At 35.8% G+C, this 288,358-nt stretch overlaps 1 protein-coding gene, 2 long non-coding RNA genes, 1 other non-coding gene and 1 pseudogene across 4 annotated transcripts; 2 read left to right on the top strand and 3 right to left on the bottom strand.

Annotated features, from left to right (window-relative positions):
- Positions 1–13,187: 13,187 nt before the first annotated feature.
- On the bottom strand, positions 13,188–19,836 carry MRPS30 (mitochondrial ribosomal protein S30). The gene is made up of 5 exons (XM_006191913.3): positions 19,203–19,836; positions 17,637–17,782; positions 16,797–16,902; positions 15,613–15,789; positions 13,188–13,655 (listed from the first exon to the last, which is right to left on the bottom strand). The coding sequence occupies exons 1-5, from the start codon at positions 19,801–19,803 to the stop codon at positions 13,366–13,368; spliced, it is 1,320 nt and encodes a 439-aa protein (XP_006191975.1). The 5' UTR covers positions 19,804–19,836; the 3' UTR covers positions 13,188–13,365.
- A 3,037-nt stretch (positions 19,837–22,873) lies between these two features.
- On the bottom strand, positions 22,874–22,945 carry TRNAT-AGU. Its single transcript has one exon. It is a non-coding gene; the product is annotated as a tRNA-Thr (tRNA).
- Positions 22,946–54,945: 32,000 nt separating this feature from the next.
- Positions 54,946–55,579, top strand: LOC102516667 (annotated as a pseudogene).
- A 14,399-nt stretch (positions 55,580–69,978) lies between these two features.
- LOC116660972 lies at positions 69,979–260,310 on the bottom strand. Its single transcript, XR_004316709.1, has 4 exons — positions 260,226–260,310; positions 248,279–248,380; positions 140,623–140,728; positions 69,979–70,358 (listed from the first exon to the last, which is right to left on the bottom strand). It is a non-coding gene; the product is annotated as an uncharacterized LOC116660972 (long non-coding RNA).
- LOC116660973 lies at positions 206,692–226,182 on the top strand. The gene is made up of 3 exons (XR_004316710.1): positions 206,692–206,702; positions 217,336–217,344; positions 226,088–226,182. It is a non-coding gene; the product is annotated as an uncharacterized LOC116660973 (long non-coding RNA).
- Positions 260,311–288,358: the final 28,048 nt, after the last annotated feature.

Genomic DNA, 288,358 nt, shown 5'->3' with positions numbered 1-288,358 from the left:
GGGAATGCTTAGTGACTATAAATATAGGACAAAAAGGATAGTTACAATAAATGACCTCCATTTCTTGTCACTTGTTTTAATGCTTCCATGTTCAGTATTTTCCCCCAAGGAAACAATTCCTTTACTAAAAATATAACCCCTTCTCCACAAAAATCTATGTAGTTCTACAAAATATTTGACAACACTAAAAATGGTGTCTAGTCACAAGTCTGTTTATCTAGATTGTCAAGAAAAGATAAGACGAACTGGAATCTAATATATTCATTGAGCATTTCCTCTTTTTACTACCTATGGTTGAAAATAAACAACATATTGATCTTTTAATAGACAATATATCAATCTGGCTTGGCAAATGGAAATAGGTCAATAAGTAATTGACTTTATACTGCAAAAATTCCTAAGAGCTAATTATTACTTGAGTCTCAAGTTTGATGCTAACTGGAAAGTTCCCATAGGGAAGTAAAAGGTATCATTTCAGACTTACTCTGGGCTTCCTGGTATTAATACATCAGAATGTCTTGCACTACAGATGGAACTAGGAGTATGCCTTTCACTATAGAGAGAAGTAGATATAATAAAAGAAGTCTATAAAGTTATCTATCCTTATGAGACCAAAGTACAAGTCATGAGCTGTACACTAATGACCTATTCGTGGCAATTTAGGAAGAACACTGGACAGGACTCAGAACACTTGAATCCTAGCCCCAACTCTACACCAATACACACAGGAACTTGGGCAAATCTCTTGACCTTTCTGGCTTCTATTACAGGCATCCCTCATTTTATTGAATTTTAACTTTTTTTTCACTTTACAGTTTTTTGTTTTTTGGTTTTTTTTTTTTTACAAATTGAAGTTTTGTGGCAACCCTGTGTTGGTACAATTTTTCCAAAAGTATTTGCTCACTTCCTGTCTCTGTGTCACATTTTGGTAATTCTTACAATATTTCAAACTTTTTATTATTATTATATTTGTTATGGATATCTGTGATCAGTGATCTTTGATGTTACTATTGTAATTGTCTTGGGGTGTCACAAACCACACTCATGTAAGACAGTGGTTCTCTCTCCCTCTCCTCAGGACTCTATTCCCTGAGACACAACAATATTGAAATTAAGCCAATTAATAACCCTACAATGACCTGAAAGGAAAAGTCACACATCTCTTACTTTAAATCAAAAGCTAGAAATGATTAAACTTAGTGAGGAAGGCATGTTAAAGGCCAAGATAAGTCTTGCACAAAGCGGTTAGCCAAGTTGTAAATGCAAAGGAAAGTTTTTCAAGGAAATGAAAGTACTAACCAGTGAACACAAAAATTGTAAGAAAGCAAAATAGTCTTATTGCTGATATGGTGGAAGTTTTAGTGGTCTAGATAAAAGATCAAACAAGCACAACATTTCTTTAAGCCAAAATCTAATCCACAGACAGGCCCGAACTCTCCTGAATTCTATGAAGGCTGATAGAGGTGAGGAAGCTGCAGAAGAAAAGTTTGAAGCCGGCAGAGGTTGGTTCAGGAGGTTGAAGCAAAGAAGTCATCACTATAATATAAAAGTGCAAAGTGAAGCAGGAAGTGCTAATGTAGAAGCTGCAGCAAGTTATCTAGAAGATCTAGCTAAGATCATTCATGAAGGTGGCTACACTAGACAATAGATTTTCAGTGTAGACAAAACAGCCTTACATTGGAAGAAGATGCATCTAGGACTTTCATAGTCAGAGAAAAGTCAGTGCTCAACTTCAAAGTTTCAAAGAACTTGTTAGGGGCTGATGGGAGCTGGTGACTTTCAACTGAAGCCAGTGCTCATTTACCATTCCAAAATCCTAGGGTCCATAAGAGTTATGCTCCATCTATTCTGTGTTCTAGAAATAGAATAACAAATCCTGAAAGACCATGTTTACAATATAGTTTACTGGATATTTTAAGCCCATTGCTCAGAAAAAAAGATTCAAAATATTACTGCTCATTGATAATGTACCTAGTCACCCAAAAGCTCTGATGGACATGTACAGTGACGTTCACGTTGTTTTCATGCTGCTAACACAGCAACCATTCTGCAGCCCATGGATCAATGAGTAACTTTCAAGTCTTGTCACTTAAGAAACATTTCATAAAGCTAAAGCTGCCATAAATAGTGATTTCTCTGATCTGGGCAAAGTAAACTGAAAATCTTCTGGAAAGGACTCACCATTCTAGATGCATTAAGAACTTTCATGATTCATGGGAAAAGTTCAAAATACTAACATTAAAAGGAGTTTGGAAGACACTGAGTTCAACCCCCATGGAAGACTTTGAGGGGTTCAAGACTTCAGAGGAAGAAGTAACTGCAGATGTGATGGAAATAGCAAGAGAATTAGAAGTAGAGTCTGAAAATGTGACTGAATTGCTACAATCTCATTGTAAAATTTAACAGAAGTTGCTGCTTATGGATGAGAAAAGAAAGAAGTTTGTTGAAATGGAATCTACCCCTGGTGAAGATGCTGTGGAGACTGTTGAAATGACAAACAGGATTAAGAATACTGCATGAGCTTGGCTGATAAAGCAGGGTTTGAGAGGGCTGATTCCACTTTTGAAAGAAGTTCTGCTATTGGTAAAATGCTATCAAACAGCATCGCATGCTATCAACAAAACATTCGTGAAAGGAGGATTGGCAAACCCATGTGGCAAACTTCATCATCTTATTTTAAGAAATTGCCACAGCCATCCCAACCTTCAGCGACCACCACCCTGATCAGTTAGCAGCCGTCATCACTGAGGCAAGACCCTCCACCAGCACAAAGATTACAACTTGCTGAAGGCTGAGAAGATGGTTAGCACTTCTTAGCAAAAAAAAACTATTTTTAAACTAAGTATGTACACCATTTCTTAGACATAATGCTAGTATATAGACTACAGCATAGTGTAAATGTAACTTTTATATGCTCTGAGAAACCAAGACATTCATGTGACACGTTATTGCGAAAATCACTTTACTGCAGTGGTCAGGAAACGAACGTGCAGTATCTCCAAGGTACGCCTTATTTTAAAACCAGAAAATTGTATTAGATTATCATGTGGGAATGTGGATTCTCTAGTAAGTTAATGTGTTTAGGCCAATTTCTTATTCTGGGGATTCCCCATGCTGATGCTGCTCAAGTTTGTCCTGCCTTTCCTTTGCCTTTGTTTTACATACACACACACACAGCTTTTGCTGCATGCAACCTGCTGTATATCTATTTTTATTTTTAGTAATGTAGTGTGAGCCCTGACCATTTTTTTTCTTTTGTAATGCAAGTGCCTGTCCTAAGCTTTGATTGCTGTGGCATCTACTTCAAAGAAAGCTACCTGGAATAAACCTGTCACCAGCCAGAGGCCATCACTCACCCACCTCCCTGGTCTCGTGTTTTAAAGATCTTTGTTGGTGTCTGTAATTGGCCAGATGGGCTGCTTTTTTTCTCTTTCTGTGCCTAAAATTTCCACTTAAGTTTAAATTCACCAATAGAGTGAGCCCATGGAAACCTAGGCCCCCACCCTCGATCCCAATGAAAACAGAACCCCAGCCTGTGCTCTCTCTACCGGCAGCCTTGCTGTGTGGCCCCCAGTTTGCCATATAATGCCAAGGGCTTGTAAGTAATAAACCTTTTTTCCCCCAAGTTTGGTGACGGTTACTGCTGAGGGCATCTTGTGATTGTAACAAGAATGATAAGGGCTGGTCCAGCTGCAATACTGGCTATCAATAATGTACATACATTTACACAATTTTATAATATATGTATATTTCAAGCACTCAGAAAAATTCAGAAAATATTGACTGAAAACCAATATACCTATTATTCAATCTTAACAAATATTATGATTTTACCTTAATACTTATTCCCCATCCTCCTTTTCTAAAATAAGTAAAATGTTGCAAACATAACTAAAGTAACTGAAGGTAACCACAAAACAGAACCAACCACCCACTCCTGCCTCATCATCTAGATACTGTAATATCCGAAAGTGTGTACAGAGCTTCCAGTTCATTCTTTATATATTTTACCACACGCGTATACTATTACCAATGTAATATTCTCTGAAATTTTAACTTACATAGATGGAGTGATACTGACCAAATCTTTCCACAGCTTGCTTTTGTTCTGTTTGTTTTCCCAACTATGTTTTCCAGATTCATTCCTATTAATAAATTTATAAAGTTCTTTCAAACACGAGCATGTGCATATGAATATATTACAATGTATATATATTCCTTCGTTGATTGACACTCAGAGGTTTTCCATTTGCCCCTATTACAAACAGTGCAACAGGAATATCCTCTTACACACCTTCTTGTGCGCCTGAGCGAGAGTGCATTCAGGGTACTGATCTAGAAGTGCAACTGCTGTGTCTCAGGGCATGTTCATCGTCCACCATACAAAATACCGCAAAGCAGCATCCAAAGTGGTTCCGTCAATTTCAATGCCTGCCTGTAGTGTCAAGAGCTTTCATTTCCCCACAGCAAGGCGATACGTGCTATTTAGACTTTCTAATTTTTTCCCAACACAATGAAAGAGTATCTCATTATTTTCATTTGCATTCCCTACAGTGATACTGAGACAAAGGATTTTTATTCTTTCACTTGTAAGTCCTGGCCACATACTTCATTTTCTGCGGACTGTCTTTCTTCTAGTCCCTTTTATAAACAGGAGCCTCTTGGAAGACTTAGATTACAAAGCAGGGTTGGGGGCTGGGGCTGTGTTCCCGTCTCTGAGCTCAAGTCTTTGGCGATGTCCATGCCTCCTTTCCCCAAGGCAACATGAAGACGTTCAACAGCCCACATCCAGGTATGATATCGCCAGGCTGCGGGAGCACCGCTCAGAGCTCACTGTTTTGGCTTTGAATGTACTAATTTCTTCCACCCTCCCTCTCTTCCTTCCTTCCAGCCCAACCATACTTTTAACTTCTTTTGCAGTACATCTCTTCATAAAGAATCTATAATAGAGGGAGAAAGTAGTTGATGCCTTAGTTGACCATATTGCTTCAATAACTTAAAATAAGTAAAAACATTCACCATATTTTTTGAGAAATATTATTACTTTCTTTCTGTTGGTCATGTTGATGTGTTTACCAAGTATTTACCTAGCATTGTTTGAGATTTGACAGTTACTAACACAAAGAACTTTCCTCTTGGAAAACAAAAAATTAAACAGGGACAGTGACATTTCCTTTGCAGAGTTGGTTTGAAGATTAAATGCCATCACCGCATGTGATTAACTACTTGGCATCCAGTAGGTGCTCAGTGAATGCTAGTGCCCCTGCTCTTCTTTTTTCACAAGGTAGAGGAAATAATTAAGGGAACAGCTACACAAGGACCTAATTCTAATCCATAAAAAGGAAATAACTGCCATAGTAAAACTGACAAATTCCTTGGTAAAAAAAAAAAATAAACACATAATCTCAAGGTTGACTGGGAAGTTGGCCATGTTAGGAAAAGCTGAGCCCTATATTTTAGACTTTGAGAATTAGATTTCCAAAATTTCAGAGAAAATACTGGCATCGAACCCTCAATGGGAAAAAGTTAACTCAAGAATATGGCAAGATGATAAAAGAACATATTTGAACCTGATGAAAAGAAATGGAAAAGATATCCAAATAACCCTGAGAGACACAGCTAAGATAAATGGGAAGAAGCTACCAGAAAAGAGATTTCAACCCAAATCAACACGATCTAGTAATCAGTACAATACAAACTGGAGAAATGGAAGCCTTGGTAGGTAATAAATCACCAAGCTTCAGGCACAGACGGCTGTGGGTATTTGGTGTAGATGTTTTTAGAGGATATCTGAGCACTGAATAGTGAGTTGAACTTGATGACTATTAAATTTCCTTTTATTCTAAAAGTTTATGAGTCTATCCCTCAGGCGATATAGTGCTGTGGGGAAAAAAGTATGAAAGAAATATTCAAGTGAGGAAATTCAGTGAAAGGGCAAGCTAACCCCCACACAACTCTCTAGCTCTTAACAACATTACCATTTTGTCACTTGGAAACAGGAGGTTTAAAAAAGAAATTAAAAAAAAAAAGTTAATGGCAAATCACATCTGCTGTGACAGGCTTAGAAGGAATGATTCATCACACATTAGAGTTAGGAGGGATTCTGAAGATCCTGTCCAATCCCCTCAATTTATCAGACGAAGGAACTGAATTCAAGGAAACCTGACTGGTCTGAAGTCACTTACGTAGTTAATGAAGGAAGCAAGACTTCAATCTAGACTTTTAGATCCAACTGTCAAACTGATTTTGAAACTTGTTTACATTTTCAGGTAACATGAGAATTAGAATTTTTGTCATCATTCTTTTAGATTTACATTTAAAACTCTAGTTCTGAGGGTGGCAACAAATTATACTTTATCAGAGGATAATTGTATGGATATTTTTACTTCCCTTAGGGCTCTCCAAATACACAGATCCTTTATTTTTCCAACTATGAATCACATCTAGGTGGTGAGATACAGAAATCTTGCAAATATATTGAAAGTCGTGATTTAATCATCTGAGTGCTTGTGAACTATTCCTGCATTAAATATAATTACACCCACATCAGCTAATCTTAAATAATTACCATGCTTGAGTTTTTCATAATTGAAAAGATTGTGATTTTTTTCTCCTTGTAAATGAATGTGAACTTAACATTATGGAAATTTCATGTTTAAGTATTTCTCTCCTAGTGTATAATACTGTTACTATTCAATCACCTTTCAAAATACCCCCCAAATTATTTATAGAATATAGAAATATATGGTAATTTGATGATTATGAAACAAAAATATGAGAACTCTGATCTACAGTATGATCTCAAAAACATCAAGTAACAACAAAAATGCAGATATAAGGCGACAGACCAAAATGTTAACAGTATGAGATTATGTTTCCCACTTAAATGTTTTTCAAATTTCATACTTCACATTCAAATTACATACTTCACATTGACAACAAAAATAATCTTATATTCTACAGATTAAAATGAAACTAAAAAAAAAAAAATGAAAATCTGATTTTCTAAACTAATTCAAAAGCTTATTCACTTTCTACCTAAATGCATAAATTCATTAATACATAGGGTACAATTTGATATATACAAATAAATTCATAAACCTATTGGATGCTTCTACAGATGGCTGTTACAAGTAAATATTTATCTATATGTCCCTTGGGTAGTCCATGATAAGTATCTAAACAATATCATCCAGTTTCAAATGAATATGGATGCTGGAGGTGGACTGCTTTAATATTAAGGTAGTACCTGGCATTGAGAAATTTATTCACCATATGCCTTCCTTTTTCTTCCTAGCTTCCTATACATCTATTCAATTTATGAAGAAAATTTCTGGATTTTATTCAACATGAATCCAGCTTGAGATCATTTTCAAACTAATGTGTAACGGATACAAACATTAAATTTGTGAATTCTTATAAAGGAGAAATATTATGACTTACTTTATGGAGGCCTTTGCTTATCAAAGGTTACAGGTAACTTGGTTTTCCAAATTGCTGTTCCCTCTCTAATTCTGCCAGTTGAAATTGGTCTTTCAGACATAGTAATGGTTTACTCTAAAGAAATTCTGTCAACATTAAAGAGATTTTTCCATAATACCTAGACTGAACAAAGAAAGAACACCTATGAGATAAACTAAAACTAGTTAACCTGTAGTTGTGGTTTTTGGTTTTTTTCTTTTTGGACATTTCAACAATACATTTACTGAAATGTATGCTAATTTGAAATCTGTTTACAAATATCACCCTCCCATGAGGTAATGGCTAATTTAAAAATGAACACCTATTTAAGAAAACTGTACACATCTCAGAAATAAATATTATGTGCACACCTTGAAAATCCTGTGCAAAAAGAAAGTAAGCAACATAAAATACTACTATGTGCAACAGCTGTTAGTTTATAGACACATTTCCACTGATTATCCACTGGCATATTATTAATCAACACCAAAAAATCAACTCAGCCACAAAGTACATATAGCTCACTACAAAGAGTTCTATAGATGGGGTATCCACTGGTATCCACAGAGTAAGAACAAATGAGATTCCTAAATACCTAGTTTGATCCTTCATTTCCTTCCCTAGTAGCCTCCTTATTTCTAAGCTCCTATATTCAATTAATATATATCCTTATTTATCCTCTGTCCACAGTACTTCCATTGTTTCTGGACATGGGTAAATATCAACCCCTCTTCACTGGTGATGGCGGAGTAACAAAGTTTATGAAGACAACATTCACCCTAGATATTTTATTTGGACTTCCCATGTCAGTAATTCTCTTTTCAGTGGCGTTTATAGTCTTTTGGTGGGCAGACTCCAAGATGGCTCCCAGTGATTCATAACTCCTCTTATTCATGCCCTTGTGTAATCTCCTCTCTTTGGTTGTGGACTGGACAGTGACTTGGCTTCTGACCAAGTCTTGTTAGCAGACTCTCTCCATAGGCCCTCTCTGTTGTAAACTGCTCTAACGGAGAGGTCTGTTTGGCAAGGAACTGAGGGAGCCCCTACCTAATGGCCAGTAAGGAACTGAGGCCCTCAGTCCAACAACCTGCTAGCAACTACAGAATCTGAAGCAGACCTCTCCCTAGCTGAGGCTTCAGATGGCACCCTTCACCTGCCCAATACTTTGACTGCAGCCTTGTGAGAGTCTCTGAGGCAAAGGACCCACTCAAGCCATGGCTGAACTCCTGACCCACAGAAACTGTGAAGTAATAGATGTGTGGTTTTAAGAAGCTAAGCCTACAGTTATATGTTATGCATTATAGATAACTAACACGGTGCTTTGTGTTCTTAATTTTATTTACCATTTTGTTTTTCTAGCTCCTGAATATTTGGCTCTTTTGCAAATCTGCAATGACTTTTTTTTTAAGTTTCCAGTTCTATATTGAAATTTTCAACCTTTTAGTCCATCTCCTTGTACATATTAAACATTAATTTTAAAGTCCATTTTACAATCCAAATATGTAGGCCCCTTTGGGTCTGTTTCTATTGTATATTGTTTCTGCTGATTTTCATTCCTGCTCTCTCTCCTCTTGTGCCCAACTATTATATATGGATATACTGTATTTGAAAAAGTGTTTGTAGAAATAATTTGAGACCTAGGAAAATGTTCTTTCTCCAACCTTGCATCTTTCAGATACCCCAGGCATTAGAAATCTCAGATCATGTTCATCTACTTCCAAAACTTCATATTGTTCTAAACTATGTAGATGACTTGATTCTAAGCTATATTCTATGTGAATGGTTTACTTCTAGTTCACCCTTACACCCTCAGAAGTAGTCACTCAGGGTCTCAAAGCCAGGAATTCTACCAGTCTCAACCATGGAGGTCTTGTGCTGTAATTTCTGTCCTTCTAATCTCACAAGGCTGTTGAAATTCTACTCCTCCTCTCAGCTTCCTCATCTTGGTTAGCAAATCACCCCTCCAGAGCAAGAGCAGGCCTGATACTAGGGCTCACCTTCTAGATTTCCATTTTCTTCCAGATACCAGTCTGGCAATTATCTACTATCTTGTTATCTCTCCAATGCCTTCAGTGGGTATCTATTATATTCAGTCAGATGTCATAGCAGGAAGATTGAACCAAATAATCTAGTCCACCATTCTGGGAAGCAAAAGTCAAAGACTTCTTTTGTTTTTGTTTTTAATGGGTTACTTCACAGCTTTCTAGCCAATCTGTGTTTGACCACCATTTGGGCACCTTCTCCAGTCTGATACGGTCTCAACTCTGTAAGAGCATCCCTACCATCCTTCTACTACTAGGAAGGGTGGTACTGTAGACAACCCAGCATAGGCTATGAAGGGAAAGAAAATTCTCAGACCAGTGTCCAAATATTCTCTGGTTGCCAACTTCGGTTCTGTGAAAACGGACAAAATTTTTCCCAACATCATCATTAAGAAACTGTCAAAACAAAACAAATCAGGATTCACTTTGCCTTTCATTTAGCAGAAGTAGTAGGAAACAGAAGTTTTATCTATTTTTCCAGGTAACTTATATATCACCTTCTACCCGAAGACTAGATTTCACTTAATTATCCCAAATGAAACTGAATTCTCCATTTGAATTCAATTTATCATTATTACAATGTTTGTTGATAGAAAACTGAGATCTTTAAAGCTTAAAAAGTAATTATAAAGGTTGAGTTTTACCACCAATAATACAAGTTCTTAATAGCAACCTGGACCTCAGGGGTCATAAACTCAATGTATCAACGATAAAACATTTAACAGAAATTAGTGAGGCATGCCTAATGATGTTGGCCAAATAAAGAGAGGAGAAATAAGGAGCTGGAGCAGGTGGGACAGTGACAAACTGGAGAGAGTATGTCTCCTCTAAAGGAACCCAGAGTGGACAATCTCCAGCTCCTGTCCATACAACCTGGAGTTGCCAGATTTTACTATTTTTGAAAAGAACTTGAAACCTGAGTGTTTTATAACTCCCTTCCCTTTTAATGTTGATAATTAAAACAAAAAAAACCCCATACAGTGTGGTAAACATGAATGACATAAACAGAATTCAGCTGCTAAATTAAATTATCCCTGATGCCCATTCCAGCTTTAGATCCTGCCCACCTCCTTTATTAGCACTATTAATGGTTAAGAGAGAAAAGTTACTGAAAGGTTTTGGAAGATCCTAATAAAGTGCTTATAATGCAAGTATTGTTAGTTTGCAAATAAAAAGTCAAGTTTTACATGAACTGAAGATCCAAAGAAATACTTTCTAAGTAGCTAAACATCATGCAAGCTTTCATTTTCTTGAGATCAGGACAGTTTTTAGTAATTTAAACCTAAAATTAAAGTCATAAAAAATTACAAGTGGCTCATTTCTAAAACTATTTGGGTACATATTTCTCTATTACATTTCTCTACAACATGAATAAGGTGATAGGCACAGTAAAAATGAATATGATGATTCCCATTTTATATATATAATATATGTATCACATCTAAAGAAGACTAAAGTTATGAATATCTTTATATCAATACATAATTTTCATAAAAACATTCTGAGGATGTTTGAATTAAAATATGAAAGCATCAAGCTTATAATAATTTATATAATCATCTATTAAAAAATAAGATAGTTACTTTCTTCTGTCTTCAGTTTTCCTAAACTGGTTGATGTATGAGTTTTTGCTATATGTCACCAAGGTCAAACTTCATTTACTCTGTCCAAAAACTAAAAAGGTAAAAAAAATAAGTGTGATCCCATTTGCATTTATTAACTTAGACTTCCCAACAATTCAGTTCATTTCTAGAGAACACTACTTGTATTTTAAATCCAACGGCAGTTCCTTTACATAATTTTAAAAGCAAATCAGAATAACGAGGACCTACTGTATAGCACAGGCAACTATATTCAATTTCTTGTAATTACAAATAATGGAAAAGAATCTGAAAAAAAAAGTATGTATATATATATAACTGAATTGCTTTGCTGTACACCTGAAATTAGCACAATCAACTACACTTCAATTAAAAAAAATATTAAAAAAAAATCAAATTATCTTATAACCATAACTTCTTTTTAAGATACAAAAATCCCAAAACATATCCTACATATTAAACCTTAGACTTATGTCCCAACTATTATAAAAGTTTCAAAAGTCAAGTGTCAAATGTTACTTACAAAAATTTTGCAAATGGAAGGCAGAATTCTGTACGATGACAAAGGAAGAATACAAAACATAATCAAGACCTGAGACAGAATTCAGTATTTTTACATAGAGGGGAAAAAAAATGAAGAAATGTGACTGAGAAATGAAGAGTAATTTGTACTAAGGATGGCACACAGAACGTTATTTAAAGGAGGCTAATTATGAGAATACTCTCAAAGTCTTATAAGCGATCTCTAATGCGGAGTTAAGCTCATTTGGATAGTAACTAGGTTAAATTTTAGTCTGCAGTGCGCTTATTATACATAAAGACAGTGATCATGTCTGTACATTTGGAATATTATTACTTATAATTCTCTTTATGGTATCTCTTATTAGTCCTAAGTTTTAATTTTTTGTTGCTGTTTTTTTGTTACAAATTTGTTTTTAACCAAACTTTGGGATACTAAGAAGGCCTTTCATGAGAAATTCAACCTTGTCCAATCAAATATTGGCCAATGTCAATGTTGTACACCTGTGGGTTTTTTGATTTCTATTCTCAATATTCTCTGTAGCAATTTTTTTTCTCACTTATTTTTCTTCTTTTGAAACATTACTAATGTTACTTCCAAGGTCTAAGAACCTAAGTTGCATATAATTCATCAGTTATATAATTAATCATCTGTGAACCCTTATTAAAGTTACTTTAACTCCTCTATGCCAGTTTCCTATATCTGCAAAATACTTCATGTTTGAAGGGGTTTTGGAACTCTATACTGTTATTATAAAAAAACTAAAAGAAAATGAAAGAAAATAACAAAATATCTATGTATTCTCAAGTACCTGAATTACTGCCTTTACCTTACTTTCAAGTCCACATGAAACTGAGCAGGGTCCGCGGGGCCTTTCAGGGGACAGAACCCCTTACCATCTGCCTGATGTTTATAGAAAAGCTTTAGCCTCCAAGGTCTTCCTACAGTTCCAAATAGCAAATTTAACAAGAGAAATGAGAAAACAATAAAAACAGTCAAACAAGACAAAATAATAATAGTTCAGTCATAAACTAAGACAAGGACCTACAGTTCCTCCTGAAGGGTTATGGATAATATTCTGAGCCATACCCTTGAGTTGTTTTGCAGATACTAGAACACCCACCAGATAGAAAAAGTTAACCACATACTGACCACAAGCATGCAGACCCCAGAGCAGTTGGAACCAGAAGGTTGACGATGTTGACTCCCAAAACCCCACCCAGTTACCTCACCACCAATTAATTAGAAGAACGTCTACAAGCTTATCAGGCACTCGGCTTCTTTCCTTAACATAAAAGCTAGAATTCTACCCCAAATTAAAACAGTTCTTCAGGACATAAGTCCATCTTCTCGGTTAGCTGGCTTTCCCAATAGTCATTTTTCACTGCCCCAACACTTTGTCCCTCGACCTACTGGCCTGTTATGCAGTGAGTGACTGGTATGAGCTTGGACTTGGTTACACACAAACACAATTAATAACAGGTACTGAAGATTGCTCCATTAGTCTCATCAGTTAATCATATATAAATAAAATTATTTTTAATCAATATACTATACCTAAAATTAAATACTTCAATGATGTATTTTGAGCAGAACGAGAGGTCTAATCACAGGTTAACATAAAAAATGTCTCAAAATTAATGCATTTAATATTTGACAGAAGTCTCATTGTCAAAATTCCTTTTATTGTTTCTTCAGTGAAACTTAAGTAATCCCAAAGTCCTGAATCAAATGTTTTTTCTCAGTTTTCCAACAGCTGTGATTTGTCTTCTTTTGGTCTATTCAGTAGAAAGTGAACTATCTGAAGTAAAACATCATCATTAAACCCTTTCACATCATTATCTTCGACTGTTTCATAAAGAGGCTTACTTTGTGTCCCCCAACATATATTTTTACGAGGGTTATTTTGATCAGCTTGTGCAGTCAGTGCCAAAGTGTTTAACTGGTAGCAGAAAAAGGAGAAGTACTTTCCATCTGTGATCACACCCTGGGAGACAAAAGGTCGAGTAACATCTGCTTCGCTCCAGAATCCTGTAGAAGAAAGCTATGCTGAAACTTACATATTGAATATATTTGAACAAAACACACACATTAGAGGGTATCAAACACTTCCTATAACCCAGATATTTTACCTACCAAATTTCTAAAGATCTCAAAGTTTTCCCCATCTTCTCCATTCTAATCCTATGTTCTATTTCTGGATCAAGAATTCTTTCTTTCCTTCCAGTATCCCCAAACTCATGACACACCTTTTCAATAACTTTGGACTTCAACAGCTTTCAACCTTAATTTACTCCATCTAAGAGCAGAGGTTCTATCTACGCAGGTCTCTCCCACATCTGGTACTAAACACATTATTATTCACCAACCTCAAATATGTTCAAATTTTCCTTATACCAGCAGCATCTACTATCCAATAACCATTACAGCCATTTACTCCACCACATCTACTAAAAAAACTTTTCAGAAAAAAAAACTGACTTTCTAAGATCTTCAAACATACAGCTGGACAAATGGACAAATTCTGTATCTTAATTAATATTTCAAAATTGGTTTTACGAGCTGCTTTCATTTTGCCTAATATATTTTATGTCATCATAAGGTTCTAGGATATCTTAAAACCTTTGCTACTCAAGTTTTCTGGCTGCTTCTTGTTCCAGATGGACTGGCTTTAATATTTCTAAATCCAACTGCCAGGGCTAAGCAGTAATTTGTAAATTTCAGCACACATATTATATATCAGCTTTAATGGAGATAGCCAATAAATAAAATTGCTAAAATATAGAATCAATTATACTGTAAAAAGAAGTACTTTATCTTTTATGAATAAACAGTGCCATTCTAACATCTTTAGGGAAGTTTCCTCTTTTGCTGATTCTATCTACTCCTATTCCTATTTTCTCCATTTATTTCTATTATAGAAACATAAATCAACCATTGTGAGTATAAGGTTAAAACAATATATACAAAGGAAAACGGTAGCCTGGTAATAATTAAATGTGTAGTAAAATTCCTCCTGGTCGCTAATATAGGAGCAATCTAGTTATCTATTACTTCCAGTTTTGTAACAAAATCCAAATGCTTCACAATGAGGCTCTATAAGTCCTCTGTGACATGCCTCCAGCTTCCTCTGTCTCCTTCCCCATCCCTTCATTCTCCCCTTCCCTTTCTCATCAGTTTCATGTTGTTCAAGTCTATTCCTACCTCAGAGACTTGGCATTCCTTTTGCCTAGAAGTATCCTTTCCCCAGGTTCGTACATAAGCAGCTGCTCACCATCTGGGTCTCTGTTTCAATGTCATTTTTTTAGACCTCTCCCCTAAATTACTCTGTCTAAATAAATTCCACCCCAAGCCTCATTCAAACCTATACCCCACATATCATTATTCCCCTCATCTAGTGTATTTTCTCCAGAGTACTACCATCAGCTGAAAATATTCCGCGTTTATTACTGTTTACTTTCCTCACTATAATTTAAGCTCCAGGAGAGCAGGATCTGCCTGCCTCTCTCATTCAACACTGTATCTCCAAGGCCAACAGTGCCTGGTACATAAAAACTATAAACCATTAACTGAACAATCTCCTAATCCACATCTTGGATATGACCTTCAAAGAAACTATATATGATAACAGTGATTTAATGTAAAATTTAATCCACTAAAGCACTTCCTTTTCTAGTATCAGAAAGCCGCCATCATCTACAGAGTTGACTCAGTTGGTTATAGCTCTTGAAATGCTTAAGAACATTGTCCAAAAAAAGTACATTCACACAAAAGTGGCCAAAGTAAAAGATCAGAGTAACTACCCAAATGCCACTTGCCAACTACAAACGTAAAACATTTAATTATGGGTTTTAAAATAACTGTATTGTGTGCCCATGTAAAAGTCTTCAAAATGTTAAGATTCAGCCTTAACCCAAGAAAACAATTTGATCTATTAAAATTCTTAAAATGTCTTCCAAGAACAATGATGCCATAAAATTAGTTTTACCTTGATACATAGCTTGTGCTCCAGTCCAAGCAAAAAGACTTGCAATTGCATTAGCTCTAAAAACAACTTCTATCTGATCAGCACAGTTTTGTTTCAAAAGCCTTTCCCTTTTTAACTTGTCGGGTAGCAGATGAAACTGGGTGTGTCCGTAACAGTGTGGATCTGCTGTCTTTGAGCCTGATGAGCAATATAAAAACATTTCAGATGAAGTGCACACTTAGAACACCTGGAGCACATGTCCTCAGCATTTGCTTCAATGCCATCTTTCTCCTCTGCTCATGTGATCAGTATTCAAAATGTACAAATGGAAAAGTTGGTTTATTTATTTCATTGACTAAATCACATTAATGTTAAATTTCAAGCGAAAGTACAATCTGCTAGCTATTAAGCCCACAAAGATGCAGGATAAGTAAAAAGAATATACGTAAAATTTATTTAAAATATCCTATTACTTCAGTTTTCTCTAACCCCTTCATCATCATTAGGAACTCTTATTCTCCTGGTCATATTCACCAAAGGATATACATATTTCCTGACTTTAAAAACTTCCTTTATAATGCTGATATTCTTAACCTTAGTGGTAAAGTCTTTTCATCCAAAAATTGCCTACAATTCACTAAGATCACACTGACTAAGAAGGGACTATTAAGACAGTTCTGGAAGACTAGCATAAAGCTGCTTTCTTAAAAATCTTCCTCAAATCAGCTGGGAATTAATAAACAAAAAAATGTCAAAAGAATAAGCTGCAGATAGGCAGAGATTAGAAATCAGAGATCAGAAGATATACAAATAAAATTTTTGTATTCCTGACGGTTATCATAGCGTGTGGCACAAACGGGACGCTTTTGCTTAAAAAAAGCCAATCACTAACTCTAATCCAGTTTTCTACTTGTTTACTTTCAAAAAAAACACAAATTACTTTTTCTATATAATAATAAATCAACAAAGCCTAATAACTGTTTATTAAAGTTAAATACTGTTAATGCAATAGAAACAAGGAAAATTTTAAACAGTGAGCTGAAAGAATATTTTCTTTCCAATTTTCATGCATATTGCAACCTGAGATTATGAATTATATTGCACAAGGACTATCTGAACCTCTTGGTCATCAAGAATTAATTATGCAAATCTTACAGGACACTTCAAACACATTTACTGTACAATACCTCAAAAGAGAAACTTACCAATAAATATAGTATTTTCATATTGCCGTTTGAATAACGGAAGTTTGTCTGGCTTACAATTCATAACAGCGACTTCTATGGGTACAGAATAATCCAGAGGCACAAACTTAAAGAAAAAGTCATAAGTGAATTCACAGCAACACTAGTATGTATTTTACTTAAAATCTTAAGACATTTAAAAATCTTAAAAATAAGGTTTTTACAAAATGATTTGATGACATTAACATCATTATCATCTAATGATGGGTCAAATCCAGCCAGCCACCTGTTTTTCCAAATAAAGTTTTATTGGAACACAGGAGCATTTATTTACATATGGTACATGGCTGCCTTTACATGACAAAAACTGAGAATACAACACAGACTTATGGGCCCCAAAGCCTAAAATATTTACTATCTGGACCTTTGCAAAAGAAATGTGCCAACCTCTGGCATGGGCACACAGAGAACATTCAAAATATACTTGTTTTCTCCAAAAGAACTGTACACACATAAAATGACAGCTTATAGTTATAAAAATGCCCTGATTTACGATTAAGTAGGGTAGTCTGCTTTAAAATGCAATCACAAACTGTTATCAGTATTTTCATATTAAAAAAAGATTTATATGGTCCTGAAAACTGATGTCTTAAAGCCACTTAAAATGATTATTTGACCTTTGCAAAATATATATACTGTAGGAAGCTAAAAAACTGAAAAAGGATTTCAGATGAGATGTATCCCGAAGACACTCAAAAAGAGAGATCTGATCAAAACTTTTACCCTCTTAAGCCGATTACCAAGCCTACCTATAACACTTCCTCATCGACTGTCAACAGATACACATGCAAAAATCCTTACCTCAGGGAGCTGTTTGGACATTCGAATCTGATTGTGTGGTTTATCATTTATTTGGTATCGCAAAGCATCAACTCGACCTTTTCGATGACCACAAGGAATAATTTCTTCGCCACGCAACCAGTAAAAGTGAACTGGGCGTTTACAATCTATCAAAAGACATTAAAAATTTTCTTTTCTAATAATTTAGATAAATGTAGTTATTATTAAAACACTAAAATCAGCAATACAGAACTCAAGAATGGGTGTGCTAATTGAAAATATATCTAAAAGTACTCTTTGATGTAAGATAGAGTCTGAGTTATGTGATAATTTAACTTAAATGATCACGACTTAAATATAACAAACTTTTACTGTCTACTTGTGCCACACTACACTTAAGCACTGTAACCAAAGAAGTTTCTCAGTGAGAATAAAAAACCCACCAGCAATAATCATTCACCAGAAATAAAAAGTTTAACAGGAGTCAGAGCTCTCTCATGGATTACTAATTCAATTTTCACAATAACTTGTCAAGTATGTACAGTTGTTATTCTCTCCACTTTATAGAAGTGGAACGAGAGTCTTGACAAGGTTCAGTCAATTTTCCCAGGCCACTGATCATGAGCAGTCAGTCTGCGATGCTCTCCTCAAGACGACTTTCTTCCCAACAGAGAGAGAAGTACGCTACAAGACTTAGCTGAGCACACACCTACAGTCACAGTAGCATTAATTCAGTAAATATTTATTGAGATACTTACTGGGTGGTAAATATAAAATGAACACATCAGAAAATCGATTTTTAAAACTGTCTATCCATTAATTATTTTTCATGTCTGCTCTGAACAGTAAAATAGAAGTTGTTGATTGTTTACTGGGAACCCAGAATGGCTGGGTCTGAAGCCTGTTCTCCCAATCTACCAGCTACAGGTTCTTTGACTAGGTACGTTTTACAGTTCTGCGTTTCAGGTTGGTATGTTTTCTCATTTATACAAAAGTGCTACCTACTGTAAAGTTATTGTGAGGATTAAATTTCGCACATATGAAATTTAGAACAGGGCCAAGCACACAGAAAGTACTGATTTATACACTGATTTATACATACATTCGGTATTTCAATACCGCCTTCAATCTTAACAGTTTTATAACGAAGTAGTAGTACTATTATCGTATTCTCATCTTGAAAAAGAAGACCTAGGCCCAAAATGGTTAATAAACTGACATAAGGTCATGTGAGTTTTTGGTGGGAGAGCTAGAAGGCAACCCCAGGTCTGTCCCACTCTCTAGGTGCGCCTTCTCTTAACCAGCACGGCCCTCCGATTTGGCTGGACCTTCACAAAGTAGAGCAAAGGACTGAAGCAGCCCTGAAGACCTCAGGCTACTTAGCCTAGGGTTGTGCAGTTAGTAGGGGGTAGCACACGCACGAGAACCCAGTCTCCAGACGCTGGCCCCCAGCTAGGAGCGAAAGGACTGGGGTGGGTGGGGGACTGACAAAACAGACAGACAGAAATGAAGAGGGGACAAACTAGGACAGAGAGGTCGCCTACGACCCCCACCTCCCCCGCCCGGAGTGGCAGGTTGGAAGCTTACCGAGGGTAGCGGCAGCCAAGGCCGGGTTGTGCGCGCTGAGCAGGCCCATGAGGGAGGCTACCAGCTGGTCCAGGAAAGGCGAGGCGACGGCCTCACGGTCCCGGTAGAAAAGAGCGCGCTTCTTGCGCCGCAGGAAGAAGTGCTCCTGCAGAAGGCAGTCGCAGGCGGCGGCGCGCAGGGCCGCGAGGTCCAGGGAGGACGCGGAGTCGGGGTCGGGCTCCGGCTGGGCCTTGGTGAGCGGCGGCGGCAAGCCCGACAGAAACACGGTCTTGGTGAAGCTCTGGTACCAGCGGTCGGCATTCAGGGCGAAGGTCTGGGGGTAAACTACGTACTTCTTGAATTGCATCTTGGTGAGGATTCGCAGCTTCTGGTCCACGGACTCGGCCGCGTGCACCGTGGCCTGCCATCGCTCCACTCGCCGCTGCCGCGCCGCTTTGCTGTCGGCAGTCAGGGAGGCCAAGATTGGCGGGTAGCGCGCGAGGGGGGCCGCTGCGACATCTGAGCCGACCACTTCTGGGGCAGTGACGGCAGCTTTGGCCGCAGTGTGCAATGACAGCCCCGGACCGCGGAGCAAAAGCCTCCTACACCTGGCCGCCGCCATCTTTGCCGGGAGTTCCGGATCAGAGGTCAACTTCAGCAATTGTCCCGGCCCCCCTGTCGCAAGGACCAATCGAAAAGCGGAATCTCAGACGCCCTGGGAGAGGCCGATTCTCAGTAGGCTTGAGAAGCCGTGCGTCATCCATTTTTTAGCCAATCACATCGCGTCTGCAACTTAGCGTGACCCAAAGAGTTTGTAGTTGAAAGGAAGAACTAGTGCTGGAGTAAGTTTTCCGCGGATGTGGCCCGGAGAAGTGAAACTTTTAACTAGGTGATGCTGCCACCTAGGTTGCCCTTAGGACCAGAGCAACTTTTTTTGCCAGAAACCCTTTGGGAATATTCTGCGCCGAAACGTCTAGCCCTTGGCTAAATTTACAGGTTTCATTTATGGATGTCACATCGCTTTTTAATTTTAGTTCTTGGGGTTGAAACTTGTTATTGAAAATACTGTTCTAGCATTTTTTTTTTGTCACATGCTAATTTTTTTAATGATACAAGTATCACTCAGATGACTACTGCTAATCTTTGGGAAAATAATTTCTATGCTATGGTCATTAATATATTAATTAAATTTATTAAAATAATGCTATGGTCATTAATATATAATTTGTTTAATGACACAATTTACAAAGAGAAGTGTACTTTTACGTGAGTGTAACTGAAACAAGGGAAATAAAAAACGACTGAAGAATTGTTTATATTTTGTTTTTTTGTTAAAACCAATTATTATTTCAGCATGAGTTGATTCCTATTAATCATTGAGCTCCTTGAAGTAGGGACTATTTTATTTTTGATGCTTCAGTGATGATCGATCAACCTGTATATAGTGGGTACTTAAAAAATATCTGCTAAAAAAAATTAACCTAAATCACAAAAAATCTAAGCTCATTTCAGGTAATCTAATTGATTGACTCATTCTCCTATTGTAATTAGGAACTAGAATATTTATTTGAATTTATTGCAATAATTCTTGAAGGTATTGAAAACCATTTTGTTACCAAAAGGAAGTTATAAGTTATATATACCTTTAAGTTTTAACTGATGATACAATTTAGTTATAAAGTTGCAAGTGTATTTAACTGACATTTAGAAATAAGTACCTCAAGTTCACTGATTTTTTTCATTAATTTATTAATTTTTGAGCAAAGGCTCGAAGGAAGGAGTGAATTTTGACAAAACTGGGGAGAGAGAATTCTGGTGGAAGGAACAGCTACTCAGCAGAGGACCCTGAGGTGGGAATATGCCTGGTGGGCTCAAGAACAAAAGGAGGCCAGTGTGGCTGAAGGAAGCAATGGATGGGGAAAGTAGTAGGAAATGGGAAAGAAGCCAGAATTTATAGGTTCCTAGAGGCAAATTGCTAGGGTTGTTTGAAGACTCTACTAATTCTCAGAGGAGTGAGAAGCCTTTGGAGGGTTCTGCACAACAGAGGGATCTCGTGGTGTGACTTAGGTTTTTAAAAGAATTACTCTATGTATTAGGCAGTTTAGACTTAAACAGAAATGTATTTTCTTATAGTTCTAAATGCCAGAAGTCCAAGGTGAGGGTGCCAGCATGGTTGGGTTCTGGTGAGAGCTCTCTTCCTGGCTTGAAGACGGGCTGCATACTTGCTGTGTCTTCACATGGTGAAGACTGAGCTCTCTGGTGTCTCTCTTATAAAGAGAGTCCTATCAGATTAGTGCCCTACCCTAATGACCATCTTTAACGTTAATTACTTCTGTAAAAACTTTATCTCCAAGTAGAGTCACATTGGAGGTCAGAACTTAAACCTATGAATCTTAGACACAATTCAGTCCATAGCACTTTTGCTGATTTGGAAATATATTGTGGAGGGTCAAATTTGGAAGCAGAGAAACCAATTAGAAGACAATTTGCCTTATTTCAGGCAAGTGCTCATTGTGGCCTGAAGAGACAATAGCAGTGAAGGTAGTGGAAGTGATCATAGATTCTGAATTGAATGTAGGTATGAGAAAATATCCAAAATTTTGAGCCTGAGCAGTGGAATGAGAGAAGCCGGAAGACAAGAGATGCATTTTTTCTTTAATCTCTCATCTTGTTTTTGGAAGGGGAGGTGGCAGCAAGGGAGTGGGCCAAGATTTGGGAAAGGAAATAGGAGAATTTGTGAAACATGTATTTATCTCTTTTTATGTGTTTATTTAGTTGACATTCTTTTAAAAGAAAATGAATATTAAGATTTCCCCTATTAAGCTTGCCTCTAGTGTTAGATTTAAAGTGTTACCGTCAAAAGCCATGACATTCTCCAGTGGCTTTCTGAAACCTCTCTACTTCATTCATTCAACAAATATTCATCAAGTAACTACTATATACCAGCACTATTCTGGACACATAGGAATCAGCAGTGAAATAAAGGCCTTTGTAGCACTTACATGCTACAGGTGAACGCTAACCAGATTTGTCAAGTAGACACGTTCTATGCTGACAGAGATAAACGCCAAGAAGAAAAATAAATCAGGCAAGAAGATTATTGGGTTGAGGGGTTGAGTAGAGTGATTTCAATAGACTGATCAGGGAAGGCCACCATGAGAAAGTGGCACTTACATAACATCTGAAGGACATGACAGAAGAGCCATGTGGATCTCTGGGGAAAAGCACTCAAAGCACTGCAAAGGTCACAGTGTATCTGGATAGTGGGAAGAACAGCAAGGAGGCCAGCGGGCTAAAGTGGAATGATACATTGCAGTTTTGCCAGGGAGCACCAATGTCTGATCTGGAAAATGGTTCTGATGAGCTGGGCAATATTTATATTCATGATTTTTTTTCCTGTTGGAGACCGATCTCACTCTCTCCTGGTTGGCCATGAGTTCTGCTGATGTTTGGAAGAGACAAAAACTGCCCAGTTGATTGTAACCTTACCAGAGCTTCTTGTATCTTAAATTGAGGATGTGAGAAGGAAATGGTGACAGGCTATTTCCTAACCTCAGATGTGGATGAGAGTGACAGCTCGTCCTTTTGATTTGTTTCCTTCACATATCTTTCTTTTTAAAAAACTTTATTTATTTATTTATTTATTTTTGTGGGGGAGGTAATTAGTTTTGTTCATTTATTTATTTATTTAATGGAGGTACTGGGGGTTGAACCCAGGACCTCGTGCATACTAAGCATGTGCTCTACCACTGAGCTATACCTCCCCCTACAAATATTTCTTATTGAAGGCGTATTTCTTACCTAGTTGCATATATAACACATTTACATGAAACTGAGAACATAACATACAGTATTACTGGGGGAGAGAGTTTGTGTGTGTGTGTGTGTGTGTGTGTGTGTAGGATTTTTGATGGTTGGTTTAGAATCAGCGGGAAGAAAGCTAAGTGTCTACATCATATGCCAGGTCCTATATTGAGTACTATATGTGTGTCAGCTCCCATAATCTCACAGTTACCCTACAAAGGGAATATTATCCCGCCTCTGATTTTTTTTTTGCAACGTCACAGAGGTGTTGCTCACCACCAGATGAAGAACAATTAAAACAATTTTGAAAAAAGAATAAAGTGGGAGGATCAGTCAGTCTACTTGATTTCAGGACTTAATATTCAGCTTTAATTACCAGTGGAGGAAAGACAGCCTTTTCAACAAATGGTGCTAGAGCAATTGGACATCCACAGGCCAAAAATAAACAAAACAAGAAAAAAAACTTCAACCTATCTCTTACATCTTTTGGAAAAATTGACTTTTAAGTGGATCACAGGCTTAAATGTAAACATAAAATTATTAGGAAAAAAAAAGAGCAAAAAATCTCCAGGTTCTAGGGCTAGGCAAAGAGTTTTTAGTGTTGACACCAAAAGCATGATTTGTAAAAGAAAAAAATGATAAATTGGGCATGATTGAAATAAAACTTTTGCTCTGCAAAACATCCTGTTAAAAGGGTGAAAAGATAAGCTACAGAGTGAGATAAAATAATTGCAAACCTTGTATCAGACAAACAACCAGTATCTAGAACATACAAAACAATTCTCAAACCTCAATAGTAAATGAAAACAATCCCATTAAAAAATAGATAAAAGACATGACTATCAAAGAGAACATATGATGGCAAACAAGCACATGAAAAGATGTTCAAGATCATTAGCCATGAGGGAAATGCAAATTAAAATCAAAATGAGGTTTTATTACACTCATCAGAATGGCTAAAATAAAATAATAATACTGATGAGGGTTGGGAGAAAATGTATCACTGGGTACTTTGCTGGTGGGTGGGCTTCCTCTGTTTCCCTACCTCAGCTTCTCCCCGACTCACTGGGCTGCCCCTGGCAACTCTATGTTTCAATTTATGAATCAGACACCACTGTGTACCCCAAACTCCAGGAGACCAGTATTAAGCTCCTCTGGGGCAGGGTGGGTGTGATCCCATTAGAAGGTCAGTTTCTAAGGCTTCAGATAAGGGAAAATCTCTCCTCCTGCCCTCTCAACCATGAGGCTGGGGCGGGAGGGACTCTCAGTGTGTTCTCAGTCTCTCTTGTCTTCTGGGTTGGAGGGAGGGTCAAGAAGTACAAAACCACGTTTTATAAATGCCTGTGTAATTGCTGCATAATTAGCCTGACACTTACTAGGAAATACGGAACTAGTTGGCACCTAGTATTTTGGGGCTTCAGCTGAAAACAAGACAGAAATTTTGTGTGTGTGTGTGTATGTGTGTGTGCGTGTGTGTGGAGAGAGAGAGCAGTCTACCTTCTTTTTTGAAATCGTTTTAGATGTATCATCAAGGAATCAAATATTCTCATAATTTATAATTATTTTTTTACATTCTAATACGAGTATGAGTCACCACTGGCACATATGGTCATTTTATAAGGATAAAAACATTTGATTAATTAAATCACCCATTTTTGCTGAAGAAAGTCCCTGGAGAGGGCAGTCTTTCCCAAATAAAAGGCCAGCCTCCCAAGGAGAGGCTGTATGCACCCCCACACCACATTTTTTCTTTTTTTTTTTTTTTGCCCTTCCTAGAATGAAGATGGAAGAAACCATAAACCAGGGGGACAAAAGGCCATTCGGAAGAGTGGGAAAACAGGTGTGTCTGGGACATTCTTATCGTTAAACCATAAACTCTCCCAGATGCTTGCCTCCAGACTTTTTATTATATAAGGAAAAGATACAGGTTCATTGTTTCAACATTGTATTCAGCAACACAGGTTCATTGCTATGCTGTAGACATGTTGATCTGCAATCTGTTTCTCCCACTTTCGGCTTCAGAGCCTCAGACCTGATCATTGCCTCCCATAAAGCTCATAAAGCTATAAATATGTTAATAGATGTTTGTATAGAGAGACAAACACTTATAAGATATTTTTATTTTTTCTCTTTGGGTATGGTACATTTTAAATAAAAACAGAATTAATCTCATACATAGGAAGAGTCCTCTAGGTCAGTACATAAAAATTTAACACTTTTTTGATAGCTGTATTCTTTAGTGTCACATTTACCATAATTGATTTAGACCATCTCCTAGATGGACATCCAGGTTAATTCAGTTTTTTTTTAAATTTCTTTTCATCATCTTGCTACTCTCCTCTGATATTATAGACTTGCAGTAGCTCTCCTAAAATATGATGTCCAGAACTGAAACTTAATACATCAGATATAACTGGAGGGGCCAAGAGTACATCGGGACCATTGGTTTCCAAAATTATTTTGGTAGCTTAATGACATTATGCACTTTATTAATCAGCATTTTTGTTATCATTCCTTCCTCACTATTTGCTAAGGTGTATGAGATGTCACCATTCCTGATCATATCTTTATATAGCTCCCATAATGTAAATTCCATGGGCAGGAGTCTTGTCTGTCTTGCTGACAGCTATCTTCCTAGCACAGAAGAATATGTATTTCTGTAGTAAATAAATGAGAAGAGATCTTATCTCTAGGTGGATTCTTTTAAGCATGTACATATACTCTAAGAATAATAATATAATGACCCTTCTACATTTATGTGCCATATAGATTATCTATTCTCTCATCTACAACCAGCTAGAAGAACATTAAGGAATAGGATGTATTTAAGATTTATTTTGAGGATGATGAGGTAAGAAAGATGAAAGCCTTTGGAAACATGAAAATCAGCCCATGGAGGAAAGGTCTGGCCAAAGAATATAGCAGAAACTTCTGATTTTTTTTTTTTTGTCAGCCACATGATATGCTGCACTTCTGAGCAGAGAAGGGGAGAAAAGAGTAGTTGGGGCAGGCACATGGAGCCAGGAGTAAGGCGAGTGTCTCACTCACCTCCAGTGCAGACTTTGAGGGATGCAAAAAAACTCAGTAATCAACATAAATAATATTTTAATAAAACATTTTTAAAAATCAAAATTTATACCAAAAAGTTCTTGGTGGACAAAATAACCAGAATTTTAAGTGTAGTGTCAGCAGAATGACTGATTTACTCACAATCTACTTACAGTCCAAAAGCGATCCCCTAAGGGGCCATGCAGGTGATGTCTCCTTAAATATTAGACTGGTGAGTTTCCCCTCTTCCTAGTCTCTGTCTGCACATAGGCTCTGGTCCTTCCTTCCCAACAAGGGACTTCTTAAGGGGATACTAATGAAATTGTATACACTTTTTAATATATAAGATTCAGTTTTAATATGGCTTAGTGTCTTAACAAACTGATTATACCCCAAATTTTCTCTCATTGAAATGCGAATGTCTGCAATATGAATTATCTGAAATTCAAACATATATTTCAAATGTTCTTTCAACTTACACCACACAGTGTTCCTTAACTCAGGCACATGGCAGTAATCTGTTTTATTTAGAACATATGGCTACATTTGATATATCAAATGTCTTTTCCAAGTGAAGTCATCATTTCAGTTTTATAGAAACTTGTCTGCAATATGACATAGGGGAAAAACAATGATTTTCCTCTCATTATTCATTAGATTTCCTTCAAATTCACATAGATATAAGTTGGCCTAAAAATTAAATTTTCCTAGAATAGCTCAAGTAGTTAAAAGAGTCTCAAATAACTTCTAAATAGCCATCAAAGTACAGTATTCACTATGGGAAAGTAAATTGTTCCCACCTTTCTGGAGAGTCCTTTGGTGATACAGTTCAGGTTTCTAAAATGCTCATTACTTCTGACCCTGAGGAAATAACTCATAATTTGAAGGGAGTGATCCAAAAAATGTTACAAATTTAAAAAAACACATATATAAAGAGAACTGAAATGATAACAATGGGTCAACTGCTGCCTCACTCCCAGGAAAATGTTCAGTGTTGCCCAGATCGAGGGGAGAGGCTCATCTTTCGGGCCACCATCAGCCCCAATCCCCCCAACTCCCCGGGGAAGATCTAAGTCCCTATTGTCTAATCAGGAAAGATTAACGATCCCAGGACTGTTGAAATGCATGTGGGGGCAGTCTTCCTCCTATGACTGCTGGTCTGTGAATCCTTCCACCCAGCTTCCTGGTTCCCCATCGAGAACACTTTTCCCTTTCTCTTCCCCATCAGTGTACCCACTGTCCCTTTAGCCTGTCCCTGTCCTCGCTTGCATTTGAGTCGCAACTCTACCTCTTTTTCCCCTTCCTCTAGGTTCTATTTTATATAGTCATTGTGTAGAAGGGGAAATAGCTCTTAAAACATGTCCCTTAGTTCAGAGTTGTATGACTTGAGGGTCTGAGGTAGAGAAAATAGCCTGAGAGTAAAAGTGACAGAAGGAAACAAGGAAAGACACCCAGAATAACTTGCTTGACACTTGGCGATAAAATCCTGCCCCACTTGTAATAGAAAGCTTGTAATAGTAAATAGTAAGCATTTGTAATAGCAAAGAGCACACACATACATGCGATATCTAATAGGGGACTGTTTAGATCAATTGTAGTACGTTTAAATTAAAAATATAATGAAATCATTAAGACAAAATGTATAAAATGTAAAATGCTTTTGAAATAAACACAAATTAAAAAACCAAGACTAAGAAAAATCTACATAAACTTCACGATCCATTAAGAAATAGACGCACATAACGACACATAGAAAAACCCAAGAAAGAAGTGCAGCAAAATGTTAACAAAAGCTGAAAGCTGGTGGTGGGAATTGTTGGCATTTTTCCTTCCTATAATTTCTAATTCATCTTTACTGGATGCAGATTGTTTCTTTTTTTTACAAATCAGAGCAAAACTTAGAAATAAAAAGCTAGAAAGAGAAGTAATACATAAGCAGAATCTGAATAGTTGCACCATTTATTATTCTTCCAGATGGCCAATTACTTGCTGAATAAATTTGATCCTATAGTAAAATTCTAACCCCAAATAGAATTCTGAGTTAGACTACATTGATCTTCCATGCCAAAATCTACTAGTCTGCTCACCCAAGTTCAGATCTGGAGAGGGTAAACTAGCAAATTCAGTGCTAGGAACTGAAAGAAGCAATCAGACACCTGAAGAAATGCAAGGTGTCAACAGAGAATAAACTGAAAGAAGCCAGTGTGGAAGCAGAACAGATATCAGCGAACTTGAAAGAAGCTCACCTCCTGTTCAACTGCAGGCTCGATGATCTCCAACTTGAGCTCACTAGAAACCAGCTGCAGAGCTCCCCAGGAAGACAGGTGGCAGATGGAGGACCAAGATAAAAGGCAGGACATCGTGTCCCACTAGTCTGCTCTACATGGCTGGAAGAGTAAACCGAATCCTAGACTTGTGCCTAAGAAGTGTCAGTCTGAACAAGAGAGGAAGTGGTGTCCTTGATGAAGGAGTCTCTTCATTTATAGCTACCATGATTCCCTGAGCCCAGCAAACTAGTGCTGGCCCATTCCCACAGTAATCAGAACATGATGTCTTGATGTAGGATGAAGATTTTGAACCTGACCTGATCCTTTATGTTGTAATAACTGTACCTTTGTCTAGAGCCTTGTATGCCATGGTAATTTTGCAGGTGATCCTTTAGGGGATGGGCAATTATGGCAGAACTATGAGCAGAAAAATTATTGCATATAGGAAAGATAACTCTGAAGGCAGTAAAGAATCAATGTGAGGGACCAGAATGGAGGTACACAAAGCATCAATAAAACTACTGCAGTTGTCAAGAGAAAAATGATGAGAGTCTGAACTGAGGTGGTGATGGAGAGGGTGATATAGAGGAGAGAAATTTTGGATATACAATCAACTGAACTTAATTGGGAAATAAAGGAAAGTGGAAAATCTCCTAGAATAAATCTAAAGGAAATGATACTGATGTTGGCATCATTATCCAAATGTGGAAGGGAGTATGTTTTAATGGGGGGAGATGATGAGTCCATTTTTGGATATAATTTTACCATTAATTAGATATATGACAATGGAGCTCAGGACCATGGTGTAGCTCAAAATACAGACGTGGGAGTCAATAAATGTGTAGTAGGTTGAAACTATGAGCATAAGTGAGATTGCCTTTTGACATTATTGAGAAGAGAAGAGAGTGTTTTGGACCTTGGTGGACACCAATATTTTAGAGGTTGGCAGGTTAGAGGAACTTTGCCAAGGTAAAGGAGAATTATCCTCAGAGAGAGGAAGGAGGCTAAGAAAGAGTGATTTTGTAGAAATCATGATTAGAGAATCCCAGATAGTGCTGGATCTTAAAGAGAACTTAATTAAGAAACAGATAATTCCTATTGATTTGAGAACAAAGAAACTACTAATGACATGATCAAGAACATAATTGCAGGGTGAGCTGAAAACTAGTTTGTTGTGGGTTATGCCTGCAGGGAAGTGGAGTCAGTGAATTCTTTTTTTTTTTAATTTAATATTGAATACAAGTAAGATAATATTGATAATATTTTTCTAAAGTTTAAAGTACAAAACAAAATAAACAGCCACGTACTCACTGGCCAGCTCAGAATACAGAACATCACAGTAACTTTGAAGCACTCCCCCTTCACTGTGACCCCAGTCTCATACCTCCTTCTCCCTACCCAGAGGTGTTGACTATCCTGAACTTCATGTTGATAATTCCTTTATTTGTCTGGGTAGTTTTACCAGGAGTGGATATTCTTAAATATTTACTCTTTGAGTGGCAGCCCTGGACTTGGGCAGTGAACAACCTGTGTGATCATTCAAGGCTGTCCTGACTACATACTTTTAAATTTTTCATGTTTTTTAACTTTTTATAAAAGAAGTCATGCTATGTATTTTCCTCTGTGATGAGCTTAATTACTCAATGTTAAGATTCTGAGATTTCTCCACTTTGAATTTTATAGTTGTGGGTTGCTTATTTTTATGTTGCATAGTATTACGTTTTATGGCTAGACTTCAATAGGGTAATCCTCCTGTTGTTCAAGCATTTGCATTGTTTCTCATTTTAAGCTATTTCAGCTGAAATTGGGCGCATTCAGCATGGTATGGCCATAGACTCATTTTTAACTATTTCAAATAATCCTCCTCGAACATACCTTGTCTATGGTATTTGCTAGAAGAGGAATGGCGGAGTCATCTTCAACTTTATGAGGGTGTTAAATATTTTTCTAAGGAAATTGTTTCTACGTACTAGGAATTTATCATCAGCAACACTTGATATAGTCAGACTTAAAGTTTTGCTCATTTGGTGTGTGTAAAATAATATTTTTTTTGTGGTTCTAATTTGTGTTTCCCTGACTATTAATGAATTGGAGCATGTTTTAATGTTTACTGGTCACTTGTATTTCCTCTGCTATGAAATTCCTCTCCAGGAGTTGTTTCATCTTTTTTTTTTTTTAATGACCTGCAATGAGCAGTTTTTAGCTTGACTTTTCACTTTCTTTACGATATCATTTGATAAACATAATTTCTTGACTTCAATGTGGTCATATTTATGTTTTGCTCATTTAAAATCTGGTTTAAGAGACATTTCTCAACCCTGATGTTACAGATACATTATTATATTATCTTCCAAATATGTTATTATTTGTTTGTTCACATTTTAGTCTTTAATTCATCTGGAACTGATTTTTGTGTATGGTGTGAGATAAGGGTTCATGTTCATGTTTTTCCTTGTGACTAATAAATCACTTCTTTCTGTACAACAGCAGCTGACACCAATGATGGGGCATGCCTGTAATAACGGCAGTTCTGATTCCCTGAAAATAACCTTTCTGCCTCTAATTTCCTGCATACAAACTCTTTCTGCTCTAAATATCTAGGCTGAACTCTGACTGTTACAATATTGCTAAGGGAACAGCTAAGTGTAGAAACTTGCTTATGCTGGCAGCAATCTAGATGATTCTAATTTTTTTTCCAGCAGTAAAGTAGAAAAGACAGCTGGGGGTTGCACAGAAGGGTATGCAAAAAGTCAAGAGGAGAGGGGACATTAAGGTTTATAGATTGAGTGATTAGAATAGTGCACCATGGGGTTCAGGTTGGAGAGGAGGAAGGTCAATGTTTACCTGTGCACACACATGTATGTACACACAGAGACAACCTGCAAATTCTCATGTTTGATTTTTGTACAATATTTGGCAAATATTAATATCCCCCAAATTGCCTCTTGCACAAAGACTTTGAACTTTAATGCATCACAAAAGAGAAGAGACTTCAAATCTCTAGTTCAAATGACGGGTGACAAAGATATTTAGAATTCATAGCACTTAGAGATCTACAAGGATCAGTATATTTTGTTCAAAGATTTAAATTACTTGGGAAATCTTTCTTTTTGGTTTGCTTTTTTATTATCTTTGGAAAGCCCTACCCAATAAATCCAATAATTTTTCACAACTTCAGAGTATTTTTAAGTTAAATAAACTTTGAAAAATTTTAGAATAGTTTTAGATTTAAAGAAGAACAGTTGCAAAGATATAGTAGAATTCAGCTTCTATATCATCCTCAACCAGTTTCTCCTATTTTTAACACTTTACATTACCATAGGGGATATATCACAATTAAGAAACCAACACTGGTGCATTTCTATCAACTAAAGTCTGCTCTTTATTTGGATTTCTCTAGTTTTTCCATAATGCCCTCTTTCTGTTCCAAGATCCCATCCAAGATATCACATTACATTTAATTGTCACGTCTCCTTAGCCTCCCCTGGTCTGCAATAGCTTCCCAGATCTTCCTTGGTTTCTGATGACTCAAACAGTTTTGAGGTGTAGTGGTCAGTTTTTAGAAACTGTGTCTCAAGTTGGGTTCGTTTGATATTTTCCTCATGGTTAGATTTGGGTTTTGGGTTATGGGGAATAACACCACAGACTTAAAATACTATTCTCATCAAATCATATCAAGAATGCATGCTATCAATGTGACATGCTTTTGTGATTTTTAAACAACTAATTTAACATTTAAAGATTTGCATAGGGCATAAGAACCGCAGAAATATTTGGAAGTGGAAGGAGAAATTGGATATTTTTGCAGTAAAACAAAGGGTCATATTTCTGTATTTTGCATGCATATATACACTATACACAAAAGGATATATTTCTGTACTTTGCATTCACTTACACATGCTTTTTTCAGAGTAAAAACTGACCACAAGATGTCACTGTTAACTTATGTATGGGCAGGAAGGTTGCCTTGAAGAACAGATTTTGCTGAGCACATGTGGTTAGTATTCATTATTTTAAAAACTTTGACAATAATAAACTCCCCAAAATGTTTCAGTTTTATAAAACCACTAGAATGTTTTGAGTTTGGATGTTAATTTTTTTTCTTTGAGTTTTGCAAAATATTTTCCCTTGAATTCACACCCAAGTACATTTATTTGGATATCTAATTTAAAACAATATGGTTTGCTGATGAAGTTGCGTACTCTATTCTTAAATAGGAAACAAACCCACAAAAATCGCTCTGGCTTTATATTATTCTTTTAGCCAGTAAGAACAGCTTTACTGAACTAATGAACATTTCCTCCAGAAAAGATTTAATAGGAGATGAATAAAGAGCATCATGCAAGATGCTTTATATGAGTAGAATTGGTTTTATCCTCAAACAATAGCTTAGAAATGGAAGTATTAAATTTGTATCTCTTACTTTTTTTACTGCATAATTTAAAACATTACTCTGCAGGTAAAGTAGAAACAAAATCTTATTTTTAATCCACTACTTTCCAGCATATTGGTATCTAAACCTTTCTGGATATAGCAGTTTTGATTTCCAAAGCAGACCCCATAACTCTGAATTTGTCATGGTTTTGCTGTTTTACTGCTTTCTCTAATGTCCCTTTCTTTTTCCTCGTTTTCCTTCTGCTTCTGACAGTACCTTTCATTTTTCCCCCCATTCTTTGTGAATTTATGGCAGCCTCTCCCACTGTTGTACAGTAATAATAACTAGAAATTTCTTCCTAGTTGAACCAGGTATCGACTTCTCTGCAGCTTTTACCCATTGGTCCTAGTTCTGTCCTTGGAAACCACACCAGGTTAAGCTTTTTTCCTGCTCTTACAAAACAGTCTGTCAGAGACTTTGTGAGTATTGTCATTCAACTCCCCAAGCTTCAATTCCCCTAAGCTCATGTAGACTTTGTGACCTTTTTAATATTAGTACTACTTTTAGATACTCATCATCTTGCTACTCTCCTCTGATACCATAGACTTGCAGTAGCCCTCCTAAAATGTGATGCCCAGAACTGAAATTTGATACATCAGACATAACTGGAGGGGCCAAGAATATATCGGGACCACTGGTTTCCAAAATTATTTTGGTAGCTTAATGACATTACTCACTTCATTAATCAACTCGTGGTAAACCCTCTACTAATGAAATCTTGCCGCCTAGGTTCCTACTTGTCTGGTGAGTGAGTTGTGTGTGTGTGTCTCCCATTTACCTCTCCAGTCTTATCCAGAACCATAACCCTTCCAATATCTAGGCTACAGCTGATTAAGCAGAAAAAGGAGTCTGCCCTTTCTACTTCATGTCTTCTTTTAATAACACAGGCCAAGATGTGTATGTTTGAGATATATATATATATATCTATTTATATATATATATTTTATATATAAATATATAAAATAAATATATAAAAATGTATCCAGTAAGTTCTTATTCATGTGGAGTCTGTTCATATGATTATCAATAGCACAGAAAAATGGAAAGTCATATTTGCCAGAATGGGTTTCTTGTAATAATACAGCCAAGGTAGGCCAGCTACACTGGATTTGAAATCACAAATGTTTGAATTATCATCTAGATTTAAAATCTATAAACTAAATTAACCTATGGTTTCACAAATGCTTTTGAACTGTATCACCTAGTCTTGAATGGATATTTAGAAACAGAAAACAACGGAATAGCCATATAATGAAGTGGCTTAGAATGTAATAATAAGAAACAGATGGACTGATTTCAAATCTGTGTCTCCCACTTACTAGCTATGATCCTCTGGGCATCTCACATATTTGGTTTAATATCTACTCCCATTGTTAGTGTAAGGGTTAATTGAGACGAGGTATACAGGCTCTTAGCATAGCACCTGGTCCGTAGGTCACGCGCAGTAAAATACAGCTATTATGATTAATAGCAAACAGTTCTCAAATTAGTGTGTACTTTCTGTGTACATAGAATTGACAGATATTTAAAGAAACATGTTGATGGATTTACAGTGATACAAGAATACCTGGCCTCTTCTGTGATCCACAGTCAGTGCTGTCTGAAAAAGCTGTCAAGAATTAGAGAATTGGCTTCAAGTGATGGAACAGAACTATCCCACACAGAATTAATTGCTAACAGAAGCTTGATCAGCAAGCTAACAAGTTGATCTTCCTCCTCCTGTCTTTAGCATGCCTGTGATAATGTTCAGCTCTGGCTTGGTTGACCAGAAAACTAGTCTGCATAGGCTTTAGAGGGAGACAGTAGTTAAATCACCTTTGTTTCTCTCCTCACTACCTTTTGAAACTAAATTCTGGGTTTTCTTCTTAACTTGGGGGATCTCCAAAAACTGACACTTGCTGGAAGAAAATACAGACCTCCATATAATATACCACACTTTATTCCCTCAGTATTTTAGAAATAGTTATGTTGAAATCAGGGTCTCTGCATTTGTTCCTTTAAGTGAGGACAGTTTGAGGGACTTCAAAAGGCTTTCATCATGACCTCACTTCCATCCCCTGGGTGCATTTAAGTAACCAGTTCGGCAAGAAGTCAGATGACACGTTTCTCAATACTGTGTTATAAACTAAAGATTTTCTGACTTTTCTCCCATGTCCAATATCCACAGTTATCATTCTTTCCACAAAAGTCATCATCTGGACTCAGGTCAGAATATTTTGCCCCAACACAATTTGGCTATGGCACAATGATGATTTTCTCTTCATTGATAATTTAATGACTTGTTCCTTCGGATCTCTATCAAAATGATGATACTAAAATTATGTCATCATTGCTACATAGACGTACTATTATGAATTATATGTATTTCAAGTTATCAGGAAAGCAGATTGAGCCATATTCACTCACAAGCTCTACAACACTACCAACCTTAAATTAAGCAACTTCAGAAAATTTATGGATTCTTTCAGCAGCTTACTAAATAAGCTCTATATTTACAAGTATATTGTCAGATTGCTCATTCAGATATTCAGACTAGTGTCCTTCTTTAGAGATCTACAAGATCTACATAGTTTTCTCTGCTTCTTTTGATCTTACTTTTTAAAAAATTAAGAACTTTGTTTCATTGTATATAAAGCCAGAACTTTTTTTGTATAGCTAATTTGCACCTCAAAAATATGTTCTAATTTAGGGAATCTCAAACCTGGATTCATAATCCCATTCTCTGGTCTGTGAGAACAGTTTTTCCCTTTGAATTTTTCCCTTTAGTGATGTGTGCATTAGCTTGTGAAATAATACTTAGAGTGCATTTATAAGAAATAAGAACCATTTTATTAAGTTATCTGTAATTTAATTTCAATGATATTGATTTTATCTGAAGGACACATTACTCTTAATTTTTCTGATTCATAAGACAACACAAATTACTGTAAACCCCTGCTCGCTGGCCTCTTTCCTCAGGGGATAGTTAAGGTCAACGATGATGCATGTTCCAGGACATTGTCAGGAAGGGGAGTAAAAGGTCCTCGAAAACTGTCCCCTTCACTTGTCTTTCCATATCTTGAAGATGTGGGGGGAGCTCTCAGCTAGTGCAACTGCTGGCTCTGACTCCAGATATCTTCTCCCAGGAGCTCAGCAAAATCTGGGCACCGGGACAGGATCTCTGTGGGGGTTGGTGGAAGTTCACCACCCAACAATGTACTCATGGATCATAAATGTTCCAGGAAAATATCACAGAGCACCCAGCCATCGACTAAATGGCCCCAGACTCTCAGTCAGTCCTCGCTGACATAAATGAGATAATATGGGTTCTAAAACAAGATGCTTCTGCAATGCAGTGAATAACTAAACAATTTATAGTATGATGTTAACTTAGTTCCTAAACTTGGTCAACAAATACCAGGAGTGACGTGCTGACTTAGAACTGAGAGACAGATCCAGTTTTACTTCATGTTTATTCTATAGAAGATGGCTAAACAAAAGAACCACACACTTAGACATAAGGATATGAAATGGGTATTTATATCACAATTTAATTATAAATGAGATTAACTTCCTCATGGGCAAATGCTTCTATGTTACAAAAATGACACGATTTTCTAAAGAAAAGCATATTTTACCTCCCACTGAGCAGATTCCCTCAGACTTTGCTTATTCACGCGCCATGGACGTCAGTGGAGGAATCTGGCAGAGGGACTCTATTCATGATTTTGGATTAGGAAATTTCCTTGAAATTGCTATTGGAGCTGGGAATGTAATTTTCAGCTAACTTCTTGAGTGTAGATGACCCCCTGGATTTGTCACGCCTAATAGTTTTATTTGGCAGTTCTAGATAATTTCCACAGATTATCATCAGTAACTGTGGATGAAAACTCTGTTACCTAAAGCCATGTATTACTGACACTGACTTTGGCGAGGTAGAATGGACTGGCCAAAAATCTGTTATTTCTTCGTCAAAACTTAAGCAGTGAACTGTGACAATGCCAGCAGCTGCCCACTGACCTTGTCTTTGTTAACGGCCCTCAGTGATCATGTAGACAAATGGAGTTTCAGTCCCTTCCCCATCCCAGTCCCTCTGCCACATACTCACCTTTCACCAGCACTTAATTCTCTATCAAAATATTTTTCCAGGATGCGAAAAGAACCAACTTCCAGGCAAGAGAGAAAAAGAGAATGAGTGATTCTAGTTAATGACTTCCAGATAAGAATTTGCTTATTTTCCTAATGGCCTACTGAGTCTCACTAAGCTATCACGTCTCAGACAGAATAGATAACTTTAATGGGACAGCTGTCTAAGGATCTCAGGACATAGCCACAGCACCTTCATCTACATAAAATATTTTTTAAAATAAATAAACAGATGGGAGCTGCAAACAAGTTGGAATCTAAGAATAACATAACTAAGTCTTTAGGGAAAATATTTTCACAACATGTGAAATCAATAAAAATAAAACCTGTAAAGACTAAATGAGAACTGGTTTTTTTTTTTTTTTTTTGGTCTACCATGAGAAAAAAATGTTCTGTACTTAAGAGATAGTGTGGAGAAAGAGGTGAATGTAATGAAAACGTATTTTTCACTCTATAATAGATGATTGAGAATTCCAGTCTAGGGTTGCTTCATTCAGACTTCCCTCTGCTGTTTTTCTGCCATAATTATCTGAGATACATCTCCCAGAATAGCCACTAATCTGAAACCCCTGCTAAACAAAATGTAAACGCTAAAAAAAAAACTAGTAATGATGGTCTTCAGTTCACTACAGAGTTCTGACCACATCAAACATAAATGAGTAGGTGGTTTCCCGAATACTGTCAAATAACAGAAAACAGTCTGTTGCTGAAAATAACATAGAGTGGTGGAAAAAGAGATCCCCAAACTATTTCATCCTCATAACAATAAATGAAATAAAGTAAAATATTAATTAAAAATATAGTAGCAAGCAGAGCTATCATCTAAGGCAAACATTTCAGTATGTTTTATTATAATTAACAGTTGTAAAGAGGAAAAAGCAAAAAATTGGGAGGAATTGTGGTTAGCACTTTCAGAACTACTCTAGCATAGAGGGTATCTTTCCTGCCTCCAGGAAAACATTTACTTTTTGCTCTGTTTTTATCAATCTAGCAATGATACCCAGGGAGAAAAAAAAAAGTCTTACATTAAAGAGATGTTTGGTTTAGTGTTTATAATGTGGTTTTGTTGTTTACAAATAAAAAAAGTAAAGTAAAAAGTATTATTATAGCATTTGTGGCATTTAAACCTATAATTAAGGTGACCGAATATTTTCCATAACCTCTCTTATATTCAGTCCTTTACAAATTTTTTGCAAGTTCATAATTTGAAGCTAAAACTTTCCATGTTCTATGTATCAGTAAATATGTATTGCCTGGAATCACTTAAAAATTATTCAAACAAGTTTGAATATTGGTAATTTGTCTTTTCTTGGATAATTTGAAAGTCAATGATGTTTCTACATAAAGCAAAAGGAATGCTATATTACATTTTGGATTAGACCTTAAAATCAAATGTAGCATGCAGGGAATCAAAGGGAGCTTATATAAAGTTGGAAAGTAATAGTTTAATTATAATAATGACATTGATAGATTAAAACCAGGATCTAAACATTTCTGTTGCAAATTTTACTTTGGAAATGCATTTTTGATACTTGGACAACTGCCTCTTTTCTCATTTGTTACCTAACCAACTGGTTGTTTGAATGCTGTACAGAAAGCTTGGAATATAATACTTAATTTTATATTTTGAAAAAGACTATTTCTGCAAGCAGTGTAGATTCCAAAGTTTTCCATTATATTATACATTTTTCATTATTTAAGAGAAATAAAAACTATGTAGACTTTTGAGATGAATTACAATCTCGTAAGTATATGTTGTAACAAAAATTCAATCATAGAGTGTAGTATTTTAATTTTTGCTCTTCAACTCTTAGCCAATGAATAGTATGAGACAAGGGATACAGGATGAGAGTGCTGAGGAGGAAGATGAAATCTCAATAATCTTTTCAGTTTTACACATTATGTATACATTTCTTTTATATTTGTTTAAAATCCAGTAACCAGAAAGTGCAATTGGCAAGGCTGTTCCTCTACATTATAAATGGAAGATAACAAGCTAATGTAGATTTTTTTTTTTTTTTTTTTTACCTATAACACTCAGAGGTTTGGTAAAGATACTGACATATTTTGCACACTTAAAGTGAAGGCACAGGTCATTCATCCTACATTTTTTGAGAATATTCTGTATCCTACTGGATCAGGCAAAAGTGATGCCAAAAGAATGAGGCACAAATAGAAGTTGTCTCAAGGAACTGAGGAGAACAGAAAGTAATTTTAATACATGGTGATGAAGGTTACCTTGATTGTAAATTTTCAGGGTTTTGGAATTGTTGGGGAAGAAATTATAACACTCTAACAGTAGGCAAGGCCAGTTTAGAGGATGGTAAGCTATCTCAAGCTTTTTCATCTACATTAACTCTTCTGCCTTTCAGCCAGTCTCCAAATGCTCTGGAATTCAATGAGATCTCATTTCTCACAGTGGGGATCATGGACTGGCAACATCGGCATTAACCTTGAAGCTTATTCCTATGCAGAATTTGGGGGCTCCAATCCAGACCTACTAAATAAGAATGTGCATTTTTAAGAGATTGCTAGGTAACTTACATGCATATTAAAATTTGAGAAGCATTATCCTAGATTCTGTCTTCTTAATAATTTTCAAACCCAGCTGAAAGCAGAAGTTTGTATTTCTCTTTATGTTTGAACATTGGGAAGACACCATCTCAAAGAGCACCTCCAGCATGCAAGGTATTTAATCAGCGAGAATGGGCCCAAGATAACCCTTGACTCTGGTTCCTCAGGGTGTGCATGTAAATGGAATTGGTCCACAAGCTCCTGTTTGCCATTGTAAAGTGTTAATAAGAGGCCTGTAGATCTGAAGACACATGTAACTGGGTCTGGAAAAGTATTTAGTCTCCTTTTGACCGGGGACTGTGGCATGACTATGAGCCATAGCAACTGATGCTATGGACAGAGGGGAGTAGGTATATCAACAGGGGAGACCAGAAAGAATGGAGAGAACAGCTCATGAAACAGAGACCCCTCGTATTCCACTCTTACAAGTTTTTTTTTAATGTTCAGGTGTCCACCAAATACAGGTGAAAACGAAGGGTGATGTGGGAATAGGAGAAATAGTGTAGATGGAGAGCCTTAGATTTGCCCAGCTAACCTGAGAGACTAGTTCTAAACTGTAAGAAACTGAATTGCTTTGCAGGACTTAGTTTGTAAGGTTTTTTTCTCCTCTATTAGCAAATCTGGGGCTTAAAGCAAAATTAATTATTTTATGGAAAATAAAATTGCACTTCAATAGATCTGATCGATAATATTAAACATTTAAACCACAATATAAACATGAGATATATTTGCTTAGAATCCTTTAGTAGCTTCTTATGGCCACTAAATTATAAATTGGCGCATACCATTTTATATGGCTTTTACCTCCTCTCCAGCATCATTTCCTAAAATCAGCAATGGAGACTGAAAAAAAAAAGTTAAAGAAATACAGGAAAATTTCTGTGCAAGGTCTAAACCAGTGGATCTGCATTGGTGTGTGCGTGTGTGTGTCTGTGTCTGTCTGTCTGACTGTGAAATATATATGATGTTATTCATTTATGAGTTAATTCTGACCAAAATAATATTGCATTAAAAACCATCCCCAAACTGTATGGGAGTGAAAATAGAAGGCTCAGTGTACACTTTACATCAGAATCATGCCACAATTTGTTAAAAATTCAAATTATTGAAACAAAATTGGCTTGAAAGATTGAATCATTTATTCCACTATCTGCACATTGGTGGAAGGTTGTCTGAGCTGGGCTTGTTTGAATGGTTCTACTGGTCAGAACTGGACTCACTCATGCTTCTGAAGCCAGCTAGGTTCAGCTCGGGGTGGTTCTGCCCCACATGTTTGACAGCCTCTTCATGGGACCAGCAGGCTGAGTGTGTCCTCACTGTGCTGGCCCAAGTTCTAAAGCAAAGGGGCAATTATGCTACAGATTTATGGACTTCTCTTTATGTCATATTTGCTAATACCCCACTGACCAAAGATAGTCACATAGAAAAACCCCAAGTCAAGGGGTGAGGACCACTCCACCAACTATAGGAAAGCAGTGAAAGTTACATGCCAAAGAGTATGGATTTATAATTTAATTATTGTGGATGAAGTAAAGAATGGAAAAGTAATCCATTCCACTATAAATCTCCTTTTAAAAATAGCTGACACCCCGCCATAAAGAAGGTCTTGCAGTTAGTAACAATTAGAGGTGCCACATCTGGCCCAGTGGTGGTGAACTTCTCCACAATATGACTCCATAATCAAGTCCTTTTTAGATTTTCTATCTTTTAGAACAACTTATTTACAATAGCAGAACTGATTGCCAAATTATGTTTTATAATTTACACTCTCACAAATTTGATTGTATCCCTTTCACGTTCTATAGAGAGTCAACCAACTACAACTCCCAGGCCAAATCTGGCCAGCCATCTGATTTTGTAAATAAGTTTTATTGGAACACAGCCACTCTCATTTGCTCACTTATTGTCTATGGCTGTTTTCATGCTATAATAGCAGAGTTGAGTAGTTGTGACAGAGATCACATTGCTTGCTGAAATATTTACTGAAAAGATGAAAATATTTATTATCTCACCCTTTACAGAAACCTAAACATCCTGCTTATCATATTTAAGGCACATGCACCAATGAATTCCTCTTAGATGTCACCAAAAATCTATCTGTCTTCAAAAAGAAGAAAGTGTTAATAACTAACTGAACCAGGATCTGAATGCACATCTGGCTGACCCTAAACAATGCCCTTGCCAGTATTTTACACTGTTTCCACAGTATTTGCACTGTTTTGAAGAGTGCTGCATATTCTGATAAGGGAGAGAAAATTGGTAGACCAGTGTCTCAGAATCACGTGAAAAACTTGTTAAACATCCAAACTATTGAAACAAAATCTCTATGCTTAGGGCATGGAAATCTGAATTTTAACAAATGTCATAGGTGATCCTTTTTCACACTAAGAACAAAGAACAAAGGTGTTAGTGAGGGAAGCACTTGTGATTGACGTTGATTTTGAGTTGATGGATTTGAGGAGAGGTGAAAAGCTTGGTGTCACTATGGTCTTCAAGGAGCCAGGGTGAAATGGGTCTGGGAAGAAGACTGGGCAACCTCACACCTGACCCAGTTCTTTGCAGTCCTTCAAGGGTGCAGGAGAGGATAACAAGCGTTCCTGATGCTACATGTAAAGGAGCGTGAGGGTTAGCAGGGGCCATGAGCTCCACTGCTGCTCAAGAGGTTGTAGAGGCCAAGTGAATAATGTCCATACTAGACAAATACTGGTGATTTTGTATCTTTGACTTGTCAAAGGGAGTCAGGGCTATCCTTTGAAGAAAAAAACGGAGTCTGGGGGCAAGGTGTGGAAAATATGCCCATGTATCTATCTTCAAACATCACATCAATAGAAAATACCAGGAAAGAAGAGAATAATCAACACCAGAGTGAAGCCAGAGGCATCTCTCCCGCACTGATACCTAGGTCCCCTATTCCTTCACCTGCCCCCCCAACCTAAAATGGGGAGTAAGTACACAGAAAAGAAGGAAGATGAGTTTTCTTTAAGCCAGAACCTGTCACCTTACTCCAAGAGTGGAGGAGGCAAGATTTAACCTGTGGTGCAACAGGGAAGGAGAAAAATCCTTGAACTGAGTTGACATTAAATGTTTCAATGAAAAGGAATATATCCAGTACTGAAACAAACAAACATAAATCTCTGCTAATAACTGGAAATAATTTCTGAGAGACAATTCCCCATGGGCCTCTTGTGTTTCTTTACTTCTTGTAAGCAGGGGCACTAACAAACTGCCTTTGTTCTGAACTATCTTTTCAAGGACAACTGTATAATGAATAGCCTTGGAAGACAGATAGAGTGTCTTCTTCTGAGCAAAAGGCCATTACAATATAATTAATGTCTCTCTCCAGAGCACCAGCAAGCAGGTTTACTGCCCATGATAAAAGATTTGGGTTCCATTAGCTTGGAGTTCTTTTCTTGTAACACAATCTGCTGTATGTGTGGGTGTAAATGACTCTCTGTCAACTTGTGAGAATCAAGCTGTGTGCAACTAGCACAAAAATGGAAACCCTCTGGCCACTACTATTGTTGAGAGTAATAACCTACCTTTTAGCTGTAATCCAGGAGTCTTCTGCCTTCTACCAGCATCAATGAAACTGTGGCAGGCTAATTTGCCTCCTATTTTTCACAGTCTTGATAAGGAATATGTAAGAATGTATATCAGGGAATGTGGAGAAAAGGACACCTTTATGCACTGGTGACAGAAATGTAAATTGGTGCAGACCTCATGGAAAATGGTATAGATATTCCTCAAAAAATTTTAAAAAGAAATATTATTATATACAACTATTATATATGATCCAGCAATTCTACTTCTGGGTATTTATTTGAAGGAAACAAAAATATGAACTCAAAAAAAAAAAAAACACACACAAAAAAACACATGCACCCTCTTGCTCACTGTAGCACTATTCACAATAGCCAAGACAGGAAAACAACTAAGTTCCATTAACAAATGAAAGGATAAAGAAGATGTGGCATATATACACAATGCAGTATTATTCAGTCATAAAAAAACAAGGAAATCCTGCTGTTTGTGACAACACGGATGGACCTTGAGGGCATTATGCTAAGTGAAATAAGTTAGGCAGAGAACTACAAATACCATATGATCTCACTTATATGTGAAATTTAAAACAAACCAAGAAACAAGCAAAAAAATGAACTCATAGATACAGAGAACAGATTTGTGATTGCCAGAGGCAGGAGTGAGGGCTGGGGGCAATGGGTAAAGGTGATCAAAGTAACTTCCAGTTACAAAATAAGTAAGTCCTGGGGGTGTCATGTACAGTATGGTGACTACAGTGAGTGATACTGTATTGTATATTTAAAACTTGCTAAAAGGGTAAATCTTTTTTGGGGGGTGGAGTGGGGTGGGGGAGGGAAATAGGTTTATTTATTTATTATAGCAGAGGTACTGGGGATTGAACCCCAAACCTCATGCACGTTAAGCACGCACTCTACTACTGAGCTATACCCTCCCCACTAAGAGAGTAAATCTTAAAAATTCTCGTTACAAGAGAAAAAATTGTAACTATGTGTGGTGATGGTTGTTAACAAGACTTACTGTGGTGATCATTTCACAATATATACAAATATCAAATCATGTACGCCTGAAATTAATATAAACATATAAGTCAATTTTATTTCAATTAAAAAGAGGTAATAGTCTATCACAGTTCACCCCCTGGTTCCCAGTGATTTTCATGTTTCTCACTTGTAGAATATACCTCCTTCCCCCTCCTGTAATACTTCTAGAGCCTCATCCTTTTATGGCATTATGTTCAGGCTTGAAGGACAGACTCTCATCACTGGAATCAGGTTCAAGTAATGGATGAGAAGTTTTGGATGCAGCTCTCCCCTGATGAAGACCTGTGAACTAAAGTCATCCATCTCCCATATTGTATGCTGAGGGTGAGATAGGAGCATACAGTGGTGAGACAGGGACAGATGAACCCCAGTAGGATATCTTAATCAAAAATGAGAATGAGGTGATGAGAGGCACATAGTAGTCACTGATCCATAACAATTCTGAAACCCAGCCCTTTTCACTGTTCTAGGAAAAAAGGAAGTGTGTTCCTTAGGACTCAGATCTACTCTCTGGGAGTGCTTTTTTTTGTTTGTTTGTTTTTTTGCAGCTATGTGTTACACCTTCTGGGTTATTGGCTCTGTCTCCTGAGATAGCCTTCATTTTCCCTAAGAATGTTAGGGCCAGTGTTAGCATATGAATAGTTTTCTCAGTCAATATTTCTAACCTATAGAAGGTAGAGACCTCAGAGTTTTGGGGCTTTTTTGTTTTTGTTTTATTTCTTTGTTTTTTGCTTTGAATGTCTCTTTCAGTCCAAGCTGACATAATTCCTTTAATAGCTTAGTGGATTTCCAGATATCAAATTATAATCCAGTCCATTAGACAAAAGCCACGCTAATAAATCTCTTAGAAACAAGACCCTGCCTAACGTGAGTGCTGTAGAATGATTTCCTTAAGTCTTAAGAGCCTTTTGGTCTAGCAAAAAGTACAAGAGGCATACCCTTAAGATTCTTATAAGTCTTTTGTATAACTGAGAAGTCTATGAAGGACCATCTTAAATATTTCTCAAGCTTCAACAAGGGATCTGATGGCTGTACCATTGACTTCATTATTACCCTGAAAGCTGTGTTTTGCTGTCAGCTCTCTGTACTTGATATTTGCACCGAGGCCTTTCCTAACTTTGAAACCTTTTGCCAACCGGAAATCCTTGGAATGAAAAACATTTTTATTTTCCAACCCAGTAAGTCCTGAAGTGTCAATAATTCCTATAAATCCTGCTCAGAAGGTTGAACATGACCTTCCTTAGGACTCCTCTATTTTGAAATACTTTATTAAAGACAGCTTTAAAAATACAGATAATACTTTCAACAATCTGCCTGAAAACCACATTATCTAGATCACAGACTTATTAGGCACATTTGACATCTTCTAATTTACAGCTAGTGACAGTCTCACCAATGGTTCCACCGTTCTACAACACAGACGCCCTCCAGCTTGCAACAAGGGCTTTTCTCCCTGCACTTCGAGCCCCACCAACAGTATCCTTGCTGACCAGCTCCAAAGCCACCGTCCATGTTTTAGGTTATTCTTATAGCAGTATCCAACTTTTTAGATACTAAGTTCTATTTTCTGTTTCTATTCCTGTATAAAAAGCAGCCCCCAAACTCAAAATCCTTAACTTAATTCCATCTGCCAAACATCCTTTTCCATATAAGGTAACATTCGCAGGTTCTGGGCCATAGGGTTTGGATATCCTGGGGGACGATTAGGTCATCTTACCACACAGATACTAAATTATACATCCTATACCAAAAGTATACCTACTATACTAAATTATCATTTTTTTCTCTTTCTCCTGCTTGATTTAAGGAGATTGTTGAGTTTTGAAAAGTTTAAGGGATGGTGGCAGAGACAGAAAGCAGAAATAAACTGCAGATACTAATGGCTTGTGTCTTCTCAAAATCTATGCCTTACGTGAGTTTAAAGCATATAAAAGAAGCTCTGCGGATTAAGGCAATGCGTTCTGGAGAAATAGATGGATGAGGGTGTCCACAGAGAATGGGAAATCTTCCCTCAAGAATAGAGACCCCCTGAGCTCATGGAGAAGGAGAGAGTCCTCTGTTTTCTGGCCTCCCCAGGGGAGATGCAAAGTCCCAGATGTTAATGGAAAATGGCAGCATTGACAAGTCAGAAAACACCCCCTCTCTCAAGCCTGGCATAGAACCAACAGACCTAAGGTGGCTCCACACACAAGGGAAGAGGTGACTGAACAGTAATGTCAGTGACTCTCTCCTCGAGGCCTTGGCTCTGGAAAAGAACTTGCTGAGGTGGGGGGACACCCAAGAATGATGACAATTGAATTTTTTACCAAGGAGGTAGAAAATGGAGTCTTAGAGTCAGAAATTAAGTCATAGAAAATTTTAAAATAAATGAAAATATGTATTGCATGTCTGAGGACTAAAGTTTATTTCTGCTTCCTCTTCTTTCTTTTTCTCTTGTGTGTATGTGTGTGTTTATGTGGTAATTTTTTACATTGTTTCAACAATATACCAAATTACCATTACTTTCAAGCTATATATAAAAACATGGACTATAATTTTGGTGTATAAACTTTTCTTGGAATAAGAGTATAAACATACCCTTAGAAAAACATTTATTACCCACTTACTGAGTATTTTACTCTTTAATAATCATGTCAATTAAGTTATTTTTGTTTTCATTCTTATAAATAGTGATGTGCTTACTGAATCTCAGAAACAAATATAAACACTTCCTCACTAGGCTTTAAGTATCTTAATTCTGTAATTTTCTGTTAATGATATCCATCACACTACCACATTGACTTTTTCCAAGTAGTTACTCGGGAAAATACGTGTATCTATATGTTGTTATTTTGACTTACTGCTTATTAAGACTTACGATCTCTATACAATTGCTTTTTCTTCTGAGACTAACTGAATTATGAAAAAAATAGATATCAAATTGACTTCAAGAGGGATAGCCAAGAGTCCTTTCCAGTGGGAATAATAATTTCAGTTTTCAGACAATTTCTGCATAAATTGCTCCATTTGATTTTGACGAGAACATTAGATAGCATGGCAGGCATTTCTGTGTACATTTCACTAAATTATTTCTTTCAGAAACTCATGTGGGCTATTGTGGAAACTAGAACCACACAAGAGAAGGATCTAACACATCTAATTATTCGATAAATGGGAGCCATCATTGCTCTTACTTTGTGCCTGTGAGAAGGAAGAGTCAAAGTGATCATGCTCGCCCCAGGTCTTCTGACTCAGAGTCCAAAATTTCACCCTTGGGCCTCACAGAGATTCTCAGTTAATTTCCCCCTTCAAAGAATGGGGATTGATTTAACAACAGAAAAACAACAGGAATAATCCCACAGATTATATTCCACCTGCAGGACCTCAGGCTTTTAGGCTCAACAGTTACTTCTGTACAAAAAGGCTCTGCCAAGTCCCTGATCCTCCCAACCTCCCACACTCCCAGTGTTTATCTTTGGAGGAGAAGAAAGGAATCCCTCAGAAAAGGTCTTAGTCCTTTTCTCTCAAAGGTGGGGAAAAACACCTTTTGAAATGACTCCCGCTGTCAAAGTTCAGGCCTTGATTTGTGAAGCCTGGTCTTGCAAAAGTACTAAATCAAAGTAAAATGGATTTACATTTGTAAACTTTGTTTCCACTTAATGGGATTAGAAAGACCACTCACATTAAACAAACAAAAACATCAGTTCAGCAGCAAGACAGAACAGTAAATTAACTGCACACAAGCTCGAAAACTCGGTGTGAACTTAGGCCTAGAAATTTTATTTTAAGATAATTTGAAGAATCAAGAAACTTCCAGAGCCTATTTATATGTTTTCACATCTACCCTTCTCCTGAACCACGTACGGAAAGAAAGCCACAAAGAGAATGATATACAACGTGCAATGAAGTTGGTTGGAGGGCAGTTAAAAGACAGGTCTTCTAAACCTAAACTTCTCCAGATGTGAAGATTTAAAGTGTGAGGATTTAAACGCAGACGTAGGCAGCAACACGGCCGTTGAAAATCTTCTCAATATGCAGTGGAGAAATACACAACATTTCTCAGAATATACAGCAGTAGAAAGTTTTCTTATTTAAAAAGAAAATCATCTGAAGGATTCCCAAATAAATTAGCTTTGAATATTTCAAGCAATAGCAGAACCTGATAATAATTATTTTTAATGACCCATTGTCAGCTCACACGTCTAACAAATTTTGCAATCTTTTAATTAAATCTGTTTACATTTTTCATCTGTCCCAAAAGAGGACTCAGTACTGTCTTCACTTTCTGGCCTAGGTTGACCCACTGACATCAGATTTCTCCATGTGGAAATCAACCAATGGATACAAAATAAAAACTGTAAAGGGTAAGATCAATTGGTTTTGTCTCTGTGGCTTTGCCTATATAACATCTCAACTAAATTTGTAAATTCAAGCAATAGCCTAATTTGAAATGAGAGAGAAAAAGATCATCCCAGGGCTAGAGCAGTCTTACGGCAGGTTGGGGGTCAGGGTAGAGCTGATAAAAACCGGAAAAGAGACTGGTATATGGCTCCAGAGGCTCATCCAAAAAAATCCAACTAAAATAGAACAAGTCTGGCAGATGCTGTAGGGCAAGGCCAGCAAGGAGCCTGGGAAACGGAACTTGAGCACCAAGGCCAGGTAAATGGCCAGGAGAGGCTTGCGGGGCCCAAATCAATAGACCTGAGCAACAGTAAATACCTGTGCATAACGTTTGGACGAGCTTGGGGGTGGGAAACGTGAGCTGATGGAGAGCAAAGTCTCTCTGACCCTCGCAAGAGCTTTTTTCAAGTAGTGGCTATGAAATATTAAGAGGAATTTTAGGTGTGTCTGGTGTTTCAGCAAACATATTAAAGCATATTCCTCCAGATGTGTACTGTCATGTGTATAAATCACCAAAATTAATCCTTAATTCACCGCGGCTGCTGTTAATAAGCCCAGTTTTGAAATTCCTATGTTAAAATTGCTTTCACAACCCACTTGAAAACCACACAGTGAGATCAATGATATTATTCATGGAGAAGGCAGGCAGACCTTCTCCGTCTGCTTCTGCTTCCAAAATCTCACGCAGACATTCACCGTTATTTCAAGTAGAGGTGAAAAGAATGAATTAGGTATTATCTGTTGTGGCAATCAGACTTTTTAAAATAAAAATGTGAAACCGCTGCCTCATTTATATTCTCCGATCACCATCAGTAGACTAATGAGAGTGGTGCAGGGTTCCAGGCATGGAATATTTATTTCATCCTTCAGTGTTAGGGTGTTAGAAAGTTGCAGTAGTTACCAAAGTTTATACAGGACTGTGCCTCACTGATGTGATGTGAGTCACCCCAGTGAATGCTCTGTAGAAAAAAATATACCTTTTTTCCTTTTGGATGTCTCAGATTCTATTGATGGGATTGCCACTGACCCTCGAGACAAAGCAAACTGACAGAATCCTTTCCCAGGACTCCAAACAGAAAGCAGGGGATGCACATAATTCTTAGCCCGATATCTGTTGGCTAAGTGCCAGTGAAGTGTTGCTGATCTGAGATAGGACCTCCTGGACCTCAGCGCTGAATTCTACAGTGCTCTGAATAAATGATGCTTTTAAAACTTACACTATTCTGAGTTCTTTCTCACTCGTATCTTTCCACGTGACATTCTGCTTATAAAGATTAAACCTTCAAGGATATTGTACAACCTCATGAGACAACCTTACCCCAGCACACATACAGTCACACACATTCCTGTCTAATTGTTTTCTTTCCATTTTTTATAGTCTCGAAATAGACGTACAAAGAGAGATGGTCATGGTCATTGGGTTGTGGGGAGGGAAGAGGAATCTCAAAATGTGGTTTCCATATAATAGATAGTTCTCTAATTTCCAAATTGATGAAGAGTGATTTCTGAAGCAGGAAAAATAGCAAAGAGGGAACATTTTAACCTACTTTTGATTGGGCAAGTAAGGTTGGAATACCTATTACAATTTTCAGTGCAACCCTCTCAGCTCTGTAGTTTAGGAACATTCCTTACAGATACTGGTAATGGGTTTATTGTCAGTTCTGCTTTATAGTGTTCTGACTTTCGGGTTTTTCCTCTGCTTTCATGGATATTTTTGGGCAGAGCTGAGACCAGCTGGATTATGGGCTGCAAACAATATGCCATTTCACACTAGAAACCTCTTTTCTCTCTGGGTCTGCTTGCAATTACTCCCATCTTCTGATTTCCTGAAATTTTGGCACCTCAGTTCAATTTCTACATCTGCTGCTTACCCGTTTGGTTTAGTGAACATTTCTTTCCAAAATTCTTGGACTTCGGTTCTGCACACACCTCTGGGATCTGTTCATTCCTCTTGTTTTGGTGAAACCTATTCCCATTTCTCAGTCTGATACATTTCCAGCTTTTGTACTGACACACTCACTAAATGTACTTGCCCCAGAATTACACAGAGAAGTAATGATTATTTTGTAATACCACAGTCCATGTACAATCCTTTTTTTTTTAAAATATTCTCTTTCTTTTTTTTTTTGTTAGCATGCCTTCTTATTTTTAAATTTTATTTTATTTTTTTTTTGGTGGTGGTGGGGTAATTAGGTTTATTAATTAGGTTTATTATTTATTTATTTTTAGAGGAGGTACTGGGGGTTGAACCCAGGACCTTGTGCATGCTAAGCACATGCTGTACCACTTGAGCTATACCTCCCCCTTGTACAATCCTTGAATCAGGTGAGTCTGACTATCTGGAGTATGAGTATTATGTTATTATCAAGTATTTATTGATGTTTTATTAATAAGTATTATCAAGTATTTATTAATGCATAGTCTACAGTCTTTTGCCATTAAAGACAATTTTCCCATGGTGTACCCTAAATAGGTCATATGTTTATATAGATTAGAGTCTTACTGAAGTCTGGATTGCCAGAGGGTATGTTGTGTTGAGAAAACAAATACAAAGTTATACATGAGATAGTTACACAAAGAGCTGAAGTGAGACTATGAAGTGCAAAGTAACCAACAATTACTGGGTTCAGGTGTGGAACTCTAAAGCTTACTGCATCATTGTAAATTTAAGCCAAAGAAACTAAACTGATTCAGGGGATGAATATCTCTCTAGTCATGCTGAATTGTATTAATTCTCAGCTTTCTAAATCTTTTTGGAGTCAGAGATGGAAAGAAATAAAAGTTTTGATATGCCTGGTATCCTGGCCAAAGCAGTGAAACAGTTTACAAGTAAGCGATGGTTAATGATGGGAAATGACTTTGCAATGGGTCTTAAAATATACCAGTTAAATGTTATTCCAAAATGCAACTATCTCACTATGAAAATAAAGCATAGTAAACTAGCTGCTATTGTTGGAAGCTAAAAGAATAGCAGAAATGATTTGGAGAACTAAGAGAATTCTTCAGAAAGCCACCAAAAATCAGATCAGCTCCATGAACAATGATGTCACTGTCTTTGAGATGAATATTCCAGTAATATGTTCTCTGTTTATGTCTTAACTCTTTAAACTTTGATTGTTATATAGTTAAAACATCTGCAATATTTATATGTTTCTATGGAACAGTATAAATTCCTTTATTCATCTGATTTTAAAACCTCTTTTGGATTAAAAAAAAAGCATGAAATAAATAGCATGTTTTTGAGTTGTCATTTAATTTGTTCTTTAGATACGTATCATTTTTTTCCCTTTGTGAAGGGATTTGACACTTTTATTTCTTTTTTCTTTAAATGTCTCCTTCATGTTCTTTGAAATATGAGGTCAGCATACTTTAAAAGATGACGCCTTGGAATCTAAAGTCCTAAACTGACATGACCTAGTTTTCCTTTTTATTTCCAGATACTTGATTTTTAAAATAAGATAAATACATACTAGGGATGTAATGGACAGCACGATGACTATGCTTAATAATGCTGTGTGGCCTATTAACATAATAAATAAATGGTGAAATATTTCTATTGCTTTCTCTAAATCTATTGAAGGAATATTACTTTCTTTTGACCTATTAAAAATAATGAATAACATTACAAATTACCTGATATTGAATCATCCTTTAATTTCTCAGATATCCTTACTTTAAAAAAAATTAGCGATTATTACTTATATTATCCATACTCCCTACTTATAGTTATTTTTCAGAAGTTTTATTATAAAGGTATTTACACTTCCTTAATTTCTTTAGTGCTTGCTTCTAATTCATTAGTTATGATGTCTTCTGGAAAAGTTACTCAGTCTGAAATTCTATCCCACTAATTCATTGTTAGTTAGGCTACTCATCCTCTCTAACGAGCTCTTTAAATAATTTTATTTTTCATTCTCAGTATTTCTACTTAGATATACTTTATATAACTGTTTGCTCCTAGTTTGTGCTATCAGTATTTTATCTCTATGGAAATTTATATTTACTTTAGTTTCTTGATTTATTTTTCCTCAAATAATCTTCATTCTATTACAGCAATTACAGCAATCATCAGGCTTCCTTGTCCTCACCATGGTTCCCGCGGGGGTTGCTGCTCTGGTTAAGTTGTGATTCTCTGTGTTGACCGGTCTGCCTCTGCAACATGGGGCACCATGGCTTACCTTGTCACCCCACTTCTCTTACAGGTCTAAGTAGGTTGTTGATTTTCCAGTTTGTTTAGCTTTTTACTTGTCATTAGAACAGAGTGGCAGTTTCTAAGCTTTTTACATGCAGTATGGGAAACCCCTCGCTCACAGTTTTTTAAACAATTTTATTTAAACTCGCTAAGTGCATCTTTGAAATTATTGTCCTTTTCGCCACTAGTTCCACTTTGTGAGTCACTGTGTACTTATTCCTAATGCACGTAATCTTCACATGATCTAAGCTGTTTAAGGTGCAGCACAGTTTTAACTCACAGCTGACAGTTCACAGGAATTTCCTCACACACTTAAATTTCATTTGCATAAGACAGTTTTTCTCATTCATTCCAATTTGTTCCATAATGAATTTGCATGATCTCTAAACTGTGACCACTATATTTTTATTCCAAATAATTTTTAAGATCCATATGTCTCATAAAATCCCAAACTTATCACTGTAAAATCACTTACTCAAGGATAATCACTAAATCCGCATTCAATTTCCTTACTATCTTCTTTAACCAGTTCTGTCAGGTAAACTTTATTGTAATTATTCAAAACTAGCATTGAGGGCTGTCATATAAGGCTAGTATGTTTTCCTCAAAAGAGACCATTGCCTTTCAAAACATACTGAGAGCATGATACATTATCTGAGAGGCTTTGTAAGAAGTCCGATATAGAAGGATTCACTAATGAGGGAAAACCTCATGAAACAACAACAACAAAATCACACTTGCTTTATATGCGGGCGTTTACGTCTTTACTGTTCAAATTTACTCCTCATAATTCTGAAATGATTTAGGCATATATGTTATAACTTCTCTCATTAGTGCTGCTTCTGTATGTCTCACAGGTAAGTTTTATTTTCAGTTCTTTAATTCAGTGATTACTCATACATGTTTCATTTTCTAATATTTCACCTTTTAGTGGTGATTTCTTATCCTTAGAATTATGTAACTGTTTTGTGCTCCCCAGAATGAACCAAGCAAACAAAAAGGACTGGCAAACCCTTACCCTTCTAGCAGCTATGTGGAAGAATTTTCCATCCTCCAAGTTCTCCCTGCATGCCAATTGCATTTCACTCCCAACTGCCGGGGCTGGCAGTCCAGGCCAGTGACATGGTGACCCTCCAGTTCGAATAGGAGGGGCATAAGCAAACAATGCCACCAAGGAGTCCAGGGTAGCCCCTTTGCAAAGGAATCAACAGGATTCTGCCACTTGAAGTATTCCAATGCAATTTTTGCCCAGTTTCTGAGAAAAGAGTCTTCTCTGATGAGAGCATCTTGGCTTTTGCCTGATACCAAAGAGAATAAAGTCCTGTGGCTGCTCTCTTTCTCATGGATCTCAAAAGAATCCCAGCCATGGATATGACCTCTAGGTGAGGGCAGCGTGCCTCTCAGCATATATAACTTCCCAGGGAAAGAAGGAAGGACTATGGCACCTAGGAGTGTGGCCAAGATGCCAGCCCCCTGGAATTTCTCCAGTTGGCGGCCGAGCGAGTCTGAATTAAGTGTTTCAGTACCAACCAGTCTCATGCAGCTGAAATGATCACATTGCCCCTGGTACAGTTCTAAACAAATGTTACAAGTATGTTTTGTGAGGTATTAATATGCGATGTTGAACACAGAAACATTATCTGATTAAATGTGTTCGTAAAATGCTTGGTTAAACAAATAAAATTCCTTGTTTGCAAGATTTTTAGGAGGCTTGCATATGTGAATACTCATTATTGCTGTCTGAGGTAGAGTTCAAGGTGTTTCCAATCATTCTGGCCAAAGAACACTTTTCTGTTATGGTTGTTGTTATGGCCGTTTTGTCATTGTTTTAACAGCATTTCCAAGACTTTCTATAAAATATACTTTGAAAAAAGTTTCCTTTAGTTTTGTTCCCCAAATTACTGAATATATCATTATTTTCTTAATTTCTAAGATAATTATTATACAATGTTAATTGTAATACAATTATTGAATTTTAAGAATTAGAAAATAATTTATGTATTTGATCAATGTAATCAAGGCATCAAAAATTGTTTTACAATTTTAATAGTCAAACTATAAAATATGGGGTGGAATATAAAGTTATGCTCCCTCCCACCCTGATATCCATCATACATCTCAGAAGTTCACACACAAACATACACACACACACACACACACACACAAAATCAGATCTTCTATATAAATCACTAAAAAAATATAATTAGGCACATATTCTAATCAATGTTTTGGTCCCTTGAAAAATAATTTGGCCCACCAGCTCATCCAGCCGCTGGTGATTTCTGCCCCAGGAGGGGGATGTTCTTTCCCTCCTGAGAGGACCTCATGGGGTACATGCTCCTGATGCCAGCAGTTTCTGTTGGAAATGTTGGCCAACTTCAATAGAGCTAATTATTTCCACACTGAATATGTGTAAGATTGGTTACTTCTACACTGATTGTCTTGTGCCGATGGCTAGAAACCCACATGCAACTACGGAAGAAAATTCAGTGGCACTCAGTACAAATGCTGAAGTGTATGCATTGCCTTCAAGGAAACTACTGGCTCTTCAGTTAAGATCCATTTTTATTAAGTATAAATCAAAGCCATTCTGTGAATTCCTGGGTGAAAAGCAGTGACTGTGCCAAGGTGGTGGTCCTTTCAAGCAGTAACTCATATCACCATGGTGACATTAGCTCTGCAGTACTCCCTTCAGGTGCCTATTTACATCCTGTATGCAAAAAAGTGTTCAAAATAAAATACAGAGCCTTACCTGGGAAGAAATGGAGGGGGAAAAAAGCCATATGTTCCTGAAATAGATGATTCTGAATTTTGTGTCCATATTCCTGGAGGAGGTGTCACAGAAATGCTCTATGATGAAGGCTGTTCTGAAGAAATTCCAATGGCAGTTCTGCTGAAATTTGTTTCAGAAGGAGACAACGTCCCAGATGCATTAGATCTTGTTGAGTATCAGTGAATGCCTTCAGATAATCAAGCCACGTGTACAGTGAGATGACCCCACAGCGTTATGCAGCAATACATAATATAGCCTCTCTGCTGATACAGTGGGCATCTTTACTTTGTTCTGAACTTCATGCAAATGTTTCTAGTGTTTAGCACTGATCACTTATTCACTTAATCAAATTTTAAGTTGTTTTTAAAATCAGGAATGGTGAATTTTACCAAATGGTTTTTTTCTTTGGTCATTGAACTTAATTAATATGGTGAATTATAGTAATAGATTTTTCAACTATCAAATCATCCTTATATTCTTAAAATAAACTCCATTTACTTTCTTTATATTAATATTTAAATACACCACAGGATTATATTTATGGATTTATTTAGGATTTTACATTAACATTTGTAAGTGATACATCTATATATGTTTTCACTGTGAAAAATTTTGGCAGTTTATGCTCAGAAAATTTTTAAAGTATTGGAATTTTCTATCCTTTAAAGCTTTAATTGACTTCTCCTGTGTTTAATTGACTTCTCCATCCAGGGATGCTGTGTTTTTAGAATTAAATATTTGGAAACCCCAGCTTCTTCCTCATGCGGGTGGGAGAACTCTGAGGCATGTTCTGTAGTTTCCTGTAATCCCTAACTGCACAGGGCCCAGTTACTCACAGCAGGAGCCTACTCCACAGCGCACATTTACCGACCTCCTCCCCTCCCTCCCTCTTCTCTACATCTGACCTGGAGCTTTCTTGGATCATCTTCTAAGTCAAACTGTTCACACTGAAATCTTTGTCTCGGCATCTAAGCCTGGGGGAAAACAACCTAGATGCCCAGCCAGAGGGAAGGACTCTTCCCCAGCGGCACCATAACAAAATTCATTAAGCTTATTACATTAATACTGAGTCTTACTCCTTTCTCCCAGAGTCAGAATAGCAAGAAATCAGGCATTGTGAGATGACAGCCAATGATGAAAAAGAAATTCTTTGTAGGAATACTATTTTCAAATTCAGCGACCTGGATAACTAGCTCACAATTTGTTTCATTCATCATTTCATGATTCATTGTAATTGTTGAATAACACAGATTTCCAATATTGGCATAAAGTATTATATTATATCATATATTATATTACATTATATTATATTATAAAAAAGAACAATTGATGAACACTATGGCTGTTTTAATTTGCTGTTCTTAATTAACTTACAGCAAATCTGCATTTGCCTACATTTGATCTTCAGAATCTAATGTAATGTTCTAAAGTTTGAAGGGCTTTATGGTTTACAACTTGGGATTTACAACTCTCTGTACAAGGCGGGCTTGTTCCAAACAATGAAATTAGATTCCAAAGAAAATCTAATATAACATTAGTATTTAAAAAGTACTCATATATCTAAAAAAAAAAAAGACACACTGAAGAGATATATTATTTAATAATCTGTTATTAATATAATGGAACTAATCTGCTCTTAGAAGACGAGTTTCTCTTGTGACTTACCATAACGTTAGTTATACTGGAGGACTGCTATTTTGCAGTACTGACTATGAGACATGAAGGCATTTACAACATAGCCTGTCTCTCTCAGTTACGGTTGGTTAAAGAGGACTCAGAGCAGTACTTGAGTTTTGGGACAACCTCATTCTTCCTGATCATGACAAGCTCCCTGCTACTAACATTTGGACGTCAAGTACATTGCTATTATCTAACAGGGATGATTGTCTAGGAAGGCTGTACAATCCTACTCAAATGGATGTTTGTTTTTACCAATCTTTTTGGTGCATTTTCTATGTGAAGTAATTTACTTTTTTCATGATCACTTAACACTTTTTGATGTCACATTATTGGTTACATCTCCTCCACTCTGTTTCGCACCTCTTAAGGCTGCCCGTGGATTTTGAAGATTGACTTAACCTGAAAACTCATATAAAGAATGCCCCTGTGAGCATATGTTTTTATTTATCTGGACTCAATTAATGTCTGTTCTCTTCAAATTTATAATTTCACTCTCATAAGATAACCAGAGACAATTTTACAGGAAAAATAGTTTAATTCATTTTACTCATGTTCTTTACAAAGAAAAACTACATCTATAAGAGGAAACATATTTTGGATGGGTCCTTGAAAACTGCTATTTTTATTTACAGATTTTTCCTTTTGAAATTTGACTCATTATTTGCAAAGTACAATTCTGTACAAAAAACACTTTTAGCAAAGTATTGATATAATCTATTGCTGATAGGCTTATTTTTCTTCCTTTGGCCTTTAAAAAGATCACCTAACTATGATAAAAAAAGAGCACAAATAACAAATGTTGGTGAGGGCGTGAAGAAAAGGAAACCCTCCTACACTATTGGTGGGGATGAAAATTGGTACAACTACTGTAGAAAACAGTATGGAGGTTTCTCTAAAAACTAAAAATAGAACTACCTGTGAACCAGCAATTCCACTCCTGGGTATATATCTTAAAAAACCCACAAACAATCATTCAAAAAGATACATGCACCCCAATGTTCATAGCAGCATTATTTACAATTGCCAAGATATGGAAGCAAAATAAGTGTCCATCAACAGATGAATGAATAAAGAAGAGGTGGTATATATATACAATAGAATACCACTCAGTCATAAAAATGAATGAAATTTTGCCATCTGCAGCAACATGGATAGACTTGGACAATATTATGCTGAGTGAAATAAGTCAGAAAGAGAGACAAATACTGTATGTTATCACTTACTGTGGGATCTAAAAAATACAACAAACTAATGAATATAACAAAAAAGAAATAGGCTCACAGATATAGAGAACAAACTAGTGGTTACCAGTGGGGAGAGGGAAGTGGGGAGGGGGAGTATAGGGGTAGGGGATTAAGAGGTACAAATTATTATTTATAAAATAAGCTATAAGGGTATACTGTACAACACAGGGAATACAGCCAATATTTTATAATAAGTATAAGTGGAATATAACTTTTAAAAATTGTGACTCACTATATTGTATACCTGTAACTTACATAACCTTGTACGTCAATAATTATACTTCAGTAAAACTGTACTTCAATAAAAATGACAAAATATTGCCTAAATTAATGAAAGCCTGCTGAAAAAAAATTTAAAGCTTGGTAACTACATTCTCTACTTTATGATTTTTAAATAAATTGTGTTCTATTATAAAAACCCACTGTAGCATTTAATGTATTTTTTTTCCTTTAGATAATGTTCTAAGAAAAGTAAGTTTCTAGAGAAAAGTTTTAAATGTGGTGGTAAATATAAAGCACTATTTTCTGAGTTCAGAGATTTGGTTGTTACTACACAAAATGGTGACATAAGTACAATTTTTCAGGAATACTTACATACCATTTACTTATTCTTTTGAAGGTGGGAGGGTGGGGACCCTGTCTGCTGTCTCAGAGCCTTGGATATAGTACCAACCCCAGCCTCAACCTGGACTAGGAAGCTGCCCTAACCAAAATAGGATGGGGATGCCAATGGTACATTGCACAAATGAGGCAACTCAGACACAAAAAGGACAAGGTACTTGCTCAGTTTCCAGAGGGACCAAGTTAGAAAATGGTACATCTCTGCTATGAACATTCAATCCATGGGTCAGGTTGCAATTCTAATAATAAACCTACTGTTATCTCCAGGAAGTCACAAAAGTTATTCTTGACCTACTATGAGTCAAGAAGTTAATTGTTGTATTTTTTCATTAATTATAACATGCAAACACATTTAACTTTGTAAGGCCCTATTGAAAAATGACTCCTTTAAAATTTAGCTTATAAACATTTTCCTCAAGCAAGCTTCCACACTGTCTCCTCTCAACCCAGTCCAGTGTAAGTGCCCTTCCCAAGGCTTCCACAGTTCCCTTTTTCCATCATGGTACTTTTTCTACTTTGATTGCCCTATGTCTTGCCTGTCTCCTCCAGTGAACACTAAGCTCTTTGAATACAGATCTCATGTGCATGCATCTCTATGCCCTGAAATCATATTATTGCCTAGAAAAAAACAGGTGCCCAGTCAGTGCTTATTCTCTAACTGAATGAGTGAGTGGCCATTCATGGTTCCAAGACCCTATTACTATTGTCTGCCTAGAAGACCTGCTCACAGCTTTCTCTAAAGGTAATCAAGATTTTAGCTGATATATGTTGCTATACTTTTCCTGTTAATGATATTTGCATTTTCTTTGGGGACACATCAGAGTCCATAAAAAAATTCTGGTAATGAACTTTCCAGCAATTGTAACAGACAATCAGGGATGTATTATTTTTCTTATACAGAGAGACTCTCTATAACATCACACAGGCAACCCACATCACCACTTCATAAAGCTAGCCCCACCCTGATGTTGCATAGAGATGTACAGATATGTATGTTTACAGGGAGATCCAATGGGTCTGATGAATGCTAAGATACATGAAACCATACTGCTGTAATTGAACCTGGCTAGATTAAACTTCCTTTTGGCTTGCTTTGCAATGCCTCTGGTATGAAATGAAGTGAAAGAGAGAAGTAGTACAGTGGTTAGTTGCAACCTTAGTAAGCACGTGTCTAAGGGTTGCTGAGCCACCCAGTTTTGCTATTTCAGTTCTCACCTGGTAATGATTCCAAATGTATGACAGTTGAAAAAGACATAAATCATTAGTTCCCAGTTAGAACAGCAGTTTTAAACCAAGCAATGTGTTTGGCATTTTCAGAAAGTCTTTATTGGAATGATCAAGGGGTTGAAAGGCTAGAGTTAGGTATAATGATCATTTTCTTTAAATGGGAGAAGGTCATGATGAAAGTTGCTTTTTATCAGTAATTAGAGTTCTATAGCAGCAACATGTCCTAATTATGATATTTAGACCATTAGCAAATGAACAATGTTATTTAGATTCTGCTACGGAAAATTACCCCAGGCCATGTGGCATCTTATGAAGTGATTGAGTATAAAGCTATTTGTGGTCTACATCACATGCACTTACCCAACCCGTCCTATATACACACTCCATCTGGACTCACTTATTAAGGGCACTTTAGTGTTCAACACAGAACTTGAAAAGTGGCACCTCAATGGGCTTGGAGATGAAAATGAACATCTCTGTATCTTATTAAATTTTGAAGAGCATGGAAAACATCATGAATGGTGAGGTACAGTGAAACTCTGATATTTGATGAGCAATAAACATTTATGAATGACCTCAATCCCCTTTGAATTATTCTTTCAGAAACGTGGGCAATGAAATCAGAAGGATCCAGAATCAAAAATGAGAAAACATCTAGTGGTTACTTCAAACTTATTTGACCTAGCATACATTTTAGGCTAACGTATCAGACATATTCACTCATCATTCACTTTCACAGTATTAGGAACTATATACCAGCCACTTAGGATAGGAAGAATTCTGCCCTATAGATGCTTTGGCTTAGATGAGTTTGAAATGTAAAACAAAAATTTCTACCCAGCAGACCATGATGACTGATTGTTGATACAGTTACCTGGACTATTTTGCATTTTATGAGAGTGAGAAAGAGTAACATTGATTTGATGTTCCCACAAACACAGCTGGCTGTTAATCATGAAGGGAATTTCCCTGGTCTGACTTGGATTGTTAGCCCAACAAGGCTTGCCAAGGGCCGCCAACCTCTTGTTAACCCTCCCAAGGGCAGCTCAATCACTTTGGTCATAGGACAATAGTACTTCAGAGTTTAAGAGCTCTTTTGTTTCACAAAATGTTGCCAATTATTCAATCTAAGGTTTCATTTGCTTAATGACTTCCTCATTTTACCATCTAATGAATTTCCTCATTCCTTATTCTTTTTGTTTTTATTTCTTTTAGTTATTCTTTGGTCTAGCTATGGTTAATTTAATCTTTCTTCCTGAATCAATGCCTTTAACCCTTGAAGGCACAAGGCCAAAGGCCAAATGACTTTAACTGCCAATGTATGAAAAGTCTCAAAGCTTCGTGAGGTGGGTGTCATTACTGGGGGCACATAAATGGTGGGGGGATGTCTATACTGTCAGTCATGGTAAGTATCAACTCTGAGCTGCAATCATTCAAAATGAAGCCCTTTTATTGCGGGTAGTAGAACTTTAAGGTCTTCCTTTTCTTGTTTATTTAGGCATTTTGTCCCATTAATTGGGTAGGGATGAACATTGTTTATGGGAACAAGTGCAATAAGCACAAAGGGGAATTAACCAACCCTGGGTGACGTGTGGCCGTTTGGAGCTGCCAGAGGGAATGTATTTTGTGGAAAATACTCAAACACATTTCTGTACAATGTTTAAGAAAATTTGTGCATCATTTAATAGAAATTTAAAAATTGTACTAAGCCGATTACTTCCTAATTTGCAGTATGACAAATGTGTACAGCAATGGAAGAAATCTTAAGAGACTTTAAACATACCACTATGTCTCCATTGCTCCTTTGTCAAATCTGTGAATTTCTTTTGGTCAAAATCAACACTAGATGCATAAACATAATAAATACTAATTAAATACAACAATTTTTATTTATACTCACCATAATTTTCTTATTTTAATTATTTGTGGGTTTTGTGTTCCATGAATTCTAATCTTACTTTATCAGCCTTCTTTCCTTTAAGTTTTAATTTTAAGCTTCCTTCTCATTTCTTTCCAATGTCTTCAGGTTTTGCTGTTGAAATTTAGACTTTAAATTCTTTTTGTCACTCATTCAATTTTGTCTTTGCTCTGTTTTGGACTTTTTTTTTTTTTTTTTTTTTACTACTTTTTGCCAGTGTTTACTGCCTTTGCAAGTAAGCTTACAGCAATTTTCATTTTAAACAGCTTAAATTTTTCTACAAAATTATTTGAGTTCTGTTTTAAAATTTTTGCCTCATAAAATGATTTTTACAGAATTTAAAGATTGAAAATGTGTGGTATTAGGATATTGTATTATTTTCCACACAATGAACACACAATAATTTTGAAAATCCTAGTTCTTATATTTAAGACAATTTTTAAAGTCAATGTTTCATTAGTTGGGAAGTAATTTTCATTACTTTATGCCAGTGATTCTCATATTTTATATTGTATCTGGCATACAGCCCATTTAATAAATAAGTTACTTTCTGTTATCTGATATGCTTTGGGTTCTAGGAAATCCTTTTGCATAACAAAAGAGAACATTACATTTGGATAAAATTATCAGGGAACTAAAGTGGATCTTCTCCCCACTCTTGAGGGTCAGTTATCTATCTTTTAGGTTAATAATCAGTTTCCGAGTATTCAAAGGCATTTGTTGGTCCCTTTAATATAGCCAAATAAACATCTACCAGCAAGTGCAAGAAAAACCTTTCAGTCATTCTATTCATTTAAATCACTTTAGATATTTAGGATTAGTATTCATGGAAAATACCAGGTATAATGTTTCTAAATATAGACTCAGGCAAATTGTTATTAATGAATATTTCTAAGCATTGTAGGTTGGACAGAGCTATCACTCATCTGATGCTTTCAGATGTCTTAACAATTGATCTGAAACATCACATATTCCATTTGGTGGTAGCAGCCGTCAAAATAGCCAAAATTACTACACAGGCATGCCAGGTCCAGTCTGGGGGTACCATATAAACATGATCATCATTAGCAAATATGGGCCAGATGTTCATCCCCTAAGAATCTATGGAAATAATTACTTATGTTATGGTTTATAGTCAGTCTTGACATGAAAAAAACAAACTTAATTTAGCATAGAAGAAAGTACAAAATTTCAAATGATCCTACTGTACCTTTGGAAAAAAGAAACTGTGTGAGATTTTCTTAAGTAGAGTTGATATTTTTGGATATTGATGCCTATTAAGTTGCTTAACAAGTATAATCTTTTCATCTGTTCCTAACTCTGATTCCCTTACTGTGCTGTCTGATCTACTTTATTAGAGTCAGAATTAATTTAAAAGTGAGAACTCTTTTTTAATTCTGATATACCTCTCTTCTTTCTGTTACTTTAATTTCATCTAACTTTTCAAAGGAAGACAAGCTAATATTTATTTCTTAACCAGTCTCCGTTGTTTAAAAAAGTTACTATTTTTTGCCTACATAACTATATTCTATTACATCAATTGGCTTCCAGACAGAACTTCATTAATAGCCCTGTAGGACATGTTATTTGTCATATTTTGGGCTATTTTGTTTTCTTCTCCTTGAGATGAAGGCCAGAGAAAGTAGTCACTTTTAAAAATCTTATTTCTGGACACAGCTGACTCTTTATCTTACATTGAAGTAGAAATAAAAATTCAGTACTATAGGTTAGAATATGGATGCAAAAGTAAAAGAATACAGAAACTTCTACAGAGAGAGAGAGTTTTTAAACATGGTGCTTGAGTATCAGACTATAGTGAAATAATATGTGTTACAGTGAGGCATTTCATTGAGTCATGACTGTATCACCATAGACTATTACTCTGGGGAATTATATTAGTTAAAAATTTACTGGAAGGGCATTCACTAGGTAGTTTTTCAGACCTCCCAATTCCATGTGTTAACCTTTCATTAGCATATTTGAAGCAAAGGTTTTCAATGACGTGGATGTGGATTGTTTATGCAACTGCAATGAAAAGAATTATGAGACTCATTTTGAGAGTTTACACTTTCAGAGTCATGTCATGACGTGTTCATCATAACTGATCCAGTAGTGCTGTCTCTCACAGTCTTAAAATGTATTCCTCTTTTAGAGTCCATGTATGTAAAGGCGTATCTGAAGACTGCTAAGCAGGCAGGATTGGCTAGGCATTGGAATTCCATCTCTTCATTTGAAGGCATTTTGAAATGAGCTAAATATTATCTATGAAGTGTGCAGGTTCTGATAAGGGTGGTTGTCAAAACTGGTATGAACGCACCCCTCATATAATGTCAAACTTTAGATCTGGTAGCTAATGAATCAAAATGTTTTAGTTTTCTTAAGCATTTTTAGTCTAAAATTAAATAAAAAGTTCTCCAGTGACAATATAGTAATTGCCTTTCCCATTCTAATAATACAATGTTTAAATGCATTTTAAACTAAGCATTTTCTATTTAAAATATTATTAAAATATTTCTATTAAAATATTTAAAATATGCTTTGTCATTTTTAGCCTAATCAATTAACTATTTACTAATGTATACTATGCAAAGAGCATGTTACCAAATTATCCCTGGGCTTGTTCTATTTAGGTATATCAGAGACAAAATTTCTATTCAGTTGTAGCTAAAAATTAGCTAGAAGTCTTAGGACCACTGAAACTAGTCATAACTGGGTATTTTGGAGAAGGTTAATTGACAGACTAAACATTAACATGGCCACAAACTCGAATTTTTTCTTTAACCCTTATTAGGATAATGGTATCAGATATACTTGGATTTCTCCTATGAATTTCTTTTGTGAATTTAAAATTCTTAATAAACAAAGTACCAACACTCTTTACTTTGCATCTCTTCTCAACTCCTGATGTCCCAAAGAAGTGCCATTTAGTTTTTTGAGCTTACATTTATTTCTGTCTGAATTACACTTTTTGATACTTAGTCACTTACTACGTTTTAATATGATTCTCAGCTAACTTCATGTACATAACTCCTACTAATGTCCTCTCATACGCTACTCGGAGTACCCTTTATTGGGTATTTCTTTTACATCTTCCTTGCTTTCTTTTTGTAGCATCTAGTAAACTAGAGGGCATGTAATATTATACAAAACTACTGTTTAAATTGAGATAAAATTTTCATTAACATGTTAATGGATTCTTATAAACCAGTGACTTTACATATATACATATATATGTATACGTACACACATATATATAAGATTTTCTGAGTGAAATAATTAACTGATCATAAAAGAATGTGAAAAAGCATATAAATCCAGGACACTGGCAACAACACCAAACGCTGGTAAACGTGTGGAGCAACAGGAACTCTCACCCATTGCCCGTAGGAATGCAAAATGGTAAACCCACTTTGGAAGACAATTTGGCGGTTTCTTATGAAACTAAACCTACTCTTACCATATGATCCAACAATGCTCCTTGGTATTTACCCAAAGGAACTGAAAACATGCCCACACAAAAACCAGCACACAGATATTTACAGCAGATTTACTCAGAAGTGCCCAAACTTGGAAGCAACCAAGATATCCTTCAGCAGGTGGTACATCCAGACAATGGAATGCTATTTAGCACTAAAAAGAAATGAGCTATCAAACCATGAAAACACATGGAGGAAACTTAGATGCATATTACTAAGTAAAAGTAATATGTAAAAGATGCTGATCTGAAAAGGCTATATACTGTATGATTTTGACTATTACACTCTGGAAATGGCAAAACTATGAAGACATAAAAAAAAGTCAGCGGTTGGCAGGCGTGAGAAAGAGAGAGATGGAAGAGGTAGAGCACAGAGGATTTTTAGGGCAGTGAAAATACTCTGTATGATGGGTATAAAATAATGGGTATATGTCTTTATACATTTGCTAAAAATCCATGGACTGTATACAAAGAATGAACCTTAAGGTAAACTATGAACTTTGGATGATTATCATGTGTCAATGTAGGTTCATCGTTGGTAAAAAATGATGTTTTAAACTCTGTTTTTGGCTGCTTGGAATAAAAGTCTGACTCTTCCGCCCTGCTGTAAATGGTCTGAGCTCTGCAACAAACAGTAGAGATGCTCACAAACATTTTCACTCTTTCCTTTTGAGCACACAGTAGGATTGCTCTGTCTCATTTGCTCTGAATATGTGTTTTGGCCAAAATAATTTGACCAGAAGTGATGTGGCAGGAGTTTTAAAGCCAATGTGCAGTTTGGCATATTTCCTTCCCACTGTTGCAGTGATTTTGAAAGCATATGTCAAAATAATGACTCCATTAGTCCAATTCTTTGAGTAGGTGTGATGAATGAAGCCAGTATTAGATATGCAACATGAGCAAGTAGTAAGTCTTTTTCTCTATAGAAGCAATGAAGCTTCTGGAGGTTATATATTTTTTCACAACAATATAACCTGCCATGACACATTGTCATACAGTTATTGAATATCTTTTTATCAACTTGTGTCCTGTTTAATTATTTAGTGTTTGTTTAATTACTAAGTGTTTCTTACAACCTGACTTCTAATGAGTGACTTCAGACTAGGTGAAGCTTTGGAGGGGCAAAGTGGATGCAGTCATAGGAGGGTATGAAGGCGCTGGAGAGTGCAGGGTTTCTAGGGTGTGGGAGGGGGATACTTGCTTCTAATTGCATGCATGGCTTAAAGGAAAAAAAAGATTGACAAAAGTCTCAAAATCTTGATTTCACTCCGAATACCAGGATTTTTATACAAGCATACTAAAAGTTTATCTTTTGTTTGGAGTCCTCAGGCTGCAACTGCCAAACCCAAACTTAAAATTGGATTACACAGGTTGACAGATTACCATGCTAATTGAATTCACCGGAACTTTGACTGGGAGAGAACTGGGGTTCTGAAGACTGGAATGGGCATCTCCAGGAGGAAAACATGGAACTGGTCCCTGTTCTCGGTAGATAGGGCTTACTGGAGAGCACCGACTTCCCTGATGGAAGGACCGTGGTGGGTTCTCACATCCCTCAACCTTGTCCCCAGACCTATAACCAGAACCAGAGTCAAGAATATTTGGACAGGGAAACCATAAAAAAAGTTTTGGGCAGGGAAACTTTACAAGATTTTGATAATTTATATGGATATAAATGTGGAGAAAATGTGTGAGAATGGAAAATTCTAGAACTAAGAGGGAGAGGAATAATTTTACAATGGGCTAAATCAATCAATATACATTCAATTACCAGGCTGGTCTTTGGTTCACTGTTTAGTTTGAACAGTTGGTTGTGATTCTCTTTTTTTCTTCCTCGGTTTGGTTAACATTACACTGAACTCAAACTCTTCGGGATAACGTAGAGGAAAGTATGTAAAGGCTCACAGATCAACTAATGCTAAAGAGGATGGAACACATTGAACTGCTCAACTCTTCCCTAACTATGTTTACTACTCCAAGGCTTTGAGAAACATTCCAGGCAGTGGAGTTCCTAAAAGGTACTGCAGGGGGCTGCACTCTGGGAGGAAAGTAATGATTGTGCAAGATACTGTAGTCAGAAGGGCTCCCTGACTTCCACGTGATACTGGATCCCAGGATGTCAGAAGGTATGAAATGGTACACAATTTGATTAATCAGGTCCTACTGACTATACAAAGAAGCAATATAAACAAAGGGATCCGAATACTGTGATCCATAAGGCATTTTTGGTAGCATATTGATTGTAGGGTCCCCAGTATGAACACAGAACTTCATAAACTCTTGACCTTGTGAGTGGAGGACTTACTTAAGCCACCACAATTTTTAATATGTCCTCACCCAGTTTTAGAGCTGGGTCAATTCAACTACCTCGTGGTCCTTCAACCAAGAGAGGAATAGATAATTTTGCTTGGAATTTGTTATAAGTATATATTTCAATTCTTCCTCTTAATGTTTTCCCAAAGGGATTTGTGTCTATTTATCAGAATAACTGCATCTTTGTGAAAGACAAGGATCCACAAATTACAGGAGTTTTTTGAACACTTGGCTCAAGGTAGATCATGGAAAGCCAGAACATCACTGTACCTGCTTTAAAGGGGCTTATGGGAGTCAGGACCCACGTCCATCTTATGTTAGGCTCAATGAAGCCCAAAGCTGAACTTACGTTCTATTCCCTAGCTTCCAAATGGAATTAATATTCTAAGCAAATGACAGACAGAATTCCCACCTTTACGCACAGAATAAGGATTATCATGATAGAAAATTCTAAAGGGAAACTCCAGAATCTCCCCACCCCATATCAAGAGTAAAATAAAACCAATACTGAAGCTCAGAGAGAATAGTAGAGATTGATTCTGGTCTCAAAGACTTGAAAGATTAAGAGGTGGTGATTTTTGTTATGGCCACATTGACCTTCCCTGTTTGACTGGTACCAAAACTAGCAGCTGGATTATCTTTAGTTTAAGCAGTGATCTGATTGCAGCTGCTGTTCCAGATGTAGTTTCCTTCTTGGGTGCCACCAATACAAACCTAGCAACTAGTGTAATCGGGAAGCTTTATATGTATATATAATTTTTACTTGTCATGGACAGAATTACATCTTAAATGCCTTGCCAAAGACACACGCGATCCCCAATTATAGACCACAATTTAATGTGCATGGAATTTAATCTTCTGATTACCCCTTGGAATATCATGTTGGCCTTCTGCCTTCATGAGCTCACACTGAATAGTAACAGGGAAGTAGAAGCTTGCTGGTGTTTTACTAGAAGATGGTAGTTAAATGCAGGAAAATACACAGTCCTGCCACCTTGGTGAAGTTACTAGGGACCCATGGATCTGTAACACATGTGGAGATACGTGCTTCCTACAAAACGGCAGAACGATAGCTGAACTTTTGAATTCCCTCCCACTAAGTAGGGATACAGTATTTGGTGAGCCTTTCTGGATTTAGAGGCAACAAACAAATCTGTTTACTGTAATATCCAAAAGGCTAGCAGCTTTGAGTGGGGGGCCAAAGTAAAGAACCCCTGCCGTGTGGCCCCAGTGGATCCAGTGACTTATGAAATTTTTGTGGGATGCTTTCTGGAGCCAGCAGCAAGCCCTGATAAGGGAACTGCAGTGGAGAACCCCTAACGGATATATGCTCTACCGTCTGCCAAAGATGCCACCAAGATGAATCTGAAGTTAATGACACTCTAAAACAGGAATAGAACAGAATTCTTTCTGAAGATGAGGGTAGATATGATGGTGAGATTTCTACCGTGTCTCCATAGACAAAGTAATCAAGCATCGTTATTCAGGGCCAAGTATGTGATGTCACCATTTTGGGTGGGGCTGACCCCTATCCATGCTGGCAGCAACAGCAGAGGAAATTCTCACCCAAATATGTTATCTTGGAGTTTTTTCTGGCTGAGTGGCCTCTCTTTGGTCATCCTGGAGAGTCTGTGAACTATCCAGTGTTTTTATCATAAATCATTTTCTGCTTAATTTGTCCAGAGTTGTTTCCTTTTGCTTCTAACTTAGAATACTGATGGATCAGTTAATATTGTTATTAAAAAACTTATTACTGAGAATATGCTGGAAGAAAAAGTTGGCTTATAATACCTTTTATTATGTACATTAGGTGGAAGAAGAACCCTGGAAAAACTGTTGAAAAGATTGATAGGCTGATAGATTTCAAACTATAGAGTTCAATCTCTCAACTAAAGATTTCTCATAAAATTATGAACAATTAGTCTAAGGTGAAATCAACAATGATAAATTGCTAATCCTCCTGAATAAAATCTGAGCCCTTCTCTAGACATGTAAAGCAGAGATTTGGCTTCTCCTTCTTATGTTTTTAAGTCATGTATCTTTCCTGGTTAGAAATGTACAATGACTCCCTAATAAAAGTTTTGCAATTTATTATAACCTTTAACACCTCATTGTTTTTTATTCGGTCTCATAACATTTTCTGCACACAATTTCTAGTAGTACTCAATAAAAAATAACATTGTTTTCAAGAGTTCCCAACACGTTTTAAAATTTAAAAACAGAACTAGAAAAAAAGCTGGGCTGCTGTCAACTGTTCCTTCATCACTTAAACACTTAATTCTTTGTAAATCAACTCAGATTAGACTTCAGCCAATCAAACATGTTTAGCATCCCTTACTTGCAGATACACATTTTTCTTTGCCACATCACGTGCACTCACATCCATATACAATTCCGTTCTTTTCCACTGTTTAAAATATGATTTTTGATTTTAAAACATTAATCAAGAAAGTGAAAGATAAATCGCACTTTACCAGGGACACTTCTGTCTTTCAGGATTATGTCATCATGGGATTATCTGTGGTATATACATATAAAAAAACACTGAATTAATAATCAGGTATTCCTGATTTTATTCATTACTCATTCATTCATTCATTCACTCATCCAACCAACATTTGTTGAGGGCGTTCTGAATACTAGGCACTTCCCCAGGTGCTAGAGGTGTATAGGTGAGTATCAAACTTCAAGGTGCTGATCCAATAGAATTACGAGCCCTCTCTTACCAGGTATTGTGAAATCTTAGAAAAAGTCACTTTGTTTTTCTGAATCTTACTTTATCTTTCTGTTTAAAAAGGGGACTGGGGTATAAGGGGTTATCACTGCTCAGAGCTGTAAGTCTAACTGGACATAGTAACAGATTGAAGTGGAATTCAGAGTTGACCACATCTCCTCTATTTGTATTTATTAACTTACATCAGAAATTAATACAGCATGTCAGTTAAAAAATAAAGGTTGTGGAGTTTGACTACCTAGGCTTGAGTTGTAGTTTCTCCACTTGAATAAACTCCAGTTGAATAGACATGGATGGGTTTCTTAATCTCCTTGTGCATTCATCATCCCCTAAAGATAATGAAGATAGTAACATTTGCATGAGTTTAGTGAAACAGTCCCTGTAAGTCACTTCACTCCGTGCCTAGCACTTTCTGTACACTCAATAGTAAAGATGTTGATGATACTAGATTTTCTTTAGAGAACGAAGAATGCATATTTTTGTTGGGACATCAGTTTAGGGAAAGATTGAGGCAAGGGTGTAAGGATGGAGGACTATATCCTCCTATGTGGCCCTATCAAAAGGAGCAGCAGGTGCTGAGAAATAGGAGCCAGATCAGAGTGGAAGGACATAAAGACACATGTCACCCAGTGACCCTGACTGACAGGATTGAGGGTGAGGCATCTTTTGAAGAACTACTCAAAATAGTCGGAGTACATATTTTCAGCGCAATTAAGGCATCTGCCCATGAGCAGATGGGTACAAGATGAGACACTTTTGATTTGAGGAATTAATATGATTTAATATTAATATGACTTAATTTGTACTACAGGTAGGGCCAGATGTTATTTGGTTTATACAAAAGAAGGAGCATTTATGCTATAAAGTGTTCAGCTGTTTTATGTTATATAGTTATTATATATGCTTATTCCTATATTGACGTTGACACATTTTAATCCTTTCTTAATGTGCATCATTAACTATTTTGTAAGCCCATTAGCTAGTCTCCTTTCTGAGAAGGAAAAATAAGAGTGTGTTTTATGTTCCTGCTAAAGTACTTAAAACTGCTCCCTTGACAGTGCTTAATACATACGAACTGATTTATTTCAGAAAAGATTTAAGGCAATTTATAAAGGTACCTGTAGAACTAGAAGATTAAAAAAAAATAAGTGAAGGAGTTCAAGGGGAAAAATAAAACGTAAGCAAGGAGATTAAATTAAAATTAGGATAAAGATGGTACCCAAAATGTCTTCTGTAACTCCCAGGGGTATGTTATATATTTGATTATTTGTTTTATAGTAGCTTAGATAAAACTGGAATCTTGATCAGTTATATGCATCAACATCCATAAAATAAAAACTGATTTTCCTTAAGATATATAGTTAGTCCTTCTACTGAAACCTGAGGGAAATTTCTTCCATAAAAATGAGGCCATGCTACAGAATGAGCAACAACCATACTGTAAATATAATGATGAGATTCTTAGAGATGTTTATTCTAAGTTTAAATGTAGTTTAAGAGGTAATAGGAGAGCCTAGATTAGTAAATTCTTGTCTTTGAAGGACCAAACAATGTGTTGCATGTGTCTCAACTCCCTGCAGATCTGGCTTCATCCCAGGATAACATTTAGAATGTCTTGAGGAATCAGACAATCTTCAGGAATATCTTAGTTTACAATCATGACTATTAAATGTCAGAAAATGTTTCGGGTTATATTCTCCTACAACGCCCTGAAGAGTTGAGTCAATTGTCAATAGACTCCAGTAAAAGAATAGCAACAACAACAACAATGGTCAGGGTTGTCTTAATTATTGGAATCTTCTTGATTAGGGTTGTATCAGGCAGAAATCTACAAAGGCCCTAAGATTACTGCCTACAGTGACTTTCAGTTAATCTCTCCCACTTAAATACGAGCAGGGCATATGAGTATCTCGGATACCATTCCAATGATTAGGTTATGTAACTTGGCAGGCAAAGATGAAAAGCTCTGCAGATCAGTTAAGTCTGTAAACAGGTGATATTAATACAATCAAAAGGTGGGTGGGCCTCACTTAATCATGAAAGCTCTTTTTAAAAGATTAAAAGTAGCAGCTGCAGACCAAGGAACTGCCTCCCTTGGACACAAAGAAGCAATTTTCCATGTTGTGGAGAGGGTTGTGCCTCTTTTCCATGAAAGTGGCCTGTAGGAGATGAGAGCAATCCCTGGCTAACAGCCAGAAAGTAAATAGGAACTTCAGTCCTACAACCACAAGAAGCTGAATTCTGTCAACAACTTGAATGAGCTTCGAAAGAAGTTTCTCCCTAGTCAAGGCTCCAAGTGAGAACACAGCCCATACATTGATTTCAGCTCTTTAAGACCTCTCAAGCAGAAAATCCAGTTGAACTACAGTCATATTTTTACCTTATAGATTTCTGAGATGATAAATGGGTACTGTTTTGTGGTAATTTGTTCCACAATAATAAAACACAAAAGTAAGCATATTTAAACCAAAATTATAACTAAACCATGACTCTGCACTGTCATATATAAGAGAAAAGAAAAGCTTGTCTCCAAATTTATTTAGATACATTTCTAATCAAAATCTGATACTGATTATAAACAATAGGCTAATAGAAAATTCCATGATTATTAAGCAGTTATGTTTTAAGAATTTTAAATAACATTTCCTTGAAACAAATTGATAATAAGATTCAGAGATGTGGCAATGATAAAATACTTTAGATGCTTCCAGGCTTTGATAATTAAAACAGCATAGCAGAGGGTCCTTCTCAGGTGCCTGTTTAGATACTATAGATTTCAGCAATTGCTATCTCCAATAATTGCTTGGAAAGAGTGAAACATAGATGAAAAAAAGAATGAGGAGTTATCAGAGGTCAACTAAACATTTTAAGAAATCTGTTGACCTGATTTAGGGTGTAAATAAAGCATAATAGGATGTATAAAAGTACATTTAAATGCATGCAATGAGCATATATAGTGATAATGGTATGAGGATTTTGAAGGACTCCTATGGGGAGAATAGCAGTAGTTCTCTGAAATATCCCCAGGTTATTTTTTAAAAGATTGGATTTGGGAGTGGGGGTAGGGGGAGGTGGAATAATCTAGTGTCAGTGAAAATGGTAGTAATTGCTTAATGCAAAAGCCAGGTTGACTCAGCTAAATTGTTGAGTAAATGTTGATCAGAATGAGAGTTTTATTCATACTGGTTATTAAGTACCTAACTGAGTCAGTTACAAAGATCTATTGACCCTAGAACTCCCTACAGCTTTGCATAATGCTCTTGTCTGTTCCTTGGGAATATGCAGCTTTGACCTATGGACAGTGGTCAAATATTAATGGGCCCTATGCATCGATGAGTAATGCTTCCCATTATAAGGAGGATACCTGGAGTACATACAAACACAAAATAAACATTTTGGTTGCAGGGAGTCTTAAAGTATGCTTGTGAGCAGTTGCTCCTGCCAACAATAAAAATCCTCTAATGGGACCCTGCCACCGCCCTCTTGAGCTGGCTGGGCTGCTTGTGGCTTGGGGCTTACTCTACTCTGACAGCTAATGTAAACATGCTAATGCAGTTATGGAAAGAAAGAGAATTCAGAGGAGAGGCATGCTACAGAGGTGACCAAGCCCCAAAGAAGGGAAAAAGGACGCAAAGACAGGGGGGTAAGGCGCATCTTCTTTCAGTCTTCTAGATGAAATGGTTTTTTTGACAAGTAGGAATTAGAATGTTATGACCATGTATTTTCTGCTAAAAAAAAAAAAAAAGTCAAACCTATGTTATATTTTTAATAGTTAATTGACCTAAGGGTTCAGTTGTGTGAAAATTGGCAGCAGAACAGTTTTCACAAAGTTACATATGAATCACATGTTAATATTTTTTAAGCAATAATTATATTTAACGTCGAAAGGCTTGACTGAATCTCTAAGGGCTATCTTTTGATGTGTTAAAGATGTGTACATCAATTTCTCATTTTTCTCATAAAAACCTTATGTGATAAATAGGACTGGAATCTTTATTTTTATTTGAAAGACAGGAAAATTAGATTGAAGTGGTTAAGAAACTCAGCTGAGATGGTATGAAGAAGCTGGTGAGAGACGCTAGGTTTGCTTCCAAGACAATATTTTTTTTTTGTCACAGGACTACATTTTCTTCCTTTAAAAAAACCCAAAACTATTATTATGGTCAAAAGAAAGCCATTTCTCAGGAATATTATTAATTTCATCTCTAATTATTCTGATGTTGTGGTGCTGGAGATGAAGCAATTGAGCTTTGTCAGAAAAAGTAGAAAAAAAATTACAGGCCAGGGAAAGTCATTCTATAATTCAGTTAACAGATTTGTGACTTACTCTCTGCCTCTTTCCAAGCACAGTTCTCTTCAGGGCACTATGTTTTGGTGAAACAAATATCCCCTTTAACGTAGAGTGCTTATTTGACAAAATGAATAACAGCACAGTGAAATACTGAAACTAAAACAGTATAGATGATCTTGAAGTTTGCAGATTTTTGACTGTGAGTGAACTTGAAGATATATGGTGTGGAATTTCTGATTTCCTAAGGCACCCGTTTTGTCTATCTGTATGGATAACTTGGTAAAGAGGTAATTGTGTATAGTGCTAAATTCCATTGACCTTTTTCCATGATAAATAATCACCTTTAAGTATCTTAGGACTATTAATAGAAATGCAGTTTTACAGCAGTGCAGATGTGTCAAAGCACTGAAAGTAATACAAGTGTCAGATAAACAAGCCTTTTCTGTATCAGGGAGAAATAGAAACAGAATTTTAAATGTTAGTATAAATTAAGTTTTGGGTTCTCTTAGTATGTAGTTTAAAAAACTTCACCATGCATATTCTTTCTAAGTCATCAATGATGTGTGTGTGTGTGTGTGTGTGTGTGTGTGTGTGTGTGTGTGTGTGTGTAATTGCAAGTCCCAGGGGCCTTTTCTTTGTTCTCAATCTCTTTGATGTTTCTGTATCCTTTGAAATCGGTGACTCCACCCTTCTTGAATCGCCTCACTCCATTGGCTTCTGTGAAATAATATCCTACTTTGCTTCTTGCTTCCGTGATTAATCCTTCTTGTTTCTTTCCGACTCCTCCTTAACCACTGAGACGTCCAAGTTTCAGTTTGGAGAACTTGATCCTCTTATATGTATTTGGTTTTCAACGATGTTGATGACTTTCAAATCTCCATTTCCAGAACGTTCTCATCTAATCTCTGGCTCTCTCTCTGTACCTCCTGAACTTTTAAATGAGTTCTCTGCTGTAGCTGCAAACTCAACATGCTCAGAGGTGAACCCATGGTCTCTTCACCTCATGTCTCTCTGTTGGTCCTTACCTGGGACTGAAGAAGTTATCTAATTCATATCTTTCTTTGACGTATCAAGGTGAATCCACATTTTATTGGAATGTTTAATGTTTTACTTCCATTTAGATACTCACATTTCTACAATTTTTAGAGGAATTCCCTCTTGCAGAATCAGTGCCAGCCTGATCTTGACTCACTGCTTTGGTAAGGTTTCTCTTCTACTTAGAACCCTATTTCTTATCAATAGCTCTCTATTTCTTATCAAAGTACCAGGTACTTTGGGTTTAAGGCTTCCTTAACTGATGCTACCCCACCTGTCCTACCTACTTTTCTTTATTCTCTTATATATACCTTTGTCGTCTATCAGGAAAAGACTCATTTTTTTTCTTCTCTCCAGTGTGCAGACTACTCCCATTCTTAACTCTGTGTCATTGCTTTGATGGTTGACTTGCCTGGCATCCTTCTTTACCCTTTTCATCTCTGCATCTGTCATCTACCTTCCAAGTTCCAGCTCAAATCCAACTTCCTAATGACAGTAGTCTTCCGTAAATATGATCTTCTCTGAAGTTGTTCAAAATTTAACGTGAGGTAGAGGGTATGTCTTACAAGATACCAGTGAATCATGTTGTTTCATATAGTTTAGTTTACTTTGGGAGTCTCTGGAGGCAGCAGACATGGTCAATAACCAGTGTGTCAGACTCTGGCTCCTAGATTAATGTATACAAAATAGGCAGACAATCATTGATTGTTGATTGAAAACTGGTTTCTCAGATTTCCCAGCCATTCATATTATTTCAATATCACACCTGGTCATTTGGAAAAATAAAGTAGTGCCTCAAAGCTTTAAGTATTAATGCAACTATGTTCTTTTGTTTAGCTAAGAACATAGCTTTCCAGTTCACCTTTGGGGAAAGAGAATAAACATTAAACACTTGATTTTTTTTAATTAATGGAAATCATTTCACAAGTCTGGCCCTAAGTTTATTCTAATTTATTAACAGGAAACACCTGAGACTAATTGCTTTCTGGCCTACAGAATCCTGCTTTATTACTTTTTTAGACTTTTCCATTTAAATATACATCTAGCTTTGATAAATATCGTAATCACTTATGTTTAGAAAATATAGTGCTCTTTTTTTCTATGGCTGGCTGAACTTCTTTGATTAAAGGTGATTTAATTTGGAAATTCAAGATGTTATGAATTAAATTGTACTGTACTTAGAGGAGAAGGAAAATATTTGAAGTACTGCTCTGGGTGTTCTACAAGCTATGGAAAAAATGCTCAGTATAATCTTAATTTATTCATTAAACTGAAACTTCTTTTGCGGCTTTGCAGAAGGAAATGTCTACTTTGTAGCTGTAGCTGAGTAGTTCATGTTCTTCCAGATTTCTTCCAAAGTTCTTTTGTTTAATGTTTCAGGTTAGTTATATCTCACATTAAGTAGCATATCTTTTGTATACCAAAATGAGTTCAAGTAGATATTTTTGTTTAATTCTTACAAATTCAACACAGGCACAGAGATTCCTTCGGCCAAATGTTACAGGGTTTTGGGTGGGGACGGTGAGCCAGGTACTGTGGAAACAACTCTTCGCTCTCCCATGAAGGAGAAGAGCATTCCTAACAGAATCCACGCCGCATCAGCGTGGGCGTGACACGTGGTCTGTGGGCTGCGCCTCTCATACCTTACATTATTGGGAGATCAAGTTACTGCTCCATGGAAGGGTGACATTTTTGGCAGCATTTTAGTGCACTTCTCAGGATTTCCACTTTCCACTTGGCAAGAATACACTTTAGACATAATCACCGAGTTTTTTTGCAAGATTTGGTGGTGAGACATTGGGTGAGAAGAGGGACGGAGAAATCTGAACCTCCCTGTATAGAAGTCGTTTGCTAAGTCTGACGCAGAGGAACCCTCCATTAGGGAAATAGGTTTTAAGAATTAATTACCGATTACACTAATAGTACACAAATACATGCTACCTGAAAAATACTGAAAACATTAAAGATAAAGCTAAAATCTATTTCAAAAGCATGATTTTTCAAGTGTAGTCCCCTGTCTTCTTATTCAGAAATTTAGTTAACAACTTGTTATGGGAAATTTTTCCGTTAACTTACATGCATACATATGCCCCTACAGAAAATATGTAACTTTGTTTTATTATTATATTTCTAAAAACATTATTGAAGTATGATTCACATATCATATAATTCACTCACTTAAAGTGCACAATCCAATGGCTTTTAGTATAGTCACAGAGTTGTGTGTAAATCACCACAACCAATATTAGAACATTACTCCAAAAAAACACCCTGCTCTCATTAGCTGTTACTTTCCAAATCCACACCGCACAAACATCCCCCTTAGCATTGGGCATCCACTAATCTACTTTCTGTCTTTGTAGATTTGCCTATTCTGAGTAACTCATATGAATAAAATCATATACTATGAGATCCTTTGCAATTGGCCTCTTTCATTTAGCATAATTTTCAAGGTTCATCCATGTTGTAGCAAGCATCAGTGCTTTATTTCATTTTATAGCCAAATACTACTCCATTGCACGAATATATATTTTATTCATGCATTAATTAATGGGTGGACATTTAATTGTTTCTACTTTTTGGTTATTATGAATAACTCTGTTATGAACATTTGTGTACAAGTGTTTGTGTGGACATGTTTCCTTTTCACTTATCTAGATACCTAGGGGTAGAGTTGCTGGGGCATAATAGTAACTATATTTAATCTTTTGACAGAATGCCAGACTGTTTTTCAAAGTAGATGCTCCATTTTACATGCCCACCAGCAGTGAATGAGGGTTCCAATGTCTCTGCCTCCTCACCATCACTTGTTACCAACATAATTGCATTTTTAAAACAAAAATATTACATTTTTGGTTGTTTTACAAATTTCCTTATTTATCACATTTTTAAGGCACATCGCTAATACTATCCTAATACATCGTGAGGGAGTACAGTTATGGCATATCCTCTCCTTGTCTTTTCCATGTCCTGCACCCTCTTCAACTACATCTTCTATCTTTGAAAAAGTCATTTTGATTGTTAGTATCATTCCGTGACCTGAAACAGGGATCCATGCTTTGGTAACTTTTTTCACTGGTTAAATTTTTTCCCTTTACAAGCCATTCCTGTCTGGATGACTCCTTCCAAAAAGCTCTAAAACCAAGGAATTCTGTGGGTAATCTTATGCTCCCTCCTCTCCACTTCTTCTTCAAGCCTTCAATTACTTAGTGTTTTGAGAGTTCATTCTCTCAATTAATTTGTGAACAACTATTCCAGTGACTGGGTATGCTGCCCCAGACACACTTTCCTGCTCACCAAGTGTATCTTTCATATCCAGTCCTTTGAGTCTCTTCCATACTGGCAAATTATATTGACCTTTTCATATGCTATTTGTTAGATCCAATTTTAATATTTTGCTGAAGATTTCTGCAATATGTTTTTTTCCAGTTTTTGTATTAGGGTAATGCTTCTTTTACATTTGGTAGTATGTAGTATAGCTCAGAATTTGATATATAATGACATGTATCCAACATTATATTATTATACAAAGTAGACTTCATGTTGTCCTAAGTTTCCCCCAAACCAAAAACTCAGCTTTAACTAGGTGGTTTTCAGGGGCTAGCTGGTTATTGCCAAAATTTTATTCCAAATTTCTCTCTTAGGGCCAAACGTAATGTGGCTTTTTTTCTACCTGTTGCACTTGTTCTTTGTTTCTCTATTTTATCTTGTTGAATTTGTTAAATATTCCAATAAAATTTTAAACAGAAGCAATCATTGGATACTTATATCATGAAAGTGTACAGAATTTCTGCGTTTATCACAGTTGTGGGTAAAAAAGATACACATGTTAAGTTTCATCTTTTAAGTTTACAAAGGTACAAATATAACCAATTGAAGAACCAAAATTAGTTATGTAGCTTTATTGGGAAGAAAAAGGAAAAAGAGGTATTTTAGTTGAATTAAGCCAAATCTTAATCATTCATAGCAAAAAATAAATTGATAATATCCAAAGTTATAAATAGTGATAGAAGCAATTTATTTAGTGGAAGAAAGATAACTATTGAAACAAAAAACACCAATGGTCCTTAGGAGAAGTATGGGCAAAGACTTTTTTTTTTACTAGTCTAAGAGCCATTTAGTATTTTTTATTTAAAAAATCATACGCAATCAAAAGTTTTAAAAATTAAGCTTTCCTACAGTAAATTCATTGTAGCTAAATCTGCATATTATATTATTATTATTTTCCCTTATTTTCATACTGTTTTCAAAGTGTCCTCAAGGAGTTTAAACATTTTTTCCCATGATTTTTCTTTATATCTTCTCCTTCAATAATTGTTCATAAGAAGTCTTTGTAGTGGTAAGCAAATGACTAGAATAAACTAGAAATAAATATGTTTATAGTATATGTCAAAAATCTGATACATATAAAGAACTACATCACAGAGAAATAATCACTAAATATGTAAAATTAGTTCACAAAAGAAAGATGTTTCTGACAATTATACAAATATAGCTTATTTTTTTGTTCTGATACCTTTAATGATTTCTCCTTTATTTCTTTCATTTGCTTCCTTTGTTGTCTACTCAAGTTGTGGAATTTGCATTTATTTTGATCTTGACCCTACCTCAATATCTTATTTTTTATTCTCTGAAAAGTTAAGAATAATCCAATAGCAACTCTAGATAACCAAAAAAGCTGCAGGAACCTATTTTCTGATGAACAGAGATGTAGAGGTATAACAGTTTCAGCACAGCATCTTTGAGCAACCGTCAGTGCACTGGGGTGACCCTTCAGGGTAGAACCATTTGCCTTTCCTAGGCTATGTTATGTCTGTAGACAATTAAAAAAAAAAAAAAAAGACCTGTACCTCCTACTGGAATTTTGATGTCAACATGTTCAAAATAATTCAATTCTCCTAATGGAACTAATTTTTGCCCAATTTTTCAAATTATAATCTAAGTCAGTTCTATCACTTCTCTCAACCTATTTGTTCACAAATTCCTTATAATACCACCTCTTGAATATTTCTTGAGTTGGTCCCTCTATGGGACCCACCTTAAAACTAAGCCTTCTCTCTTGCCTGGACTAGGAAAATAGTCCCAAACTGCTATATTTGCCTAGTGTCTATTCCCCTTTCAACCTTTCCATGTCTTTTTCAAGAGACTCCTCTTTTTTAAGACAACAAATCTGCGTTTGTTTTCTCCTTCAGTGGCATTCTACCTGGCTCGTAAAGCCCAAACTCCACTGAGCGATCATTCATGATCTAGCCCGTGTCCTGCTCTCCAGCCTCTTTTCAGATGCTGTCTTAGACCAAATGTTCTAGCATGCCAAACTATTTATATTTTCCCCACCAAAACACACTGTTTCAGTCCCACTGCTTTGCACATGAAATCATCTTTACCTGAAATACTATCTCCTTATGCCATTTGTAAATGTGCAGCAATGATATAATGTTTAAAACAGATATATGCATTATACTAAGTCAAGAAGGAAGGAACAATGATTAGGACAACTAGACCCTATAAAATGGTGGTTGCAACTCTAATGAACTCTGAGAATTACTTGACTTTCTTGCATTTAGATGACAAAAATTACACCAGTATAAATTCTAAGTATATTCCCACTCTGTCTTGTCCATTACATCTCTAGGTTTCCATGTGAACTAATACCATGAAATAAGTATATAAGCATGGCTTAGAAGTGGAAGAACCTGTGTCTGAGTGCCAGCTTTTATACTGACTAGTAGTCCAGGTCTAAAGCTCAGTTTTCTAATAAACACAATGAAGTTAATATTAGCACCTCATCCATAAGGCGTGGGAATGTTAAATGAGATAAGGCATATCTCATGTACATCAAGTAGGGACCCTATAATGTTACTCATAACAAGATATGCCAATTTAAAGGCTTATCATTTTCATTTTATTTTACCCCCAGTCATCAAATATGTGAATTTTGTGCTGCATCAGCCACCCTAAATGTCAACTCTTACTTTTCATCAAGCATCTGCTGGAAGTTTGTGGAGATGCAGATTCTTAGGTACCACCAGTATTCCTGAATCAAAGTTTAAATTTTAATAATTTAATTTTAATTTGTTTACAAATTAAATAATTTGTATGCACGTTAAAATTTGAGAAACACTAAATTTTGGAGCATGTTTCTTATAAACCTCCTAATTTGTTTGTATGTGTTGCACCTGGTAATATTTACTCCATCGAACTGTTGACCATAGGCTTTCCTAACAAGCACTATAGTACAGTTGCAGTAACACGTTTAAATATAACAAAATGTTATCAGCATATATATCAAACATTGTAGTAGACTGCAGAAATTCTGCAAATATCAGTGGTTAACTGTCCATTTGCCACATTCATCATCATGTAGGATATTAGGATGATTCTGGTTGCACATCCTTCATTCCGGTTTCAGAATATCCCAGGTTTCTGAGATACTTATTAATTTCACCCATTTCAGATTTTGCCTAAATCAATATTGTATATGTATTTTTAACACATGCTATTTTCACACATTTTTAGGACTTGTTCTTAGAAATCATGCCCTGAGTTACTTTGAGACAAAATTTTCATTCAGGCAAATGCCTCTTAGAAGTAAAATTCAATGATAAGTGAACAAAACTTAAATACCCTTAAGAAGACATTATTCTCATGTATTTTCAAAATATATGTAAACATAACAAAGTCATTAAATGTTGCAATAATGTTGGTACAAATCACTACATATAAATCAATTTATAATGATAAATTGTAAATTTTAATTATAAATTTAAAGACATTTATCCACTTTAAGAATGCATTTATCTGTCATGCTTTGAATAATTGCTCACCCAATCAAGAAACTTAAAGATCTTTATTATATAATAAAATTTATTTTAAATAGTTTCATGCTTGAAACTATTATGGCAATATAGCTTTTGCTAAATATTCTACCATAATTTAAATTCTAATCATTTAGATTAGTTTTCTTCAAATTATGATGACTCATTAAGGTTTTCATACACATGGATTTTAATATTCCAGTCATATGTTAGCATTTATAAAATATATTTTTCTTGTTCTTAATCTTTTTCAATACAGACTTTTACAAAGAGGAAGAAAATGTGTTAGGAATTAAGTTGTGCTTGTATATGGTATTTCCTCTGACTTTTGTGATTAAAATTGTGTTTTGATGGGATTGTATGGGATGAGAGACTGGGGAAAGAGCCTTGAAGGTGGTCCATAGCACCTTTTTAAAATTATTTCAGATAACAAAAAGGCACCTTCCAATGGAGCCGTGGTTTTCTGCGGCACCTGCAGCCTGGGGACAAACTGTTCTGGATCAGCCATTTGGGGTGACCATTCTTTGAAAGACTCAGAGAGGATGTGCCCAAGGCTGTCACTGAACATTCCACCAGCTTGGCTCTCCATCTGTGTTATTTTGGTTTCGGGTGAAGTAGTTCTCAGTAATAAGGTAATGTCTTCTGACTTCTTTGTAACTTGCTGCCCTCTATGTTTCTGAAACTGAAGCATGGAAAAGTGTCTTTGCTCAGTGAGAGGCCTGTTTGTGCTGGGGAGGAGCAGGAGAGGCGGGGGGCAAGCTGCAGTGACCCAACGCACTCAAAACAAGGCCAAATGACACTGAGTCCTGAGAACTCAGGGTGAAGCCGGGAGATAATTCAGACCTGATCTTGGTCTAACATCCTAAGAATGAGAAGAAAGAGTTTGTTCTAAACAATAAGCTTTGCCTTTCAGAAATTCCTCTTTAGGAACTCTTTCATAAACCAGTGGGATCCACTTTCCACTTGCAAGCACCTCTCTGTGATCACCTGGAAATAGGCGAGCAAACATTTTTAAAAAGAAAATACGAATATGTTTTCAAAGAAAGCAATGAATATGAATAGAAAGTAAAGGATAAAAATAATTTTTTAAGTTATATAAGACATTTTGAAAAGAGTGCTTAATTTCCTAAAAACTGATGTTCTGAAATTGGTGGAAAGTTTTTTATCCTCAAATTTAAATGGTATATTTTTCTTTTTTCTCTATTATTATACTTCCAAGGATAGACATTTTCTTTTAATTGAAGTATAACTGATTCACAGTATTTCATTAATTTCAGGTATACAGCAGCATGTGTCAGTTATATATATTTTTTATTTTTTATTCTTTTCCATTATAAGTTATTACAAAATATTGAGTATGGTTTCCTGAGTTACACAGTAAATTCTTGTTGTTTATTTTATATATGGTAGTGTATATCTGTTAATCCCATATTCCTAATTTATCCCTCCTCACCCTTCCCCTTTGGTAACCACAAGTTTGTTTTCTGTGTCTGTGAGTCTGTTTATGTTTTGTTAAGTTCATTGGTACTATTTTTTAGAGTCTACATTTAAGTGATATCATATAATATTTGTCTTTCTCTAAGGACAGACATATTTTTAAGTAACACATAACAGTTGAGACATTTAACCTTAAATATGTGAATGCTTCTTTGATGATCAGAGTCTGGATTCTGATTTTAAAGACAGAAAAAGCATACATAAGAAAAAGAAGAAAAAAAATTATTTAGAGAAAAGATTTATGTCCCCCTCCAAGGGTTAAGTATTCACTATATGAAAATGTTCAGGATTTCCCCCAAGGACATAAGTCTACTGATTGCCACTATCACAATGTGCAGAACTACGTTGGATTTTAGAAACTGTAATCCCAAATGTTCTGCACCTGAGATGTGAAGCAATGACATGAAGTATGGTTAACATATGTCCCATATTAGTTTCTTATTCCTAGTCAAATGAAATCATCCCCTCTAAACCCAAAACCTGTTCATGAGAGGATAGTTTTTGCCAATCTCAGGAGCCTTAGGGCCTACATTTATCCAGATGTTTTGATTTTTCCAACAGATGGCTCTCAAAATTTTATTCCTATTTCAGTCACTGCTGCCACTTTAAGTGTTTCCTGAAGATCTCTGGCAATTCCTTCCAAGAGCTTCATGGCACCAACAGTCAGGCATTCAGGCCTTTTCAGTTGTGCTAGTCACATCCTTGCACAAAATGTAATGAAATACAGACTGATATAAAGCACTAGAGATGTGAGCTATACTATTGTAAAAATGTGCTGGTATTTGTGAAAGGTTTATGTGCTTATGTTAGATTGCATCTACAATGAAGAATTAAAATAAATGCACATTGCAGAAGTGTCAATTATACATTTAGGAACCTTCAGCATTCCAAAAAAAGTAACTTTATTAGTGATTTCACTGTCTATCCCACTGGACTTTTTAATCATTTTCAGCCAGTTTATACTATCTATTTTTGGTGAAAGTCCCTCAATATAATGTTCAATTTAGATTTATTTGATGAAGAGAGGTTACCAGTAGTTCACTTTAAAGTGTCATGTTAGCACTTTCAGCATTTCCCCCAGATGATAGCTCAGGCCTATTAAAGACCAAGAGAAATCAAACAATCTCTTTTTCTTAGATTAGTTTCAAGTTTGTTAAGGTTTTGCTAATCTAGGGTATATGTAGTTATGCACAGGTTTCTACTTTCCTGAATTGCTCATGTTTATAATGAGAATTCCTAACATAATATAACTTTTTCCCTTTCCTAACTGTAGATGTTTTATACTTTTTTCCATTATTTGCAGAAATTTCAGTATTGATTGAGAACTAAATACATATAAATGTTTTCAAGGATATCACAAAAATTACTTGGAAGAATCTTAACTTTTTAAAATTTCTAGCAAATATCAAATCATTTGAGATTTTTCTTACTTTCATCAGTCTTTTCAGAAGTTAAGGGCCAGATTTGTTAATTAATACTATAAGCATATGGGAGGAAAAAGAGTCCAAGACATATGTAAGATATGCCATTAAGTGTAAGGCTTAAATGATTGAAAGTCTAGTCACATATAGAATGGATCAATGCAGAATGCAGACAAGAAATGAGGAAAATTAAGGACACTGAAAGAAATATTACAGAACCAAATATTAATTTTTTAAAAAACTGAACAGTATTGTTTGGCACCAGAAGCAAACAAATAACTAAAACAAAATAAAACAATTAAGCCACAAATCTAACTGCCTTATAACTGAAAAGTTTCATATTTTTATTAGTTCCTCACTAGTTCTCCACTTCTACAATTTGCTCATAATTACAATCACAGTGCAGGTACATTTTCACTCTGCCTTTTCTCACTTATCCTTTAGCACAAGATACTCTCCGGGCTCCTGCCATTATGTTTACATGCACTATGATGGTTCTATAACAGAAATTAACCTGTAGCCATTTTTGTAAATAAAGTTTTATTGGAACACAGCCATACCTGTTTGTTTCTGTATTGTCTAGAGCTGCTTTTGTGATTCATCAGAACAGTTAAATATTTGCTACATAGATTATAGGGCCTGCAACCCAATTGATTTAGTAACTTGTTCTTTAAGAAAAAGTCTGCTGATGTGTCATATTTTTTTTTCCTGCTATTGGACATTAAATTTCTTTCCAAGTCTCTTCCATACTATGATAAAATCCTCGTGAACACTTATGTGCAAATCAATTTACCTTTTTTAAAAATGTTATTCCTAAAGAAATATACTGAGAGTTGCTAAATCAAAACAAATATATGTAATTTTTCTTATTATAAAATTAATTTTTAAAAGTTTTGTACACGTGGCCATAAGTACAAATCGCCACAAGTAATGTCACAGAGTATGGGATTTGATAGAATTTTGCCAGTATTAAATATTATTATACATTTTAATTTTTAACAGTTTTGTCGTCATTTATAAGAAAATTGTATTTTGATTATAAAATAAGTACAATGCTGACAAAATTTTAAAAATAAAACTTGATAAACTGATTCTAAAATTCATCTAAAATAGAAAAAATACAAGATCAGTTAACTGAAAAATATAATTGGGGCATGGATGGGAGGAAAATTTTACCAAATGTGAAAACCTGCTGTAAAACTACGTTAACAAAATGGTGTGGCATTGGCACAACAGAATTAAAAAGTTCGATTAAGCACAAGACTTCTAAAAGATATAGACATACCTAATTTATACGTATTAAATGTGTGATTTAGTATCATCCTATGAATGGTATTTAAATAACTGGCTATCATTTGGAAAAAAAGTTAAATGCTTACTTCACACTACAGACAAGAAACAAATTCCAGACAATTAACTAGTTATACATTATATGTATGATCATATATAACTGAAAAATTGTGCTCTACACTGGAAATTGACACATTGTAAACTGACTATAACTCAACTTAAAAAAAACTAGTTATACATTAAAAAGAACTATAGAAAAATTTTAAAACAATTATAAGGAGAAATTAACTTAGATTAGTGAAGGCCCACTTAATTAGCAAAACAGGAAACAAATATTTGAAGAAAAAGACTAACATATTTGTCTACATTTGAAAAGAAAAGAAAACTTCTATATGGGAAAAGAATCATACTCAGAGTTTGAAAAAATAACAGGGAGAATTTATTTGAAGCCTATTTATAACATATACAGATTAATAGGTAATATATTAATATACAAATGCATCTATTAAATCAGTACAGATATAAATTCATCATTTAGAAGATTGTTTGGAGTTGCATTAAAATGTAAGTGTCTACCTTTCAATTTAGTAATTCTACCTCCAGGTATACATTATGCAGAAATACTTACACATGAAATGTTATAGACCTGTCATAATGAAAATTGTAGTAAACTAAATCAATATGCAACAATTACACATAGTTAACATATCCATAATATCAAATTCTATTAAATAAAGGAGCAATGTAGATTCATATAAACTAATATGGAGAGAAACTTTCCAACATGTATTGTGATTCTACAAAAGCAAATTATAGACAGTGTTTAGAATAAGATCCTACTCATCTAAAGTATATACATAAGAAAATTACATGTTTATATTATGTAGATATGTTTCAAGACTTATTCCAATCATTTACATTTTTGGATGCACATATGTATATACATATATACGTACAAGTAAAGATAAAGCTATTCTAAATGAAGTAGAAAAGGCAAATCTAATTCTTCCTTTGGATTAATTATGCAAAGTGCTGAGAAAAAAACTGAGTCTTGGAAGACTAGGACTCAGAAGAAATACACAATTAAGGACTAAGGAGAGAATGTCCATTCCTCCCACATTTTATATGCAACAAATCTAATTTACCAAAAATATTCTTTGTATTCCTCCACTCTGTAACCTTAAAATACCTGCTAAATGACTTTAGGATTAATGTAAGTCTCTTCTGCCCTGTTGACCACTGCATTGCCAAGCAACTAGGATAATGTCTGTTGCCTAGGAAGTACTCAATTAATAGTTGTTAAATAAGTGTAATATAAAATTTAATCTTTAAATTACTAACATAAAATCATGTTTAGAGGTAGGGTCTATTTTTTTTTTAATTTTTATTTTTTAAGTGACATATAGTCAGTTGTAATGTGTCAATTTTTGGTATACAGCACAATGTCCCAGTCATGCATATACATACAAATTTTCATTTTCATATTCTTTTTCATTAAAGGTTATTACAAGATATTGAATATAGTTCCCTATGCTAAACAGAATAAATGTGTTTTTTTAATCTATTTTTATACATAGTGGCTAACATTTGAAAATCTCAAACTCCCAAATTTATCCCTTCCCACCTCCTTTCCCCCAATAACTGTAAGATTGTTTACTATGACTGCGAGTCTCTTTCTGTTTCGTAGATGAGTTCATTAGTGTCCTCTTTTTTTTTTTTTTTAGGTTCCATATATGAATGACATCATATGGTATTTTTCTTTCTCTTTCTGGTTTACTTCACTTAGAATGATGATCTCTAGATCCATCAATGTTATTGCAAATGGCATTATTTTATTATTTTTTATGGCTGAGTAGGATTCCATTGTGTAAATATACCACAAGTTCTTTATCCAGTCATCTATCGATAGACATTTAGGTTGTTTCCATGTCTTGGCTATTGTAAATAACACTGCTATTTAATTGGAGTGCATGTATCTTTTTGAATTATAGTTCCCTCTGGGTATATGCCCAGGAGTGGGATTGCCAGATCATATGGTAAGTCTCTTTTCAGTTTTTTGAGGAATCTCCATACTGTTTTCCATAACGGCTGCACCAAACTACATTCCCACCAACAGTGTAGGAGGGTTCCCTTTTCTCCACACCCTCTCCAGCATTAATCATTTGTGGACTTTTGAATGATGGCCGTTCTGACTGGTGTGAGGTGATACTTCATTGTAGTTTGATTTGCATTTCTCTGATAGTGATATTGAGCATTTTTTCATGTGCCTGTTGGCCATTTGTATGTCTTCATTGAAGAATTGCTTGTTTAGGTCTTCTGCCCTTTTTTGGATTGGGTTGTTTGTTTTTTTATTATTAAGTTGTATGAGCTGTTTATATATTCTGGAAATTAAACCTTTGTCAGTTGTATCATTTGCAAATATTTTCTTCCATTCTGTAGGTTGTCATTTTGTTTTGCTTATGGTTTCCTTTGTTGTGAAAAAGCTTGTAAGTTTAATTAGGTTCCATTTGTTAATTTTTGCTTTTATTTCTATTGCCCAGGTAGACTGTCTTAGGAGAACATTGCTAACATTTACATCAGAGAATGTTTTGTAGAGGCACGGTTTATAAAGTAAACTGCAGTTTGGACACTGCACACCTTTCTTTATTAATCCATTTGTTCAACTAACATGCATATAGTTAAGTATGTTTGTACTTATCACATCCTTATTACAGATAAGCCAATCATGGGCTTCTGTTCTCAAGGCACTTATACTGTGCTGGGGAGGATAGGCAATAGTCAAATAAATCATTTAGCAAGAAAAGATGAGTGATTAAAGAGCTTTGTGGTAGGTAACAGGGGATAGACAGTGATTCAGGGGCTGCTTTGGTTGAGGAATGAGGAAAGGCCTCTGTGAGAAAGTGACATGAAACCAGTGATTCCCAGTGACGTGTACAGGGGTGGGGAGTGTTGCTTTTACCCTCTCGGGGATATCTGGCTGTGTCTGGAAACACTTTCTTTCATTACAACTTGTAGGGGTGGTGTGGAGAGATGTTCTATCAACATCTAATAGAGTCCAGGGATATCCCTGAATATACTGCAAAGCACAGGACCTCCTTTCCCACAACAAAAAATTTACCCAGACCAAAATGTTAACAGTGTGGAGTCTGAGAAATCTTGTACTAAGCTAAAATGAATATAGCAAAATTAAATCTACCTTAAATTGTTTGCTGGAAGAGCACTCCAGGCAGAGGAAATGGCTAAGACAAATATAAAATAAGAACATTCTTAATGTGCTTGAAAAATGGGAAGAGATCTTCTTGAGAAAGTAGAAGTAGAGAGGAAGAAGGCAGACATGGTTTATGGTAAGGGGTTTGGATATATTATGAGTGCAATGGGAAGATGAGGGAGAGACATTCTGGAGAATAGCATGATGTGTTTTGCATTTTTATAGGATTGCTTTGGATGTTTCTTGGAAGAAAGAAAACAAGAAGAGAGCCACAGCATTAAGTAAGTCAAGAGAAGAAACCACTTCAAGGGGAACAGAACACATTGGTCACTTATGTGTTCAGTCATCTGGTGACATTAACGCTTTTGCTTTTTCATTTGCATTATATGGTTCTGTCATCACTGAGTTCAGTCTAGCCTGAACACTGTGCTAATAGTTAACCTACATCATGTAATAGAACCTTTGCAACAACCGTGTGAGGAACATACATATTACTATCTCAATTAACAAACGAGAAGACTGAGGTCAAAAGTATTTAAATAATTTACCAATTATCACTCAAATAATACATGGTAGAGTTCAGCTCCAAACTCATATCTACATTTCGTCATTCCATGGTCTTACACACTCTACTCTGTATGAACTTCTAAGTGAGTTAAGCCTGGATAAGAGTCACATATTGCTCTAGCAAGGAATCCTAGATTTTTTAAATGACATTTTGTTCTCAACCAAATGGTACATAACAATAATTTTTACATTTATTTCTTCAATCAATAATACAGACACTGGGCAAACTTATATTTTATCATAATCATGGGGTTTTCAATCTTCCCAGAAGTTTCCTATTTTTTTTTCGGTGTCTCGAGTAGTACAGGTATTGCTTTCAAGTAGCTGCTACTGTTAATAACAAATCTTTGATCACTTTTTGTCCTCCAGTGCCTCACTTTACTCCTTCTATTGCTGTCCTCTGAGTTCTCCTGCTACCCGTGGTATAATCCTTATCCTTTTCCTCACCACCCTCCACTCCACAATGTTACCTCTTGGTTGGCTTGCATTTAAGTAGCTACAGCTTGTTGGAACGGTCTGCCATTTGTGAGCACAAAATAGAGGTGGGTCCTGACAATGCTTCATTCCCAGTTTTGAATCACTACAAGTGACCCCAAGAACAAGGAAGGGAGAATTTGAGGGAAACCACCCATGGCCATACATGAAATGTTGTTGTTGTTGTTGTTGTTAAATAGGAAAGAATCAGTATCTCTGACCATCTTTTAACTCCTGGTAAGTTCCTTGCTATCCCTGGACGTCATTTTGTCTCCCCACCCCAACTGTACCTTACTCATTTTAGAATATCTTTCATGGCTATTATTTTTTTTTTATACTCATGAGTCTTATTCCCAGTGTCTCTGGGGCCTGGCCAGAATTCATGCATTCAGGTTCCATTTCATTACGTCTCCCTGAAGTCATAAAAATTAAGCAAAAATCCTAGTGGCTTCCTCATATTAAAAATTGCTAATGAGATATATGAAAATTAGATCCTCTCTGTGATCTATATCTCACTTGTGGTAACCACTGAAAAATAGCATGTATGTTAAAATGGCCACTAAAATACAGGATATGATTAATCCATAAAATTAAACCATGTTCCAATCCTATTTCTATAGCCATTGGTCCTTATAATAAATATTTTCATTGTTATTCAAGAAAGTGGTAGGATACAGGTGACTGTAAGTGTTCTAGACAGATTTCCAGACACTATGAAATCTGTTTGTGATGTTGCCACATTTACTGCACATAAGATTTAGGGAAAGTCCTATAACTTGCAGATGTTTCTCCTTTTTGTTTTTATTTTGAAACATATACCTAACTATACCATAAAACTGTTGTGATAATTGAAAAAGATAAAACAGTTGGAAATGCTTTGAAAATCACAAAAATAAAGAATCAGGTTATTCTTATACAGAAGTGGAAAACGTCTGCACGCATGCAGTTAAGTCAAAATGAAGTGTGTGTATTGGTAGATGCTGTGTATTTAACATTTGTAAGATAATCGTCATTCAGTCTGAAAAGACAAAAGATACCACCTTCTATAATAAGCATTCTCACCTAACAGATCAAGTTCTGTTCCAACCACATTGGCACCTGTGGAAATCTTTGTGTTTGATGACGACATTCTATTGTAAGCATCAAAGTTTCACAGGAATGAAAGAGAAAAAAGTTAGACATTGGTTTACCTGACACTGAGGCAAGTATAAGTAAGTTAAACTTCCAGTCTCTAATAAAAAGCTGATGCTTTGTTCTCAAAAGCATTCATGACAAGTTTCCTCCTTTCTCCTATGCTAAAATGGATGGAGGATTGTAGAGGTAAATAAGAGAGATAAAAGGCTTCTATTTCTATATTGTTAAATTATAGCAGCTTGAGCATATCGTTTGGTTGTCATCTAATTGAGAAGTTCATTCAATGGAAGTGGTACCCAAATTCACCTTGACACCTGATTCGTCATGGAAGATAAAAATCGAACATTGTTTGGGTCCGTTTTAAGAACCTGGCTAAAGAGAATTTCTGTCATATCTTTTTTGATCCTTTCTTGCTTACAAAATTATACTTCACTATAATTCAGTATATAATGGTGAGGACATATGAAAGTTCTTCCCTAACAAACCTGATTATCTACTTTTTCCCAAAAGAATTCCTTTGATGTTGCATCATGGGTAGTTAGAGGGTAGCTAGCAAAAGTTAAACACAAGAAGAAAATTCTTAACATTTTTGCAACTGGAATTGCAATTTGATGAAAAATTTTGTACCAAGATCACTAAGCCTGGAAAAAGCAATGAAATAATATTGTAACTCTTGCTGGTGTTTCTCAAAATGAAATTTCCTATTTATTTCTCTAACGCTGACAGAGAAATAAGTAGCTTAGCTCTTCAGTCCTCATTTAATAAAAAGTTGAATTCGATAGGTACAAATCCACTGCCTATGGAAGAGCAGAGGGTTTTGGACCTAGGCTTATGATACAGCTTAGGCATATGCAACTGTATCTCTTTACCCACTGCATTGTATAATATGGACCAGTGAGATTTAGCAAAGGCCATTTCCATGATGTAATTAATGGACTAATCATTTCTCAGTATCAGCTCCATAATGACATCATAACATAATCATGGCTATCCTAGTGTAGAGCTATCTGGTTTCGTGAATTTAGGTATGGCTAAAAGAGTATGTTCAATAACAGCACTTGCCAATTTATTAAGACATTGAATTTACTGTGCCAGTTTTAAAACATTTTAGTATAGAGCATATAATAAGAACTTGTTAATCACCTAGGAGGTAGCCTGACCAGTGGGTGAAGAAACTCAGAGTCAGAGAGTCGCAAGATTATGAGCCTAGAAGACCTGGCGGCACTCACTCTTCCTGTGCAAGTTCATTTCCACAGTTTTAGTCCCTTATTTTCCCTCATAATGTTGTGATTGAGGATTTCTCTTTCTTAGTATTTAGCTCCTTATAAAAACTATACCTCCACCTCCACCCTAACTGGGTTCTTTTTACATTTTCATTTATGTCTCCTTCCTTGTCCTCCTTACTTTCGTTTCCTGGAGGCCAGATCTGGAATGTCCAGCCAAAACCCTGGAGTCCTGGGCTGGAACCACAGTCTGGTCACCGCCCTTGACTGAGCATCAGTTTTTGCACGTGGGGGATGTGGCTAATACCCCTACTTCAGAGGGCTGTGTGAGGACGAGAGGGGTTAGCACGGACAGACACCTCACAGGCAGAATGCAGAAGCTCCGACAAAATGAACAGTCCTTACACTGACGTGCAGAACTTTTACATCATTAAACTTTACTTGCCAAAAGGGTTAGTTGCTTCTTATATAAATACCACATATTACCAGGTGGATTGTATGCTCAGGGATGATCTGTGTTGCACACACAATCAGTATACTTCCCCTGTCTCACAGTGCTTTGTACACAGAAAGTAAGTCACGAGTAGGTAGATGAATGGATGAATGTTCTTGCTCTCGATCAGTTATTTTAGTGTGAAAGACCTTCAGTGCACATTTGTGGGTGCATCCATTTCAGGAAGAGTAATGCAGAAGTGATGCTGTGTTTCAGGTCTACATGACCAAAATGAGGATGATCCCTGTGGACACCAAAAGGGTGCAATGAACACCTGGGAAGCTTTGGGATATTGTGAACCAAGAAATGAGTATGTGTTCTAACTCTCACTTCATGCTCTATTCCCAACTAATTAGCTGCTCACCCCACTTAAATACATCAGCAAAAACATTTCCCTGAATAATAAGCTCAATCAGGTTTTTCCTGATTAAAAAAAAAGAGTCTAATTTTATACACCTTATAAATGGAGAAGATGTTTTAAATTCAGCATTTCAGATTTGCAGGGTAAATTCGTATTCACTTCCACTTTGTTTCCTTTCATGAATTAATAGCCAGGTTATCACAATAGTAGAGAAGCAATGGGAAGAATTGCTTTCCTCTCTGACAATGCAAACTTGAGGTTTACATGCGTGTGTTTTCCTTCTACCTACTGCATGCCCGCTTCTGTTGCGTTCAGGAGGTTCCTGAGCCACCTTCTCGACAGGTATTTGATCAATTTGGCTTTGTGGTCCCTTCTATTAGTGTCCTACTCAGGTCTTACAGCCAAAAAAAAAAAAAAAAAAAAGCAAAAAGCAAACAAACAAACAAACAAAAAACCCAGCAGCAGCAGCAGCGACAACAAATAATGCCATAACTTCCAAAGGCCAACAGAGAGGATTTTTGGATTATCCAACTATTTGGGATAATCTTCACTCCTGATCTCCTCCATTGTTAGGATGCATAATTGAGAATTTCTTGCATGTAACCTGACTTCTCTACAAAAGAGCCATAAAAATCTCTGGCCCTTAGAGCAGTTTCTTTGAATGAAATTAATTAAGAAAAAGAATTTGAGGTCCTGGGATGGGAATCATTGCAAAGCACTTTTAAATTACAGTGTCATGACTGGATATTGGAGTAAATTCTTTGATCTCTTTTCTCGTTAACAAGATGATATGATATTTTAAAGGCAATCATTCCATTTTGAAGGTCTGCTGACATCACAAACCATCAGAGCATGGTATGGAAATAAGATACCCACTTCTCTCTGTTTCCTCTTACTGATTTCATGCAATGACCTTGCAGTTATTAAATATAGGCCAACTTGCACTCTCAGACCTCAGGCAACCTCTTTTTTAAGTGATCGCTTACTCCCCAACATTTCTACTAAAATTTGACGCTTAAAGATTACTTAATGGAGGCAACCAATTTATCCCTGTCCCTTGGGTGGTCCCCCAGGGCAGTTTTTGCTGTTTAAATACAATTACCGAACGCTTCCAGGCTCTGTGAACTTGGTTATACAAGAAGGTTATGGCAACAAAGACTGTTTTCTTTGGAAAATTGTTACAAAGTGCTGACCTTCCTAAAGTATACAGCATTCTGAAAAGCCTAAGAGCCCAGATGCTTAACACTGTGCGAGGCGGTGCCAAATTCTGGAACCAGAGGCATGAGTTAAAGTGCAGGATGCACTGAACCAAGACAAGAAGGAAGAGAACGTTCTTTCAGGAACACTTATTTCGTGTACTGTAGCCTGGATTCAAACAAAATTCCTTTGTTGACTCCCAAGTCTGTTCAGGAATGACTTTGAGTCTCATAGATGGAGCAGAGATTGGTTCAAAGCCAGGGCGATTTTGGAGGATTGTAGTGAGACACAGGAGCTCATCTGATGCCCGGCTGCTTTCTTGCTAAATGTCAAGGGCTTGATTCAAACAACTAAGTGTACAATCCAGTCAAGACAGTGGATAAGTAAGACAAAAGGCGTTGGTTACAGCCTCAGGTTTTGCCCATATTCATTACAAGGCATCCACATGGAAGTCACATATTATTTACTGAAAAAGGCATGTTTCCTAACCTTGCAGACAGCTGTGAGGAACAATGTTCCCTGGAGGAAGGGAGGGTCTGGGAGGGGCAGGGAGGTCAGCGAGAGTCACCTCCAACCACAAACGCAATTACTGTGACAGCAGCAGTCTCCCTCCTCTTCCCCAGGGGCAAGATACGACGGGATGCACTGGACACTCTTCTCCAAATCCACAGGGATCTCCCATTTCCACTCAGTTTATTTAGTTCTGCTGTGCCATGCAATAAAGACATAGAAATGAATAGGACTATAGGCCTCTCCTAGGGGTTTCATAAAGCACGTTTGTAGAAACAAGTGGCCTGGGTAGAGCTTCAAGCAACTGTCTTAAAGCTAGAAAGTCAGTATTTGCAGTGATTTTGTGATGCATGGATTTTACTGGAATTTTAAAATGCATTCACAGTAGTTTAATAAGTGGTTATGGTGTAACCATAGAACTAAAAATGTATCCAGTTAATGTTCCACAGTTACTTAAACATTTACTTATTAATAGGCAATTGCATTAATGTCTTTCTTGTATTTTTTATTTTCTTACTACATTTTATTATATATAACGTGAATTTGCATTATCCTCCATCAAGCATTCTTCTTGTGTGAACCATTTGTAGGGCAATTCCCTAGGACAGGGATTATAGAGGCAAAGCATATGACTACTTCCATGGCTCCTGGATATATTCAGAGAGCTTAGTGTTAAAGAATAATAGAAAGCAAGTAAACTGATGCTCTTTTTGATTGCTTCAGTTTCCTCTTGAGTACAGTTTTCTACATGCTGAGAAACATAAAACAAATATTGGTAAGAGGGTATTACAGTTTTAGTGGTCCTGTTAATAATCATCTACCCTTTAAGAGAGGTCAAGCTCTCAAGGTACTTAGAGAATTGTAAAATAGATTGCTAAATAACTGTTAATTGGAAAACTTGTGGAGAGATCATGGAAAACTGGAAATACCAAAAGCTAAGAGATTATAACTTCTTATAACTGGAAACAAAATATTTTTTATAGTTTAATGCTTTCAATGATGTCCACTGAACTTGCCAAATAAAACTCTTTCGAATTTTTTCTCACATGATGAGTGAAAACCCTGAGAATCTGATGGACCCTAATTTCCTGTAGTAAATAAATATGTCCACACTTGAACTTTTGAGTGTGTAAAGCAGAAGGCAAACTCTATGTGATTCTATTGTGCAGAAGTTGCTAAATGTGCCATTTTGTGACACAAGGTAACTTGGGCCAACGATACCCTGAGACTAATGCTTATTTAATTTGTGATCTATTGACTCTGTTTTTTAAAAAAAAGAATTCTAAGAGCAGAATAAGAACTCAGACATCCTCAGATTTTTGCCTCATTTATCTAAGAGTGATTTGTTTGTAGGATGTAATTATATCTACTATGACATCTCACTGCAAATATGTATATAATCTAAAGGGTTGAGTATCCCAGTAACTTCACTGGACCATGAAATCACCAATGACATACATATATTGACAGCTTGTGGCCAAATTCAAAAGACTTAAATATTTAAAGATACTATACAAGTTCAGAGAATATACGATCTACAGCTTCAGCAGGTTCTAATCTACAGTATTTGCATTCTGTGAAATGCTGAAATCACTGGAGACATATGGTGCGATAATGGGACCAGCGTCGACTGCACTCTCAACACTCTCATCTACTGACCAGTCAGGCACTGTTCTAAGCATTAACGTGTATTAATCCCATTTGATTCTAATAAGAATTCTCTGCCGAAAATTCTGTTAAATCCCCCATTTTTATAGATGTGAATACTAAGGCATGCTGAATTTAAACAGCTAGCGGAAGTGTACGCTGTTCAGAGATGTCAGAGGCTAGACGTAGTGTAGTAAAAAGACCGTGGAGCTCCAGGTGAGAAGCCAGGTTTCAAATCCCTGCACCTCTGCTTGATGCTTGTGACTTAGCAGGCCATTCCCTGGAACTCTGCTATGCAAGGTCTGGGTTAGAGTGAGACTTCTACCTGCTTGCCCTTTTAAAACTTTTGAACTTAAAACTCTTAAAATTTCTAAGTAAAAGTTCAAAAGCAGTACTTCATAAGGTGGGTATTGTAAAATGAAAAATGATGCAACTGAATTTCAAGTGTATTTTCTTATATTTTTATGCTTAAAAAAAATGCTCAATGAATTACAAAAGTACCCAAAAAAGCACTCTGTAATTTGGAAACCACCTTGCAAAAGTTAGCTATTATTGCCACTCTGTGCTTTCTGTTTAGGGGTTTATGTTAATGAGACATGAAGCTTTTGCTATTTGAGTAAACATTTACTGGCATAGCTTCAATTTCAGATTTTGATCAATTATTATAATATATATGAGCTAAAGTACAAAAAGCATTGTCAAGGATTATTCATTGACTAAATAATTTGTTTCAGTTCCTTCCAAGTAACCAAATTCATCCTACCTATTAAAGAGAAAACTAGGAAATTGAGCCAAAGTCTCCTCAAAGTTTATATTCAGAATAATCTACTCTGTCACTAGGCTACAAGCCACTATCCTATACCAATCTTATCCTAGTGATTTGATTTCAGGATTTAGTGTTTGAGTCAGGTAGACATGGAATTTAAACTTACCTAGGCACTATCCTTAGGTGTGTAGGCCGTGTAAATTAATCTTCCCAACTCCCAATTTATTAATCTAAAAATAGGAAGAATAATATTGAATTCCCATGCATTATTAGGAATATGAATGAGAAAATAGAAACAAATAATAGGAATAAAATTTTAATACGTTGTTTAACATCCTCGTTACTCAAGAATGACATCATTAAGGTATCATTTTAATGACATGACATTTTATGACATTTTAATTACTCTTCTTTTTCTGATCAAAATGAGCAGATCTCTTAAAAATATTGTTGTAGAAACCTTCCCACCTTCCTGAAACAGAAGACGAGAAGCCATAATTTCCAAGCTGCCCAGTGGATAATGCTGACAGCAGAGCATCAGGTTTCACCTGGAAAATTCAGTTCACTTACTCCCTTTAAAAAATAGGTAGCAGGAAGCCACTGACAATCTATTATTTTAAGTACAGTATCTAGAATCATAATATTTGATCTCAGTAGAATTACAGGCCTGAAATTTAAGGCCTATCAAATTTCACAGGAGTTCGCCTTTATTTAGTGAGCACTAGGTTTTTTTCTCTAAGGAGAAAAACAAATGTTTAAGAGAAGTCCCACATACGTTCTAGGACTGATACAATTTCATATAGAATATACATATGGAAGTGATGCTAATTAGTTTAATTCTTGGGAATTCAGAGAGCTCTCTGCCAAATGTGAAATATTGAGTAATGGTGCAGTTCATTCCACTTGCCTCCAAATTTTAAAGCAGCAGTCTACAACAGGCCTGAACTTTAGAGTCTTCTGGGGAAGTTTTGAACGCCCTAGGCTCAGACCATACCCAGAACCCCTTGGAGCAGGCATTAGTTATTTATAAAGTCCCCAGATGATTCCAGAGTGTACCCAGGACTGAGCATCTCTGCTTCAAGGCAGTTTCGTCCTTGTTCTCACCTTCAACCTGTTTTATAAGCATATGAGGATAAAATTTTTGAGAAACCAAGGTAGAGCAATTTTCAAGAGGAAAGGTCCCCGAGTGAATGTTTTAGAATCAATCCTTTAAGAAAAGCTTATGTAAAACTCTAAAGACATTAATTTTTTTAAAAATAATTGGTGGCTATTAAGGTGGTTTTGACACAGATCTCACATGATGTCAGCATCACCCCATGTCACTACTTTAAAGATGATGGAATCACCTGCTTCCATTTTTCCACTGATAAAAACCTCATGTCAGAAGTGGGCTTGATGATTTGAGCCTCATTTAGCCATAAACACGGGAAATGACAGATGATTCCGATGGATGTTTAAGAAAAGCCAAACCACTCTGTGCAGCTTTCTTTGGCCTCAATGCAAATAAACAAGAATTCATCTGTGCCCTGTTGGCATCTGATGGACCACTTTGGAACGCTCTCAAAATGTGTGCAGCACGAACAACCACAGCTGCCGCTGGGCAGCTCGGCTGGTGGGAGCACAGAACCAGGAGGCCAAGGCTGTGGGTTTGGAAGGTTTGAATTCCTCCTCTGTTCCACGGCCACAGACTTTAACACTAGCCTCAGCCAGCTGTCCCCAAAATATGTGCCCTTGGTCATAAAGCAGACGGGGTGAGGAAATGCAGGTGAATCCATTGAAATCTATCACCACAACTGGAAAAACAACTCCAAGCGCATGGCCAGCTGGCTACAGAGGCGCTGCGCTGTCCTCGAGCACGAGGCACAGCCATCCCCCACCCAGGCGCGGCTTGGCTGGCAGCCCTCTCAGCGCACTGAGAGAAGGGCGGCTCCACCTTCTACACTAGCAGTCAACTCCTGTGTAACAGGAGGAGATCTCTCAAAGCAAATTACCTATTGGGAAGGAATTTTGCTAGTACTCAGGGTCCTTGTGTTGGTTTTCTGGCATTATTGTAAAGGCTACTTTACATTAACAAGTCCATATCATACAAATTACATGATCAGTACTGCAAAGGGATATGGTCTGGTTTATGGCCATGGAAGGAAGGAATAAGCAGGCAATTTTTAAGACATTATTCCCAGCTGCAATCCATACTGATTTCTAAAGAACTTCAATAAACACACAAATAGAGGCGCACACACATATATCTATGTCTAATATAATTTAAGAAATAAGATCTATAGTCATTTGAATAATACTTTTAAAATGAGTGAAAATTCTATGCTTTATGGTTTTTGTTACATGAGCGCATTGGCCCACCTTTTCAAACTTCCACAATAAAATACATACCACCAACAAAGAGGAGATTGAATTACTATTACCCATAACTCTAAACTGCGATAATAACCTTGTTACGGATGTTAACTGTACAAAGAATTGGATCTTACTTCTCTCTCCATCTTCCAGACCATTATTTGCAAAAGATGAGGAAATCCAATTAGGCAGCCAGTTTGTTATTATGCCTGTTTTTGAAAGTTGTCTCTACTGAAATTTTTAGTTTGATTTTATTACAAAAATCAACATTTTTTGTAGAGGAGGGAGACGTGCTAGCAACATTACACTGAGAGGTGGGAATATGGGGTGAATAATAAGCTTGTGGCTTGGTATATAACTTTAAAATAGCATGAGTATAAAATATTTTAAGACTAGTAAAATTTTTAAGTCATGGCAAATAGAATGAGCTTATTAAGAATATATTCCCCTTGGTTCAACATGTAATCTGTTGTAGACCCACCTTCAGTGCTTACAGGTCTTTCAACAAAATTTTATTGAGCGCCTAGAACAAGCAGTCATTCTGTCACGTGCAGGAAATACAAGCTGAGTATGATAAGGTCTCTTCCCTCCATAAAGAGCAATATCTAATGAGAAAACAAAGCCCAATTCAGCATGTTGAGTTCTATGATAAATGTATATACTGGGAACAGTGGTGCCCCCAGGAGTATTATCAGTCCTTCTAGGGGGTTGGAGGAAAGGTCCCACAAGCGCGATGCTTGAGTTATAATTTCTAAGAATGAGTTGCAGGTAGGTGTCGAGAGTCAAAACTGTGCAGAGGTTCAGAGCCCAGACTGTGGATCCACAAACTTTGACTCGATTCTTGACTCTGCTACCTGGATGTCGTCTTTCCATCTCTGCTCTGTTGTTGCTCATTCTTCCAAAGTAATATTCTTTATAACCTCAGTTCCAGTGATCATGTATTCCCAAAGGATTTATCCATCTACAACCAAGATCACTTTGCTGAACTCCCCAACCATGTATCAAACTACTCATGACACAGTCCCACTTAAAGAGCTCTTAGGCGATTTAAGCTTAATATGTCCAACACGGAATGTGTCATTATTCCCAAAACGCATGATTATTTTTCTTTCCTTTTCTTTTTTCTCACTTGCGAGGTGAGTCTACCACACAATGCATCACTTAAGCAGGGACCTTAGGTCATTCTAGTAGTTTTCTTCATTTCTTACCATAGCTCTTTTCTCTGTATTCTGTGTAAGCTCAGTTACCTAGTATATATACACCTCCTCTCTCTTATCACTGAAATCTTGGTTAAGATTCAGGGGTTGGGGGTGCTGGTAAATTGTTGCAATATCCTCCACTGTTCCTCTACTTTTTTCCCACTTCTCAAATTTTCTTTGCTACCTTGTGTGGAAAGCTGCGAGAGCCTTCAAGACTTCCGTCTCTGGCCTGTCCTCAGCTCCATCATCTCTTCACTGCTTCCAGAGCTTCCTAAAACACCAATTTCATCCTGTAACTCTTCAGCTCACAATCCTTCCTCTGTCCTTGCACATAAAACCTACACTATTTTCCAACCAAGGCCCATCGTAATTTTTCCTCTGACCTCTTCTCCAGCTGTGTCCCTTGTATCGCTCTTCTATTAAAGATCTTTGCTCCAGTAAGGCAGAATTACTTCCATTTCTCTGAATGCACCAGTCTCTCATATTCTGGCCCTCTCCGTCTGCCTGTCTGATTTAACTGTTGGTCTCTCTCTTTCTCACACATGCCCATGAATGCACGTGCACAGCCACACACATACGCAGAAACACACAAACACACCCTCTATACATTTCTACATTTGCCGTTTTTTATAGGTACATGGCACCTGCTGTTTCCTATAAGTACAATAACCTTCCCACACCCTTCTAAATGTGATAAACTTTACTTTGACCTTCAACACATTGGTCAATCTTCCAGAAAGCCTTTCTTGCTGGCTTTTGTCCCTTCCTCTTTGGATTAGCTGGGTTAAGGTCTTCTTCAGCAGTTCATACATGACTGTAATTATTTCCTCTTCTAATTCCTCTACCAGACTGTAAGCAATTTAAATGCATCACTGTTCTAAATAGCTACAGCAATAAACACTGTGCTTAGCACACAGCACCAACTCACTAAACATTTCCTGAAATGAAGTCAAAGACAACTCACTTAATTTCGCAACTGGTCACCCTGTCTCTTTGTGCTACAACCTCTTCTCTTTGCAAGCCTCTTGCCTGGTTCATCTTCCCTCCCCCTCACACACTGCTCCAGGACCACCAGGTATTTCTCTCCTGCAAAGCCCCTTCTGGTTAGCCTCTGTCTACAGCAGTGCTTCTCATATGGGGATGGTTTTACCTCCAGGGGAGTTAGAAATATCTGGAGATATTTCTGACTGTCACAAGTCGGATGACGGGGTAGCAGTGCTACTGACATCCAGTAGACAGAGATCAAGGATGCCAGTACACATCCTACAACGCAGAGGACATCCCCCCACAATAAACAGTTAACAAGTCCAAAATGTCAACAGTGTCAAGACCAGGAAATGCTGGCCTATAACACATGAACAAATATGCCAACTGCCCATCTGTATGTCTACGAAACATGCCTTCAAGTAATGTGGAAAATTTGGTGACTAAAACTTAACAACAGCTGGCCAGCTGCCCATGTGCTAGGCTGCAAGAAAAACAGAGTTGCTGCACTGGCCTCTGACTTCAGAATAATCTCCTATGGTCTTGGAGGTGGTGTCACAAACAGTGTGTGGGACAGAAAGGGCAGACTTCACACAGGCCAAGTACTGAGAAAACTGCTGGCCTTGACTTTGCAGCCACACACCAATGAGGCTCCCGGCAGTAACATCTTTGAACACTAACATTAAGGGGTTTTCCATGTTTGTTATACGTGAAATAATGTCTCTGGGACAGGAAGGCGTTAATACGTCTCTATGACTGTCTCACCAGGGAACAACTCAGACCCTGCAGAAAATGAAACTCCATAGTCTCAGAAAAGCATCAGAACTGATTACTTATCATCTCTATAATTCAAAATTTACTATAGAATTTAAAGTCCAAGGAATTTATTAACTTCTTTTTTCCATTGTTCTTTTTGCCAAAATAATTTTAAAGTAAAGGGAAGAAAACGGGCAAAAATACTAGATTTTGTTTTTCAATTTAAATTATCCAACTTGAATGTAGCAGGAAATTGGGCTACAGGTTTACATGCTAAGTTGCCAGGTATTAAATTTGGCAGGATTTTTTGTGAAAGAATGAACCGTTGTGCTGCTTTTACGTGGCAATGTGACGGAGGTGGGCAGTCTGTCCAACACTGTGACAGTGATAACGAACGCATTAGGATATTGTCCTAATATGTATGTTTGCTCTGAGCATGGTATAGTTGTCAAAATTCACACTGAAAAAAATGGCAAATGAAAGTTTGGGGACAAGAAATGTTACCCAGGAGAGGATCAAGTCTCCTGGGCTTTTCCAAAGCATCAGTTTAAGAGCATCTGCTTTTAATTTCTGTATATTCTGTTTCCCTGGAAACTTGAAATACTCCGAATTTAACATAAACTGACCCTTTTGTAGCTTATTTTATTTTTTTAACAACTCTCTGATAGCCTTTGATTTCAAGCAGACTTTCAAAGTTTTTTTTTCTTTTTCTGAATGACAATGAATGGCAATGGAACTTTCTAAAAAATAGTTTCAAAAGTTAAGCTTCATTAATTCAACTTATTTCAGTTCCTAACCTGAGCTAGTTTAAAAATCACCCTACACCTAAGTAAAACTTATGCCAGAGGAACATGGAAGGATTTCGTCATTTGAGCCCCATCTCAAAAGCTAGATAAAAACCATCAACCAGTAATGTGTTGCTTCTCCATTTACAAGAATCCAAGGGACAAGATGCAAAAAGGAAAATTGTAAGAGTAATGAATAAACAGGGCTATCTATTGTCAAAACAGAACAGACCCAACAACGTTAAGGTTCCCAAGTTTTTGTGGACATCAGTCAAAAACCTGTTGCTAACTAGACTGCCCTCCTCCTGTTAGCAAGCTCTGGCAGATGTTGATTTCTCATAATGATGGTACGGCCACCCTCCTCTACCTCTTCCCTCACGCTCTCACATGCCCCATCTGCCACTGATGGACTGTCTGTCCATGTCACCTATTATTTTCACACACTGATAACAGCTACTGAAGGGGCCATGTGTTTTCTGCCAATTGCCCTTCTCCACGCCTAACAGAACTTCTAGGATTTCCTTGGTGCTACCAAAAAGGAAGCTTAGGAGTTCTGGTTTGACTAGCCAATTCCACCTCCTTTAACAGATTTTATCGTTTTCCATGGAATGGTGAAATATCTTCCAAAGATTATTACTTTATTACCTTTATTGTCTCAGTAGAAGAAAGGCCAGACTTATCATATCCCATAGGATGGATATAAAATTTTCTTTAAATGGTCTCATTCTCTTACCCACTAGAGTTCTCTCTGTAAGAACCTGCTTAGACTAATGGTGCCCCTCTACAGAAAAAGCCAAACCCAGCTTCTGCAGGTGATCCCAGGCTTTAAATTATCTCCCAAAATACTTGGATATATGATGCAAATTGAGTTCCTATATATAAAACTAGCAAGGGTCAAATTTACAGGAAAATTATCAATAGTGAATTTCTAAACATTTTTCCTAGTATAAATTCAAGGTCCTACAAATCTTGAGGCTAAAACCAATAGAGTATTCAAAGTTAGAATAAAAGGAATTTTTCACCTTTCCCCCAAGCTTTAGTTTCAAGCATCCTGCAAAAGATTTTAAACTATGCTTTGTAGACTTGTTATACGTTATTTGTCATAATGATTAACTCTAACGTAAGTCTCTCGTGCACCATTACTTAGGCAAATCATTTGAAGTAAACTAACATATATGCCCTATTACTGTTAATTAAATGTGATTTCACTCTTGTCTGTATTGATTAAATCTAATTCTCAGCCAAAGCAGGCTAGAGAGAGGCCCAACCAGGCAGTTCACAGGTCGGGATAGACTGTATAACTCTGATAACTATGTTTGGGAGACATTGATACAATAGCCAGTCATTAATTACAGAGGGAGAAGTGAACTTATGTGGCCAATCATGCCCAGGTAGACTGTGTCTTATAGGAATACCTCGGCCAAATCTAAGATATCAAACGAGAGCATCAATTCAGGAAACTGAGAACAGGGGTTAAATTATACAGCAATGTCATGTCTACCCAGCTAAAGATGTTAAGAAAAGGAGTGCGGCAGAAGTAAGTGAGTGAATTCTGTGAAATAATAAGAGGTAAACAGGTGGCAAATTTTTATTTTAGTTCAACTAAATGGAACTTGTAATTCATTTAAGCAATAGACTAACATGGTGTGGCTTACAATTTTAATAGAACATTCCATTTCTTGTGTAGAAAATAAACTGGGAGGGAAAAAAAAAACACCTATATAAGCATGTAGATGTGTGTACCAGTTGTCCGGATGAGAGATAACAGTGGTGTGGACTAGAACGGTGGCAGTAGAAAAAGTGGAGAAAAATTCATGGATTTGGGATACATTTTGAATGTAGATATAAAAGAACTTGCTGAAAGACTAATGGATTTGATGAAAGATGGTGAGAGAACAGGAGGACTCAACTTCCTGGCTTGCTTACTTGAAGAGATGGTGATGGCTTTAACCGAGATGAGGGCGGTTGGATGAGAAACAGATTTTGTAGGTTAGTACATTTTTGGACATGATAACTTTTGAGTCATCCATCAAATAGACAGTTGTATATACAAATATGGAGTTCAGTGAATGATCTGGCCTAGCAATATCAACATAAAACGGGAAAATCGTCAGTATTTGATTATGTTTAAAGTGAAGAGGCTGGGTGATATCACCTAGGGAGAAAGTATAGATGAAAACAGAACAGAACTCAGGAAAGAACTCCGACAGAGAAAGGAACTCCAACACAGAAAGTTAAACTTGCAGTAGATGTAGGAGGAGTAAGAAAAATTGCAAAGGAGATGAAAAGGGAAGACTAGCATAGAAAAGGGAAAAAGACCCCAGAAGTCAGTGGTGTCAAGGATGACAAGAAAGGAGAGTATTTTAAGGAACTAAGTCCTTGACTGTGTGCAACAATACTGAGGAATCAAGGGAGTTGAAGGCTGAGATATGTCTACTGAACTGGTAATAGGATGATTTTGGTAACCTGGAGAAGTTTCAGTGATAGTAGAGGTGAAAGTGAAATTAAAATGGGTCAGAATCTGCATGTGAGGTGCGAATGTGATATTGCCAGTTTATGTTATGTATTTAAGAGATTTTGCTCTGAAGGTAAGCAGAGTAATGGGCGGTAGCTAGAGAAGAAAATGACAGTAGAGCGAGGTTTAGTTTATGTAGGACAGAGCATACTAAAACCTTTTAAATACTGATGGGACTAATCCAATAGAAAGAAAAGCAGTGTTGGTGATGCAGGAAAGACAAGAGATGATAACGAGGCAAAATCCTTGAGAGGGCAACAGAGGATGGGATCCTCAGCACCAGTGGAGGGGATTTTATTTGACAGGAGCAAGGATATATCTTCTGTTGACTGGAATCAGGAGAATTTACCTTCAAGCAGGTAAAGTTGGTGCTATGAAAATAAGATAGTTTATTTCTGATAAAATTTGCTGATCAAATTTAAAATAAATGATGCTTTCTGGCTTATCAATGCAGTGTAGGAGTATGGAGATTATTAGTTGGGTATGTATATATGTTTTTGTAGTGGGAGTGGTTGGGAGGGGTTTGAAAAAGAAAGGAGAAAGTATAAAGTTGTTTCCTTGGAAAGGAAGAGGAGATTTACTAGATTTACTAGCACCCTTTTAAATTGGCAAGTGGTAATTTAAAATAAAACCAGCCAACCCATTTATATTATTTTTCCCCACAATATTCACAAGTATAAAGAAGGCAAGAAATTGGATCCAAAGAGGGTTAGAGTATTGGGTAAGAAAACTCAGTGTGTTCAAAAGTAAATATTATAAAATGGATCACAGGACAGGACGAAAGTGAAGACAGGAGGGAGTGATGGCTAATGAAAAAATGATGGAGTGGATTGGATTAGAGGTTTTGATGTGGTGGGAGAATTGGTTGCAGTGAGCTGAAAAAAAGGTAGTGATCAGATTGGGAAATATGTGAAATCAGGATTTCAAGTGTGGTGCAGTTACTAGCGATAATGTGAGCCAGGACATGGCTTTAAGAGTGAGTAGCAATGGCCACTGGGATTGAAGACTGCAACATTGGAGGCAGGAGAGGAAATGATGGACTAGTGCTGCATGTGTCACTCATTTGGATGCTGAAGTCATCAGGAATATGACAGGGCAGGAGGTAGAGAGGAGTACTCGAGCCTCCAGTGAAGGAAGGAGAGTGACCAGGAAGTCTGGAGAACTGTAATACGAGGGAGAGAGTTGGATGAACTGAAGGATGAAAGACCTGGGTTTTGGAAGAAGGAACAAAGGAAATGAAATGGTTTCCAGCAGTAATGAGCAACAGGGGGTTGCCTAACACAATACCCAGACCTGGGATAGGTGGGAAGGAAACAGGACAAACAACTCATCTTCAGCGGTCCTCGGAGGAAATAACCTCAGTCTGGGTTTAGTCAAGGTGAAAAGAAGAAATAACAGTTTGGAAGAGAAGGAGGAAATAGGAGGCTATGTTAATCACAGATGGGGTGTTTTCAGGGAGCACAGGAGAAGGGTCTGGGAGGGAGAGGATGGCTGGCGGATGTGTCAGACCAGAGGATGATGTTGGCAGCATCAGACGAATGCCCACTCTGCAGGGCTTGGGTTTTCTGTGTTGCCATATGGACAACCAAGAGGTGCGACACGATGTTACTAGTTCTGAAAGACACTTATTTGGACGACAGAAAGAAATCTACCAAAGGGAGTCCGCATTGCCGTAAAGACTGGTGACTGTTACCTCCAGCAGATCTGACACCTTATCTTAGGCTTCATCCATTTGATATTATATATTGCAGCTTATACAGCAGTGAGTCAAGCATACCAGGTGGAAGCAAATGAGTGTTTAAAATTTTTTTTCTTCTATGTATCCCCCTTTATGAAAAATGTTAAATTGCTCCCCTTTTGTAGGGATGGAGGGGATTTTTTGATTCAGTCAGGGTTTAGACCCTGGTTTATATCATCTCCATTTATTTTCATTTTCCAAATGAAACCACCTATAACACACCTTTCTCCTCAAAAATTTCAATTGAGACATGATATTCTCATTACTCTTCTTCTATTAAGTCTCCCTGAGAGGTGACTTAATACACTGATACCACACCAGTTGTGTAGGCTTGGAATTGGGTGTCTCTACAGTTTCATCAGTGATGCCCTCCCAAGACTACTGATTCCTCTCAGGAAATTTAAATCTGTGAACAGCAATTGATGGTGCTAGGAAAACCGCACAGTCAGTAATTCATGAGTTCATCAAACGTTCTAGTCATAGCACAGTCTCACTTTTCACTCTAATGTGGATCTCTTTTTACTCATCTGATGTTAAGCCAGACATCCTATCTCAATGAACTGTAAATCTTCCCATTTGTGGCTGGGACATTAGGTAGAAACCAATTTCTTTGAGACTGTAGCTTGAAGGCAGCAAAGGATTTTATGACAAATGGTTGACTCAAATGAACTCTCAAGAAAATTACATATCCCTGGTTAGAAATCTTGCTTTTGTTTATTTCAGCACAGAGTGAGAAGGTCTCTTCACGTGAACCAGCAGCAAACAGAAACCGACATCAAACTACATAGGTGGTGCCTTTTGAACTGGGTCCTAAAGTGTGAAAAGAAGCTCTGAAAATTTAAGAAAAGGCTGACTCCTGTTGGCTAACTTGTGGATGCCTGAAGAAAAGACGACATAATTTAAAATGAATTGTAAAGTTCAGTGTGGTCATAGCAAAGCGTGTGTGTGTGTGTGTGTGTGTGTGTGTGTGTGTGTGTGTGTTTGCATGTATGTGTGCTGGGAAAGAAGAAAGATACCTGGAACCAGGAGTTACCACATCAAAAAGCAAATTCTCATATGTTAGTTCAATCACATTAACTGGTTTGTCTTTCTGGCTAGTTCATCATTTGATTATGTTGACAAATTGAGTGAATTCAAATGATAAAACTAGTTGAGAATGAAGACAAACATAGTTGCACTAACTCATTCTTCTCTTAGTATTAACCTGTTTATGGAAAGAAAAAAGTAAATGGCACATTATGCCTCTTTTTAGCTTTTTGCAATTTGTACACACATACTCACACACATACATAAATCATTAATTATATACATTATTAATCCAGCCAGTTATTTAACCTCTTATTTAAAATTTTTCAAATTAAATTCACATATATAATTATTTGAGATAATGGATAATGAAATTAAAGCAGGTTTTACAAAACAAAATTAAAATATTTTTATATTTTGATTTTCACAAGTTGGGATAACTTCTGCATTGATTCTCTTTTTTGTATTATATAGATTTTTTAATTGAAGTATAGTTGATTTACAATGTTTCAGGTTACAGCAAAGTGATTTGGTTTTATATATATGTGTATATATATATTCTTTTCAGATTTTTTCCATTATAGGTTATTAAAAACTAATCCCAAATTTCTAGTTTATCCCCCCTTTCCCCATTGGTAACCATGTATTTGTTTTCTATGTCTGTGACTTTATTTCCGTTTTGTAAATAAGTTCATTTGTATCATTTTTTTAGATTTTACATATAAGTCATATCATATGATATTTGTCTTTCTCTGTCTGACTGACTTCACTTAGTATGATCATTTCTAGGTCCATTCATGTTGCTGTAAATAGCATTATTTCATTCATTATTATGGCTGAGTAGTATTCCATTGTGTATATGTAGCACATCTTCTTTATCCAGTCATCCGTCAATGGACATTTACATAGCTTCCTTGTCTTGGCTATTGTAAATAGTGCTGCTGTGAACATTGAGTGCATGTATCTTTTCACATTAGAGTTTTCATCTTTTGTGGATATATGCCCAGGTTGCTGGTTCAGATGATAATTCTATTTTTAGTTTTTAAAGGAACCATCCATACTGTCTCCATAGTGCCTGCACCAATTTGCATTACTACGAACAGGTAGTAGGGTTCCCTTTCCTCCACACTCTCTTCGGCATTTATTGTTTGTAGATGAAGGCCATTCTGACTGGTGTGAGGTGATAACTCACTGCAGTTTTAATTTGCATTTCTCTATTAATTAGCGATGTTGAACATCTTCTCATGTGCTTATTGGCCATCAGTATGCCTTCTCTGGAGAAATGTTTACTTAGATCTTCTGCCTATTTTTTGATTGTGTTGCTTGTTTTTTTGATATTGAGCTGTATAAGCTATTTGTAACATTTTGAAATTAATCCCTCATATCGTTTGCCAATACCCAACTCACAGATACGCATTTTAGGGTGCAACTAAAGGGCGATGAAACACCTTCATATTTGCTTTCTTCTTAACTGGACGTTTTTAGTAGTATATGAAAAATTAGTGATTCTAACATTTTAAAATATTTAAGCCCTAAACTTAATTATGAAATAGTAAAGATTTCTTTGGAATTGAGTAGATATATTTAAATGGTAGTTTTTTTCCCTCAAAATGTGATGTGACTATTTACCTAAGATTTTATTTCAGGAATTCTAAACTTTCTCTTTTTTTTTCTGTGAATGAGTAACACATTAACATGGTCTAAAAATAATTTTAGAAAATTTTAGTTTTCTAAACAATGTCAGCATAGCTAAGAAAGCAGGAGCATGAGATCTGAGAAGTAACAGGAAAATGAGATAGAGGAGCAGGAGGTACTGAAGGCCGTGGCTGTGAGTGGGTCTGTGAGCAGTGAAGGTAAAAAGCTGGGCCTCATGCCAACAAAACTAGCCAAACAAACCCACGTTCAGGACCTGAGGCAAGGATGGAATGTAGCTCCTTCCCAGCAGCCTGACTGCCGAAAGGCCGCAAGAGAGCAGAGCAGAACATCTCTGCACCAGCTGTGCAGCTCACGCCCTGGCTTCCAGTCCCCACACTACTACTGTCTGGTTTGTGGTGTTAAGTAAATTGCGAAGAGTAAATAATGTAACGCAATAAAGTGGACACCTGGTAAATGGCATACAAATTCTCAACACTTATTGGAGCTATATTATATTGCTGTAGTTATTTTTATCACATAATCCAGGAGGGCAGCATCAAAGTGAGAAGCAGGGGCAGTGAGTCTACTCCTTTGCAAAGGAGGAGAAATGACCTCTCCTGGATTCATCAGCGCTGCCTTATTTTGGGGAGATGCAATTCAATCTCCACCACTCCTTTTAAAGCACTCCTCCCAGATGGTTTCACTGGCTCATACAGTCCTTATTACAGTCTATTCTTCGTATAGCTTTTTTCCATTTTCTAGAGACCAAGTGAACCTCCCTCCTGGGATCACAGGTTAGAGCAATAAGTTAAAAATTGTGTCTATATAATACATATAAAAACTGTTTTCTCGAACAAGTAAATGGAAAACTGCCAACTTTCACCAAAAGATATTGATACGCAAAGGCTAAGAGGCAGGGAGTATCTACATTATCTCTATCGTTGGTTCTTAACCCCTTTAAGAGTCTACTGATAGCTAAGGACCTTCTTTCCCTCGAATACAAGTTAACATGAACACAGACCCCACTTTGCTTATAATCTATAAAAATTAATAGATTACTTCTTTTTTATTGCAGTTTAGTCAGCTACAATTTGTCGATTTCTGGTGTACAGTACAATGTCCCAGTCATGCAATAGATTACTTCTTATACTCTTTTTTTTTTTTTTTTTTAGCTGCATAGGGGTCCACTAACCCTGGATTAAGAATCTGTGGTGTCTTCTAGGGTTTCTCAACCTCAGTATAATTAAAACTTTGTACCAGATAATTCTTTGTTGTGAGATACTGTCCTGTGCATTGCAGGATCTTAACAACATCCCTGGCCTCTACCGACTATTAGATGCCAGTTGCATAACCTGAGTTGTGACAATCAAAACTACCTCCAGACATTTCCAAATATCTCTTGGGGGAGGAATCACTCCATCTGAGAACAATTTGTTTACATAGAGGATTGATCCTTGCCCTCAGGTCAGTTTACATAAATATTTGGTAAAAAGCTACTCCACTGCCAAGAACGGTGTTAAATAAATAGGTTAATAAGAAAACCAGTCATTACTAGATTGAGGGTGCACAGAAAATACATACTTTTGTTTGTTCACTGTTTTATCTTTGGAGAAGAAAAGAGTATATGGCATTCTGAGTGTCTAGGAGACATTTGCTTCTGTGTTTGATTGTAGTTGTTTGTCCTCAAACCATTCACATTTAGTAGATGAGACAGAAAAATATGCATCTAACCAAAATAAATGTTGCCCAAAGATTCTTCCTTTAGTTGGAGTGGTGTGGGGTGGCTGGAAGTAACTTGGATATTTATGTCTGTGATGATATTGTATTACTTGGATTAAAAGGTGCTATGAAAACAAAGAGACAACTATTCAGTCTGCTCAGAGCTGGAGAAGCCGTTTACAGAACTGCTGTGGATATGGGTGGGGTGTGAAGGGGTATATATGTGTTCAATGTTCCTATTGATTTAGTTAGTTATTTGAAGTATTGCTGACTTACAACATTATATTAGCTTCAGGTGTACAACATAGTGATTTAATATTTTCATACATTACAAAATGATCACCATAATAAGCCTAGTTACCATCTGTCACCATATAAAGTTATTACAACATTATTGACCATATTCCCTATGCTGTATATTGCATCCCCTTGAGTTATTTATTTTATAAGTGGAATTTTGTATCTCTTAATCCCAATTCACCTATTTCTCCCATCCCCCACTTCCCTCCCCTCTGGCAACCACCTGTTTGTTCTCTGTGACTCTATGACTCTGTTTCTGTTCTGACATGTTTGTTCATTTGTTTTGTTTTTTAGATTACACGTATAAGTGAAGTCATACAGCACTTGTCTTTGTCTGGTTTACTGCACTTACCAGAATACTCTCTAGGTCCACTCATGGTGCCACAAATGTCAAAATTTCACTCTTATAATGGCTGAGTAATATTATATATATGATATATATGTGTGTGTGTGTATATTATATGTTATATGTTATTTACATATATACACACACACATATATATATGTATATATATATATATATATACCACACCTCCTTTATCCATTCATCTGTTGATGGACACTTAGTTATGTTGCCTCCATATCATGGCTGTTGTAAATAATACTGCAATGAACATGGGAGGCATATATCTTTTCAAATTAGTGCTTTCATTTTCTTTGGATAAATACTTGGAAGTGGAATTGCTGGATCATATGGTAGTTTTATTTTTAATTTTTTGAGGACAGTCCACACTGCTTTCCATAGTGGCTTTACAAATTTACCAATTTACCTCCTTGAAGCAAAATTTTGATATTAACAAATAATAAATAATATTTTTAACAATAAAACAGTATAAATTATTATTTAAGTGTCAAGTCTAAATTAAAACAGGAATACAGAAATAGTTTCATATGATAATTAAAAGTAACAATTTGCTTTACAAAAGATACCACATCATTATAATAATATCTTTAATTTCCAGGAAGTTAATTACAATCATGCAGCACAGCCTAGGTTTGGAGGCAGATGGTACATTTAACATTGTATAGTCATCTATTGTTAGATAATTTGAGTTGACATTTGTTGCTCTAGATCATTGTTAACTAATAGAACTTTCTGTAATGATGGAAAGCTTTTATATCTGCACTGTCTAATATGGTCGCTACTAAGCACTGAGGAACTAAATTAAAATTTTTTCTTTCATTTTAATTAATTTAAAATTAAATGGCTACATGTGTCTAGCAGACAACTCTAAATGGTTGTGAACATGTGCCCAATCAGAAATTTCATTTTGTCTGATCTACTCTAATGTAACAGAATGGAATGATTTAGGTTCTGAAAAAAGGGAAGTCAAAACTTAAACACACTAAGAGAAGAAAAAAATGGGAAAGAACAAAGGAAATAACTTCAAGAAAACACATAAAAAGGAAAAATTCCCATGGCTTTCAAAGACTTTCTTGATAGTTCTTAAAATTTGGCTAAAGTTACAGAATCCCTCACTTCCTTTGTAATTTCTTGAATGATTATGGCTCCAATCATTGCCCTAATAACAGCTAGAGCCTGACCTCCACACCAAAAGTGTCCTCCCAAATCACACATGGAACCCATGCAAAGAAAGTGTTTACAATTGTTGGGGTCCCCAAGTGAGACCTCCATTAGTTGGAAGGCACAGGATGGCAGTGCCTCTGACATGACCTCCTGACTGGCTGGTAGGCTTAGTGTTCTCAGTTCAGTTTGAAAAATTGAGTCTACTTCTTGTTCCTGGAGGGACTGGCTGAAGACAGTAGGTCCAACATGTCCTGTATGCCATACTGCCAGCCAGGGGACATTAATTTGTATCATAGAATGACTGAGTAGCAGCTACAGGGATGGGGGTATAGAAAACATCTAGAGGTGGCAGGGGTTTTGCATGGGAAGTACAGTAGCTAGAACCATCCCCAGCTGTTTTCAATAGACCTCTCAGTAAGGTCAAAGGGAATGGTGATCAAAATTGTAGTCAGAGTCATCTGGCAGCAGATGACAGAAAAAGATTATCCTTCCCATCTCTTCCCCACACCTCCTGGAGTCTAAGTTATTTCTCCCTCAGATACGAGGGATGTTACACTCCCTCCACCATGACAAAAATCAGTGTCTCATTCTACCTCCTTTTTTTCCCCAATCATCTTCTACTTGTACCCAGAGTTTTCAACCAGAGGGAAAGGTGCAAGAGGAACAAGCATATTTTTATAAACTCTTAGGGATCCATTATGTCTCCCACATAGGTTCACACGGAGGGATGCAATGAGAAATATACCCACCAAGTGGTCATTTTCTTCATGATCTGGACCAGGTCAGCTCAGCAAGAAGACCCAGTTGCTGAACCAGATTTAAGTTTCAATCTTCTTAGACCTCTTTTGGCCCAGCTGCCACCTGGAGAATGATCCAACTAAACTTGTGGGTGCCTTTAGAGGAAGAACATGAAGCTTCAAATCTAGGAATGCTTATGGAGGAATCCCAATTTTTCATCCTTTAGTCCTAATCATTATCCAGAAAGCAGCAGTGAGGAGATGACTCCTTTCAGAGGCCTGTCGTACTCAGTGACAAAACTGTCTTATTCGTGTGTGTGGACCAGGAAGAGGTGGGGGAGATAGAGCAGAAAAACATTTGACTACATTTTTGAGGAATATGTTCCCTTTTTTTTTCTTTTTCTTCTCTCTCTCTCTCTTTTTTTTAAGTAATTACAATCTTTTTTTTTGCATAAATTGATAGTCAAAAAATGCCATCTAATTTTAATTTTTAATGTTTTCCTTAAGGAGGTTGTAATTTGTGACTATTTGAATATCTTTCCCTGGGAATATCCTTTCCTCATTTTTTAAATTAAAATATAATTGATAAAATATTACATGAAAATATTGTTAGTTAACCAAAAAAACTATTAGAACTCATCAATGAATTTAGTAAAGTTACAGGCTATAAAATTAATCTACAGAAATCTGTTGTGTTTTTCTACCCTAACAGTGAACTATCAGAAAGAGAAATTTTTTAAAAAGTCCCATTTAAAATTGTATCAAAAAGAATAAAATTCTTAGGAGTAAATCCAACTAAGAAGGTAAAAGTACTTGGAAAACTACAGGGCACTGATAAAAGAAACTGAAAACAACACTAATAAATGGGGAGATATGCTTTGCTCATAGATTGGAAGAATCAATATTGTTAAAAGGACCATACTACCCAAGGCAATTTATAGACTCAGTTTAATCTATATTAAAATAACAATGACATTTTTCACAGAACTAGAATAAATAACTCTAAAATTTGTATGGAAATACAAAAGTCCCCAAGTAACTAAAACAACCTTGAGAAAGAAAAGTAAAGCTGGAGGCATCATTCTCTCTGATTTCGAACTATACTAAAAGGCTATAGTAATCAAAACAGTATGTTACTGACACAAAACCAGTCTCTATAGATCAATGAAACAGAATAGAGAGCCCAGAAATGAACCCACACTTTTATGGTCAATTCATCGATGACAAAGGAGGCAAGAATATACAATGGGGAAAAGACAGCCTCTTCAATAAATGTTATTGGGAAAACTGGACATCTACACCCAAAAGAATCAAACTGGACTTCTTGCTCACAACATATACAAAAATAAGCTCAAAACAGATTAAAAACTTAGATGTGAGACCTGAATCTACAAAACTTCTAGAGGAAAACATAGACAATACACTCTCTGATATGGGTTTTAGCAATATTGTTTTGGACCTGTCTCCTCAGTGAAGGGAAACAAAAGCAAAAATAAACAAGTGGGACTACATGAAGCTAAAAAGCTTTTGCACAGCAAAGAAATTATCAACAAAACAAAAAGTTCACCTACTGAATGGCAGAAGATATTTGCAACTGATACGGGGTTAATATCCAAAATACACAAAAAACGTATACAACTCAACATCAAACAAACAAACAATCCAATTAAAAACTGGAAGAGGATTTAAATAGACATTAAAAAAAGACATACAGATGGCCAAGAGGTACCTGAAAAGATACTCAGCATCACTAATCATTAGGGAAATGCAAATCAAAACCACAATGAGGAAGCCTTTTCAATGCTCAGTAATAGATGATGCCTGTCAATGGTTGGATATGTGGAAGCTACAACAAATACCTTGATAGTCAGCCCATTGTTGGCTGGCTTTTGCAATATAAGGTACACAACTGTCAGGTCATTAACAGTCCAGAAAGCTGAAAACATGACATAAGTGAGTTTCAAGGGCTACAATATTGCTGCCAGTGTTTGCTGATCAAACTGGAAAAGCAACACCATAATCTGAAAACAAAATGTCAGTGTTAAGGCATCTTGGAGAGCCTAGAAGCTCAAAATTGCCTGTCTTCCTGAATGCAAGGTCCATGCTATGTGGCCTTTCTCACGGTAAGACAAGTGGGTAAACTCTGGACGGGAATTGATGAGTGGCAGGCAGTGGTAGCCTCTGAATCAGAACAAGACTATTGTTTTTCTTTGGACCTACCATGGTGGTTATTGTTTCATCTTTTTGTTTGTGTGTTTTCTTGTTTTTGTCTTTTAGGGATTTTTTTGGCCCTTAATGGCATGCTTCCTTGGGCATAGGGATACTCATGTCATAAGCTCAGACCATCTCAGGTGTCTGAGGACCTTGCTCTGAGAGTAGGGCATGCATGTGGCTGTTTCCCTCCTTCCAACTATCAGACAAAAGTGCTGTGCTCTTGTTGGGGGCAGGGAAGTGAAGCCAGACATTTCCTCTTCCCAGGGCTTTTGGTTCCAACCCACAGTGGTTGTGCAACCCCCAAAGGTATTGCAATCCCAAAGTAGGATGCAATAAATATCTAAATAGGGGCTGAGTGAGAGGCTTGTTCTCACTAGTCCTGCCCAATGCAACGTGACACTGGTATCCTGGAGCATAGATCCCTGCCAGTTGTGGAGGGGGACTGCAATCACTTGGGCTAGGTGAGGCCCAGGGCCCAAGGGATGGGGAAGCCAGAGGTCAAAAACCAGTCCAGGGGAATCAGAGACACAGTGGAAAGTAGGATCACTGTGGGACAAGGCTCTGGGCCACTGGTGCATATGCTACTGTCTCATCAGAATTCAATTCTACACAAAAATCAGAGTGAAAATTATTAAGCATTTTAAGATGGTGATCACATTGCATGAGGCTCAGAAGCACTGGCCCTAAATAACTGTACCACTCCACTCACACCCTGAGCTCTAGCAACACAAAACCCCCTCCTGTCAGCTTTTGTAATGACTTCCTTCGATCAGGATTATTTTGGGTCACTTACTCCTCCATATACTTTAAGTGTAAGCTTAGGTGTCATTTCTTCTGTGAAGCCTTCTACCTCTGGAGGTAGTTAGGAGTTACTGCTCTGTGTTTATGGCACTCGTTTCCTCTGTCATAGCACCAATCACTGGAATGTAAGTTTCTGTTTACTGGTTCGATTCTCCTCCTAGACTGTAAACCTCTGTAATGAGAGGTGGATAAATATTTGTTGAATAAATAGCTCTATTGAAGGGTCATTTTCAGATTTGTAACTAAGAGTTTATAGAACCATATTTAACACTTAATCAAGTCCTTACTTTGTTCAATGCAGCAAGCATTATATTCTATGCAGAAAAATCAGTAGTAAATTTTAATGGCTTTGCCATTTTTGGTCTATTCAGTTTTAAAATCCAAGGGTATGATCATTTTTAAGGAAAAGTAATTTCCTATTGAACATACCCATACACTGGAATCCTTAAGAAAGTATTTCTTTCATCACAAATAATAATTTACCTAAGGGAAAACTCTTTGGTCACCTATTTTGCTTCAAAACGCCATACATTTTTGTTTCCTTAGCTTCTGGCTTTTAACACTACAAAGAAGTCTGAATCTTAACCTGAACTTTACTTGTTTGCATACCACCTGGTTTTCTTTCTGGATGCTTATAGAATGTTTACTTACTCTTGAGATGAAAATAGTTTAAATGTCTGTTTACATGTGGTTCTATATTCACTATCTCTTTTCTGAAAGAAGGAAATTCCTTCAGTCTTCATACTTAAAATATTTTTTAAAGTTAGGATAGTTTTAACATTAACACACATTTTGATCATTAATTCTTTTAGTTTTATAGTTCTTCTTTAGGATTATTTATAATTCTCTGTTTGCCATACTTATTATCCTCATTTCCATGGTTTTTATCCTACTCTTTTTTTCCTCTGCATTCAGACCCAATATGATTCAAATTTTCATAGTGTCTATTATAGTTCTTATATTTTCTAATGTGAATATTTTCTAGTATACAATCTTTCTTTATCTTAGGCATTTACTTTTTATACCTTTTGGTTATAATTTAATGTCAACCATTTCACTTTTAATGCCATTCAACGTCATAGAGTTGTACAATGTTCAGCACAGTTCCTAGAACATAATCATGACTTAATCCCTCAGTAAATGGTGGTTGTTATTAAAAAGCAGTTCTCAGTAATTGACATCACAAAAGATCCTAGAGTTGCCTTCAGGCAAGTAATATTCACTCTTTATAAAATACAGGCCCCAAAAGAGCTAGAAAAATGAACTTGCCCAAAAGCACAAAGATTGTTAATAGTAAAGGAGTACATTCAGTCCAAGTCTCCTTAAAGTCAGAGACAAGTATATTTCAAGGGTTATATAACAAGAATAGGAGCCACATTAAAAGTGGCGATGAAGTATGTGATTTGACTTCTTGAACTTATTAGTGGGATTTCATTCAGAGATATCTGAAACAAACCCCCACAACTTCATACTGAGCAATTTTACAAGAAATATGTCAGGGTTTTGGTGTTAAGCATTCATCTGAAATATGCAGACCTCCTACATTTGTTGAGTATTTTCTTAATAAAAGTTTGGGCAATCCAATAACTTAGTAATACCCCTAAGCACTAAGCATTGCACAATGGAGACAAGACACGCCATTCTCACACTAGAAGGAGCTGCATTCTTTCCTTTCCATTCTTATGAGACACAATATTGATGGAGAATCAACGAAGCATTGTGGGTTTAATGCAGCATTTTCCCATACATTCCTCTCCTTCGACTATGAACTTAACACTGGAGAGGCCACGTTATATGGGTTGATTGACATAAAACTTCAAAACAAATAAATCTAAAACCATCTCTATGCCCAGTGCTTCCCTCTAATTAGTGTGTTGGAACTCATGTTGTTCTGCAGCTACTCTATGAGTCATTTAAAACACTTGGCCTTACCGTGTCCAGAGCCCAAAACTGAGCAGTTGTTCCACTGAGCACATGGGACTGACTGCATATTGGCACGAATAACTTCAATAAATTTACATTACCATTATCAGGAGAAAAAAACCCAGAAAATTATTTTTTCATGGCTGGGAATCAGAATTCTTTACCTGATGACTGAAATGGAATAAGTGTTGTGAAGAAAATATATAAACATTTCTCAGGAAGTCAAAAGGATCTTTTTATACTTGGATGTTAATTAACCGTGAAAGCCTTGAATACTAAATAAAGGACAGTTTCTACATTATAAAAGGTTCTTTCTTAGGTAATTATAATACTTCACTCCTTTTTTAATGCAATGCAACTGACAGTAACTTGGGCTCTCAAGCAACCCCTTTTTGGGCTCTCAGGTTTGCCTCATAATAAGTCAGGTTGGATACCAAAAGGTATACACAAAGTAAGACAAAGGGATATCCATGACTGAGTGTAGACATGAATCATGTAGGCTCCTCAGGGCTAAGAGAACATACATGGTCTGATATTCTGCTGGGAAATTCTGAACTGCTGAAAATTAAGGGTGCCATAATGTTCACCCAAACCTTTCTATTACTTCCTTACAGAGCATTTCTTTGTTCCAAGGGAGACCATTTCATGGAAAATACTGATTGCAATACAGGGGGAAAAGCAAATGCTTCTGAACTAGAGAACTTTTATCAAGCTCTGTGTCACCTCTTTATCAAAGTTATTACATGATGCTTAAGGGACTGAAAAGATCAGCTGTTCTCTTCCTAGTGTCACTATTAAGAAGCAGGAAATAAAGTCAAAGACAAGATCTTCTTCCAGTGGTTTTAACATTATAGTCATATATGTATATGTGTGTAAAATATTTTTAAATTTTGAGATATGCTATACATAGAGAACGCTGCATAAATCCTGTATGTATATAGTTCAAAGAATGTATATAAAGTGAACGCTGGTGTAATCACCACCCACATTCAGATACGGAACATTTCTAGCCCCCAGCCCTACTGTGTTCCCTTTTCTGACTACAATTCCATTCTTTTCCTCCAAATAATCATTACTCTTATCTTGCTTATTTAAAAAAATTTTTATAACCTACACATGGATCTTTTAAAAATAAATTTTAGTTTTGATTTTGATTTTTAACTTCAAAAAAATAAAATCACACTGTGTATTTTCCACTCTTCCTTGTAACATACTGCAAGCTAAATGTTTACCTGTAGACTTCCATTTTGGGTTATAATGGAGTAGCTGGACTTGTTCTCCAGTAGAAAGCAACTAGAACAGGTGTTCTACAACAGGCCATGCAGGACCGTGATCCCTGAGAGAAAGGGTACAAACCCAAATGAGCCCAATAACTGGCTCAGATGTCTGCCTATGGATGCCTTCTGGACTATGAGGAAGTAGGGAGACCCTGAGCAGGGCAAGCTAGTCTCCCTGATTAAAGAGACAGAGATCAGAGTTAAGGAAGACGAAGGCAGGAAGGATTCACAGCACAGAAAACCAGATAGGAGAGTGCTATGCAGAGAAAGAGTTCTAGAAATCCACATAGGTTCTTTGAGTCTTTGGCTGAGTATCGATTTGTGTTTGTATAGGGTGAAATTCCACAAGGCCAAGCAAAATATAACTACTAGAGGAAAAATAACTAACTGAGAGGTATAGGCTAACAATTTCTGTAACCAACACTGGGTTGATTAGGAGGTTTCAGTTCTGACCAGCCAAAAATGAAACAAACTGACTGAACATGTAGGGTACATAACAGAAACCCTAGTAGGGTCTAGCTTTAGTGGCAGAGCTAAACTAGCTTTAGAGTAAAGGCTATTGTAGACATCTTGGCCCCTGACAAAGCTTAAAAGCAAGCTTCAAAACTTCAAGCTTATCTACAACTAACTTAATTGCCTGTCAAAACAAACGTCAACACTCTTTAAAGGAAAAATAATAAAATCCAGAGACTCAAAAGTGTACTGGTCATAATGTTAGGATCTCATAAAATATGACTACACATGTTAAAAGTAGGAAAATGTTTCCTATGGACAGTGGAAATATCAGTCAATAGAAACAGATTCAGAAATATTAGAGATAAAGGAATTAGTAGACAAGGACTTTCAAAAGGATATTTTAAGTGGGGAAGCTATAGCTCAAGTGGTAGAGCACATGCTTAGTATGCACGAGGTCCTGGGTTCAATCCCCAGTATGTCTGTTAAAAAATAAATAAATAAACCTAGTTACCTTCTCCCTCAAAAAAAAAAAAAAAAAAAAAAAAACTATTTTCCACATGCCTAAGTGTTTAAAGGAAAACTTGAACATAAGGAAGAAGTAAACAGAAGATTTAAAAAAAATACAATCGAATTTAGAGATAAATTAAAAGGAAAAATAGACATATCCACAATTATGTTTGGATATTTCAACCCTCTTCTTTCAGAAAGAAAATAAGGAAACACAAAAATTAGTAAGAAAATTGAAAAACATTACTAAAAATTGGCCTAATTGACATTTACAAATGTCATTATACACACCAATGTTGAAAAAAACATTCTTTTTAAGAGCACATGGACTATTCAGCAATATAGACTATACAGTATAATATAAAATAGGTATAAATAAATTTAAAAATTGCAATAATATGTTTTTGACTACATAAATCTATTCAAACTCAACTAAAGATCAAGAAATCCTAAAATATTTTGAAATTAAGCATTACACTTCAGAATAATCCGTAGGTCAAAAAAAAAAAAAAAAAGAAACCATAAAAGAATCAGAAAATATTTTTAATTGAATTGTAGTGGAAGAAAGATAGTTATCAAAGTTCAAGGGGGGGTTTGGCTAAAGTGGTATTTACAGTAAATTTTATAGATTTAACTGTATATATTAGTAAAGAACAAATAAGTAAAATCAGCTATCTAAGCTTCAAACTTCAAAATCTGAAGAGAAAATTAAATTTGTAAGTAGACAAAGGCAAGTATCAAAGAATGGAAATTAAGGAAATTTAAAAATGGTGAATAAAAAAGGAAATCAATAAAACTAGACTCTGACTCTTTGAAAAATCAATGAGTTTAAAAATCTTTAGATAGAAGGATAGAGAAAATAAGAGAGAAACTTAAATTACCAATATAAGGAATGAAAAAATTATCCAACAGATCCTAGATATAGTTAAAAGATAATAAGGGACTATAATAAACAACTTTGTGCCAATAAATTCAATTTGACATGAACAAATTCCCTGAGAGACACTAATTTATAAACTGACAAAAATACAGTACATAAAAAAATCTGAATAGTCTTAGATCTATTAAAAGAATAAAATTTGCAATTAAAAATCTCCCCTCAAAGAAAATTCCAGGCTCTGATGGCTTTAGAGAAAATTCTACCAAAAATGTAATATAAAATATATTAATTTTACATAAATCCTCTGAGAATATAAAGGAGGCTGAAATGCTTCCAAAAATTATTTTATGAAGCCAGCATTCCCCTAAAGTCAAATCCAGCAGAGGCATAACAAAGAAAGAAAATTACCAAAATCCCTTATGAACATAATCATGAAACTTCCTAACAAAATATTAGCAAACTGATTCCAGCATTATATAAAAAGAGTAAAATGAAGTTTATCTCAGAAATGCAAGGATGGTTTGTTATCAAAAATCAATCAAAATAATTGACTATATTAGCAAAACAATCAAATAGCATGTGATCATCCTAATATATGCAGAAAAAATCATTTGATAAAATTCAACATCCATTCATATTAAAAATTCTTAGCAAACTAGGAATAAAAACAAAATTTCTCAACATGACAATGGCATCTACAACTAATACGTAATTAATGGTGAAAGAATGAACAATTCTCTCTTAAGATAGGAACGAGGTAAGGTTGTCCATCCTCACCAACACTATTCATACTATATCAGAGGTCCTGACCAGTGTAATAAGGTGAGGAATTTCGTTTTATGGACTTTATACTTTCATAAATTTAAAGTAAAAAAGTTATTAAAACATTCTAATCAATACAGTTTTAAAATAACAATCCAGAAACACTTCTTAAGTTTTACTTAATCAGACATGAATCTGACCTAAAATGCCCCTTCTTAAAAGTAAGACAAATTGCAAATTAACTCACATTTACTTAGTAAATAAGCTTTTGGGCCAGATGTCTCACTTTCTTGGCATTTGGACTCTCCAGTCCCTGTGTTGTTATTTTCCAACTTGCTTCTTTGTGTTAATGAAGCTATTTTAAGATAAGCCACTGGCGAACAGCTGTCTATTTCTTTCAGGATAGTGACAGGGGAAATAAACATTTCCCGTCCTTCCCCTCCTAACGCCAGGCCACATTCAGTAAGCTCTTTGGTTACTGTCACAGGTAGCAGACTGTTTTTCCCAATGGTAAGACTGCATTAATCCATCTGATAAAGGGCAGTTTGAGGAAGGTGAGCACAGCTCAGGGCTCTTTAATCTGTCAAGCCCTATTTTCTTTTACCCTTGAAATGTTCCAGAATCCTCTTTCCAATCTGTCATTGGCAAGTCTAGTATCCCACCCTAGAGTCTACATTAACTTTGAATAATATTATCGGCAGACATAAAGCCAATTTACAAAGAAGGTGGACTTCTTTAATTTTTTGTATTACTAGTATCTGAATTGTGTTATAAATTTGCCTTGCCTATCTCTGTTAACAGAAACTATATTCACATAAACACTATATTTCTAGGCTGTGGGTAAAAGAAAATAAAAATTTTTGGTAAATAAATGGAATGATGTTTAAATGATTTTCTATTTGGAAATAACATGGGCTATTTACAATAGGCCTTCAATTATTAGATAGCTTGCCAAGAATGTGGAAAATACTATTACGAAATGAATGATTCCTCCCAACGCAATTGGAAATCATAATTTGCCACTTGTATACGATCCACACACTATAATCTGCAGGCTTTAGTTACGTGAATTAGAATTATCCTTCTTTGAAGTCCTATGCTATAAAACCAAGAGAAATTTATGTGCAACTAATGTAATTGTTTCAGTGAATTATAAAATTTTAAATCTTCTCTAGATATTTCATGTTAGATAACTCTCTAGTAAGAATTTCATTCCACCACCCCTGGCAGCTTCTAAAACTCTGTATAATAGAATTAGCTACTCAGATGGGGACATGTTACTGGAAATGGCAGTATTTCTAACTTGTGCTTAGAAGACATTTACTAGTACAGCTAAGAACATGTTTCATTTTAACATAATTATTTCTTCCTCTCTATTCACAACTTTCATCCTCTGTATTCCAAACTATTAGAGATATAATTCTTATGGGCAACTCTTAATTACCTATGGAAATGAGCAAACATCTAAGAACATTTATATGTTAAAAGTGCTCTTGAAGAAGTTTTGGCCTATGTCAACCAATTGGTAAGCAGGTATGTTCAACAAGTACCACGCACCCAGCTCTCTGTTACTACAACTTGGTAGAACACAAGGAAATATAGACTCTGCCTTCAAAAATGTTTTCAGATATAAAGCAAGCATATACACATAAAGCAGGGAATAGTAAACTTCAGCTAATACGAAGCACAAAAAGTGATAATAGCTGTGTCTGTCTGGCTGTGGAAAGTATGAATATAATCAGAAGAGAAAATCTGGCAATTGCTACTTACCAGATCTTATTGTTAAGGACTTTCACCTTACTTAAATACTAACATCAAAATACAAAGTCTGTATTATGCTCACTAGCAAGATGGGGAACCTGAAGCTTAGAGAGGTTAATATAGATGCTTACCCAAGGCACATGTCTAGAATTGCCAATGCTAGATTCAATCCAGTTCTAGATTACAATGGAGACTTATTGGTACTGATCCTTTAAAGACATTTAGCCAAATAAAAGGCTAATCCTGCTTCCCTGTGGATTTTCTTACCATTTTAGGAAAGAAATGCTAAATGTCAGATATAATTAGCCAGAGAGACCTACAGAGCTGTGCAGTCATGGGGTCCTTCTTATGCCCAGAAATTTAAGAAAAGATGCAAGATACAGTTAAGATGGAAAAGTCAGTAGGAAGAATAAAAAGATCTTATTCCCATCATAAGATGTTTAACAGCAAGTAGACTGTAATCAGATCCAGTGGCATAAAGACCATGAATTTATCCCATAAGTGTAAACTGCTCAAGTTTACAGAATGCTCAGAAGTTGTGATCAAAAGTACAATACTCTAACACTAAGGATTGCCATTGGGTTTCAGTTTCTGGCCAAGATGTACTCTCTTTTTCTTCTATATCATAATTTATAATTTTTTCACAAGGTACTCTTTTAAGAATACTAGTGTATTTGTAAAGTTGATGCCCGCTTATCAATGTAATTTGTATAAATGGCTTTGATCGGGCTACAAATAATTTTGCCTTTTGAAATTGCAGAGTATGTTTAATTCTTTTTCTAAATGTATTTCTATAAATATCAGTTAGTATATAAAATTTCAATCAGCATGAATACATATATATTTATTTCATTAAAAACTGTCTCAGTGAGATATTAATGTTTCAGATTTCATAAACAGACTTATTACTTTTACTATTAACTTAAGGCTTTAAATCAGAAAGATTATTTGCATTGGAAGATATAAATTACTTTTTAAAAGATATACATGAGTCATTAGAAATCCATATTTTATGCACAGCTTCACCTTCCCCATTCTCCTTCCTCACATAAAAAGGAGAAATATATAATACTTAAAATAAAGGTCATAATGAGAAGTCAACCAAAGCAAAGACAATTGCTATCATTAGAAATAAAGTTTAAATCTTCATTTCAATCAGCTAGTTGAGAAAAAAGTGGTGGAAGTTTACTGAAATTTCTGAAGGTAAGAATATTCAAAAGTATTTCTAACATTATTTTCCAAATTTTACTCTTTGACAAAATTGTTCCTGGAGGCTGAACCCCAAAAGCAAGATTCTACCTCCAAATATGTATCACTCTTACTCAGCAAAGCAAGATACTTCATAAGATCACTAACATTTGTAAATCAATAACTGTCTCCCAGACTCTAAATGGACCATGTAGAAGTTCTGACATAAAATCAAAGAATTTATAAGAACATGAAAAATAAGAGATGAAATAAATGTCTTAGTAGCCAAGATTTTTCTTAAAATTTCTCAAAATATTCCAATTCTTTTTTCTTCCACACACTAATTATCTAAATGCCTACCATGACTATCCAAGAATATTGTTAGAATTTTTTCCAATAGTAATTTTTACTGTAGCATAATAATTTTACTGAGCAGTTATGATTTTGTTTTAATACGTAGCTTATTATGTACAATTTTCTAATCCCACTTATTTGTGCACCAGATTATAAATTCTGGAATTACTTCTCTTATCTCTAATCACTGTATAATAATAACACATTTTTAAATGACAGATTTCTTTGGTTTCTGTACTTATTAATGACCAGAAAAATTAGGATTGGCACATGAGGGAAAAAATATCAGTAGAGCTAAATAGTTGGCAATTAAATTCATATGTGATTCTCACATTCCACTGCTTGGGTTCCAGGCCCAGAATTATTCTTCAAGAGGGGCTTGCTCTTTGCCATCTCTGATAGTTTTACCCTCTCAACCCAAAAGTTATTGTCACTAAGTGTCAGTCTAAGTCTTTGGGTGAATAGTTTTGTTCAATTAAAGTTGGGGACATGAGTCATGGAATTGAAAGATCTTTTCCTAATCTGGAATTTGCAGGATTCCAGCATCAGGGCATCACTGAGAACTAAAGAAAAGTATTTGACAGCACACATGACTTAAGCTGAGAAAAATACTTCAGTTAATGAATTGAGATGGCTGGATAACTATGCTATAAATCAATCAAGAAGTCCAGATGACATTATAAACCACAAACACAATGCTCTTGTGGAGAAGTAATGCTATTGTGGTTTGCAAAAACATTATGAGCCTCTGAGAGATTTCAAGGATAGAAACCTATTCCTAGTCATCCAGTGCTATTTATAAAGGGGGTGGAGAGGAGTGTTTTTGTTGTTCTTATGGTTAAAAATTTCAACATAAGACAGCAGTTTAACAAAGCCACTTACAGAATCAAAAAGACCCCAAAACTTCTTATAAATAGCTGTGTTGTGCATGCCTGGAGGCTATTTGAATATTATGGCAATGGGCCTACAAGTTGTCAGGTTAGTTTTACTATAATTTCATTCAGCGACTCTAACATGTTATCCCCTGTCACAGAGGAACAACCACCCACTGAAAATGATATGGTTGATCACACTGGATAGCTACACTAAACTATATATTTCTCCAAATGACAGCAAAGCAAATTAGGAAGAAACTTGTCTACTGTCACACAGTGACCCTTTTGTTTTGTTCTATACATAATTTCCCCCTCTCAAACTTTTCTGTTTAAATGACAACTTTCTATATTTTGCTTTGTCCTAGAATAAGGCTATTCCTTAATTCCTTCATGTTTTTGTGCAATTCAATTAGCAGGATAAAGGAAAAAAATGTGAATTTATTTATTTTTACATACTCTACTTTTTTCTAGAAAGAATATCAAGAAGCTTCCATGAATTCATAAAATTATATAAGATTGAATAAATTAAATAGGAGATAAGAAATACAATAGAAGAGACAAAAGGATAAGGCTAAAAATGTTCCCTTTCTTGTTATGGTCAGGTCACAAACTTGGCTTTAAATTGATATTCAGTCAATGAGAAGAGATAAAAGTGAAGAACGGGTTCTCAGAATTCATAACATAAATACAAACCACTTATGAAAAATAGTAATAGCAAATATGCAGTATAGTCATCGTAAATGCCAGGTGTTATTCTAAGAATTATACACATACCAATTCATTTAATCCTCATAATAACTCTATTAGGTAGGCATTAAACTTTATCCCCATTGTACAGATGAAGAAATCGAGGCCAAGGAGATTAAGCAACTTGTCCAAGCTCACATAGCTTGTAAGTAATGACACTGTGATATTAACATATGCAGTGTTTTCAAAACCCCTGTTCCTAATTGTTCTGTCGCACTGCCTTCAGAAAATTACAAATATTCTTATGGGGGAAAAATGTGTTCTGATCCTCATTATGATGCTATGTGGTAATATCCTGATAGTAGACTCCACAATAATTTGAAAGATACGTTCCTCAAATAGACACACATATCACACCAAACAGCTTTTTAGTGAAATCACTTCTGTCAAAGACCAAGTCTTGTCAGTGTAGGGAGAGGCCACTTTCAACTATGATACAGTGGAAAGCCACGTGGACGTGGCAGTATTTGCATCAACTTAAAAGATAAAAAGGTTCTAGAGGTAGAAAGTATAGGAAATATGGAAATTGGTTTTGGACAGTATTTTTTAAACAGACACTAACACTTGAATGCAATGGAGTCAAAATTATTAGGAAACTGGGACTGTACACTCAATCAATCATGTTTCAGTTCACAAACTAGTAACAAATTACTTATACACCCTGGCAAAGGTTTGATTGGCAGGATTCCCAGGCATGTCTGTGGCCATTATAAAAATATAGATTCCCAGGCTCTGCCAAACCTACTAAGTCCAAATTCCTCAGTGAAAGCTGTGAATTCAAAAGACTCAAATAATGTTCCCAAGTCAAAGAACTGGACTTGGGGGTTTCAAATCGCAATAAAATTCATCAGGTCCATGTCACTTGCCACCAAAAGAACTTGAGAATCGGTCTACGACTGTTAAGATGTTTTAAAGCAGGAAATTATTTAATAAAGAAGTAATTCTCACTTAGGTCACCTTTTAGATGTCATACTCAGATTGGTATGGCTTTTCTGCTTCACTCTGGTTTTCAATGAGGAAGGATTTCATCACTTTTTCAAAGCACTAACTTGGAAAGAATATATACAATTAAACAAAAATTGGCCCACCCATGTTCATTCTGGTTTGAAAAAAAAATGTGTTGATGTGTTGGGTTTTCAAAGAGGCATATTTTACAAGTTATTTATAGTGAATGCCCATCTTCAAATAAATGTAATTGACACATATTTTGTATTAAATCTCAGATAAAGTAGTCTTATTAGTCTTTAGACTCATGGAATGGTCTAAAACTGAGAGGACGGACCATTTGTTTTATTGCTGGGAACTGGAATAGCTAATGGTCTGTAAAACAGCAAACGTAACGAATTTTATTCAGTTTGTCCACTAAATGTGTCTACTTGTTGGGTCTTCTCAAATAAATACTCTTAGCTGATTCCAGATTAGGTGCAGCAAGACACTCCCACACACTTGCATCTAGAGAACAAGTCTGCAGAGCTGCCTCTCCCTTTTCCTTCCCGCCTTGGGCTATGGTCTGAAACCAGATAACGTTTTCCGGTTTGTGTCCCCCAAAATGTTTAAGAAGAAAAAAAACTGATAACACATAAACACAAAAGTGAGCAAGCTCTTTAAATAGAGGAAGGACTTTGTGGGCTCATAAAAGTTGTAGAATCAGATTTTCCTTTTTTTTTGGATATTTTGGCCAGCCGCCCTTTGAGCAGTACTGCCCACTAGCTGGCTTTCTTAGAATGGAGCGATACGCTTGATTCAAAGCTGTTTTCCACTATCAACAGGTTTAAATGAAAACTTTTAATTGTGGGTATGATAAATAGTTCAGAAACTCATTTCTCACCAAAGAAAACCTTGAAAACAGAATAAGTAACCAGATAGATGAATGAATGGTGGGTGGATGGATGGATAGACAAAGAGGTAGATACAAATAAGCTCAGAACTAAATAAAAGTCCGCCTCTGTAATTCTACATTTAAAACCAAAAAGTTAATAGTAATATCCATGACTTAAATTTCAATACGTGTACTCAAAATTTTTAAGACTTTAACATTTATTATGCTCTTCCATGTTTATCATTTTTGTTTGTTTAACTGCTAGGTTCACTAATTACCCCTAAAAGAGTTTGTTAATCTACAAGAAAATAGAGGACCGAGTGATCTTGATTTATTTCAATGCTGTGGCTTCCTAGATTTACACTTATTACTTCCTTTAAAAATGAAACACAACAAGCTAGTATGTTGTGTTCATGTCTTTTTATTTTAACTTTCAGAAGGCTAGCAGCACCCTGCCAGGCCTATAGTCAGTGTTTTAAATAAACTTGTTAAATTAAACTAACTATTGGCCACACTGCACATAAATTGCAGTCATAAGAGGAACAATGTGTGAAAGCAACTTTGTAATGACCCCGTAGAGCTGGGCAGATGAAAGTCTGGGGCATAGCGTTTCACTGGCTTGATCCATCTGCCACCAGTCACTTGTGGGAAGAGGCTTCTGTTTCTTGTCAGCCAACAATAGGAAGCACAGTGGGATTTAGTAGCTGCTGAGGCACCAAAGGACAGGGCACAGCACACACCACTCATGTCAAGTCGCGGATGGGATCCCAACTGCCTTATCCTCCCCATCTGGCAAGTAAACATTCTCCGTGCTGTTTTGCCTCAGATAGTACCTCGCTTACTAAGTCAGGGAAGAATGCACTCATTTAGTACGGAGCTTAGTAATCCTAGTTAGGAGAATAAAAATACATATGATTTATATTTTAACTCAGAGAGGCTCTCTATAAATTGAGAAAATCAATTATTTGGCTTGCTCAGATTTTTCCTTAGCCACCTCTGAATTATTATGTGATATAGTCAGGCAAAGTGGGATTTTAAATAATTTTACCAAAACACTATTTCAGTTTTCAACTTCACATCCTGTATGTTAACATAGCCAAAGTGAAAGATGAAAGGCAGTCCCCTCAGTTAAACTACAAATGGTTTTATTTCTTTCAAAAAAAAAAAAAAAAAGAAAGAAAAGGTGGAATACTCATGATTTGCCATTTGATTCAGCACAAGGGGCCTGCCAAAATGGGAAATATTTGTATACAGTCAATGATCATGTAATTTGAAGGTATGAGGCTATATTAACAGTGTTTCTTTTGTTAAAAAAGCTTCAAAGCAGTCCCTTTGTTCAATAGGTCACAAACTCTTTTCTGATTTAAAGGGGGAAGAGACCAACATAATTTGATGTGCAAACATAGAATGCAATATTAATCTAAAATTGAAGAAAAAGTAATCCGTAATGTTCCAACAAGTAGAACTGTGGCAATAGTATGTCATTAGTAAACAAAGTTAGTAGCCATACTAAGACAAAGAGGAAGGCCCACCCCCAAGTCAGTGCATCTGAGGGAGAGAAAGATACTACTTAATGACTTCGGTATGCACTAGAGATCTTCCAGGAGACAGCAAGTTTGATTTTCTTCCATGCCCCAGTTCTTTGAATATCAAGGCCTCACTTTTGAGGAAACAAGTGAGAAAAATAGGGAAATAAATATAAAAGTGTTTTATTACTGTTGTTTTTGTTTCTTTGGGTTTTTTTGCTTATTATATTCATCTGTAAAGTTTTTAATGGATGTTTGTTATTAGTCAATGGAGTGAGGCACTAAAAATTTCCCTTTATATGGGGTAATACAGGCTATTAGCTTTGTGAGACATCTGCTAACAAAAAGCCAAGTGTGTATTTAGTTAAGAATAAAGAGAAAAGAAGGCCTGATGGTGCTGTCAGAATCAGGCAACTTCAGTCACCTAGAAACAATGGACTTGATTATTTCTTCGGTCTATAATTCTGCATGCTCAGATGGTCATCCAGCCAAGGAGAAAGGGTTCTTATGAAATCTATACAGTACTGGGTCTTATAATGGATGGGGTAATTCTCTTTTCTGAATGTCCTGTCTTCTCTGGGTAAATCTTGACAAATTAGCAGGTAGCTACAGAAAGAGGGTTACATGGGGCACATGTTCTAGACAGAGACAGTTACAGGGTGACCTCATGGGCCCCTATGCCTCAGCTCCCTTCCCATCCCTACCCCACCCACAAGTCTGCCTCTGGCCCTCAGCAGCTCTCGCCTAAACTCCTGCGTATCCTCTGCTTGGTGTCTATTTTCTCATCCAATATTTGAACAGCAGAGCTATATTTTTAATGAAACACAACAAGGGTTCATAAATAAAACAAAAGGGATATTTTATAAACATAATGTTACAAAAGGTTCAGATTTACACATGACCACATCAGTCAATGAGAATGGCTATCAGTGGCAGTTACAGCCTCAACATCTAGCATATTTCTATGTTTTATCTTGGTTACACAGTATCAAAAAAATTCTGAATCACACAGACCTATTGTTCAGTTAAATAGAGTCAAAACTTAAAAGAACATTTGAAAGTAAAATCTGTGTCTAAGTCATATTGCAAGGTTTACAAATTCACATTTCTCTAGTAAGTATCCAATTTAGAGAGAGTGGATGAATAGATTCTTTGATTGGGTAAATATTTACCATTAGGCAGGAAATAAATTTTAAATATCTGTAACACTATGAAATAGTTAATGATATATTTTTAAAATTTCAGATACTTAGTATTTATCTGTCAAATATCCATTCAATGTCTTGAAATAGTCATTTTTATTTTGTTTTAATGTTAGGTTCTTATTTTCATTTTCATTTCTGATACTTTATTTGCAGCTATAAGCAAAGCTTTGCCAAATTAAATCAGTTCAGCTCTTTAAAGGTATTGGTAAGGTATACAAAGCAATGCAACCCTTGTTTAAGGAATAATTACCCAAAGGATTTACTTTATCAGAAAACAAACAAAAAAGGTACTATTCTTCTGTCTCACTTGAAATACTTGATTCAGTACCTTGCCTAAAAGCATTGACCAAATTAGCATGGAAAAGGAAGTTTCTGGAATTTACTGTCAGTATGATTATAGGAAACTGAAAAATTCACAATTTAAGTTTGTGTCTAATAAAGAATTTATATGGACTTATCCAATACTATTAAGAGCAGCACAAGTACTTATATGTATATAAATAAACATACTGTAAAAAACATTAAGCTGTTCAGTGAATGATGAGAAGAAGATAAGAGCCTTAATTTTATGCTCTGAACGTTTTCTTTCAAAATGACATTGTAACTGCAGGGGCTATAATAACATTTACCAATTTCACAACATAAAATATATCATGGATTTAGGTAATTTTTACTACGTAAAAGGTGAATCCCAATGAATTACTAGCATTTACTTTCTTGTCATCCAGGAATTTGCTGTGAGAATTGTCGACACTTTTTTTTTTTTTTTTTTTTTTTTTTTTTTTTTAGGAAGCAGCATAGTATAATGTTTAAGAGAAAGTACAAAGCCAACCATCTCACCCCAAGCCTGGCTCACTAGCTTTGTGGCCTTAGATGGTTGTTTAACAATTCTGTGCCTCAGTCTCCTCTTCTATAAAGTAGAGAAAATGATAGTACCCACTTACAGGATTATTGTAAGAATGGCTTGGATTTAATCCCATATAGGCACATCCTTGACATTTATAGGATCTGGAACGTGAAGGAACACGAAGAATACCATAATTCTAAATATTTAAAGGTATTGAAAATGACAGTAAACAAAATATGCTCTATCTCTTATTTTGCAAATATATGCTCATAAGGATGTGGATGGCCACCAGTTTGAACTTAGAATTCCGGGCCCCTCAGAGTCTTGCTCTGACACACGGAGGCGTGAGAACAACTGGCTCCCAGTCTGCAGGCTGGCCTCCTTCTCCTGCCATCGCTGGCTCATTCCACACCCTGAGGGGCTCTCCATGGGTGCGTGGGGTCTCCTCAGCTGCATGTCAAAGCTCCATAGACACCCACTAGTCACACCTGGGCCACCCTTCAGTCCTAGGGTTGTATACACCACAGTATAGAACTACTTTGGGAGGATGATCCAGGTAAGAGCCCCCAGCAGGTCCTGGGAGTAAGCTTGAGGGCAGGGAATTCCAGGAACCATGACTTATAAAGGACAGCCTGAACCAGAGCTGTGGGCTTCAGTGGGGCTTGTCTCTTTGATTCCAAGGACTCAAATGCTTCGTGGAGAGGGATGTAGCCACAGAAGGACAAAAATAGGACCCTCTAAAGCATGGGATCCAGGGCAGGGGCCCCTCTTGCCCAGAACTAAAGGTATTGTGAAGTGTGACTCACATCATAGCCTAGGGCACTTTTTTTTTTTAAAAAAAAGGAGCTCTTGCCATTATGTGCTATTCTATTTTCAAGTCATTTTTCACTAGTTATGAAATTAGTTTGTGCTATAACTTATCATATTTTATTCATCCTAATCACTCTCATCACAGCCGTCATCAAATGCCATCTTTAATTTTTTGTTTATAACCAAAAATCCACTTCTGGTTTCAAAGGTAATTATTTCACCTCTCCTATGAAAAAGTTGTTGATAAAAGCTAGATCAAAAAAGAATCCACTGAAAATATTCAGTAACATTGTCGAATATGAAATAATAAAATATAAAAACAGTCAAGTGTTAAAAAAAAGAGCATCAAAACTTAATCTAAATGCAAAGGGAACTATAATATTATATTATCTCCACCCTAGGCATCGTGCATTCACTTATTACAGCCCAACTATGATTAAAGACGCTGAGGACCTGCACCCAGCTGCTCTGCCGGCACCTTGTCATGTGTGTCATTCCCGAAGCCTGGGTCTAGAAACAGTAGTTTGACTCAAATACTGTCACAGGGCTGGATGGGTCACACCATGAACGAACATCCACAATGAAAGCAAAGGCTGAATGCAAAATCAAAATCAGAGCAAGAAATGCCTGATCAAATATATTTTTTAAAGCACTTTAAATAAACGTTCAAAAGCAGTCAGCTGTTCTCAGCTCAGCATACAAGTGAGTTAACCCAGCAGCACCTCTTAATACGATGAAGTCTCCAATATTCAAAATTCTTTACTACGTGCGTTTTTTTCATAAGAAAAACATTTCCCATTTTACTATCAAGGTGGTAGCAGACAGGCCCAGGGGCACTGGCTCATGTCTTTCCCTGGAACCCATCACGGAAAGGCAGTGGCTTAATATCAGCAACACAGTCCTCCCCAGAGGCCTGGCAGGGCTCTGACAGGTCCAGTTGTCTCTGTGATGAGACATTTTGGTGCTTCCTCACTCAGTAATGGCTCGTGTAAGGGGACCTGCAGTTGACTCCACGTACTGAGAATTCCTGATGGAGATATGAACACTAACCAGGCTTTATTACAGCAAGATGCTTTGAACCTTTCTGCTCCTAACCTTCTTTCTATCTTGAAGTGGTGAAGGTAACTACTTATTCCACTGATCAGCATATTAATTATAGTTTTAAAATGTTAAATTATTTTTTAAAAACCTCATTTGGGTTAAATGTTTGAAGATTGCGCTTAGCATCTCCAATGAACTCTTTGGTTCCAAGGAACAGTTAAAACATAGGCTCTTGCCCATTCTCCACTCTGTTACCAGGGTGACCATGAATTAGACATCCCTGCTTAAAAATTTAGCTTGAAAATACAGTCCAAACTACTTAAAGGAAATAGATTTTGAATCCATGTCTATTCTGTCTCTCTAAATCTATATATCTACTACCCCTGCAGTAAACTCTGTTCTTTCCTTAAGCAGACTGCTTGTAATGGACTCACCTTCCTATGATAGAATGTTCTATGCTGAGGACATTCTATCTTGATTAGGCTCAGCATTGGTTGGATGAGAAAAGGGTGGAACTCAAGTCTAAGCGATTATCAGGCCCTAACATGACTCAGGAGAAAGATAATCATACTTTTGGAAAGGAGATCTCAGTCAACACAAATAGAGACACCACTACCTGGAATGATCTGATTGGTCAGATCAGGGAATGTAAAAACTGAGATTCTGCATGATGATGGGAGGCCTTGCAGGCTTGTGTTTCTGATGTTAACTGAGGCGAAGAAGAAATAAAAGACATACTGTGATTTATTTTTAGGGCAAAGCGGCTATTTGATTCCCATTGTGCATTATTTATTGAATTTTGTTCCTCACTGCAGATCAAGTGGTGAGACTGGTGGTGTCATGGGTTGGGGAAAGATGGAGAGGCTGGCAGTCTTACCTGCAGCATATAGCTCCATAAGTCTTCCTTAAAAAATGTTTTTTTTTTCCAGCTGTTCCATGCCTATAAACTACTCTCATACACAGGTAATCACTATCAGCAGAACATTGAAGCTGGTTTATTTTGATGATTCTATGAAATGGATGTGAATGTGCTGAGAAAAACAGACTCTTTACCTTCTAGAATGCATCTATAATTCAATTGACTACATCTTACTAATTTGCTCAAAAAAATCTAGTTGATCTTGTTATTTTCTTTCCAGCTATGGGAAAAATTCATAAAACATGCCTTGCTCAATCAAGAAAATCTGTAGAGATTCATAAGAATGAGTCCTCTGAGAATCTGAAGTCAGTTATACTATAATATGATAAATATCATCATAGGGCCCATCTCATATGATTATTGGATTACCTAAAATACTGCATATGTAGAGTACCTACTGATGGTTCAATTTTTTATAATTATGCTTATTTTTATTTTAGCAAGTTTATTAAAATTTGTTCCAAGTCTTGATTCCTGTCTAAATTACATGGTATTAATTAATAAATACTCAAAACAAAATAAGTGTAATATTTAAGAATTGACATATGAATTCCTCTTAGGAAAGAATTTATTCTTGATAAACTCTGGATTAAGGAAGATAAGACCCAGGGGGGACATGTAACTCCCCTCCTTAACTTATTCATTCCTTCATCATTCCGAGTGCTTACTATTAGGCACTGAAATTATAGGAACAAACAAAACAAAGTCACTGCTTGCATAAGGCTAATGTTCTACTAGGGGAGACACAGGGAAACAGACACACAGATACATAATTTCAAAGAGTGGTTAAGTTTCATGAAGCAAATAAAACAGGGCAACAAGACAGAATTACTAGGCAGGTTAGGGGGCTTAGGATGGATAGGATGGTCACAGAAGGCATCTTTGAAGAGGTGACATTTAAATCAAGACCCAAATGAGGCAAGGCAGCAGGTAAAGAGAACTCAAAGCAGAGGGAAGAACAAGTGCAAAGGATCTGGTTTGGGAACAGACTGCAAGTTGGCAGGGCACCAGGAAGGTAGGTTGGCCAAAACTTAAGGCATGAACAGCTTTGGATTTGATTGATTGATTGATTGATTGATTGATTGATTGATTTAAATTAATCTATGTACTATTAATTAATTTTAAATGACTTTTATTTAAATTGAATTTAATTAAACAATACTGAAGTATAAAAATGAAAGGAACAGTCATTCTCACTCACCCAGTTCATATCCCTAAAAGGAACTGCTATTATAACTGGGGGGTATTCTTCCAGTTCATAATATGTTTATTTACTTCCAAAATTGGAAACATCACACAGATGCAGCATATATATGTAATGGAATGCAACTCACCCATAAGAAAGGAGGATATTTTGCCATTTGCAGCCCTTCATTCATTTTTTTTTCCCACTTCAAAAACCAGAATTTTATAACTGGCATAAACATTTCCATTGCATCAAAAATACTTAGAAATAAACTTAACCAAGGAGGTTACCTATACGCTGAAAACTGTAAAACACTGATGAAGGAAAATGAAGATGATACAAACAAGTGGAAAGATATCTTGGGCTCTTGGATTGGAAGAATCAACATTATCAAAATGGTTGTATTACCCAAAGCAATCCACAGATCCAATACAACCCCTGTCAAAGTACTCACAACATTTTTCACAGAACAAGAACAAACAATTTCAAAATTTATATGGAACCATAAAAGACCCTGCACTGTCAAAGCAATATTTTGTAGGTCTTTTTTTTTTTTTTTTTTTTACTCTTTCCTCTTTTTGTTCTCTTTTCTTATGGGTTGATGACTAAAGTTCCTTTAACATTTGTTGTAAAGCTGGTTTGGTGGTGCTGAATTCTTTTAGCTTTTGTTTATCTTTGAAGCTTTTGACTTCTCCATCAAATCTGAATGAGAGCCTTGCTGGATAGAGTATTCTTGGTTGTAGGTTTTTTCCTTTTATCACTTTAAATATATCTTGCCACTCCCTTCTGGCCTGTAGCGTTTCTACTGAAAAATCAGCTGATTTTCATTCATTTTAAATGACTGCTCAATATCACACTGTATGGAATATCCTTATTGATTTAATTAGGCTCTTATATAAGGAAACTTGGTTTCAATTTTTGCTATTACAAACAATACTATTATCTAAATCTTTGGGTGTATATATAAATTCATGAGTTTTTCCAAAGCACACTTCCAGAGGGGCTGACGGACTGATGGAAATGCCCATCAGGAAGGATGGCTGAAGGACTCAGGGTGGCCTTATACTAAATGTAGGCATTCTTCCTGTGGCAGTGTAAATGCTTCTGCCCTCTTAATCCCTCCTTGTCCCAATCTTCCAAAAAGTTCTCTACACTCATTAATGTTTCATTTGCACGGGCTACGTTATTGTTTTGTGAGGAAAAAAAGAATTCAGAGTGTAAATCTGGAATGATTTGGTGGATAAAAGAGACAAGAAACACAGAAACCCAGAGACAGGCTGGAGGAAGAGTAACCATTAAGCACTGAGGCTACCTGGATTTCACTGACGTTTTGAGAACTGTTTCCTCCTTCCACAAGGTGGGTATCAAGATTCAAGGCAATCTTATCTAGATCTCAAGGAAGACAAGGTGGCCCCAGCTGACATCTGGGTTACATATTTAATGCCCAAACATCCAAGGAGGGGGAAAATCAGTCAAGCTAACTCTTTTGATTTCATGTAAACAAAATAACCAATTGATGGACTGATTGCTTCACTTGTTTTGGATTTCTATATACATAGCCACATGCCAGTGATCAAAAATAAATCATCATTTTCAAATTCAGAACAATGTACAGAACCATGCTATATTGTTCACAACAATCTATGTCATAAAGAACAATGTATCTACTAAAGTCATTCTCACTTCTCATTTTTGCAAGGTACCAAAAACATTAATTATAGCCAAGTAATGAATAATTATTACTTACCCAGAATGCAAACAGCCTCGTTCATAATTGTGACTTCTTTGCCTTTCTTCCTTCTATCAGTAGTGTGGCACTTTACTATTCATGGTTATTTTCACAATAGGGTAGACTGAGAAAAAAGAATAGAAATCAGTATTAATATTTTTAACTGCCCTACTAAGTGTTTAAGGGCAATACCAATATTTTTATTAAATAAGTTAGAGATTTCCATATATTTAATTCATGTTTTCATTTAATTTTTTAAAAACAAATACTGTTTCAGCTATCAGAAATGAGCCAATTACTATCCATTCCCCTAAATTAAAAATTTAGAAAGACATTGAGTAGCATCTACTTGTACCTGTGTATGAAAATCATTATATATCCATTGTGGAAAATACAAGTATATATTAAAAAACTGAATGATTTGCTCTGCTTGCTTGTAGTTTCTATATTTCTATATTATTTTGGAAAATTGGAACTTAATAAATTACGCAGATGTTAAGCTAAAATGTGGATTATCAAAATAAATTAGAAAATCTACTCCAGTAAAGATCCTTTAATAATTATTATAAATCTAGAATTATATAGCTATAGGCCTATCAAAAATCAGAAAAAAGACTCATATTCATCTTGATTTTTTCTAATTCCCATGGCTTCAATTATCATCTGTTCAAAATGTATATCTAGACTAGATTCCTCTTCTGAATTGCAAATCTGCATCTCCAGCTGTCTGCTAGAAATACCCACTTAGGGTTTCCAGGCACACCTCAAAGTCAGCAAGTTCAAACTACCTAAGAAAGTTTTTCCACCTAAAGTTGATTTTGCCTTCACAGTTTCTCATCTTAGTTAAGGGCAGCACCATCTAGGCATCCAATTGATCAAGCAAAATTCCTTCTCACCTTTTCTCTCACTCTTCATATCCAATTACTAGGTCTTGTTTAATTTGCCTCCTAAATATTTCTTGGCTCGTTTTAGTTCTTTCCATCCTCACTGTTTCTAGGCTAAGATCACTACTTCCCTCACCTGAGTGACACAGTCCACCTGAATGGGGCCCCTCGAATTGTAGAGTAGACAATGTTTGCAGCCCTTCTAACCTAATCTTTTATCACCTTCCTCTCAAACTGTACCCTGTAACTTATTAAATATCTTTTAAGTCCTTAAACATTTCATGCTCTCTTACTTTGGAGCCTCCAGACGAGCTGTGCCCTTTGCCTAGTGTATATAGCATAGATATATATGTAGCATATGTATGTATTATGTATATGTTTGCATATGCTATATATATTTATATACACACACTTATATATAGTTTGCTCTGAGAAACTCTTTATCATCACACCTATGATCCAATTTGGAAAATTGGAACTTAATAAATTCTACCACATTTCACTATAAATCTATGCATTATTTCCTTTTTCTTTCATAAAATACTCCAACATTCACAGCTCTACCACCACGGCTGGGTTGGGAGTCCCACCAATATAATCGCAAAATATCTGTTACTTTCTAATCAGAGCACTTATTACTTTTATTATAATTACTCATTTGGCTGAGTATGCCCTCTGAGGGCATTAAGGATGTGTATTTTTTTTTATCACTGTGTCTTCGATATTTAGCACAACTACCAGGGTAGACACAGGAAATATTTCCTAAATGGAAGAATTAATGAATCAATACATACATGTTAATATTTCAAGCAAAAATATAATAAGGCAAAGATCATGACCTTATTCAACCCAAGAATTATGGTGAAGTAGGAGATATTTGTAGATAGGGTTAATGTCTTTATCTTTATTCCATCTGTAAGGTAAATTGTAGTGCTTATTCTTTGTCTCCAAAAGCTGAGGGTTACTAACACTGCCTCTCTAAGTAGAAATGCTCCAGGAAAGGCTGGGGTCCATGACGTGCCATTTCCTGATTTCGCCATGTCTGGACACGACAGCTCAGTTCTAGATGAACGCAGCCAGACAACTCCCAAGGCTGTAAATAAAATCTCAAGTTGCCAGAATATTCTTTTCAAAACAATAATTATTAGCACAACAAAATCACGCAAATAAGAAATGGAAAGGGCATGACAGGTCATCTAATCTCTCCTGTGAGAATTCTCTCTTAGATGTTGGCCTCAATACTCTTCAGGGTGAACTTTAAGTACAACCAGTGATGTAAACCCACCGTTGTCCTCGGAAGGCTGTTGTGTAAACCAAAAGTTTTCATTGCTTCTACTTGGATAAAATGCTTTTAAATCTGCCTTTTCCTCAATGTGCGCATTTTACTCTAGTTTTCTTGTGCCTCTATCTTTTCAGGTTTTATAAATAAAAATAAGTGGTGATATAATCTTGGAGTAGTAGTTTTCATTCAACTTAGAGTTCAGTTACAAGCAGCAAATGTACTCTTTCCATTTAAAGGTAAACCCAATGGGGACAATAATGGTTTTCTTTTCTGTTAAACATGTTTTTATTTCATTCTGTTGATGTTTAAAAATTGAAAGGGGTACATAAGAATTTGTCAGCAGGTTAAATCTTCAAGAGAATCTTCAGGCTCATTTGCTGTGATGCAAAAAATTGCAATGGGATACTGTTTATATGAGCTGTTGGCCAGAACTGGGAAATGTTTAGGTTATACAGAATGCTATGAAAGTTATTTTTATTTAACATTTTAATCTTATTTTTGCTTGAGAATTTTGCTGGTATCATCTCAATACATTACTCTTTCATGTAATTAAACATACCTTTGTTTAATGTATAAGACAATATGACTTTTCATCGGCAATATTTCCCAAATATTAGTCTTCTGGGTACCTGAATGTTGACCCTATCTTATACTATTTTACCATTTTCCAGTGAATATTTTTCTTGAGATGGCATACTTGTTTCAACTTAAATATATTTTAAATTATGTTTATGCCATTTAATCACTTGCTTTTTTCTAATACATATAAATGCATACAATTTAAAATATTATTGGATAACTTCTAAAATTATCTTCTAGCTCACGTTTTGGAAAAGCCATTCTACCACATTTCCTTATCAATCTATACATAATTTCCTTTTCTTTCATAAATGACTCTAACTTTCACAGCTATTTTTTTCTTTTTATTATTGATGTATAGCCAGTTTATAATATTGTGCCAATTTCTGGTGCACATGTTTCAGTCATACATGTACATACATATATTAGTTTTCATATTCTTTTTCAATATTGGTTACTACAAGATATTGAATATAGTTCCCTGTGCTATACAGTATGAACTTGTTTAGCTATTTTATATTTAGTAGCTAGTATCTGTAAATCTCGAACTCCCAATTTACCCCTTCACACCCCCTACCATATCTCGTAAACATAAGTTTGTTTTCTATATCTGTGAGTCTGTTTCTATTCTGTAAATAAGTTGAATCAGAGTCCCCTCCAATTATGTGCCCAGGAGTGGGATTGCTGGATCATATGGTAAATCTCTTTTTAAATTTTTAAAGAATCTCCATACTGTTTTCCATAATGGCTGCACCAAACTACATTCCCACCAACACTGTAGGAGGGTTTCCTTTTCTCCACACCCTCTCCAGCCTTTATCATTTGTGGACTTTTTAATGATGGACATTCTGACTGGTTATTTTCTGATAGTCTACTAGCAGTTAAAAACCTGTATCGTATATATTATATTTTAAATTTGTCATTTTGTTCTTTTGTTACTACAAAAACCCATTTAATTTAAACAAATATAGAGAAACCACAAGCATGATTTATAAAAATTAAATGATTAATTTTTTTCTTTCATATGTTTCTAATAGAGGTGCTACTGAACTTCAATAAGCAGGTATAATATATAATAAAACCTAAAGTATTTTAAACATTCTGTTCTATTGACACTAGTTATTGCCTAAATATTAAGCACTCATACTTTTTTACATAATAAACATTTTTAAAAGTCAACTTAAGTCAAACATAAATTCTAAATTAGATACTGGTTTATATGAACTCATATTTAGGTCTGATTGTTTTCTTTGGTTACTATATTGGGTACCTCTGAAAACACTTCTACTTCAAAATTACTGAGGAAAAATAGTTTTAACAACCAATAAATAGAAGCTTACGGAACTTTGACCATTGTGAAAACCTGCTTCAGTTATCCTCCAAGTGGATACATTGCCATCTCTTATTTTTGTTTATGATCTTTTAGCCAGTTCCCAGTTCCATGTGACTCTGTTCTCATCCAAAGCAATTATAATTAATTTGCAAGTAAAAGTTCATGATCCACTGTTTCAAATGCTTCACTGGAGCCTAAATACATGACGTCGATTCCATCCTCTTCATCCAGTTAGTTCTGTAACTCTGTCAAACAAGCCTATCATCATGGTCTGGCATGATTTGTTCATTACGGACCATGCTGCTCAAGGTTCCATTGTCTTCTAACTGTTTACAGATTGTCCTTCAATTTTTTCTTCCTTACTTCACTCCATATTGATCTATTGCTTAGTTGTGTGTAAACATTTGATTTATTTCGGCATGTTTACAAAGGAGAAAATCTGAAGGAAAGTAACTTGTAGAATCACTTTAATAGCTTTCTGCAAATTACACAGCATTTAAATGAGATGCATTGCGATCTTGGGTCTTGTTTTATATTTCCTTAACTTTACATAAAATCCTTTTCATGAGAATTAATAAGGATTTCTGCATTATTAATTTGTGGGTCCTTGTATTTTCAAAGGACAATGAAACTAGGCTAATGAGAGAAGAATGTTTTGGCTCAGAGGGTTCATACAGTAAAGCAATATGTTCCATCATGACTCAGATAGAAAATGAGCTAATTGTAGGACAGAGTGGAGTAAATTAAAGAGGATCTAAGAAAGTCTACATAAGGGAGAAAATTAATTTATAACATTTATTTATAATATATAATTACAAATATTTGACTTTTTATAAGTATTTGAATGGCTGTGATATAAAACTGATTGTAAAAGTAAAAAAAAAAATCATAACCTTTAATATTCCTGATGCCTCAACAGCCCATTCATGGCAATTATTGGTAAGATCTGTAATAAGCAATAGTTTTAATGATATCAATTACCACTTGTATTGGCTCCAATTTCTATAATAGTTAAATTGTTTCATTACACATGAATAAGCTTAAAGTGTAGAAAAGTCTGCTCCTTTAATGTTTCTCCTGGAAATCTGCTGATATTTGCTGATTGTATAGCAGTGTCTTTTTCTTAAAAAAAAAAAAAGAAATTCACAATATAGCAATTGCTTTCAACCTTCAAAATTATTAAAGTCTGAGAAATTAAGGATTTCTAAATTATATTTCCTTTCTGTTCAGGGTAATTAAAAAACATGTTTGTAAAAAGCTGTAATTTTTATAAAGTTATTTTCAAATTGAATATCCATGTGTATATTTTTTCTTAACCTGATTCAATTCAGTAAGAAGGTATTTACATTTATAACTAAAGAAAGCACTTATTTTTTAAGTAGATAAATATCTGATCAAATTTCAGGCTAGGACTTGACCACAAAAGGGCTTGGCAATTTGAAATTTAAGTAGGCATATGTTAAATAGTCCTATAATTGCTCATAGGGGCAGGAGGTGGGTGTTTACAATCAAAGAAAAGGGAAAACTTAGTTCATTTTTTTCCAATCAAGTCACTAGTTTCTGGAGAATTCTATAAAATTATAAATGAGAAAGAGTAATAAATTTTTGTAAATTTAATTACACATGATCTAAAGGCTAACTGACATGTAATATTGAAATAGTGTAGAAGAAAGTGAAAAAATGTTTTCTTAATTGAAAAATTTTTTATAACACTTTCTATTTGAAGAGTTAGATCCCCCTCAGATTTGCTTACTGACAATGTATTTATTTATTTCTTCAAGATTTAAATAAAAAACATATTAAAGGGTGATTCCAAATCTCAAAATTTTAATTCTTATTTTCCACGTTTAATGTTGATAGCTCTTTTTATTTTTTAAAGGTTCTTATTGTTCTGATAAACACATTTGATGATTAAACAATTCCCACTGAAAGTATAAGGTTTTTCTGTTGTAGTCACATGAATGAGCATATCACATGGTAATACAATAAAAAAAAATTGACAATGATGGTCTTTTGGGTAACACAGTAGAGCCTAACACAGGTAAAAGGGCCCTTCCCTGCCTTGTTCATCTCAATTTATTCACTAAATACGTTAAACTTGGAAAGTTTAAATTTTTGCTTACAAGAAAATCTCTATTTGCATTTTTAATAGTAGAAATTCTAGATTCACAGAAACAAACAAAAAAGTCACTAAATTAAGACATAAGTCTGATTTAAATTCACTAGAAAACATTTTTAACTGTTTCCATATGAGACCTAAAAAGGCTAATAAGAAAACAATTTGTACTTCTACTTCAAAGCATTTTTTATTATTTTAATTTAAATATGTATTTATTATCATTTGTCTAAGGAAATATCATCTGTTCAGTGATGACAGGGGAAATATGTAATCTGTTCTCTACAGAAGTCTTGATAATCTAGAATAATACTTGATTTGATACATAGAAAACCCTTGGTACATATTTGCTGAGTGAATTCATGCATCAGCCAGGGTTTAAGCAGAGAAGAAGAAACAGTAGAAGATCTGTTTTAAGACCCTACCACCCCACCATTTTGACTGGCAGAATTTCTTTTCCATCACGGAAGTCTCAGCTCTACTCTTCAAGCATTTCAACTGATTGATCAGGCCCACTCAGGTTATCCAGGATAATTTCCCTTACCTACAGGGAACTAACTGATTATGGATTTTAATCACATCTGGAAAATATCCTCATAGAAACATCTAGATTAATTCTTGATTGAGTAACTAGAGACCGCAACCTAGCCAAGCTGACACAGCAAGACTTGGATAAACGGAGCAGGCACTATCTTTTTCCATAGTAGGTAACTCATCCTTGAGAATTTAAACAGAAGTAGATTGTCCACCCTAAAGGTACCATTTATTTAGCACTTATCATATGCTTTTAAGTCTGTCTGATTTTAAGCTTTTGATGTATATTAATCATTTCCAATAATTTCAAGAACCTTGTATTTTGTTCTCATTTTACAGAAGAGAAACTTGACATTAAAAAAGAGTAAGAAACCTTCAAAGTTAACCAGCTGGTGAGGATTGAAAACTAAAATATATTACTGCCAAAGCCCTAACTCTTAAAAACTATAATCCTAGTATGGCATTATTAAACAAAAATTGGCATATAGAGAAAGGGAAAAAAAGAAATGTTTAAGTGTGTCATTTGAGTCAAGAATTTCGAACTCATTGCAATATACTTGTCCTTGACTCCTACTCTCTACTGATGTGTTCATCTATGTCACTCTTCAGCATTCCTGAGAAAGTGCTGAAAGAATATAGGATGGTTGAGATAATGATTATAAAGATATTTATCATCATTTGTGTCTTATTACAACAGTATATTTTGAAAGCCACTAAAGTGCTTTTTTAGCCAACAACAGTAGGAAAAACAAACTTTTCACATGTTCAACTGTCAAAGCTTATGCTAAAATTATTATTGATTTTTATTTTACTCAATGTCTGGGTCTAGTTTTCAGAAATTTTCAAAACTGAAAAGTAAGAACAAGATCTCAGCTTTTTAGCATGCAATAAATTATTTCTCTATGGCAGTTTTTTATTCTACTTTCTCTTATTCTGCTTTACTACTTAGTTTTCTGATTTACATAATTAAGCCCTTAACTACCATTATGTACATATCTTAAATATAGTCTGGTCCTCTAAATCATATAGAAATAATAAAGAGAGAGATCAAAAAGAATTTACCTATATGTAATCAAATAGGTTATTCTTTATTACAAATTTTAACTAGTACTGTCTAGTCTAAACTTACAGAAGTTGGGACTTTGATAGTGAATTTGATTTGTGAATTTCATAATCAATGTCAACCTGCTCATTATTTTACAAACCTAAAAATTCTAATGATAAAATGACATCTTAAGAAATAAAGTTAGTAATTCATTTTAGCTTTTTCACAACAAAAAACTAATCCCTTTATATGATATTAAACATCATTTTCTTTAATTTAATGTTTAGGCTACAATGCTAGCTGTAAGTTAGGTGACTGTCCAAAAAATGGAAATGAAAGAGAACGTTCAGAAAAGTCCAGATACAGTCCAAAAAGAAGAAAGCCTTCCCAAAAGAAAGAAAAATGAAAACAGATGCAGTGTCATCCTCCATTACGCTAGCCCGTGCATGGTTCTTGCTAAAGAACAGACATTCAGTCTGCTTTGAATTATTTGTCACTTGGCTTCTTTATACTTCCATGCCTTATTTTGCATTTTGTTCACTACTCATTGTGTTACACAATCTACATTCTGCAAAAATTATGTTAATATATATTCTTACCAAGGATTAAGTTATGTATAGCCAAGTTTAGAACCTTCACAAACCTTGATGGTTTAGACTTTGCAACCAAACTTAATCATTTGGGGGTCCAGGTTCACTTGTTCTTGGCCCAGTTGAATGTAAAAGTCCAATGAATCTGACTTTAAAAGGCTAATAAAATATTCAAAAGACTTCTTGCACATCAAATAGCTCTTAAGACAGAACATTTTGATGAATTTAGTGTACATGAATCAGAAGCATATGGATTAAATTTACCTTAAAATACTCCTGGGTTTAAGAATTAAGAGAAAATGTGCTTGGCAAAACACATTTTGGGTTTTGCCTAACCCAGAACATTGGAAAAGTAGTTCAAGATGTTTGACGGACCCAAAACATGGCTAGGTTCACCCATCCCTGGTTTCCTGTAGTAATAGCAAAGGACAGGCAGAGGCAGATTTTAGGTGTATAAATCTAACTCAGGTTTTTATCATGGTCATCCCAAACTATTGGATAACTTGAGAATGCCTTATCTTGTCTAAATCAAATTTGTGCTATGTGCTTTGTACAATCTTGATTAAGGACTGTAGAATGCGTGTTTTACAGGGAGGGTGTGGTTCTACATATTTATAGCAGCTTCTGTGTACTCACTCAACAAAAAAAGAGAAATCATAAGGTTCATGCTTACCTAGAGCATATCAAGAGATGCAGAGACTTCAATATTAATTTCAATGACTATTAATTTGGGTTGAATAAGAAGTTTATCATTAATTTCTACTTCTAAAAGTAATAAAAGTATGCTAAAGGAGACAGGGTGTCAGAAAGAAGGAACATATACAATAGTCAATATTATGAAATTTTATTTCCTTTTTCCAACACAGTTTTATTCCTACACAAGAAATGGGCAGTATGTATGAGCAAGTCATTAAATTATTTGGGTATTACTTTTTACCACAAGCAACTATTCATTCCTGATTTAGGGAACTTCCATTAATAACTGAACTGCTTTTCAGTTGAATTTATGACTAGATCTTTATTTTTGAGTAAAAAATACAAAAGAAAAAAATTACTTATCTGTTATCTTTCTTCTCTCCCAATAAACAAATAGACACAGATCACTGACTCACATTACTATAAACAAATTCTTGTCAATTGATGGCACAAAGTATTTCAAACTACAGCATAAGATATTCATATTGTAAAATAGGGTTCATTCTGTAGGAATGCTAGTGACCTTAATAAAGGTAATGTGTTAAAGATAATATCTAAAGGGTAATCCAAATGTAAGTTTTTGTAACAAGTAATATATAAACGTAAGGTATATTCTTGAGATTTAAATTAGTAAATAAGAATGATATTTTAATCATACAAGCTTGAGGATTAGAAAGTACTTCCCACAAAAAGAAAATTCATTATATTATGAAGTAATGGTAGGCAGTTTTCTGCAACATGATAAGAAATTACTAAGAAGATATAAAGATCTATTTTACACATCTTTATACACAAAGGCTAGGTTTAAAAACATAGGCTCTGTTTATTTGCTTACTCAAATAATAAATTACAAATAAGTAATATTTATTTTCAAAGAACTAAAAGGCAATTAATTGTATAAAGTAAAAGGTTTATATAAAAATGTGTGAACATGGAGAATATTTCTTCTTTTAATAACAAGAAAAATAGAACTACAACACTTCAAAATAACTAGCTTTCCATCAGCCTTAACTTTCTGAAACTCAGCAGCCGAAAAAGTTCTTGGCACACTAAAGAAATGTCATCAGTCTGCACTAAAGACATGTACATTCTAGGCCCTCATTCATAGCCTTCGAATTCTTATTTACCGTACAATTAATTTGATTATTCCACAACTATTTACTAAGCACCTACCAAAGGCAAGACACCGTTGGGTACAAGAGAAACACAAAGATTATTTATTCAGAATTGTTTCTCCTCAAAAAGACTATATCTTGGGTGCATTAAGACATGTATAAAGACTATTATTAAATGTGGAAATTTATACAAAATCAGTGCAGAAAGCATCCTATGGATTCTTGAAAGAGAGTTCTTAAGTAGAGTCTATGAGAAAAAAGCATAATGCCAAGAAAAGTAATGGCTGAAAATCTTACATTAAGGGATGGCACAGAAAAATGTAAAAAAAGACAAAAATTACATTGCTTAACAGTTTAACAATGGGTGCTAATAGGAACAATTTAATTTACATTGAGCTTGTTTTGTTTAAAAAGATAAGGAAATGTAGAACATATTTTTAACCGACTTGAATTTAATGCAAATTTTGTATCATATGTAGACAACTGCACACATGCTGTGCATAAGATATTATAGTGTGTGTATAAATAAATAATGCAAATAAGTATGGAATGCTTAATGCTGTATGACAGAACAGCCCTGGGGCAGGGACTAGATTCTAGCAGAAGGTAATTTCATAGTTGTCTGTGAGGAAAACTGTCAATTAGCTTAAAAAATCTTTGGTTACTGATGAATTATAATTAAGGAATATATTTAGCCTGCTTCCAGCTAAGTTGATAGAGATTAATAGAAAATATTAGCTGTCTAGATGTGTGTTCCAAGGGACTACATGTAGCCAAATTACCAGGAGAAGTTGCTAACAAGAGCAGTTTTCTGATATCGTAACTTCTGGCAGTAAGGACCATCTATTCTAATTGTTAACAAGATCTTCAAATGACTCTTAACCACATTAACTTTTAAAAACTACTCTTCTAAGTTCTTTCAGGAATCTTTTTGGAAAGACAACAGGGAGAGTTTTGGCAGGTAGCCAGTGAGCAGATATCTAAGAGCATTATTCTCTTATGCTAAAAAAAGATACTCTAATGCAAATAACAGTAATTTGTAAGATTTGTGGCGGAGACATACATTTTGCCAAATGGAGATTTCATACTAGAGCCATTTATTAGCTATGTATTGACATTTACTATACATAAATGGTTTAATTTTATTTATGAGCCAGATACTGTGTTTCTATCTTATTACTTTCATATGTCAGCTTAATACAAGTTGTAACATGCTTACACTCTTGGCACTTGGCAGCACCTTTTATTAAGAATTTAGGAAAAAGTGAAAGCTCAGATAGAAAAGTGCATTCCCCAAACTACTGATCCCTGAGGCCAATGTTATCAAACACTTTAAGGAAGTTCCCATCAAAAATTATTTTCTAGTTTTCTAGTTCTAATTTTCTAGTGTGGGTTATGTTTCAGTTATATGGAAAATATATTCATGGGGAAAGATATTCTTTAACCATCTCAGATAAACTAGACATAACTAAGATTATGTTTTCATATTACTTCTTTCTTATTTGTTTATAGATCCAGTAATAAAATATAAAAAATAAAACCATTTGAGGGAGTGAAATAGAAAAAGATACAGCATATCAACAACCATCATGGAGTGACACATATGCAAAGGCAGAATGAAACAAATACGTAGAAATACCAAGAAATATATAGTGTAGGGAGACGAAGGAATAAAAAGGGGCAGAAAGGTAACATCTCGCCTACGCACTCTGTCCCACCCAGATCACCTTCACTTTTAGCATTTTCTGGTTAAAAAAGAGTGGTCTTCAGGCATTAACGCATTCATCCTCTCCCTTACCATAATTTCACCACAACATACCCACTTACCTACACCCATACACGTTTTACCTTTTTCCTCTGATCTGAGAGAGAAGTGATCCTGCTGTCTAAGGCTATCTTTATACTTCCATTTCTCCTCTCTTGACAGCTTCCCTCCCTCTCAAGTCACCTTCTATTCACAGGCAAGGTTTATATCAAAAAGTCTTGACAAACACTTCCATTTAGTTATTGCCCATTCTTTCTTCAACTCACTTGTAATTCAATTCCACTCCCACTGTGCCACTAAAGTTACTCTTACTAATGTCACCAGTGGTTAAGCCTAATGGAAGTTTTGTGTTTGTTTTTTTTTTTTAACTTATGTGTATCTTTAATTCTAATTCATTAATTTTACTTTTGAAAAATCTTGAATTATAAAATGTTATGATTATAATTTCGCTGTTTACTATTAGTTTGGGGAAAATACAGCCCTCTGTTTCCTTCTAGCATGAAGACTACCCCAATTGTTTAAAACTTAAGTTTTATAGGGCACTATTATCTTTACAATGCTAAACCACAGCATGCATGTATACCAGGGACAGAAATGTTTCTAAAGACAGACACCAGTCCCACACACAGAGGTATCATCAATACAATAACAAAACAGCAACCACAGACTCTGTCCACACAGCATATTTTAGCACATTAGTCCCACTGACATGTTAGACACTAGCTTCAATAGCAACTGACCAGCCAAGACCTGTAAATTGCCACTTCTTTTTACAGTTTACTAATGCTGAAAACTTCACAGAAGTTTCTCATGCAGTTTCTTGGTGTTTTGTTTGGTTGGCAGTAAACTGTGTTTTTTGACTCTATATGAGTTTTTTTTTTTAATTTACATGGGTACTTTAGCAATCAGACTAGATGAGATAAAAATGTATTTTTAAGTGATTACAAGAGTTAACTGTTTTAAAGAGTTGCAGTCTCCCTGATTTTCATTCCCACCCATCAAAGTGAAGAAAGTGGCCAGTACTCTGAGTATGGGTCATCATTCATACGGATCAGTCTTAAGCAGAAAATGGTTGCTTCAAACTCTTCTCTGGCCACTGGGAAAATCATTTAAAAATGACTATACATACCTCATCACAAATGTTCTGGCTTTTCAGAGACAGACATGGAAGAGATTGTAGTCTATCAAAAAAAGGAATAATACCCTCAATTTTCCAAGAGTTTATTTTTACCATCTTTGACTATTCTGACACTGTCAGTCCTCATTCTTCCTCCTGCTGTTCATATACAGGTAAATAGCTGTATCTTGATATGAGGAGTGAGAATACATGTAAGTTGAATGTGAATATGACAATTAGTGCTATATGATAATAAATGGAAAAAATTTGATGTTATAGTTATTATTTATGATTTATTATATATCAATAACGTACATATTGATATATTATGATAAATAATTATTTTATTATAATTTATTATTATTTATTATTCATAAATGTCTTTTTCAGGTTTTAATGTACCATGAAGGATCCTTTTAACCTACCTCTCTCTTTAGACTCTAGCAAAAATAATAATAGTAATAATAGTTATTATTACTATTAATAGTTTCTCTGATCAGTTATTAGGATGATACTTTAATATGGAAATTATAGCAATAATAAAGTAGCTAGTAAGCATTAAGTTACTGGGCATTTAATAAGTGCCAAGTACTGTTTTATGTGCTTCATAGGTATTATCCCATTTAATAATATGGGGCCTCAGTATAATACATTACTATTAATATCCCCATTTTTAGGTGAGGAAAGGGAGGTATGGAGAGAGAAAGCACATTGTCTAGGATCACAGGGGTAGTAAATGACAGAGACAGGATTTGAGCTGACACAGTCTTTTTCTGGAGCGTGCACTCTTTTTTTGTTGTATTTTTTTGAAGTATAGCACGTTTACAATATTGTGTCAATTTCTGGTGTACAGCATAATATTTCAGTCACACATGTACATTCATATATTCATTTTCATATTCTGGAGCATGGACTCTGAAAGAACATCTAATGAAAATGAGGATTTCAGGCCATGTCATGTCAAGAGACTTACATGGAAAAAGATCTTTATGACACCATTTAAATACCATGTTATGGATTCAATAATATTTTCAGGAGGGAAAAAAGGGAGAATAACTGTCTCTAAGGAGAACAAAAATGGGATGATCTTATGGGAATGAAGAGACCTCAAAGCTTGCTTTGAAGGACTAAAAGGAGTTTTATAGGACAAAGTGAGGCAGCACATTCCAAGCAAAGGGAAGAATAGCAAGAAAGGCACAGAGGTGAGAGAGGGCATTGCAATTTCAGGAGCCTTAACAGATAAGATGAACCAAAATTATTATTATTTTCACTGTTACTTCTATTGGCCAGAGAGACTTGACTATTCCATTTTTTTTTTTAACATTGAACCTAACGACAATCAACCACTTCTGCACACCTGGAAGTCAAATGACTGCCCTTTGTTTTCAGAAATCTGCCTTTACCTCTAATGACAGTCGTGGCTCATAGGCCTGGTGGGCAAATTGCTTAAGCCGGCTCTTCGGGGCTGAGCTTCCTGAGATGTTACTCTCAACACTCCTGTAGGTCCTGGTTTCATGTTGTGTCCTTTACATGCTTTCACCATGTCACTTCCTACAGTCAGCCCTGAATTTTGAGGTTTTTAGATTTTTAGGTTTAAGGATTTAAAATTTTTAGGGTTTAAGAATAGCTTCACCTTTGCAACCAGCTGACAATGCTAAAAGCTGATGTGCTGTCTTCCAGAGAGGCTAAGAAATTGTAAGAAAAACTGGTTCTTTACTACCTGGATTGTGGCTAAAGCCTATCAAATAGTAGCTACTATGAAGCCTAAAGAAAAAAGGTACTTTGGTCCTAGTGCCCCGTTAGACATATTTGGGGCAAAGGAAAGCACATTTCTATGGAAATTTTCAAGTTATTAAAAATGAGATAGAAACAAATGAGAGGAAAACAGAAATTTAGCTCATGGACCTAAAATCACCATATGAGAGATATCAAATAAGTAACTATTCTAATCTCAAAAGGTTAGGGGAAAAAACCCAGCCTCTTAATATTACTCTTTGAAAACTCTCCTCATGTGATCCTCTTATGACAGTTTTAACCTTTTTGATCAATAAATATATTATTATTTTCAGGTTATTTATTTATTCAACAAATACTGATTAAACACTATAATCCAGGTGCTGTGTGACATGCTGGGTATAAAACAATGACAACTGGAGAAGATTTGGTCCTCCCACATTTCAGAGTATAGTCAAGGAACCAGGTACTAAACAAATAAACACACAGTATTTCTGAAGCAATAGAAATGGGCACACTAAGATTGACTGACTGGAAGGATGTAGGTTTTACTGTGGAATTAGGGAAAGTTTGCCTGAAGACATGACATTCAAACTAAAACCTGAACATTTTATTATGTTTACTACTTAGCAAGGTGAAAAGTGTGGGTGCAGGGGTATTGCAAACAGACCAATGAGGGGTTGGTGCAAAGGTCCTGGGGCAAAAAGGAGAGTGCCTCTCCCAAATTCTAAAAAGCAGACATGGCGTTGGCTGGATCCTTCCCCTTTTCTCTCAATATGTGGGGTGACAGAATAACTTCAGTAAAAAGTATATGTGCTTAAATAGCCTACCATGACCTTAAAAAGAAAAAGCATATAGGCAAAAGAGCATAACATATAACACAAAGAGCACAGAGGCTGGTTCTTCATGACTCATTTTTGCTGCCATCCTCCTTGGTTGTTAAGAATTCCTACAATCAAGTTGACTCAGGAGCCATCACCTGTGGCATCTCAACTAGGGTTTCCTGGACTTTTTGCTGGGTCTCCTTAACACAGAAGTACTTCTAGAATTGTTCTAGAACAGCCCACTCTGTTTCCCAAGATAGTCATTTTGATGACTGAACAAAAGGAGAGAGTAAACTATTTGGAATGTGTCCAGGTAATAGAAACCTGAATTTAATTTTAATAAATTATGTGAACTAGAACATGTTGCCAAACATATCTTTGTTTCCCCACTATAAATGTAGAAACAGCACAAATGTATATGATTTTTAATAATTCTGTGGAGATTGCATTTTACTCAGGAATGGAAATCCAATATAAGACAAAATTACAGTATTAATAAATTCTAAGTAGTTTATGGGTTTTCTATCAGAGTTAAATAAAGCTCAAGGTGACATTTATTTACTTCATGTTTTAGTGAGCAGTGTTGATTTATTATGTCAGACACAATTGAAAACACACTTCCCTAAAGTACTACAGAATAATTCCACATAAAGTTGATGTAACCCCTCATAACTTAAAAATAAAGGTTCTTATTGAATCAAATATTCTTGAAATCATTTTAGTTTCTTTTTTGTATAATATACATTTATTATTAGCACATCAGCATCACAATTTTCTCATTTGAGGTAAGGGTTTTTGAGTTAGATTATCTTGAAAGGGATTTCTGGACCCAAAATTTTACTATTTGGCGCATAGATATAAACTACATGAATGGTTTTACAAACTAATATGTCCATTAGGGGGATCTGCCTCAGCTGGCAAATGAGGTAACTTAACTGAAGTTTAGAGACGCTAAGTGATTTGCCCAAGGTTACTAAATATAAAAATGAGACTAAGGAGAATATTGTTCTTTACCACTTCTCAAATTCAAACTAGCGCATTTAAATAGAAAATCCAATGGAATTTCAAAGACTTGCCCTACAAAGCTTTAAAGATAATAATCTCTAAACAAATGAATAGCATTTGGAAATATAAAAACATGCCAAAGTCTCTACATTCTCTAGCAAAAGTATCCTTTGGCTTCTTTCCTGTTTCATATTACAATATCATATAATATATGAACATTTTTAACAATATTTAACAAGGTGATTAGGGAATATGTGAGTCTGCTAGAGGATTTGGTGCAATCTTACTTCAAAAAAAAAAAAATAAAGTAAAGCACGTTAGGCCTGAAGGGAACCTAAAATACCCTTTAACTACCATAAGTAAAAGAAACAACATGTACACATGACAGCATAAAGAATTTTCAATAAAATATGATTTATAGTATTAGGCTGGTTTCAATGGCACAGTGGGACCTCTAGCATATTTGTCTTTGTTGCCATTGAAATTTGTCCCCCCTACACCCCCGTATTTGGACCACCATTGGTAAACGAAATTTTTGTCTCAGATGTTTCTTTGTCCAAAGGACAACATTGCTAGTGCCAGAACTTTACTAAACGCCATAAAATACACATATTTGAGGAGATGTCTTGGAAGATTGGAGTGTTCTATCTTTCTGCAAGAGATTTAAAATGCTAGCTTATCTGGTCAATTTAAAAGCAAACTAGAGAAAAGTTTAAAATTTAGAGGCAGCATTTTCTAGGGAAAACTATTATTTTCTATAGAAATAATGTACTCAGAGGTGGAAACATATGAAAGGTGAGAGAGAGACTTTAATTTTTGAAGCTCTATAATAGTGAGACTTTTGGTATGGCATCTATAATTTCAATTATATGATTTATAAGTTATCTTAAAGCACACAGAATGGATTAATTGACCACTAAAATAACTGAGGAGAGCTAGGAATTTCTTTTATTTTCAATAGGGAACTAATTTCCTATCATATCATGGACATCTAGGTGATATTTTATAACTAATTTCGAGCCTTTGTGGTTGCATTCTCTAAATAACCTCAGATAGCTTTCTCTTGATACGATCAACTGTGAAGTTGAAATAGTATTACTGAGGTATGTATATTATGAAAAAGTGTCTTTTAAATCTCCCACTGAGTGTGGGAGATAAATATAAGACATTTTGGTTAAAAAAAAACAATTTTAGTGAAAGCTTTTTATCTTAATCTATTTTTCTATTTATTTTTGTCAGTTATTTAAAAATATATTTCTCATATTTATTTCTTGGTTTTCCAAATAGAAAGAAGTAAAGAACTTTGTTCTGTGCTAAACAAAATAAAAAACAATTAAAGAACGTATCTTCAAATGTAATTAATCTTTTTGCCCTTGATTAAATTAAGAAAAATGTTTTCTTTTGGCAAAAACACATACAATTTATTTGTGACTACACTGGTCTGTGTTATGTCATTTTAAGTGAGATACCATTCTAATCCACAATTAGATTTTGCATTGTTCATGTGTCATGATTACAGCAACTGGCAAAAACAGTATGATTTTCTGCCACAAATGATGGTAGTATTCCTCCGCTCCCCCGTACTCCTTGGCACTTTTCTTTCCTTTTCTCACACTGCCAATCTGAGGTCTGCATGCTTCATTCGGTTTAGACGAGCAATTAATTTTATAAAGTTGTGTAAAAGTTTTAGATGCAAGTTCATTTGGTAGGATTGCTTGGGTTTCAAGTGACAGAAAGATAGTTCTATTCTTAGGAATAAAAGACCAACCCAAGGAAGGAATCAATAAAAAATTATACTCAGTTCATGGCTCATTATATTTGATCATGCACAATCTCTCTCATGTTTTTAGTTATTTATTACACTTTTCCCCCATGTTCTACTCCCATCCCCTTCCCTCCACCCTGAAGGCAAATATCCCAACTTTTTTAATGTGTATAGCCACATCAATGCCTGAATTTTTACTTTATGTAAATGGTGTTATATTTTGTGTATCAATCTGTTTCTTAAATTTTTTTCTTAGCCCTATGCCTTTAAAATCCTTCCTTGCTTAACTATGCAAAGAGTAAACTTTTACACAACGTAGAAATGTGTGTTACAGTCCTGGTCTTGCCATTAATTTACTTGGTGACCTTGAATGAGTCATCTACATTCTTTGTGTCTAAGCTTCCTTGTTTAAAAAAAAAATGAGGAGATTGAATTAGAATATATCTCAAGTTTTATAAATAAACCATACTGAAAGAAAAAAATGCTATGAAATTGATAAATCCTATAGATACATGGCGGGGGGGAGATGTTGGGAGAAGAGAGTGCAAACAACCTTGCTCACTGACAAAGTTGGAGAGCTCTGAGAATTCAAAGAAGATAAGAGGAAACAAGAGGGGCCTTGGCAGCAACTGGTGTTAGATCTCAGGTTGCATGTCATGACATCCAAATGGGTTGTCTTGATGACACTACCTTTAGCCACTCACAGCTGGGGCTAAGGTGTATGTATTAGGCAGGTTCTCCAGAGAAATAAAACCAAGAGGATATATTTAGATAAATAAGGGATTTATTATGAGAATTGGCTTATGGAGGCTGAGAAGTTCCACAACCAGCTTCTGCATGATGGAGAATCAGGAATGCTGATGGTATAATTCCATCTGAGTCCAAAGTCCTGAGAAACCAGGAGCTCCAGCATCCGAGGGCAGGACAAGATGGAAGGCCCAGCTCAAGGAAAGAGAGAGAGAATTCGCCTTTCCTCCCTCTTTTTGTTTCTTTAGGACCCTGAATGTACTGGATGATTCTTGTCTTCTTTACTCAGTCTACTCAGTCAAATGCTAACTAGAAACTAGAAACGCCCTCACAGACAAACCCAGAAATAATGTTTTACCAGCAATCTGGGCATCTCTTATACCAGCCAACCTGAATCAAAAAATTAACAATTCCAGTGTGCATTGTGAAATGTAGATCCTTCGGAAGTGAAATGAGAATAGGTGACATGCCTTCCAACTAGAAAACAGAGCCTACAAGAGCGGAAATAATAGGTCTTTGAAGGTGGATCAGGAGGGTTTTCTTGGATATCCAGTAAGCAAGCAGATAGCTTTGGGGAAGCTTTTTAACCTAATAAAGCCACATTCAGTATGTATTTGGGGATCAATGAAAATCAGTATATTTTATGACTAAGTTTTACACAACATCCTGGAAAAGAAGGGATGCACAAATGATGGTAATGAAGGGAAAGGGATTATAAACTAATGGTGACCTGAAATTCCTTAGAGTCTCCTTGCAGATAAGCACATATGGTTTGATAGTTCACCTTTGGAGTTAACACTCTAATATAACTTTCTGTTAAATACTGTCCATTATTATAGATAAATCCCATGAATGTTAGAAAAGAGAGACTCATTTTTAACAAATATTTCAGAGAAATAAATATAATAAATCTACCCACTAAAATGTTTCAGATCATTTTCAGTGATGTTATCCATTGAATTTTGCCATACTGCTGCATTTAAGACGTTACATTTACACTGGATCACAGATAACTCTGCCTTTTGTTAAAGGATATTAACCCTAAAATTACAACCATCTTAAGAAGAGGAGATATTTTTTAACAAGATTTGTTTAAAAGTGGGGGGTAGACTTTAATTAAAACTAAAATTCCCTTTGAATATGCAATATTTATACTACTTATTTGTTATGTTCTGTAAAGTGTCTGAGATTCTGGTGATAAAAATTCCTGCCAAAAAGACCGTTATTTCCTGGAAATGGTTCCTTATGTTTAAAATAAATGAATTTAGAATAGTTTCCAGAAGAGTCATCATCTAAACAAGGAACTCTGAGTACTTAAACTGAAAACCATAGCCAGTGACTGTCTATACAGTCTGACTGTAGGGATTTGGGTCTAAATAAGCCACATTGGCTGCTTACACAGGGTAATGACTTAATTCAATGTATTACTGGGCCTATATTAACAATTCCTAAAGGAGGGAGAACAATTGGGTTGTATACATCAATATTTATTTAAATAATTATCTCTTGAGTCAGTTGTTCTTAAATAGTTGCAGTCATCATTGCTAAATTTAAATTCAATATTTTTTCATTGTTTAAAATTAAGCATTGGCTTAGATTCTTAGGGTTCAAAGATAAATGAGATATAAAACCTCAGGAAATTCTCTTTAAAATTAAGCATTGGCTTAGATTCTTAGGGTTCAAAGATAAATGAGATATAAAACCTCAGGAAATTCTCTTTATTTACCTCATCAGCATAGCTTGATCAATTCCCTTCCCACCCACCCACCCTACACTCCCCAAGTACAAACCCCCATTATCTCTTCTGAACTACCGCTGGAATGTTCTCACTGATCTCAAAACACCCCATTCTCAGTACATGCTCTGAAGTCATTCTTTACACTACAACGTGGTTGTTTGTAATGCCAGTTTGATGACGCCCCTTCCACTTCCAAACTTTAATGTCTTCTCATTGTCCTCAGGATAAAAACCTAAATCCCTAAGACCACGTGCACGGTCTTGCATGATCAAAGGCCCCTGATTGTCTCTAGACTCAGCTTTGGCCTCTTTCTCTTCTTGTCTGTATTCCAGCATTGTACATTGGACTGTCCTGCTTTAATCCTTTAAACATGCTTTGATGCTTAGGGCCATGCATGCTCTTCTCTCTGCCTAGTACATTAGCATCTGTATCCCCTTCACCATTTACTTTCAAATTTTGTTGTGGGTCTTAGCTCAAATAGCATTTTTGCGGGGGTGACCTTTCTTCTCCACCGTGTCATTCCCCCTGTTTCACACTTGCATAGCACCCTGCACATTTCCTTCAAAAAAAAATCACGTGTAATAATCACTCATTAGGTTATTTATGCCTGTTTCCTTCACTAGACTGTAAGTTTCCATTAAAATATCTTCGATTGTTTTGTGCTATTGTTTCTGTAATATCTTGCAGACCGCTTACCACCCTAAATGCGAAGGAAGGAAGGAAAGATGAGAGAAGGGAGAGGTGGAGGGATGGAGGAAATCATCTCATTTGCCAGGAATTTATTGTTTTGCTTTATTTTGTTTTGTTTCCACTGTCAGGGTAGATGTTAAAACATGGATATGTTTACTTTAAGTGGACCAAATGGTGTCTGAAAATCAGAATATATAGCAAACGTTATTAAAAAGAACTAACTTTCTTGGCTTCTTATTTTCTCAAGTTTCATACAGGACTGAGACGTGGCTAAGCAATTTGAAAACCACGTGTACATAAGTAACTGGATTGTTTTATGATACAGAAAATAAAATGTATTAATCCTAGTTTTTTAACCTGAGTGTTAAGGAATAGAACTGGGGAAACTTTGTCAAGTAAAAGCCCTCCATACCTCTTAGCACAATGAAAAGTATTTTTAAGAAATATGTTTTGTGACCAGCAAAATCCATTAACAATCCCCAGGAAATTAAAATAGAATCTGGGTAATAAAATAAATTCTAACGTTTTGTTTTTCCTTTTCCTTTGTGCTAGTTTCATTTGCTTACAGGGTGTGGTGTGCCTGCCCTGCATCCAGCCCTTCAGACAGAGTACATGGGAGATGACTCAGTGGCCACCTCAGCTTGGGGACTGTGTGCAGCAGTGCCAGCCACGCCACTGCAATTCAAGATGGTGGAGAAGGGCTGTGTGCAGAGGCGCTGTGCCCTACACAGTGTCTGCAGTTTCAGCAGTGTAGCTGCGCCCACCCCGCAAGAATTCTGCCCCTTCCCTCCTCCCTTTGCAGAGGAGAACCCTGTAAAGCAGCCCACCCATGGTCTTTCAGAGAGAGTGTGTGCTCTGGAGTGCCAGCTCTCACCTCTCCATTCTCTGATCAAAGAATAAAGATCTCCTTTGCTTCTGGACAAATTCAGTCTCATTCTGCTATGTAGTTAGATAGGTGGGGGCACCGGGCAGGTAGGTGGAGGAGAGGGAGGACGGTCTGGAAGATGAGTTATGCCCTCCTCTAGCATAAAGGGACTGTCCTTCTAAATGAGTGCCAGAAAGAAATTGGTTAGAACCTGACAGCCACGACTGCGTGGTAGCAGAAAGGACTTAACTAGACACTGCCCAATGTTCATTGTATTATAATTAATATTGCAGTTTAGCCCCCCAACCCCATGGATTTTTTTGTGTAAACCCTGGGTAAGGACATGCACAAAGGGCCAAACATGACTAAGCATTCCAGGGACAAGGGCCTCAATCAATCAAAAGACCACCTCTAAGTGAAGGTATAAGAGAAAGGGGAGACAAAAACCACTGCTTCTTCCTCTCTGGGATCAGCCCACCTCAGGTTCTTGGAGGTGTACTTTTCCTTTTCTAAATAAATCTTTTAAAATCTTTTTGCTACACAAAGCTTTCCGTCTCCCATCTGTAAATCTTTTCTTTGGTAAGACAAGAACTAGGGTCTTTACCTTTGGGGGTAACAGTTCTATCTGCACCAAAGACAAGGGGCAAGAGGACCCTTGTTGGGGCCTGGCTCAGGAGGGTTGGTAACAATTTTGAGCCCAGACTTGAAAGTCAAAAGCCATTAATTCTGGTCCTAGTCACTGAGGGGCCATGGACAATCACAACTGTCAGGGAACTAGAAATCATTTAGGCAGTAGTCTGTCCCCTTTATTTTGAAGATGATGCAACCTAAGAGCACCTGAAGATCATACAGAGACACAAAGGTATGTGGCTGTAGGGCAAGGGAAATATTTCAATTAGGACTTTCAGGTGCAAATAGTACAGAATCTACCCAAACATCCCAAAGGGAAAAAAGATTTATTGGGTCATGTAATTAAAAAGTTGAAGGTAACTAGTTTCAAGTGCCACGTGATCAGACGATATCATCAGGACCCAGTTTCTCTCCATCTCCGGATCCACTTGACGCTACCTTGGCTCCTCTCTCATGTTCTCAGATTCTTCCCTCATAGTTAAAAATGACTGTCACTATTCCAGCTCAATATGCTTTTGGATTCACGTCCTGCAGGAAAGAGAACACTGCCTTCCATTTGCTCAAAATGAAAGTCCAGGAATTGAGTCTTATTAACTCATAACAGGAAGGAGTTGGATTCTATGTTATACACAGGACCTGAGGATGAAGCCCCATCCAGATGAACTTGGCTGCCGGAGACTGATGGAATAGATGCTGATATGCAAACAACGAGTGTACACTCGTGATGAAAGCCTGGAATCCGGGCTCTGTATCACTTATTCATCTCATATGATGAATTCATTGCAAAGGACCAATGGTCATGTTGGCAGAGCCCCAAGTCACAGAGCATGAGGATGAAGGAGAAGACCAAGGAACCATCTTATCAAATCACACCTCAGGGAAAGTAGTTGAAAGAGAATATAATCATGTAATGACATCCAGAGCGATTAGTAGAGCAGCACTGTGTGTCTTCAGGTGACCTGCAACCCTCGAGGAAATTCTGGAGCCAAAGCTGAAGAAGTGTTTTTCAAATGTTCGGGGGTTGGGGGGGTATAGATGAAGGGAAGAGGATGGGAGTGATGGGAGTCTTTGTCTTTTGAACTGGACGAAGTGTGGTGTGTGGATGAGAGAAGGACACATTTTCAATTCAGTCAGATAAATGAAGGCTTAGAGGTAAATTCTTCCTTTTGTCACTTAGCTGTATTGTATCATTTATGATTTGGGAAAAGTGAAAGGAGGAATATGTGATATGTCACCTTATCTCATTAAGTCTCAGGAGGTTTAAAAGAAAATTATAAAGCACTTCTTAAAAAATGAAAAATCATAATGTCCCTGTACCCATAGTAACACTCAGGGTTAGTCATTAGTAAGTCAGACATGTATAAATTATTCTAGATCCTGGCATAAACCAGTGACTCCACCTTGAGCTAGCTGCATGGCCTTCCTGAGGATCATATTAGGCTTTCTTAATTATATTTTTATGGGGACTGGATTGATTCCCAATTTGTGTACTGTAGGATATTTGTGCTGGTACCTTGAGGAATGTTTTCAGTCGACCAGTAGGTTTGAGAAACACTGGATTAAAAGAAGTTAAACGCAACTTTATAAAAGAACTCAAGTCTTTAATATATAAACAACATTGCAGGTCTCAAGGTATGGTCCTATTCAGTGATTCCCAAACTCATGTAACCATGGAATGTATTTAAAAGAGCATTTCTCAGGAATAATGTACTATAAAATCTTATCTTGAGAAATGCAAAACCATAATCTAAAAGTCTTTTTTTTTCTAATTCTGAAGGCTCTCTTGTGTGATTGGTTTCTAATTCAGTGTATTGTAGGGAAGAGACAGAATCTTTCGCAAAAAAAAAAAGAGAGAGAAAAATTAATGTACATGTTATATTGTGACCAATTCTAGAATTTGTTTTATTATCATTTAAAAAAAGATTTGCAAAAATGAACTGCATCTTTTAGAGGATCTTCTAATGATTAAATTATAGTAATATCTCATCTAAGGGCAGCTATTCCTCTAAAATAGTGAGATATGGAACAATATTATGCTATTCATATAATGGTAATTGGAAGTAGTTACAGCACACTAAAATCATTTCCATTATAAATTTTAAAATGGGTATAAAGTCTTACACATTTATTTTCCCCAGACATATTAATGAAAACAATTGAAATCATATGTAAATAAAACTGAATTTTTTTTTCAGAAAAATGTACTGATTGAAAAATGAAATGTTTAATGTTTAAACAATCCCAGGCATTAAAGATAACTAAAATGTTCACTTTGGGGAACAGTCTTTACATGTATAAGTAATTTCTCTGAATGGGAAAGATTCAATTTTATTAAATTACTACCTTGGAGAAATCGCATGTAAAAGAGAGAAAAAAATATCTGAAAGGCAAAGAATAATGATCAACAAAAACACCAGCCTATGAGAACCATTGGATGAATGCCCCATCATTATCCTAAAAGTATTACTGCTCTCCAGCAAGCAGCACTGCCTCTTTTAAAATACAATTATTTATTACAAGGTAATTAAAAAGCCAACATGTCCAAGTGGCTGACAGTCCCAGAAAAAAAGGTTAAAAAAGATTCACTATTATTTTGGCCAGGAGTCACTGGAATCTAAAAGGCACATAAGTGATTTTTTGGCTTGACAATGTGAAGTCTAGTTTTCCAGCTTGAAAATTTTACCCAATAAAATATGGGCAAGCTGTGGTGTGAATTTGAATTTCCTCCCCCTGTACTCCCCTTTCTCCATTTTAATTTCCTTTTTCCTTCAACTGCCAAAGACAGTCCCAACCTCCTGCTTCACAAGTGCCGGCTCTCTTCCAGCAGAGATTTTAACAGTTAAATTTTCTCCCATTTGTGCTGAATTCTGTACTCTACCCTGGTTATGGCAGCCTCTACTAAGTGTTTGCTTTTTACTTACAAAGTCAAAGGTATACAGTTGCTCTGTTCACTTCATGTTACTTGAGAAGTTTTTTTCCTTTTCTTTCTCTGCTCTGTTTTGGTGTGGAGGGATTGCTATCTCCAAGCGTGTCTTGAGAGCTCTCCTTCCGTCTCCCTGCCCTCCCACCACCATCCACCATCTTCAAGTGGTACATTTAGGGAGACACAGAGTTTTTCTGGAGGAATATTCTCTCCAACTATGAGGCTCAGTTTCATTCCAGAGAAATTTTTTTTTAATTTTGTTTTATTGTAGCTACCAAGAGTACCATGTCTATTCTGCAACCTGGCTATGTATGTATGTATGTACGTATGTATATCCACCTCTAGCCAGACTCTAGTCATCTTGAACCTGTGAACATTTATAGGTAAAATTTTTTGTACGTAAAATCTTGAAATGATCATTCCCTTAAAAGTTTACCTCACTCTCATTTCTCTGTTCATTTGTTCTAAAGGAATAACACCAAACAAATAATTCTGAGTGCCTGATGTGCCACTGCCCCTGGTATCATCCATGTCACTACTTTAAAGCAAATCATCATTAGCAAATGTCCTACCACATCCCCGAACTAGCCTCCTTGTCTCCTGTCCTGTATAGACCATTGCTGTAGAACTATCTACAGTGTCAACTTAGCCTTGTTGTTTCTTATTTTGAAATGCTTCATAGTCCCTTGTGCCCACCTTTCCTGCTTCATCCTGTCCCAACCCAGTCCTATCTTATCTGAGCTTCGGTTCAGTCACAATACATTTTGCAATGTTCTCTGAAGATGCCTCGCTGTGTGTGTGTGTGTGCGTGTGTGTGTGTGTGTGTGTGTGTGTGTGTGTGGTGTGTGTTCTGACGTCTCATGTTTTGTTCCTTCATCCTAGATTGTCCTTTCCCTTTTCTCCATCTGAAGAATTCCCAGTCATCATTCCAGTGTCAAATTCCACCTCCTCTGCAAAACTGTTCCCTACTTTCCCTAGCTGAGTTACTGCACCCTCACTTATACCTCCTCACCTTTCATGTATTTCTGCCTTACATTATATTCCATCAGCTGATTTCTCTGTCTTCCATACACTGTGCTTGAGAGCCCATGCTGATGATCAATGAGGTCGTAAATGGCACCCCCTTTTCCCTGCCTGTCAGAACCAAATGACAAATACAGAAGTCAAGCAGACAGAGGTTAACGTATCACCCTTTTAGATAATAAAAGCTATAAGGGAATATGGTTTAGGTGGACTTTTTAATATTTCACTTCTCAATTAGATGTACTCACACAACATATGCGGCACTGAGCTGGTACAGGACAGAGCCTATCTGAGAAGCTCGCCACTTGGCTAGGAGCACGTCAGAACCCATGTTCTCTGCAACTAAGCAGATACAGGGAGAGAAAGGGCCTGAGACACTCTGCCAGTTCCTTCTCCTAAACTTACCAGTCAAGCAGATCATGTCCTCAATGGGGAGGGGCAGAGGGACTGGGAAGAACATCTTCCCTGTGTGTGTGTGTCCAGCTCTCTGTCCAAACTTCCTCTTTTTCAAAGGACATCAGTCATACTGGATTAAGGGCCTACCCACTCCAGTCTGATCTCATCTTAACTAATGACATATGCAGTGAACCTATTTCCACATAAGATCACGTTCTGAGGTTCTAGGGTTTAAACTTCAACATATGAATGGTGGCGGTGGGGTAGTTTACAATGAACTCATAACCAAAGACTTACTTTTATAGACATTACCAATTATCAAACATAGGAACAAACACTGCAAATTAAACTACTATACAATAATTTATCACTTAGAATTTTAATACTTGTGAAAGGGCTCATTTAGACCTACTTAAATATATGTTTTGCAAAATATAACTCTAGTGCATATATTTAGAAATATAAGTAAAATGAACTGGTTAAGCTTTCTCCTATATCTTTTTCATATTTTAAGCTCACTTTTCAGAACCACTTCTCTACTCAGAGTTATCCTCAACTGTATTTTTTCACACAGTTGTGTCCTCTGTCATCAAGAGAATTGGTAATAAAAAATTTATTTTAAATACAGTCCAATGCTGTTTTCAGGACTCTCCTCCAAACCACTGTCACCCATTCTGCAATTCTGACAGGAAGGCAAAGATCATTTCAACCATGGCAAGAATGCTTCCTGGATTAGCTATTATAAGACATTACCCAATTCCATAGCTCTTCAATGTGGGGGAAAAGTCCATTTTGGAATCCATGAAATACAATAAATACAAACTTTATTACAAACTCTGTATTAGTTTTCTATTGCTGTTACAACAAACTCTTAACTAATTGTAACTAATTTAGTGGCTTAAAACAACACAAGTTGATTATCTTACAATTTTGTTAGATCAGAAGTCCAACAATGGCCTAACTGGGCTAAAATCAAAGTGTCAGCAGGGTGCTTCCTTTTCTATAAACTGGGAAGGAAGATCCATTTCCTTGCCTTTTCCAGCTCCTGGAGGCCCCCTACATGTCCTGGCTTTGTTTTCACCCCTTACCTCCCTCTTCAAAGTTAGCGACACAGTATCTCTCTGATCCTGCTGCCATCAGCTCATCTCTTTCTCTGACCACAGCCAGGACAGGTTCTCCACTTTTCAGGACCCATGTGATTAGACTGAACCCACCTCACTTGGATACCAGGATAATCTTACCAAACTCAAGACCCTTAACTTAATCAGATTTGCAAAGTCCCTTTTGCCACACAAGGAAGTATATGGACATCCTTAGGGGGACCGTTATTCTGCCTACCACAGACCCTATTCACACTCTATTGTCTGTTGACTCGTCTTTATGCATTTTAAAATAACAAGTGTGTTTTTGATCTGTATTTTCAGTGTCTGGCACCAGTAAATGCACAATAGGCTTGCTGAATATCAAAACAATAAGAGTGGTAGACTTCCTTATCCATGTCTATTAAAACAAGAGATGACATCTGCAAAGGCTTGAGTTTGAGTAAACATGACTCATTTCATAAATGACAAGAAATTTGGTGCAGTTAGGGCTTAGGTTGTATATTAGCCTCGGGATATGAGTCCAGATATTGTATAGATTATGAACAACGTGTATATGTTGCTTAGTGGTCTGTATCCAAAGGATATTCATTGAAGAATTGTAAGCAAGGAAGAGATAGGATCGAATTTGATTTTTTAAAACAATAGTTCGGTAATGGTACAAAATTTATTTGACAAACAGAGACTAGAGTTACAAAGTTCATAGTTAATGGTTATAATCCAAGGGGACTTCAAAGACAGAGACAATCTAGAATGTAGATTTTCTAATTTGAGGAGCTATACTTTGTATCCATTGCCAACACTCTAAAACTTTCCAGGTTTTTCTAGAATATTTAAAATCACTTCCAGAATTCTATTCTTCTCATTAGTTAGGATTTAATTATATATAACTCCCTAAGATGCATGTCTGATGATTAGTATACAAATGCTCAGATTTTCCAAGCAAGTTTAGTCAATTAATTTTTACAAGGCTGTTTTTTCATTTTCTGAAAGCCAAATCAAAGGGCCTTCCCTATCTGAAGTCAAAGAAATGGAACAGAAGAGGCAGGAGGAATTGCTCTGCTGTTGATGCCTTTGAAGATTAAAAAAGGCCATAAGCCAAGGAAGGAGGCTGGAGTCTGGAACCTGGGCCTGGCTCTCAGCTGACAGTCAGCAAGGAACAGGCTTGTAGAGGCTCACCTCAGCAAGGGAACAGGGACCTAGAGCAACCCGAATGGAACACAGCTTTGGTTTGTGTCTTGTGAGATCTGAAGCAGAGAAACCATCTAGCTTAGATAAATTGGGATAATAAATGTTTTAAGTCACTGATTTATGGCGACTGATTATGGCAGAAAGAGAAAACTAGCACAAGTGCTGTAAATGTTAATGAGATAATTAAATAACCTTAAACATTTTCTATTTAACTATTTTTATCATTAACAAAAGATTTTCCATCTCTTCTTAAACTGCCTATTTCCAAGTCTTCACCAAACCAACCATTAGACTCTTCAATGATAGATTTATAAATATCTGTCCTACTGTCACCAGACCAAATTTTAGTGAACTTTGGGTTCACTGCCCAGACTAGCATCCCATGACTTCAAATCCATTCTCCTTATCCTAATGCAGGCATTGTATTCAGAAAAAAAGATTACATAGCACTTAAAAATACTGGATTTGGTCCTGGGTTTTCCGATAGAGCTGCTTCTCATGATGTGCCCTACCTACTTCTGCTTCTTGTAACAGAGAAACAAGTCCAAGTACAATTGAGAGGTTAGGGTCCTGCAACCCGCTGCTAATTGATTTTATTGACTCTACACAGGCAATGTCTGCTCCCATGCTTAGTTTCACTGTGAGTTGTCTCTTCACATCCCGAGGCTTTCCCTGCAAGAAGGCAAATGCTGCTACTGACTAGAAGAAGAATAAAAGGGAGCTAACCTGTAGCATCCAAGAATGAGTGAAGACCAAAGTTAGGTCTGCAAGAACTGGGAAGATGCAAAGCAAATATCCTCAAGACTACTAGTGTGGCTAGAGAAATCAAGAGTGATGCCAACTGTAGGATTCATAAGTTTTCAATTTGCTTACAACTGTAGTTTCCTGCTGCCTAGGAGGAAGGTCTTCCTTCCCAGCCTCTTATCTTGACCCCCTCCCTCAGTGTCCTACAGTGTAATGATAACCTAATGATTTGGCTGCCCACTTAGGGAGCAATGATGGGGAAAATCAAACTCAGCCCCTCCCTAATCAAGAGAAATTTAGGTCGAGTATTCCAAAAGTTAAAACCTTAACCAACAATTTAATTCCTCGGTCCAAAGTTCCCTTTTCCCTTCTGAACATATGCTGCAATTGTCTTTTGTTTCAGATGTATATCTGAATATCCTGATAGATGTATACATTACGCTGTTTACTTTGACTCCTCTCGGTTTCCAATGTATATCTAATCTCCTTCCAAATGTATGTTTTACCTCTGTTTATTATTATTCTCTTGTAAACTTGTTTTTCAAATGTATATTGTAAGTCTGTGTATGTTTGAGTATAAGGGACTCCTTCCCCCTGTGGACGTCAAAATAATTTCTGGATCAGAGGGGACTGAGAGGATTCGGAGTTGCGCTCCTGATTTGTAAAGAATTAAAGTGAAGTAGGCACCATCTCCAGGCTTGCTGAGGCTCACCTTAGCTATTCCTGTGTACATATATTGAAGAAATAATACAAGTTACGTTTCACAACTCTCATCAATAAACTTGTGTCACTTGTACATTTTACTGTATCTTTTATTCTTTAGCTTTATGATTTGACTCTTTTTTCAAAACTAATTTTTAATTTTTTTTTACAACGGGTATAAAAGCTTGAATTTGAGAAGAATAAAAAGGAAAATTATTTTGAAAGCTCAAGGTGTCCCAGCTTCACAAAATGCTCAATGGTAGAGGGGTCCAATTTAGAGCAAACTTAGGAAATGTTTCATATTCTCTCCCACTCTGCCCCTATCTGAGTTCAGATTAGTACTTTGAGGCTGCTGAGGTGACCCTCAGTAAACAAGACTGGTTCTCCATCAAACCCAGTACCAGACCAAGGAAAAGTTTGTTCTTCAAGGGTCAGGACTATGGTGAGAGGAAAGAGATAAGTAAGACTCTTCCCTCATACACAAAATTGAAGGGGTGCCACAAAACTTAGTAATCAATATAAATAGTATTTTGATAAAATATTTTTAGAAGTCAAAATTAATGTAAAAAAAATCAAGGATGAACAAGTAATAAAAAGTCAAAATAAAAACATCATGGATACTTTCTAACTCTAGTAGCACAAGAGAGGAGGATGCCTTACAGGAAATACAGAATCCCCAGTTCCCTGTTAATCACTTAACACGACATAAATACTATTCTAGCCACAAAGAAAACAGCAGTGAACAAAACATTGCATTAATAGGTAGAATGCATTGACTATTAAGTAATAAGCTTTCAGGGGAAAAAAAAAAAAAACAGGAAAGAGGAATCAAAAGAGTGATGTAAATTTGGAAATGTAGCCCAGAAAGGCTTTCCTGAGAAATTGGCATGGGAATAAAGGCCCGAGAGAGCAGAGGGAGCAGCCACGCAGAGCAAAAGCTTCTCGGGCCAGAGGAACAGCAGAGGCAAAGACCCGGCTCCACGACCAGCAAGGAGGCCAGCACGGCCAGAACAAGCGAGCTGTCAAGGGAAGAAGAGTAGCTGAGGTGAGACGCAGTGGGCCGGGGGAGACCACGCAGGGCCTTGAGGACGTGGACAGAGGGTGTATCTTTTACTCTGAGAGAGATGAGAAGCCTTTAGAAGAGCTGATCAGGAAAGTGACATGATCTGACTTACTTTCCAAAATGTATCCTGCAAATAAAACCAGTACCTATCACAATTTTGTCTCTCTCTAGGTGTTTCTTTCTCGTGGTTGAAAAAGAAAAGGAAAATGGGTTGAGGCTTTTGGTGGGCCAGGCTCACCAGGCGGTTTAGGGTAAGTAGGGATGAGATTTCACAAACTCATCTCCATGTCTTATCAACAGACTCACCAAGACTTGAATCAAAAAACCTAATGTAGAGATAGACGTCACTGATGTAGACATAGTTATACTTGTAGATGTAGACATGGATGTGGATATGAATATGGATATATTTAACAGCAATATAGTTTGTAATTACCAAATAATATAATTAGGGAAGTTTGTAAAAAGATTTTCTTCCATCTGTTTACTCAATATTCGGAATAATATTAGTATCTTTCTCAATTAAACATGAGAATATAATTGATGCACAGAGTTTAAGAAAGAAGATGGATACTTTTATACTTTTCCTTGTGTGTGTTTGTGTTTCTATTAGCAAGAGCTGGCACAGAATTTTACAATATTCTCTGCTTCAAATATAAATGGCTTTGCTATCCATTACTTTAATTTCTTTTCAGTTTTCTTATTTAATTTATTTTTGAAATTTGTGAAGCAAAAGCATCTTGCATGTTGGAAGGATGTCTTATTCATGAATATTGCTACATCAAGTACTCATGAAGATTGGTAGGCAGCTGCTGATAGCACATGAACTGGGAGTCAGGCCTCCTGATGCCAAAGTCTGCCCTCTGTTACATGACGACGATGGCAGCTTTTACTGGAATTAACACAAGCTTTCCCTCAACCCTGACAGCTATTAAAAGGCATCTAAGGGCAGAATCTGACATTAATTTCTGCTTAATTTGCTTGGAAGAGTGTATAATAGTGAAACAAAATGAAGTGCCATTTGCCAAGCTGGCATTTCAGCCAGCATTCATTTAGCTTGGCCGCGGTGGCTGCTTATGGCTGGCATCCAGCTAGCTGCTCGGTGCCCCATCTGACCGAGTGTTGCCTGTGCCTTTCTGGGAGATAAATGCTTTGACTGGGTTTTATTTTATTTGTTTTTAACATCTAGGTCAGAATCTCAAGGGAGATATGGGAGATTTCCAGAAAAATCATAGACACGGCAGAACTTGAACTGTCATTAATAAATACCTTCCCCTCTTCCTTCCTCTTCTAAAATGAGGCTGATAGAGCTGGTATAGATCACAAAAGAGGTTATTAACATTGCTAATAAAATTATAACAATGAATAAGGTAATAAGCCTTAATAACAGGCTGATACAACTTGAGTGATACGTAAAGCAGTCAAGTGTCCCCAGGTTTAATCACAACCAAGCCTTAAACAGCATTTTTATTATAATAAATATTATGTTAAGCAACAGATGCCATCAACTCTCACAATAGCCCCTAAAAAACCTATTCTATAACTTGTTGGCTATATTTATTTCCCTATTCCTAGAGCATAGTTTAAGGAGAATTGTCCTGAATTCTACTTCTGCCATTCATTCGATTCAGGATCAATCACAAATTAAACATCCCATCATAAGAAAAACCTTTAGCATCATGCCAGACCTTTACTTCTCTTTACAGAACCAGATTTATTTTACCACTGATAAGTGGATAAAGTCACTGAGTACTTCTTACCACATGTACTTTTAGGCTTTATCTATGTGAAGCAATACCAATAAAATGAGCAAAGAGTTACAATTTCCACCAGTCAGCTTTCTCTTCCATAGAGTGTCCTGGCACAAACTTCAGTTTTCAGAAACACTGAGTGATAAAATACGGCTTTCTATTCAATTCCATCTTAAATTATTCTAATGACATCCAGGTAGATCATTTTTTAATCTCTGAAATTGATGTTCCTGGTTGTAAGACTTTACTGATGACGATACTTTACAAAATTTTGTACAAAAATACATCCTTGTCAATAGTCACTTCTGCCCCAAAGATCACACCTAAAAGCTTCTCTTCTAAAATGCTTTCTCACAAAATGAGAGAAAATTTTCAGTAAAAAGATCCCTTTTGACATTTTGATTGTCCAAATGTGCCATATACGAATTTAGGTATGAACTGGTGATTTTAGAGGCCCCCAAATTTCATGAATGAAAATACTGCACTGTCACAATGTGGCCCATGTCAGCTCTGGTCAAAGGATGCCCTTCCAGGTTAATCAAGAATCATGCAGAATTTGACTCCAGTTGTGATTGTTGTTACCATCAGTAGAAGTCAGAGGATTCCTTTTGCAGATATTAGATGGTGAGACTCAAGAAACAAAGTACAGGTATGAATCAAAATTGAGCTTCACAGAAACAGGTAATCTGGAAGTGTGGCCTTATGAGCCAAATTGTGTCCCCCAAAATTCATATGTTGAAGCCCCTAACCCCCAATGTGACCCTATTTAGATATAAGGTCTTTAAGAGGGGTAATTAAGGTTAAATGAAGTCATATGAGTGGGCCCTAATCCAATATGCCTGGAGTCCTTATTGAAAAACAAGAAGAGAACCAAGAATGCAGGTGCACAGAGAACAGGCCATGTGAGGACACAGCAAGGAAGAGGCCACCTGCAAGCCAGGAAGAGAGGGCTCAGGAGGCACTAAGCCTGCAGACACCTTGATCTGGGACTTCCAGCCCCAGAAACGTGGCAGAATAAATACCTGTGGTTTAAGCTGCCCAGCCTGTGGTATTTTGTTATGGCAACTCTAGCAGACTGATAGAGAGGTTTCAGTTCTTCTTTTTATTTTATATTTTTAATCAAACCAGTAAATCACTCAGCTCTTAATGATTCAGAGAGTAAAGGTTATGTCTACAAACATATGGTCTATTTCAAAATATTTACATTAATTGTAACACAAGCAGTACAAGGTATGCAAACCACTTGCAAATGTGGTGGCACTATTATCTTTTCCTCTCTTATTGCCTATATGACCATCCCACCATCCACAACCCCAGCTCCTTTTGTTGTTTAATGTAAATCAAGGAAAGATGCTCCATGGACATTTTTTAATAATAAGGTTGAGCCTGGTGTTAATTTTCTCAGGGTTGAAAGTCAGATTGTGTTTAGGTACTCTGTCTGAGGTTAGATGCTCTGAAGTTTTCTTCTTCCCCTCTTCATCGTTCAGCATCCAAACCCTTCCCTGTTAGATTCGCTTCCTCCTGGCTCCCACTTCCCCACTTCAGCAACTGCCTTTATACAGAGCAGAGGACGCATGCACTGGGGGCCAAGTGAAAGTAGGCTGACCCAGAGCAACTGTAGGGAGGCAGAAGGGGAGAAGGTCCGGAAGAAGCAGTGTTTCTTGCCACACAAGGGTGGCAATGTGCTACCCGTGGAGAAAGTTAAGGCTAATCCTCACCCCCTGATGTCATTCTGGAGCAAGGTGATTAGTACAAAGAAGTCACTAACTGGTGTCAAGTTGGAGTCTCTGTATCAGTTGGACTATGTCCCTGACAGAGAAGGAAGGACCAACCCTTCTTCAGGATTCCATCAGGTGTGTGCTTGACCAGCTAACAGGATGGCCCTTTTGTCATGGGCTATAGTAGACCTACCTTGTCCGGTGGCTCACATGGTGCCTTAATATTCTACAGCGAATTTCCATAGTCTAAGATATTTGCAGCCTTGATCTAGTGCATCATCAATCTGTATTCTGCTGTGCCTCTTCATACCTAGAAGCACTTCAGTTTCTGCCCACAGAACTTCAAGAAGTCTATTTTTTCCAAGCGACTCACTTCAGTCTCCATCCGTAGATGAGTCCATAAGATAAACAAGTGCTAGGGATGTGATGCACAACATGACAGTGATAGCTAACTCTGCTGCATGATACATATGACGGTTTTAAGAGCATAAACCCTGAGTTCTCACCACAGGAATTTTTTCCTTTCTTCTTCTCTTCTTTATTTTCTTTTAATTGTATATCTATGTAAGAAGATGGATGTTAGCTGAACCTACTGTGGCAATCATTTCACAATATATGTGAATCAAACCATCATGCTCTATGACTTAAACGTATACAGTGATGTATGTCAATTATTTTTTCAATAAAACTACAGAAAAATGGTGGCAATGAAACTTTTACAGAAAGGTGAAAAACGAATCAAGTGAAAAAGAAGCCTTCTTATGTTTGTCTTTCCGGGTACTGAATCTCTGGTGTGGATAAAGATGGAGGACCCCTAAGGTAATTAGAACCAGGGTGCATTGCTGATCAAGGAAACTGGCTGAGAAGGACAGAACAGAAATTTCATACTTATCCATTTCAGGCAAGAAGATTAAGTGCAGAAATATCTGTGTCATCAGCCAGGGAGAGCTTAACACCAGTTTTAATTGGAAGTAAACAGAGACTGTAGAGGAAGGGCAGGATGACTGGTCAAATGGGAAGCTTTGATCAGATTTCGTTAGGTCATCTCCTGGAGAAACAAGCTAAAATTTACAATTGGACAAAGCATTTCTGTCCTAAGAGTGGGCCAAAATGATACCTAATGTTTATTTTACATAACAGAAACTTCTCAATATTTAACTTTCTCTGGCTTTAAAATGAGGTAAATGGCCTTTTTCCTCTACCATTCTCATAGGGACATTTTAATTTTAATAAGATACTTCCTATGATATCTGTTAAATTCCTTTGAAGAAAAACAGGAGGAGATAGAAGGCATTATTAACATTAAAAGACTATTTATTGTTGATATGCTTTGTAACATAATTTCTGAAAAGTTCCCTTACCTCCATGACTTGAGGCAGAGATTTTACCTATCTTTTAAAAATGTTTTAGTATACAAAGCAAAACAAAGCTATGCATCTTAATTTAAGCAATGATCCATTCACATTTTAGTTCAAATTTAAAAATCTGATGCAATTACTAAGAAAGTAGTTGATGTAAAGATAGACATCCTAGATAGAAAGGATTACCCTAAAATCTGAGCATGTACTGGGAAAATAGAATTTAAATTTGTTTCTTCTGATAATAACCCAAATAAATACAAATCCTTTACTAGTTTTCAATGCAACATTCTCTCTTTCTTTTCTTTTTTAAGTATTAAGTCTTTAAGACCACTTGAATTGAACAAATCTAATGGAATGCTTTCAGTCTCAAAAGAATGGGACTTTTCTTAGTGCCTAATTAGCTTCCTTTTTTTTAACTCAGGGCGATCTGCTCAGAGTCAGGCCACCTCTTCAAAGCAGGCCTAGCAAATTCACATTATCCAAGGTCATAGTCAGTAGACAAGAGTTTCCAAGCATGTCAGGTCACATTTCCTTTAGAGGTACAGGAAATGGAGAAAAGTCAGAAAGCACAGGTTACTCCATAGGCCAACAAACAACTATGTCAATTACTCCCCGGGGCACTCCAGCGCAACTGAGAGTCTGCCACATGATGATTAGTGACATAGCATTTGCTTTGGTCAACTTGACTTTACCTATCTGAAAGAGTCACTAAGCTACATGGGCAAATAACCTCCCCTTATTTGTATTTTCATTAAAATAGATTTATGTAGGGTCTTTAATCTGTTTATACAGTCAATTCATAAATAGTTTATACTTTTTTAAAAACGTAGGTAAAGCAAATACTTTCTCCTTTAGATAAAATAAAGATATAGATATTTGAATTTTGTTTCAAATAATAATTCAAGATACAGTGTTATAACATTTAGCAACCAGTAAAATTAGCATATTTGCTTTCTTATTCCTTTATAATTTAATTTCTGAAATTGGTGCTAATAAGCAACTAATTTTCAAAAATCAATTACCTTGAAAAATAATGAAATATTGGAACTAGATACTCTACAAACTGGTAAATCTTATGCAATAGATGATTCTAACAGCAGTGAACAAATTTAAATTTTGAAAAAAGGAACCATATTAAATGTTTTAAGGATATTCAGTGGTACAGGGATTCCAAGGTGATTCTTAGAAAAGGGAATATATATTTAATATAAATAAACCTACAAAAATACTTCTCCAAATATTCTTTTTATATCTGGGGTTCATTTATCAAACTAATATGCAAAATTGAGCTATACTGAGGTAACTTAGTCAAATGATATTTATTAAGTTAACTACATGCTCACTTGTAGTTTTATTCAGTAACAGAAAAGTTTATTATAACCTCTCCAGAAGTATCTTATGCACTCTTTTCACACTCTGCTTCAAAGTAATATCATGATGGTTGTATTAGCTTCCCATTGCTGTTGTAACAATTTACCACAAAAGTAGAGGCTTAAGACAACACCCATCAATTATCTCATGGTTCAGTAGGTCAGAAATACTGGTTGGTTTCACTGGTTTCTCTGCTCTAGATCCCATGAGGAGATCATTAAGTTGTCAGCTCACCAGCCTCTTATTGGGAGGCTCTGAGAAGAATCTGCTTCCAGGCTTATTCAGGTCACTAGCAGAATCTAGTCCTTGGAGGTGTAGGACTGATGTCCCGTTTCTTTGCTGGCTGTCAGCTGGAAGCCACCCTCAACTCCTAGAAGCTTCTCTTCAGTTCTTGCACATGGGTAGGTCCTTCCATCTCAGAGCCCACAACAGTGCCTTGAATCCTTCTCATGCTTGGAAGCTTTTTGAATTCCACTTTTGCACATCTCATTGATGATCTTACTCTTATGCTTTTAAGGGCTCCTGTGAGACACTGGTCCCACCCGGATGATTAGAAACAATCTCTCTATTTTAAAGTTAGCTCATTAGTAACCTTAATCACATCTGCAAAGTCTCTTTCATATCAGTACATAGATTTTGATAAGATCTTCAGGGGACAAGACTATTAGAGGGGCATCTATAGCATTTTGTCCATAAACTAAATAATGGTCTCATCACAAGTGGCTCACATGTAGCCATAGTAAGCATATTTTAAAACCAGTAGTCATCTTTTCCATAGTGATTAAGAGAATAAACTTTGACTCTGCCTTTAATCCTCTAAGGAATTTCAACTAATTTGTACAACCAAACATCTTGAAAAGCTATAGGATATAGAAAGAAAGCAAACTAAAATTAGAAGTAGAATAAGAGAGAAAAAAAACATAGCAACACCAATACCAACATACCAAATATTATAAATATTTTGAACTCAATAATGCTGAAATTTTAAAATAAACTTTTAGTGTGGTTTACATTATGCTGTGGCCATTTATATTCATTAAAGGTGAACATGTGTTTGTCATTTAAGGGTATCTGATGAATGCTGAACCTCAGAATAGATTTTTGCACTCAAATTTACAAGTGTTTTTACTGGAAAGGTTCTAGTGGGAACTTCCAGATTAACTGTTGATTTCCTGCTTGAATTTAGAATCTTTAACTCTACTGAGGTAGAAATATTGAAATAGGCTAATACTAGGTTTTTCAGATGGAACATAAACAGTGCTAGGGTTAAATATGTCTGAATCTTGATTGGTGGCACCCACAAAAGTCCTACAAAATTTCTTTTGTTTTGAAGAACCTCCCCAGAGAGAATTGTTACTAAAGGGATGAGCCAGGTATGTGAGATGACCTTTATTTTCAAGGCAGAATAGGGATACTGAGTATAGTGTGGCACTTGTCTTTCACAAATAAAACAAGTTCTAATTCTGAGAAGCATTTCTGGGGAAATAACACCTGAAAGATCTAGTCATATGCCTCTGCTTAAAAAAGCTGGGGACCTTATCAAATTACTAATGGCATTTTTTACAGAACTAGAACAAAAAGTTTTTAAATTTGTATGGAAACACAAATTAGCCTGAATGGCAAAAACAATTGTAAAAAAAGAAGAATGGAACAAGAGGAATCATGCTACCTGACCTCAGATTATACTACAAACCTACAGTAATCAAAAAAGTATGGTAGCTGACAAAAATATAGATCAATGGAACAGGATAGAGAGCCCAGAAATAAACCCATGCACTTATGGTCAATTCATCCAAGACAAAGAAGGCAAGAATATACAATGGAGAGAAGTCAGTCTCTTCAAGTGATACTGGGAAAGCTGGACAGATACATGTAAAAGAACAAAATTAAAACATTCCCTAGCAACATATACAAAAATAAACTCAAAATGGATTGAAGACCTAAATGGAAGGCTGGATACTATAAAACTCCTAGAGGAAAAACATAGGCAGAAGACTCTTTGACATGTATCACAGCAATATTTTGGCAGAGGGGTGGGTCTCCCAGAGAAATGGAAATAAAAACAAAAATAAACAAATGGGACCTAATAAACTTAAAAGCTTTTGAACCACAAAGGAGACCATAAACAAAATGAAAAGACAACCTATGGAATGGGAGAAAATATTTGCAAATGATGCAACCAACAAGGGATTAATTTCCAAAATATACAAACAGCTCATACAGCTTGATATCAAAAAAAAAAAAAAAACAAAAAACCCCAACCTAATCAGAAAATTGGCAGAAGACCTAAACAGATATTTCTCCAAAGAAGACATACAGATGGCCAATAGGCACATGGAAGATGCTCAGTATAGCTAATTATTAGAGAAAAGCAAATCAAAACTTCAATGATGTATCACCTAACATGCTGTATCACTGCCACACCAGTCCAAATGGCCATGATCATAAAGTCTACAAATAGTAAATACTGCAGAGAGTGTGGAGTAAAACGAACCCTCCCATACTGTTGGTGGGAATGCAAAGTAGTGCAGCTACTATGGAGAATGGTATGCAAGTTTTTTTAAAAACTAAAAATAGAGTTACCATATGGTCCAGAAATCCTACTCATGGGCATATATCTGTAAAAGATGAAAACTCTAATTTGAAAAGATACATACACCCCAATGTTCATAGCAGCACTATTTACAACAGCCAAGATATAGAAGCACCCTAAATGTCCATTGACAGATGAATGGATAAAAAAGATGTGATACACACACACACACACACACACACACATTTAATGGAATGTTACTTGGCCATAAAAAAGTATTAAATAATGCCATTTGCAGCAACATGGATGGATCTGGACATTATCATATTAAGTGAAGTAAGTCTGACAGAGAAAGACAGTATCATATGATATCACATATGTGAAATCTTGAAAAAAAAGATACAAATGAACTTATTTACAAAACAGAAATAGGCTCACAGGCTTAAAAGAAAAACTTATGGTTACCAAAGGGGAAAGAGGGGAGAGGGACAAATTAGGAGTTTGGAATTAACAGATATTAACTACTATATATAAAATAGATAAACAACAAGTACCTACTGCATTCCATAGGGAACTATATTCAATATCTTATAATAACTTATAATGGAAAAGAATCTGAAAAGGAATATATATATATATATATGAATAAACCACTGAATAACTGAACCATCTGAAACTAACACAACATTGTAATCAACTATACTTCAATAAAAAAAATAAAATAAATTTTTTTAAAAGTTGGGAAAATATAGTTCTCGGTGTGATCCAGGAAGGAAAAGAAAAGCAGTGAGCACTAGTAATGTCTATATAAATGTGCTATTATTTTTATTTTTATGGTGATTTTGCAGCTGGTCACTTTTCCAAATTCTCTTATAATTTTTGGTTTCATTCATTCATGATCTTGGACTTCCTATGTAGATAATGTTATCTAAAAATAATATTAATTTTACCTATTTCTTCCATATTCCTTCTTTGTTTCTACCTTATATTATTGATCTGGCTCCCATAAAGGTACAATTTTATTTTGTTCCTGACTTTAATAGAAATGCTTGTAGAATTTCTCAGAAAGTGTGGCTTTTACTGTAGGCTATTAGTTGCTACCTTTTACGATACTAAAGTAGTTCCCTTATGGTTCTTGTTTGTTAAGAGTTTTTACAATAAGTAATTATTTAATTTTCAAAGTCTTGGTCTATTATGATCTGTTTTTCTCCAAACAACTTTGAATGTGTTGAATTATATTGATGGATTTTTTTTTAAAATAATACTGAATAATCCATGAACTCTTAGGAGATAGTCTACTAGGTAAAGTTGTATGTGTGCATTTGGGTGTATGAGTCTGTGTGTGTTAACATATGGTTGGATTTAATTCAACACAGTTTTGTTAGGATTTACGTTAAATGAAACTGGCTAATAATTTTGTCTGGTTTGGATATCAAAGTTATGTTGTCCTGCTAAGTTAACTTTTGTCGCTCTCTTTTCTTTTCAATCTAGAAAACAAGTTGCATATAACAGAGCAATTCCATTCTTGAAATTTTACCAAAACTTAAATGTAACACAATTTGGTTTTGGCAGGCTAAAAACACTGAACGATTTTTGGCTGATTCAATTCTTATCTTTATTTTGTCAATTCAGGACTTTTTTAAAAAGCATGTTTAACAAGCTTGGTAATTAATGTGTTTCCAAAAAAATTGTTGATTTCATCTAGTTTTTCACATGTATGAATATAAATTTGTTCATAACATTCTTTTTAAAAAATTTCTGTATTACCTTTCCTATGCAAACCATTTTATTCTTAGTGTTATTTGCTTTCCCTGTCTCTCGCTCTCCCTCCCTTTTTTTCTATTTTTTTGTAATCTTCCCAGAGTTTTACTTCTCATTGTTTAAGGAAAAAAATGGGGAGGGGGACTTGGCTTTTGTTAACATATGCTTTTTATTGTTAATTTGTTTTCAAGTTCCTTAAATTTTAATATTTATCTTTATTTTCTTTTTTCTATTTAATTGTTTATTTTCAGTCTCACTGACTTCCTGAGTTGTTTATCAGTGTTTCTTGTCTTCTAAGAAATAAATTGATAATAATTTTATTCTAAAGTGATATAAAGATTATGTAATTGTTATAATGATTTTCTATTTAAGCCATGCATTATTGAAAAGTCTGTTTTCAGAGTTCCAAATTTTGTCACTATCCTATAGTTTAATTTCAAAGCATCATGTTCAGAAAATGTAATCTATAAAATGCTAATATTTTTAATTAATTGAGATTCCCTTAGTGGCTTACTATACTGTCAAGTTTTGTATTTGTTAAGCATGTTGATCAATTTTAGTAAAGTAGATGTTTCTAGAAAATTGTCAATTTCACCTGTTTTCAAATGTATAAATATAAAATATTTTTCAGTCTATTTTTAAACAATATCTTCTCTGATTTTGCCTGCAAATATCTATGTGTATCTATTAGCTCAGAGTTCCCAATTATATCACTAAACCATTTATGTTATTAGTTACTCCTTACCTGCTGATTATGTGAGAGTGTAATCTCCTGGAATGATTATTAAGTTCTAATTAATTCTCTGTAATTCTGTTAAATTTTGCTTGATATATTTTCAGGTTCTGTTGTTAGGTCCATGAAAGTCTGCGATGATTACATCTTCTTGGTGGATTACTTTATTTATGCAAAAAATTCTCCCACTTTGTCCTTTTTAAGTTTTTTTCACATTAAATTTGATTTTACCTGATGTTAATATTGTCCTCCAGCTCTCTTAACATTAATACCTCAAAGTGCATCATAACACATTCAGAAGGAAAGGACAATGTTTTGCGGGTCATTTGTTTTGTGTGCGTGTGTGTGGTAGTTTTAAGTTGTTAGTTTTTAAAATAAGTACTTTTTAATGGAAACAACTTGACCAAAAATCTGTCACAGAATTTTTAGACCAATTGAAACAAAGATTAATGAGAAAAAAATTACCCAGTGTCCCTGAGGATCATTCTCTTTCAGGGATCTTGTGAGGGCGAAACCATTTTCTTAATAATACTAAGATTGTTCTTTGTACTTCATTCTCAATGTCTCATAAGTAACAATGGAGATTTCCAAAGATTACATGACATGTGATATGGCAACAAATTGAATGTAAACACAGATTTGAGAATTCAGCTGTCCTCTATTAACCAAGACATTAAAGATTCACAAAAATGCATAGTAGTGCAACTCCACATTAATTTATTTTTTGTTTTGCTTTTCAAAAAAGTGCTTTATATCAACATACAATGAGTTGATTACTGTTATTTTAAAAGGTGCTAGTAAACATTTTATTTTTCCTAGCATTTATTGAACTCACCACATTTTCTCTACCAATCTATTTCTAAAAATACTAATTGTCACTTTTATATTCTAAATATAAAAGATTGCCTTAATATATTAATTTTAAAAGAGTCAGTGTTCCTATTTTTTTTCTTACAAAAAGTGTGGAGAATTTTGCACTATTTTACTTCTTAACATATTCTAACTGCTGTCCCATTTCCCTAGCATCTATATCCAGCATTCTTACATGTTTGCTGTGGGAGGTAGAATTTTATTTCATTTTGCCATTCTTTTTCAGAAGCCATGATATTTTTTCTAATGACTGGACAGTTCTTGCTTAAAAGAAACTTTGGACCTATTGTTAACATAATAAAATTCTCTCCCTTTACATGCTTAATGGCTTCACAGTTTCTTTAAAAAAAAAAAAAGAAGAAGAAGAAAGAAAAAAAAAGAAATCATAAACTTAGTCTAACATTTAATCAATGCTAATCCAATACATTTTCCAGTCTGATTTTCCACTATGGCTATTGAAAATATACACTTAAAACTGAACTAGATTACAGGACAATTCCTAGACATGTTTCATCATTTACCATCTCTATGCCTGTGCTGTTCTCTACTTCTGCCTTGAATTCCCTCCTCAGCCTTCAAATTTCTATAACCAACTTGAACCACGGTCTAGTGTTAAGTCCCTTCTTCTACAAAGACCTCCCTAGAAGCCCATATGGAAGCAATTCCTATGCACTGAATTCTTAAGCATTTGTATCATCAAAATGCAGGTATCTTTTGCTGCCTTGCCTTATAGTTATCTGAGGTTTTTATCCTATTTCCCCAATTACAATGTAAGTTCTTTGAGGGCAGAAATTATTCAACACATGTTTGATTCTCCCACATCACTAAACACAGGATTATTTAGGAAACATTATGGAAACTAATTTTCAGGAATGTGACAGTCAAAACCAATTGTCATAGAGTTAAGCAATTACTTTATGGTTTTCTGATAGGAGATCATGATACCTTTCTAGGGTAGGAGAAACAGTCTTAGCACACAGCTAGTACTCTTGGTTTGGGTATACATATTGGGAACCAATCCACCATGGGTTGATAGGGAGAAAAGAGTTGCAACTTGGGTGTTTCCTACAACCATGCTTTGCATTCACAGCTTCAGCCAAGATCCAAGAAGCAACAAAAAGAGTAGCTTCTTTAGCTACCACAATCTCTTTCTCTACTGCCATTTGCCAAATCATCTTAGGGCACTCTGCAAAAGAGCTAATGAAATCACTACGTTCTAAACTTACTAGCAACTGTAGTCCATAGACATGGTTTCTAAAGCATTTCACAACATTTTTCAATAACCTTTAACACTCTTTTATCAATACCCACAATGCAGGTCAGAAAGGGAAAGAAATGTAGTAGACTATTGAAATGCAGTGTGCCTACCTTACACAGGATGACACTTGCCAGCAATGACTTTATTTATCCTGATTTTCTCCATTTTCACAAAGACATTTATTACCATCTGAACTGCAGAATATATTTGTGTATGTAAAATATAACTTACAAGTAGTTGCCATAGTTCACTTTTCCAAATATGTAAATCATCTGCTCTCTTTAGTTTAGTTCGACAAATAATTATCAAGTGCCTGCTATTTTCCAGATTCTATACTGGGCAATAAGTATGTGAAGATGAATAAAACACAATCCCTGTTCCCAGTGTGCTAGAGGCAGTGGAGGAAAGAAACACCCAAAGAGATAATGTCAATATAATGTGGGAAGGTCTCTGATAAGAGGTATTAGGATACATTTGGTTTCAGGAAAGGCTTCCATGATAAGTTGACCCCTGGTGGAGTGCTTGAAGGTGAATGAATGTAAGTTAGCCAGATGATTTTCAGCAAAGCATTTCAGACAGAGGTATTAAGTACCCTTCTATAGTGAGCCTTTTAGAAATACTAAAAGGCTGTGGGGAAGACCAGGAGTTGGGGCCAGCCAGTTAGGTGATAAAGAGAACCTTGTATCACATGATAATAAGCTGAGAGTTAAGTTATGTTACCATGTCCCTGACTGGGTTGCTGGGGGAGACTAGAATCTTGGAGAATAAATCAGGTTCTCTTGACAAAAACATATAGTTAAAACAATCTCCCTTTCAGAAATTCATGTTGAAAATTTTAAAGGCTATGAGAAGTCAAGAATCTGCCTTCATGTTAACCCAGCATTTCCCAAACTTACTTGGCTTCTAACCGTTTTTTTCACAGAATAACTGCTAACATCCCATGTGACTCAAGTGCGTCACAAAACAAAGTTGGGGAGCTATTGGACATAAGCAATGGAAAGCTACTGGGCTTGTCACTTTGCACGTATGTTGATGAATTTGGACTTTATCTGGCATTCAGTAGGGGACCGTCTACACTGTTCCAGCAGGAAAATGGCTTGACTGGAGCCGTGACTCAGAAAACAACTCAACAAGGATGTTAAGGATGGACTGGAAGGGAGACAGGCAGGAGGCTGGAACACCAGTAAGGGAATTCATTCTTGGAACAGTTCAAAATATAAAACTATAAACATATGTTTTGGAAATGTTTCTAGGTTTAATAAATTCTATGATAATATACTAGGGAGATTTCTTTGAAAATCCATAACAGATGCCAGCAAGAGCACTATTCACTTTATCATCAATTACCATATATTTGAGATCTCCAGGGGGCACTGTGCATGTATATAACAACCAAAAACAAATTGCAACAGGCTTGCCTTGCTGTCAAACTGGAGCAACAACTGATCAAGATAAAGATAATTAACTTCAGGTGGATCCAATTACTATAGTCAGTCACTACCCAACTATTTATTAAGTACCCACAGGGTGCACAGCACTTTACTAGGTTCTTGTAAAAATCCATAAAGATATTAAGAACAGAATTTTTCCACCACAATAATATGTAATTGGTATTGGGTTTGGATAAAAACAGGGCTCCCTGTGGCTCATCAAGACAGAGCACATACAGAGGAGGACAACCGCCCATGAGCAACCACTAAACAACTAATCTCAGAGTCCAGTCAAAGAAAATAGACCTTTAAATTCCATCATTGGAGAGGGTATTGAATTAGATAACTTACAAAGTTTTAAAATATGTATAAGTCTATGATTAGATGGAAAACTTGGGATAACTCAGAAAGTCTGGGCCACAAGCAATTCCAGCACTTTAGAACTGAGCTAATAGATAATGCATGTTTCGCTCAGTTCATTGGAAAATACATATCAAGCATAAATATATGTCTGGCACTGAGGATACAGCAGTGAACAAAATTTTCTTAAATTGTTGCCCTTGTGGAGGATAAACTCTGTCAATGGAGAGAGATCTTAAACAAATGAAATAAGAATAGATACTGATTTGGATGTAGACAGAGATACAGATATAGACTATATGTCAGTGTGATAAATACAGTAAAGAGAAATTAGGCAGAGTAGAGAAATAGGGGCTTCCAAAAAGTTGGGGGGACTTGAGAGAAAAATATCTCAGGTGGAAGAAATAGCAGGTGCAAAGGCCCTGAGGCAGAAGCATCTGTGACTAGATTAGAATGAAAAAGAGAAGAAGCAGTAGAAATGAGGTGAAACATGGCAAGATATAGATCATTAGCCATCAAAATGAGTTTGACTTTTCTCTGAGTGTAATAGGCACATTGGAGGGTTCTGAAGAGAGGAGAGACAGGATCTGACATGATTTTAAGGAATCACTGTGGCTGCTACTGTAGGAAGAGACTGGAGGGTGGGTTCACAGGGACAGAAGTAGACAAACTACTTCTGGAGGTTTTTGCAGTAATAAAAGTGAGAAATGATGGAGGCTTGGGTGTAGGAGGTAATAGTGAAAAAGTGGTCAGATTTAAGATACATTTTGACATTTGTGCTGACAGGATTTGCTAGTGGAGAAGCCAAGGATGACTTAGTCTTTGGCTTGATGCAACTATCATCTAATGAGATGTGGAAGACTGTAGGTGGAAGTAGGTTTGGGATGAAGATTGAGAATTGAGTTTTGGGTGTGTTAAGCACAAAATGCCTATTCAGCATCCAGCTGGAGATACTGAGTAGGCACTTTAATATGAATTTAGAGATCAGGTCAGTGTCAAAGGCTGGAGATAGAAAGTTAGGAATGAATGATATCACATAGAGTGAGAGGACAGATAAAGGATCGAGGACTAAGCCCTGTGACACACCAATATTTAGAATTCAGGGAAACGATGAGAAATCAGTAAGGCAGATTGAGAAAGAACAGTCAAATTAAGAAAGAGAACCAGGAACATATGATATTCAGAAAACCAAGTAAAGAAACTGTTTCAAGAAAGAGATCAAATTGTCAATTGTGTCAAATGGGAACTACCTATTGACTGTTGCAGTTAGAAACACCAAAATAATTGATGATTTTTGAGAAAAAAAAAGAGTTTTAGTGGAGAGCTAGACGCAAAAGCATAAAAGGGGGAGGAATGGAATTAGAGACAAAAACAGAGAAAACTCCTTCAAGTCTTTTTGTAAAAGGAATGAGAAAAAAATAGGACAATAGATTTCAAAATAAGCCTCAAGAGTGAAGTGGGAGAAATTTCTCAATGGGAGAAATTACACTGTGTTGTATGTTGATGAATCCGATACAGAGAGAAAAATTGATCAGGTGAGAGAGAGGAGAATTTCAGAGCTAAGCCTTCACTATAAAAATGCCATCAACTGCCCAAATAAAGAGTTTGGACTTCCTAGGAATAAGGACAGTTTGCATTTTTTAATAGGCAAAAAGACACCCAGATTTAAGTATTATGGATTTATGTATTTGGAGAAGAGATCTTTTCTTATTACCTCTATACTTTATGTGTGAAATATGGAGTAAGGTCATCAACTGAGAGTGAGGATAGGGGAAGACATAATCATTGGAAGAGAGGACGTGCTGGAGACACTGGAGAATTCAACAGAGAAGAGAAAGAAGAGAGATTATCTAAAAGAATAGAAAAATACAGAATTGTTAGGCAGCCCTAAGGTCCTACTTTAAATTAATGGTCTTTAATTTAAGGTAAGGCCATTAGTATGATTTTGAGTTGTTCATCAGCCAGTTGAGCAGGGGCTAAGTCTTAAAAGGAGTAAATGAAGAGTTTAACTTAGCCAGTGATGAGCTTTTGGAAGGTGAGTGTAAGAAACTAAGACAAAGTGCAAGGATATTGAAGATAGATCAGAAGAAGTGATAATGGATGGGCTGTGGTATTTAGGACAGGTAAGAAGGGACAGGTGGGATGAGAGTAATGAAAAAGAAAAAGTAGAAAAGTCAAATGTATTGTAGATCCTAGTGGGATCAGAATTTCATTCAAGTTTCAGTACCAGAGGGAGGGAAGGTGAAAGGTAATGGATGATAACCGAGGAGTAGGATGATCAAAACCATTATTCTGGTGAATTAACAATTTTCATTAATGGTAGGGTTTCAGGTTTTAAGACTGTGGGACCAAATGGTGAGATAGGAGGAGGAGAAGGTGACTGGAAGAGATAGGGTCAAAATGTTGAAAAGCCAGGATATTAAGATGATTGTGTGCATGGATACTGAAATTACATAGACTTTTCCCCAAGAGTTGAGAATGGAAGGAAATAATAACAAGAAGGTTTGGGGGGAAAAGAGGAAGAGGTAGATGGAATAGGGCAGCAGGAGTTTCCAGGTGAGAATATTTGATGTTAATCATAATTTCAGACATTCAGAAAGTAGTAGAACAATTTTTGACAACATTTAATGTACATATGGATCACCGAGTGCTTTTATTAAAATCAAACTTTTGATTTAGTTGGTCTGGGGTAGGGGCTGAGATTCTGTAACTACAGTGCAAAAAGTGGAATAAAAGAGAGAGAGAGAGAATTTGGATCAAGATTCAAGATTAGAGACTATCAGTGCCCTTCAGGAAAATTCTTAATTTCTTGTTTGCTTCCTTTTTTTGCTTTTCTTATACTCTTCCCAAGTACACAGGAACCAACTAGACTATCATTCAGATGTGAGCAAGGAGAAAGTTTTCAAAATATTAAAACTAATTCAGCTATGAGATAGCTATTAGTGATGCCTGAACTAGGTGTTTTGAATATACATCTAAAAATTAGTGCTTTCCACACTGATATTTTATTTAGAGAGTAAAACCAGAAGGGAAAAATTTTAATCTCCTTCCCAGAAGGAGTTACTAATGTTCTTTGCTTCCATTTTAAAGAGAGTCCCTGGTGAAAAATTGTGTTGCCTTTCACTTGTTTGTTTAAAGAAAACAGACCTCCACGAAATGGGATTGTGGGCAGATGTGGTTCATAATGATCAAGAAGGAATGATTCTGATACAAAGGAAAATCTATATCCTTGAGGGTTAGAAGCTTAATATATAACACAGGTATTCAAAAGAAATATATAAACTATTCCATTAGCTAAAGTTCTGGAAGGGGCCACTCCACAGTGCTTTAAATGAAGGAAGACGATTGTATTAACCTGTCTCATGTTTCCACTACTATGATCAATAGAAGCAAAATATTTGGACCCCAACTAATTCTCTTTAGTCACCTCTGCTGCTGTCTAGAAGAAGAAGAATTAGAGAAAGGTAGGGATTAAATCTTAATGAAAAATTGCAGGTCTTAGAGATTATGAATAGAATTGACGAGTTTTTCTTTCCTGAAGGACAACATGCAGTTTAAAGAGCTTTTAACTGCTCTTGATGCAATCAAAAGGTTATGGTCATCTGCTAAAAACTCAGTTTCAGCCACAGTTTATGTAAGTTGTTCACATTACTCACTCAGTAATGATGTACTTGGCCCCATTGTTTGCAGTCTGGTTCTCATTTGTTTGGCATTACATTCCAAGACTGCAATGACTGAGAAATGTTCTTTATTTTTTACAGTAAGAAGAAATAGCATGCTTTGCCTGAAACATCTCGAGTTTGATCACTTGTCTGTGGTCTTCCCATGTCTATCCAAGCAGGTGTATATAAGTGAAGACTTAAACACATTGAGTCAGAGAACCGGAAAACTGAAGTTAGATTTTTACACTCACATGACATTAACAGAAAATGTAAACTCTTCAAAATACTGTTCAATATTTACTTTTATCAAACTGTATCTGCTAACTTGAGTATTAGCACGTAGGTTTTTCAGAACACAGGAAAACTTCCCAGGATAAAAGTTACCAAATGTATTTGAAACCTCTAGTAAGCATGTCTGAGGGAACATGAAAGTTGTACTCAAATCTATTTGAATAGATGTTATGTGCAAAAGGTGTGGGGGTTGTTCTACACTGACGTGGGAGACAGAATCAGGAGCCATAGGTTAGAAAATATGGGTAGATGTATTCGGGGCACAGTGAACTTTTGTTCTATGGACTTTTAAGCTTTAGTGCACTCAGAAAATAGAATGACTGCCTTTGAACCTTCAGGTTCCTGAAAACATCTAAACAGAAATGAAGTGCAGAGTCAGATGAAACCTTAGTCTCAAATGTCTATTTCCTACAAACCTGACTGGTTAGATTCTAGCAGGGAGTTAACAGGTAGTCATTTTGGGGAAAAAAAAGGAGTCTCTCTCATGACTTACACCATACCTATGCTCACCTTCCATAACCTCATGGGTTGCCTGATTTCTTCTCTTTCTCCCATCGTAATTTATAACACTCTCCTCCCCTCACCAGCAACAGAAGGTGAGTTCCACCAGAAATGGAGGAACATCTTTAGTTTCAGGTATCCTCTTCCAAATAAATGCATTTAAAGGAAAACTTACCAATGACATATTAAACATAATGGAACATAAACATGAATTAACTTATTAGCAGAATTTATCTGTTATACAAAAGGACTGTACTCAAAAGTTTCCTAGGAAATAAAATACAGGACAATAAAATTTTGATCAGGGAAGGAAGTTTTAAGAGATGAAAACTACAAAGAAATGCTGCTCATAGAAGAAAGACTTGGTTAATCATTCTAGCATGTAGTCCATCTGTGATTAAATTCCTGCAGATATGGAGCAGGGACTGACTGTGCCATTTAATCTAAGAGACTTGAGCATCCCTGGATTTTGGTTTCATGGAACCAATCCCTCCACTCCAATTCCAAGGGATGACTGTCCCTGAGATGCCACTTTTTATCTGAAGTTTGTTCCCCACTCCCTTCACAAGCATGACCCTTCTGATGATTTTCAACAAATACCTCTGAAAAACTGGAGGGAAGGGGCTTCAAAGCCTGATAGAAGTTCAAATAAACGACCTGAAAGTCAAAGGAAAAGAATCTAATGCCATTCTTTTAACGACTTAAAATTCCTGTAATTTGACAAGGAGTGTTTAGAATCTGGAAAGAATACTTTGTAAAACCAGATTTTTATATTCGATGTTCACTTCAAGTAAGTTCTCTGATCTTGGAGGACTAGCTCTCTTGCTCAGTTACTCAGCCCACTCAGAGTTAAAGTTTTAAGGATCTTGTGTTACAAAGGGAAAGTAAACTTATTGAACTAAGTATTTTTCTCTCTCTGAAGTGTAACTTGCCGCATAACCTCTAAGTGCATCAAGATCTTGATTGTTTTGCAAATTGTAGCTGAGAAATTCTTTCTCACATTTGTGTGGTGCCAGAATTTCCAGCTATCGAATCCTTTCCTTGGTAAGAGAGGTAAAAGAGAAAGCGTGGGCCCAAAAGAAGAAAATCTTTCTGAGGAGATAAAAAAGCCAATAAATACTGCACTAAGCCATCACCTCAGCTTCCCAGACTTGCCACACTGTTCTTAAATTAGGAAATGAACTCTTAAGGATTTCCGATTTAACTTCCCTAAGGCTCATTTCATTCCTCCATAAATAAAGGCAACATATGACAATGATCCCTAAAATCATGCCCAGCCCCAAATTTTATGATTCCATTCCCACATGTTCAGTTGATTCCAACCCTGTTATCTTCTCGGCATTGAAAAACCGGCATTTTGAGTTAATCTCTTTCCCCTCTCTGGTAAATCAGCAATGTCCCAGGTGGCCCATAAGCCTCTTCTGAAAGAGCTGATATGATATATTCCAGTTTGGGGCCGCTTTAAGCCCTCTGTGAGTTCTTGAAGATAATTGCTTGTGACTCAGCAATGACTGTGGCCAATTTCTTAAGTTCTTTAGTGTGGATGCTACCAAGATCTATGAGTTTAACTCATCCAATCTGAATCAGTCATTTTTATCTGTTCCCACTTTAGTGAGGCTCTCTGCCTCCCATCACATCTTTGCCTGCTCGCATGATTAGATCATAGTTGACATTTGTGAGGGAAGAATGAAGTAAAAAGGGCCTTCTTGTCACTGTCATCTTTTTAAGGGCTCTTCTTGTCATTTGATAAAGGGACAGTGCTTTTCTCACCTTCGCCCATGTACTGCTTTTAAATCTTCCCCCGCTCCGCCCCCCACATCTTGAGAGCGGCACCTTATGTCTTGCTTACATAGGACTAGTTTATCACCCATAGCATACTAGAATGTTAAAGATCATTGGAGTTAGAATAAGGACAGTTAGGTTTTTGCTCAATATTCTTTGGAAAGCATTGAGAATCTCTGAGCTTCAGTTTCCCCATCTTTAATGTTAGTATGTTCAGTACTTGATCTTAACACCTCGTCCTGTTCTTTAAACGTCTCCCAATGCTCCTCACCACTGATTCATCTCTGTAGCATTTTCACTTATGCTTGTTCCATAAATAGTGGCATAGCTGGAACTGGAAACGAGGTCTCAACCTCCAGTGTTTTTTAAGTTCTAATGTAGTTCATAGCCCTGTAGAATCTTATTCTCTTGCTTCCTGTGTTCTATATGGAGGGAGAGAGACGAGGAACATCCTGTATCCAGCATAAAAGCTAATGCCCACCTCCGCCACCTCCTAATCTGGGGGACTTGAAGCTGAGGGAAGACGATGGGTTGGAAATGCAAACCTGGAAGATGAAGTTGGAGGTGAGAAGAGAGGCCCGGCAGGGCTCTGGGCTTCGTGTATAGGTGAGAGTGGGAGGGTACATGTCCTCCAAGGGTCTCTCCAGTACCCAGCATCTAAAAGCCTTTTGATTTTCTTACAGGTAGCACATAATACAGAGACTTAATAGAACAGAAAGAGCCTTTACTTAAAGAAAAACCATGTCGGGAAAGCTCTATTACTAGGGGAGCAGTCTTGCATACTTTGAAATACATATTTTCCCAGCAACTTCTCAACACCTGAGATTGGGAATACCAAGGGAAACAACCAGAGATCTCAGCCTCAAGGAGATTGCTGTCTAGTGAAGAAGGCAGATGAATCAATAATTATAATGCAAAATGCTCTGTTCAGTAGAAGGTAAAAGGTGCCCATATGAAACAGCAGAGGGTGACACTGGAATTGCCTTCCGAGATGAGTAGACATTGAAGATAAGATTGTTCCAGGAGGAGGGAGTGACATTTGCGAGAGTAGGAGATTCTTAAATGGCCTGAGTCCTGTGGAGGTTCTCACTGGCCATGAGGCCCGTGGGAATAAGAGGGTACCATGAGAGGCCAAAGAAGATTACTGGGTGCTTTACAGCTGGGAAGCTGCAGGATCATATTTTAGAAAAATTGCTTTGATACTGTATTGCGGAATGGTTAACTGGGGACCAGGAGAGTGAAGCACAAGGAGGGGGTACAACATGCTAAACTGGAAACAAGGAACCAGTTAGAAACCCATCATCGTGGTTCAGCTGAGAATTACCATGAGCCTTATGGAGACAGTGCCAATAGAAAATAATTAGCAGGAATGATTGGTGGAGGAGAAAAAATGGGAAAGTTTTTTTTTATGTCCAATATTACTAACCTCAGACACCATAAGGATAGCATGTATGCTTATGTTTAAATAAAGCCAACAGGCAGGCACGGAATGTTCAATCCTATCACACCGACATTGCACTCTTACTGTCAGTCCTTTAGGTTAAGACACTATATCTATTTGTAAGCGAGACTCCCAACAGTGTTTGCATATTAGGTCATAATCAGCCACTAATAAGTTTCATTTTATTAGCTGTCACAGGGAAGGCTGGTTTCAGGCTTTCAATATCTCATGAGGTCTGGATTCAGGAGGACTGGCTCGTGGTGGGGTGCCCAAGACAGATCTGTTTGGGACTTTCACAGAGAGGATTCTGAGCAGCCAGACACAAGACTGGAGCTGTGAATATGAAAAGAGAAAATGGCTGTGGGGGCAGCGGGAAGAGGGTCAGGGGAGAAAAGGAGAAGCCGGGAGGAGCTGGAGGTGGGGAAAGGGGAGTGACACTTCAGTAGTGATCCTCTGCTTGTTACAATTATTGCTGCATTTCTAATCTGTGTCGCCGGCAGAGGAGGCTCAGGCCAGCGCCGGCACTGGTACCCATAAATGTGATGGGAAAGCAGGCATGAAGCCTGGACCTGGGGAATCTCTGAGCATAGTTTTTAGTATAGTTCATTTTAGATGTGCAGACGCATCAGGAGAGAGAAATAGTCCCACAGGAATGGCGATAATATTGTTAGTCATCTACGTAAGATACAACCCAGTGCTCCCTTCCTCTGACACCCACCTTCCCTTCCTTGGGGACCATTAGATTAAACCAGATCTGCTGCAGAAGAGACCACAGTACCCAAAACTCCTTTGGTCAATGAAGAAATCTGCTGAACTGAACTGAATCTGCTAAAATGAACTTTAACAAGTCCTTGGCTTTTTTTGCTGTCGTTAAGAACCATTAAACTGTGAAGAATGACGTAGGTTTGCCAACTTGTACTTTTGCCAACTGAGACATTTAAATAAAATTTACATCTACGCTGTAGTTTCTCCATCATTTCATAAAGGAGCAGACAATTTAACAGTAAATGAAAGTAGAAAAATCAATTTCTTAAAAGAATGGATAGTCTAAATTGAATACCTTTAATATTATGAAAAACTTACTGGATTTCTCATTTGACCACTGACTGATGAAGCCCTAACACTAGACTGTCATCTGCCAAGAATCTGCAACCAGCAACCACCCTGGAAGGAGGGAAAGATGGCACAGAAGACCCAGCTGCAGTCCTCAAAGGGCATCACTCGCACTTAGGTGAGGTCGGGTTCAGACTGGTCAGCGGCAGCAGAGAGTACCACTTATTCATTGACCGAGGCAAACAGAATTGCTCTTTTTCCTCATCCAAGTCTCTGCCAACTGAAAACATGCCAGTCTGTTATTAGACTCAGGTGTCCCTGCAGTGGTCTACTTTCCACCCCTTTAACGCCCCCTCTCCCAAGATGAAGTTTATGAAGCTTCTGGCATCAACAGCTTTGTTTCCGTTCTGACTAGTGACTGCAAACTCCCTACATGTTTCTGGTTTGTTAGCAGGTGGCCTGGCCTGCCAAGAAGCAACTCATAGTCTTGGATTACCACCAGGGTCTACCCAGGTTCCAGAATGGGTATCAGCTCTGACACACATTACAGAACCTCAGGGGTACTTCAGTGCTCACACAGGGCAGACAGGCCCGCTGCGTGTAAAGCTTCATCCAAACACCTCACGTGTGACTGAAGGAGGATACAGCCTGGCAATAGGCTCCTTTTATTTTAAATTGCTTTTACAATTCACAGAGGAGATGAAAAGAGGGGAAACAGGTGAAAAGTTTGGGCCAAGTGAATTGCTGTTCCAATTATTTCACGACTCAGGAAGTAGCAGAGAATTCAGAAAACAACACCACATTGCTTTTTCAGAGCTTCTTAGTCTGTGTTGCCTAAGCGGAGGGACGCCACGCCTATTCAGAAAACATTTGCCGGATCTTCTCAGTTGGAACTTCGCCCCAAAGAGGGGAAGAAAACTAGAGTTGCAAAGAGAATTACAAATACATGACGTAGTTAGGAGCTGGAAATGCCTCAAATTATTCACTCGACCACACAATAAAAGTGACAGGAGTTGCGTATCCTTAAACAACCTTCTGCTGGCAGAACGACACCATGAAATGGCCTGTTTTGCTCCAGATGCACTAAAGATTAGATAAGAAAGCAAACAGTCCTTTTTGGGACACTCCAAGTCCTTTAACTGCCAAAATAAGACCCCAGACTAGATCAAAAGTATGAAGGATTCAAGAGTATCCTTAAGTGCTTCTCAGAACTGGAGAGGAGATTAAACCCCTAAACATTGGGATCGAGGGGAATATTGAGGCTGGTTTCTGGAGGAAGGATGTTGAGAGAAGGACTCTCGCCTATGGGCTGTAACCAAGTTGCCATTCGTAGGCTTCTCTTCTATCACTGTTCAGACTTGTTTGTTTATCTGAGTCATAAACTAAGAAAATCATGATGACCTGTTACCTCTAGGGGTCAAAGAAGGGCAACAGGGCGGAGCGGAAGAAAGGGGCTTTCTTGCTGCAATTCTCCCTTTAATAAGCCGTGTGGGAACCCATCTAAGTTTCCTGGATCACTGTTCCCTCACTTGTGAACATAAGACAGAGGGACTAAGACTCTTCCCAATTCTTAAACAACCTTCTGATTTTGCACTTAGCTGGAGCATTTTGGGTGTCAGTGAAAAGACATATGCCAGTAACCATTCAATGATCATCACTAAGAATTGGACTAGGAAAGTCAGAATTAGGGAAAATATGGGATGTCAGTCTCTCTCATGAGAAGACCACAATGAAAGGAATTTTGCCCAACATCAAGTAAATTTACTGTGTCCTATAAATCAGCTAACTCTGGGAAGAGCAATACTCATATAAATATTTTCAGACCATTAATAGTATAATATGATCTAATACTCATGAATATTTGCTCTAAGACAACAACTAAAGGACCAAAGAAACAAGGATCTAGTGCTCATCTACATTAGGAAAGAATTATCTGTTTTATAGGGAGATCAACACTCACTTCTTTTATAAGCTTAGCTGTCCAAATTTGTTTAAATTTAATCTAACTTGCAAATTTAGATACACATACGATTTTATTCAAATAATCCTATTTATTCAAGATAAAATTATGAAAGATATCTTCTTCATACCAATGTTCACAGCAGCACATTTTACAATAGCAAAGACATGGAAACAAACTATATGTCTATCAACAGATGAATGGATAAAGAAGATGTGGTATGGAATATTACTCAGCCATAAAAAAGAATGAAATAATGTCATTTGCAGCAACATAATGGACCTAAAGATTATCATATTAAGTGAGGTCAGACAGAGAAAAACAAATATCATATATCACTTATATGTGGAATCTAAAAAAGTACAAATTTTACTTACAAACCAGAAATAAATAGACTCACAGACATAGGGAAAAAACTATGGTTACCAAAGGGGAAAGGAAAGGGAGGGATAAATTAGGAGTTCAGGATTAACAGATACATATTACTTTATATAAAATAGATAAACAAGGACCTACTGTATAGCATGGGGAACTATATTTAATTTCTTGCAATAAGCTAAAATGGAAAAGAATCTGAAAAAATATATATGTATATGTATAACTGAATAGCTTTGTTGTACATCTAAAATTAACATTGTAAATCAACTACACATCAATAAAAAATACAATTAAAAAAATTCCAGCAAAGTCAAAAGAAAGGACAGAAGGGCCAACAACACTGACGGGGGAAATGAAAAAAAAATTATTAAAGGTATAGTATGTGGTGAATGTGTGCAAGACACTGGTGACATAGAGATGAAAAGTCTGATTTGTTCCTATAATGAATTGTTCACATTCTGAGAGGCAAACTGACAAATACCAATAATGATATTGTAACGTAATAAATTACAGGTAATAAATATGATGATAATGACAATACATATGAACAAAGTGTTATGGAAGACTAGAGAAATAGGGATTAATAACCCTGACTTTTGTAAGGATGGAAGTAGGCTAAGAGACTTCACAGAAGAAGACATCCTACAGGATATCCAGAGCAAAAGCTTTTAGTTAGATCTAGAGTATAAGGAGTGTGAGGGAAAGGCATCTTACACAGAAGAATGGCACTTACAAAGGCAGAAGGAATGGACATTTAGTAAATGGTTGCTGTTTCCATGTGACTTAACTATACCATGTCAAAGATCAGGGGAAAGAGGGAGGTGTGATCAGAAATAGTATGGCATACTTTGCTTTAGACAAAGGTTTTCAACTTTATCCATAGGCAGTGAGGAGTTATCAAAACTGACAGGATTTATATGTAATGGGATTGTAAATGTAAGAAAATAAAGTACCCCTAGCATTCGAGTGTCCAATTATTTCAAGTTTTATGAAATGATCAGGAGGGCTGCATGATCAAGAAACAAAATGATTCAAATTCACCTGTATCATAGCTGCAGTTTGGCGCCACCTGGTGGCCAGCGTCTAATGGGGTTTATATACCCACGGGGAAGATTCTGATTTCTTGTGGTGGCTGAGACTTCCAGGACATGGTCAGTGATTCCAGTGTGATAATGGCGCCTGCTTCCTTGACTCAATTTCCTGGGCCAAGAGGACACTAGGAATACAGTTTCCTGCAGCTCCTACCCTGTCTTCCCCTCGTTGTTCTTTTCTCTCCTCTCACCCCATAGAAGACTGGGGGTTTGGGAGTGTTAGCTAGAGTCTGGAACCAATCTCTTTGTGTTAGCAAAGGAATCATGAGATTAATTGGTCACAAAATTTAGATGACTAAGGTTGAACCTATACAACGGAAATGACAAGAGTATTAAAGAGTGTCTAAGGATATCTTGCTCATTTTATTGAGCTGGATCTGCCCTGATGAGTTTGAGGAAACTAGCTGGTAAGCATTGTTGGAAACATATGAAATGGCGAAAAGTCTCCAACACCTATAAAAAGTCGCAGAGTTGTGAAGAATAAAAGGACCTATGAGATCATGTTTCTAAATTTGTATGTTTAATAGATGAGTAAACAGAGGACTAGAAAAGTTCACTTCTCATTTATGCACCGTTATGCACAGTCATGCACAAAACAGCAAGAGCCCAATGGAGAAGTGGCTATATATATATATTTTTTTGCTTTACTTGAGTTTTTTCCAAATCTCAGTGAATCAGATAGGTTTGGAAAATACAGTCATCACCAAAATCCTTTGCATTTTTTTTTAACATAGCATAGAAAATGAAAGGGAGGTAGGTCAGAGAACATTACATATGAACACAGTACAAGAAGCAACCCAAATTTCTAAAGAAATCTTAAACACAATTCTGGTTAACTTATTACCAAAAAGGCAAAAAAAAAAGTGCACATGCCTTCTAATGTCATGGAACCCACCCAAACCACAAGTCAGAAGTATCAAAATACACTCTAATAACAAACAAAACAAAACAAACACATAACAACAACAAAACTAGGCAAACAAAAAACATGCAAAACAGTTCTCTCAGGACTTCTAACTCACATTGTATCCCCAAATAAACTGTTCAGGGATAGCTTCAAGACCAAAGAAATTTAGATTGGTTTCTAAATACTTAAACAGTTACCTGAACAGCTAGTAACTGAACTTGTTCAGATGAATTAACCCTGTAAGCAACATCCTCAGTTTATCCTTTCAAAGATACTGGAGCAAATGAAATTGACTACCTAATATGAAAAATATTACTGTATCTGCATTAGTCAGAGTCAAGGGTGCCTGAATTTTTAAACAAATTATAGAAAATATAGAGAGACATAAAGAAAAATTCTCTATGTGAAAAAATTGGAGGTAAGAAGAATTACTGTAATTCCCATCTCATTCTACAAAGTGCACTGAATAATATCTCTGATGGGCAGAGCAAAATGCTTACACAGCAGTAATTATCCAGAACACTAGTAGCAGCCGATGTTGACCTATGAAATGATACACATGGCCATGGCTGATCTGACAGTTGCAGAATTATTAAGAAAGTGACAATATTTCAGCCCCCCAGAATTCTTCATCCACCAATGTAGCAGACTGTCATTGATGACCTGCTCCAGGTGCCTGGCTTACCTCTGCAGTCACTAGAAGCTAAGGTGGACATTTTCTACAACCACTGATGGGGAATCTCTCTGCTTCACTGCCTGAGTCTTTTTTCTGGCTCCATAAGAACTTGTGCAGACTGCCCAAAGCTGGGGAGTTCTGAAGATTTAATGGTCCCAGAGCTAACCTCCAAAATAACGAGGGACATGAGTCACTGTTAAATACCCTAGTTTCCCTGTCCTTCTATAGTTTAATTCTCAGGCATATTCTACAGTGATCCATAGGGTCCTCAGTAGGACTGAGCCCAGGTGCTAACAGCAGTAACTCACTGATCATCTCACCCTTTATGGGCTCCTCTGCCTTTCCCACTCCTATACTTTCTGTAAGAACCTCTCAAAAAGCTACCTGCATTCAAGTCCTTGTCACAGGATCTTGATTTTGACAGGGAACCAAGTTATGCTATTCCCAGTGCCTGTCTGATATGCCTGTGGTACTCTTTCCTCGGTTGCCAATTAATCTAGTTTAATATCTTGAACAGTCACTGGGCTATGAATTGAGAAGTTGAATTCTAGTCCTGTTTACTAAGTGTGTGTTCTCTCTGAGACTTAGTTCTGTTCATTTGAAAAAGGAGAGAATTGGATTATATGTGCTGTAAAGTGCCATTGAGCTTTTACTCTTAATCTTTTGTTTTATTTTAGATCAGAAGGAAAAATATCACCAGCAAACAATAATGGCTGGAGGTATAATCTGTCATAAACTTGTCTGATTACCAGAATGCACTTGTGCGTCTCACGTAGTGTTAAATTATTGTTTGTTACCTGGCAACCTCACTATGATGTGAGCTCCCTGAGGCTAAGAAAGATGTCTTATTCATCTGTGTATTCCCAGATTTTAGCAGAGTGCCTAATGGATAAGAGGCATTTAATAAATGTATAATGAATGAATGAATAACTACTACATGCAGAATGGAAAAGTGAGGGCACATTGGCTAGACTGGTGGAAGAGAGAATACAGGAAATATGTTAAATTGGTGGAACTTATCATCAGCATATGATATTCATAAATAGGTATGAACTATGGCACAATAATTGGCTCCTTACCCATTCTAGTATTTTGTGTACTTTCAGTGAAAATATTTTTGATGTCACCAAATTGGTATTACTTTGTTTATTTCACAGTTCTTAGTCACAAGGCTTAGTTCACAAATTCCAACTGTTTTCAAGACTGAAGTTCTTCAGAAAACGAAACTCTTTCCAAACTGAAGAGATTCAAACCAGTAGAGAAATCAAAACTCATTTATATAAATCATTTCTATTGAGCTTATTAAAATAAATCTCATTCTTAATAGTCATGACTTTCATTAAAAGAACTAATCATTTCAATGTGTGTTAGCTCCAGTTTACAAAGGCAGAAGTCTGAGAGTCACTCTCAAACTCTCCTTTCCACTAATCCTCCTCCTCCAACCGGCTGCTATCGACAAAAGTGGAGCATATCTGTTCTTGCTGCACTTAGAAACTGAATTGGCCAGTGAAGAGGGTCCCTGTTAAGGCCAAAAGCAACAGAAGGTACACAAATACTGCAAAGGATAAACTGCTGTTGTCCAAGAATCCTTTCCAATAGGCTATTGACTGGTTTCTTTTTACTTCCTCTGCTCTGCCTCCTTTTCTTCCCCTTCCCCCTCCTCCTCCTCCCCACCCTCTGACCTTTCCCCTCCCTCTTCTCTTCCTTCTCCTCCTCCACCTCTTCCTCTCCTTCTTCTTTTCCTTCTCCTCCCCTCCCCCTGCCCCTTCTTCTCCTTTTTCTTCTCCATCTATTTGTCTCCTAAACTCATATACCTGCTGGAACAATCTTGGGACCAAAATAAACTTAAGCAGACCTCCTCACATCAAAACACATAGAAGGGGTGAGGGCATAGCTCAGTGGTAGAGTGCTTGCCTAGCATGAATGGGGTCCTGGGTTCAATCCCCAGTTCCTCCATCAAAAAATAAATAGATAAATAAACCTAATTACCTACCCCCCTAAAAAACACACAGAAATACTGGATAGATATAGATGTAGATATAGAAAACTAAGCTCCAAAGACAAAAAGATAAATTGAGGAAAGTGAGAAGTATACATAAAGCAGGAGTTTTAAGTGTACAAGATTACTCCAAGGTCTCCTAAGTGTAGAAGACAAAAGGCTGAGAGGAGAGGTGGGATCAGGCATATATGCTCTAATGACCTAAAAGCTGAGATTTTTTTTTCAGCCAGAAGAGGACATAAGCTTTGGCTTTGGGCCTATGCAAAATGAGGAGTTGGTTCATGACTTAGGCAAAAATAATGAATTTAGATTATAACCATTAGAGGAAAGTTGTCTGGGGAATAGTGTACATGGTGCCAAAGTATAGCCACCCAAAGACTCACCAATTGTAAGAAAAGAAAATGTACTTTTAGAAGGGAGATATCTGGAAATCATCACCCGAACTAAGTGATCACACTTAGCATTGTTAATGCGGGACTACCTAGTAGCACACCACAGGACGCTGCACAGCAAGAGGTAGACAGCACTGTCTATGATGTATCACTGCCAAAAACATTTACCCTGAGTTTAACCAAGTCTCTGGACCTCCAGTTTACAGGAAATAAAGTAAGGGACCAAATTAAACCATAACATAAGAACACAATTCAGCAGATCAAAGAGATTGATTAGCTACAAGAAAATTGCCCTGGGCTTTTCAAAAAGTCAGTGTAACAGGAAAAAGTGGAAGGATTGTTCTAGATCTAAAATGGCTAAGGAGACAGAACTGTCAAATGCAATGCATGATCTTTGACTGGATCCTAGGTAGAAAATAAAAATCAATAAAAAGACAAATGGGGAAATTTGAGTATGAACTGGATATTTTATTTTATTAAGGAATTATTTCTTTTCTTAGGAGATTGTCCTTATTTTTAGGAGATGCATATTAAACTGTTTAGAAGTGAAATGTCATGAGCTCTGCTAATTCTTTCAAATGATTCCACACTAATAAATGTGTGTGGGCGGGGAAACAAATGTGACATAATGTTAATAATTTTTTAATTTAGGCAAAAATGTATACTGGTGTTTCTTGTATTACTCTTTTAATTCTTATTGTATTTTCAAATTTTTTCAGAATAGTTCATTGCTTAAAATTAAATTAAAAATGTACTAGAATGGTATATGGTTTTACAATTTTATATTCCTTTTTATTCAATTACTATTATGCCATAGGTATTTTACTTCTGTTTTTTAAATCCTGTTATAAGCATAAAAAAATGTATAGGTAAAACAATCAACATCTATATAAGTAAATAAAATGATACAGAAACACCAAAAGTTCCTGTTGAATTTCAGGTCATTAAAGAGAAAAAGTGCTGAAAGTAAGCTGTAAATTAACCATTGTACCATGTCTGTACTTCCTATGTAACTTTGGATTCTTTCCCTTTAGCCATGTGTGCCAAATCATGAACAAATTTCTAAGCTCACTTCAGACTAAACATGATATGCTTCTATTTCAGAGAGGGAAAATGTTGTTCAGCTAAAAAAAAAAGTCAAAGCCATGTAATTCCCTGGCTGCATCGTAGTTCTGAAAGGCAGTGTAAAACTACCTTTTCTACTGCAACCTAATTTCCTCTATTATATGATAAGAATTTCCTGATAGTTTATTCATTGCATCCTCCAACAGCAGCTTTGTAAAATAAAGATTCTAAAAGAACAATTTACTATTTTGAATTCTCCTCTTTCAAATTACCATTATATAAGAAATTAAGGACCTAGAAATTGGCATAATGATCCAGAGTCTAGATCATCCAGATTACTTTTATAAATATAACACGCAGACAAGTGATAATTTAACATATATGTGTTAAGTAACTCTACATTTTTTAAAAATGAAAACACTGCCAAAATGCGCTGGAGGTGCTCAGTCCTCCAGAGAGCTTCAGAGGCTGGCAGCCTGCACATGAGCAATGGGTTGGAGTACAAGGAATCAGAGCAGGCAGGTAGCCTACTTGGACCAGTGGGAAGCCAGGAATTAGAGGTGCCCTAGGGTCAGATTCTCCCCTGTGGTAGAGGAAGTGAAATTAAGAAGGACAGGAAGGAGGGAAAACTGATCTTGTCTTGGGGAGGGTTGAAGTGTTTCAGGGTAAGTAGTGTTTCTAAATTCCAGCACACTTCTCTGGAGCAAAATTTCCTCATAGCAGCTACTGTGAGTAAGAAAGGACAGAAATAAATGTACTTATTTAAATGCCTGCTGTGAATTGAATTGTGTCCTCTCAAAACTCATCTGTTGAAGCCCTACCTGACCCCCACCCATGTGATGGTATTCGAAGATGACATCTTTGGAAAGTAATTAGATTCAGATATGGTCATGAGGGTGGGGCCCTCATGATGGAGTTAGTGTCCTCAAAAGAAGAGGAAGAGAAATCAGAGCTCTCTTTCTGCCAAGCGAAGACACAGTGAGAAAGTGGCCTTCTGCAAGCCAGGAAGAGAATTCTCACCAGAATTCAGTTGTGCTGGCATTCTGATCTCGGATTTCCCAACTCTAGAATTGTAAAAAAGAAAGAATTTTTGTTGTTTAAGCTATGCTGTCAATCGTATTTTGTAATGGCAGCCCCAAAAGACTAACACGACATCCAAGTTATTCAAATGTTAAAAGTGAGAGCTACAGAATATAGATATAACATGTACTACATATTTTAGAAAATAAAGAATGCATTGAAAATTAACATACAAAACACAGGAATTAAAAATTGTATTCAAAAATTAATAGAGCCAAAGAAAGAATCCGTAAGCTTGGAAATAGGTCAATAGAAACCTCCCAAACTGAAAGGTAGTAGTGGGTTGAACGCCACAGCCCTGAAAGAGAGGCCTGAGTCCTAACTCCTGGAGCTTGTGAATATGACTTTATGTGGTAAAAAGGCTTTGGAGATGTAATTAAATTGAGGATCATAAGATGATAGCATCCTTGATTTAGAGTAAGCCCTAAATTTTTTCCCTGTAAGAAAAAGGCAAGAGGTTTAAGACACAGAGAAGGGGGTGAAAGGGATGTGAGGGTGGAGGCAGAGATTAGAATAATGTCTCTGTAAGCTGAAGTACAGCAAGAATTGAAAGTGACCCCCAGAAGCTGAAAGAGAAGAGGAAAGGTTTCTTCCCTAGAGACTCCAGAAAGAATGCAGCCTTGCTGACACCTTAGTTTTAGACCCCAGAACTGTGAGCAAATAAAGTTCTGTGGTTTTAAGTCACCAAGTTTGTGACAATAAGCCCTATGAAACTAACACAGATGCAAAGAGAAATAAACAGGGGAAAAACCCACAACAACAAAACATCTAATGGTGGGATTATTTTAAAAGGTATATCATATACACAATTGGAATGCCAGAAACAAAAGAAAGAGAAAATGTAGAAATTTTTAAAATAACAGCAGCTTAGAAATTTCAAAATTTATGACAAACACCAAGTCACAGACTTGGGATGCTCAAAAATTACTAAGCAGGATAAATACCAAAAATCTACACCTAGACATGTCATATTCAAACTGCAGAAAAGCTAAGACAAAGTGAAAATCTTGAAAGAAGCAGGGTGAGGGACATTCTTTTCTACAGAGGAATAAGGTTCAGATTTATAGAAGACTTCTGATCAGAAACCCTAGAAGCAAGCAAGAATAGAATGGAGTAAAATAATTAAACTTTGGGGGAAAAAAGTTAGAACTCTACATCCAGTAGCCTGGATTATCCTTTGAAAGTGTAGGAGTGTCCTAGTTAATGCAATCATACAAGGAAAGGATATAAAGTGCATGCAGATTAGGAAGGAAGACATAAGAATGTCTTTCTTGGTAGATGACATGATCATCTATGTAAAAAATCTGAAAGAATCAACAAAAGCCTCCTGGGAATAATAAGCAATTACAGTAGGCTTGCAGGATACCAGGTTAATATACAAAAGTCAGTTGCTTTTCTATATATACCAGCAATGAACAAGTGGAATTTGAAACTAAAAACACAGTATCTTTTGTATTAGCACCCCCAAAATAAAATACTTAGCTATAAATCTAACAAAATATATAATAGATATGTCTAAGGAAAACTATAAAATTCTCATGAACAAAATCAAAGAACTGCATAAATGAAGTGATATTCCATGTTCATAGGTAGGAAGACCCAATATCGTTAAGATGTCAGTTCTTCCCAACCTGATTATGGATTCAGTGCAATTCCAGTCAAAACCCCAGCAAGGTATTTTATGGATATCAACAAACAGAGTCTAGTGTCTATACTGAGAGGCAAAAGACCCAGAAGAGACAACACAATTTTGAATGAGAAAAACAAAGTTGGAGGACTGACACTACTCAACTAAAAAAACTAGTATAAAGCTATGATAATCAAGACAGTGTGGTATTGGTGAAGAATAAACAAATACAGGTAAATGGAACAAAAGAGATCCCAGTAATAAACCCCCATACAGTGACTGATCATTGGCAAAGGCAATAACAATGGACCAAAGACAGTCTTTTCAACAAATGGTGCTGGAACAACTGGACAATCACATGCAAAAAAAAAAAAAAAAAAAGAATCTAGACAGAACTTACACACTTCATAAAAATTAACTCAAAATAAATCATAGACCTAAATGGGAAACACAAAACTATCAAGCTCCTAGAAAATAACATAGGAGAAAACCTACATGACCATGAGCATGATGGTGACTTTTTAGATACAACACCAAGGAACAATCCATACAAGAAGTAATTGAAGGCTAGAGTTCGTTAAGATTAAAACCTTGCTTTGTGAAAAAAAAAAATCAAGAGAATCAGAAGGCAAGTACAGACTTTGAGAAAATATTTGCAAAAGACACATCTGATAAAGGACTAGTATCCAAAATGTGCAAAGAGCTCTAAAAATGCAACAATAAAAAAATCAAATAACCTGATTTTAAAATGGACCAAAAACCTTAACAGATACCTCACCAAGGAGATAAACAGATGGCAAGTAAGCATATGAAAAAATGTTCCATATTATATGTGATCAGGGAAACGCAAATTAAAACAACATGATGGGAGAGGGTATAGCTCAGTGATAGGGCACATGCTTAGCATGCACGAGGTCCTGGGTAAACAACAAGAGATACAACTATACACCTATTCAAATGATCAAAATCCAGGATACTGACAACACCAAATGCTGGCTAGGATGTGGAGGACAGAACTCTCATTCATTGTTGGTGGAAATGCAAAATAGTACAACCACTTTGGAAGAGAGTTCGGTGATTTCTTACAAAACTAAACATACTCTTATATGACCCTGCAGTCACATTCCTTGGTATTTTCCCAAAGAAGATGAAAATTTATGTCCAGAAAAAAACTTGCACTCAGATGGTTTTAGCAGCTTTATTTATAATTGCTAAAACTTGGGAACAACCTAGATGTCCTTCTGAGGTGAATGGATAAATAAACTGTGGTACCTCCAGACAACAGAATATTACTCAGCCCTAAAAGGAAATGAGCTATCAAGCTATGAAAAGACATGGAGGAAACTTAAATGCATATTACTAAGAAAAAAATAAATTAATCTGAAAAGGCTACAAACTATGTGATTTTGAGTATATGATACTCTGTAAAAGGCAAAACTATAGAGACAATAAAAATACCAGTGGTTGTCAAGGGATTGTAGGGGCAAGGTATGAATAGGCAAAGCACAGAATATTTTTAAGGCAGTGAAAATAAATGAAATTGGTATCCGTACTTACCCAGAGTTCACGAAACAACAAGATTTGAGGGTGCAGTTCTCCAGACTGCCAATTATGCCCAGACTTCTGGAAAGTGCAAATTTGGGGGTTCCCAAAACCACAGTTAGTTTACATAATTTGCTAGAAGAACTCATAGAAATCACCAAGAGCTATTATACTCACATCTATGGTTTATTACAGGGAAAGAATATACTAAAACCAGCCAAGGGAAGAGATGCACAGGACAGAATCTGGACAAGTTCCAAATGTAAAGCTTTCATTGTCATCAGGACATGTTATACTGCAGCATTAATGTGTGACAATATACAGGGAATATGGCCAAACCAAGAAGTTCACCCCATCTTCAATGTCCAGAGATTTTACTGGGACTTCATAAACTAGGCATAATTAATTGATTTCACAAGTGCTTAAGCTAAATTTCATAACCCCTGCCCTCCCCAGATTCAGCTGATACTACATGGTCCAAGGGACCCACCATCCCTCACTTTAAAAGTGTAAACTAGGCAGTGTTTCTCAAGGGGCCCTCATTAATAATAAAGACATTCCTATTATTAGGGAAATTCCAAGATTTTAGAGGTTACCTTATAGGAGCTGGTGACAAAGGTCAGAATTTTTTTTCTTTGAGCAGGGCCAAATTCTTTAGTATGCACTATTATCAGGTGAAGTATTTAAAAGTATAACTTGGAGTAGAGAGGAGGATCTTTCCAAATAATTAAAGAACCAATCACCAGGAAGGTAAAATAATTTTAAATACGCATCCACATAATATATCTTCCAAATATGAAAAATTGATTGAATTATAACAAGAAACAGACATTCGTCTTAATAGTGGTGGATTTAAAAAAAAAATTCTTAATTATTGATATGTTTAACAGATAAAGTCAACAGAAATATAGATATTTGAATAATAAATTTTTAAATGTTGATCTGTTGGTCATATAGAGAATTCTACACATGCAATTATAAAATACACATTATTCTCAAGCATACATAGAATAGTTCTAAAAATTTATTACATAATGGACATTAAAGGAAGTTTCAAGAAATTTAAATGAAGAGGTAGCTTACAGATATTCTTTCTAGCTACAATTCAATGAGGTTGATGAACAATCTCCTATATAGTTATGGTTCAAAGAAGACATTATATAGAAATTTCAAAATATTAAAAATAAATAGTAATGAAAACTTGCATATAAAAATTATGAGATGTCCTAAAATCACACAATCATCTCAACGGATGCAGAAAAATCATCTGATAAAATTCAACACCTATTTATGTTAAAAAAAACTCTTACCAAAGTGGGTATAGACAGAAAATATCTCAACATAATAACAAACTATTTATGGCAATCCCACAGCCAGCATAATACTCAGCAATGAAAAGCTAAAAGCCTTCCCACTAAAATCTGGAAAAAGACAAGGATCCCCACTCTCACCACTTCTATTCAACATAGTTTTGGAAGTCCTAGCCATAGCAATCAGACAGAAAAAGAAATAAAAGGGATCCAAACTGGAATAGAAGAAGTAAAATTATCACTACATGCAGATGACATGATACTGCACATTGAAAACCCTAAAGGCTCCACACAAAAACTAGTAGAGCTAAAAAAGGATTCGGCAAGGTAGCAGGATACAAGATAAACTTACAGAAATCAGTAGCATTTCTTTACACTAACAATTAAATATCAGAAAACAAAAGTAAAGGAAAAAATCCCTTTTACAATCTCATTCAAAAAAACAAAATACTTAGAAATAAATCTGACCAAGGAGGTGAAAGACTTATACACAGAGAACTATAAAACATTGATTAAGGAAATTAAAGATGACTTAAAGAAATGGAAAGCTATCCCATGCTCTTAAACTGGAAGAATTAATATTGTTAAAACAGCTATACTACCCAAAGCAATCTGCAGATTTAGTGCAATCCCTATCAAATTACCCAGGACATTTTTCACAGAACTATAACAAATAATCCTAAAATTTATATGGAATCACAAAAGACCTAGAATTGCCAAAGCAATACTGAAGAAAAAGAATGAAGCTGGAGGAATAACCCTCTCAGACTTCAGACAATACTACAGAGCTACAGTAATCAAAACAACATGGTAATGGTACAACAGACTTAGCGGTCAATTAATCTTTGACAAAGGAGGCAAGAATATACAATGGAAAAAAGACAGTCTCTTCAAGCAAGTGGTGTTGGGAAGACTGGACAGCAGCATGTAAAACAATGAAGTTAGAACACTTCTTCACACCCTACACAAAATAAACTCAAAATGGCTTAAAGACTTAGACATAAGACAAGACACTCATAAACCTCCTGGAAGAAAATATAGGCAAAAAAATTTTCTGACATAAATCTTAGCAATGTTCTCTTAGGGTAGTCTACCCAGGCAATAGAAGTAAAAGCAAAAATAAACAATGGGACCTAATTAAACTTACAAGCTTTTGCACAGCAAAGTAAACCATAAGTAAAACAAAATGACAACCTATGGAATGGAAAAAATATTTGCAAATGATGTGATATATAAGGGCTTAATTTCCAGAATATATAAACAGCTCATACAACTTAATAACAGAAAAAAAGAAACCAATCCAAAAAACGGGCAGAAGACTTGAACAAGAAATTCTCCAATGAAGATATACAAATGGCTACAAATGAATAAATGTTCAATATCACTAATTATCGGAGAAATGCAAATAAAAAATACAATGAGGTATCACCTCACATCAATCAAATGACATCATTAAAAAGTCCACAAATGATAACTGCTGGAGGGAGTGTGGAGAAAAGGGAAACCTCCTGCACTCTTGGTGAGAATGTAGTTTGGTGCAGCCATTATGGAAAACAGTACAGAGATTCCAAAAAAAAAAAAAAACAAAACTAAAAATAGACCAACCATATGATCCAGCAATCCCTGGGTGTATATCCAGAGGGAACTCTAATTTGAAAAGATACATGCACCTCAATGTTCATAGCAGCGCTATGTACAATAGCCAAGACATGGAAACAACCAAAATGCTCATTGATAGATGACTGGATAAAGAAGTTGTGTTATATTTATACAATGGAATACTATTCAGCCATAAAAAAAGAATAAAATAATGCCCTTTGCAGCAACCTGGATGGATATGGAGACTGTCATTCTAGGTGAAGTAAGCCAGAGAGAGAAAGAAAAATACCATATGATATCACTTATATGTGGAATCTTAAAAAAAGACAAATGAACTTATTTACAAAACAGAAACAGACTCATAGACATAGAAAACAAACTTATGGTTATCAGGGGGAGCAAGAGTGGGAAGGAATAATTTGGGAGCTTGAGATTTGCAGATACTAACTAATATATATAAAACAGATAAATAATAAGTTTCTTCTGTATAGCACAGGGAACTATATTCAATATCTTGTAGTAGCATATAATGAAAAAGAATATGAAAAGGAATATATGTATGTATATGTATGACTGAAACATTATGCTGTGCACCAGAAATTGACACAACATTGTAAACTGATCATACTTCAATTAATAAAAAAAGGAAAAAAATTAAAATCATAAAACTTGGAAGGAAGGAAAGAAAAGCTCTTTTGATTTCCAGATTATATATTCCTTCATATATAAAAATCATAAAATATATGGATTAATCTAAAATTAATATTTAAAAACCAGTACATAGATATTAAAACAAATGTGAGATGAATTAGAGTTAAATGTGAAAAATGAAAACAAAATAGAAATAAAACTTTATGTGCATATGAAAAGGGGATTGTTTGCTAAACACAACATCCATCAATAACATAGAGGAAATTAATATTCCTTTGTTTCATAAAAATGCAATTCTTCTGTAAATCAAAAGTACCATATAAAAAAGGAAAGACAAGTGCCAAAGTGGGAAAAATAATTTAAGTGATTTTTTCACAAATCTATTAGAAAAGGACTGTGACTAAGAAAATGAGCAAAGAACAAAACAGACTTTTCACAGAAATGGAAATGAAAATAAACACATGAAAAAGATTGTTCTATTAATGAGAAAAAATAGAAGTTAAACAAGTATCTATGTTTCTATTTTTTTTTGTCAAACTATCGCTGTTGATTCATATAAAATATACAAATTGGTTCCACCTTTCTGCAGATCAATTTGGTATTGGCCTAAATTTTTTTCGAGCATTTTAATACATTAATTTTATCTAGATGAACAGCACAAGTCTTAGGAAAAAAAATAGTTCTGGATTCAAATTCTGACTTTAACTCTTACTAGCATTTTTGACCATAAGAATGTAAAATTGGAAATTAATACCTGCCTCAAGCTATTTTGTGAGAGATTAATAAGCCATTGTTTACAAGCTCAGAGTCAGACCTATAGAAAGTACTAAATAAATAGTCACTATCATTATCAATTGTAAATTAAGAGTTCATCTTAGGATAATTATCAGAAATTTACCTTAAAATGCACTTCAATATTTAACAGAGAAAATATTTATAATAGTAAAACTGCCAAAAGACCTAGATGTATAAAAACAGGGAACAATTAAGTAACTTAGATGAGCTATATTTTAGCCAATAAAGTAAGGAATATTTGCTAACACAGGAAAATATTACTGTTGGGTAAATTTAAATAATACATTTGTAATTATAAGTCCTAATGTTAGGATATTTTAAAAATGTGTGTGTGTGTATATACATAAAACACATTTTAACACCTCAGGTAGTGTGACGGGGAGGGGTTGTTCTCAAATTGTTAGTGTTTGTATTGATTCTGGGTTGGGATAAGATTTCTTGTTCAAACATTGTTTTTTTTTTTTTTTCAAACATTAACAGACACGAAATAGTCATTTTATAAAGAGGAGAAATGTGCAACCATTATACCTAAAAATAATGGTTTTCATAATCACAGGTATTGAAGTATTCACTTGCCTGTCATTACATTTCTTTGTGTCTTTTGGCATAAATATTTCAACTGGTTGTGATTCATCACTTATTTTTCTTTCATAATATCACCTTACAGGGATAAACTTTCTTCTTGTTCTTGCGATACCAGATACAGCCAGAGAGTCATTAAGCAAGTAACTTTGTAAAGACACTGTATCCTGGATTTAACATTTACTCCCTTGACAGAATTATTCATGAGATTTAGCAGAGGAGGATCAATTTAGGTGCACTGATATTACTTAGAGAAAACCTACAATATGTTTTAAGCCATTTCTCTGCAATTCTGGTATACAAACAAAGCTACCTAAACATTCTCTCATTTACATTTTTAAGATCCAGTGGTAAAAATAGATAGAAAATAAAATGTTGTATAGAGGAGTATTTAATAGCTATCATGCCCCTTCAAAAATACCTCAAAGTATATTCCTGCATGGAGAAGTTTTAAAGAAAAAATTACACATTTTGGATTCATTGAATTTGTTAGAACACTCTTGTTTGTTTTCACTTTATGACTGGTACTCGGTTGAAGAAGCAATGGTGAGTGTGAGTAGACAGTTCTTGCACAGGGGGATCTTGCAGTCTAGAAATCAAACCTATGTGAGACTCAAGTTAGCCACCTAGAAAATGATGGCACCTTCCCTAGTGAGATGCAACAGTGCCAGCCTCACGTATTACTGGTGCGGTTCTCACTGTCTGTTTAATATGTTGATGCCCAGCCATGCCTCCAAAGACTGAAATGGTAGATCTGAAAAAGGAACTCGGAATCTACACTTCTAATAAAAGCCTAGGTATTTCTGACACAGAGGCTCTACATTTCACGCTTTGGAAAATGCTAGCATTTAACAGGCATTTCTGAGTTTTGCAAAAGTGGGAAGAAATTAGACCTGGCTTTAAATTCCTGTTAGCTCTTTCTGCTTTCCTAGAATGATTATACAATATTTAAGATTAGAAAGTAGTAGAACAGTCTATAATTTAATGTATAATTTAAACTGTTATACCTGAGTTGTTGGTATACGCCCCATTCATATGTTAAATCTTATCCCTAATGTGATAGCATTTGGAAGTGGAGACTTTGGGGGTTATTAGCTCATAAGGTGGTGCTCTCATGAGTGGGATTAGTGCCTCTGTAAAAGAGACCCCAGATAGCTTCCTTGCCCCTTTGTGCCACATGAGGACACAGCAAGAAGAGGGCTTTCTATGAACCAGGCAGCAAGCCCTCACCAGACCACAGTGTGCTGACCCTCTCATCTTGGATGTTCCAGCCTTCAGAACTGTGATAAATAAATGTTTGTTGTTCATAAGCCATCCAGTTTTTGAAATTTTGTTATAGCAGCCAGAACAGACTATGGCAGTATCTGGCTCACCTTTTGAATGGGTAAAAACCCATGATGTCTGAGGTCAGAATTGATTGGTATTACCAATGATACACTGAAAAATCCAGCTGTGCCTTGGGTTTGTCAGTTTGAACCATTTTTCAAACCTTTGGATTCAGTAAAATGAAAAACTCATTTTGCCAAGCACTTTCACCCTTAATTTTTAAACGCATGTGTATTTTAAGAGAAATTTAATCCATATGTTTCTGATTCATTTACACTTAAATCATCAAAATGTTATTTTGTAAGAACCATTTGATGTCCAAGGTTTTCTGAGCTTTGTAAACCTCTTTTCTTAGAAACAGAATGTTATGTTTTGCCAGGGCTTTGAGTGCTGGTCAAAATGCCAAAAGCAGGAGGTTTCAGTGGGTTCCATGTTTTCCACAGAAAGTTCCCTCTTTCCTTCGATCAACACAAAACCAAACCGAACCCCAGAGGCCAACTGACACAGTTCTCGCTTTATCACGACACTCTTTTTCTCTTCAGTTTTTGTTGTAGGAATATAATGGATGGTCTGAAGTTTTGCTTTGTGTTTATGGTTTCTCCAGTAGGTTGATTATACAAGGTTTCTGTAACCTTGGAGATTGCTCACTTAAAGATGTTCAATTACAGTGCAAGTCCAAAAACACAGACTTCTGAAATTTAAAACTTTCATTCAGACAGGAAAACAAGCAGTTTACATTTCGAGAAAGACTCGGTTGTTTTCCAAAGGTGTCATACTATCTTTCCATTTTTAACTTCTTAATCAATAACAGAAATATATTTAGAAAGGGAAATTATGAACTACAGAGTTCTCTGCAATTTTTATTTACAAAAGAAACACATACTATCAATACTTGCAAAGTATTAAATGTAAGAATTCAATAAAAAATTTTTTCAAAATTATTGCCACTCAATGATTTAGAGGTAATAACTTAGCAGGCTTTCAGGAGAATTAGTGCTTTAAAATTATTTAATAATCTGTTTTAAGGACCTTGTAAAACATATTGCATTACGTGTTGCATGAGCAATGAAGCACAAATACATCTTATAATAATTAAGGACAGAATTTTCTTCCAGTCATTTATTAATTGTTTTTTTTTTTAAGTACTTATAAAATACACCATAAAGTGTTACCCAGATTTTAAACTTTTGGTTTACAGAACATCCTGCTTCTTGTTTTTAAGACACTTGACGAGGAAAAACCAAGGTCATTTAATTTGCGGTTTGGAGTCCTACAGGTTTTTCAATTTTCCTTCCCTCTTTGGCTGAACTTTTTGATAAAAATGAGACACCGAGGATTGTGAAACCTGAATGGATTTTATCCTTGAGTTTTGCGTTTTAGTTACCCTTGTAACCTTGACTTTCAAAAAGCTTGATGGATACTGTTAAGGTTTCAACCAATTTTAAGTGTTTGGTTTTATGATTTTTCTTTAATTGCTATGTAACCTCCAGCTTTCTACCATTCATTAAAATGGTTTTACAAATGACTTAAGGTCTGTTGCTTTGACAAATAAAAACCAGGTTTATTATTCTACCTATAATTGAACAATAATTACGATGTTGATTATCTTTTGTTGGGCTTGCTTAATAAAGCCCTAAGTAGTTTAGCGGGATTTATAGCTTCCAGGATTTGAACAAGAGGTCAGAGAGGTCCTTACTTTTTGCCAGCTGACCTTTGGTTTGAGTTTAAATTAACCCAATTTGTGCTGCTTTTTTAATCTATTCTCAAAAGTCAGGCCTGCATAGTACATTATATAGATCTCCTTGGCTGTCTATTTTTATTTTTTTATTAAAATTTTATTTAAATATTTAGGTGATTTAAAGATAATCTAACTGCAGACACAAGACTGTAATCACTACAAACACAGGAATATAAATGACAGAATAGTTAGATCAGCCACATTTTTTTTAATTGAAGTCCAGTCAGCTATAATGTGTCAATTTCTAGTGTAAGCACAATGTCCCAGTCATGCATATACATACATATATTCGTTTTCATATTCTTTTTCATTAAAGATTATTATAAGATATTGAATATAGTTCCCTGTGCTATGCAGAAGAAATTTGTTTTTTTAATTTATTTTTATACACAGTGGCTAACATTTGCAAATCTCAGTCACATATTTTAACGAATATTAAATCACTTTCTGCGAAGTCTTAGAAATATTGATTGTTGAAAATGGGAAGATTTTATTTTCCTATGCACTCTTCCGATACTCTTAAACAAGGCTATCATTAGGTTTGTTTGTTTTTACCAAGAACAAATTCATAATAATCATTCAATCTGATAATTGCAAGATAAGACTAAATTTTCTTAAATCTCTGTCTATCTAGTGTACCTGTTTAGCCTGTAGAACAGGAAGGGGACAAAGAAAATTATGGTACTGTTTTTACTATTTTAAAAATTAGTTCCAGATTCACCCATAAACATATTGAACATCTGTCACGTACCTGGTTTTATAGAGATAAAGGAAATGTGGTCCCTGCTGCCCAGGCATTCCGGGTCGAGACAAGAATACCATTTTTATTCTTTCAGCATTATATAATTCCTTAGATACTGATTTGAGTGTTTTTTTGTTACACTATGTAGCTTGGTCTTCCCTAGGACAGGGCTTTATAAATATCTATGGCTTTCTGTAGAGGAAGAAACAACGCTTTATTTTGTTGCTATCTTAAAAACTCTCTGGCTCTTCCCTGACTAAACAGTGCCGACTCCTAGTGAGGGGCAATGCTTGTTTAGATGCTTAAGTCTAAACAAGTCTGTTCAAAAATCAGCTTCTAACCTTGTTGCCACCAACCTCAGCAGTCACTTCCTGTGGAGGTGTTCAGGGCATTGCTTTCATTGCAATGAATGTGCAATAGTCTGATCAATGATATGATGTTTCCTTAGACAGCTTTAGATACAAATGTTTTTAACAAGGAGTGTGAGAGAAAGCAAAGCGTGGCCTTAAAGGGTTATGGACTTGGAATCAAGTGTTTTAGCATCAGTCTTACTTATTGTAGGTATTGGGAAAATTACCACTTCTAAACTTCTGTTCTTATCTGTAAAATGGGGTGATACGTATTGCACAAGATTTTTTTTTTCAATTGAAGTAAAGTTGATTTACAATATTAGTTTCTGGTTTACAGCATAGTGATTCAATATTTTTATTGACTATACTTCATTTAAATTTATCACAAAATAATTGCTACATTTCCCAGTGCTATACAATATATCCTTGTTGTTTATTTTATACTTGGTAGTTTGTACCTCTTAATCCTTCTGTCTTGCCCCTCCTCCCTGCCTTCCCTTTGTTTTTGGTGAGGATTAAGTGAGATTAATATAGGGAAAGCTCAAGGCACAGTGTCTAGCACACAGAAAGCAATCATTAAACATTAATTGATCAGAAGCAGAAGGAAAGCATCCACCATCCCTTTCAGCTAGGTGTCATGCACTCAGCTGTTTCCTGGAAAATCAAAATGAGCAAGATGGAATTCCTGCTCTTCAAGAGCTGAGCTGTATTTACTAGAGTCTAGGAACTAGATAGTTTCTGCATCATTCGACTAACTGCCATAAGCTTCCTCTACCATAACTTTCTCCATCCAGCTGGCTCAGATAAATGTAAAGGACAACTGTTGTCAATCAGGATAAAGAATTAACTGCTGACATTTTATTTGCATTTGTTCTGTCAATCAAGAGATGAGGTTCTAGCACTCTTATAAAGGCTATCAAAAAATTTAAATTTTTACTATTTATTATCTATTAAAAAAACAGTGCTGATTTTACTATTTATTTTCTAGGTAGGATATACTTCAGTAAATCTCTTCCTGTGTCTGTGTTTCTCATTTGATAATGAATAGTTTAGACAAACAGTTTCTAAAATCCCTTCTAATTCCAACATTCTATTTTTTATGACTCAAGATACTAGCTTTTGAAAGAATAAATTAATCCTTCCATGACAGATGTTTGGAGAAGACAGAGGATTTTACTCTTTAAAAAGTTGAGAATAGCTACAGTGTTGGTGTCAGTTCTCTGAATAATAAATGTTTATTAGTATCCACAGTTACCTGAGAATGGAAACTTGCAACACATGTATTCAAACTCTCTTTATGTTACTATTTTTTGAGTTGTGGATGATTACCCTCCTGGTTTGAAGCACTTTTATCTTTTTGGTAACACATTTCACCCCCATGTTAATGCCTATTATGAGTGCTTTTAGTATTAAAGTGCATACCAGCTCTGTAACTTATATGTGACTTAGACAAAATATTTACCTTTTAAAACCTCGAGATGCTTTTTTTCCTTTTGCTTCTATAAAATAGAGCCAATAATACTCAACTAATAAAGATTTTTAAGCCCCTATCACGTGCTTAACAAAAACCCAACATAGTTTTTACATTTTTAATTAAGAAATTAAATACCTACTTATATCTTGGCATAGAGTTTGACTTTGAACATATTAATCCAAATATTTAAGAAATCTATCTGTACATATTACCAATTATTAGTCTTTAGAAGAGACTAAGAAAAAAGTTTATGCATTCCTTTCTCTAAAAAAGCTTATAATCTATCTTGGGAATTAAGAAAGACTCAAGATTCAAGAAAAGTTGAACAATTATAAAGTATTGTTATAAGAGATTCCATAAAATAGTATTTGTTAAATAACAAATCAGTGATATAAATGTATCACTATGAAACAGGAAACATGAAAATTTACATGAAAATATATGTAAATGCATTCAGACATAGGAGACATCACTTTTAGAGAAGACTGTGTGGAGCAGCTGACAATTAAACCAGATCACTGCAAATTTCTCAGATTGTAGCATGAATGAGAAACATTGCACAAGCCAAAGGAAGTTTTCAGGGAAAGATAATAATATCCTATATCCATATATACATGGGTGCATGCTCTCTCAAACACACAGAGGAAAGAGACATTTTTAAGATAAGTTACATAAACTACTGAGCTCTGTGTCTGATCTGTCATCCAAGAGATAAAATTGTTACTTCCTATTACAGAAGCTGCAAATTTGGAGCCCACTGGGTAAATTAAGGCTATAGGCATATTTTCTTAAGTCACATATTTTTCTTTACATAACTCATGAGCCAGTTTTTTAAAAGTAGAGGATATCATAATTTAAAAAAAAAATGAGTCTCTGGTTTCTCTTGAAAAATCCTGAAGATTTGCTATCACTGAGCCTGCATTTCCTTAACACAAATCGACTTGGATTAAATAGTTGTTGCTACTTCCTTTAAACTTGACCTCAGTCACTAAGGTCTCCACCAGCCCATTCAGTGCTTTCAGATGTACTTATACCTGTGCATGCATTGGCTACCATCTTGCAGAGTTTGTCATTTGCAACTCCGAGAACCCTGGAAAAAGACTCCTTTTGCTCCAGTCTCCTGGGGAAGGAGAGGTGCCATTGGGGAGGACTCATCAAGAGAAAACCAGGGTCAGGCTGGGAGGTGACTGATCAGGGGAAACTTTGCAGGGGAAAAAAAAACAAAAGTAAAAGGCAGCCTGCTTCCTTTGTCTCCTCCCTCTAATCCCTTTTCTGAGTAGGTAGATGAGACCCTTCAGGGCTTTTCTAAGCACTTTTTTGAAAAACAGCTTTATTGTGATATGATTCCTGTACAGTAAACTACACATATTTCAGATGCACAATATGATAAATTTTGATAGATGTACACACCAATGAAAGCACCATCAAAATCAAGACAGGCAACATTTCCATCACTTCCCAAGAGGTGAAAATTTCAAGTTCTCAGTTTATTCCTTCCCACTCCCTTTACCCCCGGTAACCGTAAGTTTGTTCTCTATGTCTGTGACTGTTTCTGTTTTGTAGATAACTTCACTTGTATCCTTTTTTTTTTTTTCTTTTTTAGATTCCACATATAAGCGATACCATATGGTATTTTTCTCCCTTTCTGACTTACTTCACTTAGAATGACTCCAGGTCCATCCATGTTGCTGCAAATGGCATTATTTTATCCCTTTTTATGGCTAAGTAGTATTCCATTGTATGTGTGTGTATACACACACACTACATCTTCTTTATCCAGTCATCTGTCGATGGACATTTGAGTTGTTTCCGCGTCTTGGCTGTTATAAATAGTGCTGCTGTGAACGTTGAAGTGCATATGTCTTTTTGAATTATATTTTTCTCTGAATACATGCCCAGGAGTGGGATTGCTGGATCATATGGTAAGTCTATTTTTAGTTTTTGAGGCATCTCCATACTGTCCTCCACAGTGGCTGCACCAATTTACATTCCCACCAACAGTGTAGGAAGGTTCCTTTTCTCCACACCATCTCCAGCATTTATTGTTTGTAGGCTTTTTAATAATGGTCATTCTGACTGGTGTGAGGTATAGCCTATATCACAAAGCTATAGTAATCAAAACAGTATGGTGCCCACACAAAAACAGACACATAGATCAATGTAACAGGATAGAAAGTCCAGAAATAAATCCACACACTTATGTTTAATTAATCTACAACAAAGGAGGCAAGAATAGACAATGTAGAAAATACAGTCTCTTCAACAGGTGGTGCTGAGAAAACTGGACAGCTACCTATAAAAGACTGAAATTGGAATATTCTCTAACACCATATACAAATATAAATTCAAAATGGATTAAAGACCTAAATGTAAGATCAGATACTATAAAAATCCTAGAGAAAAACATAGGCAGAACATTCTTGGACATAAATCACAGCAATTTTTTTTTTTTGGAATCAGCTCCAAAAATGAAAATAAAAGCACAAATAAACAAATGGGATCTAATTAAACTTAAAAGCTTTTGCATAGCTACGGATACCATCAACACAATGAAAAGACAACCTACAGAATGGGAGAAGATATTTGCAAATGATGCAACTGACATGGGACTCTATTCCAAAATATACAAACAGCTCATACAGCTTAATAAAAAACAAAATAAAACAAAACAAACAAACAAAAAACAAAAACAAAAACAAAAACCCAATCAAAAAATGGGCAGAAGACCTAAACAGACATCTCTCCAAAGAAGTCATCCAGATGGCCAACAAGCACATGAAAAGATGTTCAACATCACTAATTGTTAGAGAAATGCAAATCAAAATAATATAACCTCACACAAGTCAGAATGACCATCATTAAAAAAATCTAAGCACTTTTAATTTTTGATGGGCCACTACTGGAATAGTGAAAAGATTAGCTGGTCTTTGAGGAGGAAGGTTGTCTTTGTATTCCCATTTAGTATAGCTCACTAAAAGCAGTTAGGAATTTAGGACAGAAGCCCTAATGAGAAAAAAATGAGTGGACACTTAGAGAGAATGTATTTAGGTATCTCTTTAAAACCTAATTGGAGTAAGAAGCAGGCTGCAAAGGCAGGATCAAGACAGCAGCTCCAATTCCCTGTCCACTACAGGATATGCTTCAGATGCACGTTAGGGATTCGACAGACTAAATAAAGTTGGGTAATTCTATTTTTCTTGATAATCTTGGTCAACTTATTTATATAGCTTTCTCAACTATCTAGAAAGTTTCATGGAACTTTCAAAATATGCAACAGCTGTCCAGAGCTGTCCTGCGAAGGATTCAACAGTAAGAGGAGAGCCACAGTGAACCATGAAAAAGAGCATGAGCAGCAGAACAAAACATTCAGATCTAGTGTTAAGCCATCACATCGTTGCTCATACACGTATTCTTGGGAGATGGGAAAAAAGGTAGATGCAGCAGATAATTAGTGAATAGACAAGAGGAGAGCTGGAATATTAGGCTGCCACAGCCTGCCTGGGACAATGTCTACGGGAGACAGAAGCTATACTTTGTGTTTTGCCACATATGTGTCACAGTAAAACCCTCACTTAACCAGGTGAATGTTACAGCCCCTGTCTGGTTCAGCCAAGTTTCAGGTATTTTCTACCTCATCCAAAAATGAGACCACATAGTACCTCTGGCATTAAGAATTGCCATAATACTGTAATGGGTAGTATTTATGAGCATGTTCCTCTGCCTTTTATGCCCCAGTTCTGCCTGGACAGAACAGAGTTAATAGCCTCAGTTCATGTGGTTGGCATCATGGGCTTAGTAGGGCATCTAACTCACAATAAACATGCAATAAAGCAATCATTGTTGTTCATATAGCATTCTACCTCAAAACAATACCTTCGAAATTTAAAAAGAAGCTATATATTTACATATTAACTTACAGTATTATAGAGTGATCTAAATTTTTGCTTTCAAAGAGTAGAGTAAATAGTATTATCCTTGTTTTATACGTAGGAAATCTGAGGCAGGAAAGTTTAAGTGACTTTTCCAACGAAACCCCTACAGGAACACAGTGGAGCACAAACCAAAGCTAGCATTCATCTTACAATTCAATGATGCCTTGTCTTTCTCCCATGTATAAAATAAGGCCCAAAAAGAAAGTGTATCTAAGAAACTGATACAGAAAAACAAAACTCCCTGTGGTTGTTAACATGCCACTTTTGTTCTGAGAACGCGAACAGAAAATAGAAAAATTGCTTCTGAACAACCAAAATTCTCATTGATAGAAGTGCTAAATTTTCATAATGCATCTGAGGACCATCATGTAAGTGACCAATTTTAGGCTATGCATGATTTAATCATATTTCACAAACATCCTCTCTCCAGGCACCACAATCACTGAGATATTAGTGGATGACTTCCAACTTTGTGACAACTCATGAAGTTCAACTCTGTTTTTTTCTGGAAAGAATGAGAAACGTATCGGGGACATTTTGGAATTTTCTATGAAATATGGTTGAATGAAAGCACTTACCCTTCTTTTCCACAGAATATTCCCTTATTACGGCTACCTATTAATAGGTGTCATCGTCCATTCCTCTTTCACCAATTGTTTGACATGAAGCCAATCCTTTCTAAATCTAGGCAAAGCTAACAACATGGCTCCACTTAACAAATACTAAGACTGTTGAAATCCATGACATATGTTACTATAAAAATGGCTTATGCCTCAAAATTTCTCTTTTTAGCTACATATAAAGTATCCTATAGCTTAACATATTGTCAAACACATTCTCAAATATTTCTATAAATACATTAAAAAGCCACTGTTTTAGAACAATGCACTGTAAATTAAAATGTTCAGCAAGCTAGGAAGTAAGTTCTTGGACATTGATCTTACTGATATTTTTTGGATCTGTCTCCTCAGACAAGGGAAACAAAAGCAAAAATAAACAAATAGGACTACATCAAACTAAAACAGCTTTGCACAGCAAAGGAAACTATTAACAAAACAAAAAGGCCACCTACTGAAAGGGAGAAGATATTTGCAAACAATATATCTGATGAGGAGCAAATATCCAAAATATACAAAGAACTCATACAACTCAACATCAAGAAAACAAATGATGCAATTAAAAATTGGGCAGAGGATCTGAATAGATATTTTTCCAAAGACATACAGATGTCCAACAGGCACATGGAAATGTGTTTAACATCACTAATCATCTGGGAAATGCAAATCAAAACCACAATGAAACATCACCACACACCTGTCAGAATGGCTATTATCAAAAAGACAACAAATAAGGGTTGGTAAGAATGTGAGGAAAAGGGAACCCTTGCACACTGTCGGTGGGAATGTGAACTGGTACAGCCATTGTGGAAAATTGTATGCAGATTCCTTAAAAAAATTAAAAATAGAACTATCGTATCATCCAGTAATTCTACTCCTGGGTATTTATCCAAAGAAAATGGAAATGCTAATTCAAAAAGATATATGTTCATAGCAGCATTATTTATAATAACCAAGATATGGGGGCAATCTAAATGCCCATCAATACACAAAAGAATAAAGAAGATGTTAACACACATACACACACACACACACACACACACATGCACACTCAATGGATATTACTCAGCCATAGAAAAGAATGAAATCTTGCCATTCGCCACAACATGGATAGACCTATTATGCTAGGTGAAATAAGTCAGACAGAGAAAGTCAAATACTGTGTAATTTCACTTACATGTGGACTCTAAAAAAACAAAACTGACAAACATAACAAAACAGAAACAGACTCACAGATATAGAAAACAAACTAGTAGTTGCCAGAAGGGTGCGCGGTAGAGGGGATGGGGAAACAGATGACTGGGAATTAAGAGGTACAAACTTTCAGTTGCAAAATAAATGAGTCATGGGTGTGAAACTTATGGTGTGGGGAATACAGTCAATAACTACGTAATATCTTTGTATGATGACATATTATAACTGGATTTCTTGTGATCCTTTTGAAATATATAGAAACACTGAATCACTATGTTGTGTAACAGGAACTAATATAGTGTTGTACATCAATTATACTTCAAAAACAAACTCATAGAAAAAGAGTTCAGATTTGTGGTTACCAGAAGCTGGGAATAAGGGAAGGGGCAACTGGATGAAGGCAGCAAAAATGTACAAACTCCCAATTATAAGATAAATAAGTACTAGGGATACAATGTACAAAATGATAAATATAATTAATATTGGTATGTATTTATATGAAAGTTGTTAAGACAGTAAATTCTAAGAGTTCTCATTACAAGGAAAAATGTTTTTTCTATTTCTTTAACTTTGTATCTATATGAGAGGATGGATGTTCATTAAAACATATTGTAATAATCATTTCATGATGGATGCAAGTCAAATCATTATGGTGTACACCTTAAACTCATACCATGCTGTCTGTCAGCTATATCTCAATAAAACTGGAAGAATAAAAATGTTCAGGTCACTTGGATTTCTCCCTACATATTATTTCCAGACTATTTTCCATTTTATTTTCCTTAGAAATACGTGGTTAGAGGCTTTACTGAATGCAAAAATAATACCGGAGAGTAACTGCCATTGTTTTACAGCTACTGATTCTTGACTTTCCTTAAACTAGAATGAATTGGCTCAAATTAGGTGCTAGTTCATCTTTTTAAAAGAAATTAGATATTCATTGTATTGGTTACTGTATTACCAAAAGGAAATCCAGACTGGAATTTTATATATCATTTTGAGTTAATTTTCAAGGGTGACCTGAAAAAACTTTGTTTTTTTTTTCTTTTTTGAGAAAATATGTTGAGGTTGTGATGCTCTGATCCTATAGCTTTAAATAGTATACAAATTTAGCTCCACTTGAAGTCTTTTATTTCAGTTCTAACTTATTTGATGACATTTTTGTGATTTAGATTTAAAAATAAATATGAGAAGTCATTTCAGACATTAAATAAAACCCAGTTTTTATATTTTAATTTAATTTGTTGCAATTGCTGCTTTTAAAAAAAGTAGTGTTATAGTTATATTTTCTTTAAAATACTTCTAAAATTAGAAGCAGATCTGTATTTTCTGTCCCATGCACTTGCTCTTTTCCCTGCGTCCTGCTCTTGCCAGAATGTTTTTGTTATCCTCCTTGATAGTCAACAGCTGTACTTTCTCACAGAACTTATTAGCAGCTGTGAAATGCTACTGTCCTAAGTAGCTGCATTTGTTAGTGACTGTTGAGATGTGATTGCTGTGATAATGAAATTACTTCACAGGCTTCAGCCAGTCTTCAGGCAACATTTACTAGAACCCACTGTTGCAAAGAACTGAATTCACCACAGCAACAAAACTTAATCTAACTGAAGAGAGAGAACCAAGGTGCTAAGTTACTTTTACTGCATACCAATAAGAACAAATCAATCCCACATAAACTGAGTATTTAGATCTGAAGTGTGGCCAAATGATAGAGTGAAATCATTCGAAGGAGGCAAACGAGACTCCCATTTTGACCCAAGAAAAGGGAATGGCGGTGAGCTAAGGACATGTGGGGATTAGTTAGGCTGGGGAAGATGGTAAAGGGAATGTCAACAACAAGACAGAGAAACAGTAATGAAGCACACACACCCAGATGCACTCGTACTATGTCCTGTTAGATGGCTACACACTGAGAGAGAGAACACTTTCTAAGTTACTTCTCGAACAAAAGAATGTCTTAAAGGAAAAGAAAATACCACCATATGATCTCATATTTGAAAGAGATTGAGCCATAAAATAATAACACAAATAATATTATACTCAATGGTGAAAGACTGAAAACTTTTCCTCTGAGATCGTCATCAAGGCAGAGATGTCCACTTTTGCCATTTCTGTTCAATATAGCACTACAAGTCCTAGCAATCAGTTAAGAAAAACAAATAAAAGGCATCCAAATTGAAAAGGAAGAAGTAAAATTTTCTCTGTTCTCAGATGTGTAGAAAACTCTCAAAATTCTACTTGCAAAAAAAAAAAAAAAAACCTGTTAAAACTAATAAATGAACTCAGCAAAATTGCAGCATACAAAATCAACACACAAAAATCATTTGCAATTCTATATACTAACAATGAACAATATAAAATTTAAGAAAACAAGTCAGTTCACAGTGGCATCAAAAAGAATAAAGTACTTAGGAATAAATTTAACCAATGAGGTGAAAGACTTATACACTTCAAACTACAACGCATTGTTGAAATAAATTTTAAAAAGATACAAATAAATAGAAAAGCATCCTATATTTATAATTGAAAGACTTAATACTGTGATCTATACTATCCAAAGCAATCTATAGATTTAATGCAATTCCTATCAAAATCCCAACAACATTTTTGAAGAAATAGAAAAATCTATGCTAAAATTTATATGCAATCTCAAGGGACCCAAATAGGGAAAACAATCTTGAAAAGGAAGAACAAAATTGGAGGTGTCACTTGCTACAAAGCTACAGTGATCAAAACAATGTGGTACTGGCATAAAGACAGATAAATAGACCAGAAATAAATCCTCATATATATGATCAAAAGATTTTGAACAAGGATGCCAAGATCATTCAATGGGTAAAAGACAACTTTTCAACAAATGATGTTGGGAAAACTGGATATCCACAAGTGAAAGAAAATAGTTGAATACTTACCTTAGACCCTTCACAAAAATTAACTCAAAATGGATCAAAGACTTAAAAGTAAGAACTAAGACTATAAAAACTCTTAGAAGAAAACAAAGGGAAAAGCTTAATGATGTTGGATTTGATAGTGATTTCTTGGATATGACACCAAAAGCATGGGCAACAAAAGAAAAAATAGATAAATTTGACTTCATTAAAATTTAAAAATTGTTGTTCATTAAAAGACACTATTGCAGAGTGAAAAGGCAACTCACAGAATGAGACAATATGTATACAAATCATATATCTGATAAGGGGCTAACATCCAAATATATAAACTGCTACAACTCAACAATAAAAAGAACATATAACTCAATTTTAAAATCGCCAAAGGACTTCAATATACATTTCTTCATAAAAAGATATGCAAATGGACAGTAAACATGTGAAATGACACTCAACATCACTAATAATTAGGGAAATATAAATCAAAAGGAGATACCACTTTACTTCCATTAGGACGACCACAATAAAACAAAGCAATAAATATTGATGATGTTGAAAAGAAACTGAAAAATTCGTGGATTGCTAGTGGAATGCAAAATGGTACAGCTGCTACAGAAAACAGTATGGCAATTCCTGAAAAAAATTTAAAAGTAGCATTACCATAAGATCCAGCAATTCTACTTCTGGGTATATATGTAAAAGAATTGAAAACAAGGACTTGTACAGATATGTGTATACCCACCTCATAGCAACATTATTCACATTAGCCAAAAGGTACTAGCAACACAAATGTCCATCATCTAATGAATAGATAAACAAAATACGGTATGCACTGCCAATGAATATTATTCATCCTTAAAAAAAGGAAGGAAATTCTGACACATGCTACAATATGAATAAGCCTTAAAATACTATGCTAAGTGTACGGTAGCATCTATAGGAAAAAAAAGTGAAAGAAATCTGGATTGTTTGGTTTTGATAAAAGAAAGTGATCCTCACCTTCAAGTAAAGAGCTTTTTAGAGAAATTTGGTTAGACATTGCAAGTGAGAAGTGAAAAAGAAACAAACAAACAAAACAAACAAAAACCCTAAAATAACATCAATGTGTTAGAAAATATATTTTCACCTTCGAAGGAGTATAAAATAAAATAAATTAAAGCACAAATCAGAAGAAAGCAGATTTAAGTTAGTTTGAGTGAAGCAAGAGGTCTGAGCAGAACACAAACAGAGGAAGGAAGAAGAATCTTACAAATAGGAAACTTCCATGGGACTTGTGCTAAAAAAGTGGGCTTGAATCTAGACAGTCATCTCTCAATTGTTTGCCTCAACGCCAGTGTTAAGAGCTGGTTTTATTCACAATTTGGAGAATCTGCATCCTTCAATGTTCCTCCAATATATCCCCCAACTAGAAGGACAATATATTATAATGAAAACCTTAATGGCCAAAAATTGGAGGCTATAGAATCCAGGCCAGATTTTATCACCAGTTTCATGATCTGGGGCATATCATTTAATCTTCCTGGGTTTCAGTTTTCCTATTTACAAATAAAATTGTTGAACTAGGGAAGTTCTAAGGTTCCCTTCCTGATTTCCCATTTTGTAATTTTATGTGGCTCCAAATCTCTTTGACAGGGGATGAAAATTCTCCATCAACAATAAAAAATAAGACTTTCAGTGCAAAAGCTGGTCCAGGTAGTGCTTTGATTGAAAATAACAGTATATCCAATCACAGTAAATGACTCACTTTCTCATTTTTATATAGAAAGAAAAGGGTGAAGGGAGTAGAATTCTATTTATGACTTCAGATTAGGCACAGTGTTACCCAAACTGCGGCGCCAGAGGCAAGTAGAATCTAAGGAAACAGACTGCCAATCTCACAGACTTGTGGGACAAGCAGGAGCCTGTGCAGGGCATGTCTGTGAAGGCAGCAGCAGCAGGGGCCGCGCTGCTTTGCGAGCGTGGTAACACCGCCGAGGGGCTTTACTGCCAGCAGACGGGCCTGCCAAGATACCTTGACATGACCACCTACTTCTGTGTTTGAGCACTCAGATCCTGAGTGCTCAGAAAGGAAATGACTCACTGACACCTGACAGATCTGGCTTTGAGAAATTGTGGGACTTGACTTAGCGGAGAAAAGAGACTCCAAGCTAGGTAATGGGATTGGAGAGAGCCAGGAGAAAGAGGGAATGAACCCTGAAGAAGAGCAGAGGAACTTTCAAAGTCTAGCAAGTCTGTTCAACGGAGTGAATCAAGAGAGAGATTAAAGGCAGCTTCTGCTTGCTATTTTAGGAGTGCTCGATTTAGGGCTATTACATGTTCTTTAAAATGCATAACAATGATGTCTTAGGAAGCTGGGATTCTAGTACACTTCCAGTTTGATCTAGAAAAAAAATCTCACTTCAAAGCATTATCTTTGAAACCATTTATTGATTCAAATGTACTAAACTTCTATTATATGCCACAGATTCTGCTAGATGTTAGAATAACTTATTGGTTCTGCCCTCAAAAAGTTCACATGTTAATGGGAGAGGTAGGCATGGAAATAATTCTAAAATGATATGGAATATGAAGTGGTTATTACATGAGCATTGAGAGGGATCTTAACTTAACCTGAGATAAGCAAGATTTCTTGGACAGATCCAAAATTGTGATGAGTCTTCAACAAAGAGACATGGTTACTCAGCAAAAAGGGTAGGAAAAGTGCACGCTGAAAAATTCTAGGTCAAAAGGAAGGAGCTTGAGCAATGAAACAGGTATGAGAAACAGCATGATGCAGATGAGTTGGTGTTCCCAGGCCACACACATGTGTAGATGCGTGTGGAGGTTCAAGACAAAAATACTGTTACTGTGTTGTTCAAAAGTATAAAGACTGAGTAAAGATATTGGAACATATAAAATGACAAATAATAAAACAAGGATGGAAAAGAAAGAATATATTTGAGAAACAGTTGTGTGGTAAAATATTCAAGAATTGGTAATTGACTGAGAAGAGGACATGGAAGGGGAAGAAACCAAGGAACCTCTTAAGTGTCTCATTTAATGACTGAGTATGAATAGATGGCAGGGCAACTAACTAAGCAAGAGTTTGAAAAGAAAAAGCCAGTTGGGAGAAAATAGAGAATGGAAGGAAAACTATCATTAAGCCATTTCTTTAGTTTGAATATATGTGTTTGCTTCACCAACTGCCCATGAGACAACCAGACAGTATGTTTGCAGAGGGTGCATGAAAGACCTAAGACAAGAAGAGAGTTTCCTAGGCTCTAAATTTGCAAAATGCTCCTAAAAAATCTACATTCCCACATTTTTACCTTCTCTCCCCCAGCAAGGAGCAAATGTCCGCTCTCTGGGATCCCTGATAGAAGTAAAGTCAGTGATAAAGCAGATACAGTAAATACACTGAAAAATAGTGAGTAATGAAGTCATAAGCAACTTGTGGGGAAAAAAAGGAACATTCTCATAATAACCCTGCAGAATTCTGGAAAAACTTTCACTTCCTTGGGCATTTCCTGCAGAGACTGACATGTGCCAAGGCAGACCTACTGACCGCGCCTTGTTCTCATCTCTAGTCTCCTCTGTAGGCAAATAGGTGTTTACTCCCGTCTTTACATTTATCTACCTCCAGCAGGCAGAATATAGCCACTCCCATCCCCACCTCCTTATTCCACAGAAATTGGGGTTTACAAATGGCTACACAACCAGTGGACACCAGGTGCTTACGTTGCCATAGGAATCGAAAGTTCTAGAGAGAACACTAATTGAGAAGCGGGCACTTTTCTGATCAGTTCAAGTTCCTCCCAATTTATATGATGCTCCAGGAATGGGAGGCACTTTATCCCATTTTGCATGTTGGTGAATTTAGGGAGCCAAATCTTTTTGTCGAAGAGGGAGAAAGATAGATTGACCCTTCTCCCCTAAACTTCTGTTTTTGTAAAGCCAACATTTTCACAAGACTATTCTGGGGCCAATTTGGCAGATAGCAAGGCAGATTTATTTTTTAAGTAATTGCTATCAGTTGCAGTAACTCACTAAAATGTGAAGAACAATAATTCTCTAAGGCCCCAAATCTGCTATGATGATGGAATTTCAGTAACCAACAGAGCACTTAATAATTTTTCTCAGCCTATATCTTACTTGTTTCTCATTTTAAAAGATGTATTCAAATTGCTCATTTCCCATCAGTACTGCTTGAGATCATTATGATGCACTGCATTCCACTGTATGTGTGTATTTACACCCAGTTTGGATGCTATTTCAGCTCTGGGCCAAAAATATAATGCAAATAAAATGTATAAATATAATAGTAAATACTATTACTCAATTTGTATTACTATTTGTAATACTATTACTCAGATAGTATTGCTCAATTTGCAGTGACTGAATCCGAAGATGTGGAACCTCAGATATGGAGGAATCATGGATACTGAGGACAGACTATAAAGCATACAGAGAGTTCCCCTGCTCGGAGGATCTGGCCTCTAACCCCCAGGATGTTCAAGGGGCAAGTGTATTTTTATTTCTACCCCAAATGTTTCATGAGAGAATAATTAAAAGTTCATTCCTCATGTATAACATTTAACATCCCTTCTACTTTTTCCTTCTGATTTATTATTTGTCCTTGGAATATCTGGGGGCATCAGCTATATTGCAAAAGCATAAATTTGCTCTGTTTCTGCAAGAGAGAGCACAAGGCCGAAAATACATTACTGCACATCCATTCTCTTCTAGTGCTTTACAAGCTGCACATTTTAAACTCCAAATTTAGGAAAGCAGGTTATGGCTGCAAGAAGGGACAACCCAAATGACAAGTTTTAGCATATGTCAGTTTGGGGACATCAGGCAGCTGCGTGGTGTTGTGATACCAACACTACTCTATTTGCTGGACTTTTTAAAGGAAGGAGGAAAGTTTCAGCAACCCTGAGTTTATTTAGTTACAGAAAGTTTAGTGAACTACAGTTCATGTGAAGGCCTGCTAACAGCAGGAAGAATCCAGATTTCTACCACTGAGGATTGGAGAAGCCTGGTGACATTAATAAGATCCAGATCCCAAGCCAAACAACTGTGATCTTCCTTATCCACTGTCCTACAGGGTGGGTATGGTAAAGCTTTTCATCTCGCAGTGTTTTCCCCTCCTCCATCTCTGATTTGCAACAGGGGGAGGAGAAAGGGAAAATAAAAGTAGAAGCCACCAGAAATTACTGTTCTAATTTAGCATTAGCAGGAATTTGTAAACCACTGCTAAGTAGATAAAGCTAAGAGCTACTAACTACAAACATAACCAAACAATAACCTCTGTGACTGCTTAATGGAGGCCCTGATTAGAAACACAGAAGCTAGGAGCCTTAACTGGAAACCAGGGAGCAGTAACGTATTCAGAGAGAAAGGCTACTAAGGGCTTGTACACAAAGTAAGCACTCTGGAGAGAAAACAGAGAGAAAAGAAAAAGTGAGAGAAGCAATCAGGTATAGAAGGAGTTAATATTAAGACAGTGACTTGAAAACTGGTGGTAACATAATGACACTGAATTATTATTCTGAAGTTAGTGAATTAACACACTGGCATAAAGACAACATTAGAAACAATTAATTTCACGTGACTGGATACGGATATAAGTAGATTTCTGTTTTGTTTCTTTTTCAAAATGTAGTTTGTTGTTTAGAACCAAGTGCGTCATTGAATAATCCTCCTTGGGGTATCAGATTTCATGTTGCACAGTCAGTTGATAGTAACCTACTTTGCATATTTATTTGTTTCCAAAGGCGTCGCCCACGCATTCAAAGAGCAAGTTAAAGTGCACCTGGCAGTGCCTTAGAGAAGTGCCATGGGAATTACAGACACCATTTCCTTCTTCAGGACTTACAAATTTTGTCTCTGACACAAAAAGTCACTAAATGGCCAAAATAACCTGGTTGAAGTTCTCTTAACATTACTTAGACTGTTTCCTCATACTTAATTTTTGGGTTTCCAAATGTTTATTTGATTTGGAAAAAAACATAGAATCTCACTTTTCCTGGTATTAAAGTAAGTGCTGAGAACGTTGCGCATTTCCCTGAACTGACACTTAATACTGTGTTGTCCAACAGGGTAACCACTAGCCATGTATTACTCAAATTTAAATTCATTGAAATAAATAAATGAAAAATTTAGCTCCTCAGTTGAACTAGCGATATTCCAAGTGCCCCCAAATCACAGATGCCTAGTGGCTGGTGTTAAGGGGCATGAAGGCACAGAGCACTTCCACTCTTGCAAAAAATTCTAGCAGACGTGCTGGACAGCAAGTCAATACAGTTTAGAGAACTATCTTTGTGGAAAGAAATAATTCCAATAAATAGAAAAATACATTTCTTCTTTTTTGTCATTATTTTCAAAGATTTTCCTAAACAGTAGTATTTTCTAAAGAGCATACTCCCCATATTAACATTATATATCATGTCTTACCCATGGAGTGTTCTCATTTTATATGCTTATGGTCCAAAGATTAAAATTTAAAGAAATCAATTCATGTAAAATGGCACATCCAATACAGCTTTAAAATAACATTTAAATTCAACAATGCAGCAAAAACTAAAACTCTTTAGCTAAATTATTCAAAAGTGTAATGTTTTTTAAAATAATATTAAATTAGAATAGACCTGAATATGCCTTGTGCATAAAGCAGAAACTGCTATTTATTAATCCATGATTAATGTGGGAAAATTAAATAGGTACCAAATTATTAGTCTGAGTACTTCAGTTTTTTTAATACCAGTGCTAGATTGGTGGCAAATATCTCCAAATACTAATTCTTCCAATGTATTTTTACACAAAAGAAGCCAAAGGTAAATTGGTCAATGATCTCTCTGAGTTACGAGTTTTCAGTATCACTGACAATAGTAGCAGTAGTACACCTACTGAATCCTGGTCTGATGAACAGTATCAGTGAGTGTTAACTTTTACTTGACAAAAGCTGGTAGAGCTGATTTCCCTCTTAAGATAATCTTATTAAAAGAAAATCTGTGAAACTGTATTCAATAGCTTATAGTAACCCATAGTGGAAAATAATCTGAAAAAAATATATATATCATTGAATCACTTTGTGGTACACCTGAAACTAATATAATAAACTAAACCAACTATACTTCAATTTTAAAAAAAGAAAGTCTGTACTAAGATTATGTGTGTACATATCTACATATACATAAAGTCAGAGTTTTCACAAACACTGTTAAGGAAAACACTCTTTCTTTGAACACGTATGGTGCATTTCAAGCAAAGCTTAGCCTAAATGAATGAGGAGTTAATCTGATGCCTGTAATTTAGCACCTTTGTGCTGCAGTAGTGGAAAGGGACAGATCGCTTAGTGGTTTCAGATGTTACACTTTAATGAACCAGGATGGGTTTCTTTAGCATGACACCAGTTTATCTAGTTTATTAGCTTTGTAGTTTAAAAATTTATTATTCTTTTGTGCCTGCAAGCATTTTCATGACTTTTCTTCCTTTTGAAAAATGTTCCATTTGTTGTGCTATGTAGGAAATCATCCTTTAAATAACCACTTAATTGCTGGAATTAGCTCCTTCAATCATAATTCAATTTCTTTCAAATGTATTTCCTTGAGGAAATTAAAAGATCCAACTATGCAGGCCTTTGTCAATTTTTATTAGAAGTGCTCAGCAGTTAATGTTGAAGTAGTTTATAGCACTTAGCTGATGAGTACAGGGGACTATTCCAACTGCCTTTCAATATGAAACCAATTTTAGCATTCTTATATCACATTGTACGTACTCTCATTTATTACATATAATTTCGTTCATATAGCTATTTTTTAGTTATCAATTTAAAATTTACATACTTGGAGAAACTCAGATAGTGAAATTATAATGATATAAAACAAGCATTTCTTTTCTCTGGATCCAAACGCATGGCCAGGCCACACAACTTATCTGTAGTTACACAGCAGTCTTGTGAGAAGTCTCAGACTCACTGCCATGCTCATAACCCCAGTCTGATGTTTGTTATGCCTGAATTGCATTTTTTTTTTCTAATTTACCCTGTGTGGCCTGCCTGGACTACGACTAATTGGAATGGACGTGGGAAATAAAGCAGTCATCCTGCGGGAAGGCTGTGAAGTGGGCTCTGACCAATGGATCCCTCCTCTGGAGGTGACTGTACAGACTAACTGGAACCTCTTCTTTTCCCATTTATGAGAGAGGGAGACATACTGATTAGTTGGCAATAGAGTGAACAGGATGAATAAAGATGGAAAAGTGGCCCAGTATTAGTACAATCTCTCTAGAATTGCCACTGAGTCATTTGACCTGCTCTCAAGCTCTGAAACCTAATTTTTTTTTAACTCAATGGTAAAAAAAGATGTTATGGTTATCTGTGATGCCTTGTTGAGACACCCGAGACCTCTTTACCGTTTTCCTCTTGCTATCTAACAAACCCTCCATTTACGGAGGCAAACTGAATCTACTTTACAACCCGAAAAACATCAACAACACACAGGTTATTATATCCAAGCCCACAGAATATAAATATTTTCACTGATTAAAACTGCTTTTGTGTAAGTACGTGTGGTGATGGATGTTAACTAGACTTATTGTGGTGACCATTTCTCAATACATACACAGACATCAAATCATTATGTTGTTATATTGTACACCTGAAACTGGTAGTGTACTATTATATGTCAGTTATATCTCAGTTGAATTTTTTAATTGCTTCAGTTAATGCTGAAGAAAATTGAGTCAAAGCTAATGTATGATATAGTGTTAACTTCCTGAAAGCATAATAATGATACAAATTGGTTTATGAATTATCTTTCCCTTTTGGATTCAGACATAACTTGACAAAGAGCAAATTGAAAGGTGGAGAGATTATAGTCATCTCTAGATAAGTCCATTTCTCACGGATTATGTCTACAGATGAACTTGCATACTGAGCCCATTATATATTTCACTTGATAAAAAGCAGCATCACAATGAGCTCACCGAAACAGAAGTAAAATAAAAGAAAAGGGAATTTCCTTTTTTCACAATGTTGTTCAATTCACATCGTGGAGGATATACCAATAGTCATTACTGATTAGCTCAAAACGTACACTTTATGACAACAGAGAAGGCGTCAGCCCATTTGTCTCAATCTTCTATGTGCGATTGCTGATCGGACTCCCTGCCTGTCCTGGGAGAGCACAAAAATTGCCTTGAACCCTCATTAGAATGCACTTTTCTTCACCCCAATAAAAATAGTTGAACTCTTCAGTTAGACGCACCTTACAAAACAGTAATTACTTTAGATAAAATCATTCCTCACACTTTCATAATTGGTTTGAGGTCTAGGTGCAGAAAGGAGAAGAAGTTTAGTGCTAAATATTGGAAGACTTCCTCAGCTTTATATGTAACGTCAGAATAAAAGGAACTCCTACACAAGGCTAGTCTCATGGTTTTCATTATCACGTAGAGTTAATCAAAAACAGTGCAACCTGAGGCAAACATCACCCTGGGATGAAAGTATTAAAGAGGAGTAAAACATCTTAGTCACTTGGATACTAATTAGCCTTGAGAAAGCCCAAAGCAATATACAATTTGACGTATTTATCTCTGAAATATTCTCCCCTAAAAATATCAATGAATGCAGAGCTGATAATACACACATTATACCTCATCAAAATGTTGGTATATCAAAACCAAATTGGCAAGTACCTGTCCTCACTATGTCCTTTGGCACATGAAGGGTTTTAAATATATACCTGCATAATTCAATGCACAGAACATTTATTTTATCATGACACAACATGCTGAAATGCTACAGTGCTATTGTCTAAAAACGTCAAGGGCTAAAGCACTGAATACAGTATGCAATCCAGATGGCAAACTCTCAAGGCACAGGACTGGAAAGGAAAAATTTTTTAAGAGTTGTTTGGGTTTCTCAGTCTTGCAGCTTCTTAGCTTGCTTTTACCTTTCAGCACTAGCAAGGATTTAAATGCAAAGAGAGCAATTAGTAGAGCTGAGAAATAGGATTTGTTACAGGACTGATGCTTTTTAAAAACATCTTTATTCCTGCTAAAATGGCCTGGGCTATTTAAGTTCTTGAGTTTCACTGATTAATAATGAATAGAGCACATTAAAGTAGTTTTATTTACCTAACTTTCTATTGCATGCAAGCTAATACACACATATATTATTTACATATACTATATATCTTTCTGCCATCTAAATTTTGCAGGATAAGGAATAACCAGTGAACTAATTTGCAAAACGTGTTTATATGTCATGTGTAACTGATAAAACAACTGGTTAGAGTATAGCCAAATATCAAGAAAGCAAATGCAATTTCCTTAATTAAAATGTTAGACATGTAACCATGCCAAATCACATTTTAATCAAATAAACCCAGACCTTATTATTAAAGACAAGTACTTCAAATGCAGAGTTTTAAATAACTTAATTGTATACGGAAAATGTGGCTTGAAAATATAAATACAATTAAGACAATTTGTTTTAGTCTTTTTGGTTAGCCTACTTAGGAGGATAAAAGCTTTGCATGTATTTGAGATTAGATATTAATTTGTGGCTCTTTGTCACAATGTTCCATTAAGTGTACTTGATTGTTCTTGCACAATAAACAACACTGTCCTCCTTTCAATTTTTTTTTGAAAGTTTCATTTATGTTAGTTCAAAATACCTTTTCAAAATACCTTTAGAAGTTGCCAGAATCTCCAGTAGCCATGAGATATTTAACATACTATCTGCCTCAGGGACTCAGAGATCACACATCCCACCTATTTGTTCTAAACTCCTCAAATGAAGCAGCATTTCCAGCAGCTCCCAGCATCAACTGACTTTTCTTGAACCAGGGGTCATATTAACAAAATGTAAATTGGATAAAAGTTATTAGTGGTACAAAAAACAACATTGGGGTGAGCTTACTGGTAATATTATGTCAGTGACATGAAAGATGCTATGTTGTTTTGGTTTGAAACTTATCTGGGTTTTCAATCAGGCTCAGCCGACTTGAATAAGATGCCCTGGTAGGCAGCCATTATGGTTTTACTTGTTTATTTGTTTGGCTTTTTTTTTTTCCCTTTTTGATCACCAAAGAATATACAAACATTAGTCTTAAGCCTAAAGCCCTAAAATAAGGCATTCTTTAGCTGGTGAAATTCTAATCTCATTTTATTATGTTGTCAATGAGCTACAGAGATTCTCCTTGGCTTGTTAACATGATAGCAGACAGATGAGAAGAAATAAAAAGTACTGGCCTGTGAAAGCCAAATCAAAGGGCCAGATTGAAGGGATTCTCGAATTACTCAGGTGAGGCCCTCAGCCCCTAGCTAGTGACCCAGCTAATGGTCAGGATGCCGTAGGTTCCGTTTGGACGATCCAAACGTTCAGACATGGTATTCAAATGTCTGCATAAACGGCTAAGAATTTGCCTTTTCTTTGTAAGCTTGCTATACAATAAACAAAAGACTGGTATTTGATACTAACTAAACATAGAGAAGGAACAGACAGTGACACTGGATGAATGCATTTAAGACACAAATCTTTACATGGCATAGGAAGAACGTTGGGGTTCTGCATTTCTTTGGCACAGATTTTACATTGTCCTTGGTTGCAAACCTCTTGCTACTTACCAAAAATCATACTCATTTACAGAAACCTCTAACAATATGTTACCTGAAACATATGTTTCATACAGTGAAACCTCAGAAAAATAAGAGAAAGTTGAAGCTTCTATTACAGACTAAAGGCTTTAAGAGAAAGGATATTTGACAACACTCATTTAAGAAATAATTTCAGTGTAGTTAAAACACTAGCATCATGTCTAAGAGCATGGAATTCTACGGACTAATAATTGTTTTTTGTTTTCTTTTGAATAACTGCTTCCTCAATATTGAGGCTTTTTTTTTTTTTTTGCCAACCACCAATCAAATAAATGCACTTTAATTTTTAAACCGAAGTATGAAACCAAAATGTTTGTTCTGTTGCTCTTTTCCCCTTATTTTCTTTACATGTCACTTATAATTTCTTTCATTTGAAAGATTTTAACTTTCAAGGGAAAGTTTGCTCTGAAAGCTTATAATTAACACCTAATTATCAAATTTCAGGATTAAATTTTATTTTGTATGCCTATTTACAACTTTTATAATAAGAAATTCAGCTGTGAAAAACAAAATCTTGATGAGTAGTGCCATCTAGCATCACAAAGAAAAAGTTGTTCAACTACTTGGTAAAACATTGGGAAATTGATCAAGTCAGCCAATACACTCTCTCTGATCTATTTTCCAGGGGGAAATAAACAGACATGATCAATTGGTAGACATGCATACCAAGCCTATATAGAGGTGATATACCATATAATCTTTGGAAGATACAACTGAGAGAGGTGACAGTGAGGTATAATTTCTGATTTGCTAGCTGTCATGCCACCATTTCTCAATCCAACTTAAGAAAACATATCAGAATTCAAATGAATAAAAATAATGTTAGTGTAGCGAAACACTATGTCCTAATTTATAAAATAAAAAGCAAATCACTCACAACCTTTATCTTATTATGAATAACAACTTGTGACACCAAATGAAGGATCAAGACCTGCTAGGTAATGAATTTAGAACTTTAGACGTTAGGTATAATGTCATGGTAAGAAAGATGTCACAGATTTAATCCAGGATAGAACTGACGACAGTTATTCTAATCACCTCTCTTAAGGTGCTTCTTACGGTGATAAGCAACAATGAGAGTAGATGACTCGTGGAAGATATATTTCTTTTGCAATTCAGATGGGCTCAGACATGAGATAGCAAGAGAACTTAAATGGTTGTCTTAGAAAAGGGAGAAAACCACGGGACATGGGCCAGACAGGAGAGCTTGCTCTGTGGGTGTGGCCAATCACTCCAGTTAAAATATGCTAAGAGGAGGCCACCCGGAGCTCCTTTCAGGCTAGTGGCCAGGAATGCAATGTCTACTAAGGGGGACTCCAAAGGCAAACGGACAACTTGTCAGGAACAGGCAGCTTTTCAGAACTCAAGTTTTAGTTTGAGATTTAGAACCATAAAGGAGCTATAAATACCTATCGTGAAACTAAAATGTGAATCCAGCTATGTGCACTGAGCGACACTATATCTGAGCCATATTCCAGTGAAAGTAATTTTAGATTCTTACCTTCTCAGAGGCAGGATAGCATAATGGTTGGAAGCATGATTCTGGAGGCTCAGCACCTTACTGCCTGTACGCTATGTGATGTTGGGTAAAGTAGACCATTTGTCTGAGATCCAAATTTATCTATTTACAGATTCTCACCTGTAAATAGATAACAGGAATAATGTCCAGACCTAACCCAGGAGGATGATGAAGACTGAATGAATGAAAAGCACTCAGCATGGTTCCTGTCACATAATAAACAGTTGACAGAAATGTGCTGTTATTACTGTTATTACATAGTTACTACTCCTTTCTGCACTGGTTGGATTTAAAAAGCTGGATAGCACTGGGTCTTCAGACACAGGGTCTCAGCTCCATTTAAGCATGACTAAGGAGTCAGTCACCCACCACTAATATGTAAACAAACAGTTCCTGGCCCTAATGGAACTAAGTACGTAGCCCTGCCATTATAAATACAGGAGTACTTATTACTGCCAGATAAAGTGACAATATATTAACACATTTTTCTATGTAACATTCTGAAACATTAACAAATGAAAATGCAACCAACCTACTCATTCACTCCTCCAAACTATAAATTCCATTTTAACACAAGAAAACAGGATGTTAGGAGTATTGTCTGTCGCTAGTTTTAATTTTTCCCCTAAAGTACGGGTTTTGATGTCAGAAAAATGAAATGCACTTCAATGTGCAATCTGAGCTTTAGCTGGTCTCCAGGAAGAATGACGGCTGTTCCATGACTATTACTCTCCCTCTTTTTTACCTTCACTAGAAATCTGAGTTGTAGATAATTAGAAAGAAGCTTGGTTAATTTATACAAAGAAAGAAGGTTTTATTTCTTTACTTTCAAGGGAAACATAAGCACTGAAGCATCATAGAAGGGAAAAAAATCCTGCCTGGGGTGATAATGCCAGGGGCTTAGCTTACTTCCCTTGCTTCTGTGGTTGCCTTTTTCTCCTCCAGATGTTCAAGCATCCGATAGATCAATAAAAACACTTCATTTATACATCAGATTAGTTCTGGTTTATTACACATATTCACAATTCTGATTTTCAGTGGCCAAAACAGGGAATTTTGGAGACTATGAGTGATTTTTTCTGGGCTCCAGACGTGAACTAAATGAGTGACCAATACTAGTCCTGAGGCCGTGCGAATGGAAACGGCACCACCAGCAGATACTCCAGCGTAAGAGAAGACTCCTTAATCCCAACACTGCCTTTCTGTGATATAGTTACGTGAATGGAATATAAACAGCTAGAGAACAAATTTTATCTTAACAACTGGTATTCCTTTGAAATACGAGATTTTCTTCTGGGCGCATAGAGGACAGGCATGAAAGAAGCACTTGCAAGTGGAAATAAGACACTTAAAAGCTGATGTATTTAACTTCACAAAGTTCTACTTGCCTTCTAGTCTTACTCTCCCTTTTCCCTCTCCCCTTGTGATAAGCTATAAACGGAAGATAGAAGACTCATTTCCAGGTGAGTAGCCTGCTTGAATAAAATTTAAGGAAGTTTAGACACTTTTCATCTAACAGCAAGAAAGCCCAAGGATGTAAGCCTGCACCAGAGAGCTACAGAATCAAATATGACTTGGTCAGTTTCCCACTATCGAGTCATTATGGAGTAAAGGAAGCATTGATGCTAACTTAAGCTTTAAGTCTATTTTGCCTGATTTCTTAGTGACCCTGCACCTCTTTTAGCAGCTCTTGAGGCCTGCAGAGGCATTAGAGAGGGTTTCAGAAGGCAGCAGGACTACATAGCTCAGGTCAGTGTCCACAGAGTTCACACAGTTCGTACTGTTTACATAATTCTCAGGAACTTTTTAAGAAATTTGTCTAGGATTAAGGGTTAGCTGAATTTGAACTTGGTTGCCCATGACTCTTTCCTCCCCAGGTTTTACAATCAGACCTCCAATTAACTTCTTATGGTGGGTGAATTATTGGCCCTGATACTTCTTCCTTCCCTAATTGACACACTTGGACATGTCACTTTGCAGTTGCTCCCACTAAAGGCACTGTGTTTCCATACTCCATGACTCAGCTCAGTCAGATGGCTTGCTCTGGCCAGTGAACCATGGGCAGAAGTGACAATGCTTTTACGTGTTGAGCTTCTGGTGTCATCATCAGAGCATACCTAAACTAAGCTAACTAATTCAAAAAGGATGAGACGTATACAGGAGAGGCCTGAACCCTTACAGCCCAGCCTCACCAACCCCAGACCAGATCAGCTCAACCTCAGATGACTTACAGACACTGGAGTGAAAAAAATGGCTGCCATTTTATGTCATGGTTTTGAAGTTTGTTCAGCAGCACCAGCTGATACACCTTTCCTCACAGTCCCCATTTTCTTAACTTTTAACCTCTTTTTTATGTCTCCTTTAGTCCCTCTCCACTTTTCTTGTCTTTAAGATTCAACACTATTCTCCTACAGAGCTGAAACAATTCAGTCAATAATTTATTAAGGTTTTGTTTTGTTAGTTTGCGAAAGAAAACCACTAACATAAAAATATGGCACAGATAAATTACACAATGTTTAAAATTATGTGATAGTCATAGTTTTACCCATACTAATATCAATAGTGACTAGATGTATGAATTATATACTTTTCTAGTTTCATACATTTGTTTTTCTCTATGGTGGTCTCACAGTGAATACTACATGTTCATGGGGGATAATACCAAGTTAAGAGATCTATTACAGTTTTTAAATTAACTCAATCTTAGAACTATTCGATTTGAGTAATACTAGACATTTTGATGACTATAAAAAAGGTAATTAAATATCAGATTAAAAAACTCATCCAAACACTTAAGTTTTAAGGAAAATTAAGAAACTTAAAGCAAATAAACCAAAGCAATTCCTAAGGAAGACTGACGATCACTGGTAATACAGGTTTATTTGATACAAGCTTTAAGTGATAGTTTCAGTATCTCGTAAGTTTTAAACATATAATCCTCATGATTTTCTAAACTTCATTTATTCAATAAACTTTTACTGTCAACTTGTTATTTGTGATAGATACTTTATCTTCCATATTTTAAATTTAGTGACACTTTGAATAGCTGTCAGTCTTTTTCTATTCTTAACTGTATCACTGAATTCTGGACATATTTCTTACAGGATATTTCATGAATAATTAGAAAGAAATCAGCAACATTACTGCCTTGGTTCCAGTTCACATGTACTCTTTTCTCAACTACTATTTTAAATCTACTAAATATTTTGTGAACCTGCAGTCTCATGATTTTCTGATATGTGTTTCACATTACCAGTAGAATTATATTTCTAAAAACATAATGTGACCAAGTAATTTTTAGTCTTAAATTTTTAAAGAACTTCCCCTTCTCAATGGGATAAAGTTAAAATGTTTGATGTTTTAATTTTAAAAAGTTTTATTTCATTTCACTCAACTTTCCAACTTCATGTTTTATCACTTTCCCCTCAATAAAGTATTCAAATGACAGTTGAAAAAGTTTCAAAATGGAACAATATAGGTTTGAGGACAGTAGATAAATATCTTCTTACATTAAATCATTAACTAAATAATCTATACCAGGTTAGAGGAAAATTTCTAGTGATATACAGTAAGATTTCATTGCCAACTCTGTTTAAAGTTACTTGAAAGGTGATGTTGAAAACTGTAGATGCTGCAAAACAGGAAAAACCTTAGTGACCATAATGAATGTTTAAAAGATAAATGACAACTTTAAAAATGGATATAATCTAAGAGTAACGAATATCAAAATCGACAGATTAAAAAAACAAACTTACCAATTGGTTTTGTAGACTGAGGGAGAGCTAACAGTACAAGGTGAATAAAGTTTAGTTGTTCTACTTGACAGTTAATTTTGAAAACTATCAAACATCCAGCACATATAGCCTGCCTAGAGCGAGATTTTGAAGTAAAAGGCAGAATAAATTATGACCTAGTGCTCAAGGAGCTTGCAATCTTGAGAGCAAACAATTAGACAAAATGTGACATAATTTCTTAATAATCAAAAGTATTCTTGGCTACACTAAGAAAAAAATATAATGTCAAAAATTTGGGAGGATTATCTGTTTGCCTCACATAAAGAATAATAGCAGATAAACTAAAGTCAGTTCAGAGAAGTACAGGAAAGATTATGAGAGGAATTAAAATTATATCATATAAAGAATTGGGCATGTCTCATTTATGGAAGTGAAACTGGATGGATGACTAAGAATTTTTAATAATGATAATAATAAAAAATAAAATAATTGACTCTAATTAAACATTACCTATGTATTAGGCATTCCACTGCACCAAAATTATGTAATTATATTTTAGAGATTTGTTCTATTTTTATTTCTATTTTTGCAGATGAAGAAATGAGGTTTAACACATCTACTAATTTGCCCAAGGTCACAAAGTTACAGGTTGAGCTTTAAGTTCATGTCTGTATATTCTAGGGCTTGAGTTACTAACCATGACACTGCCTGATGTGTATCAAATGATGTCAAAGGAAAATGTATGAAAGTATTTTAAAATGTATAAAGTACTATTAAAATTATTATTATTTTTATTACTGCACTCATTAGGGCCAAGCAAAGATGAATGCATAGAAGCCATAAGTAATAATTTATGGACAGATTTTTTTTTTTTAAGTTAGAAGTCTTTAATGCAAATGTGAGTTCCTGAACTTGAAACAGTGAAGGTTTTCAAATGTAGCATACACGACCGTTTGATTGGACTTCGGGGAAGAAACGTAGGTATCAGGTGGGTGTCTACAAATTTTGAAAACATTTAATTTTTCATCAATCATAAGTTTTTGAAAACACAATTTGAATATATTTGTATAGTTATATGTTTTCTATTCTGCAAATAGACTTTTCTTTGGAGAAAGTCATTTTAGTTATCTTGTATCCTTTTTGAAGTCACATACAAATCATTTCAGGGAAAAGATCTCTAAGGAAGATTTGTGGTTCTCCTTTCCCATCATTGGATGCTGTGACAAATATAGTCTTAACACCAAAAATATTTTTTACCATTCATCTCAGAATGAAATTGTATGTATATTACTTTCAACTTTCACTATATTTTTTCAAGAGATTGATTTTGAGTTTCATAGTAGTTAAAGATGGCATCAAACTATCTTAACTAACAAATTCTGTTTTATCTTTTGAAATACCTGCTAGTTATATTTTACAATACCAGGCAGTTTAGCATCTAGTTCAACTTTTAAGCTACATATTTTACTTTATTCTCAAATGGTGAGAAATAGTCTATTTAGTGTATAGCATTATGGAAACTTCCATTTTATCTTTCTTATTTCCCATATTTTTGGCCCATTGTAGAGAACATTAGTCCATTAATGATAGATACAGATGGTGTCCATCTGGTATCCATCTTTAACTCTAAAAATAGAGGCATAAGGATGCTCTGAAACATTAGACTTTCAAAATCAGATGTGAGCCAATAGCTCAAGGAAAAAGTTATTTGATCCATTCTGATTTTTGCCATAGTCCTCATCTTATATTACAAATAAGATAGAGGATAAATTTTTTTTCTGAAATGAGTTGTATCTTTAAATCTACCACCTTGTGCTATTCCAAAGCAGTTACCAAATATCAAAATCATTTGTATCAACCAATTTTCACTTATGGCTTATCTCAAAATTTTCTTGGTAATCACTAACATTTGAGACAACTTCTGAAGTTTTGTTTTTAGCATGTTAGTTCTTTGCATAAGAAAAATTCAAGTATCTCAGAGATGAATGTAACTAAATAAAAAAGGATAGTCACTGCTTCACAAAATCTCATCATTCATTGGGTCCTAAAGGAGACAAATGATCATATTTCTCATCAATGTCACCAATAGTCATAATTATCATTTAAATTCTATTTGGTTTATTTTCCCAAGATGGAATATACCATGACAATGCTCTCCAACGATACTACGGAGATATAAAGAAGATTTCAAAAGCATTTTAGGTGTTCCTAGAGGAAGTGTTAGCATAAATGCAAAGATATGCCATGCATTTAACGAGAAAAACATTTTTTAAAAAAAGAATAAATTCTTGAAATAAACATTTTCATGGAAAACAATAAGTAAGAAGCAGAGTATCAATAGCAGTAACAACTTTAGTAAGCTTATGGTGATATTTTGAATAATTATCTAAAGGAAAAAACAAGTGATTCTGTTGCTAATGTAACTTTTTTTAAATTATTGGATTTTATATATACTTTCTTGCGTGTATGTTCTGGCATCTATAATTAATTTTGCTAAATTTAGAGATTTTACTATATGTATGTATGTATGCACTTTACTTCTTCAACTTCAAAAAAGCTAAAAGTTATTTTGTTCACCCAGTATTTCCACATCTCAAAAATATATAAAGGCATAATGTTTTCTAGGCCTAAAATCATGTGTTTGTTACTGTGCATCATAGAAACATATAAGATAAGCCCAAAACATTTGCTAATGAATAAAAAAAAAAAACAAACCCAGAAACCCTGGATATTGTTTTTAGCTGGGTCTAAATGTCACTTTGGGGAGACAATGATGAGGTTCAACACATACCCTTTATAGATGAAGAAATTAAGCTCCAAAGAGGCCGTGTGACTTGCTCAAAGCTGTAGAGAAGATGTGCAGCACGATCTTTCACCCAAGAACCTTGTGTAACTGTGAAGAGAACGGAAATGTTGCAGTATTCTGATGAAAGACTTAAAAAATATGCATACAAACGTTTCTACATTACCTGGTAGCCACTGCATCTCTATTGTGCTTAGGATAGTAACTGCCATGCAGCAGCGGGTTAGCAAATATTCACCAAAAATATAAAGAAAAACAACAACAACAACAACAAAACCACAGAAACATTGGGTCCTTTAGTAAACACTTACCAACGAATCTTGAAAACTTCACTGCATGTTTGTAGCTAATACTGAAGAACCTGAATTCCCAGGAAAAGCTCTGATTTTAGGCAGTAACATTTTTTTTTTAATTAAGGAGACTTTACAGTGTATTTTTAAAATATTTTCATTTGAAAATGGTTAAAAACTTTAAAGCTTATTCACTTAAATGTGTAAGAAAATTACCTTGGAAGCCCACTACATTACAACAAAGCCAGAGCAATGAAACACTGTGATAAATATGTTAAATAATATAATGAGCAATAACGTAAATTATTATTATTATTATGACAAACTTTTCAAGTTTTAGATTCAAACACTGAAAATTTCTATTGACAATTGGCATTCTACATAACACAACAGGATTGAAAAACATTGTTTTGCTGTTTTATATTGGCTTTGTTTTTGTTTTTCACTTGTTTATTTTCCAGTGTAATACTGTACTTTATTTTTATTCAGTGACAGGAATGTCTACCTGGATAAGCATCATTTATTAAAAAAAATAATAATAAGGAAAGAAAGAAAAATCAAAAGCATGAAAGTAAAAAGGTGCTTTTTTTTTTTTATGTGACCATGAGCACAAAATAAGCTACAAAAAAAAAAAGGCTTCTGCAGATGATTCCAGAAGTGTTTGAAAGCATGGGTCCTGGAGGAAGGCTGTCTAATTCCATGTCCTGGATCTGACTTTTCCTGGTTGTATGATGCTGGCAAGTGACAAAACCTCTCCAAACTCGACTTTCCTCACCCTTAAAATGGGGTGATTATAATTCCTAACTGTTAAGACAGATGTGAGGGTTAAACAAAATGATTAAAATATTTTAAAGCTTAAACGTGTTTAAACAGAGCTTTAAATGATGGCTAATAAATAAAAAGCAGTACATGTTATCTGTGTTATTATTATTACGTAAATCTTCAACCTCAAAGGAAGCATTACTACTAAGATCACTATTTTGAGATAAAAGATTAAAAAAAAAAGTCACACAACAGAGGTAGTGATTCTGGACCTTATGCTCACAATCCTTTTACAATTCAGCCTCCCAGAAATTGGAGATAATAGAGGAATCAACCCAGAGCTTGATAAAGCAAAGTGCATACTTTATCCCTGATAAGTATTTGACAGATGTAATTGTGGATATGCTGAGACAACCCCTCTATATTTGGTACTATTTCTTTACCCTGATTATTTATAGTGACATAACTTGAGTACAGATGTAGTGAAAGTGAAGCTGATGGCCTCCATATGTGATGAACCTCCTTTTGACAAGAACCTTTATATGAAGACTGGGCCCACATCTGCCAGGAATGTCTTAGGAAGGAGACAGGGCAGCATGTCCTGAAAGATCCCTGGCACCTCTAAAATGTTCTGAAAATCTGTTTAACCTGGGTTACATATAATCTCTGACTTTAAAAATAGAAAACAAATTAGATTAACATCATTAACAACATTGCAAAAGAGTCTCCAGTTTTAAAAGAACCAATTCTTTTAAAAACTATAAACACATTCATTGTAAGCAAACAATACAATTGCTTATAAATTCATCTTATCTATTCCCTAAAGCATTTCTAATCTATGGTTGGTAAGAGTTAGCTAATAGGTCCTACACTGAGAATAAAAATAAAATAAACAAAAACTAACTGGAGAGCTTTACGAAGACTCCTCAGATGTTTTACAAATCCAGACGCCTGCTCCCTAAATTGAAGAATCAAATCATTTTGATGATGCATCTATTCAACAGACATTTGTCTCTCTTCAGAAAATCACTTAGTGAGGTTTGGACTATTTCCACCTGCCGGCCCTGCCCGATGGGAGAGCTGACTATTTCTCCTTAGAGCTGAAAAATGCCAATAGTTAAGGTCTATCAGCCTGGAGTGGCTAAGTCCATACCAAGAGAATTTACTATCTGTTGGCTCTCTCCCTTCCCTGATCACTGTGCTTAAGGAAAGAAAACGTGTATGTGCATGTGTTTTCAAAAGTAAAAGAGAACAAACTTTCAAATGATATGCCCTTTAGAAACAAATTTATCCGCTTGAGCTCTGTCCACTGCCTGGGGCCACTGAAAACCAAAGCAGGATGTTTTTCTAAAAGGAGTGACTAGCTTACCTTACTTTCTCATTATAAAGAGCAACCACCCACCCACCTGGGTGTTACTGCTTTGCTCCAGAAGAGCAATTACCCCTTTGCTACCCCAAGATGGCCTTAATTCCTTGATGAAACATTAACTTACATGTTTAATGACAACCTACTATGTGCTCTGAACTTTAAACATAGTGAGAGATCTAGTTATTCAATCTAATGTTTATTGAAAATCTACTAAATAAAGCTGTACAATGCACAGAGCTTAGGGTTAAAAGAGAAATTAAGAATTTAAAATCTATACTCCCTCTCTTAAAGAGATCACAGAATGAATGTTAAGTTAGATATGCATGCATGAAGAGAAAACAAATGCCTGACATTAAATAAGTGGAAAATGATAATTAATGCCACAGAAATTTCATGGAAAAAGAGATCACTTTGAGCAAGAAGATGAAAGAAAATGTAACCCAGGTGGATGGATCTTGGTGGACCCTGAAGGATGGTGATTTGCAGAAGAGTGGACAGCACAGAGATGACATTCTAAGAAATGGGATGGAGAAAGATACAGAAGAAAGCACAAAGGCATGTCAAGGATTTTAAACCTTCATGAAAATAAAATAATGGCTACTATAGGGCTGGGGGCATAAAAATATTACCAAGTGCTAAGTCTTTAGAGGAACTGTAGATCATTATGGAAAACTGCAGATGCGTAATGCACAAGCTACTCCAAGCACATACAATAGCTAGCCAAAATGCAGCAAAACCATTTTTAATAAAGCCAAGCTTTTAAACAAAAAGGAATAAATTCTAGGTATCTAAAATGAAGAGACATTTCAAATCTGTAGCAAGTTGGTAATGCATCATATTAGAGGCTTGGGAGCTGAGATGGTTAGTAAAATCTTAGATCTAGGCCACAATCATTGTGCAGGACAGGGACTTGGAACATGTCATCTGAATAATGCTAAGAAGCAAAGAGCAGCTGTACCATTAACAGGAACCAGAAACACTGCACCACCTACACAGGAATTTAGCCCAGAACTGAGTATTGCCCTCCCTACAACAGCAAGCTATAAGCAGAGATAGCATCATCCAGGAGAAATCAGAGCTCCAAATCTGAGTGACATGCATATGTAGAGCTCAAATTCAGACCATATATGTAACACAGGAAAAACAGACTGAGAATAGAACATAAAAACTGGTTCTGAACTACTAAAACCCATCCTGTCTGGGATAGGAAAGAGTTTGATATAACAGAATAAGTAAGAAGGTAAAGGATGGAATAGAATCCATAAAATAAGAACAGGATATCATTATTTTTTAAGTCAATTCGGAAAAAATATAGAAGTGTCCAGGATTTAAGAAAGACATATTTCCTTATCTAGAAAAGGCACACCAAAGCCAGCAGGGTAATATAAACAAATTCACTCATAGACATATCAAGCGCTATAATTTTCTGGAATCCAGGGAAATACTTTGCTATTATCTCTCTGCTCATTCGCAGTCTTCTCAGCTTCTGCAAATTTTATTAGAAATACACTGGAGCTAATCCTATATGGAATGCGTTTTAAGTTTTCCTTCATAAACTGTATTCTGGATGATAGTCTCAGTTTGATCTTCAAATTAACTATCTATTTAGATGTACTGAAGCTGACTCTTTAACTGAACTATTTAATATATTTTTTTCCAATTCAATTAATATATATAAATATATTTTTTTCTAATTCAAGACTAGGATTTTAAAAAATGACATTAAGGTATACAGAGACTTTAAAAGCTTACCGGTAAAGACCCTTGCTGAAATAACTAGTAGAGGATGTATTTCAACAAAAGGAAATTGAATCTCCCGAAAAAGGAATAGTAAGAAAAAATAGTGAGCAAAGGAAATAGTCAAATAAAGAGATAAATGAAAGCTGAGTGAGGGCATCACCAGAACCAAGAAGTGCTGTGAGGTACTGTAAATGTTTGTTTTTAAATTTAAAAAAATAAGTACTGAATAAAATAAAATAAAAAATAAGTAAATAACTATTTTTAGGGTTTAAAAGCAAGGTGCAATAACAATAACACAAAAGACAGCAATTCTGGAGGGAAGTTAAAGCACTCAGTTTCCTATGCTTGTTAAGGGAAGGACAGAAACATTGATCACCTTTAGATTTTTTGGAAAAGCAATAAAGTTGTGTGTCTTTAGAGATTTTAAATATTGAGAGAAGGCCATTAAAATGAATGTAATGGTATGTATAACTTTGAAACCAGAAGAAGAAACAAACGAAATAAAGAAAACTCCATTTATTTAATACTCAGAGAAAGAGGAAAAAGTCAAAAAATAGATAAAAATAAAATGATCAAAACAAGTGTAAATATATCAGTATTCTAAAAAAAAAAATAGAAAATGGATCAGTGTATGGATAAGGAGGTGCATTTGAGGAAGATTTCCTTGGAAAAGTAGTCCTGTGATTCCTAATTCCTCCTCCCTAAGGGTGGGGGGTGGGGCGTGGGGGCGGGGGAGCGGGAAGAGGTGGTGGCGGTGAAATGGTGAATGTTTGCTCCCTTAGAGGGATTTGGCTTCCACAGGACAACAAGAGTGTTTCTTATCCCATGGGCTGAGACGTGACTCCTGCTTGAGACATTGTCAGGATGCAATTAAGGCTAACAGGTGGTGGTGGAGGAGGCAGGAGTGTGCCTGCCGCTGCCTCAGGACCGGACCGCCCTTGCAGGGTTTGTATAGGTCTAGGTTTTACTTCTCTTGGACCAGATGTGGACCATATGGACAGAGAGCAGGACTAGGGCCATTTTAAATTCTACCCCCAGAAAACTGCCTTGAGAGGGGAAGAATGAGGAGGACCAGTAGAATGAGCCATGTGGTGCAGACCACCTGCAAAGAGGAGGCTGTAGGAGGACCCCTAAACCTAAGGAAAGGAATGTATTGCCTGATGCTTGAGAGATACAGGTGAGAGATCCAGAATCTCAGATCCAAGATACAAGAGCATCAGCTTTAAACATCTGCCAGAGGCAGAGAGCACAAAGCTACCCAACCAAGAAAGAATTGCCCTATCTCATTCTTCCTTCCTTCCTCACTGATAGTCCTCATTCAATGCTGGATGACCAAGCAAGCAGCTATCAAACAGAAAGTAGGTATCTTTTAACCAAAAGAAAATGTGCTAATTAGTATAAATACTGAGGAAAAATAAACTTTTATGTAAAAAGCATTAGTGCACATTAAAGGATATAACATGATGATAAATGGAACAAACCACTTGAAGACAAACTCATCATGTAATTGTATGCACTTAATAATGTGATACTGAAATACATCAAATAAATAATACATCAAATCAAAGTAATAGCATTGCAAGGACAAATTGAAAAATAAAGAATCTTACTAAATCTTTCTTTAAAAGTTATAAATCAAAAAGCAAAAAATAAGTACAAAGAAGAATAACATACTCATCTACCAATCCAACAGTTATATGTGGGAATTTCATTTTGTAAAAAATAAAGAATACACCTTCTTTCCAAGAACTGGAATATTTACTTAAATTGATCAAAAAAATGATTAAAGGAAAAAAGGATAAGAGCAAATAAATATTACAAAGGAAGAAGAGAATGTAATTTTAAAATACATGAGGCCATAATTTTAAAATACAAGGAAATTCTATAAGCAACTTGATGCCAATAATTTTGAATTCTTAGATGAAAAAATAGGAGAACTTATTCATTTTTGAGACTAGGAAAAAAACCCAGTATTCAAAGCAGAACTAAATGTCAACTTTCCTTACATGCAAAAATCCTAAATAAAATATTATCAAATTAAATTCAGAAATGTCAGCGAAAGAAATCATGACCAAGTCGGTTTTCCAAATAATGCAAGGATGATGCTGATGAGGATTAGGGCAGGCCACTCCGAGATGGGCCATCTGGCAGGCAGATTATTTCAAGGTGAAAACAAGTAAGACCCAAAAGCCTCAGGAAGAACCTTTGAACTTTCCCCTAACTGCCTAAAAAAAATTTAAGATAGAAGGCCTATTCCAGGAAGGAGCTATTACCATAGATAACTATGGTGAAGTATGAACTAGGTGAGGCAGATAGGGAGGAACCTCGCAGGGTCCATTTGATCAAAGTCTTCTTTTTGTCCCATTGTCTCTAGATGGCCCAGCAAACATTTGTTTAATAAACATTCATTCTTTTTATCTTCCTGTAAATTATTTTACTTCCTTCTAAGTTCCATATCCCTACCTTCTTCTCCTTAGTCCAAAATGACATGTGTAACGTCATCTTGCAATACTAATCTTTGGAATTCTTCAAGCTTATGTGAATTCCCCGTACCTATGTGATAAATTTGATATTCTCAAGTTAGTCTGCTTTCTGTCATTTTAATTATTTGACCAGCCAAAAGAACGAAGAGAAGGGGGAGAATATTCCCCACCATGCACAACTGTAAATTAGAAAATCCATTATTCTGAGATAGTTTGTGAATGGATTAAGATGGAAAAATTCTATGACTTTGTCAATGTTTGCTATATAGCATTCAATACAACTACTCATTTGTGAGTAAAAAAACAGTCTTAATCAACTAGGAACAGAAACACTTAGGGTAAACATTGCATTTAATGGTGAAACTTTAGAAGAGTTCCCAATAAAGTCAGGAAGGATTCTTTGAGGTACTAATGAGGCCAAAAAAAAAAAGTTAAGAAAACTGGCCTTAACGATGAAATAAAGGGGCATTTCCTTTTCTCAATAGCTCTGTGAATGGGCAGCCCACACAATCCACACACAGGCTTTCTATTGATGGCAATGGGATTAGTGTGAGGTTTAAATACAAAACAAGCAATTAAGATCCCCCCTTTGTTTAAAAGAGTTCCTATGCAAGATGTTAAAGAGGGGCATGCGCTCTGTCCAGTCTGTCGGAGAGACAAGCCCTCACGTTTAAAACCTTATGAACTCTCTGGGCGATCAAATTTGGTGCACTAATAAGTCAGGCCAGGCAACATAAGTCCTAAACATGAATGTTTTTCAATTTTAAAAGCTTTCTTATGGTCATTAAACACTTCAGACAAATACTCATTATGAACTAATTGGTAGCAAATGTTCATTTGAAAACTTAAGCTGGCTTTGAATTATAGTGGTTTGGTTTTGAGACTTAAAAACCAAAATAATGAGAAAAAATTGTGTGAGCATCTTTGCATGCTTAAAAACTTCAATAGGCAAAACCTATTGTTTTTCAGATACCAACTCTGAATAAAGTCAGCCTTCTAATCCCAGAGTTAGGGAGGTTTCTCTAAATTCCTCATATCCTGAAGGAAATTTCTTCTGATGTCTCCTCCCTTTTCCCATTGTCACTCTAGATCTGTTGAGACATGTTTGTGAAATTCTCCTTTAGTTTTGAAATCTTGAGGATTAGAAACAGGCATTTTCTATAGAGATGCCTGCCCATTCTTAGGATTCCTTTACCATCTCCTATTGTTCTACAGAAACAAAATTTCTGGAGCATCATGGTAAGGACTAATCTAAGCATTTTAGTAATTTTCTTCTCATCTAGTGATACCAGATTCCTCAGGCTGCGTGATTTTTTTTTCTTTCATTGACTCTACATTTGTTCTTGCATAATACTGTTCTCACTTTTTATCAGATGGCAGGGAGAAGAGGACAAGATACCAGGGGCAAATCTGTTTGATCACAAACACAGTTTTTTACACACACACACACACACACACACACACACACACACACAAAATATCTGACCTGCCACTCCTTTTCTCTGAGCTTTCTCCCTACTCTGTTCTTACCACCTCCTTTAAATCTTGGCTTAAAACACATCTTTAGAGGCCATCTTTTATTAGCTTTACTTAATCTGATAAGTATGCTATATTCCTCAATTTAAAATCTAATTTTTGGATTTTGATTTTGAAATCATTGTCATAAACACTGGTTGAATAAACACATTTTATTTTTGTATATTCTATCACACTTCCAGCTTGATGCATGACGTATGCCTTCTTTCTTTCCCTCTTTTTTTCCTTTTTTTATTTCTCTCTTTTCTTACTCTCATTTTTTCTTCCTTCCTCCCTTCCTTCTTTCTTTCCTTTCTTTCTCTCTTTCTTTTTATGTCCCTCCTATTTTCCTTCCTTTCTATACTGTCTTATTTTATTTCTAGAACTGTAAGTTCTTTAGAAATATTTGCCTAACTATAAATCCATTTTTATTTGGGAGATATTATAAAACTGATTAGAATACACAAGAAAGTTGATCATAAACTATTCAGAGGCAATATAGGAAAAAGGAAAGATCCTCTAACTGATCTGCTTCAGTTTAGTTTCCTTAAACTGTTTCCGCAAAAAGTTTATTAGCATAATACTAAATCCCACTATAACTTCTCTATCTCACTTATTTTACAAATAAATATTTCATCTATTCCTTTAACAAGTCTACTTTGAAGAGTAGTTGCTTTCACTGCGACCACAAAAAGTCATAAACGTTTATGCTGAAAAGTTACAGAACATTAAGAAATAATCAGCATATATAAACTATCTGATTTTCTTCTTGTAATTATCTTTCCATGGTTTAATTTAACTGTTACTGTGTTGATCAATTATTCTTTTTTATCTTCATCTGGGATATTCTTCCTTTCCTCTTTGTTAGGCTAACTAGTTTGCCATCAACAAATTCTTTCCCCTTGCTATTCTTGTTAATATATTTGACTTATCTGATCACAATTACCCCCATAGGAACACCCTTATAACACCTTTCTGTATTCAGAATTCATTATCCATTCTCACTCTTCATTCTATTTCATATCAACTACAAAATTCATAATTTGACATCTATTTTTTGCCCCCATGTAAAATGTCTCTTCAAAGGAAATTAATTTAAAGCACACTTTCAACAACACAATAAATTCTGTTCATAAATGGGGCATGATGTACAAAAATTAAAATAACTTACAACACTGGAATTACACGGCATGGCAAAGTTCTCAGTTTACAGAACCATATAAAACCAAAACTGATTGGGAGATCAGCAAAGCTCTGTATCTCCTGATCTTTATTCCTGAACATTTATACATATTCTTATCAAGTGAAATGTCAGGCAGAATTGCCCACACTGTTTAAATAATAGAAATAATTGTTACTGTTATTGATAATAATGAGAGCATATAACTGAGTTCAAGTAGGTTAAAGGCACATGTTGTGTATCTTGATCATACTCCACTGAAATTGCCCATGCTGAAATCACTAATGGATTGTTTTCAGTTACTGGAACTCTGCTATAGTTAACGCCACTAGCCACTTTCTCCTTCTATTAATACTATCGTTCCTTGGTTTCTAGGATACCATTCCTTTCTGATTCTTCTGCTACCCCTGGGATACTCATACTGAGTCATGGTGGGTTTCTCCTTCTGAAACCAATTCTTAAATATTACTGTTTCCTTGATTCTTTTCTCTGTTACTTCTCTTACCTCCTCACAGTGTCAGCTACCATCTTGATTATCCTGCTTCCAAACGTAGAATCTCTAACCTGAGCTTTTGACTTGGATGTCTTACTGTCCACTTAACATAGCCACCTGGATATCTCAAAGGTACCTTAAAACGAGGCTCATGATCTTTGCTCAAACCTTCTTCTACAACATTCCTTCATCTTTTAATAATTCTACAGTTTGTTCCATGTCTAAATCCAGAAAGCTCAGTCATCTTGGCTTCCTTTTATGCCACCAAACCCTATATAAAATTAATCTCTACATTCTGTCAATACCACCTCTTGAATATTTCTAAACTCTGTTCCCCTTTCTTTGGCTACTGTCTTAGTTCAAACCAACATTGTCTCTTTCTTGGATTATGACAAAAGATTCCTCACTGGTCTCCCTGATGCCAGGGAGCTGCAATAATGCCAGCTGCAATAATGCCACCAGGATAATCTTCTGAAAATATTTAATATAATATTATTATAGTTTAAATTGTGTCTCCCCCAAAATCATATACTGACAGTTCTAACTCCCAGTACTTCAGATTGTGAATTTATCTGGAAATATGGTCATTGCAGATGTAATCAGTTAAGATGAGGTTACAATGGAGTTGGATGGGCCTCTGTCTATTATGACTGGTGTTTTTATAAAACAGGGACATTTGGACCAGACATATGTTCATGGGGAGAACACTATGTGAGCATGAAGGCAGAGGTCGGAATGACACATCTACAGTCAAGGAATGCCAAAAATTATGAGCAAACCACCAGAAACTAGGGGAAGGCATGGAACAGATTCTTCTTCTCAGCTCTCAGAAGAAACCAATCCTGCCAACACCTTAAGCTCAGATTTATAGCCCCCAGAACTGTGAGACAATAAATTTCTGTTGTTTAATCCACCACTCAGTTTGTGGTAATCTTTTAGGGCAGCACTGAAAAACTGATACAATAATCCTACATTATTTCTATGCTCTAGATTTTTAAATTGTCCAATGTTACCCATTGTCTATGGTATCAAATGCAAACAGTGTAATATGTAAGACCTAACATGATTTTGGCTATTTTTACCCCTTTACTTTTGTTTCTCATCACTTTTCTGTTTACTACACTTCATTTCTCTCAATGTGACAGGCTCTAATGTATTTGTGTATTTGATAGCCTTCTGCCTAATGCTTTTCCACCATCATTCCCTGGGTAATTTCAGCCTATCTGTTAAAACACATGTATGGCATCTCATTCTCTGTTAATTACTTCAAGGCAGAGTTAGATTTCTATCCTCTCTGTTCCTTTGGATTCCCTCCCCCTCCTCTTCTGTGGTGCTTACCAGGTGCTTTTCAGTCTTCATTGACTCTACCTATTCCCCTACTCATCCCCTACACAGTGAATTCTTTAAGAGAAGAGATTTTGAATGATTTTGAAGAGATTTTGACAGATTCACCTGGCACAGTGGAAACTAGACAAATATTCTGAACAGATTAATGAGTCCAAGTATTCCTTAACCCTCTCTCTACACATTCAGAGACTTTCTCTTTCTCACCAGGGTGCCTAGATATTTAATGCATCCATTTTTAGCTATTCTACTTTATAGTTAAAAGGCTGAAATTTTTGTTATTTTGTCTTAATTAATGATTTTTAAGCTGATAATTATTTACACGCAAGAGAAAGAACATGTTATAAACATATCTTTAAAGTCCTGTTGACCAGGATTCATAAAATTTTTAACATTCAATGCAGAAAATCATTAGGCAAGGGAATAAAAGTAAAAATGGTTTTACCCTATCAAATGTTTTTCCTTTGGTTTAGAGACTAATTCCAAACTGTACCTCACAGCAGTGGGCAATACTTGAAGTTTAAAACGAAATTCAATAACCACACAATGTTCTTGGCTAGAGGTGCAATGCTGTAGAAGCAATACTGTCAAATGGATGGAGAAAGGAAGACAAACTGCCTAATACAGCATTGCACTTAATATTTGTTTAGCAAATATTTGCTTTAGCAAATGGAAGTGTGACAGTTAATAGACACAGTTCTGGACATAGGTAATATATTTTCTTAGAAAGAAATTTAATATAATCATAATCTCACTTACCAAATGTTTCTGCATTGAATATCTCTACTGCTGGTATCAGATTTTAACATTCCACTCTGTGCAGTCAGGATCATAGAATGTCAAGCTGAAAAGAAGAACACAGGTTTTCTAATTAAAATCCTCATTTTTAGATTAGATTGCTAGGACCCAGAGAGGTTAAACAACTTGCTCAAGTTTATGTAGCTATTTGGTAGGTGGAGAAAGATTAGAATCCAGATTTCTGACTTCTTGTGAAATGTTCTTTCTATTCTACTATGTTGTCTCTATTGAAAGGAAAATCCATTAACAAAAAAATTTAAGAAGAAAATATACTCTACTCTTCTATCACACGAAGAACACCAGTGTGTCATAAACTATTTCACATAAGAATGTAAGTCTACATCATATATTTCACTAATCTAAAATTATATTAGCTGTAATAGTGAACATGGATTTGTGAAATACGATTTGGTTGGTTCTTATCTCTTTAAAAAATTACATACAATAGTTTGGGGGGAGGTGATTAAGTTCTTATTTGTTTATTTTTAATGGAGGTACTAGGGATTGAACCCAGGACCTCGTGCATGCTAGGCAGGCACTCTACCACTCTGCTATACCCTCCCCTACATAAAGTAGTTTGAACTATGATATTTTCTTCTCAATTAACATCCACATGGAAAGTAAATGCCTCAAGATCATGTCACTGACTATGTCTTTATAAAACAATCATTGTGGAATATAAATATGTGAAGGCATCATGAAAATTTTACATATTTCGAGAACTCAAAGATCTGCATTAATGTGAGACCTAAAGGTTGTAGCCCTTTTCTACTTCTCTATTGCATGTAATTTCAAAAAGGAACTTGCTTATTCTCAATATTTTGTTGAGGACAGGAACATTTCTATACCCTGCATCTGGAGGTGTACCTCACACATAGTAGATAATCAATAAATATTTGTGTGCTTGAAAAAGTTAATACTGAGGAAAATAAACCAGATCCTTTTTAGACGAGGGCAAGGAATAACTTATAAACACACTATTAAATAAAAGCTCTTGGCAATTACTATAGAGACCTCTCTGCCAGAGGTTCTACACTTTGATTCCCTAGAGTAATAATGCATACCAATTATTATATTTGAAAAATCAGTTCTAAGAAAGATGTGCCACTATTTTGTTCACTATAAAGCTCACACTATGGCCTGCCAACTAATTCGCCTCTCAAAGCTGAGTTTTCCTTTTGTTATTTGATTAATATAATTCTGATAGAAAATACCTTTTAATAAATAAATATTCAAAATAGTAGTATAGTTGGGGTTAGGATTCCTGGATTCTGGCCCCAACTCTGTCACCAACAAACCACATAACTATAGCAACCTTACTGAACAATCTATACCCTGTGGGGTACAATCAATATAATTTTTTCCAACATCTAGCCTAATCCACATTGATTAATGATATTTTGGTGAGACCTCTAGATTTTTATGTGATACAAAGAGTCTCATTTTGGTCATTAAGGCTCGTTTTTCTGCTGCAAAATTTAGTCCAGTCCACTTGAAATGTCAATTCTCATTTTGTATCCAAATGAGTATCTATCTATCTGCCTTCCAAGTTTAGGTGTGAACCATACTGCAGAGGAGAAAAGTAAGAGACGGTCTTTTGCTCTTTTACTCTTTCTAGATCTTGCATTATATTTTTCTGACTCACTCCCCTGACTCTAATTTAATTTTTACTTTTCCCCTGGGGCACTGGAGATTGAATCCAGGACCTCATGCATGCCAAGCATGGGCTCTACCACTGAGCTCTAGCCCCGACCCCACTTCCCTGACTCTAGATATCCAACATTTCACTGGTATTCTGGGGAAGAAATAGAATGCAGGAGGAAAAAGAACAAAAGTCTTATATATTTACCTTATTGACAAGTAGCCATAGTTGGCCCCAATGGGCAGGGACTCAAATTCACACTCTTAGGGGATATCCTTATGTGTCTTCGGAGGCCTGCATAGAAAACATTCATCCTATTCTCCCACTGATGTCCCTTCTGGATGACCATATGTCATAGTTTGCAAGGGAGAGCAGTGGCATAGTCTCAAGTCTTAGTGGCTTACAGTAACAAAAGCTTATATTTAACATGTCTTCTGCTTGTTAGCTTAATCATTTCTCCCAGCTTCTTCGTTCAGGGACTCATAAGGAAGAAGCGGCCCTCATCTGGGACTTGCTGCTGCCATTACAGAAGGAACAAAAGACAACTCTAAAAGTTTTACTTAAGCAGTATTACAAGCCACTTCTGCTCACATTCCTTTAGTAAAGTGAGTCAATGGGGAAGCCTAGAGTCTATACGGCAAAAAGCATGATCCTTTCATAGATAGCAAAAGAAATATTCTACACAAATAAAACCACCTTCCACCAGGACCCTGTACACCCTGACCTCTTCCATCTTTAGCTCCAGGAAATACACTTCCATAGCCTTCGGTTATTGACCGGGGCAACTTCGCTCTGTCATGTCATGCTCTCGTGGGAAGTATTTTCAAGATGGCTCCAACATGGCTACCTTTCACTACATCTACTTAACCCCTGGTATCTGTTCACAGCATCACCTTGGCGCTTGGAATCTGCTCATGATATCTATTTGGTCCTAGAGTCATACATTATTTTCATGCCAAATAATGAGAAGGCATGCAGTTTTTCTGTTACCATCTCTTCTCACCTTAGTGTTGGGAGCTGCTTTAACCTGATCTGCACAGCTAAAAGTATCCAGGAATAAGCAGGAACTAGAATATATATTTTGTCTGCCCTTGAACTCAGGATTTCAGTTTCTCCAAAGCACTTTCCTATCATGATTGATTCTGGTGCACCAAGAGGTAGGCCTAAAAGTGTCTGATGCCAGTGTTCCCTTGTTGAAGAAACTCTTGGTTTACTGTTAGGATTCTCTTGAATCCTTTATTGAGTGAGTAGGAGAGCAGCCACTATTCTTTCCTTAAAGAAGAAAGAAGATAAAATGCTACCAGACTGCCCACTAGGCTGAAAATTTATGAAATACATAAACCCATTCTTTATTAAGTTCTAGTCTTCTGTTTATTTAGCCTAAGCATCATCTTAAGGATGATAGTTGAAGGACCCAGTTGGTCACCTCTTCTTTAGCCCTGGAGGTGGTATCTGGTATCTCCTTGAAACTCTTTGCAATATGGAGATTCTTACTGCTTCTAGCTTTAGGATTTTAGCTAAAGACCAGACACACACACATCCTTCAATATCCTTTTTATGTAATCATGAACAGGTAAATTAACCTGTACAGTACTTAAATTTCTTAAGTGGGAAAGAACACTGAACTGTAGAGCAATCTAAGTAGTGTCAAAATCAGTAAGAAAAGTGGGGACATATTTTGAGGAGGAGATAAGACACTTTGATTCTGGACTTGTTTGCATTCTAGTAACTAAGGGTAGAATTGTTTTCTAAAGCAGTAAACACATTTTTTGAACCACTGAACTTTTGCCTTCATTTTAGAATGGCCTCCTTTGACTAAATGAAACATGCCTCCAACTGTACCAATCAAATATGTAGGTCCCTATTTGGCCAATTTTAAAGCAGTTCCAATTTTGTGAAAATCATAATGCTTATACTTCAGAATTTTCCATTGTCAATTATGCCGTTCACATTATAAGAAATTGACTTCATTTAAAATGAAGAAAAGATTTTAAATTAAGTCACAAAAGATTTAGAGAACTTTAAATTCAGTTTGGGTCTTTGAAACTACAACTGATAAAAAAATTTCTTTTGCCAACTCCAGTTTGTGTTACATTTTTAGTTTTTTTTAAATATAGGTATTTTGTAATTTCCATTGCCTTTCATATTAAAAAAAAAAAAAAAAAGCTTTCTGATGGGGATTTTGGATGTAAAGCTTCCTGAATTAAATGTATCCTGCAGAGGTTGGTTGGTGCATCATGCTTACCCTTTGTGACTGACACAAGGTACATCAGATATGATGCGCACTCCAGAGCTCTCGTCTATCATCAGGTTGTACACATCGCATATAACTTAAAGGAAGTCATACTGGGCTTATATCTGGAGGGAACTCAAATTTGAAAAGATACTTGCACCTCAGTGTACATAGCAGCACTACATACAATAGCCAAGACATGGAAACAACCTAAATGGCCATCGACAGATGACTGGATAAAGCTGTGCTACACACAAACACACACACACACACACACACACACACACACACACACACACATGGAATACTACTCAGCCATAAAAAAGAATAAAATAATGCTATTTGCAGCAACATGGATGGACCCAGAAATCGTCATTCTAAATGAAGTAAGCCAGAAAGAGAAAGAAAAATACTATATGATATCACTCATATGTGTAATCTAAAAAAAGAAAGAAAGAAAAAGACACTAATGAATTTATCTACAAAACAGAAACAGACTCACAGACACAGTTAACAAACTTATGGTTATCCAGGGAGGAGAGGGGATAGGAAGGGATAAATTGTGAGTTTGAGATTTGCAAATACTAACTACTATATATAAAATAGACAAAAAATAGATTTCTTCTGTATAGCACAGGAAACTATATTAAATATCTTGTAGTAACCTATAATGAAAAAGAATATGAAAACGAATATATACATATGTATGTATGACTGAAATATTATGCCATACACCAGAAATTGACACACCGTAACTGAGTATACTTCAGTTAAAAAAAAAGGAATTCATAGCTTACATGTTATGAGGCCATGTAAAGGAAAAATCAACTTTCCACTAGAAATGTACCCCAACATTTTCAGTTTATTTAATGCATTAGCATTTCAGGTTTTGGAGGGAATTATTTTCCCCTTTTGAAACAAAATATTACAGTAAAACTGGTCTCCCAGTAATTACACATTTATTGATTTTGACATGCCCCCATGGCACCTTCTATATCAGGTGAAATAATCTTTAAAGTATCTATAGGACCTCAATTGGGAATATGAAATTTTCTACCACTTGGTAGTTTAAGTGGTTTATAAACAGCCACCGAACACTAAAAAGTAATATTTAAGAGCTGAAGGGAACTTTTGGAGTCAACTAAGAGCCCATGCAGGAGGTACCAGCAAGCTAGGAGAAATAAAACAACAGGAAATATTGGTGGGTTTTTTTTTTTTTAAGTTAATTACTGCCTTTGCTGACTGCATTTAATAGTTGATAGTTTAAAAGCTATCATACTAGTGGTAGGTACTGATCAAATTCACACAAGAAGTTTAGAACGTGACAAGGACCACCTAAAAGAACTCCACATTCTATTTGTGCTGACATAGCTGTCCTTTGGGTGAGGGAGATGCGAAATTGGTATAAAGATTCTACTAGTCTTCATTCTAGAAGTAATCAAAAATTTTGTTGGTAGCTGAAAAGTGATTAAATTAATGAAATTAAAAGACTGAAATTAACGGTTTTTATCCTTTGCTATATTGCAAGGAAAAACGACTTTTTGGATAACATAAAGAAACAGCCTAAATAAGAAGCAGAAAGGGAAGAGGTTTGGAGAAGGCAGAGGGGAATCAAACTAGATCAAGTACAATGAAAGAATTTTACACAAAGGAAAATGGGAAGGAGAAAGAAATATGATTCATTGGAGGGATCCTTTGGAAAGAGATGCATAATTTCTGGGAAGAAAACAATATGCCCTATTTCTTTGAAAAGTCAGAAAGATCTAGAAGTAGAGTTAGAAGAATTTAGTTACTGAATCTATGAAGAAGGAATAGGAGGATGGAGATGGCCATTTGTATAACTTAACATAAATAATCAGTAGTTGTTGGTGCTTGCTGAAATAAGCACCATTTCCATGCTCCATATCTCCACTGGGATAGCCCAATTTACTGGCCTAGCACTGTACCTGGAACAAAAACTAGCCAATATATATAGCTTGAAGATGAATAAGTAAATGAGTGATGACTCTGGCTCACTATCACTTACTTACAATGCTGAATAGGGATAAATGAAATAAATAGAATAAATCTGGGAGACAGCTCTAGGAATCAGAGCTCTAAGCAGAAAAATATAAGGTTTATTGATAGCAAGGTCTTATCCATGCTCCCATTTTAGAAGAGTTGGGAATTTTGTAAGTAGAAAGAAGATTGGAAAAATAATGGTTAGCTAAATAAACGGAGGTACAGAACAGGCTCTACCAGGGATTATTCTGCCAGACTGATGAACACGCTGGCTATAGAGTATATTGCACAGAATCATCTGGAAGCCTGCCAGGTTTACACTAACTTTAAAATCAAAGGCTAGGGGGATGGAGAACATTGTCAGATAAAACTATAAAAGTGGACATAACGAAGGGCACCAGCCATGACAATAAAACCATCTGTGCAATTGGTACAGACAAAAGAATTCACAGTTAAAATGACTAAAAAGAAAGTCAAGAATTCTACTGGGTATTCAAAGCCAAGATAATCAGCAACGTTTGGAGTATAGTTCAAGATGGTAAACTATTAGGGTTTATCATTTGAAAACATGATCATAACAATGAAAAGTTGTTCTTTGTTCTAGTGACACTTCGGAAGAAGATGACGTAGATGAACTCTACACATCACAAAGATGTAAGCTTGTGTGTAACTCTTCAGCTCTGCCTCTGAAAACATAAAAGAAAACATCTCAGTGAAGGTAAAAGAAGAGAGAGAATGAGGTAAAATGTTAAAATATTCTAGAGCCTAGTTACTAAAAGTTTTGCTCCAGCTCCCAGAACTAGAGTAAGCTTGGACCCTGGAATTGTGCCCAGAGGTGGCCCCAAGGTAGGGGTCTGGGGCCAGTCATATCAGGAACAGTGTTTACCTAAGAAGCTAAAGGTCTTGTAACTGGAGGAAAAAACTGGATCTTAGTTGAAAGGAAAACAGTATTGAATGGCAGATTTAAAGATCAAGACAAGGCAGAAAAGAAGAGCGGTCAGAAGCCGGAAGGATTAAGGGTGAGCTAGTCTGTTGTGGAAAAGTTTGTGACAAGCAGTTCACAATTAAAGCAACAGACAGAAAGCAAGAGAGTGTTTGTATTACCCTCACAGGGGATGTTTGGAGCATGAGAGGTGGGTGGTGGCAGGAATAGTAGCAGGTGGCAGAGACAGCAGCTTAAAAGAATCAGAGAGCACAGACCTGAAAAAGAAGAAATATAATGGTGTGGGGAATTTTCAACTTCCCTGCAATCTGTTAAAAGTCTCATCCTGTCATGAGAAAAGGCACTTTGAAATCATCATGTAAAGCATAAATTTTAGAATCGAATAGGTTTAACTTGGAACCTGGCTCTGCAGGGCTGTATGATTATTAGGTAAGAAATTAATCTCTACTTTGGCCTCAAACTTCTTATCTGTAAAATAGGAATTATAATAATGGTAAATACATCACTGTGATATCAGGAAGATTAAATAAGAAGATAAGTTTAAAGTTTTGGGTCATGTGCTTACTAATCCCTATATAAATATTAGTCTACTCTTCTGATTAATATTCAGCTAAAAGTAAACTATCTAAAAAAATTCTTTATTTCCCTTGAAGTAAATTTTTTTCTACCAACATGATTCATTATCAACCTGATTTATTTTTCTATCAACTTGATTCATTATCAAGCCACTAGGTATTAGTGATTATTATATTATTATTATTATTATCCAGTCCAACAATCTGATTCTTAAGGAAGACTTGGTTAGAGGGGTGGAAATGAGCAGAACTTTGGACAGAGTTGTCTTGTCCTGTGATCTTAAAGCAGTGCTTCTCTATTTAGAAGGAACCTGAAGGTCTTTTTAACATGCCCTTTCCGGTTCCATCGGCCTAGCATGGGGGCCTGAGAGTCTGCATTTCTGCCACACTACCAGGTAATGCTAATGATGCTGGTTTACATGCCACACCTTGAATAGAAAGACCACAGACTATCTGCAAGTGAGTAAAGGAAACACGAAAGGATGTCAGACCCATAACATGGATTTCAGGAAGGCCAATGTCAGAGGCAGCAGAAATATTAGTAAGATTTCTTGGATCAAGGCCTAAAAAGAAGATGGTTCAGATCCAAAACCAATGATATAAAATGTAGTTTTCAAAAATGAAAATCTGACTTTATAATCTCAAATAATCCTGAAGGGGATTTCTACATAGCCATAAACCTCAATTTTTTTAAATATCATGTACAGAAAATGAAAGAGAGAAAAATAACTAAGGAATAAGAGAAAAGTGGTCTAGGCCTGCAAACATAAAATAATTGAAAAGTTGATATATCCTAGAATTTACTGAGGTTTCTAAAGCCACCTAAAATTAATTTTTAAAAATATTTTTATAGCAAGAAGGACACAAAGAAATAGACTCTCTGTAAAAAGATTAACCTGTCAAAAGGTTATAGAGAGAACAGCAAATTCCTCAGTTTTTAGTCTGCTCCAAAACCATGATCTACACTCTAGAAAGCAGAGAATTAAAATTGGTACAAAGGACAAGAAGCTAGTTAGTGGTGAGACTATTACATGATACAATTTCACTAAGTGAGTTCAAGTTTTCCTGTTTCATACTAGTTAGAGATTGCTGAACAGAATCTTTGTGAAACCATAATGAACATAAAAGTTCTAGAAGACCCTAAATGACCAAATCTTGTCCTATTTGTTTTAATAGTGGTTTCTGTGAAGTTTTGTCTAATAGATATGCTGCTAATCTTTAGCTGGATTTGAGACATATTTTTAAAAGATGATTAATAAAGTCAAAGTCTTTTTTCTAAAATTTTTCTTCTTTGTCCAATGGACTTCTATTCATCCTTAAAGAACTTATCCAAATGTTACTTCCTTGAAGTAATTTCCAATTCTTGTAGAATTAGTTATATTCTCTGGGTTCTTATTAATCTTAGAATAAACTTCTTACCTCACTTAACAACTTAACTGTATTTAACAACATTATATTTTGGTTTCTCATTTGCATATCTACTTTCCAACTTGACAGAGAGTGGCTTATTTTTATCCTTAAAATCATCCTTATGTTCTGCATAGTGCACGAGATATAGTAGATGTTTAACAGAGGTTTCAAAATTGGAGTCTGCACACATAGAACATACAATTGAATTCAATCTTAAGTTGTATTCACAGAAATATAGTGTGTAGAATAAGAGAGATGTCCCAGTCAACTGAGTGGTGCACAAACTATGTCTCAAGGAGAAAATGCAGTTTATACAGTTATTAAGAGCATGGACTTTGCAGCCCAGATTACCTGGATTCATGATATTATTACCAGCTATGTCATATACCTGGGTGAGTTGTTTAACCTCTTATTCTCCATGTGGATAATAATAGTACTGCTTCATAGTGCACTAAAATGATTAATTGAAATTACACACACACATACATATGTATATATGTATGTATATATATATGTATATATGTATGTGTATATATATATATATATATATCAGTTAAAAACAGTGGCTAGCACATAAGCCACGATATTAGTTATTGTTATATTATTATTATTACTATTATTTGAGATGCATGCTGCAGTTTAAGAGCACCGTTGATAAGAACCCAGTCCAGAGATGAGTCCAGTGACAGAGCAAAATATTAAAAATCATAAGGAAGGATAAAACATCTCAAGCTGTTATACTGGAACTGATATTTGAGAAAGGTGAAGGGGACACAAGATAGGACAGCTGTCTTCAAAAATAAGAGCATGAGCACCTTTGATCTAGAAAACTCAAGAGGACAAAAGCAGGACCAAAACTGGACACAACATAGAGAAAGATTTAAGTTCAAATTTAAAATGAAAAATCACACACACACACCCCGTACCTCATGCAGAGTAACTAGAATGGGATGTTTTAACTAGAATGGGATGTCTCCAGAGCTATTTAAGCAGGATTTAGACAACATGCTGGTAGGGATGATAAACACAAGTCTGAATTACTGACAGCCCCAGAGGACTAAGCTACCTGGTTCACACATAGTACTTGAATTCTATTCCCTTCGTTTTATAGCCAAGGAACTGAGGTCCAGAAAAATGAAGAAATTTGACCATAGACAAATTAGACAAATAGATTAATTAACTGCAGATCCTGAGCTAGAACCAAGTTTGCCAAATTCCTCCGCCAGAGGTCTTTTTAAAGAAGTTTTCTTGCTTACAAAAAGAAAGCATTTTCCAGAACCAGTAGGGGTGTGCTCCCAAGTAAGAGTATGAGGCAGAGTTCTTCAGAAAAAGTGAGTAGAGAAAACCCTGTGGAGTAAAGTCACCTAATCTTGAATATATAATGTCTAGTGCTTCTCTGGTGGCTTTTTGTATGCTGTTCCCAGACGAGAGTTTATTTGTGTATATATCTGCATGGAGCATTCTATAATGCAAAGCTTAATGAGTATAGACTATGTTAACCTGAGAATACACTTGCTAATTTTGTTTCCTACATACTAAATTTTCACCTGAAATAAATGCATGCTAGGCTTCAGTTCAATGGTTATATAAATCAGTTGACTTATCTCTCCATCCATTTGCCTATATACATGTGATATTTGAGCTTTTCTGGAAAACCATTTTGAAAAGTATGAGCTTTTTGTACAAAGAGACTCACTAGGAGAGATGATAAATCCTGGTGATTGACAGCCAGCAGCTTTGGGCTCAGACGTCCTTCATTCAGTTTCTGAATTTAGGAAAACTGCTTACCTTCTAAAAACCTCAGCTTTTGCCTCTATAAAATGGAGATAACAGTACTACCTATGTTACAAAATTGTGAGGATTAATTAAAATGATTCCTGCTGGAGTACTATTTAATTTTCAATTTGGTCTTATTCAGTATTTTTATGTTCAATGTTCATATGGGAATTAATTGAAAGACCAGAACAAGCAACTCAAAAATGTGGACTTAAGCTAGAATGAACATGTAGTCAGTTTTATACCATCCTGATGAGGTTTGCTGGTGTTGGGTTCAGGGGAATGCCGTGCACAGACATTTTTTTCTACAAAGAGATTCTCTACTTGTATTACAGAAACTCATGATTGAAAGGAAGTTCATGGGCCATTTAGGCCACCTGTCCATCTGATGCTCAAATCACTTCCATGATCCTTCTACCAAGGCATCAACAAGCCTGTGCCTAAATATCTCAAGAGCTATCACCCAACTTAAACTATATCTAACAGTAATAAGAAAACTGAGTGAAGTAGAGAAATTTCCTTAATATAATACCTTGTTGGTTTATAGAAGAATTTATTTTACTTTTTCAGGCATCAATGAAGAATAAAGTAAAAGATTGATTACTCGTTTGACTGATAAAATGTAATATTAGATATATGTTAGGGATAAAATAATTAACAAATCTTAAGTGTGCAATAAACTATATATTCCAAGTAAGTTTTGTAATCAGAAGATATTTTGTACACTGTGGGAAAGATGAGAATGTTTGAGAAATTATCCTTACCCCCTTTTCAAAATGTTCACGATTATGAATCCTCTCCTTTGTCTTTCTTTTCATAAGAATATATGCCTTATGAGAGAAAGGCCTCTATTTTTTCACTGATGTACCCCCACATGCTTAGAATACTTGACAAATAATTGGTACTCAATAAATATCAGTTGAATACATGAATAAAAAAGTGAATTGGCAAGTGATAATGGAAAGACTTTATGAAAGGAAATTTAAGTTGGCCAGATTTAACAAATTAAAAACAAAAACTTCTTATGGTAATAAAAATAAATCATTGGGGCGAGGGTATAGCCCAGTGGTAGAGTGCAACCTTAGTACGCACAAGGTCCTGGGTTCAATCCCCGGTACCTGCATCTTAAAAATAATAATAATAATAATAATAATAATAAATCAAATTACCTCCCACCAATTTTTAAATCAATCAATCAATCATCATTTATCTGAAATTCAAATGTAATTGATTGTCCTGTGTCTTATCTGGCAACTCTACATTTAGAAAGAAAAAAGAAAAAAATCTAAGGGCAAAGTATGTGAAATCATCAATATTTACCTATAATAAAGGAAGAGATAAATTTTTCCAAGATGATGTGAAACCATGATATATGTTTAAAAAAAATAAAACTTGAATCAAAAGGGATAAAGTCAAAGCCTCTTAAAAAACCCAGTTTGTTTTTTTATCATCTTGCTAGACTCAAAGAGATGTTATGACCTATCCTATCATGTGTATATGTGGGTGTATTTTGGGATAAACCCTAAAACAGCTTTTGAATGTTTCCTATACTTTGTCCTTCTCTACATGGAGGTCATTAGGGATGAGCTCTTGCTATTGGTTGCAAGTATGACCTTATACTTGCGTTTCATATGGAATCTTAAGAGAATTATTACATTAAAAATAAAATAAATATCACACAGTTTTTTTTTTATTCACTAACACTGCAAACTTCATACTAACAATTTTCTAAATATTAAGCAAACCCCTGATCTCCCAGACTGGTGACTCTTACTGACCACTGAGGCCAAATTTACCATTTTAAAAAGTGAACAAATATTATTTGTGAATACTGTTCACTGAATGAATCACATCTTAGGACAAAACAAAATGTAAATAGGAGTGTCACCACCGTTTCTATCTTTTTTTAGTTGATTTCTCATTAGAATGTTTTTTTGTTGCCTCATACATTTTTAATATTCATTGAATGAATAAAATAATGAAATAATGTCTCAGTTTCTTTTTCTGTAAAATGGGGACAATAATGTATCTACCCCATAGTGTTGTTATGAAGATTGAATGAGTTAATATAGGCAAAGTGCTTGGACTAGTGAGTAGCACATAGTAAATGTTATCCTCCATCATCATAATCATCATCATCATCATCATCATCATCATTAGCAGCAACAGCAGCATAACTCATAGCTGAGTCTTTTTCTAGTGAGTATTTCAGAATTTCAGACTCTGGAGTTTTGTTGTTTTGTTTTTGGGTTTTTTTTTTTTTTTTTTGGTGCTTCTAGTCACTCTTCTTGTTAGAAGCCTGGTCTTATGCTGGATAGACTACTCTGTTTTTTAAAGAAATATCATTCCTTCTACAGGAGTCTAGCCTAGGAAGTTTCCTTAAAAAGCAACGTCTCTCTTTTATGTTTGACTGTTTATTCCCCCGCCCAAACTGCTTTTTCAGAATCCTCTACTGAATGTTGATTATAATAGCTTAACTCTGTTTAACTGTGCTGCCTTGTCCCTCCAATGTTCCCCTTTTATTCTAAAAGTCCATTGTGATAGCGTTGTCTTGGCTACTTTTAATCAGATGACATCAATTGAAAATGGAGAATGATCCTACAAATGGTCTTTTACAGTCCAGATCTGTTTGACACAGAAAAGCATGTTTTACACTACATTGGCTATTTAGCAGTTACGTTAGAACTTCCTGTCATCTCCTGCTTGAATAGACCCAGATTGACAGACCCAGATTAAATGTTTAGTACATGTCATGGTTTAAAATACTCAGTATACTAAGCTAGTTAATGTTCTTTCTGTATATACGACATCTCTCAAGTTCTCTTAGAACAGTAATATTAATAAGCGTAATTAACATAAAATTCTTTCTAGCAACATTAATCTGTGATTGTATGAAGTCACTAAAATCTTCTTCCCAGCATATTCCCAAAATTGCCCTCCTGAATCACCTCGCATAATAGCTAAAGATACAAGACTATTTCTCTTGGACTTTCTTACTATAGAAAAACACATTTCACATTTCTAACGAGATCGTGTTCCAAATCTGCCAGAATCCAGTGTTTGATTCCCTACTTGCTGGAATCAAGATGTGCTAAGCCACCCTCAGTTGGCCAAATTTGCTTACTTCACTTAACCCTTTAATTTGTTTCACATGGTATTATTTCTTTCACTAAATATGAAAACATATGTAATTAACTTTTAAAAATATTTTTCAGGGCTAATAAAATTTTCTTTTTTTAATATAACTGTATCTCTTCCCTCTTTTTAAGTATCCATACTTTAGATAATCTAAACCAGTAGCTCTCAACTTTGGCTGTGCAGCATTTTAAAAATACAGATGTTCTGTCTGACTCCCAGAGAAATGAATGAAAAGTTTTATGGTTTGAATACAGACATTATATTTTTTAGGTAAGCTTTTTAAGACAGTCTGATGATCAGCCATAAGATTCTTCCCATTTCATTCAATTGAGAAATAATTAAACAAATTTGTTGTATTATTATTGGTTTTATTACAGACTGAAATAACAAAGATAATAAGATAATAAAGAATAAAGCCAAAATCTAGAAATGAGAAAGCAGCATACACCAGCCTTTTTCCTTTACATCCTAGCATATCATCTACAATTGGGAACACCTTGTTATTAAAAGTCTTGGTTTTTGGCAAAGAATGTGGCACTGGAAAACTGCCTGTTGTATCTTTTAATATCTTTGACATGAATGACATCAGAGTTTTTTGCTCTTCAAATGCCTTTTTTTTTTTGGTGTAAGTATTCTAATGAAAAAGGATAACCAAGGAACAGTCACATTATGTAAATGAAGTTTTTGAGCTAATTACTAACAATAATTTTCAATATGATGAAAAGATGTATTAATTTGAATTTTAATGATTAGTTATTTACACACTTTTAAAATAATTTACAACTTAAGGGAAAACAGAAAATATAACTGTACTTTAGAATCTTTTTTCTTGATCCCAAACATATTGCATGCATTTTAAATAATGCTAGGCAGAAGATACCATATCATGATGCTTCAATCATCCATTTTAATCTTAATAAAAATTCAGAGAATTTGTTAATCAACATGCATCATGATTAAACAGATAAATTTCCAATTAGTTTTAGAACCAAATGCAGAAGAATCTTAGTAGGGAGGAAATACCTTTTCTTGGAAAGGTTGTACTTCTAAGTTTAAATAACTGTGTCTTGGTCTCTGACTCATATAATGCACATTAATATCTATGTACCATAATAAGACTTTAAAGTGGAATGTGGTCTGTTGATTCGTAGTATCTATTCAAATACAAGTTATTAACTCAATTATCCAGGGGCCTATTTTCCAGTTTATGAATTATTTATTTCCTTTGTTTTGAAGAGATTATTATAGCTATCAGGGCCAAGATAATATTAAAGCTCCAGAACTTAATGACAATGCTCATGAGATACTGAAGCATGGAAGGGAGGCACTGATTACCAAGGCAAATAACTTTTGTTTGAATGAAGAGCCTTAGCAAAATGCTTCAGAATTTCAAAGACTCATTTTCTATGGATAACTGAACAACAGCATAAAATGAGCTACCCAAGAATCCCCCATGTGTTTTTAATTTGAAGTGAAAGGCAACAGATAGGCCTTGCCAACATTAAATGTAGGAAAGGGGCTGATAGCATGAACTATAGCCTCAACTCTTATTTGATACTATTAGCAAACCAAACCAAAGTTCTGGCCATTGATTGGGCTTGTCTACCCTGAGCCCACCAAACTCCAGGATGATTTGTTTTTCCAAACAAAGAGCATTCTATTTGGCCCTTCCCCATGAATGAATTAAAATGCAGAATAAGTAACAGGATTTAACCCATTATACAATAGATAATTTTGAACTTGGTGTCAAAAAATGTTTCTAAAATTTAAGAAATTCTTCTCATTTCATCAAAAATAATGACAAAACCACTAACCATAGCTACTACTAACTATAATTATAATAAGATTTGTTGCTTTATAGATATAAGGCAGTGCTATGGGTAAATGTTATTAATGACAGTTACCAACCTGATACAGGAAAATGCTATATGACTAAAACTTCTGTGAACAATGTTCAGCTAAAAGCTATCTTTAATTCAGCTTTGAATTTTGTGAGGTTTTTGGATAGATTTTATTGCCCTAATGGGAATTATTGGTCAAATGACAACACTGTGAGATTTGTAACTACCCTACATTTTACATCTTTTTTGTTGTCGTTTTATCAGTGTTACCTTTGAGTCTCTTTAGACATTAAGAAGAGATAACTTAAAACCACAAATTCCTAACCAAAAAATGTGTTTTCTATTAGACAGCAGAATTGACACACTTTACTAGAACTCCATCAGATTTAACTTATATACTAGGTGAGGAGGAAATTAATACCTGAAACAATCCTGTTTAGAACATTCATCACTTCCTCCTGCACCATCATCAGAAAACCAAGATCTTTATGGTAAGGATGCTAAACAGTGACTTTAAATTATCACAATCCCTTATATTTTAGTAAATTTTAACTGACATTTACTTGTGAATTGTATAATCTTATACCTCACAGAAAGCATTATTCCATGAAAAATAGTATAACAACAATAGATTTCTCCTGAGATGGAAGGAAGAACTTAAAAATAGGTCACTTGCCAGCCATCTATAATGAATTCTGTTGCTGGACCAACTTAAGCCTAGAAAATATCTGTGGCAATTGTCCAAAGCAGTCTGGTTGACTCGTAAAGAGCTTGATTTTTAAAAATCTGTATTCAGGCAATACTTCTTTCAAAGTTCATGGACTGAAGCTAGAGATGGGCTTTACTTCTTTTATAGTTCTATTATCTCAACCAAAGTAGGTACTTAAAGTCCAAAGGTAGCTATTATTTTAAAAATAAAAATTCAGCAATAAAATTTCAATGACATCATCATCCAAATCAATTACCAAAGTCCTCTGAACAGTGTTACTAGGGCATTTAATTAAAATATACCATGACTATAAAATTAAAAGTGTTTTTTCTTTCAAATTTCAAAAACAATGAACATAGACATATTTTGAGGGGGAATTATAGATCCTTTTGATAACTTAGAAAATCAAATAAAAAACTAATTAATATATTTAAGTATCAAGAGGAATCTACTAGCATATATATTTTAAAACACCTAAACCACGGCAATATCATCTGTCTGCTCTCCTAACTCTGAAAGAAAAAAATGCATTTTCATCATTCAGCGTCTTCTTGAGATCTCACCTTGTAGAATGATCAGAATTAGTGTTTTACTAAGTGCCACCCTGTCTGGATTTGGACACATTCTTCATGAATTGCTGCGGCGAAATACACTTCCCAAACTTCATACCCTTATTCTCAGTCCCTCCTCCTTGAGTAGTAATATGTATTTAGTGATAATGTTTTATGGTCTTGAGTTCAGGGATCGTGAACTCAAAAGCCATCAGAGACATGGAAGGTAATGTTAATTCATAAAACAGCCAAGTGCAAGGTAACAGAGAGGATCAGGACCTATGGTGAACTGCAAAATAGATACAAACTTCAAAGCATTCAAATTCAAATGATTACTTTTTTTTAAACACTGAGTTAGCCCAACAAGACAGGTTAACAGGATTGCTTCAGCCTAATGCTGCCATGTCACAACGTTTAGTCTAGATCAGTGGATCTAAAGACTGACTGCACATTAGAGTCACTGCAGAGTGAAGGCAAAACAGAACTACATACATCTAGGCCCCTCCTTCAGAAATTTTAATGAGTTTGTCTGGAGTGGGGCTCATGGCATTTATCTTCCAACAAGTTCCCTAGACGATGCCAGTGTCTGCCAAAGTTGAGACCCTGTGGTCTGAGTAACAGATTTCAGATCTAATAAATAGATATTTTGTATCACATGAAGAATATTTTTTTGCAAGATGTTAATTCCTACAGAATGGGATGGTAATTTACATATTTATGATAAAGCCAATTCACTGAGCTATTTTACAAATGCCAGTGGAAGCTTTCTCTACACTATCTTCAGTCCCACATTAATTTGTCAGATAGTTAGCTGAGGTTAGGGCTACAGCCAGCCACCTCACCTGTAGCTATGTATAGCAGTAAAGGTACTCCAGGGAAACAGAATCAATAGGAAGTGTGTGTGGGGGGTGGGGGGAGAGAGGGAGACAGAGACAGAGACAGAGAGAGCATCACATCTCTCTTTTCTCTTGAATTAAATGCATGAGCAGACTCAAATGGCGCTGTATAATACACATAACACAGGTTGTCATGAGGCTAAATCTTCTCTGTAAAAACCAGCACAGAGGTGATGATAACATCATTGTGTTTTGCTGGGAGACATTTTGAAAAATACATGTCAAAAACAACTTAATCCTATAATGGAAAAGAGTCTGAAAATACATATACATATACACATATATATGTATATATACACATATATGTATATACATATACATATTTATACATGTATATATACATGTGTATATATATACACACACATATATATATATGTATCACTGAATCACTTTGCTGTAACCTTAAAACTAACATTGTAAATCAATTACAGTTCAATAAAAAATAAAATTAAAAAAAAAAAAAACTTGATTTTCTGTCCTACACCTGATCCATCCCCAATCATCCATCCACACAGCACAATGCAGGAAATTCAGAGGAATCCTGGATTTTGACCAGCACAGTAAATCCTGTTGGGTCTACCTCTAAAATATTCCCCAAACCCATCCACTTCTCAACATCTCTACCATTACCATCTCAGGTCTCCATCATTTCCTGTTTGGTTTATGGTAATAGTCGCCAAACTGTTTATTTCACTTTGTCTCAGATCATTTCACCTCTCTGCTTACAATTTTCATTTTCTTCTCATTGTCTTTAGAATAAAACTCAATATCCTCACCATGACCTATAAGGTCTTGACTTGATCAGGCCCCAGCAACATTCGCAATTTTATATCAACCAGCCTTCCTCTTTACACACCATGTTAACCCATACCAGCCTTTTCCAAGTTCCTTGGACTTTCTAAATATTTTCCTGTCACAGTGGTTTTGTGCTTGCTGATCCTTTATCTAGGACAGACTTCTTATGCCTGTTTCCTTCTCATTTTCACATTTCCTGATATTCTCTATTAAGCAGCCCTTTTTATTTCCCTCATAATACCAATTTCAACATTGATCATCTCACTGGTTAATCTTTATACTGTCTATTTTCCCTACTGGCAAACAAGCTGCAGGCAGAGAAAGAGATCTTGACTGGCCCAATCCTCCATGTACCACCAGTGCCCGCACCATCCCATAGACAGAACAGATGCTCAGTGAATATTTTTAAATACCTGAGTGATTGAATGAGTGCTTCAGGTCTGACATGTTACTACATCTATAAATACCGGAGTGATCTGAATGCCTTGGTTTTACTAAGAGCATAATCTACTGCAGAGTGCTGACCTACTTGACCAGAACACTCTCAATATGTCTTTAGTTGTCATCAGTGCAGGTCTCATTCATCTTTTGATTCAAGCATTTGTTGAATGCTTGCTCTGTGCCTGATTATAGGATAGCATAATACGATGCACACATGCCTAACCAATATGACACATCTTAGGTCACATTAATATTACTCTTGAATTTGCTATTTCCAACTTCCCATCTGCTCATTCAGGAACTCAGATTTGACCCTCCCCACAGCTTCAGCAACGAGAAGGGTCTTCCATGCACTCCAACATCAGTTTGAACTGAAAATCCTGACTGTACTTTGCTGCTCCAAGCTCTACTTTCACCACCACTGCTGATCTGATTCTGCCATCTTCATCATGTGGTTTCCAAAGTTTCCTAGGAGAGGTCTCCATTACAGGCAGCAGGAAAGAGAAAAGAGCATGGAGAAGCACCGTGTGGGAGTTTTATGTGCCAGGCCTGGAAATAGCATGATCACTTCCTATCATATGCCATGGGATAGAATTCAGTACATGATAATACCTGAAAACAAGGAGTTCTGGGAAATGTTCTACTGGAAGTCACTTTCCAGTAAACAATTCATGAACTTTTGAAGGTTAATTGGCTATGCCTGCCACAGCTCAAAATATTTCAGAATACAGTGGAACAGCTCTAGTTCACACAAGCAGCCCTTCGTGTCCCCAGGTTCTACCCAAATCTAGGGTAGTTACAGTAGGACTGGTTTTAGGACTGGGCACCACATTGTACTACCATTCCATTCTGCTCTTCAGTGCATGTTGCTGAATCTGCTTCAAGTTTCTCCTTATACCTTTTGGCCTTTGGAGCTGTCTAATGAATCATTAATTATATCTGTATGTTTAACACTTTGGATAAAGTACAGTTTTCTACCCCTGAGGAAACTCTTCAACCCTCAAAAACAAAACAAAACAAATCACTGGAAGCCATATTTTCCAGTAATCATTTTGCTTAAAACTATCTGCCAGCCATACCTTATGTCTCAATTCCAACTCTTCTGGGATCTTTGCTAGATATTGAGATGAACTTGAATATTAGTTGGAAGTTTTGTACGCATAAGGGCTAAAGAAAGAATTTTAGCTGAGAGGTAAAATTTGAGCAAAGACTGACAAGAATTCATTTATTCATCAAATATGTATAGCTCTGAGACTTAGAGAAAGAACATGACTTTTTACTTTATAAGCCAGATATAATACTATTTACATAACTATAAACTAGCTGCTAATTGTTATTCTCTTGGTAATATCCACAGAATTAATTACAAAGCCTATGTCACCAAAAATTTAAAAGTACATCTTACATCTTAGAGCTCAAAAATAATACTTGGGTCTTTTATAGCCTGATTTCATTGACACTGATCTCTTAAAATCAAGAACAGAAGTAAGATTAGCACAAATACAAACAGATTGTAGGCATTTTCAAGATTCAAGAAACAAAAAACCAAAAATAAGGCTGAAAAATAAGGACCATATATTTTAGAATTATAACCATAGGTGACAGTCCAAGGTTTATGAAACCAAGTCTTCAGAACACTGGTTAAGCAATGACATTTGGGGAAGTCAATAAGCAACAGCTCTCCAGTCCTCTCTGAAGGAAAGCCTGGACAGGCCTGGCCCTGGGGCTGGAGTTGGAGGGGCGGCCTCGGAAGGCAGAAGTGCCTTTACTTGCATCTGTGGTACACGGCACCAGAGTCCAAATAACACTTGTGTTCCAAGAAGAGATGCCAATGGTCAATTTGCAGAAATGTGTCCAAATGTGCTGTCAAACCAAAGAAGTCTGATAGTCAAAGCCAAGACAGCCCAGAATCCAGGAAAGGCTACACCAAGAAACCATGAGACAGAATTAGGAAATGGGAGGTAATGACCATGTTTGAATGCCTTTGGCGACCCTTATTCTGGGTGGGGTATAAAGTGGACGAGCTCGTATATTTAAAGGACCTAGGACAGAGCAGACAGCAAGTAAATTGACTTTAAAGATTATCTAGGATAAAAATCAATCCTATCAGAGAAGATTTCTAGGGTAACAAATGTAACTTCATTTGAAGAAAGCTGATAGATTTCAGCTCTTCCTAAATATGTTCTTTATTGCCTCAATTTTCAAAGAGAGTTTTGAATTTAAAACACAGAAGTCACTGGTGGACAATACGTTATTGTTAACAGCAAATTTATATAAAATCTAAGAACCTTAAGAGAACACTAAATCATCAAGCCCCCTTTGGAAAAGTTTAATTAGTTTGTTGGCTATCAAGGCAGAGGCCTAAAGAGTGACGGTTTGATTACAACAGGGTGAGAATTTAAAAGCAGTATTTTGAGTATATCTTTCTTGGCTCAGGTTTCCTTGAAATAGACTCAGCTACAAGAATACACGTGTAAGTGGCTTATGAAGAAAGCACGTCTGGGGAAAACCAGTAAGGGAGTGAGGGAGGGAGAAACCAAATAAGAATGCAATTTCAGCACCCAGAGGGTAGCTGCAACTTATTCCTACCAGGGATCTTTGGAGTGTAGGTTACCCCTCAGAGTCATCCTGTCCCAGGACAAGAGCGCCGCCTTTTCATACCTCTGCTCTGCCCCAGACTGACACTAGCTAAGGGTCACCCTGAGCAAACATCAATACCAGGCACTTCTAGCTCTCTTCACAGGTAGATGCAGGTAGTCCCCAACTGAATAGTCATAGGTACAGGCTGTTGGATGCAAGAGGGTAACAAACCTAGGGTAGGGACTCAGTGAAAGAGTAAAAGGCATCTGAGGGAATCTGCACAGAATATGGATAACCATGGTGGTGTTCCAGGTTCTTTTAGCTTATGTGTGTTAACACTGTTTCATTAAAATGTTTTTACATGAGAATATGACTAAATATTCTTTCATAAGAAAAAACAATACTTATTTCTTATCACAACTGAAGCCAGCACAAGGATATAAAAAGGAAAACAAAAATCAAAATCATCCATAAATTCTCCTCCATTTCTTTTCCCTCAAGTCACCAATGTTAAAATTGCTAGTTCATTCTTAACATCTTTAGTCACATTTACATAACTGCTTCGACATGTATGTAAGGTTTGTTTCTGTTTATTAAAAATAGTAACAGAGTACACAGTACAGTCATCCCTCGGTATCCATGGGATATTGGTTCCAGGTCCCTCTGATACCAAAATCCACAGATGCTCAAGTCCCTTATGGCTAGAACAGTTGGCCCTCCATGTCTGTGGGTTCCACACTAGATCAGGGTTGGTTGAACCCACAGATAAAGAACTCGCAGACAAAAAGGGCTGATCATACTTTTTATCTTTCCTTGACAACTTAGTATTGCATAGCCATACTTTTATATATCTATATATGTATATATAGATAGACATACATTACATACACATATGTGTATTATATATATACACACACACATTCACACACATATATAGTTGACCTGTAAACAAGGGGATTAGAGGCACCAACCCCACACCCAGTCAAAAATAAGTATAGCATTCAAGTCAGCCTTCTGTATTCCTGGTTCTGCACCCACAGATTCAACCAACAGCAGATTGTGTAGTACTTTAGTATGTTTTATTGAAAAATATCTGCATGGAAGTGGACCTGTGCAAGTCAAACTCATGTTGTTTAAAGGTCAGTTGTATACATTTAACTCATTTTCAATTAAGAGAAAATATTTAGTAACATAGATAACCCAGAATGTATTATTTCCTGTGAACGGTGAACATTAAATGTTTCTTTTACTGTCACTACATTGAAATATCTTATACCTAGTCCTTATATGCCAATGTTTTATTTCTATAGATAGATAACTAAAAGTGGGATTTCTGGGCCAAAGAATATGTTCTTTCTAAAATTAAAAGTTAAAAAGAAATTCAGTTGACAACGTATTTTCCTATTTCACTGAGAAAGTAGAAGCAATCAGAAGAGAACCTTCACAAACTGCTTCAAGAAGATTTAAGATTTACCACTGGCCAGGATCTATATCATACACTATGTCCTCTCTCCCATCACAAATGAAATGATCATCCTCCTCTCTAAACGCAGTCTCTCTATTTGTGCACTGAATCTCATTCCCTCCTTGCCTCCTCGAGGACATTTTTATTCCAGCAGTGCTCCCCTGCTTCTCCCTCTTCTATACTAACTCAATTTTTCCATTTGGTCAAGACAAAAAAATTAGTGCCATCCTTGACTATTTCTTTCAAGTTACACATATAATACACCAGCAAATCAGGTTGATTGTAATCTAATACATATCCATGATATAACCATTTCTTTCACTGCCTTTAATGTTACAACCTTTGGTTCAAGGTATCATTTTTTTTCCAGATCATGGTGCTAGCTGCCAAAATGGTCTGTTTCTACCTTTTTTACCTTACAATCTATTCTCAACACATAGCAAGAGTAGTTCTTTTTAAGTTAAGACAGATCAGGTGTTCAGAATGAAGACTCTCTAACAACCCTACTTAAAATTGTTAAATCACCTCTCACATCCCAATCCCTATATTCTTTCCTACTTTATTCTTTTATAGCATTTATGACATTTAAATAAAATATAAATTTACATATTCTAGACCACATTGCATATCTTATAATTTAATGCACATCTTTTTTGTGTGTTATTCTTATCTTTGCATTTTTCTCTTTATATTTTTCAAGATTTCATGATGAAAAATTTTACCTTCATACAAGGTAGAAGGAATTTTGCAATAAGCATTCAGTACCCATCACCTATATTTGATCATTGATATTTTACTGTAATTGTTTACCACATACATCTCCATCTCTTTCTTCATTCCATCCAGCCAATTAGCTATCCAATTTTTGATACATTTCACAACTAATTATAGAAATCAGATTTAATTTTTATCTCACTTCATGTGCTTATTGCCTTTTCATACACCTTGTTTTATAAGATATCTATTTGAATGTTTTGCTGATTTTTAATTAAGCTATTTGGTTTTTTTGCTTATTGAGTTATAGATTTTATTTATTTATCTTGGATACCACTTCTTTGTTAGACTTATGTTTGTGTATATTTTCTCCCCATTTGTGGTTTGACTATTCACTTCCTTATGTATTTCTAGAAGCATAAGTTTTAACTTTTGATAAAGTATAATGCATCAATTTTATAGTTAGTGATTTCTATAATTCTGGAAACTTTTGCCTTTTGTTTATACACACATCATGAGAAAATTCTTACATACTTTTTCTAAAAGTTTGATGACAAGCTCTTGCATTTAGGGCATAACCCATCTTAAATTAATTTTTGTATATAAGTGTGAGGTAGAGGTTAAGCTGCTTCTTTTTAAAATTAATACGTTTTATTTTTTACAGCAGTTTTAGGTTCACAGCGAAATTGAACAGAAAGTACAGAGAGTTCCTGTTGGTCAGAGCACTCTATACCAATTACCAGTCTCGGGCAGGACTGCAAATGCTCTTGTCCATTGCATCTCAGTATCAGAGTCACCAAGGAAAACACAATATAGTCGAGCACTGGATAGAACAATGCTCTACTTAAATGGAGAAAAAACAGCAAGATCAGTTTCAGTACTGATTGTGGGTACCCCATAGCCAACAGGTCTCTCCTGGCAGCCAATGAAGAACCATTTGCTTACTCATATCCCTCTCTATCCAAGGTGGAGGGAACCCTGACCCCTCCTCTGTGGAATTTGGAATACTGAAAGCTGGAGGAATGCCTGAGTGCCATTGACTCCCAAGCTTAAGCAGAACAAAAGAACACTAATTGCTCCTAAATCAGGGAGCACACAAGGTGATAAACCCTATGCAAGGTTTGTGGTCTCTTTACCAGTTGGTAAGGAAGCTTTCCAGAACCAAGATCCCTCTTTTTTTTTTTTTTTTTTTGTGACTGAATAGGGGTCACAAGACTGAATGCATGAGGCTGTATTTTGCAACAATTCCCTTTTACAACAACCCCTTCCATATGCATAACCTCCTCCTACTGTCAACATCCTGCACCATAGTACATTTATTACAATCCATGAATCTACATTGACACATTATTATCACCCAATATTCATAGTTAACATCAGGGTTCCCTCTCAGTGTTGTACATTCTTTGGGGGTTGACAAATGTATAATTGCACATGCACACCATTTTAGCACCCTACACTAGTTTCACTACCATAAAAATCCTCTGTGTTCTGCCAATGTGTCTCTCCCTCCTCCTAAAGCCTGGTTATTACTAATTTTTTTTTTTTTTTACTGCTTCTGTAGTTTTGCCTTTTCCAGGGGGTCATATAGTTGGAATAATACAGTATGTAGCCATTTTGGATTGGCTTTTATCACTGAGTAGTATGCATTTAAGGTTCCTGCATGTTTTTTCATGGCTCAGTACAGCTCATTTCTTTTTAGTGCAGAATAATATTCCATTGTCTTGTTATACCAGTTTATTTATCTACTCACTATTGAAGTATATCTTGGTTGCTCCAAAGTTTTGATAGTTATTTAAAAAGCTGCCATAAATATCCATGTGCTGGTTTTTGTGTGGTCATAAGTTTTCAACTGATTTGAGTAAATACTAAGGCGCATGATTGCTGGATCGCATGGTAAGAATATGTTTAGTTCCATAAGAAACTGCCAAACTCTCTTCCAAAGTGACTGTACCATTTTGCATTCTTACCAGTAACGAATGGGAGTTCCTGTTGCTCCACATCCACATCAGCATTCGGTGTTGTCAGTGTCCTGGATTTTGGCCATTCAAATAGGTGTGCAGTGTTATCTATTAATTTGCAATTCCCTAAAAACATGTGCTGTTGAACAATTTTTTGTATTTTGCTTGCTCTCTGTTATATCTTCTTTGAAAGGGGTCTTTTAAATAAAGTCTTTTGCCAATTTTTAAAATAGGTAGTTCATGTTCTTATTGTTCAGTTTTAGAGTTCCTTGTATATTTTGGATAGCAGTCCTTAATCAGTTGTGTTTTTTGCAAATATTTTCTCAAAGTCTGTACTTAACCTACTCATACTCTTGACATTGTCTTTTGCAGAGCAGAAGTTTGTAATTTTCATGGAGTCCAGCTTATCTCTAATTTATTTCATGGATCATATCTTTGATGTTGTCTCAAAAAAGTCATCACCATATCCAGGGTCATCTAAATTTTCTCCTATGTTTTCCTCCAGTTATTCTATAGTTTTGTGTTTTACATTCAGGTCTATGATCCATTTTGAGTTAATTTTTGTGAAGATATAAGCTCTGTACTTAGAGTTAATTTTTTGCATGTGGCTGTCCAGTTGTTCTAGCACCATTTGTTTAAAAGACTATGTTTTCTCCATTGTATTATCTCTGCTTATTAGTCAAAGATCAGTTGACTCTACGTGGGCCTATTTCTGGCCAATACCACATTGTTTTGACTACTGGTAGCTTTATAATAAATCTTGAAGTCAAGTAGTAGTATCAGTCCTCCAACTTTGTTTTTCTCCTTCAATATTGTGTTGGCTCTTCTAGGTCTTTTGCCTCTTTATATAAACTTTAGACCCACTTGTTAATATCCACAATATAACCTGCTCAGATTTTGACTGAAATTGCATGGAATCTATAGATCAAGATGAGGAATCTGACATCTTGACAATACTGAGTTTTTCTATCCATAAACATGGAATATTTCTCCATTTATTAAGAGCTGTAATTTCATTCAACAGTGTTTTGAAGATTTCCTCATATAGATGTAGCATATATTTTGTTAGGTTTATAGCTAAGTATTTTATTTGGGGGATGCTTATATAAATGTGTTTTTAATTTCAAATTTAACTTGTTCATTGCTGGTATATAGGAAAGCAAGTAATTTTTATATATTAATCTCTTATCCTGCAACCTTGCTATAAATGCTTATAATCTTCATGAGATTTTTGTTTGTTGTTGTTATTGTTATTTTTTCCCAGACTTTCTACATAGACAATCACGTCATCTGCAAACAAAGACAGTTTTATTTCTTCCTTCCTAATCTGTATGCCTTGCCTTGTCTTGTCTTGTCTTGTCTTGTCTTGTCTTGTCTTTTCTTTTCTTTTCTTTTCTTTTCTTTTCTTTTCTTTTCTTTTCTTTTCTTTTCTTTTCTTTTCTTTCTTGGCTTATTGCATTATCTAGGACTATAGAACAGTGTTGAAAAGCAATGAGTGATAGGGGACAACTTTGCCTTGTTCCTGATCTTAATGGAAAAGCTTCCAGTTATTCACTACTAAGAATGATGTTAGATATAGGTGTTTTCTGGTGTTCTGTATCAAAATTTGGAAGTTCCCTCTTTACACTGAGTTTCTGGGAGTTTTTCTGATAAATGGGTGTTGAACTTTGTCAATTTTTTTTTTTTGCATCCACTGATATGATCCTATGATTTTTCTTTGTTAGTCTTTTGATGCAACAGATTACATTAATTGGTTTTTGAATGTTCAACCAACTTTGCATTACTGAGATAAATCTCACTAACCCATGGTATATAATTCTTTTTATACATTGTTGGATTCAATTTGCTAATATTTTGTTGAAGATTTTTGCACCTATGTTTATGACACATATTCGTCTGTAGTTTTCTTTTCTTGTATTATCTTTGGTTTTGTATTAGGGTAATGCTAGCCTCATAGAATGAGTTAGGAAGTATTCCCTCTCATTCTATCCTATGAAAGAAGTTTGTAATTTGTAGAGAATGAGTATAATTCTTGCTCAAATGTCTGGTATAATTCACCAGTGAATCCATTCAGGTCTGCTGCTTTCTGTTTTGGAAGATTATTAATTACTGTTTCAATTTATTTAATAGATACAAGTCTATTCAGATTGTTTCTTCCTCTGTGGATTCTGACAGATTATGTCTTTCAAGAAATATGTCCATTTTATCTAGGGTATCAAATTTGGGGGCATAAAGTTCATAAAATTCCTTAATTATCCTTTAAACATCCATGGGATCTGTAGTAATGATCATTCTTTCATTTAATGTCAGTAATTTGTGCCTAGTCTCATATTTTTTTTAGTTAGCTTTGCTAAAGGCTTATTGTTATTATTGATCTTTTCAAAGAAAGAGTTTTGACTTTGTTGATTTTTTTTCTCCTGGTT

This window comes from Camelus ferus, chromosome 3 (genome assembly GCF_009834535.1).
Source record: "Camelus ferus isolate YT-003-E chromosome 3, BCGSAC_Cfer_1.0, whole genome shotgun sequence".
NCBI lineage: Eukaryota > Metazoa > Chordata > Mammalia > Artiodactyla > Camelidae > Camelus > Camelus ferus.
Note: the sequence above shows the minus strand (reverse complement) of the source record. Positions and strands in the feature narration are given on the sequence as shown.

Bases quoted from the DNA above. Each gene is read 5' to 3' on its own strand.
- MRPS30 (XM_006191913.3), bottom strand. From the start codon at position 19,803: ATGGCGGCGGCCAGGTGTAGGAGGCTTTTGCTCCGCGGTCCGGGGCTG. The intron at 17,783-19,202 runs GTAAGCTTCCAA...GTCTTTTGATAG, and splicing joins CTTGGCTGCCGCTACCCTCG to ATTGTAAACGCCCAGTTCAC. The intron at 15,790-16,796 runs GTAAGTTTCTCT...ATTGCTCATCAG, and splicing joins TGAAAATACTATATTTATTG to GCTCAAAGACAGCAGATCCA.